The sequence below is a fragment of the Podarcis melisellensis genome (assembly GCF_964234715.1).
Source record: "Podarcis melisellensis genome assembly, chromosome: 15".
Lineage (NCBI taxonomy): Eukaryota > Metazoa > Chordata > Lepidosauria > Squamata > Lacertidae > Podarcis > Podarcis melisellensis.
The window spans coordinates 21,096,635-21,384,992 of NC_138532.1; the positions used below are offsets into that span (position 1 = coordinate 21,096,635).

General features: G+C 46.9%; 1 protein-coding gene across 6 annotated transcripts; it reads right to left on the reverse strand.

Annotated features, from left to right (window-relative positions):
* Nucleotides 1-9,635: 9,635 nt before the first annotated feature.
* On the reverse strand, nucleotides 9,636-205,264 carry NECTIN1 (nectin cell adhesion molecule 1). Of its 6 annotated transcripts, XM_081889898.1 has the most exons (12): nucleotides 204,064-205,260; nucleotides 101,132-101,482; nucleotides 97,136-97,438; nucleotides 96,235-96,352; nucleotides 91,353-91,382; nucleotides 88,643-88,794; nucleotides 36,545-36,692; nucleotides 34,977-35,067; nucleotides 34,468-34,581; nucleotides 26,296-26,408; nucleotides 22,701-22,745; nucleotides 12,027-12,211 (listed from the first exon to the last, which is right to left on the reverse strand). In XM_081889898.1, the coding sequence occupies exons 1-12, from the start codon at nucleotides 204,143-204,145 to the stop codon at nucleotides 12,163-12,165; spliced, it is 1,596 nt and encodes a 531-aa protein (XP_081746024.1). In that variant the 5' UTR covers nucleotides 204,146-205,260; the 3' UTR covers nucleotides 12,027-12,162. The 6 variants fall into 6 exon arrangements, with proteins under 6 accessions (XP_081746023.1, XP_081746026.1, XP_081746024.1 ...); XM_081889901.1 differs by lacking the exon at nucleotides 22,701-22,745 and having other exon boundaries at nucleotides 204,064-205,259; XM_081889902.1 differs by lacking the exon at nucleotides 22,701-22,745 and having other exon boundaries at nucleotides 12,099-12,211; nucleotides 26,220-26,408; nucleotides 204,064-205,259.
* Between the last annotated feature and the right edge of the window lie 83,094 nt (nucleotides 205,265-288,358).

Below are 288,358 nucleotides of genomic sequence, written 5' to 3' on the forward strand. Positions count from 1 at the left end.
CCTTGGCAGATCCGTCATAAAATCTATTGATATCGCTTCCCAAGGCCGTTCTGGTGTGGGTAAAGGTTCTAATAACCCTGCCGGCGCCCTTCTTTCCCCTTTGGCTCGCTGACATTGGTCACACCCTCTTACATACTCCCTTACATCTTCCCTCACCTTAGGCCACCAAAATTCCCTGGTAACCAACCACATGGTCTTGTGTTGCCCAAAATGTCCCGCCGTGGGGCTATCATGCAACTGCTTGAGTACTCTCCCCCTCAATTCACCTTCGGGTATATACAGTGCCCCTTTGTAATACAATGCCCCATTTCTTTCCTCAAAACCTCCGGGGCTCTCGCCCTCCCCCCTGAGACCTCTGAGCTTATCCTGGGCATATTCATCATTTTCCGTTTCCTCCACCAGTTCTCGTTGCCCCACCATCGCCGCCCCACACACCCAGCGGTCCTCCGGGATGACATGTCTCTCTTCGATCACCCCCTCCCCTTCCCAATATTCTGGTTTGCGTGAGAGCGCGTCCGCCCTGACGTTTTCTGGGCCTGGCACATAACAAATCTCAAAGTTAAATTTGGAGAATTCCTGTGCCCATCTCACTTGTCGTTGGTTGAGCACTCGAGCTGTTCTCCAATACTCTAAATTTTTGTGGTCGGTGCACACTTGCACCTTGTGTTGTGCCCCAATTAATAAATGTCTCCACCTCCGGAATGCTTCGTGAATGGCAAGTAGTTCCCTGTCATACACCGTGTAATTCCTCTCGGACTTATTCAGCTTCCGCGAGAAGAAGGCACACGGTCTCCACTCCGACGCACTCCTCCCCGGTTGAAGAAGGACCGCCCCTACCGCCCGGTCGGATGCATCTGTTTCCACTCTCATGGGTTTTCGTAAATCCACATGCAGAAGTTGTTCTTCCGAGGCGAAAGCCCTTTTCAGTTCTTCAAAGGCTCGATCCGCCTCTGCCGTCCAAACAAATTTCTTCTTGCTGCTGAGACAGTCGGTGATGGGCGCCGTCAAGTGGGCAAAGTTCTTGATGAACTTCCGATAAAAGTTCCCAAATCCCAAGAATCTTTGCACGTCCTTCTTGGTCTTCGGTGTCTTCCATTCCAGTACCGCTTGGACCTTGCCTGGATCCATGGCCAATCCCTTGTCTGACAAGCGGTACCCCAGGAATTCCACCTCGGTATGAAACTGGCACTTCTCCAGTTTCACCCACAGCTGGTTGGCTTGCAGCCTGCCCAACACTTCTCGAACGTCCCTCACATGCTGTTCCTCATTTTCCGAATACACCAACACGTCGTCTAAAAAGGCCACACAATTCTTGTAGAGCAAAGGTCCCAGAACGTGGTTTATAAAAGCTTGAAAACACGCGGAGCCCCCTTGTAGACCGAAGGGCATAACGAGGTATTCAAAGGCTCCCAACGGGGTAAACATGGTGGTCTTCCATTCATCTCCCTTCCTTATGCGTATCAGATTGTACGCCCCCCGCAGGTCCAGTTTTGTAAAAATCTTTCCCTTCCTTACTCTGGTCAAAATGTCATCAATTCGGGGCATAGGGAAAGCCAGGGGCTCCGACACTGCATTGAGGGCCCTGAAGTCACACACCAGTCTCGGTTTGTCTGTGTTCTTTTTGTCCACAAAAAACACTGGGCTGCCCCCCACCGCTCGGGACTCTCTGATGAAACCTCGCTTCAAGTTTTTGTCAATGAACTCCCTCAGCTCCTGCATCTCCCTGTCTGACATGGCGTACAGCTTGCCTACTGGGAGTTGGGCCCCTGGGAGTAGGTTGATTTGACAGTCAAAGGGTCTATGCGGTGGCAGTTTGTCTGCTTCCCTTTCGCTGAATACGTTGCTCAGATCTGCGTATTGCGGGGGCACCTTCCCTTTGTCCATCACTTCCATCCCCGCTAGGGTGACTCTGTCTCCTCCCGAAACCTTCCCCTCCTTGCAGTGTTCTAGGCAATGCGCTGACCCAAAGGAGACCACCCTCTGATGCCAGCCCACTAGCGGATCGTGTAGCGCCAGCCAGCTCATCCCCAAAATGATGGGCGCTCCTCCCAGGATGGCCACATTAAACGCTATCTGTTCGGTGTGCCTTGCCACTCTCATTATCATCGGGACAGTCTGTTGGCTAACTTCTCCCCCCAACAGCTCTCTGCCGTCAATCGTAGTCACCTGCAAGGGGTTACTTAAAGGGATAGTCTGTATCTGGTGCTCAGCTGCAAACTCCTTACTCATGAAATTACAGGAGCTGCCTGAATCCAAAAGCGCCTTGACCTTTAGTGGGTGTCCGTTTGGCAGTTCTAGTAACACCTCTATCACTAAAGCGGGTCTGGGGGGTTCTGGCATGGGCACTTTCATTGCTCTTTGGCCTGGCTGCTGTGCCCCAACGGTGGCAGCCAGGCGTTGGCTTTTACTTGCTCCTTGCCTTCCTCTTCCTTTCCCCCAACAGCTCCTGCCATCCCTTGCCATTCCTTTCTTTGTGGGCAAACTCTGGCAAAGTGCCCTGGCTGTTGGCAGAGATAACATCTCTTGGCGCTCTTTCCCTCCTTTTTCCGCCCTTCACTGGGATTTGAAACTGCGCGCGCCCGCGCTGTTCCAACTTCCATCGGCTCTGCCGGCGGGAAAGGTGGCTCTGGAATGTCTGGAATGCGGAACTCCCTCCAACGGTCTCCTTTCCCTTCCCGCTTTTCCATAGCCCTCGCCTCCTGGCGCGCTCCTATGGCCAGCGCAGATTTGGTTAACTGGTCCATAGACTCCGCCCTGGGCCCCCGGGAAAGCTCATCTTTGACGGTTGAAGAAAGCCCCTCTTCGAAAAGCATTTGGATGGGCTCCGCCGATAGGTCCCACCCCAATTTGTGAATCAACATGGTAAATTCAGTCCAGTACTCACGGACAGATCTGCTTCCTTGCTGGCAAGCCATTAACTGCCTTCGCACCACCCCCTGCTCAATATCGCTGGAAAACATCAGGTCCATGGCACGAAAAAACTTCCTCGTGTCCTTTAAGATCTCATTATTCGCTGCCATCAGGGGTCTAACCCAATCTTTCGCCCCGGATTCGAGATGGCCAATCACATACGCCACTCGCGATTCCTCATCGGGGAAGTCATCAAACTGCAAGTTTAGAGCGTATTGCATCTCTGTTCTAAAGGCATGATAGTTCCTGGGATCCCCCCCGAATTTCTGCACCAATCCTGGCACCTTTCTGGCGAGCGGGGTGGTTTTCTCCTTTCCCTTTTCTGCATCCTGAGCCCTCCTCTCCTCAAGCCTCGCCGTTTGCAGCGCCAACTGGATCTCCAACGCCCTGTACCTTTCTTCCAGGCTTGGACCTCCTCCAGCTGCTCCTGCTTCCCCGGTTCCGGCTGGATTGCTCATGATGCTTCTCCCTGCACAAGCTGGCTTTCGGAGACTTTCGGATTGCTGTGATGGGACGATGAGCTGCTTGTGCGTAAAATGCAAGTCCCTCAGAGTTTGATCAGGCTTTCAAACCTCTGCCTGTGACGGAGCCCCTCCAGCATGGCTGCGTCAATCACTAGTAGAATCCGAAAGTGGCTGCTTTCGGAAACGTTTCCAACATAAAAGCTCCTTAACGGAAACACGTCGTCTGGCCTCTCGGCGTGACAGTTTCCGTCGAGGTGTGGGTGTCCCTATAGGAGGTCCTGAGACCTCCCCACTGGTTTCGCTTGAAGCGTCTCTGAGCCATCCCTCCGACTCACTTTCCCTTGGAGTTCTTGCTCGCCCTCTACTGGTTCCCTCTTCCGCTGCTACTGCTCTCTCACCCTCAGTGAGCCTTTGCGCCTCCGGCGCTTTAGATGTCAGTTCCCTGACACGAAGTGATGTAACTTATGCAATCTACTTAATTAATCACATAAATTATATTGTCGTTATGTTATCCCACCAATTCATTTCAATGCAAAGGAAACACAATCAATAACGTATAGTTTGCAGACTGAAAGCAACAACAGCAATGAATATCGATCTTATTCTCTGGATAGATTTTTATTCTGGGCGCGGGGCAAATAAGTGTGCGCTGTCAGTTTCTACTCCTGTTTCCATTTTCACAGGAATTACCTGACATCCCTCCCATTTATGGGTGGGAACCAAGTTGATCATAACACAACCTGGCTGAATAATAATAATAATAATAATAAATTTTATTTATATCCCGCCCTCCCCAGCCGGAGCTGGGCTCAGGGCGGCTAACAATCAAATAATCCGACATTCTAAAAACATTCATTATAAAAATTAAGTAAATCAAATTAAAATCAAATTAATGGCAACCATCAAGCAAATTCTGTGTAGATTGCCGATTGCCAGAGGAGGGGGGGTCAGGCTGCGCCCTGACCGAAGGCCTGGTGGAACAGCTCTGTCTTGCAGGCCCTGCGGAAAGATGTCAGGTCCCGCAGGGCCCTAGCCTCTTGTGACAGAGCGTTCCACCAGATTGGAGCCGCGGCCGAGAAGGCCCTGGCTCTGGTTGAGGCCAGCCTAACCTCTCTGTGGCCTGGGATCTTTAGGATGTTTTTATTTGCAGACCGTAAATTTCTCTGTGGGACATACCAGGAGAGGCGGTCCTGTAGGTACGAGGGTCCTAGGCCGTATAGGGCTTTAAAGGTGAGAACCAGCACCTTAAACCTGATCCTGTACTCCACCGGGAGCCAGTGCAGCTGGTATAATACCGGATGGATATGATCTCGCAGCGAAGACCCCGTAAGGAGTCTCGCCGCGGCATTCTGCACCCTCTGGAGTTTCTGGGTCAGTCTCAAGGGCAGCCCCACGTAGAGCGAGTTACAATAATCCAGTCTGGAGGTGACCGTCGCGTGGATCACAGTGGCTAGGTCAGGGCGAGAGAGATAAGGAGCCAACTGCTTAGCTTAGCGGAGATGGAAAAATGCTGCCTTTGTTATAGCTGTAATCTGCGCCTCCATAGAGAGGGAGTTATCGAAGATTACACCCAAACTCTTAACGGACGATGTTGGCACTAATTGCACCCCCGCAAGAGATGGGAGTTGCCCCCTCAGTCCCATATCGCTCCGTCCCAGCCAGAGGACCTCTGTCTTAGAAGGATTTAACTTCAACCGGCTCCCACGTAACCATCCAGCCACAGCTTCCAGACATCTGGTCAGTGTATCTGGGGCCGAGTCAGGATGGCCGTCCATCAACAGATAGAGTTGGGTGTCATCGGCATACTGATGGCAACCCAGCCCAAAACTCCGGACAAGCTGGGCGAGGGGGCGCATAAAGATGTTAAAAAGCATCGGGGAGAGAATCGCACCCTGAGGCACTCCACACACCAAGGAGTGGCGCGATGACAATTCCCCCACAAGTGCCACCCTCTGTCCCCGACCAGAGAGAAACGAGTGCAGCCATTGAAGGACTGTGCCCTGGATTCCCACGTCGGCAAGGCGGTGGTCCAGGAGTTCATGATCGACCATGTCGAAGGCTGCTGACAGGTCCAGAAGAATCAGCAGCCCCGACCCGCCTCGATCCAGCTGCCTGCGGAGATCGTCTGTTAGGGCGACCAGAGCCGTCTCGGTCCCATGACCAGCACGGAAGCCGGACTGGAATGGATCGAGAGCCGATGTTTCATCCAGAAACCTACCAAGCTGTTCAGCAACCGCTCTCTCAATCACCTTACCCAGGAATGGGAGATTCGAAACCGGGCGGTAATTGGATAGATCTAAAGGGTCTAATGATGTTTTCTTTAAGAGCGGACGCACCACTGCCTCCTTCAGTTCCCCTGGGAATATCCCAGTGCCAAGGGACAAATTGATGATATCCCCCAGGGGGGCCCGCACCTCGTCTGGACACGCTCTAATCAGCCAAGACGGGCACGGGTCAAGGGGACAGGTGGTGGGCTTTCCAGCTTGGAGGAGTCTGTCCACATCGGCTGGGGATATCCGGTCAAAGTGGTCCAATACTGGACCCGAGGACAGTCGAGGGGCCTCCAGTTCCTTTATTGTATCCAAATTGGCAGGGAGGTCATGGCGGAGCAACAGGACCTTCTCCGCAAAGAAGCTCGCAAATGCCTCACAGCTGTGTGCCGAATTGTTATTTAAATTTGGCTGTCCTTCAAGGGACGTTAAAGACCTAATTATACTAAATAATTGCGCCGGGCGAGAGCTAGCGGAGGCAATGGAGGCCGAGAAGTAGGACTTCTTAGCGGCCTTCACTGCCATCTCGTAGGTTTTCATAAAAACCCTATAAGATGTTCTTGAGGCTCCGTCACGGGCACCCCGCCATACTCGCTCCTTGAAGATGTGCAAGGTGATGGTGACTAATAATAATAATAATAATAATAATAATAATAATAATAATAATAAATTTATTATTTCGACCCTACCCATCTGGCTGGGTCTCCCTAGTCACTCTGGGCGGTTTCCAACAAAAGATTAAAAATACATTAAAACGTCAAGTCATTAAAAACTTCCCTAAGCAGGGTTCCTTCAGATGTCTTCTACCTGTAAATGTAATATAGTTCTTTATTTCTTTGACATCAGATGGGAGGGCATTCCATAGGGTGGGTGCCACTACTGAGAAGGCCCTCTGCCTGGCTCCCTGTAGCTTCACTTCTTGCAATGAGGGAACCACCAGAAGGCCCTCGGAGCTGGACCTCAGTGTCCGGGATGAACCATGGGGGTGAAGACACTCCTTCAGGTATACAGGACCAAGGCCGTTTCTCTCCATGGTGCTCAGTCAATGATGGGACAAGGAGGAATTACTGCTTGACAGGGGTGCCAACTTGAATAAAATATTGTGGGGACCCAGGTAAGCCCCTCCCCCACATAATCAATCACATGATGGAGTGCACACACACCATTTGAATGGGAATTCATATCAATTTTGGGGAGGGTCCCCCAGCCCCTTCAAATATATTACAGTGGTACCTCAGGTTACATACGCTTCAGGTTATAGACTCCGCTAACCCAGAAATAGTACCTTGGGTTAAGAACTTTGCTTCAGGATGAGAACAGAAATCGTTCTCTGGCGGTGCGGCGGCAGCAGGAGGCCCCATTAGCTAAAGTGGTGCTTCAAGTTAAGAACAGTTTCAGGTTAAGAACGGACCTCCGGAACGAATTAAGTACTTAACCCGAGGTACCACTGTATTGTGGGGCTGAAGCCCCCTCAGCCCCTGGGATTTGGCTCCGATGGTACTTGATGCTGTGATGCTGTGCCTGCACCTGAACCAGTCCTCTGATTTGTTTTATAGTAAAGAGACCAGTGAAGTACTTGTAGGTCTTACATCACTTTTCATTTCAAGCAGGGTGACTGAAATAACTGCTTTCTTTATAACTGCTCTGTCTTCATGATCGCTGATAACAATGATGGCATTATGTACCTGGCTCGGCAGGGTGTGTGGCTTTGAGTATTGGAGTGGATTCTTCCTCTTTCCTATCACTAGAACTCGTGGGCACCCAGAGAAGCTGAACGCTGGAAGATTCAGGACAGATGAAAGAAAGGACTTCTACACACAGTGCAAACTATGGACCACAAGGGGCAGTAGCTACCACCAACTTAAAAAGGTAAAGGTAAAGGGACCCCTGACCATTAGGTCCAGTCGTGACCAACTCTGGGGTTGTGGCGCTCATCTCACTTTATTGGCCGAGGAAGCCGGCGTACAGCTTCCAGGTCATGTGGCCAGCATGACTAAGCCGCTTCTGGCGAACCAGAGCAGCGCACGGAAATGCCGTTTATCTTCCCGCCAGAGTGGTACCTATTTATCTACTTGCACTTTGACGTGCTTTCGAACTGCTAGGTTGGCAGGAGCAGGGACCGAGCAACGGGAGCTCACCCCATCGCGGGGATTCGAACCTCTGACCTTCTGATCGCAAATTCCTAGGCTCTGTGGTTTAACCCACAGCACCACCCGCATCCCTTTACCAACTTAGGTAACTTCAAAAGAGTATTGGAGAAATAAGACTGCCAATGGTTTCTAGCCATGATGGCTATGTTCTACCTCTGTTGCAGGCAGGAAATGCTTCTGAACAGCAGTTGCTGGAAACCATACAGGGAAGAGTGATCTTGTGCTCAGGTCCTGCTTGCAGATTTCCCACAGGCATTTGCCTGGCCACTGTCAGAACATGATGCTGGACTAAATGGGTCATTGGCCTGATCCAGCAGGCTCTTGTGTAAGAACATAAGAATAAAACAGCAGCTTTATCAACCTGCCTGAGAGTGACTTCAGAACTTTCCCTATCCCCATCCCTCATAGTACAGCAGACATGGGGAAGCCATGGTTCTCCAGATCAAGCCAAGCTACAAGTTCCATTATCCCTTAGCATTAGCCTTGATAACTGGGGCTGATGGGAGCTGGAGTCCAGTAACACCTGGGGGAACATGGGTCTTCCATCTCTGCTCTGAAGGGATCTTGGCCACCATTTTTCTTCTCTCTCACACCTGTGCCTAATCCAGAGGAGGTTGCTTTTCCACCTAAATTTCTCTTCCATGGAATCTGAGTCTGAAACCCAAGTTAGAGAATTACTGCTGTTGTTACTAGAATATCTGAAAGCCCCTGAATAGTTATGTGGTGCTGTGTTGTGGATCAGAGGTCAAGATAGCCAGCAACTGAACACCAAGTGACTGTAGAAAATCAAAAATTTGCACAGGATGGGAGATTTGGTGTTGACCTGGCATTGATCTTTGCAAACTAAATGACTGCAAACAGCCAGTTTTGTAGAGGATCATTCCCTGTGCTTCAGAGCACTTCAGTTGTTAAAGCTTCTTCTGTGCAAGATGACAGTTCACAGATTCTGCCCTGCTGATGAACGTTCTCTGCACAAAGGTCCCCAGGTCTATTCTTCCCGTATTAAAAAAACCCAGAGGCTCTCATGCCATTAGCGAACACACGTGGATTCTCATGGATCAGCCTGAAATGGTGACAGCCCTTCCCATCCTCGTTTCCATGGATCAAGCTCTCAGCCAATCTGCAGCAAAGTGTAGTTTGAAATCTGGTGGAATAAACTCACCTACTATTTCTGCTTCGTTTAACTCAAGAGTTTTCCATTGACAGAATCCAGAGTTATGGGTACCCAGGTGGTTAGCTGTCCAGCATGAGGCTTGCCAGGTTCCCTGTAGTGATATAGCAGCAAAGTCAATGGCAGGCAGAGGAGCCACTGATGTCACAGAGGCTGTGAAAGCCTATTTACCAGCTCTTTTCTCCCTTGCAAGAGTAGCACAGTGTCACTGTGACATCAGAGCAGGCCAGCCAATGGCTCCAAAGGTGCCTCAGGGTTTATTAGGGGGTAGGTTTGGCAACCCATCAGACTGATAAATGAGTCAGGTGGGCAGGGTTTAATTATTATTATTATTATTATTATTATTATTATTATTTCCTTGGAACTGTGGTAATGCCTCTTCCTTTGTCTGGATAGAGAATAAAGAGAGGGGTGTGTGTGTGTGTGTGTGTGTGTGTGTGTGTGTGTGTGTAGAAACTAGCCTGCTGGTACAAAAGTAAGATTTTCATTGGTTGCTCCACCCACTTTTGCCTCTGGCTCCACCCACCACTGGCATGTGGCCCACGGGAGATCGCCCAGATGGGAAAGGGGCCCTTGGGTTGAAAAAGTTCCCCCACTCCTAGTCTATGTCTCAGAGCAAGTAAAGGAATGAAGGCAGACACATACCACCAAACAAAATGCCCAGAACAACTTAATTCAGCTGGGATTTAATTTTGGGCCACATATTTAAAGTGCTAACATATTTTCATTACGCCCCCCCCCCCAAAAAAGGAACATTCCACGCCATGGCCAACATAGGCCTTACTAACAACAATAAATATTACCACCAACTTTGGGTAAGGAAGTGCATCACTCCCTTTTCTTTGCTCTGCAGAGGGTCTTGAGGGGGCAGGAGGAAGCCAACAGCGCCATTTGTCCCGATATTCACATTTCCTCAGATGGCTCACCCGCCTCTTGCCTTAGGCAGGAAATGACATCACAGCTCCAGGCAATGGCTCCGAACTGGAAACAGGTGGTGTCAAGGAGTCAAGAGGAGGTGCCGCCATCTTGCTTTTGGTCTCATCACCATTGGCTTCCCATTTAAGCTTGCAGGAAATGGCTGAGGTAGTGTGAACACAGTTTAGCTTGTGTGTCAAAGGAAGGGGGGTAAAGCTAAACATCAGGATGGGGGAGGGGGCACAGGGGAGAAGTGAAATCCAAAGTGAGGACCTAAAGTGCATGGAAAACAACACGGGGATCCAAAGTGCATCAAGCAATGTTAGCCTTCTTCAACCAAAGGTACAAAAATAAATGTTGACTCAGCTAGGTTGTGACAGCCTCCATTGCACTGTTTCCCCTGGCAGAGCTCCTCTAAGTTGTGAGACCCTTAATACCGTAAGGGCAGAAATATGGCTCATAAGAGCAAATGATCACTTAGGGGTGGGTGTGCCCTTTGCCCTGATGTCCTTGTGGGTCACTGGCAGAAGGGCACACATAGCTCACCCCATAAGTAGGACGAGAAGATAATCCCAACCACTGACACATTTGTTTTCATAAATGCACCAATTTCTATTTTCTTCGGCACTATCCCAGGTGCTTCATGATTTTTCTTCTTCCTTGCGACCTACTCTTCTCCAAGACTTTGTTTCCTCCACCATCCTTTCTTCAGCACCCCCTGTCACAGGACTTCATACCATCCTATTGCATGTGAGCAAAGAGGTGAGGTGGAGATGAATGTCCTTATCTACAACACTTGGAGGATGCAGGAAAATACACATGTGGTTTCACGCCCACCCACACTTTGAATAGAACTATGCATATCTATATATCTGAGAGAGATACAAATGTACAGTCCCAAACTTGGGTTGTTGCTGTGTACAAAACTGAGACAGAGAGGAGAAAAAAAGGGAAAGAAAATGGAAAAAAACGTCAAAGGTCTGATCCTGCATTGGCTTTCATCCTTTGTTAAAAGCAAGGAGGTTACCTGAAATCATTCATCTCCACCTGCCTGAGTTGATTTGAGAGTTCCAATCAAATTTGTGCATAGCAAAACTGGGAGGCTGTTGATTCCTGAACTAAACTTAAAAGTTATAGATGCATCCCCCCCCCCTTCCTAATTCAAGGCTTTTTCCTTTTGGTCTTAGGTTAAAGGAACGTGTTTCTTTAAATCCACTTTGCAAAACCAACCAGCATTTTCCTTCTGAAACCTCTGAATTGACTGCCCCCTGGGTTAAAAGGAAATAAACAGGTTGCAGGAGGGCTAAGGGACAGGGACCATTTCTTTCACATGGCTATTCACTGGAGTTTTCTTTGCAATGACCTTTGCCTCAAGCTTTCATGTCATGCTTTGTTACATTTCTGGAAACAAGACCCATGAATGAATGGGAAGGATGCAGACAGGGCTCTTAAAGTGGGAAGGTTCTTCGAGGAGTGCAACAGATTGCATTTGGAAGGAAGACAAGAGTCCCAACCTTCAGGACAGGTGTTATAGCAAGGGGTTATGTGTAGAGTTAACTTGGAAGTTTAACCATAGTGCAAAATTGTGTAAATGGAAAACAGACGGTGGACATTTGAGCAAGAGGCACATTCCATCCAGCAGAGGGCAGCAGTGCATGGACACACCAAGCCTGCATGGAACGGAAGCCCCAAGGGGTCAAAATTAGATGGGGTTGGGAAAGAGGAAGATGTTCCTTAACAAACAAGGCAGAGGTTACAGCACAATCCAATGCATGTCGATTCAGAAGTACATCCCGCTCTGTTCAGTGAGGTTCACTCCCTTGCAACTGTGTTTAAGACCGCAGCCTTAACCTAACAATGAAAAGTACAAATGCATTGACACTTTTCAACAAAAACAGTTAAAAATAAGAAACGGTGGATAGTAGCGATGGGGAGAAAGCGGCACTCACACACAGACATCACACACACAACCCAGACACAATCCCCAATGGCTGGAGGGGGTGCAAGTGGGTGGGTTCAAAGGCCGTAGTTGATGTGTGATAGCTGGAAACACATGGAGATTATTTCTTTTGCCCCTCCTGTCTTCATTGCTTTTCTGCGGGGTTCTTTTTAAACATACTGTTCTTTGGGACAGATGTACGGAGCCCTGGAACCAGGAGGTGGGCAGCAAAAGGAAGCCTCAGAATGGCGGGATGAGTAGGCGTCTTCTGGGAGATATGACAAGGGACTATAGACATATGGTATTCTTGCCAGGTACTGGTCTTCACGTGAGTAACGGCAGCTTAGGTAATCACCCGCATCCGGTATCTCTGTGTGACGCTTTCCAAAGTTCTGTGGGGAAAGGGTGGGGGGAAGAGCCACAGACCGTAAAATCACAAGTTTAAACAACATTGTAATGTAAACACAAGCCATCGCATTACCAAGGCTTCATTCACAGCATACATTGAAAGTGCCGTGATCCTACTTTAATCAGGCACGGTTTCCCCCAAAGAATTCTGGGAGCTGTAGTTTGTTATGAAGGCTGAGAGCAGTCAGAAGGCCACCCCCCGAGCTGCAAATCACAGAGTGGTTCCTCCTTCACATGGAACTTTGGGAATTGTAGCTCTCTGCAGCGAAACAGGGGCTTCCTAGCAACTCCTCAGCACCCTTAAAATACTACAGTTCCCAGAATTCATTGAGGGAAGCCATGGCTGTTTAAAGTGGCATCATAGCGCTTTAAATGTATGCTGTGAATGTGGCCTTATTCTGCCCAGCATAAGATGAGGATGGTATAAAGCAGCTTTTGCCAACCTGGTGCCTTCCATCTGTTTTGGGGCTATAGTTCCCTGTAGATGGGAGTTGAAGTCTGAAACAGCTGGAGGGTACGAGGTCAGTATAAAGAGCAGCCTTCTCATTGCTTTATATCTCAGGCAGTTATGCCGTGTCAATTTGTTTATTTCATGTTTAAAAGAATGGAGGAACATTTCTATTTTCCACCCTTCCACTGTAGGAAGAACAACCCAAATCAACACTGGGTAGCTCAGAACATGCTAGAAATATCAGAATGGTTCTCTGGGTGTTAGGATGCACATTCAATGTCCTTTGGTTTTGCAGAATGCATTTAGCAGCGGTATCTTAACATCCCGAATTGAGCAGATGGCCATGCGTTGAGGGAATAATAAATACACAGAAAACAAATGAGTTTCAGTCATAAATTCGAGGGGAAAGTAGTAAATCGGTAGATGGCAGAGCAGTTTTTGAGATCATCCTGTGCAGAATCCACTTCCAGATTTCCCACCCCTTCCTTTCTAAACTGCCATGATGGATACGCAAATCTGCCAGTTTTGTGATGGACAGATCTGTCAGTTTCAGTTTCGCTTGGTTCCTTCTTTTACCTATCATAAGCTCAATTTTCTGTAGCACCAGTTTACAAATTTTATTTTTAAGGCCCCCATGAAAATTCATAAGCCCTTTTTGTGCACATTACTCAGGATATATGTGCTTTTGCAAACCATTTCCCCTAATAGGATACATTTTTATATGTTATTTTCACTAATATATACATTTCTATGCACACTTCCCCCAAATCTATGTATGTTTGCACACATCATTTCATTGGAAAACTGCACTGCATAATTTTGGAGAACTGAAAAGTTTGAAGGATGGCTGCATTTTGGTTTGCACACTGTTTCAGTAAGTGAAAATTAAATAAGTTTGCATTTGAACTGTGAGCTGAACTTGGGTTGCCATGTTTCAAACAGTGAAAATCAGGACAGTGCTGCCAACTGCAGTATTCTGGATACGTCTGGACGTACGGCAACCCTAGCTGAACTGAATTTGTTCCTCATCCCATTTTGCATGATAAAGCCTTAGCTTTGCTTTCCAGTGTTTTCAAATCTATCTACCACTTAGGAGTTGCAGGATGGATGGATCCAATGAAAAGAGTCAGTGTGAGACAACCTCACATATAGTCCTTGTGTTAGCTAGTCGCGACCAAAAAAACTGCAATCAAAAGGTCCAGCGCTTGTGTGGTCAAGTTAACCAATCCCAACATCATGTGCAGACACACAACTGAGACCCCATATGCACCCTATATTTGAAGCACTAGGATGCCACTTTAAACAGTCATGGCTTCCTCCTGGGGACTGTAAAGGTGGTGAGAGTTGTTAGGAGACCCCTATTCCCCTCACAGTACTACAGTTTACAGCGTGGTTTAACCACCAGTCCCTCTTTCCAGGGAACTCTGGGAATTGCGGTTCTGCGAGGGAAATAGGGACTCTACAAGTAACTCTCAGCACCCCTAACAAACCACAGCTCCCAGGATTCTTTGAGGGAAGCCATGGTGGTTTAAAGTGCTATGATACTTCTTTAAATGCATAGTGTGGATGGGGCCTGAATGTTTATCACGCTTAAACCATTTCAAAGACTTCTGTTTCCCGATTCAGTCACCGTGATCCAGAGAACAAAAGAAGAAGAAAAAGAGTCCAACTCTGAAAAACAATTCTCAGGGGAAAAAATCAAAGAAAAATCTGCCATGTCAGTTGCTCATCCCATTTTGCTGTCTCTCTATGGCAGGTGAGTGGCACTGAACTCACTCCCTTCCAAATGAGGGCATGCTCCAAATGTAAGCTCAGAAAATGGATAATTTTTATATAGCCTCTCATTTGTATCAACCCTTCTGTTATCCACCTTTGTAAATTGCTCCCCAGACCTATCAAGTGCTTTGGAGACTAGGCTGTGAGAGAAATGTATAATTTAGCAGACAATTCCACCTTTTCTATGTACTAAGCAGAGTTTGGCTACGAAGCTGGAAAACACTTGACGGAATCCATTGAATAGACAGTGCTGCTATCTAGGGCAAGCGGGAGACAATGACAAGGCAAATCTGTATCAGCAGAACATGCTTGTTTGGCACATGCAAATGTCATGCTCGCCCCTCCCCTCGTTGCTATTCCGTTCCCCACAACCGAGGCAAATGAAACCAACACGAATTAGGAGAAAAGAGCAGGAGGCGTAGGAAAGGAGGAGGCAGCAACATTCCTCTAAGTGCTATCAGCAATGGAGGTTTCCACCTTGGCTTTGGGAGCGAAGTTCAGGAGAAGATGCATCACCCCTCGCAAAACAGAAGTAAGAAGCATGCATGCAAAGTCTTACGTTTCCAGGTTCCCGGCCTCCTTCTGCACATGGAGCGTTCATAGGATTCCTAGCCTGTGTAGCTCATGCTATTGTTTCCCCATTCACACCCACCTGTCTCCAGCTAGCAGGGACACTGTGGCAGCTCTGCTTGGAAGGGGTTGCAGGAGAAGGCAAGCCTCACAGAGTTGCCACCAACAGATCCGCAATGGCGGAGAGCCAATGAGGAAGCTGGAGATGGTGTCTCCCACCCTGTTCCTTCCCTCTACTGATCTGGACCAGAGATGGGAAAACAAACACATTGTGATGGTGAAGAGGAACAGCAGGTCCAGGGGGGCTCTTGACAGCAGGCCTGTTTCTGGGATTAGAGCTCTCAACATTTACCTAACTATGCCACGCCTTGATGCTGACCCTGCAAGGTGGGTATATATCTTTTATCAACTTTATAGTTGAAAGAACTGGCAAAATGTCTCAAGAATGCCTGGGACTCACAGGAAGTAGTAAGTAACTTCCTGTTGTCCGGGTGTTGCATATGGCTATGGATGTTGAGGGAGTTGGGTCTGTTTAGCCTGGAGAAGACTGAGAGCTGTGCACAATATTCTTTTTGAATACAGGAGATCTGACCCAACAAAGTGATCTTTGGGGAGAAGAAATAAAAAATTAAAATAGTCCAGTAGCACCTTAGAGACCAACTAAGCTTGTTCTGGGTATAAGCTTTTGTGTGCATGCACACTTCTTCAGGTATCTGCACACAAAAGCTTATACATAGAACAAACTTCTTGTTGTTTAGTCGTTTAGTTGTGTCTGACTCTTCGTGACCCCATGGACCAGAGCACACCAAGCTCCATGGACAAAGACAACAGAACAAATTTAGTTGGTCTCTAATGTGCTACTGGACTATTTTTTAATATTTTATTTCCACTGCGTCAGACCAACATGGCTACCTACCTGAATCTAGAATTTGGGGAGAAGGTTGCCTCTGGGCATGGGTTGATCTTTAACAGGAAATTGTCCTTTACCAAGTTTCTTGGGGCGAATAAGCTCAGTACTGTCTACACTGACTGGCAGTAGCTCTCCAGGATTTTAGGCACGGTTCTCTTCCAGTCCTGCTTAGAGATGCTGTTGCAGATTGAACCTGGAACCTTCTGCATGCAAAGCTTTGAGAGCCTTGTCTTGGCTTCCTATCACCTTTCTAAACACTTTCCCTTTGATCTGCATTCCACTTTCCGACTCCTTTCCTCCCTCCTTCTCTCTGACCTGCTTAGAAACCCTGTCAAGGGCTTTTGTTTGGCATCAAGGTCTTTTTGGATTGTCTTTGCTTGGGAGAAAAAGCCTGAAGGCTCAGGAAGAACACAAAACAACACCTTGCAAGCCCACTTGAGATCTGCCAACCCCACCTGCTGCCAACTTCCATGCTAAATATTTCATAATGATTGGGTTTGGGGTTTTTTTGGGAGGGTGAGAGAGGAAACCACCCTCCACACACATTGAAAACAAAATGTCACTAATGATTTATTGATGGAACTGCAAAGTCAAATGGATTCATGAGGCAGGGAGCGCATACTGGAGAACTTCCTGTTCTTGGCTGGATGTGTGAAGGTAGATGAATGAAGTCTAGACCTTGACTGGAGCAACGGGGGTAAATTAAGCACTGGGGGGGGGGGGAATTGGTGAGTGGAAAGGCAGGGTAGTGGGCGGAGAAGGAATGCCTTGTGCTCCTCTTATGGAGTCATCCCCTCCAGGAAAGCAATATGAAAAGAGTCAGTCTGTGTGCGGTGTTTTTTATTTTATTTTTAATGCAACAAGAAAAGCTGAATGCTGAAAACTGCAATTATGCAAATTGGACAACTTTGCAGAATGTCACCTTATTATCATTTATTCTGCATAATGTATTCCAATTTGATTAATCATGAGGAGGGACTAGGCAGGAGGCTGAAGACCTACCCGCTCCTGAGCACTTGCTACCAGCTTCCAAGATTTTAGCAAACATTTTGCCACCACTACTTTCCCCGGCATTACAATCTATTTGCAGCCAAAAGGCTTTGTTTTATTTTTGTTTTCAGTTTTTCGAGTTAGCAACAATAGTCATCCTTTACATTTATATCCCCCATTTCGACTTCCCTCCTCTCCTTCCCTGGTTGCAAAATAAATTCATTTAATTACACTGCACCTCCCCCTTAGCATCTTTTTTTTTTTAAAAAAAATAAATTCTATCTACTTTCCCCCAAAGATCACCTTTTAACTGCTTTATTTTAAATTAGTCCTGCTAATGTATTTAGTTGTTTACAATGATTCTTCAAATAATCTACACAGCTTCCCCATTCTTTAATAAAGAAAGTATCAAAAAGAGAAGGTTTTGTTTAAAGGAAAGCCTGGATTTCTCAGAAGGCTGATTTCCGCACACAATAGGTTGTAGTCCACTAAGTTCTACTCAAGGTGGACAGACTGGAAATTAATGGCCCTTGGGTAGTAATGAGTAGAAAGTTGACAACAGTGCAATATATAACTCTGTGCCCCCCCAGCTCTTGTGGGATAACTGGCCATAGTCAGTTTATATATGAGACAGCTCTGTTTATGCCATGGTTCTGTTATAATTTCAGATACTGTTCTTCTTAAAAAGATATATTATATTTTGGTAGTTAAAGATACAAATAATTTCCCATTGGCCATGAGGATGGAGTGCTTGGCTAAGCAGAAGTTTGTCAAGTGAATTTGATTCCTTATGATTCCAGAAATCAGGTCCTGGCTGGAAGAAGCCAATTGCCGTTGGAGGCGCTGGGTTGCCCAGGTCACAGGCGAGCCCCTCAATAGCTACAGTGATCATGCCTGTTATGGTGATTACATATTGATATGCAAATGAGCCCTGGGCCCTCTGGCATTTGATGGTGCTTCCAGGGTGGCCTCAGGATTCATGGTGCTGAGCGAGCTGCCTGTCCAGACACAGGATAATTTTTTCATGTCAAGCTCACCATCTGCGGCCTCACACCATGAAGGTTTGTATGCAGTGAAGCCTTCAGGCCCAGATATCACAGAGCTTATGGGTCTGAACGCAGACCAAAGAAAGCATCCTTCACAGAGGCTCAGGTTGATTGAACAAGAGGCTAAAGGACTGGGTGGTGCTGTGGGTTAAACCACAGAGCCTAGGACTTGCTGATCAGAAGGCTGCAACGGGGTGAGCTCTCGTTACTCTGTCCCTGCTCCTGCCAACCTAGAAGTTTGAAAGCACGTCAAAGTGCAAGTAGATAAATACGTATTGCTCTGGCAGGAAGGAAAACGGCATTTCCGTGTGCTGCTCTGGTTGGCCAGAAGCAGCTTAGTCATGCTGGCCACATGACCCAGAAGCTGTACGCTGGCTCCCTCGGCCAATAAAGCGAGATGAGCGCCGCAACCCCAGAGTTGGCCACGACTGGAGCTAATGGTCAGGGGTCCCTTTACCTTTACCTTTAAAGGACCATCTCCTAGTTCCCGCCCTTCAACTTAAAATATTGGAAGATTTGGAGCCTCCAAGGCTTTTACATTTGCCTCCAGAGGTCATGTGTCTCCACGCACAGCCAGACGTAAGAACATATTATTACCATGTCAGACAACTGTCCCACCTAGCTCAATATTGCCCACACGGATTGGCAGCGGCTTTTCAGAGTTCCAGGTAGGGGGCATCTCTAGTGCTACCTGGAAATGCTAGCGATTGTCCTTCTGCATACAAAGCAGATGCTCTGCAGCTGAAGGTAGAGAGGCAAGCAAAGGAGAGTCGGTCTTAGCTCAGGCATCTGCCAGCCAGTGCCCTTTGCCGCTCCTGCCAGTCACTCCCCGAATCTCCCCGAGTCTCATTTACCTTCAGAAAAATTTGATATTAAATTAAGGGTAATGAGCTAATTAAATTTAATGGGCACCAGTGTCTCTTTTCATCCCCGTGTCTTTACCCTCACCCTCCCGCCCTTTATCTCCAAAGCGATTCCTACATAAGGCTAAATTATCTCTTTTCTATTATTATTTTAAATGGAATGTCAAAATCCCAGCATTTTTTTAACAGCCTGGCAGATTCTGGTTTAAAAGGTCTTCATTTGATGGGTTAGGAAATGCTACATGGGAAACTAAGATTCCCTCCCCACATGCTCCTATGCCTCCAAATGTGTAGTAAGCCAAAATTCAACAGGGGAAGTTTTTCCCACTCTGTAGTTCCATTTCCACTATTCATGAAATTATTAAAGGCACAAGAGCCCAGCAGCTCAGGTAGCGGCACAGGATTGGATTGCTAGTGGCCACCTGATTCCCTGACCCACAAGGATTCTGGCTCTGGTTGTTTGCATCTTGGATCAAACTGCCTGCAGTTACCTCCTTTGACCAATAGGGCAAAGAGCAGGGAATTAATACATGCTCTACGGTGCTCTTGGACAGTGGAGAAATAAATACCATTTTCTTCCAATTTCATCTTCCATGAGTCCTCAACAAACTGAGCGTTCACCTTTGGGTGTTTTAGAGTTTCTGTAACCTGTGTGGTTAGAAATGGGAAGTTCAAAGGGAAAAGGAGGCACCAGAAGCCCTCAAAGAAGCCTTGAGAGAATTCCCCCCCTTTCTTTTTTTAATACAAAATGTGTCTCAGCTGGGAAATTTTGCTGCAATGAGATTACATTTTCAAAGTGCCATATGACTGGCTTTAGTTCTTACTTCAGAAGAACTGGGAGGGCTCCCAACTGTGGATTTTGCAGGATTACCATCCTTTCGCTGACAATAAAAATCATCCACCTCTGGAATAAAGAAACAAAAAATATGAGACCTCCCAAGGCGGATTGGGCGGGGGGAGATGGACGCTCATCTCATCTGTTTCACGAGGAACAAATTCCCAGCTCAGAGGGAGAAATGCCAAGAATAGGGGGAGGGTAAGTGATGAGAGGGGAGAGGAGAACCATCTCAAGACTGTTGCTGTAGTTATTGATATGTAATCGGGAGAGGGGTGTCATTTGGGAACAAAAAATAAGAGCTGTTTTTTGGGGGGGGCTGTCTCTCATTAAAGTGTGGCATCATCTAGGGCAGCCTTTCTCAACCTGTGGGTCCCCAGATGTTGTTGAACTACAACTCCCATCACCCCTAGCTAGCAAGGCCAGAGCTCAGGGATGATGTGAGTTGTAGTCTGGGGACCCACAGGTTGAGAACCGCTAATCTAGGGTGAAGATCTGCTGCAAAAATCTCACTGAATCTCCCCACAGAAATGCCCCCATGGGCCAGATCGGTCTATCTTTTCCTCTGCTCACCAGGGCCTGGTGCTAGTAAATGCCACCATGCCAATGCTTCACTTCCCCTCAGCACCCACACATCATGTTGGGTGCAGTGGCACCCTAGAAGTGTAGAGTTGGAAGGGGCCTAAGGCGTCATCAAGTCCAGCCCCCTGCAATGCAGGAATGACAGCTAAATAATCCCTGGCAGACGGCCATCCAACCTGTTTTAAAACTTCCAACAAAGGAGGGTCGACCATCTTTCGAGGTAGTTGTTGAACAGATCTCACCACCAGAAAGTTCTTCCTAATACAGACATACCTCATGTTACGTTTGCTTCAGGTTGCGTGTTTTCAGGTACCGGAAGTACCGGAAGTACCAGGTGTTTCCGGAAGTACCGGAAAGGGTTACTTCCAGCTATCGCCACTCGAAAATTTGCAGATGCGCAAAATGACGTCACACGCAGGCGCAGAAGTCGCGAATCACGACCCGTGCAGACATGCAGACGTGGGTTGTGTTCTGCTCATGTTGCGAACGGGCCTCCGGAACGGATCCCGTTCACAACCAGAGGTACCACTGTATTTAGTCAGAATCTCTTTCTGTATTTTCAATCCCCTGGTTTGTGTCCTACCTTCTGGAGCTGAAGAAAAAACAAGCTTGCTCCATCATCCATGTGACAGCCCTTCAGATATTTGAAGATGATTTTCATATCACCTCTTTTCTCTTCTATTTTCCAGGCTAAACATACTCAACTCCCTCAACCATTCCACATAAGGCTTGGTTTCCAGACTCTTCACCATCTTTATCTCTCTCCTCTGCATACATTCAGCTTGTTAATACCCTTCTTAAGCTGTGGTGCCCATAAATGGATACAGTAAACCAGGTGGGGTCTGACCAAGACAGAATAGAGAGGTACTATTCCTTCCATTGATCTGGGCACTATACCTCGGTTGATACAGTCTATAATTGCATTACTTTTTTCTGCTGCGGCACCACACTGTTGACTCATTGTAGTCTGCTAAGACCCCTATATATTTTTTCACATTACGGAAATAGGCATGAAATCCAGGAGGTGAAACTGTATGTCAGCTTCCTCTTCCTCAGTCTGAGTGTTGCCCTGTATAACTCAGCAGAGAGGAGGAGGATGGGTTAAATCTAGATTTAGTTGGCTCTGCCTGTCACTTCCTCTTTGGGCTCCCCGCCAGTCCCACCAACCACCCTTGGATGGATACCATTTCCTTTCCACCACAGTGTCTCAGGTACTGGGTGAATTCAATGCACTGCAGAGTGGAAATGGCAGCCACCAGCAGAGAATGCCATTGTATTTGGTGACTGCCATTTTATTTTCGCCACAGTGCCTTAGGGCTTATCCACACTTACCAGGCATAGGCCTGCGCTTTAAAGCTTTGTGTCCAAGCACTATTTATATTTTCCACCAGAGCTTTCCCCGTGAAAACCCCCTTTTTAGGGGTCAATCAAAGCACATGGCAATTCAGGTTTTCTGCAGACTGCCATTTGCTCTGATTCAGCTTTAAAGAGCAGGGTTTTGTGTGGAAAGATCTGGAACAGAAAAAAGGGGTGCTCAGACATGGAGCTTTAAAGTGTGAGCCATGCCTGGAAAGAGTGGAGGAAAGTTAAATTTGGATAAGCCATGAGATGGACATAGTCTGGGACATTTCAAAGAGCAGACAATAGGCCATATTCCACTTTGGACTGAGAAAATGTGAGCTTGGTTCAAGCCCTTGGACGGTGGCTTTCATCCAGCACAGGTAACAGGAAAAAGTCTTGAATGCATAATTAGCAGAACTCACTTCCACTAGATGTGGGTTGGCTGCTGGCTTAGATGCTTTAAAATGGGATTGGCCATGTTCATGAGTGATGGATATATCGGCAGCTGTTTGCTTATTTATCACATATATATAGCAGCTACTTCCTGCAAAGGCATCTAAGCTGTTGGCTATGACAACTCAATGGAACCTTCTGATTAAACCCAGGGTTAGTCATATCGAAAGTTAACCCGTTGACATTATTAGACATGGCTAACGTAGGTCCATTCATTGCAACTGATCCACTCTGAAATGAAGACACTAGCTGGAGACAACCCTTCCATCGCTGGAGATAGTTTGCCACTGAACTAAATGCTACTTCCTCAGGCTATTGCCTTCAAGTTCTTGGTGTGAATATCCCAGAAGCATCTGTCAGCCCACTGTTATGAAGCAGGATGCAAAGCCAGATGGGCCTTTGATGGGTCCAGCAAGGCTCTTCTTAGGATATAACTATCTAGGTATTTGCCAACATCAACATTTCCCAATTCAGTGCTCTCCAGAGTTTGTTAGATTACAATTCCAAGTAGCCCATGGCCAATGGTCAGAGAGGACAAGACTTGTAGTCCAACAATATTCAGAGGTGCCATCTTGGGGAAGGCTGTCTTAGGAGCTTCTCCCCCCCCCCCAATTCCCCAAATCCATCAGGAAAGGGCAAAAGAGAAGAAAACTTACTGTCCACTCTCGCTTGTTACATCTACGAAGACCTTGATCCTCATTCTGAACGCAGGACACGAGTGAGACACCGTAAAACAGAGAGGTTACTTTTGCCGCTCTTTGGCTAGGCTAGAACTAGTGCGTTCCTTACCTACTGCTGTTGCTTTCTCTACGGCAATCACAGAAGGCTCTACAGGGCTAGTGGCATGGCAAGGGAGACAAAGGGAGCAGCAAGAACAGAGGGAGGCCCACCCAGCTCTATTGACACCCCACCTCCACTCCTGCCTTTCTGGCCTTGTTCACAGAGGGGTCCTGTAACCCCAAATGCTCCTCTTCCAACCCTTCGAGAAAACACCTGGAAGCAGCCTCCCCAAAGCCTTCATCATAAGTTGCCCGGCACAAACGTTTGCCAGACTTGATGCAGGAAAGAGGTCTTTTGTGCAGTCTCTCCCAGGCTGGTGTGGCCATGGAGCTGGGATAAAAGGCATCTTGGTCAATATCAAAGTCCTGCCACCAGACTGACAGCAGACCTTTATGAACAGCAATGAGCTAAAGAGATTGGCACATGAGGGACTGAGGGACTGGTCAGTTTCAGTCTCTCGTTTCCCCCCAGTCTAAATTCAGTTTGCCACATTTACTAACCATTTTGAGGTTTTCTTTTTCTTTTCTTTTTTAAAGAAACTCACAAAGATTCACCAGCATTTTAGTATACATTTCCACTAATATGCTGCATTTCTGTATGAATGTTTTTTTTGCTAATATATGCACTTTCATGCACACTATTCCCTATTATATGCAGTTTTGTACACATTTGGGGATTGGAGAAGTCCACTGTCAAATTCAAAGTGTGAATTTCAAAACATAGCTGCATTTCCACCTGTGTACTGTTTCGGCAAATAAGGTAAGTTTGCATCTAAATGGGGCGGGGGTTGATCTATCCGGTGGCTCAGATTGTTACCTCCCCTCCCCCAGGTCAAATTTGACAGGTGGGTGGTGCCATGTACCTGTCAATCACCACAAGGCCTGAAAATCCCCCAAGCCCTTGCAATGATTTTTGCAAGATCTGACAGCATTTGTAAGCTAATTCAAAGAAGAATTATTATTTTCTCCTAATCTCTTCCAGGGCAGCAGCTGCACCTGCCTTTAGGGGAATCAATAAGCAGTGTACAAAGAGCTGTACCCTCTGCAACCCCCAGATCATAGAGAAGCTGCTGACCATGTATCACAATGCCCATCATCCAGTGCTTTCAAACCCCATCTCACTTACTTGCCCTCTGCTTCGGTGTCTTTGCTCTCAACCTCACTCAGTATGACTTGCCACTATGCTCTGTTGCAAACTTGTGCCCCCATATATGGCAAATTCTGGGCAATCACAGCATTGATGCAAAGTGCACGGCTGCGGAGAGCCAATGCAAAAATAAATAAATCACAGCCCCCAAAACAAACACTTCCGTGCCTTTTGTTACAGGGGCTGATTTCCTGAGCCTCTGCCTGTCTTGCAGTATTTCATCTCCCTCACTGTTACAATGCAAATCTGAACACCTTTGGGGTAAACTAGAGGTGATGTGTACTGTTTGGTGATTTGCACATCTGTCTAGGTCTGGTTCCAGGTTTTAGGGCGCCTGGTCCAACTGCCCGTTGGTGGGCCATGCTTACTTGGAGGTGAGCAGCAGTGGTCTGAGCTGCACCAGATAGCTATGTCTAGCCACCATTTTGATTCCCCCTATTACCCCCAATGGCCTACTATTCTATGGTGTTCTGAAAAGTTAACATGTCAGCTAGACCCAGCCAAGTGTGCCAGTGCAGAAAAAGAGATATCTTATAGGACATTCACTGCAGACATTGGCAGCAGGCCCTGATGAGTTGCTGGAGCCCTGGCTACTGCTCTAGCATGCCAGGGTCTGACAGCAGCCTTGTGTCTGTCCAATTCAGATATAAGAAGTAGGATACATTTTATATTTCAAGATGGGGTACTTGAGTGAGTGAAGAGATCTGAATCCTCCACACTCCTTTAGTCTTATCTCCCTGCCCTCCATCACCAAATTTCACTAGGTTTTACACATAAGTGGCACCAGGCTTTGCAACTCCCCCCCTCTCTTGACAGGATTCCTGTGTCCTTAACAGGTGCCTGGCTGACAAAAATTCAACAAGGGAAAGATATTCTCTGCCTGGACACCATGTCCATACCCATAGCAGTTTCTTTCACAATGACAAGGCAGTGGTCCAAATGATGGAAGTGGACTCAGTGATGGAGCAGAGCCAGCACCCTGGACAGGACTCAGGGCACTGGCTCAGAGTTAAACCACAACAGTTTCAGGACCATGGACAACAACCCTGCATATGATTGCAGGCTGGAACAAGTTGCCTCAGCACTGGTCTGCTGCAACCACCACAGATTTAGTCAGATTAATGCTCCACCTTTTGTGCCCTTTGGTGGAGTAATTGGCTCTTTCTAGATGGCAAGGCTTTGGGTGGTGGAGACTTGGTCCATGGAGACTCTGCAGGGCTTTCTTGATCCTCTGTTGCCCATTCTTCAAAGTTTCTAAGCCATGGGATGCTAAACTGTGGTCCTTCAGATGCTGTTGGACATCAACTTTCACCATCCCAACCATTGGCCATGGCAGTTGGCACTGAGTTGGCCAGCTAAATCCCACTTCTCAACACTGTGAGCCTCTCCAGAATCTCTTGCTGTGTGCTCTTGGGTTGGCCTATTAGGACAGACCCTGAAGAAGTGGTGGCTTTTATCTGCACAAACCTTTCTTCTTTGAGTTTGGTTTTGCAACTTCTTGACTTTCCAACCACCTTAGATAACTGTACAACCTGGAATCCTGAACTTCAGAAGCCTCTCTAACCTCTCTCAATGCAGCTCTTTGCTGGATTCCTTCTCACCCATCTCCCTTGAGTATCCTCTTGCTCTGCTCAGATCCCAGAGCTTGCAGAACTGGCTGAGGACAGAGGGTGGGTGAATGCTCTTGGCTCTAAACTCTCATGTGACCTCCCCCAACACAAGTACTCCTTTCCTCCCCATCTCACAATCAACCTCACCCTAGGCAATCACCAGACCAATTTCAAGTGGTGAGCCAAGTACTTTCTTCTCTGCCTCACCCATCCACTTAGAAAACTTCAAAACCCTCCTCTCACTCTCCCCCCCCAAAGAATACAGAAGCCCTGTCTCCAGAGCAAAGCTCCTGCCCACCCTCCTGTCCTCTCCTCCCCTCCCCTCTGCTGTACAAAGCAAAAGAGGGAGGCAGGCCATGCCGCCACGAGCTACATGCACAAAGCGCAAGGCAAAAAGCTGGGTTCAGCTCTTGTTCTCTTTGAACAGGCAACACCAAAGGGGGAAACCATCCATTGCAAGGAGAGAGCATGCAGGTCCATGGCAAGGAGAAAGAGGGGAGGGGGAAGATAGGATGTAAAGGGGAGTGGGGAAGCCATTCCACAAAAGGGGGGGGAGGAGGAGGAAAGAGACAGACATGAAGCCAGAAATCAACCGAGAGAGGAAGGACAGGAAAAAAACGGTGCTTTGCTTTTGTGTACCTTGAGGCCAGAATCTGAGGGGGGAAAGGCCTACAGTGTCATGCGCTAGCATAAGTTAGCCTGGATGGTTGCGTACTCGACAAGGTCTCCGCCAGCATGGATCGAAGTCCTGGGGCTGGGTGACGTCGCCAGAGCGGAGGTGTCCAACTCTGCGTATTGGACGTCGGAGTCCTTGCTGTTGCCAGAGTTCTGGAGACGAGAGAGCAGTGAGGCATGGAGACGTGGAAGAGGGTGGTGGCGGCGTTGGAGGACAGGAAGGGAACAAGGTGACGACATCGGAGGAAAGTGTGTTGTGTGAGGAAGAGACACGAAGGCAGAGAGGCGTGGAGGAGAGAGAGAGAAAGATGCACGCACACAAATGCACATGGACGAAAACACACAACCAATGGGATCGTGCCAAGAAAGAAACAGGACGGAAGGAAGAAACAGAGGTATGGGGTGGGTCATGTGTGGGGCAGGAAGACAAAGTGAGGCAGAAAATAAAGAATGACAGTGGGGAAGAGATAAAAAAAGGTTTAAAATGAACAGTAAAAAAACCGGCATCGTACATCGCATTGAGGACCTGAATGCTTGCCTGCTCCACATTAACAATTGTGTAGCATATTTCAATTTGCCATCTTTACTGGTTTCTTCCCTGCAACAACAACCCTTCAGAGTCAGCTGCTATGATTCAAGACCACCATCAGGAGAACTGTATAGTAGCAGGTCCATAGCTAGGGGGTGGCAAAGTGGGTCGCCGCCAGGGGTGCAGGCGAGAGGGGGGCACAAAATCAAAGTCGGTGCTTTTCCTGAAACTGGTGCCCCAGTGCTGCAGGAGGCTCTGGGCTGCTTCCAGCATGGTCCCAGCACTGCTAGGGCACCATTTTCACCCTCAGGGCCTTGGTGGGGGTGGGGGGAGGGGAGGGGAGGCGGAAAGAAGAGTTAATTTGTCTGTTGCTAGGGGGCTCAATCTGGACGGTTCTGCCAGGGGCGCAAGATCACCTAGCTGCAGCTCTGTATAGCAGATGTCCTCTGTCAGATTTCAAGTGGGGAGGGAGATCACCTTTAAATCCCCCACCTTATATCTATACCAATGTGCCCAACAGTATCCTCTAGGGTGCCTGCAAAAGGACCTGTCTCTCATTCTGCTCTTTCAGATGTGGCAGCCATTTTGTGTCAAGCCACACATTCCATCGCAGCAGCCATTTTAGCAGCTGCCACACACAGCACTTTTGAAAACCCCAAAGGCGCTCACTGGCCTTCAAAGGGCGGGTGGACCCCTACAAAGAAGAACTACAGCTCCCAGAATCCCCCTGGAAAGATGGGAGGACTCTTGAACCAGTGTAAACCTGTGGTGTGGAATATACTCAAAGACCTGGGCCCCCAGGACTCCCAAATCCAAGACTAGCCTTCTCTTTGGACACCCGTGACATCAAACACGCCATTCTAAAGCCATGAAAACATGGCAGCATCTTGAATCTGTGCTTGACCAGGTGGGTTTTATTATTATTATTAACATACAAAGGGAGGGACTGTTAGCAGAGGACCCGCTTCCTCTCCAACTTTAAGGACTGGGAAATTAACAGTTGAAGCAGCATTGTTGATACAGCCAAGTCTTCAGATTGGGGTGGGGAGTCTCTTAATGAACCTCCCCATTATTACCCCCCCAAACCCCCAATAATGATCTCTCAGCTTTTTCCCTCCACATGAAGCACTGCCTTGTCACAGATATTATGCAAAAGGTGCTTCATTCCAAGGCACCTCCCACCCCTCCTGAAATGGTTCACAGCCATTTACCAGCTGTGGGGAAGCCACTCAAAGAGGTTTATGGCTCCATAACAAGCACTTTAGAGCCTGTTGTTACAAGGGCTGATTTCCTGAGTAATTGCCTCTGACTGCCTCAGAGTACCATATCCCGGACTTGGCTCTCTGTTAACATGGCAGGCACTCAGATGCCTTTGCTGATGAGAGATTAAATAGCACGCTCCTGTCCATATTCCCATCTTCCCCATCGCCATATATTTCTTAGTCCCCGAGAAGAAGAAATTCAACAGGGGAAGATTTCCCCTGCGTATATGTGCAGCAGTGGTCCAAAACTGTACCTGTTGAGTTTTCCTCACGTCAAGAAGATGTTTTTAAGGCACCACTGTGGTGAATCAGAAGAAAAGCACCAGAGTTTGGAAACCCTGGTTGTGACAGGTAATGTGCACAGCAGCCATTTTCTGCCAGGACGTCTACATAGGGCTGTGGTCAACTCTGAATTTGGCAAGTAAGAGGCTCTCAATGGCTGGATTGTAGGTGTTTCCTGGGTCCACTTTGGATTGTGCTGCTTCTTTTAAATAAAAGGTGGTGGTGGTGGGGGGGGAGAAAGGTCTGTAGCTCCCACCACCTTTACTGTCCTCCACTTGGTAAGGATTCAACAGCAATCCAGCCTGGGCACACAGCTCTTGCCAGGGTTACATTGAGTTTGGCTCTGTGAGATTACAAAACACTCACATCTTCAGCTCCTTTCTCTTCTGGTTACCTGCAGATCTTCAGCATACAAGTAGATAAAAAGACATCACCCATTGACATCAGCACTAGGAGCCTCAAGAGGAGGAAAAAACTGTATGGGAGGGGGCAGCGCTTTTTTTCTAGAAAAATAGGCACTGGTTCTCACCGTGAAGTTGCTACAGTAAGTGCCACACTTTTTAACAACAAAAAGAGTACCCCCTGGAGGAAGAGCATGGGGGAGAAGAGAATAGAGGAGGACAGACCATAATAACCTGCCATCCTGAAGCAGCTCGGAAGGAAAATATATTGCTGAGCATGCCCAGGGTCTGAGGACTGACTTGCAAGGACCTGTCTCTGTAAGAGAACCAGATTCATCATCCATCCTCGTTTTCTAATCAGAATGAGAGAGTTTGGGGGCAGGGTCTAGCTGGGGGGCAGGGTCTGGAATGACAAATTAGATGTAATGGAAATTTGCAACTAGTCCCTGCAACCACCCTGATTCTGGAAGAACATAAAAGTTGGACAAAAATGTCAGTTTCGGTCCCTCCCTGTTTCCTGTTCTCCTAATCTTAAAATTAGTTATAGCCACTTCTGCACAAGTTTGTGATTTATATTTTTTAAGCAGTATTCCTGTGGAAAATCTGTCTCCATTTTTGTGTGCATTTCACTCTAATATACACAGTTCCATACTGGTGTATCATACACATTTTTCTAAAGCAATTTTCTCCAATGTACAGCAATTTCGTACATTCTTTTCCATTACCTACATTCTTTTTCTGTATGCATTTTTAAAAATGGAAAACTATGTCACAATATAGGGAAAAGGACATATGTCAAAGGACACTCTCCGTTCATTATAATTTTCTTCCCCCTGATCAGAATTTTAAGATTAGATCATTGCTCATTTCTACCGTGGAAGCTTCATCTCTTTCTTCCCTCCATCCCACTTATTCTTCTTCCCTGATAGTCCTTCTAGGTTCCCCTCTCTCTACCACTTCCCCTCCCCATTTTGTCACCACCTCCAACCTCCAAACCCAAACAAGTTTCCAGCTCTGCACCACCATCAACCAAAGGGACAGGTGTGCATTCACACATTCTTGGACGAAATCAAATTTAAATGAGGCGGCACTGCAGTATTCGTTTTTGGGAAAGTGAAGGGCGTCCCTTCCTTAGCATTACTTCCACACTGTTTTCAGTCCTCAGGGAACTTCATGTATGATCAGCCATCCCTACAACTCTCTCCCTCTCTCTGGAAGATGTGAAGTAGCACAAAGAGAAAAGCCCACTGATTGCTTCCTCTCATGCTGAGTTCATATATTGCCAAACAAAATGTTGCTGCTCGGCTTCCCTGCCCCTGGGTAGAGAAGTGGAATGGCAATATTTTGCAGAATGCCTGCCCAGTGGTGAAAGCCTTGGTGGGCCATGGGGGTTGGGGGCAGGAGGCAACAATCCCATTTTACTTCAGGTGGCAAAATGGGATGGGCCTTCCCTGAATCAGTTGCAAAGAAGTTTTCAGAATGTTTTAAACTGTTTTTAGAAATTTATTTTGATGTGTTTGCCACTCTGGTCTCCCAAGGAAGGAAAGGTGTGATATAGTTTTAAGAAATAAACTACAGCACCACAAATGGTCCAGTGGCAATCATGTAACAAGCTAGGGCCATGCCGCTAAGTATATGATAAGGCAAGGTGGGCAGGGGGGGGATTATTTAAGAAAACTTGTTTGGGATGGCCTTGTTCAGAATATGATGCCCACAACCCTCCAACTGATTTTACACAGGCCGTACCAAAGACCAGGTGGAAAGGCTGACCCCAATTGCAATGGAACACAATCAGAGAAAACCAATTTACAGTTGACCTCTTTGTGCTGATTGCGGTGATGGGGTTGACCCAGTTCCATTCTGAGGCTTGTTGTACCTCAGTCAGTCAAGGAGTGTAGCCTTTGGGCTTGTTTTCAGTGCTTGGATTTAAACTGATACAACAGGGGCCTGCAACAAAATATTGCAGCATAGTGTGTTCTTGTTTAGTTCCCGCCAGCCAGTCAGCCAGCCATACCCTCTTCCAGGTTACTCCTTTCCCCGCTTCATTGATTTCCAATTCCCTAAGCCCTAGCAATCAGTCGACATTCACCAACTGAGCATGCTCAGTCCTCACTGGACCCTTTGGGGGATTATCCTCCTTTTACGCTTCCCCTCCCCACTTCTACAAAATTTGAGCTTCCCCCCATGTCTGCTGCTCCTCCCTCTTGCAGATGGCATGTTCAATGTGCATTTTGTGCACCCCCCAAAAGAAATGCCTCTTCCTGAGACTTTGGGAGTTATAGTGGACAAAACTGGCTTAAACAGACCAAGGATCTGATCTGTTCAAAGATCAGCATCTTGAGTTGCTAGTGCTGCCATGCACTTTTATTCCATTTGGTGAAATCCATTGTTATGTCCCAGGAGATATGGGGAGGTGGCAGCACTGCCTGCATCACCGCATAATGCGCAGGCACCTGTTGCCTCCATACTAATGCTGCCATTGTGCTTTATCTGCTTTTCTCAGAGTCCCTGGCCTGACTCTAGAACAGCCCTGCCTGGCAGGGACTAGGGAGGCCACATGCCTCTGGGACTGTTCTGCCAACTCAGAGGACCTGCTGATTTAGGAGTCTGCTAGGAAAGGAGCCAGCTGGCAAACTGACCACAACATCAAACAGCAACCGGCATTAATGTCCAGGGTCATCAGCCTGAGCAGGGCAGACACAAGGCACAGAAGTGAGTCCAATTTCAGAATCTGAGGGTGGTGCAGGAATCTCGGGCCATGTTCACACCACACAGTGCCTGTGATATGACTTTAAACAGTTCTGGCTTTCTCCTGGGGAATTCTTGGAACTGTAGTTTTCTAAGGTCGCTGAAAGTTACCAGGTGACCGTCTATTCTCCCCCCAGAGCTAAAATTCTCAGGCTGGTGTAACAATCAATCCCTTTTTCCAGGGAGTTCTGGGAACTGTAGCTCCGTGAGATGAATATGGGGTGTCCTAACAAGCAGGGTGGCGCTGTGGGTTAAAGCCTCAGCGCCTAGGACTTGCCGATCGAAAGGTCGGTGGTTCGAATCCCTGCGGCGGGGTGCGCTCCCGCTGCTCGGTCCCAACGCCTGCCAACCTAGCAGTTCGAAAGCACCTCCGGGTGCAAGTAGATAAATAGGGACCGCTTACCAGCGGGAAAGTAAACGGTGTTTCCGTGTGCGGCTCTGGCTCGCCAGATGCAGCTTTGTCACGCAGGCCACGTGACCCGGAAGTGTCTCCGGACAGCGCTGGCCCCTGGCCTCTTAAGTGAGATGGGCGCACAACCCCAGAGTCTGTCAAGACTGGCCCGTGCGGGCAGGGGTACATTTACCATTTAACAAGCAGGGAGCTGCCACACTAAACGATCGATTTATTACAACTGCGGAACAGATATTATGTGGCACTTGCAACAGTGCCAAATCTGCAGATTGAAGCGGTTGAGTGGGTATCTGTGGGGTAAAGCAATACTGCAAGTAAACTGGTCCCCAGCCAGTTTCCTTATGAAATATCATAAAGGTAGAGAAAGTGCAGTAAAGGACAAGGAAAGTTATTTGAGATTTTTACGTTTAGCCAAAAAAGATGAGGAAGGGAAGACAGGATGGAGGTTTCTAAAATTATCGTCAGTAAGAAAAGAATCAATAGCAATAAAAGAAGACTCACAACACTAGAACTCAGGGTCATCCCATGAATCTGATGGGCAGCAGGTTGGGACTGACAAAACAAAGCGATTCTTCACCAAAGGCGCAGGTAGCTTACAGAACTCACTGCCACATGATGCAGCACTGGCTGTGAGCTGAGATGGCTTTACAGAGGATGACCCAAATGAATACAGGAGGAGTGATTTGCCAGAAGCTGATAGCTGGAATGACGGTACAGAAGCTCCAGGGTCAGAAGCAGCGTACCCACAAATAAGAAACATTAGCATTGAAACAATAGAGAATCATCATCTTGCTCTGCTTCCCAACAGAATCTGGTTGGTGAAGCTAGGAAGCAGGTTGCAAATGGGTCGTTGGTTTGAACCAGCAGGACTCTTTAAAGCCCAGCTCTTTGCTCTCCTCATGTACCAAGTCACACGATGATCTGCATGGTGCACACTGTTGTTTGGGATGTGAATCGGTGCCCTCCCTGCACCATTTGAAGCTTGTTGTCTAGGGCAGGGGTAGTCCATGTGCCACCTTGAAGACTCCAACTCCCATTAGCCCCTGCCACCATGTCCAATGATGGGGGGAGTTGCGTTCTAATAACATCTGGAGGGCACCACATTGGCTACCCTCTGATCTGTGGCTCTGGATCACCTGCAAAGCAGCCAGAATGACACAGTTTGGGGTGAACCGTCACCTCCATCACCTTCCTCAAGGGGCCCACCTGGGCTGGTCTAAGGCTTTGAATGTGCAGCTTTGGGAAGCGCCGAGCGGCTGTCTCCCTTGCATATGGGTGTTGCAAGCCCATCATGGGCTAGGGAGAAAAAGCCACCTTCCCCCTCCTGTTCTGTATTCCTCTCCCTCCTCCGAAGTGGCCTCTCGCCTGCCTCTCCACTCAACTCGCTTCGCCTTCGGTGACCCCCCACTAATCTCCCTGCTGTCGCTCCTGCTTTGCATTTACCGTCTTCCTGCCTGCAGCTGAAACAGATTCATACAATACAAGGGCTTTCAGGAAAAAAAGTGCTGTCCTCATTTAGCAGTCAAGCACCAGCACGCTCCGCTGGCAGATCACCCATCTGCCATGGCATCCGCCTGCCCTCCCGCCCCCTCTCTCCATGCTCTGTGTGGATGTCTTCCCAGTCTCGGGCACGCTGGCTGGTGGGAAGCCCTATGCTTCCCCACAGGCAAAGCTCCCCCTTGGGGACCTGCACACAGGCCCCCTGAATCATTGTTGCTTTCAAGCTGGCCTCCTCAACAGTCTGAATCCTGCAAGAGGGATGCAACCAGAACCAACAGCAAAGAGCAGAAGCCGTTGACTCTGGACCAAGACCTGCCCTCTCCCCCTTTCTCATCTGGTCCCATGGCATAGCCCAGCATCCCAAAGAGGCTACTGTTCTCCTTTCATATTGCACCATCACCATTTTCTCCCAAGCTGATACCCTGGCAATCCACCCAGGCCCTGAAATGGTTCTCAATTCCCATTTCACAGAGTTGGAGAAGTGCTCGCAGGATGTACCACAACAGCCATTGCTTGCTATGAGTGACAGGCTTAAGATCATACAAAGAAACACCTGTGGTTTTTTGCTTCTCGCCCAGAAAAGGAATCATGATGCAACAAGGGGTTCTTGATGGGAAGTTACCTTTTGGGGATGAGTGGGTGGGAGAGACCTAATAGCTGAGGGAGTCAGACTGGACCACCAGCTGACTACCAGGGTGCTTAAGTTGTATGTCAGGAATGGGGCACCAGTTGCCCTCCAATTAATTTTGGACTCCAACTCCCATCAGCCGCAGCCAACATGGTCAATGGTCAGGGACTATGGGAGTTGGGAGTCCAGCATCCTGTTCCCCATCTCTGATATGTTTAGACGAGACATCCCTCCTGTGAGCAAGGAAGGCCTCCTCTTGAATCAGGAACGGAGACACCTGTGGCACACCAGATGTTGTCAGACTCCAACTCCCATTGGCCCCAACCAGTATGACCAATGGTCAAGGAGAATGGGTGTTGTTGTCTAGCTGTTCCTGGAGGAATGCAGGATCCCCATCCCTGATCCATGGAAAGGTCCAGATTATGGGCAGGCAGTGGCCCCCATCCTTACCATCTTGTCAGAGTGAGGGGTTGGCTCGGTGGCTGCCATGTCATAGTAGGGGGGTTGTGGTGGCAACTTCTGGATCTCTTCCTCTGGCTCCTTCATGTTGTCCAAGTGCACTACCTGTGGTTGGTGGAGTGAGTAAAATTCAAGAGAGCAGATTAGCAACTCTTCACAAATATTATCAGTAGACCACCCGTATTATTTGCCTATTAGAATTATCTTCTTTCCCTCTCTCTCCAACTCCCTTTCCTCCTTAATTCTATTTCATTCCACCCCTTTTCTTTTCTTTGCCAAATTTGCAGATTGAATTAGAGTATCCCTTGAAGGAACTATGGAAATGGCTACCTCACCACATCCTACCTCACCATCCTACCTCATCACATCCATCCTATCAAATGGACTCCCCACCAAAAGGCTTCCCCAGATAGGCTGGGCAGAGCAACTCTGACCAGTGGCTGGAGAAACCATGCTTCGTTCTGCTTCAGGTGAGGATGGTCAGCAACGGGGGAAGGTACCTGGATATCCTCTGCTGTTAGGTGGCTTTTCATCTCCTGCTTCCGCTTGGGAGGTGGGGGAGCAGGTTTGTGGGAGGGGGGAAGGTCAATCCTGCAGGAAGAGAAAATGTCAGCCATAGACACAATGCAGGGCACAGGAACATCCCAGAAAGCCTATTTTGTGAGGTTCCAGCCTTCATCTTACGGACGCGGGTGGCACTGTGGGTTAAACCAAAGAGCCTAGGACTTGCCGATCAGGAGGTTGGCGGTTTGAATCCCCACGACGGGGTGAGCTCCTGTTGCTCGGTCCCTGCTCCTGCCAACCTAGCAGTTTGAAAGCATGTCAAAATGCAAGTAGATAAATAGGTACTGCTCCGGCGGAAAGGTAAACGGCATTTCTGTGTGCTGCTCTGGTTCACCAGAAGTGGCTTAGTCATGCTGGCCACATGACCTGGAAGCTGTACGCCGGCTCCCTTGGCCAATAAAGCAAGATGGGTGCCGCAACCCCAGAGTCGGTCATGACTGGACCTAATGGTCAGGGGTCCCTTTACCTTTACCTAGCCTTCATCTTATAGCAGAGTCACTAATGTGGTGCTTTTGGGTGCCAGTGTGCTCACTGATACCTCCTATGATGCTCGTGAAAGGTCTCTGTAAATATCCTTGCAGAAATCTACCATCTTCTCCTCTCCTGCTGAGTTCTTTGTTTGCATTGGATCAGCCTCTCCCAAATTGAATACACACCCTTAGACATGCCCATATTTCACTGGATGCCAGGACTGGATCTCTCCCACTTCAGTTCTCAACAGAGGAGCAAAGAGCTTCTCTCAAGGAGTGAGCACGGTGGTGGCTGATGTAGGTTTCCCCCACTTACAATATTATTAAGCAATCCCAGAGTCTCCACAATGAAACTGGCTCCACGTACAGAGTGAGTCAAGGCTGATGTGCCTTTGGTGCATAACTGGCATACAGGAATGGGCTCAAGTGGGGAGTGAGATGCATTTACAAAAATGGACAGGCCATGCATTGTCCTGGCACAATAACATTTTCCCTAGAAACCCTATTCATCTCCAGGGATGCTTTGAGAAGCTGCAGGCAAGGCAGAGGAGAGAGGGAGGTATGTTCAAATGCCCTCTGAAGAAAGAATATTTTCTTTACCAGTACTAAGAAAATGGTCCCGTTAAAAGGGGAAGCAATGAGATGAAGGCTTGCAAGCCCAGGACAGGGACTTGCTAAAGCTATTTGCCTCTTAGAGTTGAAATTAAATGGGCAGAAAGGGTGGTCCAGAGAGGGCAAAAGTGAACCCTCTACATTAGATTTCCATTGGATGTATCTGATCTCATTGCATCCCATTGATGGGGGCCTCAGATTGCTCTTGAGCTGTGTCATGGAAGATCAGCACCACGGACAGCTCTTTCCTACTATTAGAGGTGCATAACATGGTTCCTCAATCCAGGGAATGCCCATGCAATAGCATCTTCCACAATTGGTGCCCTATCCTTTTATTGGCCCATGCAATCTCAAAGTTGATCCTCCTCCTTCTCCTTCTTGGGAGAACAGCTATGGGGTTGTGGTGGGCGTGTGGTACTCACAGATCATTGTCGGTGTCAGAGCGGCCCTTTTGCTGTCGCCTGTAGACAATGAAGACAGTCACAGCCACGCTGATAATGAGGGCAGCAGCAGCAACGACGCCCAGGATTCCAAAAATGCCTCCTGGTATCCCTCGGGGCAATGGCTTATCTGTAATGAATAGGAAAAAGTAGTCTTAGGCACTAAGATCATATAAGCAGCATTCTATCATTTCTCATTTGCAGAACTGTTCCAAGCCTGCAAAAAAACCAAATGTGGAGTATTACCCTTACATCAGCTCTGCATGGTAGGCCCTTATCACACCATTTACTCCCTTGATGGGCAACAAAGGGAAGGGTTGCAGCTCACTGGCAGAGCATCAGTTCTGCAAGCAGAAGATCCCCCCCATCCAATCCCTGGTATCTCCAGGTAGCTCTGGGAACATCCCCTGCCTGAAACCCTGAAGAGCTGCTGCCGGTCAGTGCAGGTAGTACTAAGCTGGATGGTGTGGCTCGATATAAGGCAGCTTTGTCTGCTCCTATGACTCTTGTCTGATTGAATTTTAATTCTCATAGCAAAGTTGACTTCGATTAAATGGTATATAAATGCTGTGAGACATGTGAACAAATAAATTTTAAAAAGGGGGAGCAATATCTACGGGAGTGTTAATACTCCGAGCCCTTGATTCCTATGCTCAGGTTGTATATATGCATAAATAAAGCCATATATCATAAAGATACCATCTGAGCTTCATTCCAAGGAATTTAAACCTAGGTAAGTGCAGGAACCTCTGGAGGCTCTCCCTGCTTAGAGATTGGCATGGTATGTAACACACACACACACACACACACACACTGAATATTTTTAGGACCCACCTTATTTCTGTGATCGAAAGTTGTTTTGAATTGTTTTAAATATTGTATTTGAATTGTTGTAGCCTGCCCCGGGACCTTAAAGTGGAGGGTGGGTAAACAACAACAACACATGTTCTAAATAAATAAGTGATAAATAAATAAGAGCGCAAAGTGGCTTGGAATGGGTGGAGGCAGAAGTGCCAACCCATTGTTTCACCCTGTGCAAATTGCACCCCTCTCCCTACCTCTTTGCAGCAGAAAATCAGTATTGGCTGTGAGTCTCAGCCCAATACGCAACCTAGAAACTGACCCATATTGAGTCAGTTTATACCTGCTCAGGAAAGGTGCTTCTTTAGCTGGTTCCCCAGCAAGCAGATGTGCACCCCCCCCACACACAAATACCGCCTCTACCTTCCTGTGATCCCACCAGTTGTACATCTTCATCTCGCCAGGCTGTCATCTTTCCCGTGTTTGCTTGTCTTTGTTGAGTTGTTTTATTCTCCTGGCCCTGATATACTCTCACGTCTTTTTTAAAAAATAAAGCTGCCTGCCGGGTGATAAATGGATCCTGCTGGGCCTCCATCATGCAGCGACAGGTTCCTTCTGAGCTGCAGCCGTTGCTGGTCTGTTGGGGAAATGCCTTGATGATGAGGAACAGTGGGCAGTGCCTTCTGTAGAAGGCGATTCGATGGTGTTGGGAGGGACACAGGACCAAAAACCCAGGACCCGCTGGTTCCGGGTTAGACTCCCATTCTTAGGCCAGTTTGCATGTGGATGTTCAGCAGCTGACGATGGCACCCTCAGGTGTAGCCTTTCATGTGTGAATGAGCCAAACGCAGCTAGAACTTTAGTGCCATCTCCCCTCCCCACTTTTATTTCAGCAGATCCTGTTCACCCATTCAGGCCAGCTCCACACAGACAACAGAATGAGGTGGTACATTGGAAATGGCACATTTTCATACTGGAAGTGGAGGTGGGTTATATTTTATGAGGAGGGAAGGAGGGAGGGGGAAAGGATAGGGAGGAAAGAGGAAAGGATAGGGAAAAGAAAAAGAAGAAAGGAAGGGATAGAGAAGGATGGAATTAGAAAACTCTGCCATCTAAGACTTTGGGAGACCAGAGTTCAAGTCCTCAGTTGGCCATGAAACTCATTGGGTAGTCTTGGGTCAGCCACTACCTCTCAGCCTAACCAACCTCAGGTGATTGTGGGGATTAAAGGAGGAAGTAGAGAACCATATAAACCACTTTGAGCTCCTTTCAGAAATAGGTGGATTGGGACATAAACTCAATAAATAAGTGAAATGCATAAATAAATGCAATAAATAGATCTGGCAAGGAAAAATGTTCTAGCCCAACCTTTCCTGTGCTTTCCTACTTTTCTACATTCAGAGAGTCTAAGCTTTACTTGTACAGGGGACATTCCATATTCCCTCTCTCTCCTCTCTCTCTCTCTCTCTCTCTCTCTCTCTCTCTCTCTCTCTCTCTCTCTCTCTCTCTCTCACACACACACACACACACACACACACACGACTGTCTAACATGTTGGACTCAACTTCATTTTGCTTTATGCTTACAGCAGGTGTGAGGAACCTGTGGCCCTCCTGATGTTGCTGAACTACAACTCCCATCAGCCCTAGCAAGCACAGTCAGTAACTAGGGATGATGGGAGTTGTAGTTCAGAAACATTTGGAGGGACAAAGCTTCCCCACACCTGGAACAGAGCAAGCCTTGGCTGTAAATAATCCATGGTGTGTGTTGATAACCACAGAGAGAGAGAGAGATTGCAGTGAGTGACATTCACTGTCCTCAAGCTTATAGTGAAGACATGAAAATGAAAACGACAAAACGAAAAGAGAGGAGGAGGAAGGAGGAAAATGGCAAACTCAATCACTCATCTTAAGTAACAGAGTTCTTGTAACAACCAGCTTAAGATTTCAAGGAGAGGAGCAGAGAAATGTTGTTGGTTTCTCAGCTGAGACCATGGAGAGGCCTTGTTTCCCTTCCCTCCCTCCCTCCCTCCCTCCCTCTCTCTCTCTCTCTCTCTCTCTCTCTCTCTCTCTCTCTCTCTCTCTCTCTCTCTCTCTCTCTCTCTGTTATAGCCAGGTGACAATTGTTGGGTTATTTTCCACTGCCTCTGTCTTCCTTTCATTTTAAAATTTCCATTTCTCATTTCATTTCATTTCATTTCATTGTACTGTATTGTTTATCAGATGGCTTGTTTTAGCCGTTTTATATTCCTGTGTGCATCTTTGATAGTTGCATTGGTTCTAGTCTGGACTGGAAAAGCAGAAAAGAAGCAGTGTGGAAGCAGGTTTCAACTGAGCGTTAGGAAAACCTTCCTAATGGCAAGAGCTGTTTGGAAGTGGGACAGATCTGCCCTGGTGGTAGTTGAGCCGACACCTGTCATAGGTGCCACCACCACATCGTGCATTGCAGAGCCATTTTGCATTCATTGGTGGGTTCGGCCAGATGATTTCTGGCTTACTCCTTCCCACTCTATGATTAAAAAAATCTTATTATAAGGAACTCCATAAATAAATATGAAAACAAAGGTGCAAAATCCAGCACCCTTCAAGTAATTTTTGGGGTGCTGCTGAAATTCTGGAGCAGCCCAAATTCCAGGAGCCTTTCTACCTAAACCGAAGTCACATTTGTATTTCCAATTGTTATTTGCTTATTTTTGGCATTTAAATGCTGCTTAATCATTGTTGTTGTTGTTTAGTCGTTTAGTGGTGTCTGACTCTTCGTGACCCCATGGATCAGAGCATGCCAGGCCCTCCTGTCTTCCACTGCCTCCCACAGTTTGGTCAAACGCATGCTGGTAGCTTCGAGAACACTGTCCAACCATCTTGTCCTCTGTTGTCCCCTTCTCCTTGTGCCCTCCATCTTTCCCAATATCAGGGTCTTTTCCAGGGAGTCTTCTCTTCTCATGAGGTGGCCTCTGTATTGGAGCCTCAGCTTCACAATCTGTCCTTCCAGTGAGCACTCAGGGCTGATTTCCTTCAGATTGGATAGGTTTGATCTTCTTGCAGTCTATGGGACTCTCAGCCTTCTTTGTGGTCCAGCTCTCAGTTCCATACATCACTACTGGGAAAACCATAGCTTTAACTATACAGACCTTTGTTGGCAAAGTGATGTCTCTGCTTTTTAGGATGCTGTCTAGCATCCTAATATGCTAATGTTAATCATTAGCATATATTGAACTGAGTACATAAATAAAAACCACACCAAGTCAAATAAACAAACAAACAACAACAGCCCTCAATTAAACTGAGCCCATGACCTAGGACCCTCGTACCTACGGGACCGCCTCTCCCGGTATGCCCCACAGAGGACCTTAAGGTCCATAAATAGCAACACCCTAGAGGTCCCGGGCCCTAAGGAAGTTAGATTAGCCTCAACCAAAGCCAGGGCTTTTTCAACACTGGCTCCGGCCTGGTGGAATGCTCTGTCTCATGAGACCAGGGCCCTGCAGGATCTGATTTCTTTCTGCAGGGCCTGTAATACAAAGTTGTTCCACCTGGCCTTTGGCTTGGAGTCAATTTGATTCCCTCCCCTTCTTTCTTTTACCTTTCTCCTCCTGTGATGAGGCTGCATTTTAATGTTTTAATGTTGTATTTTAATCCTGTTTTTAAGTTGTATTCATTCAACTTGTTTTTATTATTGCTTGTTAGCCGCCCTGAGCCCGGCCTTGGCTGGGGAGGGCGGGGTATAAATTATTATTATTATTATTATTCTTATTCTTATTCTTATTCTTATTCTTATTCTTATTCTTATTCTTATTCTTATTATCTAAAAATGCCTGGTGGAGCAAGAAAGTCGTTGTTCAGCAAAGAGGATGCCTGTACAATCTTAGCCCGGAGCCTTGGACCCAGAACATGGAATGCACAGCTTCTAGTCGCTAGGAGCTCTGCGTCTGAGCCAAGTAGGGGCACCAGTAGTGACTCCCCCAAAATCTCAGTGGCTGGGCTATGATATAAGGGACTAAGCAGTGCTTCTTTGCAATGTCAGATACAAAGATGACCTCAGCCTTTGCATAGTGGCATTCAGAATCCCTCTTATCCTGTCCTGTCCAAAAAGATTTGACACAGTGCTGAACATCTTTCTTCCTTGCAGATCGTTTGAGAGAGCTCACCCCTGTAAAATCAGCCAGTAAAGACTCAGTGAAAAGGGAACAGACGTCTCAGCCAGCGCCCTCCCCCCCATGGAGCTGGAAGGCCCCAATCCAAGTTAGGTGGGGGGGGGATACAGAGACTGGGGTTGACCTCAGAGTGTGAAAATGACCTTCACATTCAAAGGCAGGGAATTTGTGGGGTGGGGGTGGAACCAGGGTGGGTGGGGAGGCTGCGTTGGGTGGGGGGCAGCTTGATGGGAAAGGGCTTTGAAACATATGATAAAAGGATTTAATTTGCTCTACCTTCCAAGCTAATTAAAGTTGAAAACCAGCTAATTGGTACTTTGTACTTCCAGCTCCAGTGGTGATGAAAGGGAAAGATAATTGCAGGAGAGGAGGGGGAAAATTAAAATGGGGGGGGGGGAGAGGGCAAAATGATCTGATCACCTGCAAATAATGGAAGGGTGAGGGAGGAGAATAGAATATGTAGCTTGTAACAAAGCACATCCAAGCCTGATGTCTTAAGGGGTGTGTGTGTGTGTGTGTGTGTGTGGAGAAACGCTACAGAGATTATCCTCCTCCTAACATCTGCTGACATAAAACAGGCATGTGAGCGTTACATTATGTGAAACAGAATTTTGTGACACGCCAGTGTGAGCAAGCCAAAGAAGCGAGCTGTTTTCATGAGGTCTGACAGCGCGGCCCATCAAACGGGTTCTTTCCTGCCTTCCGTGAAGGAAGCAAACCTTCACAATCAAGTCGAAAGGTCCCCGTGCTAGATTTTGCCGTCGTAAATGCGGCAGCCTTGTTCCCACTTGTGACCGTTGTGTGGATGAAGACATTTTTGGAAGTGCTGCCAAAAATTCTATTCCACTCCTAAAGGTACAGGAGCTGTATTGTCCTAATGGCAGCCGATTGCTGGAATACATCATCCCTGATGGTTGTCTCCACTGGCTGGTCCTGATGAGAGCTGGAGTTCAGCAGCATCACATGTGCCACAGGTTCCCCTTCCCAGTCTCTGGTCCCTGTGCCAACAATATCACTGTAGGTATTATTAGGAGGCAGCATACAAATGAAGGGATACAGTGACAAAATTTCTGTTAAAACAAACCACTTCCACAGCAGTTCGTTGTAAATTATTTGGGGAGAAACTCTTGTTGAGTAAGAACACAAGAGCCTGCTGGAACAGACCAATGGCCCATCCAGTCAAGTATCCTGTTCTCCCAGTGGCTGACCAGATGCCTGTGGGAAGTCCTCAAGCAGGACTTGAGTACAGAAGCCCTTTCCTTTTCTGAGGTTTCCAGTAACTGATATTCAGAAGCATTACTGCCTCCAACTAATTGAGCAATGGACTCCCTTAGTTTATACCCAGAACCAGGTACCAATCTATCAACTTCATTCATACACACACACACACACACACACACACACACACACACACACACATTATTAAATTTTCTGTTTTACAATTTAAAATAATCCTTTTACATCCTTAAGATATCAGTGACTTCCCTTCTTCTCTTTCCATGGTTCATTTTACATATGATAAATCCCTGCATATTTTACAGAAGCTATACCATTCAGTATTCCATTACTGCATCCATCAAAACTTGTTTACGCAGTTGAATTTATCTTAATGCTGCCAGCGTTTTCAGCTGTACACAATTATTTCCCATATATCCAATAAACGTTTTCCAATCTTCTTTAAACATATGTTCTTCTTGTTCTCTTATTCTAGATGTTAGGCCTGCGAGTTGTGCATATTCTGTCAACTCAAGTTGCCATTCTTCTTTAGTTGGGACCTCGCTCGTTTTCAAATTTTTGGGCTAGCGAAACACAGGCTGCAGTAGTGGCATACATAAATAACCTTTCTTTTGACACCTGGGAATTTCAGTCTGAATTATCCACAACAGAAGGGACTCTGGTCTATGGACTTCTTGGTCATGTGGCTCTTAGAAGTGTGGCAAGGGGAGAAAATCTCCTTTCCGCATCTCTTTGCATACCTTTAGGGCACACCTGCCTTCCTCTCCTCTCCCCCTGTGTCCTACACCCAGCCTTCTCTGCCCTCCATTAAACTGCATGAGCCTGGGTGTCACCAAGATGAATTGGAGCTGCTGGCAGTTATCGTAGTGCAAGGCCGATCTTCTCCCTTCTCCTTCCCCCTCCCGTCCCCGTCCTCTACCTCCCCTGGCTGTGTGTCACTCTCTTTCTCTCCTAAACTACATTATCCCGTAAATAATATTTCTGCTTCGAGACAGCTCACTTAACTGCCAGGCCTAAGCAGACAGCCGGAGTGATGCGATATGATCCCTTTGACTACATTAGAGATTGTGGCAGGGAAGGAGATGGCAACAAACTGGGGGAGTGGGTGGGGGAACGATAGCTTTGGCTGGGGGGATTTTTCCCTGTGATGGATCGGCCCCTAATGGCCCTCCTGATAGCAGGTAGCAAGGGGAGGGGGATGCCATCAGCTCCCCTGGAAAGGCTGTAAATCTAATCAGGCACTTTGATTGGAAAGGTCTTGACGGAAGGGGAATGGGATACAGAAATCAATGTGAACTTTTGCTGCAAGCCGGAGTGAGGGATGCGTGTTGGCAAAAGTGGAGAGAGGAACACATGGATGAGAAGGAAGTTGGAGAGGTGAGGAGGAGAAGGAAAGATTAGGGTTGCCATATTTCCAAAAGTGAAAACCCAGGCACAAACGTTGTTGAGCTTTTTTTTTTAGTTTTACCCAAAGTTGTTGGGCTTCCCCCCCAAAAAAAATCTCAAAAAGAAGACGTTTTAAAGCTTTTTAAAAAAGAAATTCACCTAAATCTACACTTTCGATATGAATTGCCATATGTCCAGATTTTCCCAGATATATCAGCGATTTCCGCCCAGACACTGTTTCCAATAGCTGAATCCCGGCTTGTCTGGGAAATTCCAGATGTATGGCAGCCCTGCCTTAGATGGCTGCTTGGACACAAACAGTAAAGCAAGTTCCTGTTTTAATATCTTGAACCTGCCTTTCCAAAATTCTCTACGCACCATACAATACAGCATTAGGGATGGAGAGTTTGTGGTCCACCAACTGCTGTTGAACTTCAGCTCGCATCATGCCTGACCCCGGCTGTGCTGGTTTGGGCCAATGGGAGTTGGAGTCCAGCAACATCTAGGGGAGCACAGATTCCACAACCCTGTTGGAGCAGGTCAGCCTTTTTGTCTCTCTTTCCTAAGGTTGTCTACTCTGACAGGCAGGTCTGTTTCCCAAACCTTTCCTAACTGGAAATGTCAAGGATCTAAATGATCATGCCTCACCACTGGCCATGCTGGTTGGAGCTGATGGGAGTTGGAGTCCAACAATGTCTCGATGGTGGTGGGTTCCCCATCCCATAAACAACAACAACAACAACAACAACAATTTATTATTTATACCCCGCCCATCTGGCTGGGTTTCCCCAGCCACTCTGGGTGGCTTCCAACAAAACACTAAAATACAATAATCTATTAAACCTTAAAAGCTTCCCTAAACAGGGCTGCCTTCAGATGTCTTCTAAAAGTTCGGTAGTTATTTTTCTCTTTGGCATCTGGTGGGAGGGCATTCCACAGGGTGGGTGCCACTACCGAGAAAGCCCTCTGCCTGGTTCCCTGTAACTTGGCTTCTCGAAGTGAGGGAACCACCAGAAGGCCCTCAGCACTGGACCTCAGTGTCCAGGCAGAATGATGGAGGTGGAGACGCTCCTTCAGGTATACTGGACCGAGGCCGTTTAGGGCTTTAAAGGTCAGCACCAACACTTTGAATTGTGCTCGGAAACAGACTGGGAGCCAGTGCAGGTCTTTCGAGACTGGTGTTATATGGTCTCATCGGCAGCTCCCAGTCACCAGTCTAGCTGCCACATTCTGGATTAGTTGTAGTTTCCGGGTCACCTTCAAAGGTAGCCCCACATAGAGCGCATTGCAGTAGTCCAAGCGAGAGATAACTAGAGCATGCACCACTCTGGCGAGACAGTCCGCGGGCAGGTAGGGTCTCAGCCTGCGTACCAGATGGAGCTGATAAACAGCTGCCCTGGACACAGAATTGACCTGTGCCTCCATGGAAAGCTGTGAGTCCAGAATGACTCCCAGGCTGCACACCTGGTCCTTCAGGGGCACAGTTACCCCATTCAGGACCAGGGAGTCCACACCCGCCCATCTCCTGTCCACCCAAAACAGTACTTCTGTCTTGTCAGGATTCAACCTCAATCTGTTAGCCGCCATCCATCCTCCAACCGCCTCCAGACACTCACACAGGACCTTCATCGCCTTCACTGGTTCCGATTTGAAAGAGAGGTAGAGTTGTGCAAATGGCTCTTTTACCTCCCTGGGTTCAATGTTCAAACCAGGGGGTGAGGGGAGATGGGTGGGTGTCACCCTTAGCATGCTTGGGTGTTTTGTTTTTGAAGCACATGCATATTTCCAAATATACAGGTAAAGCAGATGGGAAGCAAGTCAACAGGGACACAGGAAGTCAAAACCATAGCTCAAAAGCAGCAGCAAAAAACAAAACAAAACAAAAACCATCCACATCCTTTCACAGTTCCTGTCACCCCCCCTCCGACTGCTCCTTAACAATCTATTTAGCCAAACTAGAGTCGCTTCAGAGGAGAATAACAGAGATGGCCAAAGGTGTGGTACACAAGTCCTCTGAGTAAAGATAAAGGGGGTAAAGGACTCCTGGATGGTAAAGTCCAGTCAAAGGTGACTATGGGGTTGTGGTGCTCATCTCGCTTTCAGGCCGAGGAAGCCGGCATTTGTCCACAGGCAGCTTTCTGGGTCATGTGGCCATCATGACTAAACTGCTTCTGGCACAACGGGACACTGTGATGCGTGCCAGAGAGCACGGAAATGCCGTTTAAAGTTGAGGGCACAGGGAATATATTTAGCTTGGGGGAAGACTGAGTATGTGATAGGATTCTTTAAATACTGAGATATAAAAGTGGGCATACTGTAGCTCTTGGCTGACCCAGAAGCCTGGAGTATATCTTCAGATACAGGACAGCAGATTTCATGTCAACATTAGGAGACATTTCTTAAGAATAAGAGATCCAGACAGTGGAACCAACTACCTAGAAGGTTGATGGAGCTCTCTCATTGGAGGCTCTGCCAGTCAAGACTTGGCAGCCATTTCTGGAGGATGCTGTAGCTCAGGATTTCATCCATGAAGCAGCAAGTTGGACTAGATGTCATTGATGGTTCCCTCCAGGTCTGTGAATCTAACTCCAAAGTGCCAAACTCTCTCGCATCCTTTGACATCTTATTAAAAATATAGCCTCCTCTCCTTTCAGTTTGAAGTCCAACCCTGTAACACCCCTAATTGTTTCTGAAAGGCAGCAGCCTGATTTCTTCTGGAGGATCATTCCACGGGTTAGGAGCCATTACCAAAAAGACCCTGCTCTGCACCTCCATGGTACAGTCAACAGAGCCTCCCCATCAGATTGCAATAATCTGGGTGATTTGGTATGGGAGATGGTAGTCTCTCAGATGGTGTGCTTCTTAGCTGTTTAGGGCCTTATAAGTCAAGATCAACATAGGGACATTATACGGAGTCAGATCATTGGTCTATCTAGCTCAGTACAGTGGTATCTCGGGTTAAGAACTTAATTGGTTCTGGAGGTCCGTTCTTAACCTGAAACTGTTCTTAACCTGAGGTATCACTTTAACCTGAGGTATCACTTTAGCTAATAGGGCCTCCTGCTGCCGCTTTGCCGCCGGCACATGATTTCTGTTCTCATCCTGAAGCAAAGTTCTTAACCCGAGGTACTACTTCTGGGTTAGCGGAGTCTGTAACCTGAAGCGTCTGTAACCTGAGGTAAAGGTAAAGGGACCCCTGACCATTAGGTCCAGTCATGGCTGACTCTGGGGTTGTGGCGCTCATCTTGCTTTATGGGCCGAGGGAGCCGGCATACAGTTTCCGGGTCATGTGACCAGCATGACTAAGCCGCTTCTGGCGAACCAGAGCAGCGCATGGAAACGCCGTTTACCTTCCTGCCTGAGCGGTACCTATTTATCTACTTGCACTTTGACGTGCTTTCGAACTGCTAGGTTGGCAGGAGCAGGGACCGAGCAACGGGAGCTCACCCCGTCGTGGGGATTCAAACTGCTGACCTTCTGATCGACAAGTCCTAGGCTCTGTGGTTTAACCCACAGCACCACCTGCGTACCACTATATATATATATAAACAAACAAACAAACAAACAAACAAACAACAACAACAACATACTGGCTAACAGCAGCTCTCCAGGGTTTTAGCCAGGTTCTCTCCAATTCCTACCTTGAGATGCTCTGGCACTGAGCCTTGGCCCCATCCCCAGGACCTCCCTGTGGTTCCCTGTCTTCCAACATCTGCCACCCGAGGCAGCTGCCTCACCCAGCCTAACAGTAGCTCTGTTGCTGTCATCAAATGATCCCAAGTTTGGAGTGTTAGAAGAAAGGGAGAGGGTGAAAACAACAGCCTCTCCTCTCTGTCTTCTTTCTCCATGCCACACACTGTTTTATAAACCTCAGTCACATCCCTCTCCACCCCACTTAGTGGATTTGTGTTTTCAAACTTAGAAGCTGCAGATGTGTTAGCCTTTCTCCTTCTTATGTTAGCCTTTCTCCTTCTTATGTGCTGTTTGTGAGTTCCTGGAACATGACACCCCAACCCCCACCTCGCAACACACACACACAGTTCCATGTATCTGTCCTCAGCAATCACCATGGAATATAATCTGTGGCTTATTTAACCCAGTAGCTTGCAGAGACTTTAACAGATCATGCAGTCATTGCACAGAAGCCGTCAGAATGGATGAGTTGTCATGTCAGGGTGGAGCATTCTCTCCCCTTCTCTGTCCCCCCCGCCCCCGCTTCTGCCGTAGCCTGCTAGCTATTAAATTCTCCTGTAGAAAGGCTGCTGCAGGGTTGATGTTTCCATTTGCAGTGACAGAGATCTGGATCAGATTTACTGTCCTGTCCAATAAAACAGCAATGGAAGCATCATTCCTGGTGCGGTAGAAGACAGACAGAGTTATTCAAGTGCCGGGTACCCAGGGGGTGAATGAGAAAGAGTTCTTAACATTGAAGACGAAAGATACGGAGGAATTGAAGGCGGCCAGTTTCAAAGGAAGAAAACAAGCTTTTCTTTAATAAATAAATAAAATAAAATGTTATTATTATTTGCAAAAACACAATTGCGAGAGGGTCAAACAAAAGCAAGATCCTACACATGCTTACTTGGAAATAGTATTGCGTTCCTGTTTGCCTATGCACATTGCACCACTGATTTATATAGAGCCCTGCAGAGTTACACCCAGGTGACATGGATAAGGCTTCGCCACCTCCCTCAGGGTGCTTACAATATAATACAGACGGTGGCGAGACAGAAGGAGAGAGAGAGAGAGAGAGAGAGAAGTTGGGTACATAACCTCACATGTATCTAAATCAAGAGTGGGGAGCAATTTTCAACCCAAGGGCAGTGGCGTAGCGTGGGTTGTCAGCACCCGGGGCAAGGCAAGTAATCTGCGCCCCCTAACCCATGGATTTGCGCCCCCTAACCCTAACCCCCAGATGTTGCACCTGGTGCGGCGGGGCCCCCTGCACCCCCCACGCTACGCCACTGCCCAAGGGCCACATTCTCTCCTGGGCAACCTTCCAGGGGCCACCTGCCCATGGTGGGTGGGACCTGTAGCAAAAGTGGGAAAACAATAGGTGCCATTTCCTCCCCTTTTTACAGGAGGCTACTTTTAAGGTGGGATGTGGGTGGCGCTGTGGGTTAAACCACTGAACCTAGGACTTTCTGATCAGGAGGTCGGCGGTTCGAATCCCCGCAACGGGGTGAGCTCCCCTTGCTCGGTCCCTGCTACTGCCAACCTAGCATTTCAAAAGCACGTCAAGGTACAAGTAGATAAATAGGTACCACTCTGGCGGGAAGGTAAACTGCGTTTCCATGTGCTGCTCTGGTTTGCTAGAAGCAGCTTAGTCATGCTGGCCACATGACCCGGAAGCTGTACACCGGCTCCCTTGGCCAATAAAGCGAGATGAGTGCCGCAAACCCAGAGTCAGCCACGACTAGACCTAATGGTCAGGGGTCCCTTTACCTTTACTTTTAAGGCACACTTTCTCTGTTCTCCATCCAGAAAAGCAAAAGGCATCATCAGTACACAAGTGCACATTCCAGTCCAACCCACCACCTTCTGTTTTATTATTATTATTATTGATTATTGGTTATATTGTAAACTGCCCTGTGATCTTTGGATGAAGGGCAGTGTATAAATCTAACTATTTATTATTAAACAAACAAACAAGTGCAAACTGCCCAGAGGACATGTTCGATTGGTTGGCATTTAAAGGGCCCTAATCAACAATGAAATAAATCCATTCCCCTTAGTAACCGTGGGCAAGTTCTGGGTGCCTGTAACCCAGGGGTAGCCAAATTTCCTCTTGCTGACAGGGATGGGGGGGAAGGGTTCTGGGGTGGCTGAGCTGCTAGGAGAGAGTCCCAGGGGTGTCATGAACACAGGAGGTCATGAAGCAGGGCTAGTCAGGGCTGTGGCCTGGAGAGAGGGAGTGCAGTTGGGAAGAGTCCCAAGGATCAGGGGATGCAACTTGAAGGCCCACCTTTGGCTCCTGACTTCAGGTTCCCACCACTGACTTAAAGCTTGGTTACTGTTGGGACTGATGATTTGGGGAGTAAGCCAAAGAGCATGCAGGAGAGGTGGATTCTGGAGACAAATATGAAGGATGGGAGAGAAATGAGATCAGCGCTGGGTTCACAGATGAAGTCAGCAAATGTAGGTTCCTCCCTGTCCACCCCATAAATAACTGGCAGAATGGCCCAAGGGAGACTCCATAGGAGCCAACTCCTAGGGCAGGCATAGGCAAACTCCGGCCCTCCAGATGGTTGGGACTACAATTCCCATCATCCTTGACACTGGTCCTGTTAGCTAGGGATGATGGGAATTGTAGTCCCAAACATCTGGTGGGCCAGAGTTTGCCTATGCCTGTCCTAGGGGCTGAGGTCCCAATAAAATATTTGAGGGGGCTGCCTCAAATATTGTTGATGAGCATTGTCATTCAAATGGTGTGTGTGTACCATACCATGTGATCTATTATGCCTGCCCCCCCATATTTTAACACCCCTGGGACTCTCTCCTAGCAGCTCAGCCACCCCAGAACCCTTTCCCCCATCCCTGTCAGCAAGAGGAAATTTGACTACCCCTGGGTTACAGGCACCCAGAACTTGCCCACGGTTACTAAGGGGAATGGGTTTATTTCATTGTTGATTAGGGGCATTTATATGCCAACCAATCGAACATGTCCTCTGGGCAGTTTGCAGTTGTTTGTTTGTTTAATAATAAATAGTTAGATTTATATACTGCCCTTCATCCAAAGATCACAGGGCGGTTTACAATATAACCAATAATCAATAATAATAATAAAAACACATGTAACAGCTAATATCTCTATATAAACTGCATCACTACAAAATGAATGTTGAACTGAAACCATGTGCTCCAAGAAAAAAAAAGCACTAAAACTCAAAAGTTTGTTTAAAATGTATGTGTGTGTGAATGTATAGCTGATGTTGTACTGTGCACCTCTGCCCTTCACCACCCTCACGGCAACTAAGCAAGCAGTGTGCATATTATCCCCATTTAATGTATGGGGAATGAAGGCTGAGAGATAGAGACACACATCAATTTCACTTTCAGACACCCCCCCCCTTTTAAAAACACCTCTGCTGGGTTGGTGGTCCATAAAATACGGACTGGAATTCCAGATTGAGATTGTGACCCTGCCGTGCAAATGCCCATCAGTGTGCTAAGGTATCTTTGATCACAGCAGGCTCCCTTTCACCTCCCTTCTCCTGCAGGTGAGGCAGAGGAGCCATCAGCCATTAAACAGTCACTGGATATGGGGGGAAATAATCTCTTGTGGAATGCAGCTTGACCCCCTGCGACCCTTTGCTGCAATTTCTCTTTGAGTGCATTCCAGGTAGCAGGCAGAAGCAGAAGCAGGAAAAATAGAAAGTGGATTTTGGTGCTGAGAAATCACAGCGGGAGTGGAGGATTAACTCAGTCACTCCTGGAAGAAATTTAATCTGGAGTACTAGCGAGGGGGGGGGGAATGAAATCAGGCTTGGTGAAACAGCTCCAATTGCTTCATCCGCTCTTAAATTGGGTGTAAAATGCTTAGTCCAGCTTTCTTTGGCAAAGAGGTAAAAGGAGAGGCTCTTCTTGTCGGCCCATAAGGGCTTCTTTGACATCTGTCTGGCAAGCCATGTGTCCAAGGACATATCATGAATAGCTGGTGCAGTCTACACCTTGTTGCTAAGGTTGCCATTTTTTTCTGGCTCTGCACCTCCATTTTTAACAGCTGCCTGCCATACAGAAATTAACCAAGTGACCTTTTCCTCATGGCCTCATCGCTCTGTCAAGAAAAACCCCAACCCTTTAAATTTCTGACTGTCAGAGGAACAATGGAAAAGGCCTTATATTACCCACACTGACCGATAGTAGCTTTCTGGGGTTTCAGATAGGGGCTTTCCCTACCCTAATCTCATACCCTCCAACACCCTGAAAGCAAAAACCAGGACGCCATCTTCCCAGACATGCTCTTCTCTTTCCTCTTGCAACAGACTGGCAGCCATTTTGGCCACTGTGATCTGATGCAATTTTGTGCTGTGATCTCGCCCTGAAAAAGCACTCCCCCACCCCCAGGGAGAAGTCGTGGTGTGAAATAATGCAAGATCCCAATGCCCAAAATGGCTGCCGTTCTCTAGCGAGGAAAAAATGGGATGTCCTGATTCTTCCAGGACACTTGCAATGTATGCCACCTGGAGAATCTGTGGGTTGAACCTGAGAGCTTCTGTGTGCAAAGCAGATTAATAATAATAATAATAATAATAATAATAATAATAATAATAATTTTATTATTTATACCCCGCCCATACATCTGGCTGGGTTGCCCCAGCCACTGAGCTACAGTCTGGATGCAGTAAACCAGGCCAGTAGAAAGAGGGGGCTCTTCACTCATGGCCAGTTCTCCTTTTCCAGGTTTTTCTCACATGAGTGTTAGTGCTGCTATCCCTACCCATAATTCTCCTTAGAGCAGGGAAATTTGTCTTTCACCATTTTCAATTTCAAGTTGAAAGTCCTCTTAAGATAACTCAAAACTTTGACCTTGCCTGGTCAGCAGGGCAGAAACAGGTCCAGGTTCCAGCAATGGCAGAGTTTAGAGAATTTATGCTCCCTCGTGGTCTAGGTTTTGATCTCCTTGGCTGGCTCTGAGAGCAAAGAGGACTTTTACTCTCCCCCCCACCCCCCGCCTCAGGGAAGGATGCCAAAAAAGCAGTTGGAGAATCCCAAGAGCTGGAGAGGCACCCAGACTCAGTGCTTTTTTCGGGGGGAGGGGACACAGGTGTATGCAAAGCCCTAAACATTTTGTGAATCCAAGTCTGGCCTCAATGAGGGGCAGTATTTCAATATGAGTAGGAAAATGAGAGTACCCCCTAAACATTTTTTTTTTTAGAAAAAAAAGCACTGCCCTAAGAGCAAACAAACATTTCCTCTGCACGAGTGATGCTTCAATGTGGAATGGGGAGAAATGGGGAAGCACTGTCTATTCTGCTGCTGAGGTAACACTTTCAAAGTCATACCCTTGCCAAAAATGTATCGGTCAATGACAATTGGGAACTCCTCATGTGCTATTAAAAAAAATAAAAAGCCACTAATACGCTGGAACTATCCAGTTAAACGCCAATTACGAAACCCTGCAAGCTTCCCGGCTGCAGCATATTAATAACACAATTAAACATGTATCACTTAATGCAAATGGAAAAAAGATAGAACTTAATCGGATGGCAGTGCAACCCCAGGAAGTGACCATTTAACAAACTAATGTCTATTTAATTATAGGCCCCTCCTCTGTAATAAGCTAAAAGACGCCAGTCTTTATCATTTCTTTTCTCAGAACTCAGTTGCAATGCTAGTCTGAGGAATTCCATCTCGGCTTCCCTGCATTGGCAGTGACTCAAGCCCTTGGACAGCTGTGGAGATTAAATTCCCCGAATGGTCCTTGGCATCTTCTCTTTTCTTTGCATTGTCCAGCTGCAAACAGCTGGATGGGACATATATTCCCACCACCAGCTTCTTCTCCGGCTTTTAATGTGGGTCCATCTCAATAGAGAACTTTTGGATCATTGTGTTCTGCTATATCATGGTTAATACAGAATATTCCTGCACTGATATATGATTTTCACCTTCCCACTGGTAGGTTGCTGGTTTTCAAGCGGATTCTGAGCCTAAGCGCTCCTTTGGAAATACAAGGTGAAGCCCCTAAATTTAAAGCTCTGTGACGCCATTTTAAACAGTCCTGGCTTTGAGCACAGAACTCTGGAAGCTGTAGTTTGTTATGGGTGCACAGAGTTGTTAGGAGACTGCCCCCTTCCCTTCGCAGAACTACAATTCCCAGAGTTCCTGGGAAGGGGGGTTGATTGCTAAACCACTCTGAGAATTGTAGCCAGCCTCATCAGAGATCACAAAGAAAGGAATATATGATAACAACAAGAAGATGAGGAAAATAACAAAGAGACTATCTGGACAGAACTGGACAGAACTGTGTAATTAAAGCAGCAACAAGAGTGATGTTTGGATCCCTTTCGGAGCTTGAAGTATGGGTACCCCCAATAAAATTTTAAAAATTTGGCTGTATAATTTGGAACTAATGTGATTTGGAATTAATGTGATTTGACTGGCCTGTTAATAAAAAATATTTTTTTTAAAAAAAGAGAATTGTAGCCAGCCTCACTGCTGCCTTGCCTGTCTCCTTTCTAGTAAGGGTAAAGGTAAAGGACCCCTGGACGGTTAAGTCCAATCAAAGGCGACTATGGGGGTGCAGCGCTCATCTTGCTTTTCAGGCTGAGGGAACCAGTGTTTGTCCACAGGCATCTTTCTGGGTCATGTGGCCAGCATGACTAAACCGTTTCTGGTGCAATGAGACACTGTGACAGAAACCAGAGCGCATGGAAACGCTGTTTACCTTCCCGTCACAGTGGTACCTATTTATCTATTTGCACTGGTGTGCTTTCAAACTGCCAGGTTGGCAGGAGTTGGGACAGAGCAATGGGAGCTCACCCCGTCTTGCGGATTCAAACCACCGACCTTCCGATTGGCAAGCCAAGAGGCTCTGTGGTTTAGACCACAGCGCCACCCGCGTCTTTTCCAGTAAGACACAGCGACATTGATAATGGGATATCAAGTCTCTACATGACTGTATTATCGGGGGGGGGGGGTGGAGGGTTGAATGCATGAAAGCTACTAAGCATGTCCACCCAGGTGTGTGTCAAAGCCCCCATTCAGACCTTCGCATTCAACATGGGAAGATTGGGGGTTGGAGTACACAGAGACATCTGGGGGGTGAGACCAGCATGCAGACCACCTCCTTGGGCCTGAGCAAGGCTAGCAGTGTGAATGGAGCCATTTGTATCATTGTGTATTCGTGTTGCTAGTCAGTGCGCAATGCTAAATAATAAAATAATTTGCAAAAATGGGTCAGCTCATGGTAGGCCAGTTGATGAGTGGAGCATGTGGTGAACCACTGAGACGAATGGTTTTAACATGCAGAAACGCCAGCTTAAGGCTGATTGAAGCCACGTCCTGCCATGTCCAAACGGTCATGCACATCAACCCGCATAAATGGGAAATGGCGCATGTTTCCTGCTCCTCGGGGAGCCGCAGCAATTTCCCTGCAGAAAGCACAAAGCCTGCGAGGTCAGGACCGGCTGGAGTCTCTCTGTGACGGGTGATCAGTTCAGGCTGACAGGTGTGAAGTTGGCAATTTTCTTTCCCAAAACGGCCAGATAAACAGGCTGGCAGCAGTCAGGAGAGATGGAGAGGGACGTGGAGATAAGGGGGGAATGGAAACAGAAAAGATGGGCAGCTGGAGCAGATCACTCAGCCAGCTCTGTCACAGACCAGAAGCAAAGAAAAGGATTAACCCTACACTGACTGGCCCACCCACCACAAGAAACATCTTTGGGGTGAGATGGAAAAGGAATACTGTAGATTTACAGATCCAGGCAAGGGTATCTCTGGGCTCTTAAAGGCATGCACCCATGATGTAAATGTGCATATGCTTAATGATAGATGATAGATAGATAGATGATAGATAGATGATAGATAGATAGATGATAGATAGATGCCTCTGGGAAAATTAAGGCAGACTCTTGCCCCACCTCCTGTTCCGGCTCAGTCACCCTGTGGGCTAAGCTTTGTTTTTGTTTTGTTTTTAAAGGGAGGGGAAGAGGCAGGAGGTGTGAGAGGTCTGGCACATAAGATCAGGGACTGGGGTCCACAGGGCATCCTCTAACTCTACTCCTGCATCCTATCCAAGCAAGGAGAACCCTAATATTTTCATTATACGTAGGAGACCAGTTGGAAATATGGTCCTGTGTTGAGCAGACTTGGGTCCAGTCGAAAATTACACAGCTTTCAGTTCTCATACACACCCTCCAAGTGTCACGATTTTCCAGGGACTGTCCCAGAACTTACAAAAGCCATCCTGGCTTCTGATTTGATCCTGGAAGGTCTCTGTTTCCCCTGCCAGTGCTGAGCTTGGGAAGGAGATTGAGCCAAGTCATGTCCCAAGTGATGGGGGCAGCAATAGCGGTGACTTCCCCAAAAGCCTCAGTAATCAAGAAGGGATACAAGGGATTATGTCCTACATAAAAATGTTAGCCGTGTGTGTGTGTGTGTGTGTGTGTGTTCAAAGTCTGTTGTTGTTGTTTAGTCGTTTAGTCGTGTCCGACTCTTCATGACCCCATGGACCAGAGCACGCCAGGCACTCCTGTCTTCTCGAAGTCTGTACATATGTACTTTTAAAAAATAATTTGTTGTTGTTTGATTCTGCCTTAAGATTTTAAAACTAGTCTGATTTTAAAACTAGTACCTCTCCCTTGAACACTGGGAGCCAATTAAAACTACTTCTTATATGATGAACAAGACTGTGTGTGTATGCTATGACTTAGGGGTTAATGGTATGATCTGCAGTAATTAAAAAGTAGAAAACAAAATCACACACCCCAATTTAATGCAGTGTGTTTCAATTGATTTTAGTTCATGCATATGCTTCATGTGAGCTCTGGCTAATACTAAAAGGTGGCCGTCCCCCAACCTAGTTGCCTCCAGATGTTGTTAGACTACAACTCCGATCATTCCTGATGACTGGCCCTGTTGGCTGTGGATGATGGGACCTGGAGTCCAACTACATCTGGAGCGGGTTGGCTTGGCAAAGGCAGGCTCATTCTATCACTTTAGGCCTCCAGGTCCTCATCTAGTGGCAGTGGTAAACCAGGCCTGATTTAGATTCTGTGTTCGGGGACTCAGCTACATTAGTCAAAAAAGAGTGTCTTAAATGTGTTATAAACATGCAGTACCAGGTGGTGCTATAGGGCCCAAAACATTTCTATGTGATTTTACATAGGGTTGTTGTTTAGTCGTGTCCAGAAGGATCTTTGGTCCCCATTGCTTAAAAAAACAAATAAATAAATGGGTCCAGTAAAACCAATTTGAGTTGCACTACTCAAATTGATTGATTGATTTTATTTTTTTCATATATCTTTCAAAGTTTGAGAGTTAGTAGCACACACGTAATTCTTGTGGTAAACAACCCCACGGAAGAAGATAAGAGTGGTTACCCAGACCTTGTGGCTGGTTGTGAGGAGGCCACCATGACATTTCAAGTTTCAGAGCACCCAAAATGTAGGTCTGCCGCCTTTTCCCAGGTGATTCTGAGGGCCTTTGCTAAAAAAGAAAAGAAAGGCCACAAACAGACACATAGCTCCCAGCTCAGACATCGTCACTCCTTGCCAGTTGCTGTCTGGCTACTGGCCAAGCTGCATGCTTGCCCCTGAGGGCAGTGGCAACTGAAAGAAGAAAGCTTGATGGAAGGAAATAGAACATGAATTCAAGCACAAGGTTCTCAGGTTGGGTACCATATTTTACACAACAGCTATATAGTACAGTGGTACCTCGGGTTAAGAACTTAATTCGTTCTGGAGTTCCATTCTTAACCTGAAACTGTTCTTAACCTGAGGTACCACTTTAGCTAATGGGACCTCCCGCTGCTGCCACCTGATTTGTGTTCTCATCCTGAAGCAAAGTTCTTAACCTGAGGTACTATTTCTGGGTTAGCGGAGTCTGTAGCCTGAAGCATCTGTAACCTGAAATGTCTGTAACCTGAGGTACCAACTGTATTTTAACTTTAGGATAAGAAAAATCTGTGGAGACAGTGATCTGGTCTTTAAAAGGAGTCCTTTCAATATAATGTTGGCTTAAAGACATAGCCCTGAATATCTGCTGGGAAGGAAATGTCCGGATTTTCCAACTGTTTCAATGTATTATTCAGGGGAAGAGAGACGCAGTCGAGAGGCCATGATGAATGCTGAGCAGCCGTTAAAGCAGCCTCTAGCTCAGGGGCCGCCCATTATGTTGGATCACTGGGCCCATCTGGAATTTTGAAAAAGGGTTGCAGGTGCCAGTCACAAAATGGCTGCTCTGTGGGGGATGTGCCATAACATAAAATGGCTGCCATATCTAAAAAACAGCAGAAGAAGGGGTTAAAATATGGGGCAGGCATGGCCCCCATTAGATTCCACACCTCCAGTGGAGGTGAAAAGGCAACTACATCAGGACCACCACTCTCATTCAAAGAGAAGCTTCTTTTTGCTCCTTTCTTTTGTTCAGAAAGGGAAGGAGGGTGGGTGTCCAGTCCTTGCAATGGAATATGGGCATGTTGCAGGGAACATGTACAGTTGAGCTGGTGCAGACAGGAACTAAGCAGGAAGAGCAAAAGGTATCTCATTGTGCTGTGGATTTCTGAGACGGATTTTGCTCAGACCTTTCATGGGTGCCGTAGGAGGTACTGGCAAGCACAGTGGCCCCTTCGGGCACTGCATTGGTGCCCCCTGCACTAGCCTGACTGGGAATGCAGAGCCAGCCCTAACGTTGGATAGAGTGGAGTAGATGCCTCAGACGGCTGATGATGGGGATTGGGCAGAGATGGTGAGGAAATGGAGAACAGAGCTGTGTGTGCCACAAAGTCTGACTTGGATGCCTTAGTCTGCTGCTCTCAAGCTCAGTCAGTCCTGATACCCCTTGCCTGATTGATTGATTGATTGATTGACTGAATAGCATTTGTATACCACCACTTGATTATAAAAATATTGGACAGGCCTCAAATATATGGGAGACTGTCTCCTTTTATTGAGAATCTCCTGGGTGTTGTGATCAGCAGAGGGGTCCCTTTTAGTTGTTCCACCTCCCTCAGAAGTTTGGGGTGGTGGTTACCTGGGAGATGACCTTCTCTAAGGTAGCCCTTAAATCCTGGATTTTCCTACCCACCGGGGTGAGTCTGGCACCTTCATTATACAACTTTTGGTTCTGTTCATTTCAATACACAAATCAATTTCATTGCAATGGGCCTACTCTGAATAGAGTTTAGTTGGCTGCAACCTTATAGGGTTGCATCCAATGAGCAGGCCCATTGAGGTCAATGGGCATGACTAACTTACGATTCATTCACCGCAGTGGGATTACTCAGTGTGAAATGTGGTTGCACACAACCTTGTAGCTATGCCTAAAGCTGAACTGTGCCGCGAGGAGCGCTGGCAATGCTGTTTCTAAGCTGCGAGGACAATTTGAGAAACTCTCCCCCTTCCCCGCACTGCTCTCTCTGTGGGAATTTTGGACTCACACCTGTTCCTCGTTTGTTCCAAGGAAACCCAAACTGGGAGTGCACCCGCTTCAGGCTCCCTGCAGCTCCAACAGAGCAAGAGAGAGCTCTGTGTTATGGTTTTATCCCCTCATTGCTCAGCTGTGAGAGGGACAGGCCTGGGAAAAGAAAGGCAGAAATTCCCTCTGGGTTGTTGCTACAGTGCCATTTGCCACGTTGCAGCCAGGCTCTCCCTCCCTCCCATTTCCAGTTCAGTGCCCAATCTGTGTGCCTTTGTTCTCTTTTCTGCGCTTGGCTAGCTGTGTTGAACCAGCTGTTAGGAATCTAGATTTATACATACTAGGGATTTGTGGGGCCTCTTCCCCCACCCCCCCAAGCCTCGAGATCTTTCATTCGTCTTATCAAGACTCACTTTCCTCTAAATTCTTCAGGTGCTTTTCCAGAGCAAGAACCTCAAAATTCCTTTCGCAAAAAGCCATGAGAAACAGTAGTTCCAGGGAAATGGTGCTGTTGGACTACTGCTTTCCTCAACCCTCACCTTTGGCCATGCTGGTTTGGGCTGAAGACAGCTGGAGTTCGACCACATCTGGAGGGCCACAGCTTCTCCACTCATCTCATACCAACTTTGGCCAATGCAAAGACTGTTTCTTCACCAGCCCTCGACTCCCAACAGGGTCTCCAGGACAGTTGAGGATTGTGATGCCCATAGGACAGCTGGACTAGTAATCCGTGACAGGATTAATCAACATAATGACTACAACTCCCATCATTTGTGACCAATGGCTCTGCTGATTTGGGCTGGTAGTAATTGAAGTCCAATAACATCTGGAAGTCACGATCCCTGGTATGTGGTAATGCTTTCTTTCTGAGGGCATCAAGAGAGGGTGTCTTATCATTCATCCCTTGAGGTGTTCTCTCCTCCTTCCATTTCTGAGCATTGAGAATCCTGGAAACCCTTTCTAGTCTATTTAAAAAGCTGTTTCCCCATATGTGAAGACCACAGCAGGGTTTGAAGTGTAAGAAAACAGGAGACTATATTAAGAAACATGTGAGGATGGAATTAGATAAGACAGAACCTTAAACCTCAATTGTCGGTATTTTGGGTTATAAACATCGATGCTGGGTGAGCGGGAAGTTAAATTGGAATTGTTGAATTGGAATATAACTGTTGAGCAACAAATTATTTCTATATGGAAAAAAGAATAAAATATTGTTATAAAAAAGAAAAGAAAGAGTGTCTTATCAAAACTCTTTGGGTTCCCTACAGATTCCTTTGCTGATCTAACCAAGGAACAGTCTGAATGTTGGCAGCAACTCTTAGGCGATTTGAGCAATGCATTTCACAAGGACATAAAAACAGTCTGCTAGACCAGAAGCATTCTCCCTCAGACAGTGGAGGTAGAACATAACCACCAGTGCTCAGCTCTCAACATGGCCCCCAAGTGTCAAGGAAAGGCAAAAAGGTGATGTCTGCAATGCAGCTCAGCGAAACATACACGTTAATGTTCTCTGTGGGTTCATTCCCATAGACAGCAATGGATGTGCAGTGCCACTGTTAGAATTCCACTCATTTTAGTAACACTTTTCTTTGGCTTCTAGTGAAATTCTGCTTACACGTCTTCAAATTTGTCCTGAAATTTGCTGGGGGGGGGGGGACCAAACAAACCTAAACCCAAGGGCATCTCAAACACATACACAGCACTGATCCGCTAAGCGGCAAGGTAGTCTCCGCTGGAGCTCTGAACCTGACAGATGGTATTGGAAGCCGAAGCTCCTTGGGCTTAGGCCAAATGCTGCTCTGATAAGGAAGGGCAATGGAAGAGCAAGATGGTTGCCAGACCAGACCAAAGGAAGTACCATAACCTTCCCCTTCTAGAGCAGATCCTACAAGGAGCCTTGAGGCCAAATCCATCTATCCAGACAGTCCCCCTCCACCGCTGCCACTGCCTATCTATTTCCCTGAAATGACAGGTCCCCAGCTGGCACTCGGAAGGACACATCATGGATTCTTCCCCTACCTAGTGACACATCCATGTTGTGACAGCCACATCCTGGTTGAAGATCATAGTGGGGGTGATTTCTCATTCTTTGGCCCTTTCCGAGCCAGCTCCAGTGGAAAGGAAAAAGATGCTCCTCCAGATCTCAGCTTTCACTCACAGAACCACATTTCCTAGGGGTTCCTTGGGCAGAGAGCTCAGAAGCCAGACACATGGGAATCTGATGAACACAGAGCAGTTACCACAAGGGGTGATGAGCTAGCAGTTTCCCAGATATTCTTGGACTACAACTCCCATCAGCCCTGACTATTGATTATGGTGGCTAATGGGGGTTGGGAGTCCAACACTAACCAGAGGTCCATAGGTTCTCCACCCCAGGTTACTGAAAATGAAATTTCAAGATGGCAATCAGATTTCCCTGCCTTAAAAGTGAAGTAACTCTGCCATTTCAAATGAAGGTGGGGAATTGTACGACGGATGATATTCCTCGAGTGGCAGAATTTCTGTAAACTCCTAAGATGTCACTGAGCTTTACCTAATCATGAAATCTGGATAGTCCTATTCAGGTAAGGAAAACATCTGATGAACTTCAGTGAAGGCAATCCCATCCCCCTGGCCCCCAACATTAATAAGTTACCAAGAGTTCTAAAGGGCAGTTTGTACATCCCAGACCACGGACAAGCAGAGAGGGGACAGAGACTGTGGTCCGGGAACTGCAAGGGCATGTCAGGTGGCATTTTAAAAAGAAAAGCTTAGCCCCCCAGATGGTTATTCACACAAGCAACTGTGTGGAAAGGGGCCCCCATGGTTAGAGATGAGGCAGGCAGTCACAGGTCAATTAGGAAGCACCCAAATGTGGGCTGCCTATAGCCTCAACAACAGTATGGCTACATCCATGAACGGAAACAGACAACTGGTAGAAACTGTGAAACCAGACCTAGTTCCCCACTTGGGCTTAGACAAATCCAGTAGCATGAACAGCTTCTAGTCATGATAGGTATACTTTGCTTCCACTTTCAGAGACAGCATGACTCTGAATACCAGTTGAATGGAATCACACCTGGTGGAAAGCATTGTTGCATTTAGACTCTACCTGCGAGCTTCTCATAGGCATCTGGTTTGCTACTGTGAGAACAGGATCCCGGATTGGACATCCCTTTGGTCTGATCTAGCAGGGCACTGAAATGCTCTCTCTTTTTGTGTGTATATTTGCGCATAGGAGCAGGCCATGCCCCAGTGGAGAAGGGAGGAAAGGGTCAAGAGGCTCATAGGCAGTCAATGTCTATGCTAGTGCCATGCAGACACAGAAGGGGTTGGTTGGAGGTAGGCTTCTTTCAAGGTGATGGGGATGTCTTGGGAGGGCATGTGGGGAACGGGCTTGGGAACCTAGGAAGCTGCCTTACTCCCGAGTCACACTACTAGTGCTCCTAGCTCAGTATCATTTACACTGATCAGCTCTTCAGAGTTATCTGAAGCGGGACAATTGCAGGCTTTAGTTGGAGACTGAGCCTAGGAGTTTCTGTTTGCAAAGCAGATGCTCTAACCCTGAGCTACAGCCCTTAAGATAAAGGAAGCTCCTTTCTTCCGAATCACACCACTGGTCCATCCAGTTCTATTGTCTATACTGATGGGCAGTGGCTCTCCAGGTTTCAGGCAGGGATCTCTCCCAGACCTACCTGGAGATGCCAGAGACTGGACCAGGGACCCTCTGCAGGGAAAGGTGATGCTCTGCCACTTAGCTATGGAGAAATGCTGTAAGAGGAAGAAGAGGCTTAGGACAGGGGTGAGCAAACTGTTTCAGCAGGGGGCCGGTCCACTGTCCCTCAGACCTTGGGGGGGGGGGCGGACTGTGTTTTGAAAAAATAAATAAATGAACGAATTCCTATGCCCCACAAATAACCCAGAGATGCATTTTAAATAAAAGGACACATTCTACTCATGTAAAAATATGCTGATTCCCGGACTGTCCGTGGGCCGGATTTAGAAGGCGATCGGGCTGGATCCAGCCCCCGGGCCTTAGTTTGCCTACCCATGGCTTAGGAGGAACCCCTTGCACTTCTCCCCTGAAGAAAAGGGAGAATTAGAGGACAAGGAGAAGGGAAGGGAGTGTCTGCCTGCCAAGCAGCTTCCTTCCAAAATGGTTTCTATGCACTATAATCCAGCTATTACAAGCAGACCGACAGCAGGTTAACAGAATCCGCAGGGAGCCTGAGAGTAGCTGATGTTGCTGCCAGTTCCCCCTCCATCCAACATATATTTGCTGGTGGTCCAGAGGAGGCAAAGAACCAGACCAGGTGCAAGCTTCCAAAGAAGAAACAGATCCAGGCGCTCCAGCTTCCTTGTTTTAAAATTCTTTATTTATAAAAAAGTACATTTCTTTCCACAGTTGAACCACTAGTTCTCTCTTTTTTAAAAATTTTATACAAGTAAAAGAGGGCAAAGCCATTATTGCTTCCCCCAAAATGAAAAAAATCCCCCAGTTCAGCCCAAACAAAAAAAGGAACAACGACAAAAGTTATTATTACAAAGAATGGGGAAACAAAATAAAAAGAAATAAAATAAAAGAAACAAAAAATAATAATCATAAAAGCAATTTCAGTCCATTACATTATTCATAATATTCTTCTCTCTCTCTCTCTCTCTCTTTTTACAAAAGCACTTACAACACAGATTACCAAAAAAGTAGATTTTTTTCCCCGAATGCTGTTTTTATTTATTTATCTTATGTCACAATGATCATTACAGCAGCAGGTGGGATGGGAGGAGAGGGGAGGAAAAGGGTGTGGATACAGTCACGAGTGGATGAAAACACTTTGGAGATTTTCTTTTTCTTTTTAATGGAAAATAAAATAATCATCCAAGTTTTCATCTGGTGTGCAATTAATCCCCATGGTTATCTATTTACACCGGTTTGAGTATCTTACCCTAGAGAGCCATTACATATACATTCGCTTTCAAGAGAAGAAGGACCCACGGAATGTTCTAGCAAAACAGAATACCCCCACCCTCCCCATTTAGCACCACGTTAACACAAAAAATTCACACCCTTGTACTTTTGGTTAATCGTTCCAAAGTCAGGAACCCCCTTGGGTTCCGGTAGTGACACGGACGACCAGGGTTTAAACCGGGGCCTGGTTTATGGAACTACATTGGGATCAGGCTGTGCAGCATGGTTCCCTGTGACTGGCAAGTGTTATGAGGCATCAGGATTGGCTAGCCCAAATTTGAATAAATACCAGGATCCTAGCCCTTTGTCTTTGTAAGGTCAACCAGTGATATGTTCGCCTGTTCTCCACTTCAGGTAAAGACACTGATCTCAGGGATCACCTGAGCTGGAAAGGTTTTGTATTTGGATAGAGTGGCTCGCCCCACCACCCAAAAGGCTGGCCACTCTGAGGATGGCCACCATAGGTGTCAACTCTCTGGGACCCTGGGTGCCCAAGCACCCATAAAATTCTCCATGAAGAAACCCAGCACCCACAAATTTTGGTGCCAGGGTCATGCATGCTGCATGGCACCCACGGTCACGGGGCCAAGCTGGCCACTATAGTTGGATTTAGGCCACTGTCAAACCAAAGCTTTAGGATTCCACCTTAAACAGTCATGGCACCTGGAAGCTGTAGTTTATTATGGGCTCTGTGAGTTGTTAGGGGATACCTGCTGCAGTTCCCCGAAATCCCCACAAAGAGGGATTGGTTGTTAAACTGAGACTGTAGCTCTGGAAGGGGAATAGGAGTCTCGCAACAACTTTCTGCACCCTTAACAAGCTACAGCTCCCAGAATTTGGGTGGGGGCAGCCAAGGCTGTTTTGTAGTGCTTCAAATGTATGACATGAATGTGGCTGTAGATTCCCAACTATATCTCTGACAGAATTCTCAGGGAGCCTAAGCATACCTCAACTACCCACTCACATGTTCTGGCATCCAATATTTTGTCTCAATCAATCATTTGCCTTCGTTTTAAGGATTTGAAAAAAAAAAACCCTTTGGCCAAATCTCCTGGTGATTCTACCCAAATAACGAACGGCTTTCCGTCATCACCACCCCCTTAAAAATCTAAATGGCTTCTTCTTCCCCAGTATGCATCTTGCTTTGCAATCAAACCCACCCCAACATTTGTGCCTCCTCCCCTTACAGGAAACCTTCCCTTTCTCTCTCTCTCTCTCTTTTAAATGGGCTGAATAAAAATGATTCAAAGGGAGGCGAGGAAAGAAAATCGGTCCCATAATTAAATAAGGGAAATCAAATCGCTACGGTAAATTGAGATGGGTAATCCCAGACATAAATCCCATCAGAAAAACACCTGTCATGTTCTATTTCAAACAGATTTAATTTGGCCGATAACACAGATTTCTTCCCCCCACCTTTTTCGCTGGGTGTCCAGGAATGGGGGTGACAGAGATAGGTTTGTGCCCAGAAACACTGTTCGCCTGCCACCCCACTGCACATCTTTGGGATCAACCTCACATTAATCAAAATGAGCAAGGGATCGAGAAAATATGGGGAGTGGTTCTAACAATAGACTATTAGCCATAAAAGTTAAATGGAACCTCCAGGTCAGGGGCAGTCTACCCCTGAGAACCAGATGTTGCAGACAACAGGATAGGGGCTGCTGCTTTTGTGCCATGGCTGAGCAATTTCAGACAGCAGGTGGCTGCCTGGTGTTGGGAACAGGATGCTGGGTCTCTAGCAGTCTCCGCCAACTTGGTGCTTTCCAGATGTTGCTGAACCACAACTCCCATCAGCCCCAGCAAGCATGGCCAATGGATAGTCACTGATAGGAGTTGTGGTTCAGCAACATCTGGAGGGCCAAAGGATTCCCCGCAACCGCTTTACTGTGTCATCTCTGGACCAAATAGCAACTAGTGTGTCTTCCTTCTGTAACGTGGCTTGTGCCAAAGGTGCTATGCACCCCAATCGCATACAAAATGGCCACCTCCACACCTACAGTCTGGCTCAGCAGCTAGAGAGCCTGATACAAGATGTAACACTCTTGTAGTACAACAGGAGTGAGGAACTCCCAGTCTGCAGCTTAAGGGGCTTCTCTATTGGGCCTGCGGGACCTCTCCATCACACCAGCAGTTTCAGTACAAGCTGGTCTTCAGTACAAACTGAGAAGAGAGGTGGAGGCAATAAATGGGAAAATTGGGGGGCTCAGAATGTGCTCGGAGATCCTTATTAACAAGGACAGAATGTGGCCCAGATGTTGGGCCATGCACAGCCAATACACTAGGTGTGGGGGTGAATATATGCTGGTACCTAGAAGAAGAAAACTATAGCTGAACATGGTTTGGTTTTTCGTTTTACATTTCCCCAAGTCCTTCTCCTTTCATTGCTGCCACTTATTTTGCAGTGGATGCAACACTGTTTTACTCTCATAAGTTGGTTAAGAGTGAATAGTGAAGACAAGGAAGCATTGTCCTCATTCTGAACTGGCTTCAGAACTATGCTATATCACCATGGGCATCGACCAGAAGTGTGGGCAATCCTTCTTTCCCTCACTATAAAGGGGATTCTGGGAGAAAAAACATGATGGTTGTCATGTTAAAGTTCATTTTCTTTTTATGCTCAAGCCTTAACTCAGCCTTTTCCTTCCTTCCTTCCTTCCTTCCTTCCTTCCTTCCTTCCTTCCTTCCTTCCTTCCTTCCTTCCTTCCTTCCTTCCTTCCTTCCTTCCTCTTTCTGCCTCAAGCGGCTCACCAGAAAAAGCAGTGGAACCCAAAACTGCCTACGGTTCTAATAATAATTTTTTTTTCAACTGGAACTTAGTTCTGGCACCTCTTAGATGGGTGCCATTATAAGAGAACAAGTGAGGCATTCGTGGTGAGTTCTGGCACCTCTTTTTCAAGAAAAATAAATACTGGTTCTAGTCTTGGTGATTCCTGGAAAGGCCGCTATGAGCTGCGCTCTTCAGGACTTGGTGTAATGGAGGTGAATCAAGAGTTAACAGAGCATCCCCTTATGCATTAACCAGGTTAGCTTTCTAACCAACCCATCCTCCCACTTATTTAAATTTTAAAATTTACATTGCCACCAAATTTTGGGGGAAAAGAAAAGAAATTATTGTAGGTTTGCAGTCTGTGTCCTGTTCAAGCAACACATGCTCAGAAATGATAAAAGTAGCCTAAAGCAGTTTCAGAAGATTTCTGAATACTTCTCAGATGGACTTTCCACCTTTCTGAAGTGCTAATAAGCCTTTGCCTAAAACAAAATTCAAGGAAAGCAAGGAAAAAAGAGCCCATGCTCAATAGCTGTTTGCATTTCAAGAGACACAAACTTTCCTAGGATTACTGGTGGTTCCTGGTTCTTGGTGGGGTGCTGGTGGAGAAAAGCAGAAATCCTGTATCTCGACAAAACCACCTGATGCTTCTATCCATCTATGGGTCTATACTGCAGTTGTTCCCAACTATGAGTCCCCAAAGGTCACTGGGTGACCCCCTGTCATCTCCAGATAGCATAGCCACTGGCCAGGGACAATGGCAACATGAATCTCCAGATACCTACAGCTGCAGCAATGGATGCTCCTAGTGTTATCAGAGGCCTGGCACTGACAAAAGCCTTGATCCATAATTTTTTGTTCTGTTTTTTTGCTTTTACAGGCATCTTATTTCACGCTATGGATTAACTGTGAATCATTTAGCCTTGCTAATTAGGGTCCCGCGGGGGTCTTGCATCCAATTCAGGGCCGCTTAATACATGCTGAATTTCCTACACAGATTATCGATGCTGCGCAAACAGCGACGCGGCACCCGCGCATTCTCCTGCATGCCAAATTAACACCTGCCTCTTTTGCCTCGCAAGCGTGGCCTGGAAGCTCCAGTTGGGTGCTGTCATACGTCTATATGGAAGCGGTATCTGCTGCAAACCTGGAGTCCTGCTCGCTTCAGCAGGCACGGTACGAAGGCTGGTGGTTGCTTTGCCTTCCCATTCCATGGCAGATTAAGAAGAACAAGTGCATAGATGTACATACAGGAAATCTGTCCTGGGCGTTGGACTCCAAATTGACTCATTACATGGGCAATTGGAGAGAGCCTTTTAAAATGGTGGATAGGTTTGTCTGTGATATTGGCCATCATATGTCTATAGATCAGATGTGTCCAGGATCAAAACAGCATATATAAAGTCCCATCTGCATTATGCATTTAAAGCATTATCATACCACTACTGTGGCACATAATTTAATGGTGCTGAGCATTGTTAAGAGACCTCTATTCCCTCCACAGAGTTGCACTTCTCAGAGGGGTTTAACAACTGATCCCTCTTCCAGGAGAACTCTGGGAATTGTAGCTCTGCAAGGAGAATAGGGGCCGCCTGACAAGTCCCAGGATTCTTAATGAACTTCACTTCCTAGTATTCTTTGTTCAGGGTTTTAAAGTGGTATGGTGTTGCTTTAAACATATAGCGCAGCTTAGCCAGCATAACCTCCTCCCAAAGAATCCTGGGCACTGTAGTTTTGACTGTGTTGAACATGCTGTACAGTTTCCAGGGCTCTCTGGGGAGAGCGGATGACTGCTGAAGCCTGCAGAGTAGATCCCTCCAAGAGGAATGCAGCAGATGCTGCCTCTGTTTTTGCTACAGCCTTTGACAAACTGCTCTGTGCCCTGTGGCTATTGAAGACACAGATGCAATATTTAGATCAGGACTTGCTTTTTGTTTGTTCGAAACCTTTCTCGTTTTCTCTTACAAGGAGCCAACAGCTTACATACAGATCTCTCTGTGCATTCCACATGGCCATGGTCTTGAAGCCATCTGGAGGGATATTTGGGATCTTGGATGTATCAGATTTCACTACAAGAAAACACTGCGGACACTGAATGTGCACAGGTTGGGGTGCCTAAGCCGAGGATCCACCTCTGATCTATGCATATCCAGTATCCATGGATACGGGACACCTGAGAGGGGCTCAAGTTTCCAGATCTCATTACTGCCTGTAAAAACACCTCTCTGTTTTTCCTCTGTTCCTCACCCCTTTCTAGAAAAAAAGCAAATGATGCCCCCTCCCACCATCCAGATTATTTGAAAACTCAACTCTCAACATAGGAGGAAATGATGCACATCTAGTCATATCAATGCAAACAAATGTGTCGTTTATTCAGGTTGCGGAATTTCGGCCTCCCGGATGCAGAAAATTTTGGAATCCATTTCCCCTGCAGCATACACGTCCTGCTTCTGCCTTCCCCCAAGCATGCAACAGAAGGAGGGGGTCTTTAGTCCTACCCTGAAAGATGTCACATGGCAGAAGTCCCCTGTGCTCAGTCTGAGAGAAGCTTCCAGAGATCAATGAGCCATGGGACTCAAAGCTATGCACACAGTGAGCAGCCGCTGAAAATGTTAACCTCCTCCTCGTGGTAATGGCTGCTACCTGCCAAGTCCCCAATATTTAAAGAAACGCTATCAGCACACCCACTTCCATTCCCTGCAAGCAATGATGGGTGTGAATGCATGGTCAAGCAAAGACTGATCCTGTGGAGGAGGCAACAACTTGCCTGATCCAGCCCTTGGAGATTTTTTCCTCCTTCATAGAGCAACACTTGGGAATGCAGGACGTTGCCCTTTGACGAAGCCAGGCCTCAGGAAGCTGCCTTATATGGAGTCCCTCTAAGGTAAAAAAGGTAAAGGACCCCTGGACGGTTAAGTTCCGTCAAAGGCGACTATGGGGTTGTGGCGCTCATCTCGCTTTCAGGCTGAGGGAGCCGGCGTTTGTCCACAGGCAGCTTTCCGGGTCATGTGGCCAGCATGACTAAGCAGCTTCTGGCGCAACAGGACACCGTGACAAAAGCCAGAGCGTACGGAAACGCCGTTTACCTTCCCGCCGCAGCGGTACCTTCTTATCTACTTGCACTGGTGTGCTTTCAAACTGCTAGGTTGGCAGGAGCTGGGACACAGCAACGGGAGCTCACTCATCACAGGGATTCGAACCGCTGACCTTTTGATTGGCAAGCCCAAGAGGCTCAGTGGTTTAGACCACAGCGCCACCCACATCTCCTGTGGAGTCCATCTTCCTCAGTACTGTCTCCACTGACTGGCAGAGGGTCTCTGGGATTTCAGGCAGGGTCCTCTTCCAGCCCTACCTGGAAATGCCATTTGGGATCAATGCAAGCAAGCCCACCTTTCAGCAAGCAAGCCCACCTTTCAGCACCGAGCTGTGGCCTGTCCCCTGCATCCTTCAAGTAACACTGAGTACGTGGGAAGGGAATCGCTCTGCACAGTTCCTGGAGCAGGAGGTTGGCAGGAGTTAGCAGAGAGAGCCACGAGAGCCGAATGGCTCATTGGCAACCTCTATGTTGGGCCCAATTTGACTCTGTGGTACCCCTTCCTTGTTTATCTATGTGTGGGGGTGGGGTGGGGAAAGCAAATTTTGATCACACACATAGTTTTCTGAACACGTACCAAAAGCCTCACGAGGCATGCCCATCGTGGGAAACTTAGGGAGATAGGAAGCTTGCCTTATACTGAGCCAGACCACTATTTGTCCATCTAGTTCAGTACTGTCCGCACTGACTGGCAGCAGCTCTCCGGGATTTCAGGCTGGGGTCTATTTGGGAGGTGTTATTGGGATCTGAACTCGGGACCTTCTGCATGCAAAGCAGTGCTCTGCCATTGAGCTACGGCCCTCAGACGCTCCACCCCTCCGACTGAAAATAACAATAATTGTTAAAAAGCAAAGCGAGAACACAGGAGGAAAATTGCTACACTTGCCCTCCTGGATATCATGCAGTTTCCTGTTGTACTTTCACGGTTGTTCTTTTGATGATCAAGTCATTCGTTATGTTTCCTAAAAAAACACACACACACAACGCTGGTGGATTTCGCTTCCCCACCACAAGTGCATTGTGGGAAACGGCAACAGGAGCTCAAATGAATATACAGATACAGATATACAAGCCCAGCTGAGGGTGGAGATGCCTTTGCCCCAGACCATCTGAGCTTTTTGTGCTTTCTGTCTTTGTGGCCCGCCTCCCAGTCCAAAAAATTCATTGGTGTGTGATTTAGGCCCCCGTCCCCCGTACAACGTTAAGACAACATACAAGTTCCAGTGTTTTTTTGTGTGTTGGGGGGGAGGGGGGGCATCGGGAGGGGAAACCCAAATATTGACAAAGAGACACCTTTAGACTACAAACAGAAGGGTTTTTTCGGGGGGGGGGAGGTTTCAGTATACTATACAAGGGTGGGCAGTAGTCATTAAAAGGAAAGGAATCTTAACACCAAAGCCACAGAAACAACACTTTAGGGAACAAAGATCTGGTGGAGGACTTAAGGGAGTGGGGGGTAGGCAGGGAAGGAGAAATGTTCCCCCCTCTCCCAAACCTCTCCCTCCCCCCCCAACAGCGAAAGCAAAAATGGATAAAACAAACGACCAGCCCCCTCCTGCCTCGCCTTGTCCTGGTTGCCTCTGAACCAGCAGCAGTTCATTAAAGGAAAAGAAAACAAAAAAACAGAGAGTCTCTGTCACACTACGCACCCTGCCCAGGTCGATGTGTGTTGTGTGTGTGTGTGTGCGCATGGGCTCGTGCGTGAGGAGGGCACGCAGGGGCTGTGCGTGACAGCTGGTGTGGCCCTGGGGCTCGGAGGCAGCGCGTGGCGAGTGTGAGGAGGCAAGAGAAGGGGGGTTGGCCGGAGCGAGCTAAACATACCACTCCTTTTTGGAAATAAAAGACCCGTCGTTCTGAGAGACCATGTTATCGGCTATGTCCAGCTGCTCGGGGTCGTACTGGAAACCGAGTGTCCTCTCGTCGTAGGCCTCCGAGCGGGCCTCGCCCTCGTCCACCGTGAAGTAAGGCCGCTTGGATTCGTCTTCATACTTGCCGGGGGGGCCCCCGCCCAGCTTGCGGTCCCCTCCGGCGCCGTCCTCCTCCTCATCCTCGTAGCTGTGGCCCCCCAGCGGGCCGGCCTTCTTCTCGTCGTCCGAGTCGTCGGGGTACTGGAGGTTCTGCGCCATGGGCGGGTGGTGCTGTGGGATGCCGGCCTTGCTGTAGCCGTTGCCGTAGACGTGCTTCTTGGTGCTGTAGTCGCCCTTGAAGGTGTGGCGCCGGTGGCGGAGCACGACAAAAACCACCACGGCCAGCACCACGACCAGGGAGACTCCGCCCACCACGCCCCCAATCACAGCGGTGGGGATGGTCGACTGCGCCACGGATGTGCCCGGTGGAGACGGGGTGTAGGGGAATTCTGGGTAGGAAAAGACAGATGGAAGGGGGAACAAGCGTCAGTCTGTGAGGAACGGCCACACCATGCTTTAAGAATTTAAAGAAACCAAAGTAAAAAAAAAAAATATATATCGGGGAGGGTGGGGGGTGGGGAGATGAGGAGAAGGGAAAAGGGAGGGAAAAGTCGGGAAGGGGGGGTGGCTACCTACGGAGGCCCTCCGCTCAGCCTCTGTGCGTCGGATTAAGCCTCAAAGTCCGCTTCTGTCAGCGCAAGCAAGTTAGCATCATGCATCAGCCCAGCGCATCGGAACATCCCGATTCCATGTTCCTGTCAGAGTCGGGAGCTCTGAAATGCCAACTGCATGCACCCACCCCAGGGAAATATCTTTAGGTGTTGGGGACCAGAGCTGAAGACACCGTCAAATTTCCCTTCAGAGTTCCACCCCACATTTTTTAGACCCCTATCCTGAGAACTTGAAGCACATCTGCCGAATATTCGCAGAATATTTGACAGTGGGTGATCATCGGGCTTCTGTTGCTGTTTGGTACATGTCTGATAAAGTTTCTCGCTTGGAGATGTTAAGATCCCATGAAAAATCAAAGCAGGTGGATAGAAGCCGCCGAGCCTTAAAAACGCAGCGTCCTATTTGCAATGCAACTTTGAATGATTCTTGCTTCGAGTTTGCAATTTTGCAGGCAGTTTATGTATTTAAAATTTATATAACCGCTGGGTTGAAGAAAACCTCAAAGCAGTTTACAATGAGAATAAAACAGTAAGGTTATTGGTATTATTATTATTATTATTATTTTTTTAAAAAAAATATCTCAAAGAAGAGCAGCTATTTGCAAAACAGCAAATTCTGACATGTTGTCCAGTTTGGTGGGGGGACTCCTATCTGCGACTATTTGCTTCAGCTCAATGGGCACCCCACTTGGGAATCAGCTCTGGTTTCTTGAGCTTGCCTGTGTGAGAGCTTTCCAGGTATAAACAGCAGCTCCACCTGAAAAGAGAGGCACCCTCTCCCACCACTCTTCCCCCCAAAGAGACCCCCATTCTTTCACAGAAAGGTAACATTTCATTAGATGTGGCTTCGCCACACAGATGTCCAAACCATGCCATTATTCCTCTTTGAAAATTGGGGAAGAGAGATTGTGTGAGCCAGACACCCAAGTGGTAGGATGTGGTATTACGTCCTCTCGTAGCTCGCCCTAAAAAAATGCGAGAGGCTTTGGAAAATATTAATGCGATGCAATCCATTAAACCAGCACTCAGTGGCGTAGCGTGGGTTGTCAGCACCCGGGGCAAGGCAAGTCATTTCCGCCCCTTAACCCGTGGATTTGCGCCCCCTAACCCTAACCCCCAGATGTTGCGCCCGGTGCGGCCAGCCCCCCCTGCACCCCCCACACTACACCACTGCCAGCACTGAAAGGAAGTTCCATCAGGGCACCTGCTGTATTCAGTAGGGATGTGTTGCATTTATTTAAATAATGATAATCTGCACCAAGTTAACCCCATATCTGCACACAGAGAGAAAGCCCCTCCCTCAACCTGTTTGAGTTATCGATGTTTTATTTACTGATTTTGTAAAATCCGGCACTCAGGGGTAGACTGCGTGTGTATATGGAGGCTTCATTTTTTTTTTTTTTTGCTGCCGAGTCCTACATCCCTCCATGGAGTTGACTGGCCAAAACCACTGGTGCCAAGACACTGGTCACCTCTGCATCCGGGCTGGGGTGGGGGAGAGCAAACTCCCTAAGTTAATGACACCTCATGAGAAGCAAGGGCTTCTCACAAATTTATGCCCTGCCAGTTTCACTATGTTGACCCTGAGTTCTCCCCGAGGGAAGGGAACGGTTTCCTACCAGCAACCTTCTCCCACTGCTCGGAAACTTACTAACCTCCACGGCACACCCCGTCATCCATTTCACACCGAAGCACCAATTCCCACCCCATCTTCTCTCTCTTCATAATAAAGGAAGTATTTTTTTCCTTCTTCCACGAAATGGAAAAATGAGTGCGAGAAGGTAGACCAGCCAAGGTCATGCAAGAACTCAGAACAGGGCGGGGGTGAGGTTGGGGTTGGACGCCTGGCTTTGAGCCAAAGGCATTATCGTTGCTGCATATTAGCCCAAGCAAATGCTGGATGGAAAGAGAGAGAAAGAAGGAAAGAAAGAACGAAAGAAGGACAGAGAGAGGGGGACCATTGTATCTTGTTTGGTGCATCCAAATTTAAGACGCTTGCCAGAATCCTACAGCTGAAAAGCCCCCTCACCCCCTCACCACAAACCCCAGGCTCACCTGCATCTGTCAACCCCACCAGTATATTTTCTCATCTCCCCCCAAAAAACATCAAGTTGTTTTCACTACATGTTCCAGTCTAGAAACCTTGCCCTCCAGATTCCACCACATGGGGCTGCGATTGCTCGTTGGTGCACTCTGCAATCTGCTCAGAAGTCCTCTCTCCTGCACCATGTGAGTTGGGCGTAGCAAATTCAGTCCTGCACTCCCAAGAGCCCTCGACAGGGAGCATTTGTGGAGAGGGGGTGCATCTCCCCAAACAGAGCACTCCAAAGGACCGAGCAAGCTTTGCATTGCAGTTGTAAGGAGGGTGCTGCCAGGGAGCCCATCTCCCACCAGGGCAGACCTGCACAACGTGAACAAGGGCCATAGCTTAGTGGCACAGCAGTCTGCCTTGCATGCAGGAGGTTCCAGGTTCGATCCCTTGCGTCTCCAGGTAGGGCTGGGGGAAAGATTCAGACCTGAAACCCTGGAGAGCTTCTGCCAGTCAGAGTAGACAGTACTAGATGCACCAATGGCGTGAATGGTATAAGGCAGCTCCCTAGGTTCCTCACTTGCGACCTGTGGGGTGAGCAAAACAGCTGGGAGAGGGGAGATCTTCACCCTCTTTCCCTGCCTGTCTCTCTATTCCAAAGGAGACTGCAAATCTGGGCTCAGACTCCAAGCTCACCCATCACCCCCCGCCGCCATGCCACACTTCCCATTATTAACAATTCAGTAGCAAAATAGCAAGATGCCGTTTGTTTTCACACAATCCCCCGGCACTTGTGTGCCCGCCCCGTGACACCCCGTTGCCATGACACTTCCACAGATCTCTCCTTCCCCAATGCCGCCTGCAAGGTGAATTGTGGTTGGGGGCTGGCTGGGTGGCGGGGGGCAGGGAGAGAGAGATTATAGTTTCCAGCATTTGCATCCAGTCTCTCTGCTTCTCTCAAAGCTTCCCCGCTCCCCACCCCCCAAAATTTATCCTTTGCCCCCATCTTGTCTTTTTCTCTTTTACTGGGCTTAAAACAAAAGGCTTGACACACAGGGATGTTTCCTATTCCTTTCCTATTGCAGAGAAAGCCTTGCCTGCTAAATGGCTGGGTGATGTTGCACTCAAGGTAGGGTTCCGCTTAGGGGCGGAGGAGCAGCGGCTGGTTAGAAATTTGGCAACCTCACACAGCTCACTGTTCAATGACTTTGGGAGACCGTGGGTTCAATCCAGGGCTAGTCCTACTCAGAGTACCTTGACTACCTTAGAGTAGTTCATTTCAATGGGTTTTCTCCAAGCGGAACCGGGTTGGCTACAAGCCCAGGAAACCCAGTTTTGTGGGGGAAATACCAATCAGAGTAGGAGGAAGAGCAAAAGGGGAACCAGAAGTAGAAAAGAAGGGAAGGAAAGGGAAGGGTTGTGTTTTTTTTTTCAGAGAGAGAAAGGGACGACCATCTTATGGAAGGGACAATGAAAAGGAAAGTTCATGACACCGCCACTTGGTGGCGCTAGAGACCAGCTCTGTGCCCCAGATTCTTGGTGGGGAGGCGACTTTCAAGAGCATTTTGAGATTCCTTGCGGCCCCTTTGCCCTCTACAAACATCCTTTGCGGAGAGGCCTGCCTTCCTCCCTTTCTGTCCAAGAACCAAGCTCCCACCCAGGGTTGCTTTTCCTGTGAGATCCCCTAAGGACAGGGAGCTCCTCTACAAACAGCGTCATCCCAAACCGTTGGGATTCCCTTTGAAGCTCAAAAGATCCTCGGCCTGTATCCCAACCTTCCCTCTCCCAAGCCAGTCATACTAGGAACATTTCACATTCTCTGACTGCATGGAGATGTTCAGAAACCTCAGTGAGATGCCAGGTTGTAATAGGGTTGGGAAAACACGTGGAATTGCAATGATATTTCCCCTGCCAAACAGTGATGGAGAGCCTTTTTCTTCTTCCAGTCTGAGGCCTGCATGCCTTCTAGTGGCAAGTGGGGACAGAGGCAACAGCGTGTGGAGGCAACGCCAAAAGTGGGCAGAGTTATGGCTGTGACTCTTAACTTTCTGCAACAGGCTCCATTTCAGCCATATAAAAATCCAGAGGCAAGGAAGGCAGCCTGAGGTTCTCCACTCCTGTCATAGTCCAACACTTTGAATGCTACATTACACAACATTGCCTCTTCTTGAAGGCCAGATTACATCTAACTCTAGAATTAAGAGCATTCTACACCTGCAACCTCATTGGACTGTGACCTCTGTTTGCGTGCTCCAAAATTACCTGGGACCTCAGCTCTTCCTAACTGGCTTTTTCTCAGCCAGGTCCACCAAAAGACAAAAGATTCGGAGTTGCATCCAATGCTGGTTCTACTCAGAAAAGACCCACTGAAGTTGATGGGTGAAGTTGAAGAGCTGCTCACCATGAATGCCTCCACTTCAGAGGTGCCAGAACTGAGCTTTGTCGATTTCTGGCCGAAAGAAAGCCCTGGTTGTATCTAACTAAGGTTCATTAATTTCAATGGGTCAACACAGTGGCATACAAGCTTTTGACTCCCACCCCCACCCCCAATCCCACATCAGTGTCATCTTTCCACCCAGCTCTGCTGGCCCAAAGTTGACCTCTGCTGCTGATGAATAACTTATCCTTTCTGCAGGGATCATTCCAGATTCCCTCACTCAGGCGTCTCGGCTGCACCGTCTGTCCTGTGTGGTTCGTTTCGCACATTGCACAGCGGCAGAAAACACACACCACAGGCCTGCACCACTGCAGAATATACTTGGCCAAAGCCTGACATCCTGGACTAGATGGGCCACTTGCCTGATCCAGCAAGACTCTTCTTATGTTCGAGTCCAGCATCTTGCTCTCCAACCAGATGCCTTTGGGAAGCCTCCATAAAAGACCTGAGCGCTCTCTCCCGCTGGTGATGTCTAAATCTAAGAAGCTACCCAAGACTGTTGTCTGACCATTCAGCCCTTTAGCCCACTCTGCAGGATCATTCGCTTCCTGGTGCATTGGGCCCCCAAGCCAATGAATGGGTGTGCATGTCTGCTGTTGGGGCTCCCATCTCTGGCACCGAAATGGCTCGGACAGGCCCTTGCAAAAGGGTTGTGCCAGTCTCAGAAATCCTGGGGACAACCATTGCCTCCAAGGGGCCCAGTCTTGCTGCACTGGGGGTGGGAGTCTGTTGCTGCATCTGAAAACCCCATTAGGAGGAAAACAATCTGGAGAGGATTAAAGCCCTGCCATGACATAGGAAGCAGGCAGAGGGTGGGGAGCGGTTTAAAGAGAATCCATCACACTTCTCCTCCCCCTTTGGTGGCGTATAAACCTCTTTTGTCCTCCCTCCCATTAAAACAGCAGGCAGGGGCATGAAAAGCGGCTACCTCGGATTCCACCCCCTCCTCGTTTTGCTCTGACAGCTGTTGCATTCAGGCAAGGCTTCCTGTCCTGCTGCCAATGGCTCTATCTCCTGGGGCAGCAGCTGGAAGCAAAGAGAATAGAGGGATCGCTTTGGGTTTCGCTCTGGAACGGGGCCGAGGCTGCTGCATTTCTTTGATCCCGCCAAAGGGAAAGACAATGGGGGACTTATTTAGGAAAGAGCGATGAGTGCGAACAGGGGCCTGCACAGGAGTCGGGGATTCTCCTCTTCTGGGCAAGGAGGTTAGTAGGATCCTTTCCAGGAAAGGCTGGCACTGAGTGGGTCCCACCTGTTGCTGACAGACAGCTGGAGGGGCCATGGCAGCAAAAGATGCCCAGAGAGGCCTCCCCTCTCTTCCCACGAAGATGGAAACACAGCACACCAAATTAATAACTCTCACACTGATTATTCGCGGAGGCACGCCATGCCGTCGTTCTCCAGCACGCAACAGAGGTTGGAGGGAGACCTTCCATTTGTCAAGTTTCTAGATTCCCTTTCTGCCACAGAATCTCAGGGGCTGCTTCTCTCATTAGAACTTCGCAGAGTCATATTTGAAGTCACACGTCCTGAGCATAAGGAGAGAGCTTTTGAATGGTAAAAGCTCCTCATTCTCCCACCCCTCTTTCAACCATATTACATACAAATGCCAGAGTTCCCTTTTGGCTACCAGTACATCCATCTGCGGGACGCGGGTGGTGCTGTGGCTTAAACCACAGAGCCTAGGGCTTGCAGATCAGAAAGCCGGCGGTTCGAATCCCTGCGACGGGGTGAGCTCCCGTTGCTCGGTCCCTGCTCCTGCCAATCTAGCAGTTCGAAAGCACAAAAGTGCAAGTAGATAAATAGGTACCGCTCCGGCAGGAAGGTAAATGGCATTTCCATGAGCTGCTCTGGTTCGCCAGAAGCGGCTTAGTCATGCTGGCCACATGACTCAGAATCTGTACGCCAGCTCCCTCGGGCTATAGAGCGAGATGAGCGCCGCAGCCCCAGAGTCGTCTGCGACTGGACCTAATGGTCAGGAGTCCCTTTACCTTTATCTTTACATCCAGCTGCTATTCTAGCTTTCCCCAATGGCCAGGCATGATGAGAGTTGGGGAAAGCTACCTGACACTACCTTAATTCTACCACCTCTTCCTGCAGCAAGTTGCAAAGCCTGGAGTGGAGTGTTTAGGGAATGGGCTAAGCATGGATCCCTCCTCCACTATGATGCTCATCAGGATATGATTCTAAAAGTGGGTGGAGACAAGCTTTAATGAAACTCTGGACTGGATTTGTGGCTTGTGGCTTGTGGCTACCCAGCCCATAGGGGCATAGTCAGTGGGCTTATGCTGAGTCAAGACCATTGATCTCAGTTTTGTCTACACAGACTGGAAGTGACTCTGCTGAGGTTTCAGACAGGGAATCCTTTTCATCTCCCCTGTGGTGATGCCATTAAGGTTTCAACCTGGGATCTTCTGCAGGCAAGGCAAGGCAAGGCAAGGCAGGTGCTGTATCACTCAGCTATTGCCCCTTCCCAGCCTTCTGGCACACCAAACCACTGGAAGGTTCAGGACAACGAAAGTCCTTCTTTTGCAAGAACAATGGAACTCACTCCCGCAGGAGGCAGGGATTAGACAAATTTATGGAGGAGAGAGCTCTCAATGGCTACTAGCCACAATGGCTCTGGGCTCTGCTTCCATGTTTAGAGGAAATAATGCGGAAGAGTTCTCTACCTGGTTGGCCACTGTGAGAACAAGGATGCTGGCTGGCTGGCCATCAGTCATGGATGCTTTAGTTGAGATTCCTGCATTGCAAGGGGTTGGGGCTTCCTTTCCAACTCTACAATTCAATTGGACTGATCCAGCAGGCTCGTCTGATAATAGAAGGAAACTGCCTTTTCTACCATAGGGCATTGTGCCAAAGAAGAGAGAAAGGGTAGGTTTGTGTGCAATGTCCCTTTCTGAAACCACTGGGGACTCGCCCAGAGGTTCAGCAGCTGCCGTCGGCTTTCCAGGCTCCTGCGATAGGTTTCGGGACAGATGCCAGACGGGTTTTAGAATTTAATCTTTCTGCAGGGTCACCTATTGCTTGTCAATCAAGCACTTCCTGGTGGGGGACTGAGGTGGGGGCTGGCATCCTGCCCCCCCCCCCCCGCCCTGCAGACTAGGAGGCCAGGTTTCAAAGCAGTTGAGTTTCACTCCTGAATGGGGGTGTGTGTGTGTGTGCCTGGGATGAGTTGGTGCTCTGCTACCGTGCAATTTACTTGTCCATTTACCTATATGAAATGTGTTGCTTTCCTTCAAGTTGGGCCCAAAGGGACAGGTAATAAGAGATTTGAAAGTGGCACCTTCTCACAGTTACTCATATCTCCCCTCTCCTCTTCCCATTCCCCCCAGTTGTTGACTTTGGATCCAGAGATGTCTCCATCTATGCCGGAACGCTTTTCATTCTTTATTGCTTGCTTGCTTAATTCATCACCAACAATCATTGTCTCCTACATGTCCTCCTTTAAAGCTGTCATCTGATTAAAGATATGTACATCCCTGTTTGATTTGTGGTTAAAAACCCAAGAATCCATTTTCATTCACTGATCACACTGAAAACAAATACGAGTGTTACTGAAACCTCTAGTCAGGAGGTTGCCAAGGTTCATGCGAGATAACTTTCTGAAGTCTCTCACAACCAGGCACAATGAACTACAACTCTCCAGAGCAGCTGTTGAGGCGTTGTAGTCCAAAATGTCTGGAGGGCACCAGGTTGGGGAAGCCTGCTGTGAGCTTTCAGAAGCAAATCCTCTTGCTTGTCACTGGAGTAAAACTGCACCATCGCTTTCCTGCACTTTCCTTTCCTTTTCCTCCTCACACAATGAACGAGAACCAAAAGTGTCTCGGAGAAAACTCCACGGCCAAATTGTGTGTAAGCATTAAACTGCCAATCAACTAAATGCAATTAAAAGCCACGAGGGAGAGTGCTGTTGCATTCAGGCATGGGCACCAACTTTAATAAAATATTGGGTGTGTGGGTGTCAGATAAGCCCTGTCCCCGATCCTAGCAACGGAGGTACCTAGGGCTGCTAAAAGTTTATTCTCCTCTCACACCAACTTTCCTCCCACAAAACAGCTTTGTGAGGTGGACTGGCCTCAGAAACGAAGACTGGTCCAGGGCTACGCTGAATCCGTAAAGCTAAAAAAGCTAAAATGGGACTTGAACCCAACTCTCCCCAAGCCCAACTTTCTGGACATCTGGTTGCCCCCCTCCAATAAAATAAATCAATGAAGGCTGGCTGCAGAAATATGCTCTGGCCTGCTTGGGCATATTTTTAGGACACATAGTGTTCACAATTGCTCTTAAATATTGCATTTTAACTGTTGTAACCTGCCATGGGACAATGGGTGAAAAGGCAATGCCTATCAACTGGGGGGGGGCGGCCTCCTCAAATATTTTATTGGGGGGGAGGCTGAAGAGAGCTGTTGGAGTTGGTGCCCACACACTCGGGTCCTGTCTATGGGTTTTCCACAAGCATCTGGCTAGCCACAGTGAGACGAGGATCCTGGACTAGTTGGCCTGATCCAACGCGCTCGTTTTTCATTCTTATTACTGCTCAGGACTGTGAGGAAACATAAGTAACTGAATGTCTGGGTGCGCGCGCGACTGCAGCAGAGGAAGATCCTGCCTCGTTTCCAACTGCGTAGCTCTGGCTGATTCTGCATCTGTGCGCCCGTGCGTGAAGCTTCCCTGTGCATGCCTGCGCTTCTGCGCCCGCAGATGCTTGGTGGAGCGTGCTCCCCTGCAGGGGAACATGCAAATCCTTGGGAAGCCCCTCCGAAGACACGTGCGGGTGCCGCTAAGCCTCTCCTCGAGAGCCTCCTCGTTCTGCACCCCCAAACACGCAAGCAAGCAAGCCGGCCGTAATGAAGTTGCACGTCTTGCAGCCTGGATTCACCTCGGCTGACAAATGTCCTGCAACGCCAAGAAAGCTATTACGTGAACAGATTGTGGGAATAAAATATTAAACTTCCACTTATCCATCTTTTTAATGTGCTGTAACTCTTAATGCCAGCTTGCAGCCAGTGCTGGGAGCTCATCATCAGGGGGTTGGCCCAGGCAGGCAGGCAGGCAGGCAGGCAGGCAGGCAAACAGACACACACACTCCTTCCTTCCCAAGGCAGGGTGAGATTCTGCAGGGCGGAAGAGCATTGTGGGAAACTGTGTTTGTTTATGCACAACTGCAAGCACGAAAACTCCCGAGACAGCCTTCTCGGAGGGCTCTCCGATCTGGGATCATCTGTGGTTTTGCCTAGATGACTATTTGCTGGGAATTCCAAGGCAGTGGAATAAATATCATTTTAGTTTGAAACACAGTGAGTTCAAGGTCTTACTATTGGTACAGAAAACCCTTAAGAGCTCGGGCCAAGTTTACTTAAGGGACCCCCTTAATCTGTACCTCAGGTTAAGAGCTTAATTCATTCCTGGGGTCTGTTCTTAACCCGAAACTGTTCTTAACCTGACGTACCACTTTAGCTAATGGGGCCTCCTGCTGATGCCACGCCGCCACACGATTTCTGTTCTCATCCTGAAGCAAGGTTCTTAACCCGAGGTACTCTTACTGGGTTAGCGGATTTTGTAACCTGAAGCATCTGTAACCTGAAGTGTCTGTAACCTGAAGCGTCTGCAACCCAAGGTACCACTGTATATGCCTGTTTGATCAATTCGATCTACAGAATGGGAACTTCTGCAAGGGCCACACAATGCCCATTCTGAGTTTGTAAGGAGGCACACTTTCACCGTGGCAGCACATGTCCTTTGGAACTCATTGCCTTTTGATCTTAGGCAGCCACCATCATTGTAAACTACCCTATGATCATCAGATGAAGGGGCTATAGAAAATTAATAATAATAGTAGTAATGAAATTCTGACACTTACTGAATACTTTTCTGTTTCAGCAGTCCTATCCAGACACATGATTTATTGCATTTTAGCCTTTTTAGATGTTTTAAAATGTCTTAAACATATTTCTTCCTTTTCCCTTTATTTGTGTTTTATTGCAGATACGTTTGCTACCCTGGGCTCCTTTGGAATTCAAGTAATAAATAACATGATGATCCATGTCTTCTAGCTCTTGATTCAAAAAAACACGCATTTGTCGACGCTGCCAAAGAGGCAGCAGGTTTCAGAACATTATGGCCAGATCGGAGTTAATAAAAAGCACGGAGGCTTGATGTGCAAGGCTTTGCAACATTGAGTCAATTGTGCATGCTATGTGCCACCGTGGATCACATCTGCAATAGACAGTTTACAGTAACCTTCACCAGCTATCGGATGTTGGAGGTTATGACTCTCATCAGCCTCTGCCCGGCCCAGATGTATGTGTCTGGGGCTGAGGGGGGCATGGCTGTGTTGGCTGGGGCTGATGGTAGTTCAAAGAGCCTGGGGGAAACTAGGGTGGGCAAGGATTTCTTGAGAACAACCCAGCTAAATCCCCTCCTTGAAACCAATTAGGAATGGTGGTGGGGGGATGAATGAAGCTAGCTCCAGCTTGGCCCAATCTTAGGGCCCCTTAGTGGAACAAGGAGGCTCGGGGTCCCACAGATTCAAATCTACCTCCAAACCACCCCAGGAACATCCTATTTCAGGAGGGCCAGCAGTAAATGGAGACTTGGGGAGCCTTCTACAGGCCTTTGCAGTGGGACTGTCTGCCCCATTCAGAGCAGCACTTGTGCCCCACTCAATTCCCACCTCCAGGTTAAGGGTTGCATGCAGTTCTGCAAAACATGGTTTCAGTTGCTACCTTCCATAGCCAATCCTAAGTGTTTATTCTCTATGAAATTCCTATTTTCCTTTTCTTGTAGAACCCACTCTGGGAACTTTTTGATAGAAAAGCAGAATGTTGATGATGGCGTGTGATACGGGAACAATTCGGATCCCTTGCAAGAAAATAAATAAATCAGTCTGGCAGACAACTGTCCCAAATACTGTATTTTTCGCTCTATAAGACGCACCAGACCACAAGATGCACCTAGTTTTTGGAGGAGGAAAACAAGCATTCGCTCCATAAGATGAACACACATTTCCCCTTACTTTTTAGGAGGGAAAAAGTGAGTCTTATAGAGCAAAAAATACGGTATGTGCATTTGGGAAGGCTGAATATCTGAGGAAGTAAAGGAACAAAATGATAGGCATTGCACTATTCCTTATGCACATTAATTCTACCGCCTGCCTTTTTCATAATTTCTGAGCAGAACAGGTTACGCAGGTTTTGGAGCCCTCCCAAAACCTATGTAACCTCTTTGATCAGAGCAGAACAAAAGCAAATAATGACTGCATGAGCCATGAATGGCCATGGCGATATCAGATCACCCTGTGAGGGTCGCCTCTGCCCCTGGGGACTGTCTGGCTGCTTGGTGGTTCAAGCTGAATGTGCGGCAAGCTGTTCTTGGGGGAGAAAAGAGTTTTCTGCCAATGACGCCTAAATTGCCCGCAAGCCCCAAACAAATCTACCTGTAATAGCCTCAGAGAGGCTGACTGAGTCTGCTCCATCGCTAGCCTAATCGGCCCTTGGGGAGAGCCGGATAAACATATTCCGAGGCCATGAATGATTAACAAGGATTTTGCTTTATGTATCCTGGTCTAATGAGACAGCTGCTAATCCCGGCAAACGTGGTATCTCCTGGCAGAAGCTCCTGACCAGCCGCCTTACATGCCACCTGGGCTCTCCCCGCCCGCCACCTCCCTGTTCAGGGCATCAAAATCCATACTGGGGCGGGGGGGAGCATTTTGCTTATTACTCGTTTTGTTTCATTTCATTTTGCTCAATTCCTTACCGACAATTATTCCGATTAAGACTGTCAACGTGCTTAAGAGAGCCGTTAATTGATTAATCACCCGCCTTTTCAACTGATGCATCCATTAACCAACCGATTAAACCGCGCAGCGGATTTGCATACAGGCGAAAGCCCCGCCGTTGAAAGCAGCGCTTAAAAGGTCTGAAACTGAAGAACAACAAAAACTGTTTCTGCTATTTGTTGCTGTACCCAGTTGCTGCACTTTTGCGCCGTCTGCGCCAGCATCGGAACAAAAACAACCCTTTTTGCGGGGAAAAATAAATAAAAATAAGTAAGGAGGTCTCCTTAACTTCCAACCCGCGGATTAAAAATCCGCTGTCGCCAATTAGTCTGCCAATTAAACCAATTAAGTGTAGGGACATGCTGCTGGAAAAGGCCAAGCAGTCCACCTGGGTAACACTAGATTTCCCCACCGATAGACCAATCCGCCATAACTTTGTCTAATCCTCTTTAGAAACCATCTGTGGCTTGCTCTGAGAGGGGAGACGGATGAGGTGGAAGAGTCCTGAAGGGACTGTGCTCATTCTGACTGCGGTCAGGGGTGGGGAGGGCACATTTATGAGTTCTCCTCAACGTTAAAAAACAAAACAACAAAATTTGCAGCTTGAAAATTAGTACCGCAGGGAGAAGGCTGAGCGAGGAACTGCCACGACTTGTTAGATTTCTTGTTTATTTGCAGGCAACTTTTTTAATGGGAGGGAACATTCAGGAATGGTACCCCTGAAGTCTGAAAAATGGTATAGTCCACCTTACCACTTTGGGATGCTACCCATGAAGTTAACGGCACATCTAGAACATGTAGCTGAAACAGGCATGAAACACTTCATTTGTCCTGTCCTTAGAGATAATTATTACACTAATGTTGCAGATTTCCTCCAAGAGCTCAAGGCAGTGAATATGGTTCTCCCACCCATTCACTTTCATCCTACCAACAGCCCTGTGAGGTAGGTCAGGGTGAGAGCATGGTCACTCAGTGTTCATGGTCATTTGGAGACTTGAACCTGAGGCCCTCGGGTCCGATTGTGGTTGGAGTGTTGAACTGGACCCCAGGAGGTCAGATTTCGTGGCCCTGCTCAGCCACGAAGCTCAAAAGGTGACCCAGTTAACCTACCTCACAGGGTTGTTGTGAGGAGAAAGCTGGGAGGGGAAAGTCACGTATGCCACCTTGAGCTTCATGGAGGAAAAAAAGGGGGGGGTGAATATAAGAAAGCACAGAATAAATATCACACTGGCTCAGTTCTGAACCAGCATTTTGAATTTAGAGTAAAGGCTCCAGTGAGATTCATGGTCGAGTGGGTTTCTGAACTGATGCCTCACAGGGTCTACCGTGGCGCTTTCATTTCCTACGTCACACAGAATGCCCACTGCCCATCTGCTTCCTTGGACGACCTCAATAGCCTAGTGTTATGATAAATGCATAATAATTCTCCCCATCCCCAGCAAATTCATTCAGGGTTTTGCAAACCTGTATCACAGTCTCCCTTGTCTTTGAAAAGCAAAACAAAATGCCCTCCCCCAACCTGAAGCTTTGGACTACAACTCCCATCAGCCTCAACCAGAACGCCCAATTGGCCAGGGATGATGGAAGCTGTAGTCTAAGGACAGGTGGAGGCCACTAGGTTGGCTAAGGCTGGTCTAAACTTTAAAAAAAGCAACAGAGAGAGACTCCAAAACCTGGCTTATGTTACATAGAAGGATTTGTCAGAGCTGACCCCAGATGCCTAGTCCACCTTAAATTTCCCCCTAACCTCAGGAAACATCTTCGTACTGATTTGCTAACAAAAATCTTGGCTACACCCATGCCATCAGCCCCAGAAGTTTTTGGCATGTTGCCAAGCAAGCTCTGTGTCGTTTCTGCTGGGGAAGAAAGCATCCTTCTCTCTCCTCACCCACCACATCCCCCATCTCACAGAAGCCCCATGGGCCCATCAGCAGAGCGTTCCCCTGTGTAGCCTCTGTGAAATGATCATACTTGTCTTGGACGGTTGTCAAATGGGGAGCTTCTTCTTGGAAGAATTTGCATTTGCCCTTATTGCTGAGCACCCTGGCATTGATAAGACTCAAAGACTATTGGAAACCAGAGACTATGGGATGACCAATCTGCTCAGTGACCTGTTGCTGCAAACTGCACATGACTATTTCAAAACAAGAGGTGAAGTCCAGCCTTCCTCATCTCTCAAACACCTGGCTGTGCACTACTTTCTCCTCTCTGTTCCTTGTCCCCTTAGGTTTTCTTTCTACCCCCCTTTCCTTTCTCTTTCACTTCTTTTGGACAACTCCCTCTTGCAACTCTTGGCCGACTTCAACATCTCTGGATGGGCTTCCTTTCCTAAACCTCTAATTCTTCTGTTTGATAGGCAGTGCTATTTTTCTAGAAAAAGAAATGCCGGAGCTCACCATGAATGCCTCCCTTGTTCTCTTATAATAGCAATGGCACCCACCTGAGAGGTGCTGGAAGTGAGTTTCAGCGAATTCCGGCTGAAAAAAGCCCTGTCTATAAGCTTGGCCTGGCCTGCCCATTTCGGAAGCTCAACCAACTACAACCTGGTAGCCTTCTTCCTGCTCTGTGACATCAGGGCAGTTCAGCCAATCAAGGCTAGAGGCTTCAAAACCAACAAAAAATATCTCTATGTGTCTTACAATGTAGTCTTTAATAATAATAATAATAATAATAATAATAATAATAATAATAATAATAATAATAGCTTATCATTATGAGCCAGAGGACAGACTGCCTGGGAAGCAAAAGGAAAGCCTGGAATCTGGATAATCTTTGGGATTTCTTGGAGATGGGAAACCACACTGTTCTGTTCACCCTTTGAAAGCCTGTTCTGCCACCAAACAGAAGGACATTGGAAATGGATGGTGTTTCTTTACTCTCCAATCACCCAGCTATTCCTTTATGGCGCAGATACTGCCATTGGTTGATTATTCCTGTGTGATGTCATTTCCTCTCCTTGAAGTACCAACAAGAACAAATATCATTTCCTCTGGGCCAACCCAACATCTTCCCTTATTCTGCAGCATTCCCCCCTCCCCTCATAACCTCTCACGTTGTCATATGACATCACTTCCTCAATGCCTCGCCTGCCAATCTCACCACTTCCTTCTGAAGCTTAGAGGAGTGGTTCATCTCTATGATTTCTCGTAATGGACCTTGTTTGAGCAATACTCCTTAAAAAAGGTGAAGACAAATCACAAAGTAGAAAATAGGCTGGGTAGGGACATGTACAGACAATTTGCTCAGAACTTAAAAATAAAATGAAAAATCCAAACACACCCCAATAACCCCAAAACAAATCTACCGAGACCAAACAAGAGAATTTCTATAGCGGATGCCCTCTGTTCCTTAGTCCTTTGCAAAAAAGTGCAACCTCAGTGGGATACATTTCTTTTTTTGCCACCCCTTTGTGACATCTCCTTTTGTGCCTATTTCACTTTAGAGCACAGCTATGATGCTCTCGTGCTTTGTTTGAACCAGACGTAGAAAGGAAAACAAGGGGGAACAAAGTACCAGCGAACAAAAGGAGGGGGAAGCGCAAAGAGAGGAGTTGAAACAAGTGATTCCAGCAAGACAGCTTTCCTTTGGGACGCACTTCTTTGAGCATTGCGAAAGAAGCATCGGGGATCCCCCGCCAGCTTGGTTCAGCCCTGAGAGGAAAGGGTGGGAGATCTGTCAAGCGACAGTGAGGCAGGGGGAAAATAACGCTGTGCGACTTGCTTACACTTCCCTCCCACAACGCTGGCGCTTTGAGCAAACGGAGGCTGCCTTTCCGGCAAGGGGTTCCTACCTGTCACGTTAACTTCCACCTGGCCAGACCGTGTCCCGATGGTGTTGGTGGCCTCGCAGACGTACGTCCCTGCCAGGCTGTAGGTGACGGGCCCCTTGAAGAACAACGTGCTGTTCTGAACCTCCACGTTGTCAGGGAGCGATCCGTTCAGTCTGTCGCAAAAGGAAGGCCAAACGGTTAGGGAGAAAGTTCTTTCCTGTAGCCAGTGAATCCTGGAGCTGTTATAGGACTATCCAAGCCCATCTGTTTGAGCCCACCTAGTCGAGGTTCAAGTCCATCTGTTCTACAACCCAATTTTCTTGCCAAAACCTTCATTGCCTACTACCTTCCAAATCCAACATCTTCTCTGCTTTAGGGTATGTAAAACTGCCCTTATACAACAAGGCCCACTACATGGAGTGAGTGGGTTCGTGTTCACTGACTGCCCCTCACATGTGTGTGTGTGGGGGGGGGGATAATACCTGAAAAGGGCTTAGATGTAATGGCAGCAGGTTGTGGTCAGTGCAGTGGAACGACAACCAAGTAGCTGCAAGATTTGAGTCACAAAGCTCAGAGAGTGACCTTGGCCTAGCCATCCTTTCTTGACCTAGCCTACCTACCAGGGTTGTTGAGAGGATAAACTTAGTGAGAGGGAACTATCTACATCACCATGAGTTCCTTGAAGGGTGGGATAAAAATGAAAGATGAATTTACAATTGTACCTGCACCCCTCCCTCTTCATCTTCAAACAGGGTTTTGATTTTGGGAGCAATAGGGGCATGGGGTAAGATCTGCAGAACATGGAACCCTGGAGACAACACTGACTTAGATGGACTAATAATAATAATAATAATAATAATAATAATAATAATAATAATATCCTGCCCATCAGACAATGTTCTGACTCTCAATAAGATTTCCTGTGCTGAAAGAGAGAGAGAGAGAGAGCAAGATAGCCAGAGAGAGAGAGAGTGCGAGAGAGAGGTCTTTCCCAATTTGGCCACCTACAATCCTGTCAACTGAAGCTTTGCATCGGGAGACAATTTATGTCAAGGCACTGTGGATCATTTTATAGGACAGGTTTACCATCTGCCTGTTTTTTTTTCTTCTTTGTACTTTTGCAATGGTTTTAAGAAAATTATTGTGATGATTTATTCGTTTAACTAGAGGTGCAGGGGATCAAATCCAGGACATTCTTTGCGTTAAAAAAAGATGCTGTGTCACTAAATATTCCACCCGACGCCTTTTCCCAAGCCATGGACATCTCAGAAGAGAGCTGGGTGGTGTGTGTGAAGGGGTGGGGGTGGGATCTCAGGGCAATAGCTTGAATCCTGTGAAGTATGCAACATCAATAAATTATGCAGATTATAACTGTGGTCATTGCATAATTTATTCTGCTTTTGCTAGACCGAGCAAAGAGCTAAGTTGGTGCTAAAGCCCCACCAGTTGGAAACTGATGCCTTGTCCCATCAGCTGGAAATGCTGGCTACACTCTTTTAGATCTACCTCCAAAGTTTCCAGGGGCTGGAAACTTGGATTTATTTAAAAAAAAAAAACCACATAAAAACTGAGATGCTGAATTTGGCAACTGGTGGCAATTTCTTAACCCTGTAGCAATATTTTCAATTTGCCTGACTTCCATGCTAGCAAAATCAGTCTTATCTCTACCCTGATAGGTTTCCCCCAATCTATCAAGCAATAAAACATGGCAACTCAGAGCAAGGCTTTTAGTTCCCTTGCCCCTGTTCTGTAGAACAGTATCCCTGTCGACATACGACAGGCGGCCACTCTCTGCATTTTCCAGAAACAACTGAAGGCATTTTTGTTCTGATGGGTTTTCTCAGCTGGGTGAATGGGTCTTTGCCACGGGTGTCCATTTTGTATTGTTTTAAAATTTATTTGCTGTTGCTTTCTACGTCATTTTTAATTGTTTTTATTGCACGTGGTTTGAGAGACGTTTGTGGAAGGTGACTGAAATGTTGTTGTTGTTCTTGTTATCCTGGAATCAAAGGCCAGCAACACATTGATGAATTAATCCCAAACTGTTTTGGAAAGTCATGGAGCAAACAAACATAACCATAACTGCATGTATACATGCAGGGAAAGAATAATGCAGCTTGCTCATTTTTAATTACCGGTACAAGGTAAAGCAATTACTTTAGCTAAAGTAATTGGATCACCCAAAAGCTCAGCGGCAGAGTGCATGTTTTGCGTGTACAAGGACCCAGGTTCAGCCCCAGAAAAATCCCAGGTAGTTGATGGTGGCAAACACCTCTCTCTGCCCAAGACCTGAAAGAACCACTGCCAGTCAGAGTAGGCAGCCTTGGACCAATGGAGCAATTTAGTAGAATGCAAATTCCTATTGACAGTACAGGAAATTCTTCTATCCTCGCCTTCCCCTCTGAAGCACTAACAGCAATCCACAAGTAGTATATAAACAGGAAAGGTTAGAATTTTGTCTATGACTACGTTAGCATGCATAAAAGCAAAGCTCTATATAGTTAAAGACCCAGAGATGACAGAGGCGTTTATAACCCAAGCCAAGCCATGACAGCCTTATCCATCAAGTGTGTTGTGCAACTCTTGAAAGATGAGGGTGCACTTCTGTGCAGAGCGAAAGGGAAGATCAGAGTCAAATTCTGAATGGCTAAAGGGCAGAAGATGCCCAGCATCAGTCGTGCAAAGAAGCCCACAAGTTACTAGTCCATAGGAAATGTGATGGCCTGCTCACCTATTCCTACCTACGTTAGGCAATGGGACCCTGAAAGAAAAAAGGAACACTTTGGTAAAGATTTGATTATTATTACTGTGCACCAGACAAATGAGAAAAGAGGGAGTTAGCCCACCCCACCCCTATTTTGGCCACAAAACCTTTCCCCTACCCCCATGACTTATACTTTCTACCATTTGGCTGCCAGTTTTAACATCTCCATATTGGGATAGTACGCATGCTGGCTTATAAATGAATTTGTAGCCAAGCAATGCACCACCTTCCATGAGCAGAATGTTCTCAGGTTCACCCCTTGAAGATGCCTCACAGCTATTCACACTTGTGGGACATTCAAACCTCCCCATTTCCCATCACACCTATATTTTCCCCGCTTTCTCACAGTCCTTCACCCTCAGCTCTCATACGTTTAATCTCTCTTTCTCTCACTTCTCTTCCTGCACTGCAGCCACCTCTCCTCCATCACTTAACATTCAGAACTATCTTACAATAGTTCGTGCATTGGCTACTTCAAGCTTTGACTACTGCCATGCGCTTTGTTTGGGACTTCCCCTGTGCTTGACTGGGGAATTGCAGTTAGCGCAGAAAGCGAGACCCTATCTGCATTTATAACAGCTTTGCTCAGATTGCCATTTTACTACCGGGCCAAATTTAAGGTGTTACTTATGGTGCATAAAGCCCTTAACATCTTGGGGGGTGGTTTGCTTGTGAGATCGCCTTACCCTCATATAGGCCCACGTGACCATTTCGATCTGCAGAGCTGGCACAGTTAAAGGTACCACATAACTCTCGTTCTACACTTCTAAGAAATAAGCCTCTTGGCAAGGCAGCACCCAACATTGAAAACAAGTTTGCCAGCTGAATGGGAACTCGATCCTTCAAGTGAAATTAACAAGGGACCCAGGAATTGCCCTTCTGCATGTTTAGAACACTTCATTCCACACAGCTTGAGTACTAGGGCTGGAAACTCTGAATGGTGGAGATTCCTGATATCTCCCGACTTACCACCACACACACAAAAATTGGGAGACTCAAAATATTTCCACACTGAGCAGAAAGCTGAGGTTTGATACCATTACACCCAGTTAACTCAAAGGGACATTTATAACAATGGACACATATCTTTCTCAGCAACACCAAACGCCTAGTTCAAAATGAGGAGCTGAGGACAGGGAAACAACTAGAAGATTAAGTGTGGCCTGACTCTGTAGCTCAGTTGGCACCATGGTGCAATTTGGCCTGGAGCCTAAACGGGAACAAATTCTGCTGGCTCTGTAAAATGCACATCTCAAATACCTTCTTCCACTTTCTTCTCTTTCAGCTAAGGTAGAAATGAAGCATTTTGGAAGGATGCTTCTTGCCCAGAGATAGAAAGACGACAAGATACCTACTAGGGCGGACTGGCAGATAAAATTATTGGACCATCCAGAGATGGCAAGTTTAACTGGGAAAATTAGAAATCAGGCGGATCAAAACTTCAACAAAGAATGGGATAAATATATAATGTACTTGAAAGACCACTGTAAACATTTGAACTCTTTGGCAGGCTTTACGTGACTCTTGCAATGATGCATAGATTTTGGATACTATGGAGCAGGCTTCCTCAAACTCGGCCCTCCGGATGTTTTGAGACTACAATTCCCATCATCTCTGACCACTGGTCCTGCTAGCTAGGGATCATGGGAGTTGTAGGCCAAAAACATCTGGAGGGCCATGTTTGAGGAAGGCTGCTATGGAGGATGACAAACTAGATAGACTGACAATATCCAGTTTAAAACGTTAGTTAAAGAACCCACGGAGGGAAGGAGGGAATCTTGAGATACACAAGACTCTTAGGTAAAGTTTAATATTTGTGATAATACTCTTTGTGTGAATGAATTTGTATAAATCAAATAAAAATTATTTCAAAAAAGAAATGAAGCATTTTGATCTGGGGAAGTGGACCTGTCAGTGGCAGAAAACAGTGGTTCAGCTCTGCAGCCTCTTTTAAGAGTTTCTGCCTGGCTGGAATGTGTCCTTGGGGGTGTGTGTCTGAGAATGCCTCTTGTTTTGTCTGGCTGCAAGAGTGAGAGGGGCTTTGGAATGTGTGTAGAAGCCAGTAGGGTGTACAAAGGTAAAATTTACATTCTTTGCCCACCCACTTTTACCTGTTACCCATCACTGGCATATGGCCCTTGGAAGGTTTCCCAGAAAGGACTGTGGCCCTCAGGATGAATAAGGTACCCCCATTCCTGCCAGAGAGATTTGATCAGGGAGATGAAAGTCAAGCTTTTTATTCCAGAAACACCATTGTTAGGCCTATATCCCCACTGGCAAAGCTTGGGTGAATAAAAGCTCATACTATCAGGATTTTCTTTGTCTCATTTTAGCAATTTCTCTCTCTCTCTCTCTCTCTCTATCATTCTATCTGCATTGATCCTTCTCTCTTCCCAGTGGCTTTGGTCCATGCCTTGATCTTTTATTTTATTCAGCAAAAAAACTGGAACTCAGAAAGAGGTTGAATCCATTCCACTGAAACAATGGAACCTGGAAGGGGAAGAACTAGCAGCATTGCTTATTAGTCAAGGCAGTGGTTCCTATAGGCTCTGTCGATCAAAAATGCTTCTTAAGGGAGCCCATAAGACCAGGATGAACACAGGGATAAATGCTGACAAACCCTTTCCTGAGCAAAGAGAAACACATGCCAATTGGGTGGGTGAGTGGAAAGCAGCTTCTTCTGCACTCCAGCACAGCTGTACTTAACACACAGGTGGAAAGTATTTGCAAGTCTGGGCCAAAACTCACCCCTTCAAAACAACAGCAATAACACAGGCTGCAGAGGGCAGTCTAGCTTTTTTTGGGGAGTGGAGGAGTTCTCCTTTGGGGAGGAGAACCCTATTGGTTGGCGGTCACAAATAAATTTGTGGTAGGGGCTAAGAGGGAAATGGCAGCCAAATGTCAATCTGAGCTTTAAGAGAGTTCCTATGCAACAGAAGATGGCTAACCTATGCCTAGGCTAGTAGGGGTGAGCAGGCTCTTTCTTTACTAGAACCCCCAAGGTCCACCAATTGGAGTTAGGTGTAAAACAATGGCTCAAGCAGGTGGACACAGGCTGTGAGTTGTCTCTGGTGCAGATACACAATCCAGAAATGCATGACCAGTACCAGTCCTTCCAGACCAATAATCCACTCCTGGTTTTCCTCTGACTGTTGTTTTCAGCTGCCTCACTGAGGGTGGTGGAAATGGTTTTTAGCCAACTGAAAAACAGTGGGTCAGGAAATCCTTGCCAATCTATTGCAAGTCAGTAGATCTCTACTACCAGTTGATCTTGATCTGCCTTCTGACCCAGCCCTAGACTGTACCCACTTCCGACTGCACGTGGGAGGTCATATGATTGCATTTAAACAAGAAGCAAACAAGCAAAACAACAACCCCTGCACATGGAAATTTGGTATGTCAGGGAGAAGGCTAGGCTGTAGCCCTTCTCCTCTGGCATGCTAGCTTTTTATATATGGTGGATTTTCCCTTTTTTTTTTAATGGAGGAGCCAGAGGAGTCCTGCAAGCTGCAGCTAGAATCTGTACAGTCCAGACACAGGATTACCTCCTCCTCTGCTGTTTGTGAGAACTAGGCCATCTACTCGCCTGCCTAGCTCCATCCGGGTCATCCCAGGTGATCAGGCTTGTGAGTCACCCGGCTGCTGATCAAATCTGCCTTGCCTGTAACACACACACACACAGCAGCCTTTTCCTCTCCACATATGCCCGGTCAGGGATGCTCATCTAGGTGGAAACTGACCTCCTCAGCAGAGCCTTCATTACAGAACAAAGATGAAGGAGCATTATATAAAGAGGAGAGTGCCGGGGGGGGGGGGGAGGAAGGGGCACCTGAGGATGTCACGTGGACAGGCTTGTGGGATGTACCATATTACTAGAACTTTGGGGGACACCAACCAAACCCAGCTGCATAACAGCGTCTGAGAGCAGACACAGTGACTGGGGTGACTTGCTTCTGCAAGCACACATCTGCATCAGAGCTACTGAAACTCAGAGATTCTCACAGTCTTGGGGGGCGGGGGGCTGTTGTCTCTCATTGCTACTATTAAGTGATTTTGAGTCAGAAATGTGTGTCAATCTGCAACAAATCATCCAGTGGTTGAATGGTAGGTCCTGATCTATTTTCTGTCCACTCATATGGTATATATGCAGTTGCTGCTTTGAAATCTGGTGTGTTCAGGTGGGTTTTTCTGTGGCCGCAAGGGTTTAATGTCATTTTTGTTGTTATTTTGGAAGGGGTGACTTAGCACAGGTCAAATCATCACGGCCTGTTACAGCCAGGCCTGGATTTCTCTGAGACGTTTGGGCTGCATTAATTCAGACTGGACATGGGGACTGACATGATGGGATATGAATGAATGAATGAATGAAATGAAATGCTTGCAAGGAGTAAAGCAGCACATCATGGAGAAGGCTAAGCTAGACTGCCACCTCCTTGATATGCTAGCTTTCTATGGGCAAGACACTCATGGGGGTATTGTCAGAATAGGAACTCATATGAAGGAATATAAATGAATGAATACAAAAAAAAACGCTTACACAAAATAAAGCAGCACTTCAGGGAGAAGGCTATGCTAATCTGCTTCTTTCTTGATATGACAGCTTTCTACATGCCAGGCATAGGAGGTAACTCAGTTGCGTCACACACAAAACACATTCTCATAATCTGCAAAACCTGGAGTGGTACTGCCTAGTTCCACATTGACCATCCCACCAGTTCCGTAGGATTTGGGTGCAAAGGTGCGATGCTCTCATCAGAAAGAGGTCTCCCTCCTGCCCAATCGAGGATCGCTCTGCATTTGGAGTTAGAGGGAAGTCAAGTCAAAAGGGACCCTGTAGGTGGCTACTTACAGCTTCCACTGGTATGAGGTGGCAGGAGGGTTGGCATCAGAGATACACGTCAGCTTCACATCTTTCCGGTTGAGGTACCAGTTGCCATCAAAGCCATCGATCCTCACTTCGGGCTCGTCTGCGAGGAGAGGAACAGGAATGACAGCAGAATGGGAGGGAGTTGTGAAGGGCAGGCAGGTGAGAGAGGAGAGGAGAGAGGAAGAGAAGAAAGGAGAGAGGGATGAAAAGAGAGGTACAAAGATGTGGACGAGGGAGGGGAACAAAAGGCCATTAATATTCACTCTGGCTCACCTTTGTCTCATAGCTCAGCTCTGGGGCATGCTGCAGATCTAGTGTGGTGCAGTGGTTAAGGTGTTGGGCTAGGATTTGGGAGAGGAGGGTTCAAATCCCCCCCCCCCTTGGCCCTGACCTAGGGCCAGTCACTGCCTCTCAGCCTAGCCTACCCCACAGGGTTATTGTAGGGATTAAATGAAAGAGGGGGAGAACCATGAACAGTACCGTGAACTCCTTGAGAGAAATGGTTGGTCATGAATACAACAAACAAATAAGATTTGGACTTTTCTTTGCATTATAGATGGTAACCGAGGGTGGGATGGGAGAAAAGCCCTCTCCACATGTTCAGGGGTGCTGTTCACTCATTCATTCTCACAGGGGAACCCTGACTTTTTAAAGGAAAATGCCCTATAGCTGCTCCCCCACACCCAAATCCACCCCTGTTCTGCCCAGGGAAAGAAGTCTCAGGGGCCACAAGCCTCTTCAAGATACCAACTCCGCTGCTGGAGAACGAACAACAGCATCTCAGATTTATAGAGCTGGAAGGGACCACGAGAGTCATCTAGTCCAACCCTTTGCAATGCAGGAACCTCTGGCCCAGGCTGGCCTCCCTGCCTCTCTCACTTACACAGCACGTTGAGGGTCATGCTGTCAGTGAAGCGATCCAGCTGGTAGTTGACCACGCATGTCAGTTGCTGCCGATGGGCCTCCCGGCTGGGCAAGAGGCGGTACTGGCTGACCACGGTGAAGGTGCCATTGGGGTTGCGGATCTCTTGGTATTCCGCCACCCCTTTCAGCTTGGTTTCCCAGGACACGGTGCTGGGGGGCTTCCCGTTGGAGGAGGTGCAGGTGGCGACCACAATCTTCTCCGTCATGCCGGCCTTGGCAATGAGCAGGCTGGTGGTGGCCTGCATCCGGTTTGTCGGTTTGGCTGAGGAGAAGGCAGGAGGGGAGAAGGTTAGATGAGAGGGGAGGGTCTTTGAGGTTACTAGCGTGTGCTGTGAGCTGTTTGGTCAGCCCTTAGGGTTAATCTCCTGCTGAGACATACAAGGGGTTCGAAATCAAAGTGGCTTCGCTGATTCATCAGAATACACTAGCTTCCCTGGCCTTTTGCAAAACACAAACACCATTCTGTGGACACTGAACACAAGCCTTGTGCTCTATTGCAGTGTCAATATTTATCAGAATTCCACCTTTCGTAAGAATGTAAGAAGAGACTGCTGGATCAGGCCAATGGGCCGTCTAGTTTGGCATCCTGCTTTCACAGTGGCCTGCAGGAAACTCTCATGCAGAAACCAAACATAAGAGCCCTCTGACCTCCTGCAGTTTCCGCCAACTGCTATTCAGAAGTCTAACTGCCTTGGACCATGGAGGCGGAGTATAACCATCGTGGCTTGTAGCCAGCTGATGGCCGTCCCTTCCTCCTCCTCACTTGAGTTCCATAGTTTAACCATGTCCTGCAAGAAAATGTTATTTCTTTTATCTGCCCTGAAACTTTCAATGCTCAGTTTCGTGGGATGTACTATGAGTTTCTAGGGTTAAGAGACAGGGAGAAAACTCTTTCTTTGTCCACTTTCCCCATGCCATGCATAATTTTGCCAACTTCGATCATTTCACCTGTTGCTCCACTTAAAAAAAAAAAGCAAGTTTCTAGTCCCTTATAGGTTTGAACACAAATGCAGCAATGTGAAAATATTGTGATGAAAGATCTCCAGTGTGCTGGAAACATTCCAAAATGGAGGCGTTCAGGAGCTGATGTTTGACTGTATACTCCCATACATTATTACATGAAAATTTTTGATGTTATTATCCTAATACATATGTAGATATTAATAGCCTACTACATTTTGTAGAAACTCATCCTAAATGTTATCATATTTAGCCAAACAAAATCTATGCCTTCCTAAGCTTCGTGCTGGACTGTATAAGTATGGCTGTACCAAAAATGCTAAAATTTCAGCGGAGAATATTCTTCTGAACTATATGCCTATTGTATGGAAGTTAACAACAAGATAACAAAAATGGATTCTAATGGTGGCCAAGAGACTGATACGGATGAATGCGAAGAATAAAGATATCTTATCTCCTTTAATCAATAAATTGGTAATATGACAACTACCCATTGCACCTTCAGCCATACATAAGACCAGGCATAGTCAAACTCCAGTCCTCCAGATGTTTGGGACTACAATTCCCATCATCCCTAGCTAACAGGACTAGTGGTCAGGGATGATGGGAATTGTAGTCCCAAACATCTGGAGGGCTGGAGTTTGCCTATGCCTGCATAAGACTTTTGGAGCTTTGATAATGGAATCTTCTGGAATCTTTGGAGCTTTGATAATGGAAATGCACTGAAGCAGGAGGGGAGAGAGAAAGACTCAGTGGCAAGGCTTGAATCCCGAGCCACATCCTCTCCAAAAAAACCTCAGACACAAAGGAAGTCGAAGCCGATGCTTCCCAACTTCCTTCTGAAATCCATTTTGGGACATCAAAGGGAAAGGCTCCCAAAGGAGCATCATTTTCAAAGCTTTGCCACACCCTTGAGAAACAGGTCACTACGACCAATCCTTATCCAAGATAATACAGTGGAATAAGCAAGACAGCAACCTGTCTACGCCAAGGATGCAACTCTAAAATGCATCCTTTGCACACTGATGGCATCGTCATTATCGTCACACAGGCAATCATCACCAGGAAGGAGAACACGGAACAGAATCCCACAGGACCTTTGGTCTCTGGGCACAGAACCACTTCCAACCCCCCCCCCCCATGCCCTGCATCAGTCCAGAATCTAATAGTTAGTTCTCGCTGCTTCAAGCATGCTGTTCCAGTGGAAGGGGACTGAAGGCAGTTTGCAACAGAGGGAGAGAAATGTTTCACTCGCTGCTGTGGGTACTACAAGGTTAGGAGATTTAATTTCAAGCTGACCTGATGCACGGGGCTGTCCCAGTGGAATGTGTCCGAGGGGAAATGCAAGAGGGAGGGCATGCCTTAGCTTCTGAGCATAGGCTTGCTGGTGCGGATGAGGAAAAATTAACTCATCAGCACAGGAATGAGTAACCTGTGCCCCCCCAGGTGATTTTGTACTCCAGCTCCCATCAGCACCAAGCCCACATAGCAATGGTCAGGGATGATGGGAGGTGTAGTCTAACTGGAGGGCCAAAGAGTCTTCACCTTTGCTTTAAACTGAGAACAAAGCAGGACTCTGGGTAAATGCAGAATATGATACAGTACTCAAAATCTTCTATGGTAAAGGCTGAGCCAAAGTTTTGAAGATCAACAGTTTTCATGCAAAATAGCAACATTTTCAAAGGTCCCTAAACTAGGTCCTGCAAAACTAGCCTTTTTCATATAATTTCTCAATTTATTCCCTATATTCTACAGGTGCTGTTTCAGTAGAACTTTTTGTCTATCATCTGTCTATATCTATCTATATCATCTATCTATCATCTATCTATCTATCTATCTATCTATCTATCTATCTATCTATCTATCATCTATCTATCTATCATCTATCTATCTATCTATCTATCTATCTATCTATCTATCATCTATCTATCATCTATCTATATATCATCTATCTATATATCATCTATCTATCTATCTATCTATATCTATCTATCTATCTATCTATCTATCTATCTATCTATCTATCTCTATCTATCTATCTATCTATCTATCTATCTATCATCTATCATCTATCTATCATCTATCATCTATCTATCTATCTATCTATCTATCTATCATCTATCATCTCTATCTATCTATCTATCATCTATCTATCTATCTATCTATCATCTATCTCTATCCAAAAGGAGTTTTCTTCTTGCTAAATACACAATTCAACCAATAAGGGGTGATATAGGCAGTGCGGTGAAATCACGGCACTACCTAACCAATCAGATGTGGCTATGGGATGACAATATGAAGCCACATCAGAGGGAGAGATAAATAGCTCTTGCCCTCACTCCGAATTGGAGAATGGTTCTGCTCCATTTTGCAGGACCTCCAAGTTCTCTCCAAAAATAAGGTGTGGGGTAAGCAACATTGATGGCAAATGTTGTAAAATTTGCCTTCTCATTTTACCTCAGCAGACTAGGGAAGAGAACAAGCATTTCCTAAGGACTTGGGCTGGGATTCTGCAGAGAGTGGGGTATGGAGGTTCTGCACCCTGGCGATCAAGGATAGTCCTTGCCGCTGCTTCCTCTGCTGCCACTCAGCAATGGCGGCTGGATGACGACCGTAACCCCACCACCCCATGAAGGGAAGCAGAGGAGAGGTGGGAGAAATAGACTAGGCTTTCCCTCTCAAGCTCACTAGGGAGCCTGGCTCCCAGTGGCGTAGCGTGGGTTGTCAGCACCCGGGGCAAGGCAAGTAATTTGCACCCCCTAACCCGTGGATTTTAGTAGGGGCAGAGAGCTGCGAGTACGAGCGCAGATGTTGCGCCCGGTGCGGCCGGACCCCCCTGCACCCCCCACGCTACACCACTGCTGGCTCCCAAACCTCTGCTCCTACTCAAGCCATTAGTGTTACGGGACCAGTATGTAAAACCTGAGACGCTGTTTGCTCAGACAGGAGTGCAGAAGGACCACTAGTTTTTTGGAAGGCAGCAAAGCCGACTTACCCAACACAGTGAGGTTGAGCTGATTCTCCCGATTGCCATCGGGGAATGTTGCAAACTCGCAGATGTAAACACCTTCATCCTCCAGCTTGAGGCGTGACAGCTGGATGGTCCCATCCCTGGTGGAGGAGTTTCGAAAGACCATCCGGTCCTTGTACGGGGGCAGGATGGAAATGCCCATGACGGGGTTGGAGATGGCCACGTTCTGCTTGGAGCCATTGGTGGCCTTCTGCCAGGTGACCTGGGTGATCTTCATGCCGAGGCTGGGGTTGGTCAAGGTGCAGTGCAGGTTCACGTCAGTCCCAATGTACCCAGAGACCGTGTCGTTGACAAGCACCATCTGAGCCCAGAGGCCTGCAATGAGAGCAGAAGGGAGGCGGGGGAAGAGGAGTCAGTTGCAGAGTGATAAGAAATGGTCCTTGTTGCTGGGATTCCAGCGCACCGTTTGTCCCAATTAATTCTCTCTGCTTGTAGCTTGGAAGCAGCAGGTTCGCGCAAGCCCAGCTAAATATGGCTCACAGCTCCGCAGATAAATTGGAGAGAGAGAGAGAAATTGACTACGGGACATAATTTCCCCTTCCCAACAGTTAAACAAGTGCATTTGAGTTTCCTGAGCCTGTGACGGAGCTGGCTAGAGGAGAGGAAAGCCACGCAAATAGTCCCACTATGTTCCGCCTTCAGATTTGCCTGCCCGGTGGTACATAAAACTGTGCTGCTCACCTGCGCCCAGAAATGGGAGACAGGAAACGTCTGTCAAATTGCCCTGCTTGCTTGCCTGGAAGAGATGGCTAAGGCCACCGAGTGGCCATACTTCAAGGGGATGGGAAACTGCTTTTGGCTGAAGGGCCATGTTCCGTTCTAGGCAAACTTCAGAGGGCCACATGCCACTGGCGGGTGGGGACAGAGGAAAAGGTGGGCAGTGCCACAAATGCAATTTTCATCTTTATACAGAAGATGACACACACTCCCATATCCTCATCCAGACATGTAAGAGGCATTGGCAGAGTTGAAGCACACATCCCAGCTAAGACCCAAGGGGGTGGGTGGGTGCAAAGCAGGGTGTGTGTGTGAGGGGTGTGGCCTTGGGTTTGTGCTGCAAGGAAAGTCCCAAACACCAGAGACAGAGGCTTGGAGGATAGCACTTGGCTTTAAGGGTTGAGGTTTCCCACCCTTTCTAGACCAGATGGGTGACTCTACCAGCCTAGCATAAACATACAGTGGTACCTCGGGTTACATACGCTTCAGGTTACATACGCTTCAGGTTACAGACTCCGCTAACCCAGAAATAGTACCTCGGGTTAAGAACTTTGCTTCAGGATGAGAACAGAAATTGTGCTCCGGTGGCACGGCAGCAGCAGGAGGCCCCATTAGCTAAAGTGGTGCTTCAGGTTAAGAACAGTTTCAGGTTAATAATGGACCTCCAGAACAAATTAAGTACTTAACCCGAGGAACCACTATATCTATATAAGCTGGTTCACAAATGTATGTTTAGAGCGCATTGACTGCAGTGTTAAGTGGCAGCTGGCATGTGTGACTGAGCCACCCCAGCTCTGATACTGCCGCCAGGACTCCAGTCTCCTCACCTTTCAGCCACATCACTGCACAGCTTCAGGTGTTGGGCTGTGAGAGTTGAAAAATGGTGATGAGAAAGGAAGCGAGGGGGTATGCAGATGTGAATCCACCCCCCCTGCATTGAGTAATGAAGTGGCAAGAGATCGTGCGGAATAAGCACACATGGAATGCCATCTTTACAACAGACCGCTTTAAAATATTGATGGCTTGAAAAGAGGACGAGACAAATTAATGGAGGACAAGGGTATCAATGGCTGCTAATTCTGATGGCTGTGTTCCTACCTTTTCCTGGCTCTTAAGGCTGCAAGGATAAGTGCATGTGTGTGTGTGTACATCTGCAGTGCCTGGCAGATCTTGGAAGATTCCCAGGGTTCAGGGGGTTAGAGATTCAGTGCCCTATGCAGCTCTGTGCCCCTCCCTGCGACTAGCAGGACGGCAGAATGAATGACGCAAGGTAGCAAATATTGCAGAATGAATCATGCAAAATGTGTGTGTGTTTGTGGGGGAAATCATGCAAATGTGTTTGATTTGCATAATTTATACAGCATATAGAATATCTATCTAGGTCTTTGCAGACAGAGATGTAGATATATAGGGAGGCTGTCACCCACTAGTGAAGGGGGGTTGGTGGAGATCATGCTATCCAAAATCTCACTGTGTTTGACAGGCCTTGCTTTCTAGTGTTGATGATTGCAACCGAACTTTGACTAACTGCATGATTTATAGTCAATTAACCAATTAATTTCACATGCACATAGCATTTTGGAAGGGGGTGTGCGTTCCTTATTCATGGACTCCTCTACTGAAAGGGGAGCATCAGGTTTGCATTTTTGAGAGTTACATTCTCTCCAGCCACTAAGGATACAACAGGATTAAACCCTTTCCCCGAATCCAAAATTAACCTCTGTCTTTGCGACTAAAAATAAAGACTGCTGTGTTTCTCGTTGTTTCTTCTTCTCTGCCTGTGTGCTTTGCTTAAGGCATGAAGACAGATCTGGCTAACAGCTGGGATTCATGCTTTCAAAAATGGGGAGCGACTGTGACTTCTTAATCCTTGGGGTGCAAGCGAATGATTGGCAGCCCCCTAGCAAAGATTTACTCTCCAACTTGGAGAGGAGCAAGTCAACAAGCTGGCCTCATGGCTACAAGAGCTGGCTTGCTGCCTTGCACTTTTTTCATTTAGGTTGGCCTTATCTATGTTATGTTCAGAAGAACCTGCTGGATTAGGCCAAGGAGACATCTGGTCCAGCCTCCTGTTCTCACAGTTGTGAACCAGGTGCCTGTGGGAAGCTCGTGTGCAGGATTTGAGCACAAGAGACCTTTCCCCTCCTGTGTTTTCCAGCAACTGGCATTCAGAAGCCCTGCTGCCTCCAACCATGAAGGGAGAGCCGAAGCATCATGGCTAGCAGCCACCAGTGTGGTGTAGAGGTTAAGAGCAGTGGACTCGTAATCTGGTGAACTGGGTTTGATTCCCCGCTCCTCCACGTGCAGCTGCTGGGTGACCTTGGGCTAGTCACACTTCTCTGAAGTCTCTCAGCCTCACTCACCTCACAGAGTGTTTGTTGTAGGGGAGGAAGGGAAAGGAGATTGTTAGCCGCTTTGAGACTCCTTAGGGTAGTGATAAAGTGGGATATCAAATTCAAATAATCTAATCTCTTCTCCTTGCACCACACAGAGGTGTAGAACTTGTGGTCCTTCAGTGTTGCTGGACTACAACCCCCATGACCCGCTAACAATTAGGTTCACTGGGAGTTGGAGTCCAACAACCTCTAGGGAGCATTGGGTTCCCCATCCTAGGGTTAAAGCCCTAAATAGCCTTGGTCCAGTATATCTGAAGGAGCGTCTCCACCCCCATCGTTCTACCCAGACACTGAGGTCCAGTGCTGAGGGCCTTCTGGCGGTTTCCTCACTGGGAGAAGCCAAGTTACAGGGAACTAGGCAGAGGGCCTTCTCGGTAGTGGCACCCGCCCTGTGGAACACCCTCCCACCAGATGTCAGAGAACAACAACTACCAGACTTTTAGAAGACATCTGAAGGCAGCCCTCTTTAGGGAAGCTTTTAACGTTTGATGCATTACTGTACAGTGGTACCTCGGGTTACATACACTTCAGGTTACATACGCTTCAGGTTACAGACTCCGCTAACCCAAAAATAGTGCTTCAGGTTAAGAAATTTGCTTCAGGATGAGAACAGAAATCGTGCTCCGGCGGCGCAGCAGCAGCAGGAGGCCCCATTAGCTAAAGTGGTGCTTCAGGTTAAGAACAGTTTCAGGTTAAGAACGGACCTCCGGAACGAATTAAGTACTTAACCTGAGGTACCACTGTATTTTAATATTTTGTTGGAAGCTGCCCAGAGTGGCTGGGGAAACCCAGCCAGATGGGTGGGGTATAAATAAATAAATTATTATTATTGTTGTTGTTGTTGTTGTTGTTGTTGTTGTTGTATCGTAGAGTTGGAAGGGACCCAGTGGTTCATCTAGTCCAACCCCCTGCAATGCAGGAACATGTAGCTGTTCCATACAAGGATCAAACCTGCAACCTTGGTGTTATCAGCACCACTCTCTAACCAGCTTTCATTTTCTTTTATCACATTTAGATCCACAACCCACCCCTCTTTTCCTCCAAGGAGATCAAGGTGGTACACATGGATCTCCCCTTCCCGCTTTCATCCTCACAACAACCCTGTGAGGTTGGTTAGGCTGAGAGATGGCAACTGGCCTAAGATCGCCTTGTGAGATTATCTGGTGTAATATATTGCCTGGCAAAGACTTCTGCAGAACTCCGAAGCTTGCCACCATTTTGCAACCTTTTCCCTCGGTCATCCTGAATGTTTCATTTCTTCCACTGAAGACCAACAATGGCTGACTTTGCTTTTTAAAACATTGTCTGTACTCCATCTCAGGCAATACCTTTCCCTTCCACCAAGAAAGAGGGAAGTACCGTATCTTACAAGATGAGCAACATTTAAATCCAGCTTCACATACACCCCCCCACACACATGCAAAATTGCTGCTGTGTCTCTCCCTAATCTGTGTCTTTAGAGAGAACACTCCAATAATTATATAGCTGGTATTTATATTCAAAGCAAAAAAGAAAAAAGAAAAAAAGAGAGCAGGGTAGTGGTGCAGAGGACGGGTGGTGAAAGTGTAGCAGAAAACTGGAAAAACGGGTCATTCGAGAAATGGGAAGCCTGGGGAGAGGAGGCCAAAGAACAGTTGTTCATGTAAAGCATGAAAGAGAATGAAGAGTGATTAGAACAGAGGAAAGCCACTTTATATCCTGAGTCAGAGCACTGGTCCGTCTAACTCAGAATTGTCTGGCATGATGGGCAGCTATTTTCCAGGGTTTCAGGCAGGGGGCATTCCCAGCCCCACCTGCAAAATTCAGGGATGGAACCTGGGGCATTTTCCATACAAAGCAGTTCCCTTACCAGTGAGCCATGGCCTACAAATCAAATAAGATTCTAGTCCTCATTGTTTTAAATAAAGGCTTCTTTAAAATAGGAATGTAAGAATCTGCCTTGTTCCGAGTCAGAGCTTCAGCCTCTCCAGCTCAGTAATGTGCACATTGACTGGATGCTGCACTGAGACAGGGGACATTCCCAGCCCTCCGTGGAGATTTTGGGGATTGAACTTGGGACCTTCTGTGAGGGAAGCAGATCATCTATCACTGAGCTATGGTCATTTGCATGAGGGACATGGGAAGGAAGGCGAGAGAGGCTGTCAGAGTGGGAATGCGGCACTGGAAAGGAATGATTGCTCCACACAAGGAGAGGAAGGCAGTAGCTCTTGCTCGCAGGAGCAGGACAGAGCCAATGTCTTTTGCTGCTTGAGACGGAGTAGAAGCTCCTGCCCCAAGTCAAGGTCCTGAACATGTGCAGAACTGATGTTAAAGCAGGAACAGAGAACCTGTTGGATTACCTATAATTTCCACTACAGTCGTACCACATAAGTCAAACGGAATCCATTCCAGAAGTCCATTCGACTTCCAAAATGTTTGGAAACCAAGGTGTGGCTTCCGATTGGCTGCAGGAAGCTCCTGCAGCCAATCAGAAGTTGCACCAGATATTCGGGTTCCAAAAAATGTTCGCAAGCTGGAACACTCACAACCATGGTACGGCACCTGCCACCTGAAGCAGCCACCTCACTTTACCTAACAGTAGGGCTAACCCCGAATGTGGGGCTCAGCAAACACAAAACAAAACCCTTGCCCCCGTCTTTCTTTGCCCTGCCTTCTCAGGTGGTGATTTTTTTACATCTCTTCTGAACACATCAGGATCTTGGCAGAGAGACTGTCACACACCTGCTGCAGAAGCCCCCCCCCCCAAGTTGCAAAGGATTCTGGGGCGTTTGAGCACATGTTGAATCTGTGTGACACACCAGACCGGCCTGTTGGGCTGGATTGCCACCACCCCATGTGAAATGAGATTTCATCTTACAACACGCCCCTGTGACAGAGCGCTGTAGAAGATCTGTAGTGGGTAGCAGGAAATCTTGTGCTCCCTTTCTGATCTTGCTGCAAGGTACCCCTGATAACCTTCTGAGGAACCTTGGCGTTTTCCAGAACATTCTGGGGAAAAGGCTAAGAACAAAACTGGCTGTTTAACTAGCACCCTGGCAAAGGCTTGGAGGAACCTCTTTCTGGTGTGTAATTTCACAAGCCCTCGCCCAGGGGTGCTTGCAAAAGTGAACACTCCTCTTTCAATGCCAAGGGCTGCAACTACTGCCCCAGTCCCCCAAGGGTTTAGTGATTGACCTGGAGCAGAGCAGAGCAAGATGGAGGAATGATGCTCTGTAAGAGCTGGTGGGTGCCCACCTCCTTTCTCTGCTGAGCCCCAAATAAGTCTCAGGTCTTGGGGGGGGGGGTTCTTGATGGTGGTAAGAGCTTTCAGGGCATCCCCCAAACTTTGAATGCAACAAATCCTTTGGCATGACTGCAAAGACTCTGAATACTATTTACTGGAAACTGAAGGGGAGAGTGCTGTTAACGCTTCTGTCCTGCTTGCAGGCTTCGTACAGGTTTCTTGTTGGCCACTGTAAGAACAAGATGCTGGACCCTGGTCTGATTCAGCAGGTGTTTCATAGGTCCCTATGATAGTGCCTTCCTGGGGCACACACCCTGACTTACTGGTACAGGTAACCAACCCACACAACCAATTCACAAATCTCTCGATTCCTCCACATTTGGTGACTGACAGGTACAGATATCACCTTTCACCCACCCAAACACTTTCTGCTTAAAGCAGGAGTGGGCAACCTGCAGCCCAATGGCTGGATGTGGCCCTAGCATGATTTAATGTGGCCCTCAGCCTAATTCCATGTGAGCAGCAAGGAAGTGGGGGGGGGGGAGAAAGGGGCGACAAGAGAGAAAAAGAGTTGGCAGAGGGGAGGAGAAATCAAATTGTGCTCCACCCATTTTTGGTTCTCTATCTACCCACCCACAGTCCAGACAGATCACCTGGGGTGAAGGCAGCTCTCCGAAGAAATACGAAAGTTCCATCTATTAGATCTGGGATGGCTCGTTCATACATGCAAGTTATCACTTGAGGCTTCAGTCACCCAGAGATAATGATACGAAACTGCCTTATGTCGGGAGGCTTCCAACTTGTGTTCTCATTCAAGAGGTGACTCAGAAAGAGTTTACAGTCCCTGGTAGGCCCAAGAAGTTCTGGCTCGTAATTTTGGGATAGGACAGCCTGTCTGCAGGAAAACTGGCCTTCCAGCTCAGGGCAACAGTGGAGAGACATTTATGACCAGGGACTGTGTCCAACTAAATGCTACTTGGCATAGTAGTTTCAGTAATTAATGGGCCTAAGTTCGTCCTGCTGATTAATTTCAATGGGTCTACTCTGCATAGGATTCACACTGGGAACAGCTTAAGGGTTGATCATTTGTATTCTGTTCAAATGGCCACAGGGACACCATGAATTTTTGAATTAAACCAGCACTAAACAAACATTTCTCAAACTTTCTTACCTCCCTTTTTTTGCAGATAATTTAAAATGGCTGGGTGCCTCAGTGGACAACTTAATAAAATTTGTGTGCATATGGGGGGCATTTAGATTACAAATTAAAGTACACAACTCATATTTTAATAACTGTAGTTTGCCTTCATGATGCAATGAATAGGCCCATTTCAGTGAGCAAGGTTGTATGAAACCCGGTGTCATTTTCCCCAGCTTACCACAACCCTGTGAGGCAGGCCAGCACTGATCGCCCCACCCCCTGGCTTGTTCTACAATATCAGAATATATCAAGGCAAACTCTTCTTCTTCCAGATGGTAGCTGGGGTACATTGGAATGGGATATTTTCTATCCCAAGAAATTGCCAGTGGGCTTTGGAGCCTGCCGCGTCAGCCAAGTTGCTAAAAGGTCTGGATCTGGGTATATTCCTGTCTCCAAACCCATACTGGTTGGCATTTAAAACTGTGTTTCTGACAGGACACAGGGTTACATTGCAAAGGGTTGTGACAAAAGCCTTGCCATTCTGAATGGCTGCTGAAATGAAGAGGAGGAGAAAGAAAGAAATTTGGTTAGAGTTTCCCCAACCGATTGCTCCTCCAGATGGCCAAAGAGATGCATTGGAATTGGATGGGCTGCTGGTTAGTGAAGGAAAAATACCGCCCTCTAACACAGATGCACCCTGAATGCCTCCCCAAGACCCTGAGACACTAGCAGACCCCTTTCTCCAACACTCATGTACACCCACACACCCTTGTGGTACCTTCAATCTACACAATTCCATGATCTCCAGCTAACCATGTTTCATGATCCAGCTTTGACAACCCTGTCACTACATTTTCTGAGGTCCCATCTCCTCTGCCGCCCCTCACTTCTGTATGACCGAACCCAGATGCAAGCCCAGACAAAGCTTTGCGACACACAGATGCAATCTGGTGCCTGTGGCACCGCCGCCATTTAGCTGCCACACATGCCCTCTCCGCTGAGCCTGCTGGCAGTCGCTGTTTGGCTCAACACACCGCCTGCAGCTGTACGAGCAAAAACTGGGCTTGGGAATGCGGGTGCGATGGAACTGCTGCCCCATTGTTAAAGATATTGCCAAGGGGTGGGGAAGAGATGCGATGTGCTGATCCTGGCACCAGTTGGACTAAGAATTCCAGAGCTGGGCACAGTGTGAGGATGGAAATGGCAGCTCAAATGCATCATCTCGGGTAAACTAAAATCCACTCCCTCCCAGATTGCTGATTGGTGATTCTTGTTCTCCTCATACCCCCACCTTTGGACAGGGCCAAATATCCAGGGCAAGGTAATAAAAAGGAGGATCAAAGAAACAGCAGAAGCTGTATGATGTTGCGTTAGGAAGCAGCTCTGCTCACCCTCCGAAGCCGTCAGGTGACTTTGCATCCTCCAAACTGAAAAACCATTAAAATTCCACAGTCCAAATTCTGAAGCAAGGGAAAGCTAGATTCTGCTTATGAATCGCTAGCAGCCTCATACCTGGTGTCATTCCTGAATGCTAAGAACTCCAGACCACCCCCCAGCCCCCCCAAAACCACCCTGCTGTTTTGGAATCAAAATCAGCGCAGCTCCATCTTGATTCAAAATTATGTCCAACTGTACAGATGCAAACTTGCTACTTGATCTCAGGAACCACCATGCAAATTTTGGTGGTCATCTCCTAATGGATGTCCAAATGCATAGCAAACAACTTTCCAAAATATAAAATAGATGCAAATCGTGGGGAAAGACACCTTTCTGCTTAGTATGCACCATTTATTCTGCTGCTTTTGCAAGTCATGGGAACAAAAGTATGTAAAGGTGGGAAGAGCTAGGCAGGGCCTCCTCTTCCCAGTGGGAAACCTTCTTTGATCATCCTTTGAAGACTGAAGAAGGTACTGCCTATTCTTTTTCAAGTCCACCTTTGAATACATAAGGACTAGAAACATTGGGGCTAGTAGCCATTGATAGCCTTCTCCTCCATGATTTGGTCCAATCCTCTTTCAAAGCCATTCAAGTTGGTGGCTGTCATTGCCTCCTGTGGGAGCAAGGTCCCATAGGTCAACCACACTGCAGGAAGAAGTATTTTCTTTCCTCTGTCTTGAATATTCCAACATTCAGCTTCACTGAATGCCCACGAGTTCTCATGCTATCTTCCTCTTCAACCTGACATTCCCCCAGAGTGGAATTCTTCACCCAATATTGCTTTCTTCCCCTTCTCAAAGATAATGCTAAAAAAAATGTCTCCGTGGACAACAAGGGCTCTAATCTCAGAAGCAAAAGGGTTTGCTGAGCAAGACTTACAGCAATGGCACTGATAGGAGGGGAGACAGAGAGTCCTTCACTTTGCCACAACCCTCCTATGGCTAGCCAAAGCAGAATAAGCTATGCAAAAAATAAAATAAAATGTATGTGCTCGGGGGATTAGCAAACAAGAGAAATTGGTCTGAATGTGCCCAATTTGCATCATTTACGCAGGATTTCGCTTCCTTGGATGCACTGTTTTGGATTGCCCTGGGATGGGATTTAAATTTTCTTTTTCTTTTTCACTGTGCATAAGCTCTGGAGAGAGAGCGTGGGGCCTCCAGCCAATGCACAGGGCCCACAGAGAGGAGAGCATCACCAAAAGGCAGAAAGAGAGAGAGAGAGAGAGAGAGAGAGAGAGAGAGAGAGAGAGAGAGAGAGAGAGAGAGTCGAGACAGCAAGCGCCTCAAGCCTGCCACTCTCCCACTCCCTCTGCCCTTCCCGGGGAAAGCAAAGCTTTTGACTGTGGAACTGCCCACACCTGTACAAGGTGATTGAGCCGCTGCCAAGCTCCAAAGTGTTTACGGCTCCCCTGAGCGTGTGGGAGCTTGTCGGCTGGCAGAAGCCGTCACGTAACCGAGGTCCTGGGAACAGTCTCCCTGCACTGAGCTGCGCCTCACTCACTCCCAGGCTTTGGGGAGATGGCGCTCCGCTGCGCTGGGTCCCCGCCCCTGTTTCTTGAAGCCCAGCCAGGGAGGCTCATTGTCTCTCCTGCTCATTAAAACAGCATTGCTAAGAAGCTCTCCACTCAACTGGGCAGCGAGCTCAGAGGTTTGGGAACGGGCACTCTGTTTCCACCCAAACCAGCCTTGCAAATGCAGCGAACCAAATTTCCTAGCCCACATTTTAAAAAAGGACCACCTTCCCACATGGGGGCTTTCCAGAAAAGCAAGTGACTCCCCCCCCCCAAAAAAAATAAATAAATCCTGGGAAGTGTAGTTTTGTAAGGGTACTGGGAACTGCAACTCTGTGGGGGTTAAATCACACTTCCCAGCATTTTGGGGGAGAAGCCGGTGTGCTTTAATTGTACGCTAAGTGGTGCAGACACAGTCAAATAAGCACCAGCAAACTGGGCTATGTGAGCCCCCTTGCAGGGCTCTTTGGATACCTTTACAGCTGTGCTAGAACTTCCATGTCCAATGGCAGTCTACCAAGGAATATTAGTTGCTTTGCGGGGGGTGAGGCTCTTGCCCCATGCCTTATTTGTGGGTTTTCCAGTGGACATTTCAGTTAGCCAGCATGGAATCCAAATGCTGGATTAGCTATGAAAGGGGGAAAACAAAATTTTCACTGAAGTTAACTATGCCTTGCCACAGCTTCCGTGTACTGTGGGCTTCAGCTGGAACACTTGCACCCTGCTAGATTAGATTGCTGATTTTGAAAGGGAACTACCACTCATTCTGCCCCAAAGGGTGACACAGTACTTCAAGATCCTCCTGGGCTAGGAAGTCTGGTGACATCAAAGAGGCCGACAGAGAGCAACTGAGGGGTACAAAAAGACTCACACACTTGCTGACTGCTCTCTGTCTCATAGAATTGTAGAGTTGGAAAGGATTGAAAGGGCCATTTAGCCCAAAAGAATCATTTGCCCAACGTGGGGCTCAAACCCACGATCCTGAGATTAAGAGTCTAACACTCTACCAACTAAGCTATCTCAACCATTTAGGGGGCATAGGAAGCTCAATATTTTTGCAGTACAGTGGTACCTCGGGTTACAAACACTTCGGTTACAGACTCCACTAACCCGGAAGTAGTACCTCGGGTTAAGAACTTTACCTCAGGATGAGAACAGAAATCAGACGGTGGTGGCGCGGCAGGCCCCATTAGCTAAAGTGGTACCTCAGGTTAAGAACAGTTTCAGGTTAAGAACAGACCTCCGGAACTAATTAAGTTTGTAACCAGAGGTACCACTGTACCAGCCTCCCCTACAAACCTGATGCCCTCCAGATGTTTTGGATGACAACGCCCATCAGCCTGCAGCTGACATGGTTAGGGAAGGCTGGTCTACACTGATTGGGTCTCTCTAGGGCAGAAGTTCTCAACCTGTGGGTCCCCAGATGTTGTTGGACTACAACTCTCATCATCCCTAGCTAGCAAGGCCAGAGCTCAGGGATGATGGGAGTTGTAGTCCAACAACATCTGGGGACCCACAGGTTGTGAACCACTGCTCTAGGGTTTTAGGAAGGAGTCTTTTCCCAACCCTGCTTGGAGATGCCATTGGGATTGAACCTGGGTCCTTATGCCTGCATGCAGATGTTCTGCCACTGAGCCACAGCACTTGCCCTGGCAAACAGTATATCAATACAAAACAGTAAAAAGCACCCGGAAGCAGCCAAATCCTTTATTAAAGAATTATTAAAGAATTTATTAAATAAAGGACTGGTTTATTTTTTTCCCGGAGTCCTCAAGAGCTTGGCAGTTATCCGAATGCCTTTATACTTACTGGACAGAATGGAACGTGTCAATGTTTTGCTTGGCAACTGGGCAGGTAGCAAACTGTGTTGCACATTCCCTAGGCCCACTTTTGTCTCTGCTTAAATCAAATTTTGCTGGCTTGGTGTCCTCCAGATGTTTTGGACCACAACTCCCAGGAGCCTTTGCCAGCATGGCCGACCAGAGATTATGGGAGCTGTAGTCCGAAAGGTCTGGAGGGAACTAGGTCGGGGAAGCCTGAGTTAAACAATAGGGATAGAGACATGTGTTTAAAAAAAGAAAACAGTTGAAGATTTAAGCAGGGAACTTGAGAGCATTCCTGTGGAAGGGAGGCACACCTACAGCGTTCAGCACCACCCCATGGCGATGGACCTGCATAAGCAGCCAGGCTCTTCGGAGATATACTTTGCTTGCAGCTGGTTTAGGGAAGCCTCACCTCTCTGAGGCTGCCAACACAAACTATGTGCCAGCTGAGGAATGGACCCTGAAAAACAGCTCATCTCTGCCAGGCGGGCTTGCAACAGGCCGCATCAAGCTCTTGCATGCCCCTGCTCTCAAAACAACACATTCCAGAGTTCAAGTCTGCAGGGAAAAGGAAGAAGAATGCAACATCCAGGCCGGAAAACAAACTTCCACCCAAGACACATAGGGATCCAAATGGGAAGAATGGGACAGCCGCTCTCCTGGCCCACAGGAACCGGGGTCCATTGGTGGGTGGGTGCGGGAGAATTGAACCCCAAATAGTTCTGTTAATAACTTTTATAGAGAATGAAAGAAGCAACTGCAAGACGACTGTGACGTCATTCTGATCCCTGCTATAAACTCAAAGCACACTGATTCTACGTGGTTGTAGGGGTTAGAGCAAACATTAGCTGACAGCAACCCCAAAAGTCTTGTAGCACTGTAAAGACAGCATAAGGCTAAGATTTAGTTTAATGAATGAAGTGGGATCCTCAGTTTGCAGGTATGCACAAATACTGCAAACAGTGGCATTGTAAAGCACTGAGGTCAGAAGGAAAATGCAATGCAAGCAGAGATGGTGACAATTCCATTAGGGATGCTATCTATGTAAAATAAGCACAGTGACCCTTTATGACAGCTGCGATACAACAATAAACTTTGTAATGCTGAGTTAATCAAATCAGTGGGATAGGAAACCTTCATCTCCATTCAGACCGAACTGAGAAGATTTGAACTTCATCAAGAATTGTGATTCATTCAGCAGCCTCCCTTTGAAGTTCCTTTATTCAAAGATGGCTATCTTTAAGCTCACTAAAATTGAAATTTCTTCCTACTGGTTTCTGAACCTTGCCAGCTCTGCTGTCAGATTTGTGTCCATTGAGTCTTTTGTTGATCTGAAGGAGGCCATAACTGAACAAAGGAATTTCGAAGGGGGGCTCCCATATGAAAACTATGGATTGCAGTAATTGATTCTCTTCACTGGGGTCTGAATAGAGACAATGGCTTCCTGTGAGATTACAAGCGTTAATTAACTCAGCATTAGAATCAGGTGGTTTATTGTTTTACCGAATAGCACTGATGCATATGCACTTATTCTGCATGTGTTTTAGCTCTAACTAAATTGCCGCTATATGTAAAGGCGACTCTCAACTTAATGCAGGGTTTACGTTCTGGGGATAGCGCATATATCCCATATAACCAAAACACATTGGGTTCAATGATGGGTGGGATTGCCAAAGTCTCTTTTCTTGGGTGTCCACCCCTCTTCCTCCCCCTTTTAAATTTCTAAAAATACAGTATTTTTGTTAAGTGCATAAAGATGAACGTGTGCAAGTGAAACGTGCTTAAGGTGTGAGTCACCTGTATGTAATTTCTGCATTTCATGTCCCTCCAACCTCACTATTAACATCCCCTCCCTGCCATGTATAGGTGGATGCTAGTCCACAAAGGCATGGTAAATTTGTTAGGTACCACAAGACTCTGCAGTTTTTATTGTAACACGGATGAGGAACAGATTTTCCCAGCTGGATAACTGGGTCTTTACCATGAGTGCCCACTTACTAGGATTTCAGTGTTATTGTCAATAGATTTGTTGTTTTTGTACCTTGTTTTTATTTTTATTTTTATCATCATTGTTATTTTAAAAACCACTTATCTCTCATGTGTAAATCTCCTTGAGATGATGAGGATTAAGAAATCAATTGTAACAACACCACCAACCACTTCACAGGAAGCTGCCGTAGGCTGAGGGTAAGTATATTGGTCCACCTAGTCCAGCAGTGTCTAAAACAAAGGTTCCCAAACTCCCCTCCCCCCACCATGGACTATTTGAAAAATTGCAGAGGGTCTTGCAGACCACTTAATGAATTCCCTGTGTGCCATAGCAATTGTAATTCTGAAGAATTCAAATTGCAAAAATACAATATAAGAAATAAAAGAAGCAAGAAAACCCCCAATGAAAAATAAAAATGAATATTCAATGGGATGGATGGGTTGTTCCACATCATCAACCAAATATCCACAGGCATGTCGTGTGGCAAATCTCCTGAATGAAGCTCACAGACCACCAGTGGTCTCCACTGATCATAAGTAGGAAACCTCCGGTCTAAATTTACTAGCAGCAGCTAGTAAATTTCAGATGGGATCTCCCTCAACCCTATCTGGAGCTGCCAGGAATTGAACCTGGGATCATCTGCATGCAAAGCATTCTAACAACATGCCTACTTCTCCAGAAATAGTCAAGAGCATAAGGCCATAAGAAAAGGCTGCTGGATCAGGCTAATTGCAGAGAGAGAGAGAGAGAGAGAGAGAGAGAGAGAGAGAGAGAGAGAGAGAGAGAAAGAGAGCGCATGCTTGGGCCTGCAACCCTACAAGGCACTTACCACCGGGACGTGACCCCCATTGAACACAGTGGGGCTTAACTGATGATTAAGCATACCTGGGCTTGCACTGTGAACGTTTTGAGATGCAAGGTGGACAGTGAAATCCCATGTATGCTTAACTGGAAGCGTGTCCATTGGGGCTTGTACTCAGGTGAAGTGTGCATCTGAGTGCAGCCTATGTGAACCAGGGTACAGGTGCTTCCAAGCTCCATCTTTCCAGCACCACTGGTTTCCTCCTTTCCTCCTGCCTTCAAGTGGGGTCAACCAGCTAGCAGCGTACTCCAGAAAAATTAGCCGTGCACATCCAAGCATGCTGGGTTGAGCGCCTCTCTCTCTCCCTTTCTCTCGCTCTCATGTTCAGGGCCAAAAAGCAGCTGAGTGCTGGAGACACTCTGGTGCCAAGCTTTCATTAGCAGAGACCTTGGCCCTCCTTCCTCTGCTGTTGCATTTGAAGTGGTTTGTGTGGCACGCCTGAGCCGGAGAGACTGGCTGGGTCTTGCAACCATAGCTCCTCCGAGATGCCTTCAGAAGAAGGCAGGCAACTCTCTCTTGCTGTCAATTCTAGGAAGCAGGTGAATGGATTATTTGTAAGACGATGCTTTTGGAACATGAACCAATAACACATGGAGAATAGATCTGCTGGATCAGGCCAACCAAAATGCCCCCATGGGCATTTCACAGCGGCCAACCAAATGCCCCTATGGGATGCCAGGAAGGGGGGCATGAGCACCCCGGGGGGAAATGTTTAAAATAGCCTTTTCTTTAAGAACACAAAAGCAAAAAAAAAAAACCATGGAAGCTTTTCTTCTAGGAATTGTAGGTGCCAAAATTCCAAGTGACCACTGCTGCCCAGACACTATTAGCCCATAGATGGAAAGAAGGCACAGTCCCTACCAGAGAACAATGGCAGATTAAACTGATGAACTATGCCGAGATGGCAAAACTGACCAGAAGAATGAGGAATCAAGAAGACCAAAATGTCAATAAGGAGTGGGGAAAATATATAATTTACCTAAAAATTCATTGCAAACAATTAAAGCTATTAATAAGATTGTAATGACGCTTGCAGTTAAGTTTTGGACTATGGCTTTATTGGAGATTTAATAGAATTGGATTAGCAGGGAAGATGCAGGTGAAAAAAGTTAACATAAGGACCCACAAAGGGGAAGTTGGAAGGGAACTGATGGAAATTATTTTATTTGTTTGCTTGATGACGGTTTGTAAACTTGAAAATGTAATTATTATTTGGGGGGGGGGCATGAGCACAACAGCCCCATTTGTGATGCCCAACAAACAGAAGCTGTGTGCCCCAGCTTGTCAGTTTTTGGTTTTGCCCACAAAAGGAAACTTCTACCGTCATTTAGGAGCAGTGGTGTAGCGTGGGTTGTCAGCACCCGGGGCAAGGCAAGTAATTTGTGCCCCCTAACCCGTGGATTTGTGCCCCCTAACCCATGGATTTGCGCCCCTAGCCCTAACCCCCAGATGTTGCGCCCGGTGCGGCCGGCCCCCCCTGCACCCCCCACGCTACGCCACTGTTTAGGAGAACCCCATGCACCCAACATCACAGGCAAAGTCTGCACAAATTGGGCATACAGGCTTCTTGCTGCTTCAAAGTTTCACCCTGGCATTTGAGCTTTTGCAGGGTTGCTAGAAGCTGCTGGGGAAGGAAGGAAACTGCCCAGGTTGGTAATTTTCTGCTGTCCTCTGCGGTGCATACAAGGACGCTAAGCGAAAGCTTCCCTGGGGCTCTGAGGCCTTCCTAAGCTCAGGGGTGACTCTACCAGGGTGCATTTATTTTCTTTCTTTTTTTCTCCAACTTCTGGAGAGGGTTTTGGCTCAGCCTGAGCCAACGGTCCCCCTTGATCCTGTGCAGAAGGGGGAGCAAGGCCACTGACTTTGTGAGCTGTGATGATAGATAGTGCCAGATTTATGTACAAGCTAAACAAGCTATAGCTTAGGGCCCCTCAAAAAATTGAAGGGGAAAAAAACCTGGATGTACATTTTCAAAATATAAGATAAAAAACTAATAAAATAAAACCTACATACAGCAACAGTTTTTTGTGTTGTATAGGCTCCTATGATGTAAGTAATGGGCCCCACCTGCTAGCCTGCTCCCTAAAATATCAATCGTTTCCTCATTTCTATATATAGGGTGCCTACATTCTGCATGGCAACATGTGCAAATGGCTTTAGATACCTATTAGGTCCATAAATTACCATATAGCATATATTCAACACAAAAAACAGCAACAAATTGTTGTTGACAAAGGACAGCTGGACATATAAAGGACCCCATTACCTTCGAGTAGCTTAGGGCCTCATCAAATGTAAATCCGGCCCTGATGATAGATATAAAATATTCCTATTCTCCCTTCCTACCCCCAAAACTTCCTTATTCTTCCCATATCTGTACCCAACATCCGCACATAAAATTTCCCTTCTAACATCTGCAACGGAAGGGTTAGGGGACTTTTCTTTTGCTCCTGTTGAGGGCTGGATTCCCTCAGGACTTGAAGGGGTGGTGAAGGTTATGCGTCATGGACCAGAATTAGGTGGGGTTGAAGCCAGGGATGGTGCGGGTCAAAACTGGTCAGGGATATTCCCCTTTTTCTCTGTTTTGCCAAAATTTTATTATTTTCAGTTGCAACAATGAACCACGACGACTTTAAGAAACGGTGATGGTCTTGTCATACTAGCATGAGAACATAGGAAGGGCCCTGCAGGATCAGGCCCATAACCCATTTAGTCCAGTATCCTGTTCTCATAGTGGTCAACCGGATGCCTGTGGGAAACCTTGAAAGCAGGAAATGACCACCTCGGGAGACTTTCTCCAGAATCTTGTAATAAGCGGCTTTACTCTCTTTGCAACATTATTACCCGGAGAAACGCATTCAAGCATTCTCTTGGCTCTCTTTCTTCCAAGAGAATTGTTAAATGTCCCTCCACAGCACATCAGTACTCTTGCAGAAAGGTTGAAAACATAAAATGAAATTACCTCTGAAAACCCAAATGTGTTACTAAATTATTGTTAACTAATCCTCTGCTTGCGTATGAACGGATTGCATATAGACGCAGACTTTCTTTGGATAAATATGATGATATTTGGAATGGCTTTGCACAGAATATATTAGGTTATTGATAAAGATATATGCACTAGGATAATAAGAATATACACATCTGTATTTATGGAAATACAACAGAGTATTTTTCCTTTATTTCTATTTTCACACTGTTTTTCTTTTCCCCCTCACTTTTCTTTATAAATGAAATTCTTCTTCTAATAAAAAAACTAACCCTTTCCTTTGTGTGCATGTACATATACATACATATATGCACACATACACCTGTATGTGTATATGATAAAATCTGTCATATTTGCATGTTGCTGTTGCTCTTAGAAGCTCAGAATGCCTTACTTATATATGAGTCCCAAGCTAGTCAGCTATTCATTGAGCGCAGCTTAAGTCCAGGTCTTAGCAACTGAACTGCTCCATGCTCCTTTAACCAAGGCTTTGAGCCCCAGAAATCTCCTGGCTCCAATTTGTAACTGGATTAGCAGAGCTATTTCAGAGTGAAAACAAACAAACAAACAAGCCCACAGGATCAGACTGTGGCTATATCTCATCATTTCTGCACCATCCCAATTCCTGATCTGTGCTTAGCTGTGGGGTGACTGGTAAAATCTGGGCTGAGTTAAGACCAGGGACCATCTGCTCAATGGCAAGTTCTCACTGCTCAGATTAACCATGCTTGTAGTTCCAGTACTGTACAGTGGTACCTCAGTTTAAGAACAGTCCAGTTTAAGAGCGATTTGGTTTACAAACTCCGCAAAACCAGAAATAGTGTCTTGGTTTGAGAACTTTACCTTGGTCTAAGAACGGAATCCGAACAGTGGAAAGGCACTGGCGGTGGGAGGCCTCATTAGGGAAAGCGTGTCTCGGTTTAAGAACGGTTTTGATTTAAGAATGGACTTCTTGAACGGATTCAGTTTGTAAACCGAGGTACCACTGTACATGTCGCTTTAGAAGCTGTACTGCAACCACCCACTGCCCCTCCCATTACAAAACCAAAACCTACTTTTGGCTCTCACTGTCCTATCAGCAGCAGCTGGACTGAGTAAGATATCATAGTGGAAAGTGCTTTACTGTGTTAGGCTGCAAAAGCAGAGGTTCAAGGAGAGGCCGCAAATTTACCACCTAGCCTACTGCCCTGACTAAGCCTCGGAACACAATGACACCCAGTGTTTTACCTAACATCTTGGGGGGGGGTGAGAAATCACTTGGGTACTGAGTGAAGCCCTCTTGACTTCTCCATGCTTTTAACTCTTACTGATGAACTTTAGCACACGGTTTGCCGATTTACTGCCTTTAGTTATTTGCAGCTCCATCTCACCATTGTGCTTGCGTTAATAAATAGATTGAAATGATTGCATTCATTTTATACCAAGCCATCCTGTAAATCTGATGGAATGATGGGGTATAAAATAATCCTGATAACAAACTCAATATTCCACTAAACGGCTGAATTTTCCTGTATCAAGTGTCAATATGGCCATGTAGCCTGTTCCCTTATCTCTTCCCCACCATAGTTATTTATTGCATTTATATCCCACCTTCTTCTCCAAGGAGCTCAAGTTAGAGTGCATGGTTCTCCCCCTGCTCATTTAATCCTCACAATAATCCTGTGAGGTAGGTTAGGCTGAGAGGCAGCAACTGGCCCCAGTTCACCCAGGAAGCTTCATATCTGAAAGGGAATTTGAACCCTGGTCTCCCAGTTCCTAGTCTATTGCTCTACCCACTACACCACACTGGCTCTTGAGTACCACTACAGATTCACGTTCTACCTCTTCAAATGCTTGGATGAAGCCGCTCTGTTTGCTTCATCCAGCGAGCCCAGGAGATGCAAATGGCTCGCTTTAGGTTGAACTTGGAGGCAGTCTCTGCCGTGCTCAAACAGGTGCTCCCATCCACTTGAGCTGAAAAGAGTTGGCCTCTTTTGCACTTCACTATCAGGAACTAAGTGCTCAAGAGTCTCACTTCCTAAGCTGGGGAGATGATCTCCAATCACCGGGAAGGAGAGATTTATGTTCTCGGCTGCCGAGCATCAAATCAATGACTCTTTGTTAAGAAGAACCACGTGGGCTTGAGGCTGCTTTCCACAACTTCCCACAGACTCAGCCTGCTGCTGCTGATCTCTCTCTCTCTCTCTCTCTCTCTCTCTCTCTCTCTCTCTCTCTCTCTCTCTCTCCTTCCCAGATAACTCATCCTGCCTCCCAACCCCCTAAGGCACTGGATAGGCGCTGGAACATTTCCTCGGCATCCACCGCACTGCGAGATGTGGCAAGAGAACATCTTGCTAATGGACGTGTCATGGGGTTTAGAGACACGGAAAGGTGGCAGGGTTTGTGACTCAGCTCTGGGGGGAAAGACTGAAACGAGAAAACTCCAAGCCCCCTTCCTAGCGCTGTAATTTCACAAGAGGATCACGTCGCCAACATCTGCTACCTGGGAGAGAAGGAAGGGAGCCATCTCTCTCCCCCCCCCCCAAAGGACTGAACAGATTCAGAAATGCTGCCTCTGTCCCAAAGGTTGCAGTCTAATGTATTTATTCACAGAGCACGTGTGTGTGTGAGATAGGGAATCCTTAGGCCATTAGCAAAATGTGGCCCTCCAGACCTCTCTTATCTGGCCCTTGGGACTTTGCCCCAGGCCACACCTTCTCACTGCCACTGGTTTTCTCCCACCTTGAGTGTTTTTGTCTGGTTGGAATGTGTCTGAGAGCTCAGAGAGGGGTGTGCGAGTGTGTGTAGAAACCTATCCTTCTGTAGAAAGGTAGAATCCATATTAATCACTCTGCCCACTTTTATTTATTTGTAATTATTTCATATGCCGCTTGATTGTAAAAAACAAAACAAAAAGCTGTCACGGTGGTTTAACAAAAAGAATAAAACAATGAAATTATCAGGTGGTTTGTAAAAAACACACACACACAAACTTAATCATTTAAAAAAATAATAATTCAACAATAACCTAAAAAACCAGATAAAACCACATGTCTATATTCTATGTGCCTGGAAAGGCTGGCCTAAAGAAAATTGTTTTTAGCAGGTGCCAAAAAAAGCACAAGCGCTTGCCTGATGTGACTAGGCAGGGAGTTCCAAAGTTTGGGTGCTGCTGCACTAAAATGATCTATTTCTTAAAAGATGTGAAATGACTATTATGTGGCATTTGCAACAGTGTTAGTTCCACAGATCAAAGCAGTCAAGTGGGCATATATGAGCTAAGGCGATCTCTTTGGCTCCACCTACCCCACAAGGGAATGTGGCCATCAGGCTAAAAAAAAGATTCTCTATCCTGAGCATACTTAAACTATGGAACTCCTTGCCACAAGATGTCACCACCAGCTTGGATGGCTTGAAAAGGAGAACTGGGATTCGTATCAGCCAGTCATGTGATGCAATTGCCTTTTAGGTAGGATGGGCATTTAACATCAGACACAAACACTCCCCACGGAGTGGGCGCGAGACAGAGAAGGAACTTTTGAGTTCAAGCGAAACTGCGAGGGAATTTTTAGAGGAGGGAGACGACTGCCAGAGCTACGGGGTCTGGCCGAGACTCTGAACCAACATCCTTTTTACTGTATATTGGGGAAAGTGCTGGTAGATTTACTGATAATCTCCTGAAAAGCTAGGGTTAAAAAAGGAGGGGGGGAGACCTACAATATTTGCTGAAAGAGGACACCTTTGCCACACCTGCGCTGAGTCAGTGCTTGGATGCCCACCAAAGGAAGTGCAGGTTCTTGAATGAATCAGTGGCATTCATCACGGTTGCCTCATCAGCCAAGTCCCGGTCCTGCTCAAACACTGCTTAGCTAGCAAGCTTCAGGCGCTGAAAGATTATAGACACCGATACTCAATCACAGAGGCAAAGGTTGAATTAGAAACCAGGCAGCGCGAGAGAGAAAGGCCTGGCTTCAAGTTAGGTGTGCAGGCTAGACTACTGCAATGTGCTCTACATGGGACTGCCACTGGAAACTTCAACTGTACGTGCCTTCCTTTTCTTTACATTTCCAACATCTTTGCTAATTTCACTGGTGTCAAATACCATCTCTACATCATTTTCATATAATTTTCTTTCAACAGAGAGCACACTGTAAATTTTAATTTTTACCACATGTGGTGGACATGCAAGGTAACAAAAGCATTCTGGGAAATGATATATAATGAGATGAAAAACAAGTGTTTAAAATAACATTTGTGAAAAAAAGCCAGAGGCATTATAGGTACAGAGATTCCAAAAGAGCAGAAAAGACTATTTATGTACGCGACGACAGCAACAAGAATACTACTGGCCCAGAGATGGAAAGTAGACAAAGTTCCAAACAAAGAAGAATGGCAGGTGGTGATGATGGACTACGCCCAAATGGCAAAATTGATCAGGAGAATCAGAGACCAGAACGAGAAGAAGTTTAGGAAAGAATGGGGAAAATTTATAGTTTATTTAAGAGAACATTGTAAAGAGTTAAAAACTTCGGCAGGATTGGAGTAATACTTGTAAAGGATAAAATATAAAGGAAAAGTTAAATAATAGTTATATCAAATGGGGCGGTGGGAGAGGATAAATTGAATAAAAAGAGATGGGAAATGGAAACCAGAGAAGGAAGTGAAGGGATTCTGAGAATCCTAAATGTAGGTGATCGATAGGTTTTAATGGGAATTTGTTATGTAAAACTTAATAAAAAAATATTTATATATATATAAAAAGGAAACTTCAACTGTACAGAATGCAGCTGATGTGGTGCTCATTGGGACTAGATGGCCAAATCACATTGACCTAATCACTAATACATTGGAACCTTGGGTCACATACGCTTCAGGTTACATACGCTTCAGGTTACAGACTCCGCTAACTCAGAAATAGTACCTCGGGTTAAGAACTTTGCTTCAGGATGAGAACAGAAATTGTGCTGCAGCGGCGTGGCAGCAGCGGGAGGCCCCATTAGCTAAAGTGGTGCTTCAGGTTAAGAACAGTTTCAGGTTAAGTCCGGACCTCTAGAATGAATTAAGTACTTAACCCGAGGTACCACTGTACTCTCTACCAGTTGCACCAGTTTCCAGTGGATTGTGGGGGTTGGGGCAAGACAAAGTGCTTGTTTTGGCTTTAAAAGCCCTACATGGTCTGCAGCTAGTTAGTTGGTTAGATCGTGGCACCAAGGTTGAAGTTTTGATCCCTGTGGGACAGCTGCATATCCCTGCATTGCAGGGGGCTGGTCCCTTCCAACTCTGAAGTTCTACGATAATTTGAAAGACCACGCCATACATTTAAAGCACATGTCTAAGATAGAAGAGGGGAAATATGCATCTGGGTGGAATCTGTGGGACTCTGCGAGAACTTTCATTCTAGAATGTGTTTCAGAAATCCTCCTTGTTAAACCAAAATTCAGGAACAGTGGAACGCAGGCCAGGTTGAACCCCAAGAAGAAGAGAGTTAAGGAGAACAAGGGAAATCTTCTCATCCCTACAATACAGCAGCACAGTTGCACTTGCTCAGGAAACATGTCAAGGTTTTATGGTCTAGTGGCCCTACAATGGTGCCATCTACATTTCCTCTGTAGGGTTCCGAGTTCGAGTTCTACCCAAGGCCATGCTCCGGCCACTGTTTCCAAAAGTGAGAGCTATGAGTGAGGAGAGAGGCCTGAGCATGATACAAGGTGCCTGCTTCTGGTTGAACTGGCTCTTGAGGAAGAGGAAGCTGAGAACTCTCTGCCTGAAGTGCTGACACAGTCCTGGGATTGGCTTCCCTGTTGTAATGCAGGCAAAACCAAAAGCTCAGCACGGCAACAGAGAGGTTCCTCCTGCAGCCGGGTTCCCAGGGCTGGAGCTCCGCCACCCTCTATTGTGAACAAATCTTGCAGCAAGCGCTTTCTCCAGTTACCAAACCTTGGCAGGTGCCAATGCAGGAAGCTGCCTTCGATCGGGTCAGGCTTATTTGCCCATCTAGTTTGCTATCTACTCTGGCTGCCTGTGGCTCCTGGAATCTCAGCCAAAGGTCCTTCCCACCAATTCTTACCCAATTTTTAAAACTGGAGATGCCATTGATTGAACCTACGACCTTCTGTGTGCCAGAGCCATGCCTTGTCTCTTCCTGAACCAGGTTGACTGCCATGATCACTTATTACTATTATTATTATTATTTGTACATGACCCTTCTTCTGTGGATCTCAGGGCTCACACCACTGTTTTCACATCCGCCACACTTCCCCTGCCCAGTGTGTTCATTCTCACCCCCTTTTTTGCCATTCATCCATCTTTTGAACCCACTCCTTCACCTTTTAGCCCAAATGTTTCTGGACTACAATTCCCACTGGTTTCTCCACTGGTTTCTCCACCTGTTTTACCCTCTCCAAGTTTTGCTACTGTACAGGAATGCCAAAAAAACCCTCCGTTTCTCTGCTAACATAGTCTTTACTGTGAAGGATGAAGAGCCTTCTTTAAATGCCTTTGGGCCACTTAATTACGGGTGAAGCCTTCTACAAAGACCTTTTGGGTCAGAGTCCAGAAAGTCAGTGCTGTAGGCAGTATTTTGCTGGCACTGTTATCTTGTCAAGCTCTCTCACATCATCTCTGCGAGTTCATTCCCAATGCTGGTGGAGTTGTAACAAGAGAGGGACCCTCCTACACTTATGGTGGGAGTGCGATAAGCTTACTGGGGTTTTGGCAAAGCACTTTTGATGTTGCTTCTGCAATTATTAGTAAGTCATAGAACCCAAACCCTGCTCTGGCCCTTCTGTCACTAGATGCAGATCTAGACCCTGACAAGATATATAGAGATCTAACTGCCATGCTGTTTAACCACTGCCTGCCTAGAGATAGCCAATTGGAAAGATCAGTAAGGTCCATCTCTGACAAGTGAAAGTTTGGGGCCTGGCTCTTTCTGAGCATCTAATGCAACACAAAAGGGTTGTCAGAGATCAACCTAACAGAATCGTTTTGACAAGGTATGGTCCCCATATATCAGCTATGTAAACAGATGTGATGTTAATATCAGACCTGCAGTCACTTGTGTTTGCTTATGGAGAGGCTATGTCATGGGCAGTTGGAGCCTTGGCAAAGCATTCAACGATTCAGTCATTTGACAGTGCCCCTGCTCAATTCTCTTTCTGATGTACGCATGTAACACTCCACAGGTTTTGTTAAAGCTGAGCAATGCCATTTCATTACAAAACCAATAGTATATAAATTTTTAAAGGCTGCAAAGCTGCCCCCAAGGAAACTGCGTTGCAAAAATAATAATATCAGAGAACTCATCACTAGGGCCAGCTCAGTATTTAAAAGATGATGGCTTCTGTTTCCCTACAGATTGCTTGCTTCTAATTCTCTGGTGCAACCATTCCCATCACCATCCTGTTGCATATGAATGCAAGGGTCTGAGTCCCTCCCCCCCAGTGAGCCACTTCTGCTGGGGCTCAAAATGTTGCTCCCCCCTCTCATCACCCCCATGCCAGCCTTCCAGCTGCTGGGAACAATGAAAGACTGAATACTTCTAAATCCGCTGGACCAATTTGTTTCTGAAACAAAGGAAGGAGAGCCCATACCATTTCAGCGGTGGCGGGGGTGGTGGGTGGAGGAGAAAGGACCCAGTAGGGTAACAAAGCACACACACACCTGAGCTGGCAGATTAGAGAGAGGGAAGCGGAAGCCAGGAGCTTACACCACTTGGCTGGTAGAGATGATGAGTCACCTGGCAGCACAATGGAGTCATGACAAAAGCTGAAACTGTGCTGACTCAACTCTGAAGCTCAGCGTTCATGGGGGCAGGGCACAGCTAGCTGTGTAAGAACATGAGAAGAGCCTGGCTGCTGGATCAGACCCAAAGGTCTAGCATCCTGTTCTCACAGCCGACAAGCAGATGCTCATGGGAAGGCTGCAAGGAAGACCTGAGCCCAACAGCCTCCTTCCCTCTTGTGATTCCCAGACACATCGAGTCATAGAATTGTGGAGTTGGAAGGGACCACAAGGACCAAGTTCATGGGTAGGCAAACTAAGGCCCAGGGGCCGGATCCGGCCCAATCGCCTTCTAAATCCGGCCCGTGGACGGTCCACGAATCAGTGTGTTTTTACATGAGTAGAATGTGTGCTTTTATTTAAAATGCATCTCTGGGTTATTTGTGGGGCATAGGTATTTGTTCATTTCCCCCCAAAAATATAGTCCAGCTACCCACAAGATCCGAGGGACAGTGGACCGGCCCCCTGCTGAAAAAGTTTGCTGACCCCTGATCCATAGCTGTCAACTTTCAGATTTGAAAAGAAGGGATCAGCAGCCTCACCTGTCCCAGGGACAGTCTATGGGATATCTAACAATTTGGGATAGCAGCGGGAAACGGCGCTGGAATAAGGGAATTTCCTGCAAAAAAAAAGAGAAGGTTGACAGCTATGCCCTGATCTAGTGCAACCTCTAGCAATGCAGTAATCTTTGGTCCAACATGGGGCTCCAGTCCACGATCCTGAAAGTCTCCTGTTCTACCGACTAAGACAACTCTTGAGATATACACATATTGCCTCAGAGAGTGGAGGTACGGCATAGCTAGTAGCAACTGGTAGCTTTATTGACACATCTTGTCCCTCCTTACTTTTCCTAACATTTCATGTACCAAAATGTTATGTGCTGCTTGACTGCAACAAAACCTCTAAGCTGTTTACAAGAAAAGCTAAAGTTATCAATACAGCAAAGGAGCCTGCCTGGTGTCACACAAAAAGGACAATTTATTACGAGTGCAGAGCAGGGTATTGTGTGCCACTTCTAACAGGGCCAGTTCTGCAGATTTAAGAGGTCGAGTGGGCATATATGGGGTAAAATGACCCCTCTCACCCTGTCTTGGCTGTGTATCTTCAAACATCATTATTAGTCTTCTTTGAAACGAAAAGGTTGCTAAGGGGGATCAGGACCTCAGACAGACATATATCAGAGTTTCTAACACTGGTGACCACCAATGAGGATTGTGGGAAGTCTCATGGGGCCATATTCAGTCTCCCCCTTTTACTCACTCCTAAGAACAAACCTAGACAGCATCCTAAAAAGCAGAGACATCACCTTGCCAACAAAGGTCCGTATAGTTAAAGCTATGGTTTTCCTAGTAGTGATGTATGGAAGCGAAAGCTAGACCATAAAGTAGGCTGATCGCTGAAGAATTGATGCTTTTGAATTATGGTGCTGGAGGAGACTCTTGAGAGTCCCATGGACTGCAAGAAGAGCAAACCTATCCATTCTGAAGGAAATCAGCCCTGAGTGCTCACTGGAAGGACAGATCCTGAAGCTGAGGCTCCAATACTTGGCCACCTCACGAGAAGAGAAGACTCCCTGGAAAAGACCCTGATGTTGGGAAAGATGGAGGGCACAAGGAGAAGGGGACGACAGAGGATGAGGTGGTTGGACAGTGTTCTCAAAGCTACCAGCATGAGTTTGACTGAACTGCGGGAGGCAGTGGAAGACAGGAGTGCCTGGTGTGCTCTGGTCTGTGGGGTCACAAAGAGTCAGACACGACTAAACAACAACAACAACAATGAATAGCATGGAGAAAGTAGATAAGGAAACAACAACAACAACAAAGAACATAAGAAGAGCCTGCTGGATTAGGCCAATGGCCCATCTAGTCCAGCATCCTGTTCTGACCATAGTGAACCCATAAGCAGGACCCGAGCACAATCTCCCTTCATCATAGTTTCCAGCAACTGGTATTCAGAAGCATGATTGCCTCCAACTATGGAAGCAGAGCAACATGGCTAACATCCACTGAGAACCTTCACCTCCATTAATTTGCCTGTTCTTCTTTCAAAGCTATCTAAGTTGGTGGCCCTCACTGCCTCCCGTGGGATCAAGTTCCATAGTTTGGCGTTGCTCTGTGGGAAGCAGTACTTCCTTTCCTCTGCCCTAAAGCTCCCAACGCTCAGCTTCCTTAGATGCCCACAGGTTCTTGCGCTATGAAAGAGGGAGGAAAGCTTCTCTCCGTCCACTTTCTCCACGTCAGACATAATTCCATATATTCCCATCATTTCCTTTTACTCGCCTTTTCTCTAAACTTTAAAGACCCGAGTGCTGCAACCTTTCATCACAGAAGAGTCACTCCATTCCCTTGATCATCCTGACTTTAAGAAACAGAGATTACGAGGGTGGGTGGGTAACATCACAGCAGCTATCAAATACTCAAAACAGCTGCCATCTGAAAGTGGGTGAGGAACGGGTCTTATCAAGCGACAGAAGGAAGGACAGGGAACAATGCGCACAATTTAGCAAAAATTAAATCCCACGGAAATGGCGTCCACTTGAAATCCAGCTCCGTCCCCTTGAAATCAAAGTGACACAAGTGCGCAGCTCCGGCACGTAATGCACAACTGATTTCGCCGGGGCTTTGGCGCACTTAACAATTCCCTGGACTGCATCCAATGAGTCAAAAAGAGAGAGCGAGAGATTTAGAGGTGATAGGAAGGGAAAATGTCCCTCCTGACTGTATGAACTGTTGCGCAATGGAAAGACACCCTTGGCCAAGTTGGTTGCAGCATCTTCTTCTTCCCTGAACATTAGTTATATTTTTGGTTTCGCAACCAGAATTTATGATGACTGACCCATGGGAACAAGTTTGTTCTCCCTGAAACACACGGAAGGATCAATATTAACCCTAACATATATTTCTTGGATTCAGGTAGGTAGCCGTGTTGGTCTGACACAGTCAAAATAAATTAATGATGATGATGATGATGATGTCCAGTAGCACCTTAGAGAACATCTAAGTTTGTTCTGGGTTTAAGCTTTCATGTGCTTGCACACTTTTTCAGATACGAAGTGTGCATGCACACAAAAGCTTATATATTTTTTTGCTTACCCATCACTAGAGCTGGTGTTTAATCAAATAAGTTGAGGAACTGGGTTCACTATGTTAGGCTGTGTTTGTAGGCTTCTAGGCAACCATCCACATGTGATCTACAGGTGATGCTGGAGGAACCAGCGCGGAGGGTGGGTTAGGCAGCAAGATCCATGACATTATTGCAATCTTACCTTACTCTCCTCTTTCCCTTCCCCCATCCCACTGGACTTGCTGCTCCTACTAGTCTGAATAGACCAGATTTGCTGCCGTTTCAACATCTGCCCCAAGCTGCAAAGTGGGATCTCTGCAGCCAGACTGGTATAAAGTATCAATCTCTACAGATCCAGATGACAAATGGCCAACCATTTCTCCCATCTGGATGGACCTCTCGACTTTCCTACACAGAGAAAGCCTCCTGGCAGAGAGTCCTTGCTTGTCCTCTTTCAGCCCCACCCAGAAGAAAAACATGCAGTATTTACAGAGAGCTTTGAATCTTCAAAAGATCCCCCATCCCAAAACGTGAACCAGTTAATCCGCCCAATACCCCAGAGAGAAGGAGAAATGCTATTATCCCTGTTTAGCAGGCACCGAAACCTAAAACCCAGGGAGATGAGCCATCATTCCCCCAAGGCCACCCAAGGAGTTAGCCAGGATTCAAAGTCCAAAACAACAACCCTGTAGGCTGCTGGAATGCCCCCCCCACCTCCATGAATATTGAGGTCTTGATCCAGGGATCAGGAAGGGCAATAGCTTTCAAGTTATGTTCTTAGCAGTTTTGGAGATCCTTACCAGACGTTCCCCCGTGGTAAAAAACAGGGGTGCAGTCAAGGTTCCTTAAACACTTCAAATCTTACTCTCAGACACCCATCTGTGACTTTCACTGCCTTTCAAACATTTATCCAAAATCATGAGGTCTAGAAACTTTGTTCTTGTTGTGGAAAGCAGAGTTTCTCAGGGAGCTGAATGAATGCTCTATCCAACTTCATTAATTCATTTTGATTTTAATTATCCCTGCATGGCTTTCTCCTTGTCCCCCATATTTCATGCTCACAACAATCCCGCGGGGTAGGTCAGATTGTGACTGGCTCCAGTGATCTTTGTGGCAGAGAAGGGATTTGTAATCCAGTCTGCCCGGTGCCAGACCAACCCTCTTATCACTGCAACAGGGCACAGGAAGAGAAATGACTTGTTAAACAGAACGTGGAAAGCCCAGGGAGGGAACCTTCCTCCTCAGTTCCATGAAAACTGTCTTTTATGCAGGGAATCACACATACCTCCCACCCTCAACAGAGACTGTGGGCCAATGCAGGGGAGAGAACATTCGTGTTGCAGGTATTTACAAACCCGGATCAAAACAGTAATTCAGGGCATATCACAAATTCCTCCACTCACCCAACAAACTTTTTTTTAAAAAAAACACCATATGACTTTAAGGCTGGCTGTGCTGATGCCCAGCCTTGATATATCCTCATCTGGAACAAAGCAAATGAATGGCTCAACATGTCAAGACAAGGCGCCATTTCCTGTTCCAAAACTCTGCATCATAGAGAAGCAGAATAAAATGAAGGGTTTCCCCCCCTACAAGCACCCCCCCCCAAAAAAAAATCTGGATCCAACAGCATTTTTTAGGGATCACTGGGTGATTTGTTTATTTGGCAGGGGTGTATGCTTCAAATAAATAGTTTTCATAGAAAACGAAACAAACAAACAAAAATAATAATCAAGAAAGGATTATGGTACCACTAGGGAGTCCTACCTTATATCAGACCTGTGCCCTTCTAGTTGAAGGTCAATGTACTCTCTAGAGACATCAAGGGAGGCTTTTATTTATTTTTTACAGAAATGGTGGAACCAAAATGGGTTTTGTGCCCAAGCCAAGGCTCAACTTAAGCTCTCCCCTGTGTCTACCTACTGCCCCACACAACATGCTCATCTGAGATGCTGCCTTCTCAAGTTCCCGTCTTCCTGTCCTACCTTCCTACCTAGGGGATAGTTGAAAAATTTGGTCTTGGTTTTAGTACTGGACAGATTATTGGGACATACTCTCAGTTCACCCAGAGGAAGAATGAGGTCTGGCCTGACTCCTGGGTCTAGATCATGTCCCAGAATCCTTTGCACTACGCTGGGGTTGTGAGGCAGACAGATTGATTTGGGAGTCTTTCCCTGCAAGCAGAAAGTTGAAGACCCTCAACCATCCGAGATGCCATGAAAAGTTAAGCTCTTGCTCCAAACTCAGCATCGACCCTGGTGACGTCCACGGAACCCATTCAACCAAACTGCTGCTCAGGAAAAATGCTGTGAAGCTAGTACTCTTCTCCCCCAACTCACAAATGAATTGTGACTTGCCAGACAATCTTCCCAGGCTCCTGGCCCAGTCAGCTAATTGTTCCTGATCCCCTTGTGAGACGCCTGCCGAGGGCGCAATCCCTCGCTTGGAAGAGAGGAAAATTGGTAAATGGTGGTAATTTGGGGTTTGCCTAATGGGATTTTGCATGCCTGGGGTCTGCGCCAGCAGCAGCAAGTAACGGGAAGGCAGCAAAAACATAGAGGACGATGGGCCAAGATCAGAGCCATCCTTCCGGCTTTGTGGTGCCCCATTATCCCCCCAAGAGACAGCTGTCTTTGGTCTCCCAGGCAGTCCGGAGCCCCGGGAGATCAACGGTGAGAAAAACAAGTGGAGGATGGACCAGACGGAGCTGGAATTACAGGTTGCGCAGAGTGACTCAACAAGAACATTACCACCTGGGTAAGGCACCATCGCCAACATATGTGTGTGTGTGTGTGTGTGCGCGCGCACACACACATGGACACGGACACACAACAGAGGATTGTCTGCTAAGCACACTTCGTATAGACAGAGGGTTGATTTGCAGCAGCTGATTGCAGCTAGAGAGTCTCTGGGTTCCTGCTTTGCTGGGGATGTGAGATGGGTGATGGAGCTGCCTCTGTACAGCACCTAGCACAAAGGCTTTGGGGCAACAACGCATGCTGCCTTCCACTTATGCAGGTCATTGATCTATCTAGCTCAATGCTACTGACACTGACTGGCAGCCGCTCTCAAAGATTTCAGGCAAGGGTATCTCCCTGCATTACCTGGAGATGCCAGGAATTGAGACTAGGACTTTATATATATGGAATGCATCCTTAGACTGATTCTTTCAAGCTATACTTCCACCAGCATTCTCGGCCATCGACAGAGCATCAGATTAGCTTTCCTTCAGTACAAGCCTTGGCCAGCTGACAAAGGTCTTTCTCCCACCTGCATGCAAACAGCTTTGCCCAGATCATGCACTACTTCACAGACAGACCTGGGTCAACCAGACTCCCAACTCTTTCTGTGGCCTGCAAGAGACTCGGAAAGCAATAATCAGGTTTGCTGGCTTTTTATATATATATCTACAAAGGGGTGCAATTTTAGGGATCTTCAGCCTCAGGCACCAACATGGGCTGGAGGACTTCATCTCAGCTGTAGGACATCCATTTGCAACTAAAAGATGCAGGTTCAATCCCTGGCATCTCTAGGTAGGGCAGACAGAGACGCCTGCCTACAACTCTTGAGAGCCACTGCCAGTTCATGTAGACAATACTGAACCAGATGGGCCAACGGAGTGGCATAGCTTAAAGCAGCCTCCTAGGTCCCTACATTCCATAAACCAGCCTGCTATCCTCAGGTGCACTGGAGGCTGATATTCTGCTGCCAGCGTTGAAGTAAGATTCAAATGTTGGTCCAATCAGCTTCTGCACAATGAATGGGGGGATTGGAGGAGGGGGGTTTCCTTTTTCTTCAGGAAACAAAATGTCTCGGACTGCTCCTGCCTTCAGCAGACTCTCCTGTTGGACCATACCACTTCAAAATTTGTGATTTTAAGATTTCAAGCTTAAATTCCAACCCACTCCCTTCACTATGAAGAACCCCTGGCACAGAGAAAGCTAGTATATCAAGAAGAAAGTCTGGCCAGACCTGGATCTCCCTGACCTTCCACCTCACCTTGCATGCATGGAACATGTTTCTTATGCATGTATTTAAGCTAAATTCGCTCTCAAGCGCTTTGTTGCTGAAGCAACAGCGGCAAGCACCGGCCTTCCTGACCTGGGGAAATGAGCAGCATCAAGGCAGATGGAAGGAGAGAGGGAAACGAAAGCGGGGGGGGGGGGACGACACAGAAAGGGAGAATCAGCCTCTGTCTCCAAAATATTACTTCGTCCTTTGGCAGGCTTGTCCTCTCCCATCCCAGATACACATGCCTGCTTTCTGCCCCTCCTGTAAATAAGGTTTTGCCTCCGCCCCGCCCCCGCCAGTTTAGTCTTTGCAGTTTGCTCTCTGCTGTTTTCATCATTCTGATGGGTGCACGGGAGACTGCGTTTGGCTTTCTCGGGGGCGGCTGCGTGTTCTTTTGGCTGGTTGATTTTTCTTTTTCAAAATATAAAAAATAAAAAATGTGAAGCAAAGCAAACTGTTTCATTTTTTAGTAGACACGGCAGTTTGGATGCCATCATTCTAGCAAGCGTTGCATTTTTAATTATGAACTTTACCCCTCCCCTCCTTCCCAAATGTCAAGCAGCTCCCCAGGCAGAAGGGAAATGAGTAAGGAGGAAGATTCATTTGTGGGGAGGGAATCTCCCCTGGAGAACTCCCTCTTCTTTTTTAAAAGGATGATTTGGCAGGGTGGGATAAAGAGGGAGAGAGAGAAATTATCTTCTTTGCACTTCAGTCGGCGGGGAAGTTTTTCAAAGGAGCGTTTAATGCTCTAAATTGGAACCCGTTTGGGAATGGTTGTGCATGTTCAAAACAGAGCAATGGTAAAGGTGATGAAGCCCCGCCCTCTTATAAAGCCACACCCACACGAGGCTCTGCTGCTCTTTGGATCTTCCCCTCTGCAACAGCGACCATGTGATAACCAGTTCCTCCCCAGTCTTCTCACACCTGAGAGTCTGCAAAGTAGAAGTAATGTGGGAAGGGAATGCTACTGAGTAATCGGGGGTTAGGAAGGTTAGAACAGGGGAAAGTGGCTTGTCCAAGGAAGACGCCAATTCTTCTCTCTCTTTCTTTTAACAGAAACCATACTTAAACGTCACCTGTCCCTCACAAGCTAGGTGTCCTTCGACTACCCCACGAGGAAGGGACGGAAGGATTTCCCAATCTCAGTTTTTAGCATACTTGAAAGGTCAAGAAGAAAAGAAGTCCTTTCAGTTGAGACTCAAGCCCAGGAAGGCACCTAGTCATCAGGGTCCCACTGAACAAGCCAGCACACGTGTTTGGGCATGCAAGCGTTCAAGAAGGCATGTTGTGCAAGGGCAATTCTTGCAACATTTTATTTTGTTCCATCACAACTCTTCCATGCTACATTGGAAGAGGCCAATGGCTGAATCAGGCCAATGGTTCATCTAATACAGCATCCTCAGATGCCTATGGGAAGCCCTCAAGCAGTGCCCCACCCCAAGAGCACAGTCCCTTCCTGTAGTTTCCAGTAACTGGTATGCAGAGGCATTGCTGCCTCCAACCATGGAGGAAGAGAACAGTCATTGTAACTAACGACCATTGCTAGTCTTATCCCCACTCCCCCAATTTGTCCAGTCATCTATTAAAGCCACCCAAGTTGGTGGCGATCACTGCCTCCTGTGGGAGACAGTTCCATAGTTTAACAATGCGATATGTGAAGAAGTCTTTCCTTTTCTCCGTCCTGAATCTTCCAACATTCAGCTTAACATCCAACTTAACAAGCATTATGAGAAATGGAGAAAAGTTTTTTTATGTATCCCCTTTCTCTGTGCCATGCATAATTATATAAACTTCTATGAGGATCCCACTTACTCCCCTTTTCTTTAAACCAGAAGGTCCCAAATGCTGCAACTTTTACTCGTAGGAGGGTCACCCCACCCCCTTGATCATTTTGGTCGACCCTACAATTTTCTTTTCGTGGTGAGGTACCACCATATGCTTCCCCCCCTCAATTATTCCTTCCCAGGATGCTCCCCCAACTGTAACCTGCCCCATCGGCAAAGGAACAAAAGCGGTTACTCCCCAAAGAGCTCTTCTGGCCAGCCGGATGCAAAGTAGTGGGCCCATCCATCACCCGTCATCTGTTTATGCAGAGTTCTGCCTAATTAGAACGAAAGCATTTTATCAGAGAGAAAATGTTTTCCAAAAAATATTTACAGGCATTGATTTTGGCAGCTGAGCTAATTGGTCCCGAGAGAGATTCTCTGCCAGTATTACTTCCACTGTTTGGGATTCGGAAAAGCACCTGGCAGGGTCCCGAACAGGTGTTTCCAAACTACTCCGAGTAAACCTGCTTACCATTTGTGGTTTGCTTGAAGGAAGCCACATGCCTAGTTTTGAATGATGCAGCAAGCCAGAGTCTGGCTTGTTTCAGCCAAAGCACCCCAGAAACTTTATAGAGCAGCATGCACCAGCACACTCATTCACAGCAAACCATAGTTGGTTTTAAACTATGGTCTGAAGTGAGGTGCGAACCAGGTGACTAAACACCAGTTGCTGGGGAACATAAGGCGAGTTCTGCTGGATGAGGTCAAAGGCTCATTTAGTTCAGCATCCTGTTCTCAAAGAGGCCAACCAGATGCTGTCTGAAATCGCAGCAGTTGAGAAATATTGAATTCCATGTTGGAGATTGTTAAGGAGATAGAGCAACTAACTCCTCTATGAGGAAATGTTACAACATTTGAGGCCTTTTAGTTTAGAGGGAAAGTGAGTTTATAATATTAGGAATGTTTTGGAGAAAGTGGATAGAGAAATGTTTCCCTCCCCGTCATACTCAGGGACATCCCACGAAGCTGAATGTTGGAAGAATCAGAATGCTGAACTAGATGGGCCACTGGCATGATACAATGGTACCTCGGGTTACATACACTTCAGGTTACATACGCTTCAGGTTACAGACTCTGCTAACGCAGAAATAGTACCTCAGGATGAGAACAGAAATCGTGCTCCGGTGGTGCGGCGGCAGCGGAAGGCCCCATTAGCTAAAGTGGTGCTTCAGGTTAAGAACAGTTTCACGTTAAGAACAGACCTCCGTAACGAATTAAGTACTTAACCCGAGGTACAACTGTACAGCAGAACTCTTATGTCCTCCTTCACCTGCACAGGTAAGCTGGGAAGGCCTTCTGGGAAGGGAGAGGTAGCCAAAACTCAAAAGCCTGCAAATGTCCTGTGCCCACTTTGTGCACACACGAAGCACCCATCCTCTGTGCACACTCACTTGCAGGATATGCAAAAGACTGAGTCCTTTCCTCAATCCACAGCAGAGGAGCTTGTGCTACCTGGGCTATTTCTTAATGCAAAACTATGTCATTATTTAGGGATGTGGGTGACGCTGTGGGTTAAACCACAGAGCCTAGGACTCGCCGATCAGAAGGTCGGTGGTTCGAATCCCGGCGACAGGGTGAGCTCCTGTTGCTCGGTCCCTGCTCCTGCCAACCTAGCAGTTCGAAGGCACGTCAAAGTGCAAGCAGATAAATAGGTACCGCTCCGGTGGGAAGGTAAACAGCGTTTCCGTGCGCTGCTCTGGTTTGCCAGAAGCAGCTTAGTCATGCTGGCCACATGATCCGGAAGCTGTATGCCGGCTCCCTTGGCCAATAAAGTGAGATGAGCGCTGCAACCCCAGAGTCGGTCATGACTGGACCTAACGGTCAGGGGTCCCTTTACCTTTACCTATGCCATTATTTAATAAAATTCCCATTATCCCTGAGGGGGTCTAGAGGACTTAAAGGTTCCTGAAAACACTGTGAGTTTCTGTGTGTTTGGACATTCAGACTTTCCGCAGGAAGAGAAGAGAATCTAAGGAGAGGAACTTTGGGAGGAGCTATTCAGTGCTGCAAAACATCACGGGCATCTCTGACATATTGTCCCAGAATATTTTTGCATGGAAATTGGACTCTTTTAATACCGCAGAGGACTGAAATTGGACTCTGCTCCTTGCCCCAGTCCCAAAATGTGCAGGTTTTCTGCTGTCAATTTCTCAGCCTGCAAATGCTGGGAAAGGCACACCCACCCACTGGAAAAGTTTGTTCCTCTGCATTCACCACCAAACTCTCACTCTCTCTCTCTCCCACGGAAACAGCCTCTTGGCGAAGAACAACACCCATCCAGGGAAAGTGTGCACTACCCCTGCAAACCCCCATTCAGACAAAGCCAGCCCCGACGGCAGGGGATCGTCTCCCCAAACCAGTTTGCAGCCTTCTAGCCATGATGCGATCAAGCTGGGCTTGGCTCCGCTGCTTTCCAAAAAAGTCGAAGGAAGTGGATCGAGGGAATCGATAGCAAGTACCAACACCGGCGCTTCCATTTGCCACTGGCATGGCAAATCCTTTGCCTCGCCAGGCCCTTTGATGAGCAGTGCCAGCCAGGCTGCATGCTCAGGATAAAACTGATGCAATTTTATAACCTCCAACATTTTTCTGATGAAAATAGGGATGCCCTGTTCAACAACAACAACAACAACTTTATTATAACAACAACAACAACAGCAACAACTTTATTATTTATGCCCCACCCATCTGACTGGGTTGCCCCAGCCACTCTGGGCGGCTTCCAACATACTGTATTTTTTGCTCTATAAGACTCACTTTTTCCCTCCTAAAAAGTAAGGGGGAATGTGTGTGCGTCTTATGGAGCGAATGCAGGCTGCACAGCTATCCCAGAAGCCAGAACAGCAAGAGGGATTGTTGCTTTCGCTGCAAAGCGATCCCTCTTGTTGTTCTGGCTTCTGAGATTCAGAATTTTTTTTTCTTGTTTTCCTCCTCCAAAAACTAGGTGCGTCTTATGGTCTGGTGCGTCTTATAGAGCAAAAAATACGGCATATAAAATGTTATAAAACTTTAAACATTTTTTTAAAAGAACTTCTCTATAAAGGGCTGCATTGAGATGTCTTCTAAAAGTTGTATAGTTACAGATCTCATTGGCTTGAGGGTCGCATAACTCCATACCATCTGACATTTCTCTGATGAAAATAGGGACGTCCTAAGGAATCTGGGATCAAATCAGAAACTGGGATGGCGTCTGCTAATCCAGGACTCTTCCTGGAAAATAGGGACACTTGGAGGGTCTGCCATTGTACAAAAATGCAGGTTTTCAGTGTGGAATGGAGGGACATGAGAACCGAGTACAGGACAACTGACCACAGGACCACTGTTACTACTACAAATAATAATAATCCCAAAAATGATTCCACTCTTCACTTCCTGGTGTTTTAATCATCTTACATCAGCTGTTGCTATTATAATTCTTGCTGCAGTTTATCGGTTTTGATGTGTTACACATTGCCCTGGAACCGACGGCGAAGGGCACTACAGCAAATTTTAAAATAAATAAAGGAACAGATGTGTGCACAGCATATTTTGCATTTTTCGTGCCCATAAGGAGTTCCAATAACCGTTGCGTGCCCATTCCCATCATTGGCTGGATTATCTAGTCAACAGACTTTACCCTTTTCCTGGAATCCAGCTTCCCCCCTTCTTTCCTTATCTACCCCCCCTCTCCATTTTCCACCCATTCCCCTTTGAAACTGAGGCATTTTAATCTCCCCTCCTCCACCTCCTGCCCCCAAATTCCTCTCCATTTAAGGCAAATCGCTGCTTTGCCCCCGCCAGTACCCTCAGATCTCTCGAATTATGAGGTCTTTCTCTCTCTCTTTCCCTCTCTTTGGTTCTTTTTCATGAACCGAAGGTCTCCTGCGTAGCAGGGCGATTCATCGAGAGACAGCTGTTTGGTTTATAGGGCTGTTAAGCCATTTTAATTACCTAGGATCAGTGGAAAAACAGGCAGTGGATGAGGCAAGCCCAGCGCCCCCAAAGGGGCCGGGATATCTCACTAAGAGCTGCTTGTTGATGTTCTGTTTGATTAAATTCTGACATGAGAGTGAGGGAGGCTCCAGCTTAAGGCAGGGAGAACTAATCTAACAAAGCCTTTGAGAGGCAAACAGGGGGAGAGGGAGGGAGGCCCCTTCGCCCAGCCAAGGGCAAGCAAAAACCTGTTGGAGGGATTGCTGGGGGGAAAGAAGCCTTCACATTCAGGCCAGGACAGAAATCCCCCATTTACAAAACTCCAAATTGCTGGTTGGGCATTGGAATGGAAGAGATTTGGTGAGGTCAGCTAGAGCTTCGGCGACGACGGATACAACTCTGTGCATGGGAAATATTTTATCGCACATACATAGTCACACATAAGAATGCATTTTTTTGCAAAATCCAAGCCTTATGCCACACACAAAGGCTAAATTCTCCGATGTGTTAGAAATTTTTGCAAGCGTTTAGCAGATTTGCATATATTTCTCTGGCATAATTCACCCAGCTAATCAGGGGCGAAGAGAGCTCTGGAGAGGGGGGTGGGAAGAGGGGCTCTGAGCTCTAAGGGGAAGGAAATTATTCCCTCACTGGTTCAGTCCTCAGTGTCTCCAATTGAAGGAACTCTGGGGGCAAGCGATGGAGAAGACCCTTCTCTGCCAGAGGCTGTGGAGAAACACTGCCAGACAGAACGGACAGAATCGGGGGCCTGACTCAGTAGAAGAAGAGTTTATTATGTCCCCATCATGCAATTCCAGCTCTCCGCACTTAAAAGGAACAGTCCCAACTCTTTCTGACGCCTTTCCCTCAGAAAACGTAGCTTATCCTCATTTTGCCCTTTGGGGAAGATTCCCGAGAAACTGCATCCTCGCTCTCATGCCCATGCATGTCAGTGCAAGTTCTTGGGCACAAAACATCAGCCCACAACTCCTTGTCCATTTACCACCTTATGCGGTGAGACAGAATTGCAGCTGAAGGAGCCAGAGCAGTGGAGAATCTTGGCAGCAGGTGAGAAAAGGCTGTTGTAGTGCTGCAATGCATATCTGTGCCCATGTGTGTAAAATCTCAGGTCGTGGTCCTTTGTCTCAAAAGGGAGCATTGCCAGCACACACAAAACTGCCCCTGTTTGCCACTCTGAAATGCTGCAGGGTATTAGCAGTTTTTTTATATGCCTGTTGTCTTTGTCCATGGAGTTCCAGGGAAGAGAAGACTCCCTGGAAAAGACCCTGATGCTGGGAAAGATGGAGGGCACCAGGAGAAGGGGACAACAGAGGACGGGATGGTTGGACAGTGTTCTTGAAGCTACAAACATGAGTCTGACCAAACTGTGGGAGGCAGTGGAAGACAGGAGTGCCTGGCGTGCTCTGGTCCATGGAGTCACGAAGAGTCAGACACGACTAAACGACTAAACAACAACAACATTAGCAGTTCTTACAACAGCCTTGCAAGGCGGGCCAGTCGTATCATCTACATTTTACAGACTGGGGCAGAGAGTTCACAGGTTTCCCCCCAGACCACTGCTGATGTGATATTTGGGTCTCTTGGTTCATAGCACACACTCTTAACTGCTATACCAACTCTCATGTCCTGAACAATTGTCTCCTAACTGTTCCCCTCCCACCTTTTCTTTCTGGACACTGTAAATTGCTGTTTTGCTGCATGGACGATGCCTTTCCAGAATGGTCATCTTACCAAATTAATACAGATGGAGGAAAATCACTGTGAAGCAACATTTCCACAGCACCAGCAGTTGAGTAAATCAGATTTCAACGCTGCCTGAAGAGACGCGTGGAGATTTACAGCAGCACAGTGCAGAAGAAAACTTTTTGGCGGGCGCCAACTATAATTAAAACCTAATTTTTAAAAACCAAAAATTTCAACCAGCAATCGAATGAATTAAGGAGCTGCATCAATCCAATCAATTAAGGCTTTTGGTGCTAATGCAGACCCATTATCTGGGACTTGGTTGCAAGCCATGAGCCAACACATCACAATGGAAATCTCACTCAGGATCAGCCAAACTCCCGATTGCCCCGGCGTTCCCAGAGGCCATTCAGATAAATGAAGTTGTAAAGCCATGTAGGAACAGCTGTCATGCTAAGGAACACGTGATGATCCCAGGGACCGACCGCCAGTACCCCACAGGCTCTTTCCTCTCGAGGTGTTCCAAAGGCGCTAACTCATAATTCTTCGTCAAAACAATATCCACAGCCTTCAATTAAATCTTTCCAAACGTCTCAGGGCATCAAAGGGACTCTATGCTGCCACCTTCTTTCCCAAAGTTCAAAATCCCTGTTTAGTGCCAAGAAGTAAGCCCAAGGATCCAACCAAGTACTTGCCTTGGCAGAGAGGTTAAGCCCCACATAAGTTCCTCTTGGCATGCAACTCCACACATAAAGGCCACATGCACTCACTTGTGCAGCTACCCAAAACCCCAAACGCTTCTAGTCCACACGGTTTCCCACCCTGTTCAGATTCAGATCGGAATTCTTTCGACCCACCAGGACCAATGTGCGTGGCCACGCTCAGTCATTTGGCATGTGCGCAAAACCAATCCGAGCTACCTCCGCCACACTGTCGGAACTGGTTCTGCAAGCGCCATTTTGCACGGCTTTCCATTGTAAACCACCACACTGGCAAGCAGCTTCTATAATGCATTTCAAGCACTTTGTACACATGTGAGTTCAGCACTTTTTTTTTTAATCACATCCCTACAAAGTAAGCCAGAGGCTGAGCAGGACTGGATTGGCTCGTGAGATAAATCTCATGCTCTCCTTGGGAATGTGCTCTGCCTTTGCCCCAAACAAATGATGGGTAAGGGGAGGAATTTAACATGGAGTTAGCAATCAAAAATTTGATCACACTTCTGCATGAAGGCCCATCTTCATGTCTCAATGAGAGCCGGTGTCATAGACAGCTTTCACTACAGTGGTACCTCGGTTTAAGAACTTAATTTGTTCTGGAGGTCCGTTCTTAACCTGAAACTGTTCTTAACCTGAAGCACCACTTTAGCTAATGGGGCCTCCTGCCGCTGCCGCCACATGATTTCTGTTCTCATCCTGAAGCAAAGTTCTTAACCTGAGGTACTATTTTTGGGTTAGTGGAGTCTGTAACCTGAACGTCTGTAACCTGAAGTGTATGTAACCCGAGGTACCACTGTACGAGCCAGGGTCCACGTGATTAATATCTCAGCTTGTTTGGCACAGACTCAGTGGCGCTATTAGTCAAGTCACGGCCTCTCAGCTCTTTTTCCTTTCCTTCTGTAAAATGGGAATAATATTGGCCTACCATGCAGGGTTGTTGTGATTCCTGAGTCAGTGAAGTATTGTGAGCACTTTGGAGGGTGTGTGTTGTGGTGTAAGGAAGTGTAGGTGCTCGCATTCAGGCCATCATTAGGGAAAGGGCTACAGCTCAGTGATACAACACACATTTTAAAATGCCAAAAGTCCCACATCCAATCCCTGACATTTAGTGCAAGATAAGATAACCGATGTTTGCAATGGCTATGTTAAGGTTTCCATATTTCACAGACCAAGATGCATGATGTTGATGTTGATGCAGATCATGATGTTGAGCTTTTGGGGGCCAAGGTTGTTGAGCTTAAATCTTTTTTAAAAAAAAATAATGATTTTTTTCAAGTAGGGAGAGAATAGAGTGTCTGGTTGCCCACTCTGAAAACAGGATACTGGACTAGAGAGGGCCTTTGGCTCTTCCTTTCTTGCCTCTAAGCTGAGCTGGAAAAGACCTGTGCCTGGTACAGTGGTACCTCGGGTTACATACGCTTCAGGTTACATACGCTTCAGGTTACAGACTCCGCTAACACAGAAATAGCACCTCGGGTTAAGAACTTCGCATCAGGATGAGAACAGAAATCATGTTCCAGCAGCGCGGCGGCAGCTGGAGGCCCCCATTAGCTAAAGTGGTGCTTCAGGTTAAGAACAGTTTCAGGTTAAGAACAGACCTCCGGAACGAATTAAGTACTTAACCCGAGGTACCACTGTACAGTGGCCTGTTCTGAAATGAGGCAACCCCTATAAAAAGACAAGGGCCCCCCTCCTGCTTGCCCCGAAACGCTCCCTTGCCCCCCCTCCTCCTTGCCTACGTGATCCCATCTTCCCCTTCCCTCTGCCTCCCCCTTGCTCTGCCTCCCCTCCAGGCATTAGGAGAGGTGCAGTTTCGATCTCACAGGGTCTCTTGCTGTACCTCCTTGCCACCCCCCTTCCCCCAAATCGAGGTGCTCCTGTGGGAAGCCGCGCCCTGCCCAGTTCCAGCTGCAACTTGCAACCTTTCAAGCACTTTGCTGCACATGCTGGGACCTGCTGCAGCTGCCACCTCCTCTTCCCTTTGAACAGGAGCATAAACTGGCGAGGCACATCGAAAGCAGCAGCAGCAGCAACAACTCCCCCCCCCCCACTCCAAGTAAAACACACCCACCTACCTGCCACTGTGGCATCCCACCAGGAGCCTGGGGTGGGGTGGGGGAAAGCATTTCCTCTCCCAGGACACGTACGTCAAATCACGGCAGGCAGAAAATCCATGGGTATTATTCTTCCCCATTGCTCGTCTCCTACTCGGAGGAGACCCACTGAAGCTAATGAGTATGACTCACTTAGGTTCATTCATTTCAAAGAGTCTACTCGGAGTAGGACTTAGCTGGAGACAACCCTATACTTTAAACACTGGGGTGGGCAATGTTTTGCTTGTACATTTCTGTGTGATGTGCAATAGATGGTCAAGGTTTCCAAACAACAACATTATTTTTATTAGGCTCTAGAAAGAAAACTTTGGTCTGAAAGGACGGTGAACTCAGAACAGTTCTGGGACCGAAAACTGATTTCTAAGCTCAGAAGCAGCCTATGCTTCAATTTTAACAATGAGTCTTAAGGTCAAACATGGCATTCTAGTTCAATCCAAGGTAGAGTCAGCAAGCCTGTGGTTTGCACATCCCTGCCTTAATGCACTTCTGTGAACTTTTATTTGTAATTGGAGTGGTGAAGGAATGCAGGAGGGCAGCCAGTTGAATCCACAGCATCTCCACTTTTAAAAAATGGAGGATTTGGAAGGAGAAGGTGATAGGAGCCACAGCCAGTCAGAGTGGCCAGTCTTGGATCAGATGCACCAATTCCAGCTTCCCCTTTCTTTGGAAAACGGTGCCATCACATTTTTTTTATTATTATTTATGAATCAATTTAAAATAATTGAACTTCACATAAATCCTACAAAACATCTATTAAAAGAAGAAAACCTGGATAGATTTGATAAGATTGCATGCAGTAAACAAAAATGTGAAAATGAGCGGCCATTTTTCCAAGATGGCAACCAAACTGATAAGAAGAAGAAAAAAGGTAGTTTGCATTTTGAACTGAGCACACTCTTCCAATTCAGAAACACCCAGTTGCATCCAAGTCCCCATTTGAGGAAGGTAGTGCCAATGAAGGGTGTGGCCTAGGGAAATGGGTGTGGCCTAAGAGGAGGGGCATGGCCTGGGAAAGCCCCAATGGTTGGCTAGAAAGACACTTGGCCCTGAAGCTCCCCATCGCTGACACAGAATAAAACCCCTGCTGGCATTCAATTGTGCTTACTTCCAAGTCTGTTTAAGTCTGCGCCACAGTCTTAAGAGGATTTCCATAAAATTCTCCTGTATATCAGAAGTCCTCTAGATACCTATCTGAAAACAGTGACATCCTCAGTTCCAGGCTGAAGCATATTCTCTTCCTTCCACCAGCTAGTTTTGGACCTGCCTTTGGGTAAGATGTACATACCCAGGTCCTCGTCGCAAGGCAGAAATAAGCCGTTGCCTCCTCCTTTACACGATAGGTCACTCTACCTGCCACACAGGTAAGGTTATTTGTAACTCTGCACCTGTCTGGGTTTCCGAGAGGCCGTAGAAACATTGTGTGCAACTAGGTCAGTAAGCTAAGCCTGGATTCTGATTGGGTTTCCCCAGATTTACATCAAAAGCCATTTAAAGATGCCCATGGATGTACCTTTCTCCTTCATTAGCTACACCTGGCTGGTTGCTGCTGGTCCGAACTGCAATTCCAAATGCATCCACTTTGTGGTTGTTTGGGGAAACCATGCTGAAACTCTATTAATACTAGACCACAACTGATGTGGGCAGAAATTTGCTGGTGTGGATGGGAAACAAATGCATATGCACGTGCGAACATATTCCAGAAAATGTCTCTGTTTGAGTCAAACCACTGGGTCAAAAACAAAACAAACAAACAAACAAACAAACAAAACCACAGAAGATGCCTTCAAAGATATGTCAATTGGGATGCATCTAAAGGAAGATCTACACTACAAACTTAAATCACTTCCCAACTAGTTTAAATGCCATGGGCCTCAACTAAACAAATGAGGGATTGTCGTTTCCCCACCAATATCTGACTGGCCTCTGTGAGAACAGGATGCTGGACTAGATGGGCCACTGGCCTGATGCAGCAAGACCATCTTATGGTCTTACAGTCAACGAAGGGGCCAAAATTCTTGGAGGTTGCTTTGAAGCACATTCAAACCACAGGCACTGTTTAGCCAGGAGGCCCATAAAAACAATAGGACTGCCCTGCTGGATCAGAGGAAAGCAACCACCTAGACCAGCCTGCTGCATCTTGTGGCCACATCCGCACTCTACATTTCAAGCACTTGGCTTCCCCCAAAGAATTCTGGGGAGTGTAGTTTACCCCTCACAGAGCTACAGTCCCCAGCATTCTTAGCAAACTGCAGTGCCCATGATGCTTTGGAGAGGGGTGTGCTTTTCGTGCATTTTAAAGGGACAGCATCTACACAGCCTATTCCAAGAACTTGCCTTCCTGCAAAGCCACAACAGTCAGAATTACTGGAGGGAACCACAGCCATCAAGCCAGTTTCCAAGAGGGTTGAAAGAAGCAGCCTATATGTGCCATAGCATATCAACCTTTTCTGCATTGCAGTCATAGCTGTCGACTTACAGATTTGAAAATAAGGGATCAGCAGCCAAAATAAGGGATCAACAATTACTTTGATAAAATACATACTTTGTTGCGTGCAAATGGCTTTAGATACCCATTAGGTCCATAAATTACCATATAGCATATATTCAACACAAAAAAACAGCAACAATTTGTTGTTGACAAAGGACAGCTGGACATAGAAAGGGCCTCATTACCTTCAGTAGCTTATTTAAGGGACATCATCAATAAGGGACAACAGCGGGACATGGCGCTGGGATAAAGGGACTGTCCCGCCAAATAAGGGACGCTTGACAGCTATGATTGCAGTTTACACCTCCCTAAACCGTGCCAGGCCAGAACCCTCCAGGAGCAGAAAATGTTTGGGGTATCATTTCAAAAACTGCATGGAATTGCCAAAAAGGGATTGAGGAAAGCGGGGTGGGGTGGACCCAGCAGATGTGGCCATTTTTGTGTGTCCCCCTCCCCCCTGCTCCTGCAACTAAAGTAATTGCATTCTGTGGGAGGATGGAGCGGAAATTGATGAGACAGGACAAGAAAAGGAGAAAGGAGAGTAGCTGTAATGGAAACGGCAGCATACTTCCCTGTGTTTGCCCGATAAAAATAGGCCCACTTGCTTTCCATTAAGCAGAGGAGCTGCTCCTTGCGGGCACCAAGTGAGGGACAAGCAAACTGCTTCGCAGGATCTTGAGGTCAGCAAACAAGTCTGTTAGAAACCTTAAATATATTCTGGGGAATCAATACTCTTCCCTATAACCCACAAAACACATCATTTCGCTTGTGTACATCCATTGCCAGCAATTACTCCTGCTAATAGTGAACGCAGGTGGGGAGTGCCAATGGAACAGGCCACTAAGAAACAGGAGAGACGTCAGCAGGTTAGGAGAACAGCAAAGAGCACCAAAATCCGCCTTCCACAAAAGCCAGAAAAGGTAGAATGCCATTCAGTGAGGACTGTACACACTCAGTAGCCACAGAACTGTAAGTGGTAGTTTGAGAAGGAAAATGGCGGAGGGGAATTGGACTAACCTGCAGGAAAAGATGGATGGATGGTTACCTGGCTGGATCCCTAAAGTAGAACCCTCCTGTTAAAAGGTATGATGCACTGCAACACTTTGTTGTAGCTTCCACTGGTTATCCTTTAGATGCAGTCCCATACCCACCAACAGAAAGTACACCCCATTGAACTCAAAAGGACTTAATTCTGAGCAGGCATGTACAGGACTGTATGTTAATTTTCAGTATTTCTCAACTCTATAGACCAGCCCCTCCAGAGGTGGTTAGAGCCCCAGCTCCCACCAGCCTCAGCCTGAGTGGCCAATGGTTAGGGATGGTGGCAACTGGGAGCCCAGCTAATTGGCCCTCAGGCTGCCCACAGCTGTCCTTGCTAAATGGCTGGACTCTGAAAGAAAGGGAGATGGAAGCAGGTATTCAGGCAGCCAAAGAGGATCATTTGCTTTCTTTCCCCTGCATGTCTCTTTTCAGCAGAAAAGCGATTCATACAGCTCATGAATACAATTTCGAAGGTTGCATTCCTAATATTAAAAAAGGCAGCATCCTCCAGTAATTGGAACACACGCAGCGAGGAAGCGGGCGCTGTATTTATTTCAGGGGTGCAGCAGGAAGTTAAAGTTGTTAAGTTTACAGTTTTTGCTTTTGAATGGTGTGTGTGTGAGAGAGAGAGAGAGAGAGAGAAAGAAAGAAAGAAAGAAAGAAAGAAAGAAAGAAAGAAAGAAAGAAAGAAAGAAAGAAAGAAAGAAAGAAAGAAAGATAGGGTGGGGGAAGGAAGACATTCAGGGAAGCAGAATAAGAACTGTAGGAATATGCGGGGGGGGGGGTGTGAACGCGGGGAGTGTGGGAGAAAGAGAATGGGATCTTGAAGCATTTCAGTAGGATAAAAGAGATGTTCCGAGAACAGGAATTGTTCCTTCGCCTGACCGCTTTTCTGTCCCTGCTCTCTGCCTGAGAAAGGGAACAAAGGGGTGGTGTTGACCTCTGCGATACCTACAAGACGGGAGCCCGGCGCAACTTCTCGGAAAAGTGAAGGTGCCTTTTGAGGAAGAGGCAGCAGGATAAAAAGTCAGAGAGAGGGAGAGAAAGAGAGAGGAGAAAAAGAAGGGCCCCGATGCCTAAACTCAGCCTACAAGACTCCCTGCAGCCACCTAGCCTATGCGTGGATGCTCTGGGCAGGGGGTCCAAGTGCATGAGAACCTGGCTGGTAACCTAGCAACCTAAGGAGGCCCATGATTGGGCAAGAGTCTTCATCTCTCACCCTTCCACCCACCTTCTTTAAAAAAAAAAAATCTTCAGCAGACTGGCTGGGATTTCCTATTGATTATCCTTTGCCTCCTGGGGATGCTGTCCAAGAGAAGAGGGGAGTGGGGGAGGGGAGAAGGTGCAGGACCTCAGTTCTCCCCCTCTATGCATATTGTCTGTGGGTGGCCTTGCCAAAGCGGCTTAGCTTGCCACTGAAGAAAGAGCACTGAGCTGAGCCGTCACCTGATAAGGCTGCAAGGACAAAGCTGCCTGGGTGGGGAAGGCGGAGGGAGAAGAGGCCTGAAGTCCTCTTCTACCCTAAGCACCTCCATCTTTGAGCCGAGGAAGGCAAATAGCAGGTACTGCCCTGAGATCACACAATCGCTTGGAGATCCTAAGTCAGGGATAGCCAGTATAGACTCCAATTCCCATCAGCCCCCAGCCAGTGTGGCCAATGGCTAAGAACAGGGTGGATTTGATTCAAATCAAATAGAAATCACGATTTAAATCTCTAGTCAGTAAGACTTGATGTAAATCATAGTCAATAAGACTTGATTTTAATCTCTCTCTCTTTTTTTACAGAAAGACTCATTCTTGCTGGTATAATCTTAATATTTACAACCAGATGAAGGTTTCATTTTTGGAGTAATAATTTTTCAGGGTAGTTTTTACAGTTATATAAAAAAAAACCTACTGATTTGGTTATACTATTAGAAATACATTGAAATTATTGTGGTTTAATAAGTTAACTATTTATATTTGGACAACTTTTCTGCTGTACTTTATTGGAAGGAGAAAAATAACCATTTCCTTAATAACAATTTAAACTAAACAATTTAACTAAAATAATAACATTATGGCATATGTATCCATGTTTGTTAACTGATGTGGTTAAACTTTTTTTTAAAAAAACAAAACAAAACAAAAACCTCAGACTGAGTTTTAGCACACAAGAAGAACTTAAAACAAACCCTTATTTCCTGATGAATAACCTTTGGACTATAATGTAACTTACCATAAATAGAAAACTATCTTTAGAAAGATTTTCCCTCCAAAAGCATTTTATTTTAAAAACCCATTTAATTTTTTTTAAAAACCTGATTTAATTTTTTAAAATCTGATTTTTTATTTTTTATTTTTAAAAAAAATCATTGATTTTTATCCACTCTGGCTAAGGATGATGGGAGTTGTGTTCCAATGCCACCTATAGGGCTGCCTCTTCTCCAAAGCTGCCATATGCACTGAAGCTCCCTTTGTGCCATAGCCACTCCAACCCTACCAGTGTGGTGTAGTGGTTAGAGTGCTGGATCAGGACCTAGGAGACTGGGGTTCAAATCTCCACTCTACCATGAAGCTCACTGAGTGACCTGGGGCCAGTCAACTGACTCTTTCCACCTAATATGTCTCACAAGGTTGTTGTGAGGACTGAATGAGGAGGGAGAGCACCATGTACAGCACATTGAGCTCCTTGGAGAAAAAGGTGCGCTATAAATGCAATAGGCAAATAAAATGCTCCATTCAACTGAAAGCCTGGTTTTGGAAGAGTTTTGCAGCCAAAGAGATGAGATGAGGGCAGCAGAAAGCTTTGATACCATGAAAGGACACCACCACTTCAACAAGTGAGTCCAACATCAGCCCAAGAATTTGGTGTAAAATGGACACAAGGACTTTTTGACCTAGAATTGATCCCAGACTCCCAGAGAGCAGCTGTGTTGTCTTAGTGGCAAGGGAGGGGGCGAACGTCACTCTGCACATGCTCAAAGTGCCCTTCTTTATTTATATTCAGCACTAATGTGGTGATTCCTCGGCTTTTTGTATAGATTCTGGAGCCAAGCCCTGGCTTAAAATTAAGCCCTTGCCTTTTCCCTTTCCATTTTCAAACCAAGGAGGTTTCAAAAAGTTCAAGGCTCTGGGGCGGTTTCTGCAGGTTTCAACGCATCCCTCCGTTCCCAGGCCAGGAGACTCACCTCTCTTCGCCTCCCTCCCCCACCAAGACCTGCACAGCGAAAAAAAGGAAAGAGAAAACACCCTCTCCCTCTCTCTCTTTCCCCAGATCAGGAACAAAGGTTGCCCAACCTGAAAATGAGGCCTCTTGCTCCAACTTGCCCAGCCGAAAAGGGAGCTTTAATCAAAAGTGTCAGTGCGGGGGGAAAAGAGGGAGAGGAATGCAAACCCTTCTCTTGTAGCAGAGGATCGGGGCCTGTCCTGGGTAAACAAGGAAAGGGTTGGGTACAAAAGCGGGGAGGAGGGTCTGTCTTGGCTTGCAAAGGAATGTGCCCATTACTCTCTGCCTTGAAAAATAAGATGGAATTCAGCGATTGCTGCTTGGCTGGAAGACAAGGCACCCTCTGCCCGTATCCTGCTTTATCACTACCCTAAGGAGTCTCAAAGCGGCTAACATTCTCCTTTCCCTTCCTCCCCCACAACAAACACTCTGTGAGGTGAGGGAGGCTGAGAGACTTCAGAGAAGTGTGACTAGCCCAAGGTCACCCAGCAGCTGCATGTGGAGGAGCAGGGAAGCGAACCCGGTTCACCAGATTATGAGTCCACCGCTCTTAACCACTACACCACACTGACTCAAAGATCTAGTGCAGCAGAGATTGAAACTGGCATAAGAGAAGGATGTGGGTCATAGGGAATAAGGTGATCTCTCAGGTATCTTCAGCCCTGAGTTCCACAACAGAAGAGCAGTGGGACAGGAAACGAACCATGGGTTCCCAAATTGTGGTCTGTGGACCAGTAGCTGTTCATGAGCCTCATTCAGGTGGCCTGTGATGTGTCTGTAAAAATGCAATTAAAAATATAGCGTCTAGCATGGTACATTACAAATGCTACAACAGGCAGGAGAACCATTAAGTGGTCTGCTGAAGCCCTCAGCAATTTTCAAGAGGTATTGGGAGTGGGGGCAAAGTCTGCACACACAACGAAAGCGCTGCATTTCCCTTGGAAAGCTTCCTTTTCCTCCCGAGCCATAAAAGATTATCCCACCTCTCTGGTGGACACATAGGATGCGGGTGGCGCTGTGGATTAAACAACAGAGCCTAGGACTTGCGGATCAGAAGGTCGGCGGTTCAAATCTCTGCGACGGGGTGAGCTCCCGTTGCTCATTCCCTGCTCCTGCCAACCTAGCAGTTCGAAAGCACGCCGGTGCAAGTAGATAAATAGGTACTGCTCCGGCGGGAAGGTAAACGGCGTTTCTGTGTGCTGCTCTGGCTTGCCAGAAGCTGCTTAATCAAGCTGGCCACATGACCTGGAAGCTGTACGCCGGCTCCCTTGGCCAATAAAACGAGATGAGCACCACAACCCCAGAGTCAGCCATGACTGGACCTAATGGTCTGGGATCCCTTTACCTTTCCCTGGTGGACACACATTCATGGTCTGAGGCAGTGATGCTTCTGAATACCAGTTGCTGGAGGCCACAGGAAGGGATAGAGGGCTGTTGCACTCAGCTCCTTCCTGCGGATTCCCCAAAAGAGATTGCCAGAGACCTTCTTATGTTCTTAACTGGAGATTTTTAGGTCCAGGATCTACCATGGAACTAACACAAGAAATGAAAAAGGATAATATTTTCCATTGTGTGTCTCTTTCCTCCCTTCTTTCTGGGACCCGTCAAGAACGACAAGACAATGTGTGATGTGACATCACCCCGCCATGCATTTCCCCCCTGCCCCATCTCACATCATCAGCTGTTGGCGGAAGAGAAAATGCCCAGGCTGATGGCATCGCATCACACGCCATGTGTTTTAATAGACACCGGCATTGGGAGAAAAGAAAAGAGATTCAAAATGACAGCCGTTCTATGTGTTGTGTAACATCTAGACCAGCCTTCCTCAAGTTCTGGATGTTGTGGGCTACAACTCTCATCAGCCCCAGCCGGTGTGGCCGCTCGCTCCCAGATTTAAGAAAGGCCCAAGAAAACTGCTTTATCTACAAGATGAGCTACGCAGTGCTGTGGGAAAGTTTGGCCTCAAAGGTTTTCTGTGGTTCAGGCAAGGCCGTAATGACGAACTCGAGACTCAAGACTGATCTCACCCGAGACTTCTCTGAGGTTTGCAAGCAGAGCCCTGAGGCATCTCTAGGCCCACTTTCAAAGAAAATCGAGAATGATTGATGGTGCCCACATCACATCAGGTGATGCATTATTCCAGCAGCATGGTGAAGCCTTGCTGGGGCAGCGGGGGGCAGAGGCACATGCTGAGGGTGGCATGTGGGGCTGGAAGAATCACCCCAAAGCTTGGAAGGCATTCAAATCCTACATTTGTACCTTTCTGCTAAACCGTCAGGCCTCTAATCTGCCTCCTCCTCCTCTTTCTCCTGCCCAAACTCATAAGCCAACCTGTCATATACCAACCAGATCTTATGAGATGACCACACTTTCCCCGAAGATTCTTAGTAATGGCTTTGCTCACAATCTGAAAGACACAACTTTAGGAGGATACTGCTCTGGTCTCGCTTTCTCTTTTACACATACATAAAATATAACATTTATATAAAATCCTTATTTATGTACTGCTGTTTGATATTTGAGACTTCCATGCTTTGTTGTGAATACCTTCAGAGACCCTTAATAAAGAATGTTAAGAACCATACTTTTAAAAATAAAAGTTATATTTTCTTTTGTTTCTTAAACTTGCACATTAAAGGCAAAGGAACCTCTAATGTCACTGGACCTAATTCTCTGTGTGTCTGCCTTTCTGTCTCCACTCCCTGCCCCTAAAACAAGCTTCTAGTCCCTCAGATCTCCTGGAGACTCTCTAAAGAAACCAGACCTGAAAGATAAGGGAGGAAGGGCAAAGCTCCCAAGAGGAAGACAAGGCTTCAGAGGAGATCTGTGCAGTTATCTACAATTGCAATGCGCTGCACCAAGTTAGCAAACCTGTGCACATTATTTAACTTGCAGGATGTGTGCGGATGCATCTGGCTGTTCTTGGCCCAGGATTTGGATGTTTCAAAGAACTGATTAATAATTTTAAGAGCAGAGCAGTAGATCAAATTGCTTCCAATACCTGGGAGCTCAGGACATGTCTCCTTTCCTCAAGAGTGCTGTGAAAAGCCAAAGAAAGATCCCACCTTGCTTCCTCTTTAGGAATAGCAGCTTTAATTGTTGAGTTTTTCATCCCCATTATTTCCCCCCTGCACTCTCTCTCTCTTAGCTGGCTGGCCCAAGGCTACATCTCTCTCTGACTGCACAAGCAAATATTTGCCCTCTTTTCTTCCTGGGAGGATGGCAAGCTTGACTCTCTACAGCCTCTCTCTCTCTCTCTCTCTGAGCAGGCGCTCACCCAATTTCAGCTCATTTGCAGGGCGATAAGTGGGGAATTAAATCATGGCTCTAGCCTGGGGAGAAAGGAATTAAGAGCCCTGAGACACAGGCAGGGAGCAAGAGGGGTTTGAAAGAAGGATGAGGGAAGGGGTTGGAAAGGCTCTCAGCTGGAACAGAAGTGGGCAAGAGAGCTCTCAAGGCAAGGGGTGGGTGGGATTAGGAGGGTGAAGAGGAAAGGAAGAAGAAATGCATCTCCATGGAACAGAGGGGTAGCCAGGCCCCAAACGCAGCTAGCGAAAAAGGTTCTGAAGTAAATAGGGACGACCGCGGTCATATGCTCACTCTCTGGGGAACGTGGCTCTCTGAACCCATTGGGAAGTAGTGTGGGAGGTCAAGAACATGGGGAGGCAAACTGAGGCCCGGGGGCCGAATCCGGCCCAATCACCTTCTAGATCTGGCCCGCGGACGGTCCAGGAATCAGTGTGTTTTTACATGAGTAGAATATGTCCTTTTATTTAAAATGCACCTCTGGGTTATTTGTGGGGCCTGCCTTGCATTTTTACATGAGTAGAATGTGTGCTTTTATTTAAAATGCATCTCTGGGTTATTTGTGGGGCATAGGAATTTGTTCATTATTATTTTTTCAAAATACAGTCCGGCCCCCTACAAGGTCGGAGAGACAGTGGATCGGCCCCCTGCTGAAAAAGGTTGCTGACCCCTCGTCAAGAAGTAATGCTGTGTTTCATGCTGGTTTCAGTTGGGTAGAAGGCACTGGCTGGGCTTATCGTTTCATGATTTATTCTATCCTTGTCCTACATGCTACAAGCATGCATTTTACTGTTTATGTGAACAGATCTGAGAGCTTGACTGGGTGGATGTGCATGCAAACACCAGATATGGTTGTATCTAATCTGTAGCCGGGGAAGGGGGGCAAATTCCCTGTGCATGTGGGATAATGGGTAAGAGCATTGGTGTTGGCCCAGCGAAATCTGGGTCCATATCCCTCCTGCTAGGGCTAAGAATCCACTGGTTGACTTTGGCAAGTTGAGCTTTCTTTCCAGCCTACCTCACAGAGTTGTGTGGGGAACAGGGAAAAGGCCCATTCGTATGCGCCAGCCTGATCTTCCTTGAAAGGAGGAGAATACAAATGTGAGGAATAATGATTAGTATCATACTTTCACCAACATCCTACTTTCCCCCCATGAAACTCAAAGGCATTGTAAAAGTAGGCTCTTATACAGGCACTGGCCAAATGCAGGAATCCTTAGCTTCAGCAAAGTGGTCTACAAAATTCCTATTCCACACCAGTGTTAAGAAGTTTTATACAATTCCCCTGGTAGGGCTCTGAACACTTGCCTGCAGCAGTGTTTCTCCTGCAAGAGAAGGACTGTGTCAGATTTAGGGGAACAGCGCACAGCAGCAATGTGGTCTTTCTGAAAAAGATTGAATTGGAAAATTTTCTGGATGGGGAAAAAAATCCCCTTGCAAAGTAGGATAATTTACAGTGGGAAATGTTCTGTTTGCTTTGGAAATTCTTCCGATCTCCCTCGAGAGTGATCTAACTTACCATTTTCCTTTTACTTGTGTTCAGCAAACAAAAGCTAAAAAAAATTAAAAACTGCCCACCTTGCCAATATTTATTTGCAATGGGCATCCAATCGTTGTTACTAATGGAACTGTGAAATGGAAAAAAATACGCAGAAAAATGTAAGCCTTGGAAAGTTTCCTGCCCAACATCTCTGGTGCACTGCCAGGTAGAGCAGACCTGGGTCTTCTTGCATGTGGAGGTGATGGTTCTCCACTATGTCAACAAAGCTGTTGGGCCAATGTCGTTCATATCCTCAGCGGGAGCATACACTTCTGCTGCCTCAACTGAAATTATTATTTTAATGAATTTTTAAAGCGCCTTTAAGTATTTCTGTTACTGCAAAGCTTGTTTTCAATTAAGTTGTGCATGCATGTTGATGGGGCTTTTGTTTTTTTTCCGGTGCTGGGAATCACTATGGGTATAATGTAGAGAAATGTAGCAACCCCACAAAAAGTGGACTGACTGTGGCTGTAAAACTCATGTATTCGTGGCAGCATCTTGGGGTTATTCCTGCTTTAAAAGCAGGATGGGCAGATCAGATTCTAGTGGTAGCTCCAGACTGCAGCATCTGGGACTCTTGAGTTTAGAGAACAGGGATCAAAAGGCGACATGATAGAAGTTTATAAAACTATGCATTCTCCTCTCATAACACAAGAATTCACGGGCATCCAATGAATGTTGGGAGATTCAGGATAGATAAAAAGTACTTCTTCGTGCACCTTGTTAAACTATGGAACTTGCTCCCACAACTTGGGTGTCTTTAAACGAGGAATAGGCAAATTCATTCCCAGGAGGGGATAGAGTGCTCTTCTTACGTTCTCTCTGGATGATTTTCCTCGACAGTTTAGTCTGGGCTCAGGTGAAGATCTAGTCTTGCTCTAGATCTCATTCATGACACATTGGTTAGTCACTAGGGTTTTGTTTGTTTTTCTCAGGTCATGAGTTGCATTGCCAGAACACACCAGAACTCAGTTCTGGAACTTCTCAGGTGAGTGCCATTGCCATTATAAGAGAACAAAGGAGATGTGGCGCCTCTTTTTCTAGAAAAAATAGCACTGGACATCCCTGTTTTCATCAAAAAAATGTTGGAATGTATGGCAGCTATGTGACCCCTGAGCCAAGGAGATAAGTAACTATACAACCTTTAGAAGACATCTGAAGGCAGCCCTGTATGGATAAGTTTTTTTAAAAAAAATGTTTCATGTTTTATTATGTTTTTATCTATGCTGGAAGCCACAAAAAGTGGTTGCGGCAACCCAGTCAGATGGGTGGGGTATAAATAATAAAATTATTATTAATTATTATTATTATTATGGAACAGGACGTCCCTATTTTCATTGGAGATATGTCAAAGGATATGTGCTATACCAAAAAATGACATTTTATCCTTGTAGGAACCTCTTTCAGCCCAAGAGGAATACCCTCAATGGGTTGGGGAAAGCAAAAGGGGGAAAAAAGGGATTACCATGAAAATTCAGAAACAGCTCTTCTTCCACACATTCTCATTATGCGGCGAGTGAAACCTTCCTGCCATTTCAAACGCAGTCAAAACCCGGAAGCCCTCCTGCCCTGCCTCGTTCATTGCAAACACTTGCCACGCTCCCAAAGGACACAACAACCATCTCGGGTCTAATCCTGCAACTGGCCAAGCTGATCTCAGCAGGAGGGAAGCGGAATCCAACAGAGCACAAAAGTGCCGGACTCTCCTTTCCATGTGCTCATTTCTGGGTTTCTGCCACTCCTGACAGAAGAAACATCCCTATAATGCGTACTGTGGTGCTTTGGGTTAAAAAGACCCACACCTGGAACATGTCTCACTGCTGCATACGCAGCAATTAAGTGGCAAGCACAGAGGTTGTGTTGAGGGATGGGGTAAGCCTGGCTCATTATCGCAATTATGGCTGGAGCTGCTTATCCCTCCGTGGAAGTTGGCATGAGATGCTCCGCAGGTGAAGATGGTGAGTCGTCCCATAAATGACAGCACCAGAGGCGAAGCAGGTGCTGGGAGACTGAGACAAACGCCCACCCTGGCTCAGGCCCCGACGTGCCCCTCCGTAATAATGCCAATTTGTACTTATCGCGGCTCGATGTGGGGGATCCCAAATACCCTGGCGCACCGCAGGGATGACTGAGAGTACCTGGCTGCCAGGTCCAGATGGGGAGACTGATTGCTGCAACTTTTTCGAGGTTGTGCTGGTGGGTTTTGGGGTGGGGAAGCTACCGGGTGATCTACTTTGATACGAAAAGCTGCAGTAGGCAAAATTCTCCCTTCTGTGCAAAACTGCAAGGCAGGGGATGGCAAAAAGCAAGGCAATTCCTGGAGTAATATTTGTGCACAAGGTCTCAGGGGAAGGGAGACTACCCAGGAAGTCAAAAAAAATGCACAGGCCTAGCGAAGAATTGGAAGAAACAAGATTTACCAACTATCAAAGAATGGCAGATGAAGATGATGAACTATATGGAACTTGCCGAACTGACCGGAAGACTCCGAGACCAGAGAAAAGAGACGGTGGAAGAAGATTGGAAAAAGTTTAAAGAATATTTGGAAAAATATGTTAATATTTAAATCTTAGAATAGCTTTGTAAGTGGATATAGGCTGTAGGGTTAGAAGTAGAAGATAGTGTATTTTAAAATAGTATTATTTGTAAGGGATAAATTGTGAAGATTTTTATGGCAAAAGTAAGTGTGATAAAAAAGGTTAAAAATTATGATATATGTAAGCTGCTAAAGATGAGGTAACATGAAAATCAGATAGGGGGGACTTGGGGGAGCTCACCTAACCATGTTTAGAAGAAATAAGGATAAGACAAGAATTTGTTTGTATTGTTTGTTTTTCTGTTAATGTTGTTTATTTGTGTTATAAAATGGATAATTTTTTTTTTGGGGGGGGGGGAATGCACAGGCAGTTCCAGCTCACAACAACCCTGTAGGGTAGGTTATTGATGTTCAATGATGCCTTCTGAATACCAGTTGCTGGAAACTTCAGGAGGGGAGAATGTTCTTGTCTTCCAGTCCTGCTTGTGGGCTTCCAAAAATGGGCATCATCTGGTTAGCCCCTGGGAGAAAAGGATGCTGGACCAGATAGGCCAAAATCCTGATCCAGCAGGCTTTTTTATATATTCTTATGTTAGGTACTGTTGGGCTCCAACTCCCAGCAGCCAGGATGGTCAATGCCCAGAGACGATGGGAGTTGTAGTCCAACAACATGCCACAGTGTATCTGAAGAAGTGTGCATGCACACGAAAGCTCATACCAAGAACTAACTTAGTTGGTCTTTAAGGTGCTACTGGAAGGATTTTTTGTTTTGTTTTGACTATGGCAGACCAACACGGCTACCTATCTGTAACTGGAACATGCCACAGGTTCCTTACCCCTAGTTTAAGTGGAGAGACAGTGACTGGGTTAAGTCTACCCGACGTGCTGTAGGCTGAGTGGGGATTTGAACCCAGGTCTGCTCAGTGCTAATCCAATGCTCTCACCACTACGGCACCCAAGCTCTCAGCAGTGTCACAGGTAGGAGGAGGAGCTGCAGCAAGTGAATTCTATTTGGTGGCTAAGGGAGTGGTGTGTGCAAGCACCCGCACTGTCAGCTCTCTAGCCGGAGGTCCCAGTGAACGTGCAGAATTTAATTCAAGCCAAACTCAATGTTGCAGGATGGAAGTGGCGTGCCTCTAAGCATGTCCAGGGAATTTGCCCCCCTTCCCAGCCAGAGATTAGATACAACCATATCGGGTATTAAAGGAAAGGATTTATGAAGTGGTGCAGGCTGGTGTTTCCGTAGCCCCCTCCATTACTATTTTTGAAAAGCAAGGCAGGATTAAAGAGGATAGTGCCTCTGAGCACACACAGATTTCCACAGCATGGATTGTTTATTACTTTATTAACCACACTCGGTCTTCGTGCCCCTAGGAGAAAGCCATCAGCAGCTCAAGCTGCTTTCCTGCGCACACTTACATGGGAGTAAGCCCCACTGAATGCAGTACGACTTACCCCGGAGCAAGCATGCAAAAGGTTGCACTATAAGGCTTATTTTCAAGCGAAAGCCATGATCCCATCCCACACATCAAAGGCGTCTTGAATAGAGTTCTTTGAGCACCTTGGCATTCTCGTTGCCTGCAATTCTTTTGGAACGGGTGAGATAACCATCTACATGAGTATAAAGGTTGAGGCGATAGATGACATTGCCCTATTAAAGATTGGTATTAATCCCGGTGGGATCATTGGCTGGCGCAAAATCCCACGGCTAGAAGTTCCGCAGGTCGATCACATGTTACGCCAGAGGAGCTAGTTGTTTCTGCTATTCTGGGTCTCCCATTCCTTGTTAAAACCTTTTCAAGTACCAACAGGCTGATGTGGCAACATGACCCTGAGCGGTGAAGAGGTAACACAAGGAAGCAGGGAGGGATGCTAAGTTTCCCCCCAAACAAACAAGCAAACAAATACTGTATGTTTTCCGTCAAGAGTTTTTCCCACACAGACAACATCTCAGCCCAGACTTGCCATTTAAGAAGAAACAGAGGCCCAGTCTAGACATGTAGGAAGGAGGTGGTGGTGGTAGAGTCCTGAAAAAGTAGAGCAGACTATACCACTTCAGGGTGCAGATGGGAAGTGGCATGTAAAAAAACCAAAAAGCCCTGCCGGTAAAAAATAAATCAGAGCCCCAATGCGCAGGGAATGGTGAAGGAGGGAGAGGAGACTCCTAGAAGTGTGCGGTAAGATTGACTGAGACCAGAGAATTTGTTCTTTTTCTTTTTAGAATTGCCACGTTATAAACCTGAACCCATATCTGAGCAGGAAAGTCATCACATGGCTGCTGAGGCAGAACAAGCATTTTGCAGAGCACGGTGCAATGGTGGGTCGTATCTGGTTGCATTGTTTCAATTATTAAATATGGGTGCTGAGGTCAGATTGAGAAGGCAAGATGTTTTTGCTCACCCTCAGCTGCTGAACAGCTCTTAAGGTAAAGGTAAATGTAAAGGTACCCCTGCCCGTACGGGCCAGTCTTGACAGACTCTGGGGTTGTGCGCCCATCTCACTTAAGAGGCCAGGGGCCAGCGCTGTCCGGAGACACTTCCGGGTCACGTGGCCAGCGTGACATCGCTGCTCTGGCGAGCCAGAGCCGCACACGGAAACACCGTTTACCTTCCCGCTGATAAGTGGTCCCTATTTATCTACTTGCACCCGGAGGTGCTTTCGAACTGCTAGGTTGGCAGGCGCTGGGACCGAGCAGCGGGAGCACACCCCGCTGCAGGGATTCGAACCGCCGACCTTTCGATCGGCAAGTCCTAGGCGCTGAGGCTTTAACCCACAGTGCCACCTGCGAACAGCTCTTATCTGCAGGTAAACTCTGGGCCGGGTGAGCAATCCCAGAAGCTCAGGGTTCACAAAGTAACCCAGCTCCTCAGGAAGGGATTTCAGTGGGATTTGCACACCCAAAAATGGATGCATGATTTGGAACCTCACACTGCATTTTTAGTCAAAACTGTGTTCAGCAAGGATTACTCCTTAGGCTATTTCATTGATTTAGGTTTGCAGCCTAAAGCTACAACTCTGTATCCACTTACCTGGGAATTAGCCCCATTGAACACGATAGGACTTACTTGTGAGCAAAAAGTGCACAAGGGAGCATGCTGTGACTAATTTTATTTTCAATTCCCTAAAGGAGTCATTATTGCATAGTTCTTAGCTATGAAGAACTTTTTTTGCGTTTCCCTCCACCCACCTCTCACTAATAAAAAAGTATATTAATTTTATGGATTATTTTAAACCATTGATCCTGCCTTTGGTTTCAGGGATCTGCTCTTTTGGATTCTGAGCTCTTAACCAAAAGCAAGGGGCGGGGTAACCTCAGGCGTGAGGGGCTTATGTGGCCTTCCAGACCTATCCAAGCGGCCCTCAAAACTATCTTCAAGTCACACCCCTTCTCCCCAGGCCACACCCCCTCGCTGGTCTGGCTATGTAACTCAAGTGCTTCTGCTTGGCTGGAATGTGTCCTTGAACTCTGGTAATGATTTTTGTTTGCCTGGATGGAGAATAAAGAGGAGTGTGTGTGTTTAGAAGCAAGCCTACTGTACAAAGTAAAATATTACAGTTGTTGTGCTTCTGCTACTAGCCCCACTTGGTTACTCTGACCAAAGGGAAGCTAAGCCAGAAGGAAATGAGGCCCTCCGGGTAAAAAAAATAAATAACAAAAATAACACTCCCCACCTCTGGGCTAAAGAATGATTGCATACACAACAAGAGGAGAGTGATAAAAATGCAGTAATATCCAGATTTCTTCCAGATCACATGGAACATTGTCAAGAGTTTTAAAATGTTCCAGCTCTGAACTCACTGCCACCCTGCTGAAGGTCACACCCTGCATCTGCTAGTTCTCAGCGTAACAAAAAAAGAAAAAGCTCCAAGCCCTGTCCATCTCCCACCTCTGCTGCATCACGGAGCAACGGGAGCCGTTCTCTATTTGATTCTCATAGATTGCATTGATTCATGGGGGACCTGGCAAAGAGATGAATGTCCAGAAGATGGCAATTAGTTCTGACACATTAATAATAATGATTAAACGTGCCTTCATTTATTCACTGTATCTAATTCCCACTCCTTGTGGCAGGAGAGAGAGGAGGGTTGGCTCACTCCGTGTGCAACGTGGTGTCAGAAGAGAACCAGCTCTCGGGTGGGTCGAGACACACTTCATTGTCTTCTCCACTCAGGTACCCTGGGGCATTTCCCAAAAGCAAATGATAGTGTGAAGAGGATGCCCACACCTGATGCCAGAACCATGGACAAAAAGCCAACATAGGCAATGTGGTGTTGTCCAGGATGTGGTGGGACTACAAGTCCCATCATCGCTGCCCATTGGCCATGCTGGCTGGAGCTGCAGTCCACCTGGAAGGCACAATGTTGGCTACCTCTTGGTTTACTTAGTCCAGCCATTTTGCTTTGAGGGAGCTGAGGATCAGGGTACAGGGAGATGCTTGGGCTGGACCAGAACACCTAGACACCTGTGGGAAGCTGACAAGAACAAGCGTGTTGTGTTCCGTCAGTGACTGGGGCAGAGAGCCCCTAACGCTGGAGGCATTATACAGTCATCATGACTAAAAGCCCTATTCAAAGTCATTGCAGCAACATAGTAATCTTCCCAAGAACTTTGCAAAATAGGTCAGTATCATTATCCCCACGTTGCAAATGGGAAAGCCGAAAGCTAGAGAACATGAGGGGTCTCCTTCCCTCCACCTAGTAAAAGCCAAACTAGAAGTCCAGAGTTTCCCTTTGGCTTTCCGTAGGGAAACAGTAAACGGCATCCAGACCTCAGGAGAGGCGTGTTAACCCTTACTTCTGCGCCATTTTCCTGCTTCAAGCCAACGCACCAAAGCAGTTTGCATTTATGCTAGCCTGTGCTATATTTTTACCCCACTTTTCTACCAAGGAGCTCACAGCAACTTACACAGTACCCCCCCCCTCCTGCTCATTTAACCTGCACAACAAACCTGTGAGGCTGGTTAGGCTGAAAGCCAGCGGCCAACACATCAGGTGGTGCTTTTTGGCTAGCATGGGTTTGAACCCAGGATGACCTAGTGCTGGGTCTTCACACTCCAGCCACTCTGCTACACTGCCTTGTCTCTATTCACAGCTCCATCTCATAGCCGCTGCTGATTGGGATCTTGGAGGCTCCCTCTCTCCCCATCCAGAGTCACTTGTGCTGTGCAGATTTCAGGGTCTGTAGTCTGCCTTTCCTTTCCATTCTTTCCTTCTTTGTGCTGTGAGGTTAAGAAGCCTGCCCCTCACCCCAGTATAAGGCCTCATCCCTCTCCACAAAAAGGATTTAGACAGTCTCAGCCTCGGTCCTCACCCCCCTTTCATCATCTGGACTCCAGAAATGCAAGGCAAACTGTCCTGCACCTCCCCGCCCCTCTTCCCCCATCTCCAGCTGTATTTATATGTGGGAAAGGATTAGGGATGGTCTGAAGCCCAACTGGAGACTCCAAAAATGCTGTGGTTGGTTGCTGGGTTGGCAGAGGGGCTGAGAAGCAGCACTCCTCCAGGGAAATACCCTAGACTTAAGGAGAGTAATTGTGTTGTTGTCGGCAAGGGGGTGGAAGCCTTGTCATTTGGATCCTGCAGGTCTTCCTAGATTTGCTGTGGGGATTAAGGAGACGGAGGGGGGGTGAGCTGGGGAATTTAGAGGAGGGGGCCAGGAAGGGTCCAGAAGCTAGCCACAGGGGATAAGAAGACAAGAGGGAGATTTGCTGTGGATTTCTAAACGCGCTCAGCCTTGTGTAGCTGGCTGTCTGCAAGCGATTGATTGATAGTCGGAATCCATTTATATCTCACCTTTCCCCTAGGAGCTCAAGGGTGACTGGCTCAAGGTCACCCAGTGAACTTCGTGGGATTTGAATTCAGATCTTTCGCCTTTTAGCACCTTAACCACTGTGCCACATCAGCTCTCCCCAGTGGTGCGTACTCCAGAATGTGTGTGTGGGGAAATGTGGCCTCTTCCATCATTGATCTGGCAAAGGATCTCTGAACAGACAAGGGGTGTCAAAGAACAAAGCCAGACCCTTCGTCCCACCCACCCCCACCCCTGTCACTGGTTGTGTCATTGGTGCAGGTGGCCTCTGCTAATGCTTCCTTGCCCCAGCTGGCTGGCCATCAGGAGGATAAAAGGATTCTGTCTCCCCTGCCCCACCCATCTCTCTCCAAAGTCCAGCCCATCACTCAAAGAAGCAGAGTCTATCCTAAGCCTTAGGAGGGAAGATGGATGGCCTCAGAGATTGTGTCCCCAGGAGCCTCTCGCAGCCCAGGCACTGGGATTGCGAAGCACACAAAAGGAAGGGGGTGGGGAAAAGGATCAAAACACACACACACAGCAACTGAGTGAGGTAGATTTCAAGAGATTATGGGTGATTCCTTTGGTGGAGCTGCCAGGGGACAGTGGTCCAGGGTCCTTGTTCTGCAGAAAGAGAAGGAAGTACCCAAAATGTAACAGGGAGAGGATGGCTTGGCCACATTTTGAAGAGAGCAACATGAAAGCATTGCCATCTCAACTGGGCTGAGGTTATGTCCAGAGTCTACGCCAGGCACCAGAAAAGGAAAGAGCTCTCTTTTCCTTCCTCTACTCCCATTGCCACCAGAGCAGTAAGAAAGATAAGTTGATGAGAGGAGGAAAGGACTTGGAAGTGGATAGAGAAGGCACAGAGTGAATCCTTGTTCAGAACTTTGGAGTCTCTAGTATCCACCTCAGATCTGATTCAGTCCCCAAGCCGGAAAGCACAACATTCAGCGACATGGCTACTGCAAAGCAGTGATTCATGCAGAGAAGCAACAGGCATCCTCCTTTGGGTGGGTATGACTCTGCTGTACTTCTGGGTGCCTTGGGATTGACTGAATGATCCCACATGACCTAATGTAGCATTACCCATCCCTGGCAGAGTCTGACTGCAAGGAGGCAAGGCCAGACCAATGAAGCCATGGGGACATAGCAGGCAGCCTCCTGTTGATGGTTGTTGTGAGCGCAGAGGAGTCTTTAATTATTCTGCTAACTTATTTCTCACAGCAGACTATGTTCCCCCCCCCCCCACAGAAGTGTAGTGTGCCTGGGCACACAGCTGGGAAATTATTTCTGTGGCCCTTATGTAGCTTTTCCCATGCCAGCTAGACAAAACCTCTCTTCAAAGGTGGTGTAAGCTACGGCAGAAGTCAAGGGAAAAGCCATTTTTTTTATTGTTGCCAAATGATGATACCCACATTTGCTCATGGGAATGATTATTAATCGGCTTGCCTTTTCTTCACTCTCTCTTTGTAACAGAAATATGTGATTCTTTGGAGAGACAGGGAAAGAGAGAGCAGGAGAACAGAACAGCTGTCGAGATTTGGAAACAGCATAATAAAGTTTGATCGTAATATTTTGCAATGCTAATTCCTTAATGTTGTGTTTTGCAATATCGTCAGGCATCTGAGAACAAAGGCTCTTTTGCTAGAGATACTTGGGAGAAGGAGGACACCAAGGTCAGTCTTTGTACAGCATCCCTGAAGGCTCTGCAAAGTATTTTTTAATCACCCTCCAGTCTTGCTTCCCATCTTTAGCATACTGAATTGGTTTGTACTACGTACAGCATGCCAGACTAAGATCAGGGAGAGCTAGGTTCGAATCCTGACTCAGCTCTCTGGTTGACCCTCAAATGTTATCTCTCAATCAAACCAATCTTGCAAGCTTATTGTGTGTGTGTTGAGAATTGGGGTATTTCTCATTCTGCCATGGGAGCAGTCCAGATTTGCATTTTCGAACACTTGAAGCTATGTGAATCCTTTTATAAAAGAAGCCACTCTAAAGCATGCATACCCTGTTAGCAAGCAAGGAAAAGCTCCTAGAGGGAAGGTTTTGACACTGAGCAGATTAGATAGTGTGTGGGGGGGGGGGGGAGAGAACAGGAGTGAAATCAGGCACAAACATGGGAGCCTCCACCTCCATCATTCTCTGAGTGTCCCCAAAATTCCCATTATCTGTTCTGTGCAACACACATTAAAACATCAGCACACCTCTTTCCCACAGAGCTGCAGTTGCTCTCATGGAATGTTTTGCAAGGCAGGTGCTACACTCGGCTCAGATGCTGGCCAAGATTTTGAACTTCCTTTCTCCAGCTGGGATTGTGGCACCTGGTGATCCCCCAATCTCAAAAATCCAGGAACACCAGGGTGCCTGACACTTGGGAGCTTTCACGATGATTTAGCAAACCACAGCAAAACAAAATCATTGTATTTATTATGTTTGTTAATTGCTTTTGTCACATTCAGCAGTTATTCAGTAACAGAGGCCTCTACCCCACCCTTACAGTCTGACTCTTTATGTTGATTATATCCATGTATCAAATAAGGGCCTGATCCTAGAAGAGAATGGATATGTTTCAAGCAGACCTCATCTCTCATCTCTGAAGCATTGGAGCATGTGCATTGGTTGGTTGTGGGGACCAAGTGGTGATGAAGGGCCATAACTCAGTGGTGAGAGCATGTACTTTGAAGGCAGAAGGTCCCAGGCTCAATATCTAGCAACTTCAGTTAGAAGGATCCCAGGCAGCAGAGGGCAGGAAAGACCTTCTGCCTGAAACAATGGAGAGGAATCTGAAAGACGAAACTATACTGGACCAGGTGGGCAAAGAGTCTCTCCTGGTTTAAGGCAGCATCCGATGTTCTGCCCATCCTAGCGCCCTTCATCCTTGAGTCCCCAGATGTTGCTGGACTAAAACATTCTCAAGCAACTTAGCTGATGATGAGAGGTGATGGGAGTTGTTGCTCTGGAAATCCAAGGATGAAGGATGTCAATAGTGAAATCATGACTACTGACTGATAGGGATTCCACAAGGCTTCATGCAGAGAGGGATTTTTCTTAGCCCTGACATCTCACTCCCATCAACTGCTGGGGATCAGAGCTGAAACCTTCTGCTGGCTCCATCATAAACCTCTGTCTATTTGCTTCTCCTCCGTAGCTGTTTCATCATTAACACAGGACCCGTAAACTTTATCGGCGTCCAGATGGAAATGGAGGCAGGAGACGACTGCCAACAGTTACAGATGGGACTCAAATGTTTCCAGCTCTGACCATGACCGAGGGAAGCCTGAGCAGTGCCCAAAATGATGTGCGTGGGCAGCAGCATGCCAGAGTCATCTAAGAGCAAACAGGGCCATTGCTCCTCCAGGGAATGGGACTGTGGAAGCGGAACAGAAACAGAGCACTCTGTGGAATAACAACCTAGAGATCTGCCTGGGTTGCAGTATTGCTTAATGGGTATTGTGGGGGGGGGGGGAGTTCCTGTTGATGTTATTGCTGCCCTAATGTTTTGGGTTTAAAAAATAAAAAAAACTCCTTTAAACTTGTGTATTTTTAAATTCAGGGTTTTTGGTTTTTTTTTTAAATTAAGGAACATAATATGTGCCTGGGAAGGGATGAGCTGGGGAGAGCTGGGGTGACCCCAATCACAGTGGTTCTGGGCAAAGGGGGGGTACAGTCATACCTCATGTTACGTCCGCTTCATGTTACGTTCTTTCAGGTTATGTCCCGCTGCAACCTGGAATACCAGAAGGTTACTTCCGGGTTTCGCCACTCACGCATGCGCAGAAGCTCAAAATGACATCACACGCATGTGCAGAAGTGATGAATAGCAACCCACGCATGCGCAGATGCGCCGCTGCAGATTGCGCTCTTTTCATGTTGCAAAAGGGCCTCTGGAACGGATCCCGTTCACAACCAGAGGTATCACTGTATGGGGTGGGTCAGGTTGAGTAAGGGGCACATGACACAGGCAGTTAGTGACTGTGCTGTGTGCCAGCCCCTCCTTCAACCTGGGGAAATGTGGTTGTCCCATCAGCCAGCAGTCTGTGAGTGCTGTTGCCGAAGGTCAGGTCGGCTTTGAATAAGACCTTTCTCATCCATGATCTGAAGAGGCCAATCTGGTCTGTATCACTGATACCTGGATGGGTGAGCAAAGTGCGGTTGGTCTCACCCAGCTGTGCCCATCTGGGTACTCAGTGTGGCATCAGGGCAGACTTGAGGATCAAGGAGGGGGAATTGCTGTGGTCAACCTCTGGAACGTCCAAATGGCGGGAGCCACTGACACGAATGCCCTCTCCCACTTCATGCAGCCCATTTGGGTCCCCGGTATACTCCAGAGCTTAGGGTGAGGAAACAAGCTCAAACATGAGTGGAGGAAAACCCTGGTCAAATGCAATCATTCACTGGTGAGGGCTCATCACTTAGCCTACCTAGTGGTGGTGAAGGCAGGCAACAAAGAAGGCATACTTGTGCCATCTGGCTGAGCTTTTCCGGTAGTGTGGGGCTTCTTACTGTCTGGCCCAAAGGAGGTAGAGCCAACAGTAGCTCACTGTGAGTTGTTTGAACAGAATTTCAAGGATAAAATCACTTGCCTCCACCATGAACTTGGCTCCAAATGAATCTCAGCAAATGAATCTCAAAGGGTGTTCAGAGCACTATCAAGTCCTGTTGTGTTGGATGAGTTTTAGTTAGTAAGGCTTAAGGATGTGGAGAAGCTGCTTGGATTGTTCAGGGCCACCACTTGTGCTCTGGACCCTTGACCCTCTTGGCTGATAAAAACTAGTAGGGAGGAAACAGCTGGCTGGCCAGGGAGGTGATTCTTGCCTCCTTTCGAGAGGGGGTGGTCCCTGCCTGCTTAAGGAGGCAGTGGTAAAAACACTCCTCAAGAAACCCTCCCTAGATACAGGAAATTTAAGTAATTACCAGCCAAGGTTCTTGAGTTTGGTGGTTGCAGGCCACATTCAGGCACGCTTAGAGGAAACTGGTTTCCTGGATGATGGGAGTTGTAGTCCAGCAACACTTGGAGGGTCAAAGGTGCCCCTGCACTTGCATTACTGTGGGGGTCAGTCACACACTCTCAGCCTAGCCTACTTTTCAGGGTTGTTGTGAAGATAAAACTGTGAATGCAAGTTGCTGGGAATCACAGGTGACCAGGGTGTTTACACCAACATCCAGCTTGCAGGTTGGATGGCCACTGTGAGAACAGGATGCTGGACTAGATGGGCTTTGTGGGAAGAGCAGAGCTGAAGGTAGTGAAATAGGTATTTAATTAATAGTGTTTTAAAATCATTGACATCAATTCTGAAGTCAACATTACGGTTTTGCAGCAACGACTATCCAATTTAATGTTGCCGCCATCTCACCTGTCGATGCTCATTTTCAGCATTCTCACAATGCTAATGCTTTAAAACTAATTGGCTCTTATCTGACCAGTGAAACAGACAACCTGAAGTCTCTCCTCCAGCTAACCCAATTTTGCTTAATAGACGGCACAATAGGACGAAAAGCGGAATAAGCTGCATCAGCCCAGCGTGGTACAGGATGGTACAGTATGGTGATTAGGCTTTCCGAAACGGACACCGGGGCCCAATTAAAAACACCTAGTAGCACACACACAAAAAACACCACCAGTCCCCACTCCCAACCCCACTGAATTTGCTCTGGATGGAGCCAAGGATTTAACTGAAGGCAATCTCAAAGGATATGAAAACCCAGTCCTGTCTTTAACAGAGGAAAATGAAGAAGTAGATAGGGAGGGGAGGGGAAGGGAGATTCAACCACCCGGCCAAGCCAGTTTCAGGAACCTTATGAAATATTTACAGCTCAGCAGAGACCAGATGAAAATGCCAGTCGCTTCTCATTGATTCAAGCTCGGCTCGCAGTGACCCCTCTCACTTAACAACCTTGGTACCTGTCTCCACAAGAGCAGTCTGGGCTCAAAAGCGGGCAAAGGGTTAATCAGATATGCATTCTCTCTCCCTCCCTCCACCCAAACAGCCTACCTCCCCACACTTTGTGTGACCAGAAAAGTGGGGAAATGACACCACGCCGTTGGAATAAATGATGCAAAGAGAGAACATCTGCCTGAACCAGCTTTACTTTGACTTATTCTATTCTGGTTGTAAAACTGGAGTAGGTAAGCTCTCACGCTCTCTGGATTTGCACACACGGGCACATGTGTGTTTTCCATCATAGCGGAGGAAGGATGGACGGAGAGGCATTGATCCAGGTCCTTTGCAGTGCTGTAGAGGCCACAGGGATGACGCTCTTGAGTTCTGAAACAAGACAGAGCATGTGGTCCAGCAGTGACAAAACAGGTGGGTGTACAGCAGAGCTAAGTTGAAAGGTGTGTGTGCAAAGGTCCTTTCCATCAACATTTTTGGCCATGGCCAAAAGCAGCACTGTTGTATGGGGCAAAGAAGAACAAAAGTCTTAATTCCTGCATTGCAGGAGGTTGGACTAGAAAACCTTTGGGGATCCCTTCCAGATTTACAATTCTTTGATTCTATGATTATAAGTCTGTTCAGTTTGAGGGCAAAAACTGGTTTGAAGTTCATATCATTATATTGGTTTCATAATTTTTGCCCTGGCAATATATCCCAAATCATGATGCACGTGTGTATGTGTAAGAGAGAGAGTGTGCTACGCAAAAAACACGATGCAGGAAAAACTATGAAGCCAGCCAATGCCTCTACATAGCTCCATCCTTATTCCAGACATCGTGATATATCACAATGTTGAAAACCAGATATCGCCCAGCTGTAGTGCGGATGCACCAGAACTGAGGCAGCTCACTGTGGCTGGTTCTGGGACACCACTTGCCCTGGGTCCAAAGTGTCACAACATCCTTCCTGGCTTGATGTTTCCACTGCAATTCCACCTAAATATTAGGAAGAACTTTCTGACAGCAAGAGCTGATCAGCAGTCCAACGGACACCCTCTGAAGGTACTGGACTCTCCTTCATTGGAGGTTTTTAAGGAAAGGTTAGATGCCCATCTGCCATGGATGCTTTAGTTGATATTCCTGCATTGCAGGGGCGTTGGACTAGATGACTCTTGGGGTCCCTTCCAATTCCACAATTTGATGTTTCTATTATTCTAAGCCACACCCACAGCTTCTCCTTGCATCTTTCAATGCACCAGACAAAGAGACAAAACCTGATTCTTCCTGGCCTTGGTTCTAATTATTATTGGTAGGAATCGGGTTGGGACAGGGGGAGGGAGAAAGGGAGAAGGCAGCTGTTTCTCCATCCAGGCTCTGAGCCAATGCCCAGCCCTCCCCACCTGAATTTGAACACAGATGGGCAAGTTTCCTGCCGCATGGAGATCAAATAACACATCACTCAAAGGAAAGATATTATCCTCTATTACTATTCAATACAGACTCCAAACAAGCGCTCAGCTTCTCAGATTAAAAGCCAATTAACGAACTTTGCTTTTCAAGGGGATAAGGAGCCCAAGTCCCCCTTCTTCTGCTGCTGCTGTTGCTTTTTTGCTGTTGTTTCAGCCACGGAGGGAATTGATTCATTTAAGTGCCTATTGACAAGCTACTTAAAAATAAAAATCAATTCCATTATTAATAATAATAATAACAACAACAATCAAGAAGCCTTGCATTTTAAGGCCTCCTGTTTGCTTTGCTCACAAAGACCAGGAGTGGGTAAAAGCAGAAGTTATTGTGGATTCGCAGTGACATATTGAACCAGCTTTGCGAAGGACACTCTGGTTTACTTTATCATTTTCACTCAACAAGGAGAAAACACACAGTAGCAGGTGAAAAACTATGGCGCACTGTTGGATTAAGTCCAGTTGAGACACTTTTTTGGGTCTTCTTGGTTGATTATATTTATACCCCAGCTTTTCTTCAAGGAGAAACATGGTTCTCCCCTTCTTCCTTTAATTATCACAACAACCCTATGAGGTAGGTCAGACTTACCCAAGGTCACCCCGTGAGCTTCATTTCTGAGTGGGATTTGCACCCTGGTCTCCCAGGTCTTAGTCCAATTCTCTAACCACTATACCACACTGACTCTCTCTCTTCTTGCATTATCAGAAGCTGCCTGACTCCAAGTCATATCGTTGGATGGTCTAGCCCAGGTGTGAGGAAACTTCAACCCTCCAGATGTTGCTGAACCACAGCTCCCATCAGCCCCAGCAAGCATGGCCAATGGCAAGGGGTGATGGGAGTTGCAGTTCAGCAACTAGTGGAGCTGGATTGCAGCGGATAGGAAGGTGCTGCTCTGAGGACCATGCAGGGGCAGGAAGCCATGATCCAATGCTAACCTGGCCTGGCTGCTCCAGGATCTTCAGTTCTGCCTGGCAGGTTGGGGAAAGCTGCATTACATCATCTGCATAGAGGAGGAGGAGGAGGAGGAGGAGGGGTAGCCACTGTGAAGTACCAGGCTAACCTATGAACTACGGGAGAGACTCAGTGCAAAATCAGGGAATTGTAAAGGAACCAGCCTGTGGTCCTTCTGGTCTAACCTGTCTTTGCAAGGAAGGCTCCATCTGTCCATCCTAGACAAGTTAGGCAAGTGCAGGGTACAGTACGAGGGAAAGTGTGTTGCGCAACTGCACCCGCAGCGCCAAGCACTCCGTGTGACTCAAGCGAGCGAGTCAAGTCACACCCTAAGGGGTGAAGCATCACAACAGGATAAAAGATTTCAAGGTCAGCAAAGACAAGAGGCTTATAAAATGATGCAAAGTGGATAGGAAGAGAGGGACAATGGATCCCTGACCTGGGTGCTGTCAAGCACTGACTAGCAGCAGCTGTCTGGGTTTTCTGGCAAGGGGGAACACCCAATCCTACCTGTAGATGCGGTGGGTTGAACTCCAGGGCTGAACTGATCAGCAGTCACCGCACCTATCCCCAGCTACCCCTCATACCTATCTGCATGCCTAGCAACCAACATGCTTCACACAAGGGACAAACAGTATGCTTAACTAGCCTGGAAGCAAAGTGTCATAAATGAACACGGGCTGGCAACTAGCTGCCTTTGAAGATTCCCAGCACCTGGCAGGCATTCCAGCTTTCATGGTAAAAGCTAACAAGGCTTCTAGACCTCATGGTTGAAGAGGAAGGAGGTTATTCCGGTAGCAGCAACGGAGAATTGCAATCTGCTGAACTGGACCAGAGAGAAAGACCACATGGTATCTTTAATTGAGTCAATTTCTTACGGTGATGGAGTCTACAAGCTCCCGAGTTGAACAGAGCTCATCGGCTAGATGAGAAAGCAGCTAATTCTCATCTGTGTAGCAGGCAAGGTAACTGATCGATGCAAATCTGGAGCTGCCATTGGAGATTGCTCTGCTCTGCTTATTTTCATTTTCACCTTCTCCGGAGCTTGCATAAATCCACCACATCTAAGCCTAGAAGGCTCTAGGCAAACATACATTTTCTTTTTGTTCCTCTCGCTGGGTTGTTTTCCCCAACAACGTTTCACTAAGGGGAGGGAAGGGGAAATCTTTCCTCCCCCCACTGCTTCCCTGTTTTGCTGGTCTCTTCTCTGGCAGACTTCGTGACAAGCTCCTTTTGAAGAGAAACTAAATTTGCAGCCTAATCTGGCCTGACAAATGACTCTTTCAATGAAAACAAACAGAGGAGCGAGAATAACAAAACTGGACGAATTCTGATTTGGAACATACAGCAAGGGAATGGCTCCACGTCTTAATACGGAACGATTTAATGGACTTCCAGCAAGGCAGAGTGTTGGAGCACATTGGTGGTGGTAAATGGCGTAAATTGTAGGCCAGTTCTGGTATTTAGGGGTGCCTAGCACAAAGCAGCTTGGGTGATCCCCTCTTAAACAGGACATGATGAAGGGTGCAAGCTCAACCTCATCTCAGGTGCTCCACGCAAACGGCAGTGCTGTGCAGTCCAGGGACCTTTTAATAGTTTGCCAGGCCCAGCTGTCATGAAGGCAATTAAAAGGAACAACTAGACTTTAGATACAATTCCAAGTATCTAAAGAGCTGTTTTACAGGTGCTGGAGCAGATCTGTTTCCCATTGCAGCCTTCCCAAGGTGGTGCCTCCAGATATGACTGGACTCCAGTTCCCATCAGCCTTAGCCAGCATGGCCAAAGGTCAGGGATGATGGGAGCTGGAGTCCAGGTTGAGGAAGGCTGCTCCAAAGAGCAGGACTTGAACTCTTAGCATTAAATTAAAAGTGGGAGATTCTGAGTCAATGTTAGGAAGGAATTCCTAAGGATAAAAGCTGCTTATAAGAGTAGCAGGTGTGGGTCTCTTCCTTGAGAGTTTGATGGCCACTAAAAAAGTGGTTTTCATGCATCAGCATCGGGGTTGGACTGGATGACCTCAGGGTGAATAAAACCCTAAACAGGGGCAAGGATTAATGAGGTGGCAGGAAAAAGGGTTTGTCCCTGGCAAACACAGGGCACTGGAGCCTGCAGGAGATTCACCCAGTCCAACCCCCACTAAAGAGGGTGTTATTTACATATGCCTCACTCAAAGGATTCACAACTGAACTTACAAACTGTCTCTACTGGGAGGAAAAGGAACTTGATTTTCACCAGACACCAAGAGACATGAAAGCTTGCCCTGCGACGTTTGATCTGCAAAGATCAAACTTGCAGTACTAAAGTACACATTCAAAAAGATGGATGATGTGTGAGAAGTGAAGGAAAGCAAAGTGACAGCCGGAAGTCCAGGTGTGCACATCGAGAGCAAAACCCTGCAGTTCCAGCAGAAACCCACGTCTTTATCCCCCCGCCTCCCGCAATCTGGTTTGCAAACCGAAAACTGAAAAAAGAAGAAGCAATCTTTGGGAGTTTGATTTCCCACATACATTTGCTCACTAGACATTTCCTCTCTCTCCAGCCACTCTCTCTCACCAACTGATGACTCCCTGAGCCGAAGTCTAAGCAAAAGGAGGTGAGATTCATCCCTCATCTTGTGGGCCCAGCCAGTGGTGCTGCTGACCCAGGTTCACTCTAGGACTATGACATCATGGAATCTTGTTTCCTGAAGCAAACGCTGAGGACAGGGATACAGAACTCATGGTCCTCCAGGTGTGGCTGCACTACAATTCCCATCATCCCTGACCATCCTGGCCAGAACTGAGAGTTGTGAGTCCATAATCTTCCGGGAGGCCAAATGTTTGCAACCCACTAGCCTAAAGAGCTAGAAGGCATTTCCAGGGGGTGTGAAATGGCTCTTCCAGAATATCACTGCCATCACTGCTATCCCACCACCCTGCCCTGAGTAGGGCAGTTGTTTTAACAACTGCCGCACAGGCTGAATTTTAAGATAAATGAAGCTCTCCCTAGTGCAGAGATGAAGCAGTGGAGGGGAAAAAAGCTTCTACCTGTTTAATCTCCTTCTGTTGCACACAGCACCCTGCCAGGGAACAAAAGACAAAATCCTTATCCTAGGTTACCCGCATTCTAGAATGAGGAAATACATGCTGTTGAATTTGTTTAATCAATAGCTGTCTGCGATGATAGTTAAATGGAACTGCCAAGTTCAGGGGTAGTATACCTTGGATTGCCAGGTAATTACTAGGGCTAAATAAGAAAGAAAGGTCATTCATAATTTTGTGAGAATCCAGAAGTGTCCAGTGGGGGGAAATGATACTCAATTGACTCACTTTTGATCCAGCAAGGGAGCTACTATCCAGCTTCGATCCAACAAGTTCAACTTTTCCCAACCTGACGCCCTCCAGAGGTTTCTGAGGGCAACTCCTATCAGCCCCACAGTCATCAAGGGCACTATACTAGGAATGGCTGCATTAGGGAGAAGCAGTGTGGTATAATGGTTAGAGTGTTGGACTAGGTCCTGGGAGACGAGGGTTTGAATCCCCATTCAGCCACTAAGCTTACTGGGTGCCTTGGGGCCAGTCACCATCTCTTAACCTAACCTACCTTAGCCTAACCTACCTCGATGCAATAAATAAATAAAAATACAGTAAATACGTCCACATGCAAAAAGCCTCACTCAGAACTGTGGGTGGTGGAATGCAATGGAACGCGATGCAAATGTATAACATGATTAGACCTACAATCCTACCCACTGATACCTGCCCCATGTGTGCGTTGTGGTCAATTTACTAACAGAAAGCAGGCGGTTTCAGGGTAAATCAATACAGCAAACAGCCTTTAGCAATGTATATTGAGCAGGAGGAGGTGGGAGCAAAAGCATCAGTCCCTGGAGCCAGGCAGCTCCTATGTATTATTTTCTGAGACGTCTTACAGGACAGCAACAGCCTTCCTATCTACCATATTTTTCGCCCTATAAGACACACTTTTCCCCCTCCAAAAATGAAGGGGAAATCTGGTTGCATCCTACGGGGCGAATGCAGGCTTTCGCTGAAGCGTGGAGAGCGAGAGGGGTCGGTGCACACTGACCCCTCTCGCTCTCCAGGCTTCACGAAGACATCCGCAGCCTAGGCAGCCCTGTGAGAGTTCCCCACAGGGCTCCCCACGCTGCGGATAGCAGCCTGCTGCCCGGCGCGCGGGGCACCCTGAAGCAGAGTGCCCCTCACGCCGGGCAGACATCGGCCAGCCCCACAAGCTCGGGGGACAGCAGGGAGGCGCAGTGCCGCCATCCCGCTGTTCCTCGGCCTGGTTCGGTTTCCCCGACCTGCTTTCCTTGATTTCCCCCCAAAAAAACTAGGTGCGTCCTATGGGACGAAAAATACGGTAAGTGTGCATAAGGTAGCAGCCTTGGTGGAAGAATCAGGCCTGCTTGTCATGTATGCTGGAGTGCTTCTGTTTTCCTCTGTGAAGCTTTGAAGGCTACAGATGAGCATTTGTCTCTTTCCCCACAAATGGCTTTATCTCAGCTTGGTGTTGTAAAACAATAAGCTGTTTCCCAGTCTTCCAAGGCTGCTGCAGGAAGCACGTGAAACAAGCCAGTCAAAAAGCAGAGGCGAGGAGAAGCTCGCAAGCTCAGAGGGGCACAGTCCCGGCTTCCTGCTTTGGGGACTGCTCACCACAAAGCCAGCACACATAGTGGCTGGAAGGCCAAGCTATGGTGGAGAAGTTGCGGGTGCGAATCTCGCCTCTGCCATGAACTCAGTCGCTGGCCTCGAGCAAGCTGCGCCCCGCTCTCAGGCTCAACTTGCCCGTCTGCATTATGGAGCTAATAAGACTGACCTACTTTGCAGCGTTGCTGCAAGGATGACAAGATAATGGGCACAAAATGCTTTCAACACTCTAAAGACAGACAGAAAAGACAAGTATGGTACCACTTCTTCTTGTTGTTGCTACTGCTGTTCTTAATTACTAGCACGTCACCCTAAGGTCCCAGGGTGGGTTATAACATTGAAACTTAAAGTAAAATAAATGGCACTACCTAACACCCACCAGATGTTTGGGACTCTTTGTTTGAGAGTGGTAAGTGCAATACTAGGACCTGGGTTCAAATCCCCACTCAGCCATGGAGCTGACTGGGTGTGGCCTTGGGCCAGTGGCTGCCTCTCAACCTAGCCTACCTCACAGGATTGTTGTGGGGGTTAAACGAGGTTGGGGAGGGATATAAATGCAATAGACAATTAAAATAAAAATAAGCTCGAATCACCTTTGACCACTGGTCATGCTGGCTGGGGCTGATAGCAGAAGCCTTGTCGCAAACCATTGTTCTGTGCACAGAGAACCTGTATCATGTGGTGGCTAACATGCTGGTACAGAACCAGGGAGAGCTGAGTTCAAATCACTGCTCAGATACCCCAAAGGATCTGGTGGAGCGCTCTGTCACAAGAGACTAGGGCCCTGTGGGACTTAACATCTTTCCGCAGGGCCTGCAAGACAGAGCTGTTCCACCAGGCCTTTGGCCAAGGCACAGTCTGGCCCCCTCCTTCGGTAATCCTCACAGAATTCTAGCCAAATGGTTGCCATTAATTTGATTTTGAATTGATTTTAGAATGAATTGATTTTAGAATGCTGTGTTACTTTTATTGTTGTTAGCAGCTCTGAGCCCGGTTTCGGCTGTGGAGGGCGGGATATAAATAAATTATTATTATTATTATTATTATTATTATTATTATTATTATTATTATTATTATTATTATTATTATTATTAACAACGCCATTCACACTGCCATCTAAAGAAAGCCCACCCACCTATGTGAGCACACAAATACACACAACCATCAAATCCTGAGTCTAAAATGACCTAACTAAAGTGCACCCTTGCTTGATGGGGTTACATTGGGGTGTGGTGGGGTCGGGGGGGGGGGAGTTCACCTCCCCCTTTCTGAAGGATGCAAAGCACCCAGCTCTAGCAAAAAAAGGCAGCCCAAGGTGTGCACTACTTGGTCTTTCCACCCTACACAAAGCCCAGGGCTAACATCCTCCATGCCTCCCTCCCTCTCATCTCCCAGGGCTGAACAATGCCCCACAGTTGGTGCATCTGCAGGGAAACAGACGCCTATCACTCCAGCAGCTTCTTGGGAAGAGACATGGGGGAGGGGGGATACACGTAAGATAAAAACCAGGTCACCAATCTCCAGTTAGATTAGCTGATCGCTCTGTCCACTCTGTGTGCTAGAGCTAGCGTGACATGCTAGCATCACAAAGGAATTCTCCCCCCGCAAAATCCCAAGAGTGCTGCCGGGGAGATGCATGTAGGTCCAACATTAATGATGCTGTCCCACTCAGGACATACCCTCCAACATTTTCCCGCTGAAAATAGAGACATCCCATTTTATAATGATCATTTTACTATTTATACCCCACACATCTTACTGGGTTGCCTCAGCCACTCTGGGCAGCTTCCAGCATATATAAAAACATAATAAAACATTAGAAAGGCTTTCCCAATACAGAATTGCTTTCAGAAGGCTTGGGGGGTCGGAAAACTCCATATCCTCCAACATTTCTCCAGTGAAAATAGGGACATTCTAAGGAAAAGCGGGACATTCCGGGGTCAAATCAGAAACTGGGACGGTTTTTCTAAATCAGGAGCATCCCTAGAAACTAGGGACACCTGGCGGGGGGTGGGTCTGACAGGATAGTGTTGTTGGGTTTTTTTTTTGGGGGGGGGGTGAAGGATCTCCAGTGTGCTGCTCCCTTAACATGGAAGAGGTTGTGTGCTTCTGTGAGACGTCTTTTCTGACACACAGCAGAGGGCTGAACAACAAAGCCATACAGTTCAGTTCTTGTGTCTTTCAATTCTTCATCATGCAAATATTAACGAAGTTCTCCTTTCACAGCATAGGAAACCCTCAAAGCAAGCAGTTCTGCAACAGCTGCACAGCAGATACACCAGAACATCTTATCAAGCTGCACAGATAATGCCAGGGTCACTTATTTTTCTAATTATTTCTGGCTATCACTGCTGAGAGAACTCTGAATCTTTGGCTTACATTAGATAAGTTCATCCAGAGTCCTGGTAGATTTTAGCATATGACAGTTTTTTCTGTGCATGTGTGAGTTGCCATATTCTAAACAGCAAAAACCCAGACCCTCACCACATCTCCATGGGTCGCTCCCTCCCTGTGGCTGACCCCTTCCTCACGCAACTGCTCGCCCCCTCCTCTCCTCCGCTCTCTTACCTTTGCTGTCTTCAGTCTCCTGCTCAGGAGAAGATGACCAGCCCTAGGTGACTGTGGACAATGCTCAGAGGTGATGGGATTTGTCACCTTGTCAACAAAGGTCCATATAGTAAAAGCTATGGTTTTCCCAGTAGTGATGTCCGTATAGTAAAAGCGATGTTTTTCCCAGTAGTGATGTATGGAAGTGAGAGCTGGACCATAAAGAAGGCTGATCACCGAAGAATTGATGCTTTTGAATTATGGTGCTGGAGGAGACTCTTGAGAGTCCCATGGACTGCAAGAAGATCAAACCTATCCATTCTTACGGAAATCAGCCCTGACTGCTCACTGGAAGGACAGATCGTGAAGCTGAAGCTGCAATACTTTGGCCACCTCATGAGAAGAGAAGACTCCCTGGAAAAGACCCTGATGTTGGGAAAGATGGAGGGCACAAGGAGAAGGAGACAACAGAGGACGAGATGGTTGGATAGTGTTCTCAAAGCTACCAGCATGAGTTTGACCAAACTGCAGGAGGCAGTGGAAGACAGAAGTGCCTGGCGTGCTCTGGTCCATGGGGTCACGAAGAGTCGGACATGACTAAATGACTAAACAACAACAACATCCAGAAGGCGACAGCAGCATATGAAGCTAGCTAATACTAAGCCACACCATTGGCCCACCTGACTCAGTATTATTTGCTCTGACTGGCTGGGCCTCTCCAGGCTTTCAAAGCAGACACCCTGCCAATGAGCTACGGTCTAGGGCTGGGTGTTCAAGTCCATATCGGTTTCATAGTTTTTGACCCGGCAACATATCGTGAATCATGATTTGTGTGTGTGTGCTATGCAAAAAAAATTGCAATGTGGGAAAAAGCATGAAGGCAGCCAAAACCTCTCCTTGGTCCATCCTTATTTCATTGTGACATTTCAGTATATCACGAGGTTTAGCTGGTGATATACGATGAAGTTGAAAATCAGATATCGCCCAGCCCTACTGTTCGCCTTTGCGTAGTTCCACCCTTATTTCAGACATCATGCTTTATTGGTGTATTACGATATTTACCTGGTGATATATCATCATGTTGAAAACCATATTATTACCCAGTCCTACTAGGGTCCTTCCCATGCTCACCATCCCTGTTGCAGTGAAAGAACTATGAAACTCTCTCCCACAGGAGGCAGAGATTCAGACACCAACTTGGATGGCTTTAAAAGAGGATTCACGGAGGATATGGCTATCAGTGGCTCCTGAATACCAGTTGCTGGAAAACGCAGGAGAGGAGGCAGCTCTTGTGCTTGGGGGTCCTGTTTGCAGGCTTCCCATAACCAGCTGGTTGGCCACTGTGAAAAAAGGATGCTGGAATAGGTGGGCCACTGGCCGGATCCAGCAGGGCTTTCCCAATGTTCTCGGGAGCTGTAGCAAAAGACACACCCACAATCTGCACAACCTTAGCAATTCTTGGCCGGCCCCTGCCTCCTTCCTTGGCCTCCATTCTGCTTTTGATGGATTGTGCTCCTACTAACCACGCCAGCCCCTCCTCTCTGTTTGTCCTTCCAAGGAGGAAGAAGCAGCCATCCCACATACCCCCTGCCTGCGTTTCAGGCTACCAAGGTCAGCTGACTCCTACGGGGTTCTTATCAAGAGCGGAGCATGCAGAGGTGGGAGGCACACACACAGATGGCCCTGGAGAGAGCTAATGGGAGCGGGCAACCTTGCCAACTCTAGCCAAGGATCAATCCATCATGGCCCAGCGTCCGCCCCCCGCCGCCGTCTCCCTGACCCACTGATAAGACGGATCCTCCTCTGCCCTTTTCCCTCCACCTCTGCCCTGAGCTGTTGCTGAAAGATCCGGCTGCCTCGCTCACAGCTCCCCATGAGACACTCTGATCAGGAGAAGCAGTGAACCCAAGCTGCAGGAGCTAATAGGTTTGGCCTCCTCGCCATCTCAATGATCAGGAAGCAAGAAAGCAAGAGGAACAGCCATAAAAACTGGCTTGTTTCCCCACCCAAATGTTGGTGTTTCTTCTGCCCTTGTATAAAGTAGTATTCCCTACCTACCTTCTACCCCAAATCCCTGCTCAAGCATTAAATAAATAGTTATCAATATCAGTTTTCCTACAGAGCACATTGCAGAGAGAATCTACTGCAGGGAACCTCAGGTTTGGCAGGGGTGGATGTGGCCCTCCATGGCTTTCCATCTGGCCCCTGGAACCTTTCCAACACATCTTGCCTTGCTTTGCACCTCTAGTGTTTTTGCCTGGCTGGAATTTGTTCACAAGGGTCATCTAGTCTGATCCCCACCCCTGCAATGCAGAAATCTTTTGCAGGGGTGGAGGTCATTCTACTGACTGAGCTATCGCAGAGGCATGGAATAATTATTTTCCTGAGATATTCTGACAGTGAATTCCGTACACATCCCTGCCCTTACAACCACCCTGCTGTGGCGAATCAGCAATAACCCCATGTTATAGGTGCAGGACACTGCAAAGTTGTGATGCAGCCAACATGGTTTCACAGGTGAGTAAAGAGTGGAACGCAGACCTGCCAGGACCAGATCTAAAACAAATGTGCCCCAAGATCAGTTCAAGCACTTGTTGTGCTAAGGAGCTGGGAACAAAAGTGGGGGGGGGATGGAGGGGAGGGCTCTGCCCCAAAGAATATACAAATAAAACAGGTAAGAAACACAAAGAAGGGAAAGGGAAGTAGCTCAGTGGCAGAGCACCTATTCCACATGTAGGTCTTGTGGGTTCAATGCCTGACATCTCCAGGTGTAGCTAGAAGAGACTCCTGTCCCCAATCCTGGACAGCTTCTGCCAGTCAGGGTAGATAATATGGAACTGGATGGACCAAAGGTCTCACTCAGTATAAGACAGCTTTCCTAAGTTCAAAGTAGTCAGGGAAGGAATTTTTCAATTGTTTTAGGAGTGGGGCAAGGATACTAGCCCAGCCACAACAGGCAATGTTTACGTCAGAAAGTAATCCGGTGGAGAAAGGCTGTAGCTCAAGTGGTAGAGCCCATACTGTGCATGCAAAAGGTTCCATACTCAATCCCTGGTGCCTCTAGATAGGGCTTGCAAAGTCTCCTGCCTGAATCTCTGGAGAGCCAACAGCAGATAATGTCAACAATGGTCTGATCTGATAAAAGACAAGTTCGTATGTAATGCAATGGAGCTCATAAAAACCTAAGAGACAATGAACTGTGATGGATAGAGTGCTGAATTTAGACCAGCGGGAGGCCTGAATTCATACCTTGCACAAATGATGCTCACTGGGAGTCCTTCTCTATCTATCTATCTATCTATCTATCTATCTATCTATCTATCTCTATCTCTCTATCTATCTATCTCCCTCCCCTCCTTCCCTGTAAACTCTTACATCATAGGAGTGTTGAGAGGATAAACTGGGAAAGGCCTTTTGCATTGCTCTGATCTCCCAGGAAGGAGTGTGGCATTTAACAACAGCCAAGTGAATATGGAACTTTATACAGAGAGGTAGGAAAACCTTGTGGTCCTCCAGAACCCCAGGGACTCCAACTCCCATCATCCCTGCTCAATGGGGCATTGATGATGGGAGTTGTACAATAATCCAGCAAAGCCTCAAAGCTACAGATTCCCTCCCCTCCCTGCTATAAAACACAATGTTCTGTCTAGGACTTACAGACTTTGACCTAATCACAGGCCTGCCTTTGATAGTATTCAAACCCAGCACTGTTATCATTCACTTCAGGGTATAAAACAAGCCCTCTATGTACACAGCTGCGTATTGTCGGCGCCCCAGGGGCCTGGGAGCCTCGTGCAGGAGGCTCTCCCCATATAAAGTGGGATCGATTGACCTGTCAGGCTGCAGCCGCGCAACCTCCACTAATTGGAATCGCAAGAGGCATGCTGTGGTGCCTCTGAAGTGGCATCAACACAGAAAATCTCAGCCGATGTCTCCTTGCTCTGGAGAACAAGAGGACACCGTTACACAGAGAGCAGGGGTTCTGGAAGTCAGCAGAGTTCTCAAAACGGGAGGCAGGCCCAAGGAACTTTTTTCCAGCTTGAGAGCCACATTCCCTACAGGACCACCTTCCAGAAGTCACTTCATGCCAGCAGAACCAGAGGCACAAGTGGCCAGGGCAACAAAAGCAAGCTTCTCACTTTGTAAAAACACACACACCACTTTCTACACATTCCTCCATCCAGACAAGCAAGCAGCATTGTCAGAGGTCAGGGATGCCGTCCAAGCAAACCAACCCTGTTTTCACAAGTTCCAGAGTTGCAGAATATATATACTGTATTTTTCGCTCTATAAGACGCACTTTTCCCCTCCTAAAAAGTAAGGGGAAATGTGTGTGCGTCTTATGGAGTGAATGCAGGCGGGAGGCTCTGCTCAGTGCTCCCTTTAAAGAGCCCCGTGAAGCATGTGTGTGGCTCTTGGGGGCTTTTCCCTGAGGAGGGAGAAGGGCTGCGCAGAGATCCCTCCTGCTGTCCTGGCTTCTGGCTTAGCCGCACGCAGCCCCTTCTGGGCAGGGAGAGCCTTCATCCCGCTACCCGGGAGACGCTTCGCGCGGCTATCTCAAAAGCTAGAACAACAAGAGGCTATCCAAGAAGCCAGATCCCTCTTGCTGTTCTGGCTTCTGGGATTCCGAATATTTTTTTTCTTGTTTTCCTCCTCCAAAAACTAGGTGTGTCTTATGGTCTGGTGCATCTTATAGAGCGAAAAATATGGTACTCTTAAGTTCAGGTTTGAGTACGCCTTGAGGGGCATTACAACATCCAACCACACCAACCCACACACCCCTGGGCAGCATTCATCCATCCATCCCTATAGATGGCACACCCAGCCTTAGGCAGCCCAATACAGTGGAGCAGGGATGTGGTACTCTAGAAGTTCACAGGCACCCATCGGCAGACATAGTCAATGGTCGGGGTGATGGGACAATCCAGTGACACTGGATCCAGTGATACTGGGTTCTCCAACACTGCATTAGAGAAGGGGCAAATGTCTGGCCCCTAGTATTCTTCCCAAGCCAAACAACCTCCTCAGCCACACACCCTTTTCTCAGGCTACTTCCCTCACTGACCTTGCATCACATTCCCCTCCAGTGTTTTGGCTTGCCTGGAATGTGTCCTTGAACACTGATAATGACTGTCATGCTCCTGCTGGGGAAGGAGGCTGAGGGGCATCCAGAAACAAGCCTAGTGTACTGAGATAATGTTAATGTCCGTGGCTCCTCCCACTTTGCCCTCTAGCCCCGCCCTCCCCTCCCATGCAGTTTGCAGAAGGGAATGCAACCTTCAAACTGATAAAGGTCCCCCGCCACTGTATTAGAGGAAATAAGCAATGAGTGTTGGCCAATCTTGATTCAAGGAGCTGCCAAGAGCCTAAATCTCTGTCCTGCTCACCACAGCAGCTGCCTGCGTTTATTTGCATGATTCATGATGAGCAAGAGATGCCAAGACTTGCCTGTGATTTGTTGGTCATGGTCAACCAGAGGCAGGAAGAGCTGGGCTGAGTAACTGAGCAGGGCAAGAGAGCAGCATCCTGGGACCACTTGCATCCCTGGAAACTACATATATATTATACCTTTAAAGAATTAGAATGCCTAGAATGAGATGCTGCTTTTAATTATTAGTAGACCCCTGCAAATAAAAAGGAATTAATTTTTGAGAAGTGCCAGGCTGGCTATGGGGAGAGGAAGGTTCATTTTCCACATCACTTGAAAGCAGCAATTATAAATCTCTCTGAAAGATGCATCTCCCCAGGCTAGCAACATTTTCCAAACTCCAGGAAAGTAGGCTGAATGGCAGAGAGGGCGACCATAACCCCCCCTTTTTGGTATTTATACTGCAGGCTCATTTTTTTATTTAAAACACAAATAAAACCTGCCCCCTGCTGTGTTTAACATCAGAGAAGAGAAGAAACAGAAGAGCAGGAAGAACCTTGTGGGTCATGCATCCCAGTTTCACAGAACAGCAGGAACTGGAGCTCCCTTGGGTAGCATGGGAAGAAACAAGCATCCCATGGCTCCCTTCCTAGAGCATGTTTTGACTGTACCTGTTGGGATGGACCAGGACTACAGCTCAATGGAAGAGCACACACAGAACATCTCAGATTCAGTCTTTGCCATTGCTGGTTTAATAGGGGATGGGAAAAAACTTCCATCTGAGGCTCCCAAAGCAGTGTTTCCCAACCTTGAGTCCCCAGAAGTTCTTGGAACTACAATTTCATCATCCTCATCAAGGATGCTGAGAGATATAGTCCAATGACATCAGGGGATCCAAGCTTGAAAAGGCTGCTTCAGAGAGACCTCCTGTCAGGCAGGAGACATGTATTGGGCTAGATCAGTAGCCAGTGGAGTGCTCTCTGGATGTTGACTCCCAACTCTCATCAACCCACGGCCAGACAATGGTCAAGGATGATGTGCTTCCAAGAACATCTTGAGGGCATCATGTTGACTACCTCTGAGCTAAAAGGAGAAATATTCCAACTTGGTGTAAGGCATCTTCCTATATTGAGATACTGTACACAGTGGTACCTCGGGTTAAGAACTTAATTCATTCTGGAGGTCTATTCTTAACCTGAAACTGTTCTTAACCTGAGATACCACTTTAGCTAATGGGGCCTCCTGATGCTGCCACGCTGCCAGAACACGGTTTCTGTTCTCATCCTGAAGCAAAGTTCTTAACCCGAGGTACAAAACTAGGTGCGTCTTATGGTCTGGTGCGTCTTATAGAGTGAAAAATATGGTGCAGTGGTACCTCGGGTTAAGTACTTAATTTGTTCCGGAGGTCCGCACTTAACCTGAAACTGTTCTTAACCTGAGGTACCACTTTAGCTAATGGGGCCTCCCACTGCTGCCGCGCCGCCGGAGCACGCTTTCTGTTTTCATCCTGAAGCAAATTTCTTAACCCGAGGTACTATTTCTGGGTTAGCAGAGTCTGTAACCTGAAGCGTCTGTAACCTGAGGTACCGATGTACTAGAAGGCAAAGTCTGCCACTGGTCAGAAAACAGGTGACCAAGTTGGTTCACCAGAACGAAAAACCATGGATTCAGTAAAATACGAACATAAGAAGCAACTGCTGGACCAAGACAATGGTCCATCTGTTCCAGCATCTTGTTTTCATAGTTGTCAACCTAATGCTTGTGGGAGGCCTGCAAGCAGGACCTGAGCACAAGAACCCTCTCCCCTCCTGCAGTTTCAAGCAACTGGTTATCCTCCATTAATCTGTTTAATCTTCTTTTAAAGCCATCCAATTTGGTGCCTACTGTGGGAGGGAGTTCCATAGCTGAACTATGAGCTGTGTGCAGAAGTCCTTCCTTTCATCTGTCCTGAATCTTCCAATGTTCAGTTTTGTTAGATGTCCATGAAAGAAACAACACGTTTCCCTGCCCACGTTCCCCATGCCGTGAATAATTTTATAAACTTCTATCACGTTATCTCTTACTCGTTTTTTTCTCTCAGCTAAAAAAGTCTGAGATAACAGTGCAGCTGGGCTCAGTCGAAGGCTAAACAAAGCCAAATGGAAGGTTTCCAGTTGCTTATAGCTCTTCCTTTTGAGGAGAAGCTCTGAGCAGCTTAAAAGCTGGCATCCTGTGCTTGGATAGCTCAGTTGGAGGCATCATGGTGCTGATAATGCCAAGGTTGAAGGTTCGATTCCTGTATGGGACAGGCGCATATTCCTGTGTTGCAGGGGGATGGACTACACTGTGATTCTATGATATCTGATATCCTGCTTTGCAAGCTCTGCTTAGTCCCACAATTATTTATTGAACCCACAAACACTGGTGTCAATTGGATACAAGGGGGGCTGCCTGGGTTTTCTGCCCCCAAAGCTTATGCTCTGGGACCTGAAAGCAGCTATTTTCACACTGTGTCTCAGTTTGCCCACTCTCAACTATCTCCCCCACCCCCAACACTTTAAGCCACAGGAAAATTTTGGGTACACTCCCCTGTGACTTGGGAGGCCTCGTGTGTGAAACAAATCTGCACTCTGGAAGAAGCTTGCAAATGAGCCACGGAATTAGCTAACGTGAGAACGTTGTAAATTCTAGATGTTGTAACACTGTAAATTCATGACTGTGCAAATTCGCCACAACCTCGCCGTCAGAGCTGCTATGATTCCCTCCTTCCCATAATTAAGTAACAATTGCACCAGGCATATAATGTATAGGTTACCAGGCACTGGGATAATCAATTCCACGATGTGTGCAGCACCAGATTAACAAGCAGGGAATTCTAAGGGACAGATTGAGCAACAAGTCTGAAATCAGTCCAGGTTTAACAGACTTCTCCACAACTGAACCAAACTGTGTTGGTTAAAGGAAATGCAAAACACAGAAAATACATCTATATTGGGTATAGAATTCAGCAAGCTGAGAATCTCTGCTTTGAATTTTAAAAAAGGAAGTTTGTAAATTCTTATGTTTTGCTTTGCAGATTGGAGAAGACTCATCAGCCCTCCTACAATCTTCTGTTTGGGAGAACCAAAGACAGAAAAAAACCTCTTGTTGATACAGGAGATTGTATTTCAGTGTTGTGGGCTCTTGAGGGTGTGTGATCAACTGCAAAGTGCGCAGTTAAAATAAACTTTAGTTTTTAAAAAATCACTCTAAGATAAGATTTGAACTGACGGCCCGCAACCTGACAGTTGGCCTCCCTCTGTCTTCTGAGGTTTTACAGGGCATTTGTCCATACTTTTTCAAGCCAATCTTCCCTCATAACCTTAAGGACTAGAAAGTTGGCAGCAGTGTGCTGCTGTTCTTTTTTCCTTTAGGAAAAAAAAAGGCACATTTTAGGATGTTAGGATGATGAAATCTCTGCCTAGCAGAAATTTATCTGCTTGGCAGAGGAGTGACAAACATGTGCAGATTGTCTTTTTAGGAAAAATAACCCCCAACATTTCTAGGCAGCATATTTCATTAGTGGGCTTGGATATGGACGTTTCCCTATCCTCAGCCAGCCTTCCTGTCATTTAAGACCACATTTTCCCTGTGCTATTCCACAATGGATGCAGCCACTGGTCATCTTCCTTCTTCCCTATCCATTTTTTAAAATATCTGGATGCTTATGGCAAGGCAATGAAGCATGGGGGTTAGGAGAGCAAGAAGCAAGCTGGGAAAGTCCCTAATTTCACCCTGAATATGACCTCACACAACATCCCTACCCCTCCTTTGGTAAAATGAAGATAATCCCATAGGACTACCTCACAGGGTTACTTTGAGGATTGCTCAGAAAATGCGGATGAAGCAATCTGAACATTCAAGAAATGTGTCAAATAAATAGCAAGATTCTTGTCATTCCATTTACATCCCGCTTTTCTTTCAAGGACCTCAAGGCAGTGTACATGTTTCTCTCCCGCTCCACTTTTGCAGCAGCATTATTATTATTATTATTATTATTATTATTATTATTATTATTTGAAACAACAAGCCTGCAAGGTAGGTTAGGCAAAGAGAATGTGATGAGCCCAAGGTCACTCAATGAGCTTTTGGTTTGAACCCTGGTTTCCTAGGTTCTTGTCAGAAACTGGAAGGACTGTACTACATTGCCCTATAAATGACAGCTACAAATCTAGTTGAAAACGTAAGATCTACCAATGAAGCTCCATTTCAAATTCTGTCTCCTGGGGACAGTTCTCTACCAAAAAAAAGCAGGGCCTTTTCAGTGGCTGCCCTGGAACTTTGGAACTCTATGTTGCAAGTTGTCCATTTGGCTCCCCTCCCTTGTCGATTCATATTTCTAGGAGGGCACTAGAAGACTTAGAAGACTCTAAGCACTCTTAACAAACTACAGTTCCCAGCATTCTTGGGGGGGGGAGGGGGAGCCATGGCTGTTCTAAGTGGTATCATAGCGGTTTAAATGTATGATGCGATTGTAGCCTTGGTCTCACACTTGAGAGTGACAGGGTGCTGGAAGCATGCCACCGGATCTCAAGAACTGGCTTCTGCAGAGATATGGACTAAAGTTCCCTCTCAGCTCTCGATTCGTGCCATTCACGTCTCCCTCCATCCAGCACCTCCACCGTGCACGGCATAAAAAATGACAGACTCCCAGCATCCCAGGGAGACTTTGGCTCTCGAGCAACACTAACAGCGACCCAAATGCCAGGAAAATCAATCCCTCAAGATCCCTCTGTGCTGCGATCATCCCCTCTGGAAAGAGACCAAGATAAAGCCTGCCCTGTGACTCAGATCGTCATCTTTGGAGCTGAACTGAAGCCACACGGTCTTGCCAGCCGCAGATGCACAGCTAGCGGGCAACAATTGCTTTGTCGTGGTGTTCCGAAGCTCCTCTCTCCCACTTCCCACTTCTCCAGCCTGGGCTCCGCTAGCAGGGTACTAGTCCATGCCGCACGTGCCGTGGAGCCGGCGCTGTGCCCTCGTCCGCAGTCCTGTCACATCCCCGCCTGAAGCTTGATGGGCCGCACCTGGCATGGCAGAGGAAGGCGACGTACAGATGTCCCAAAAATGACCGCATTTGCAGCTTCAGCTATAAATAACACCCAGCAGGACAGCTGTGCGTCCAGCACATACCGAACAAGACACAGCCGGCTTTGAGAGGGCAAAGCCAACATCTGTGCGATGCAATGAAGACTGAAGCCACCAGAGGGGGAAAATAAAAAAGAGGCAGGAAAGAGATGGGTTGTTGTTGTTTTTTAGAGAGAAGCAAAGCTCCAGCCACAAGAAAAGAGAGAGATTAGGAAGCCTGAGGCCTGTGGACTCAGAAACAAGCACAGCAAGAAGTGGCACAACCGCACCGGCATGAAAACACGTCAGAGTTCCCAGAATGCATCTGGCCCCACGCTAAGTCCAGAAGCTAGCAGTAGGTGACTGGCAAGTTTTCATCTAGCGTCACGGCAGATATTTATGGAGGGATTAGCAAGGATTCGATTCCCCTCCCCCTGCAATCATATTTCTTCGTGGAAGCCTTAGAAATAGCCACACCCAAAATCAAGGTTGGCTCAAAACATTTTGCTGCCTGAGGCAAGTGAAAGGATGGTAGTTCCCCTCCATCTACACCAAAGCTGACTGGACTGACAGCTGAATTTATTGCAACACTGGTAAGAGGGCACTGGTCTCTTCTGCATCTGAGGACAGCAGGATAGCTTAAGGGAGCAGAGGTCAAGAGCTGTGTCTCACTGCCGCCCCATAGGACCTGCCGCCTGACTCTGCCTAATGTTCGGGCCAGCCCTGCCTGCGATGCAGCATCAACAGAAGAAAAAACCCAAGGGTTAATCCTATATACGAATAGCAGTCGAGGTCCATCACTTGACCTGTATTGGTCAGAGGACACTGAGCCCAGACAAACCCCACACCTGTCAGAATGAGAGCTTTACAGGGAAAAGGCTGTACCTTATTGGTGGAGTATATTCAGAAGGCCTTGGGGGCAATCTCCAGCCTCTGGGGGAAAGACCCTTGCCACTCTGCATGTAAACTTGGGATTCAGAAGCAGGATTTTAAAAAGGAGATGGGCCTACGGAGGCCACAAGTGGAGAGCCAATCAAAACTTGTCCATCCCCACATCTGGTGATGTAATATGCATTAAAGCCTTGGGAAGGGAAGCTATTTGTGACTGTGTGGCCATTAATAACTTTTCTCCAGCCCCTCAATTTCACACCCAAACAGACTTCCTATTGTATTCAGAGACACTTGCTGGCTGTTTTGGAGGAGTGGTGCTTGGGGAATCTAGGGCTTGCCTTTCAAACACTTGACATCCTACCACAAGACAAGCTGCTGGCATCAGAAGCTACAGAAGAGCGAGCGACAGGAGATACCTGAGCTGTCAGCTCCTGCATAAAGTATAGAAGTAGTGCTTCACACAATACATGAAGCCCTGAGGTGAGGCTGGTGGGCGGGTCTCAAATGGGGACCCCCAGCTTACGAGGCCCAATGCCTTACATCCTACACTGGTGTGTTGTTTCCTTTGCAAAACCCAGCAGACCAGAGTTCTTCCACCTTGGGTCCCTAAATATCACAACTCCCACTATCCCTGACCACTGGCTGAGCTGGCTGAAGCAGATGGGAGTCCAACAACATCTCAGGAGACAAAGTTGAAGAACTCGGCAGCAAGCTGGGTTGTTTGCTTTGAGGGTACCACCAAGGCTGCAGGACCAGCCTGCTGGAGAACCTGGTCAGCTGACCACCCCCTGTTCCCAGCCAGCTAGGTCCTATAAACCCCCAGTCTCAGCCCTTCCTCCTCAGACTGTGTGGTTTGTCTCATGTGTGAAGACTCAGCCAAAGTTTGTGTTTCCTCGGACCATCTCTGGTTTTGAATATCCATCTGCCCTTGGTCACCCTGATCCTCCACTGTAGCTTTTCCTGCATTTGATCTCATCTATTCCGGACCATGTAGTGTTGTGGCTGGTTCAACTGGACTGACAACCAACCCAGCCCAGTTCTACAGACTGGCTGCCTATTGGCCTATCCCTTGTCAATGCTGATGCACGACATGATGAATTGCTCTGGATTTGTCGTCACCAGTCCTGTATTGCGTTTGATGTGTATGTTGTAATCACCCATATTTTCTCCAGCTCCTTCCTCTCCTATTTACAGTTCTGCTTTTAACACTGGGGGGGCGGGCGGGATGTAACGTACGATGAGCGAATCTGTCAGTTTCCATTTCTCTCAGTTCCTTGGTTTTCTAAAGTTTCGCTTCCCCCTTCTCGACCTCTGTTTGCCAACTTCATTGAAAAGCCTGCATGGAAAATCCTAATTGTGGGTACATTTCACATATGATGTGCATTTTGGCAAACATGTTTCTCCAGTGTAATGCGTTTCTGCCATGATTTTCCCTAACTGGGGGCACACTTTCCCCTTCATATAAAAAATTCATTACTACTACTAGAGAACTGCATCACAAAATTCATAGAAGGGCGAATCTTGAAGAGCAGCCACATTTGGGTTGGCATGTTGGTTTGAAAAAATGCTAATTAGGGAGCTTTGCATGAAAATGTGATCCAAACTAATCCCACCCACCCCCACATCTATACTACGAGGAGACACTTCGCCAACTGGACATACACTGAATTCTACCTAAAGAATCTAATAGAGACACTTGGCCCCATTCCCACAAAATGCAAATCCCATGGCAAAGCTGCTGCCTGGGTGGCACCACAACCAATTGCAAGAGATTCCCGAGCTCGGCAAATTTCAGATGCCGTTGAGTAAGTGAGCTGTTTTCCCCTCCTCTATTATTTAATTAGAAAGTAGCACGTCTCTCGCTGTGTTTCCTCCATTCCCCTCTGCTCTAATGGATCTTGTTTTGCCTCATGCAGAATGGCAAACAGATGTAAGAGTATACACACACGCAGACACACACACACACACATGCACGCACACACAACCCCATAAACAAACATTGCTAAGGGAGGGGGCTGCAAGCCATAACACCAGGTGCTAAGCACCTGCAGAACAGGAAACAGGATCCGCTGGATTCGGGTGGAGGGGCTGTAAATCCGCAAATGCATCCCATCTGCTGATGCACATCCCAAGCAAAAAATAAGCCCTGCGAATGTGCAACTGCACCAAAGCACATTCATCCCTCTCCCCCCTTCTCTCTCTCTCCTCTTCGGCTGCTTCCCACGCTTGAAATTGAGATTGCAAAGTCCTAGGGGCAGGGTGCTGTCTTTTTGTGCTCTGTAAAATGAGACTCACACCAATGGTGCAGTATAAAACAAAGAAAGTAATGAGTTATTACTACTACTAATAATAATAATAATATCATAATTATTATTATTATTAACCAGCCCTTTACCCTAAAGTCCCAGAGATGGTTACAATAATTTAAAATAGGGTTTAGAACAGTTCAAAAACTTACAATTAAGAGTGCTGTTAGGAGACCCCTGTTCCCATGACAGAGCCACAACTCCTAGAAAGGCTTAATAATCCATCCCTCTTCCCAGGGAACTCTGGGAATTGTAGTTGTAGGAGGGGAACAGGCATCCCCTAACAATGCTCAGCATCTGTAACAAACCACAGTTCCCAGGATTCTTTGGGGCAAACCATGACTGTTTACCGTGGCACCATGCTGCTTGAAATATACAGCAAGAGGGGGCTTTTCTCTGCCCCACCCCTTCATCTTGGGCCTAACCCACCCACGGGGGCGCACCCATGCGGGCCAGAATATCTTGATGACACAGCACGGTTGTGCCGAACCTCTTTTCGCCTGGGGCTACAGCTGTTTCACTGAAGCGCAGCCAATGTCTGTTCCCTCCTGGCCTCCTCTGCAACCTCTCCCTGCTTATCTCCTCTCGCTATCTAGGTTTGTATGCCGCACCCCATGGGGCGCTATCTGGCTTATTACACAGCCCCTGTTTCCCTGCAAGAGAGCGGGAAAGCAGCAGACAGAAGGAGGCGAGGTGCCACTGGCTAGATCAGGCCTGGGAAAGCAGGTCACTCGGGAGCTAGATCTTCCGGTTCCTCCTCTGACTCAGCTCGGGTGCAAGACGATGCCCGCGGGAGCCTTCAGCGCTGATTAATGGCAGTGCCAAAATAAAATAATAACCATGTAGCAAGCTCCTGGGTGAGGAAGGCAGAATGAAGACTGGGACACAGCTTCCAGACTTCGCCAAGGTCACTGGCGGTCCTGAGCCAAGGAACGACGTTCCAAGAAAGGCTGCTTCTTCATGCCCACTAAAAAAAACATTTCCCCCATATCTCCTATCCATGCTCCAAGCACCAGCCAAGCCATGTCTCCTTGCACATGGGATCTCAGACGAAGAAAAGCAAAAATGCAATGGGATGGTGCATGTTTCCAATGAGATTTGGTGGGTTTCGCTCAGGATATGACAGATGCGGCTGGGTCAAATTCTGCTTCTCCCTCTCTCTCCCCATATGGCAAAGTACCAAAGCAGGCTTTGCCACAGTCTAGGTTTAGCAGAGAGCTGAGGCCAACCCTGGCTCTCCAAAGGGAATACCTTTATCATGCACAAGTTTCCAAACGCTTGCTGGGTTCATTCATACACTACTCATTTAGGCAAACACTTAAAAATGTTGCCCACTTTTGAAAATGAATGATTCAATGCTTGTCCAGTTCTCAAGCTCATTTCTCCATCAGCTACAGCAGAGAACCAACTATAGAAGATGAGACAAGACCACACTGGTTTGTTCTGGTTCCAACCAGTACTTGCTCCCCTCCAAGTCTAGACATTTGCCTCTGGCTGCACCAGGGCTGGTGGGTTCTAGCAAATCCCATGAGAAGCAAAACGCACACATGTTCAATGCCATCCCATAAACAATGGCATCTAGTTGTATTTTTGGAGTGTGCAAGGGAAAAAACACACAGTTGTCATATCAACAGAGTTTTTTCTATATTTAAGGTAGTATTTCCACATCTACTGATCTACCAAAGGAGTACTGCACTCCAAAGGAATCTGCTGTAGATTTCTAGCTCACTACAGAGGATTCTGGGGGATTGTTCAAAGGGCCTACAATCTACCCCAGTCTAAGTTAGTAGCTGCCACCATAAGAACTTAAGATGAGCTCTGCTGGATCAGACCAATGGCCCATCTAGTCCAGCATTGTGTTCTCACAGTGGCCAACCAGGTACCACAATGAGAAGTCCACAAGCAGGATATGAGTGAAGCAGCGTCACTCTCTGTCTCTGATAATTGAGGTGACAGGAAGCCATGATGGGGAGTAGCCCAAGGATACCCTTTATGCTCCATGGATCTCCTTTTACACTTGAGCTCTTCCTATTTAAACCAAGAGCAAGACCTAGGCGTTCTACATCTGCAAGGATAACAGTGAAAAAGCTGTATTTTGGACAGATAGGTCCCTATTACTGATCTTTACATAGGCAAACCTCTGGCGAACTTCCAAAGAACCTCAAGGCTCAGCAGAATACAGTTTGGAATCCATTGGCCAACTAGGAGGCTGACCAACTGACCAGACACATCTTAACAATGAACACACAGAAACACATGAAAGCATTTTATGTGGACTGGCCCGTCCAACTCAGCATGGGCTGCCCCAACCTTCCTCTACCTGCTATTTGTCAAATGTTGGACTCAAGGATGATGACATTGTAGTCTAAGAACATCTAAGGGGCAACAGGTTGCGAAAGGCTGGCCTACTCTGATGTAGAGGTTCCTAGGGTTTCAGCAGTCAACAAACTTCCCAGGTCTGTTACCTAAGAACAGGGCTCCCCAAACTCGGCCCTCCAGCTGTTTTGGGACTACAACTCCCATCATCCCTAGCTAACAGAACCAGTGGTCAGGGATGATGGGAATTGTAGTCTCAAAACAGCTGGAGGGCTGAGTTTGGGGATGCCTGCCTAAGAACATAGGAAGCTACTCTATACTACAGTCAGAGCACTGAGTGCATCTCACTCGACATGGGTGGCAATGACTTGTGGCAATTCTCTGGGGCTTCTGGTGCAGGGGTCTCTCCTAGTCTTACCAGGAGATGCCTGTGATTGAATCTGGGACTATCTGGACGCAACACAGAAGCTCTATCGCTGAGCTGCAGCCCTTCTGGCAAAGACACAAATTGAACCAGAGAATTTCTATGTGCAAATCCCAGGGATACCTAATTTGGGCTGGCTGGAGGCAACCTTCTGTTGGCTCCTTTTGCCATCCCTTCCCGCTCTCACCATGCATTAGTTTTTGCCAATTCCGTTCCTCAACCCGAATCCTAGTCATCCTCCAAAATTGTCCTCCCAACCCTCTGCTCTAGACTGTAACAACCCCCACCAATTCCACATACTGCATTAGTGGCTCATCCTCCCTAGCTGGCCTGGCCTGGGCTTGCTGCTCCTTGTCCCACCTCCCTTCACCTCTGCCCTGGCCATCTTGCTTAACCTTTAAGTCCTCAGGGCAGGACTAGCATCATGTCTGCATCATACTTAGAGAACCTCATGAAATTCAAATGGAGCGCAGGAGATCATTACCTTTGGGCTTTGCCCAGAGGCTCCAGCTCCTGCAAACATGCTGAGACAAGACGATTGAAGGGGACAGACTATCACCAGCACCTAACACTGCTTCTCAAAAGCTTGCCCTGGCTGCCATTATACTATCAGGCTGGGTTCAAGGTTCTTCTATTAATTTAAAAAGGTAAAGGACCCCGACACTTAAGTCCAGTCGCGAACGACTCTGGGGTTGTAGTGCTCATCTCGCTCTATAGGCCGAGGGAACTGGCGTTTGTCCACAGACAGCTTCCGGGTCATGTGACCAGCATGACTAAGCCACTTCTGGTGAAACCAGAGCAGCGCACAGAAACACCGTTTACCTTCCCGCTGGAGTGGTACCTATTTATCTACTTGCACTTTGGCGTGCTTTCGAACGTCTAGGTTGGCAAGAGCTGGAACCGAGCAACGGGAGCTCACCCCGTCGCAGAGATTCGAACCACCGACCTTCTAATCAGCAAGCCCTAGGCTCAGTGGTTTAGACCACAGCGCCACCCGCATCCTTGATTCTATTAATTTACACGGCCCTTAGTAACTATTCCAGATCTCTTACATCCCCATTGAATCACTGAGGCCTTTGGGGGAGTCACTGTATGTGGTCCCCCATTGCTCAGATGCATGGCTCCTAACCAGTGTTAGAAACTCAAGATAAAAGCTAGACTCCTTAAACTAAGGCTGCAGTCAACAAAACAGAATGCCTAGTTGCCATTCAGAGGCAAAACAGCTCTAAAGCCTTATTTTTCAAATGATGGGCTGACTGTGATTGATTATCAGTTAAACATCTGGCTAGTTCAGATGACAACCTTGAGCAGGCTTAAGAACTTTTAATACTTAAAGAAGAAGAGTTACTTTATCCAGGGACAGTCCACATATATATTGACCTATCCCAACCTCTTTTTTCTTAATGGTGACTGCTCCGCCTCAGGTTGCACAGAAAAAGCAATGTGGTTCCAGAAATTCCTTCTGACTGTGCAGACAAGTTATAAGTGATAGAATTCTACATTAGTGTGTGAAACAGTGTGCATTAGTGGCGCTTAGGATGCGGGTGGCGCTGTGGGTTGAACCACAGAGCCTAGGACTTGCCGATCAGAAGGTTGGTGGTTCGAATCCCCGTGATGGGGTGAGCTCCCGTTGCTCAGTTCCTGCTCCTGCCAACCTAGCAGTTCGAAAGCATGTCCAAGTGCAAGTAGATAAATAGGTACCACTCCAGCGGGAAGGTAAATGGCATTTCTGTGCCCTGCTCTGGTTCGCCAGAAGCGGCTTAGTCATGCTGGCCACATGACCCGGAAGCTGTACGCCGGCTCCCTTGGCCAATAAAGAAAGATGAGTGCCGCAACCCCAGAGTCGGCCACGACTGGACCTAATGGTCAAGGGTCCCTTTACCTTTTACCTAGTGTGTGAAATCAATCCAGGTCCAAGGATCCCCAGATGGTGGAGATGTCAGGTGCCATCTTGGTGCCCATACATCTTCACTTGGTCTCAAAATGGTCAAAAGGCTGGTGCAAAATGCACCTGGCGCCTGGCTAATTTCAAACACTGCTCGTGTCTAGCAGCAGGGTGGGCCCAGTTCTCAGGAATGGTTGAGGTCAGGCGGGCCCTTCCCTGTTGAACTTCCAGTGCTTACTGAATAATTTGTTTAAGAATAACCAGTTGGATCAGGCCAATTGCTCATCCAGTCCAGCTGTGTTCTCACGGTGGCCACCCAGACGTCTGTGGGAATCCCTCAAGCAGCACCTTCCTCCAACAGGCTTTTAAAATGTCACCTCCTCTGTCAACATCCAGACTGTAAACTCGTTGGGGCAGGGACCTGCCTTCTGCTTATGCCACGCTGTAAAAGCCACAGCACCAAGATGACATAAATAACCATCATCTTCTAACTGAGCTCAGTGCTGAAAGTTCCCAGTGACTACCTGACAGGAACACACCCCACCGCTGTCACTGACAAGGCCTGGTGTTATTTTGACCTCTGCATATTAATCAGGGATTAACATGAGGTGGGGATCAGCCCTCAAACCTGTTTTACTTTCCTCAGCACTGCCCTGGAACATGGGAAGTAATGATGATAATACAGGATGGACCCTGAGCATGTGCAAAGTGCCTTTCCGCATACCAATCAGTAAGCAAAGCTGGTTCTTTTGCTGAAAATTAAGGGCACTTGCTTCCAGGCAGGGCTGCGTTCCAGCATCTCTCTGAATTAACTACTGATGATAATCACTTATGGTTTGTTCAGCAACTTGAAAGAGTGTGTTTATTTAGTGTTGGAGCCCAGCGTTTTCCCAAAGGCTCCAAGGAGGTGACAATTTCCCTTGTGCTACTTATAACAACTGCAGCAACAGCAAACAACTGCCACCTTTCCTTGCAAGGCCCTCAAAATGATGGCCAGGGAAACTGGGGTGAAGAATTCCACTCTCCCCTGCAAGATTGCAAGTTCTTGTAGGAGCTGGATCTGAGCTCTGAAGCTCCAAGGGTTAAGGCTAACTGTTTTGCTGGGTCAGTGGGACCCATCGGACCCCCAACTGTGCACACACAATGCAGAGACAGCCTGTTTCCCTTACTCAGCAGCACATCTCATGCCCAGGCCTCGCCACAAGCCTCTACTTGTGTTGGAAGGGATGTGTAAACCCAACTTCAAAGGAGGGAGGAGGGGAGAGAGGAAATAAATGCAGCTGTCAATTGAGTCTTACAGTCCAGGGGAGATCCTAGCTAGAAGGTCCTTTTGGCTCAAAGTGGAACACCTATGCAGGAACTCCAATCCCATCTTTTTTAAAATATCTGGAATCTGCTTTTTGCCTCCATTCTACCATTTTACTGCTGTTGATGATCAAGTTTTCTGCTGTGCATGATACTGGCTTTTTTAAATCTCTGCAAACACAGGGACCTTTTTGGTTTTTGCAGGCTTGTTCCTAAATTCCTAGTGCATCACCTATACCAGGATATTCACTGATATTATTATTATATTGTATGGTTTTCACAGAGTGGCCCAAAGCAACTTCCATTAAAACCAATTGTAATGTAGGATGGAGAGGTGCAGACACACAGTAGAAAGTAACAGTGTAAGTCACTTGGAGATCTTTTAGGTAACGAGTGATTGGTAAGTTTAATTAATTGCAAGAACTTTGCTGTGATTTCTGCATGGCAGGGGGTTGCAGTGATGAAACTTTGCCCGCCCCCAGTCTTGCAAGTCTATGAACAGTCCACTGTCCCTCGAGACAGACAGAGAAGTCATCTTCAAAACCATCACACATTCTTAGACAGACTGTTGGTCTGCTCCGAGTGCCATGAACAGTGCTTTCCTCCACTGTACCCATTTCCATGACAGGCAAGTAACAAAACAGTTCCTCTTTTTTAAAAGCTTCTTTTTAAGAGCATCGCGCCCAGCAGCCCTGAGCGGTTTGTCATCTTGCACCCCCACCCCACTCCCGGATGTTTCAGAGTATTAAATAGTCAGACCTGCGTCTCGAGTCATCCAAACGTGCCACAGCCTGCTATAAACTCTGCAAGGGAAGGGAAAGTACGCGGGTTGCATCATAGATTGCAGAAGACAGATCCGCAATGGGTACTTGAGCCGACCATACTAAAGGCACATTTACGGAACAGGATACAGTACTGCTTTTTTTTTTTCTTAAGGGGATCTTCCATCACTTTTATGGCATATATATATATATAGATCCCCTTTATTAGCACAAGAGAAAAAAGCAAATATTGCAATAAGGAGCGGCAGGCAAAACCGAGAAGTAGTGAGAGTAATATATCTATATCCCCATATTAAAGGGATGCATATGAACAACATGAATGATACTGCGGAGAAAACACTTAAAGACAGCCTGATGATTCCATTGCAGCCCGTCTGGTAAGAGAAGGCAGATTCACTCTGTCCAGGGCATCAGGCCAGGAAATAAGGGGGGTGGGGAGCAAGGTGAATTAAAAGCGTGTGCTTTTGACCTGGGAGAGAACTGAAAACAATAATCATGCACTCTTAAATCTCTTCTCCCTTTCCCCCCACTCCCTAATGTGCAAGATTTCCACAGCACAAGTTTCATCATATGCATATAAGCATCACCTCCCTGCTACTGTTAACTGCTGGACACCCCAGCTGCAGGAAGTTTCCAAAGCAAAGGTCTCTTTCTCCTCAGCTGCTAGCACTGGCTTTTCTTGAAATGCAAGTGGGGTTCCTCCCACCGCACCCCAGAATCAAGGAAGGGAGCTAATAGATGAGCCTGCTATATCATAACCAGGAAATGCCATAGAAATATATCATTCTGCTCCTGAGACCAGATGTGGTCTTAACTGCCCTTGTGAGCTAAACTGCCACAGACATCAGTATCTACGGTGCTCTGAGACACATGCCAGAATGAATGAATGCTCAAAGTGGCACAATGTGGACTAGCATGATGCTGCAGCACAGCCAGATGAGGCCTCTGGAGTAAACCTTCTGTCCTCATCCACAACTGAAACAAAAGCCTAAGGAAATGGGATTTATTTTACTATCAGAATACAAACTACACCTTTCTAATACATAGGTATAAACAATTGCTCACCTAAGTAACTACACTTGCTCACAGTCACTCTGTTAGCTTTGCTTCTCCCCACTTCTCTCTTCTTTCTCCCCCACCCTCGCCTATCAACATTTAGACTGTAGGCTCCTTGGGGCAAGGACCATTTTCCTCATATAAAACTTACAGCACCATGTATGTGGATGGTGTTGTCCAAATGCAAAAAAAAAGAAAGAAGAAGCAGGAGATTTGGGTGCTGGGAAGAGAATTTAAGAGTGACATCCATGACTAAATATGGGATAGATGCATTGTAATACTTTGCTCCCATCAAACTCTCGGAATGCATATCTGCAAGCAGAAACCTCTTCACTTCAAGATTCTGCAAATAGCTGTGTGAAAACCCCTGAGAACTTTATTCAAATTTAACATATGCAGTTCAATTCCAAGTGGCGTTCTGGTCCCAGATATCCCATTCAGCTACTGTATAGATAAACCAATGTGTGTGTGTTTGAGTAGGCAGATTTCAGTGAATTTCTTGAGCCTAGGAAGCAACAGTTAAAAGCTTTTGGAACACAAACATCACACACTCCCCACACCACACCCCCGCTCTTAAACACACAATATTCCCGGAAAGCATGCTTGCATAATATTGATTCTTTTTCCTTGGCAAGGAAGTTGGGGGGGGGGGAGAGAGAGACAGAAAGAGGGAGAGAGATTTCAAAACCGTGGGTGCATGTGTTAAGTATTTTATTAAGCTACCAAGACATAAAGATATATATATTTGGAAAGTAAGAGCCCACTCAAGATTACTTCATGGATTTGATTCCATTCACTGAAGTTTACAGAAGAAATGTGCTGAAGTTTTGGGGAGCATGGAGTTAGAAGGGGCGCGCTAAACGCAAATTCTGACAACACCAGTCTCACCTGCTGGCCTCCAGTCCTGAGGTTCAAAATACTTTTTTAAAAAGTAACCCTACCTAAATCATCCACCTGCCTCTGGAAAACTAACATCCACTTTAGAGGTCCATCACATTCCCAGTGCCCCTCTCTTCAGATTTTAAATTTATAATCCAAATCCTCTTCTCCCGCCACAACTCTGGGATTGGGACAAGAAAACCAGCTTTCAGAGCAGCCTCTCTTTCAATGCAAGGAACACTAGGGACTAGCAGCTTAAAATCCTCTATGGAAGGAGTTTTAAGGCAAAGACTCCCTTTCCATCATGAACACAGCTCGTTCCTGGGGATCGCCTCCTATGAGATACTGTTATGCCACCTTGCTGGCCCTAGGTGAGAAAAGATGGGGTCACTACCAACTGCTGTGTGCTTTGAAGACTCTGGATCCCACTTTCTACCCTCCCACTTCCTACCCTCCCCGTAGCTTCCGCCCATCCTCAGGCCTCAGTTCAGCCTGCCCCCTGCTGTACCAGCAGCAGCAACACCGCTACAGAGAGCCAAGCCAATAGACCTCTTTGCCAACTGCCACTCCGGCGGGCACCAAAAAGCCAGCAGTGAACATGGACTCGGAACAGGCTCCCACCACAGCTTTCCTCCAGCGACCCAGCTGCTTGCAGAAGGAAAACCCCTCTGGGTTCTCCGGCCCCTTGCAAACTGTGGGCACTCACTTCCCTGCACATTTCTGGAACTGAACACTCAGTGGTAGCAGCAGCAGCAGCTGTATCCTCCCAGAGCATCTTTCCCCTTTTATTGCCCGCTGCAGTGCTCCCTCTCCAAAAGGCAACCCCTCCCACTGCAGCACACACACACACACACACACACAGCCCCTTCCTACCCCTGCAAGACAAGCTGGGCACGGCAGATCTGGGGGCAGTGATACACACACTTGCACATCTTCCTTGCAGGGCAGCCAGTTGCCTCCACAGCCCAAAGAGTTAAACCTCCCAACAAGACCTCCCCCAAAAACCACACTTGGATTTCCTCCTGGAAGACGGTTTTCCATTAAGGGCGCTGACACACAATCGGCTTGGACTTCCCGTTTTTTCTCCAAGCCTCTGTTTCCAGCCTCCCCAGGAATCATCCTGCACAGCCACCTTGTGTCTTCTTGGGATGTGTGTCCCCCCAATCCACAACTGGATTAACCCACTGTGTGCAAAGCAAACAAAAGCACAAAGAGGAGGGTTTTTTTTCTCTTTTCAGTTGGGGAAGAGTGGGCAAGGTGGGTCAGCTGCCCAGCTGGGCGCAGGAAATTAAAAAGAAAAAAAAAGACAAGATCGTACCAAGAGACAGAGCCTTCCCCTTTTCTGCTTCCTACCAAGAGTCAGGCATAAAGGAGAGAGTTGCGGGAAAAGGGTGCATATTAGGGCATCTGTACCCTGCTGGCTGGGCATCTATCAGAACCAAGACGTATTCTGTCAAGGGTGGGCGATGGAAGAAGAGCGGTGTTCTCTACCTGACGCTTTGGACCCGGAGGAGAACACACCTAGGGTGTTGGAGGGCACAATGCTGGAGAAAGCTAGCCTTCCCAACTGCTGCGCTCTGGCAAAACCAGGGTAGCACTCGTGCCCTGTAAACCCAGCAGGTGAAGGGAGCTGACAGTACCTCAGGTGGCCAAGACTGGGTTTTTATTTAAAAAATAAACAGGCACTGGCTGGCAGGAGCCAGCCTAGCACCTGCTGGCATAACGAGCCTATCCAATGCCCAGCGTCTTTAATACCCCTTTCTTTTACCATGCCACCAGGACAGCTGCCCACCCTCTCGCCATACTCGTGCCACCACCATCACCTGCTCCAGACCGAGGCAAACCTTTCCTCCAGTTGCCCAGCTCAACTTTCTCGGTCTCCTATACAGACATCCCGAGATACACAGAGACCCAAACGCTCCAAGGTAGCTCCACCGGAGAACCATCGTTCTTATGAGAGACACGAAAAAGAAGAGAGCGTCTTGTTCAGACGATCGCTCACCTGGGACGTAGGAAAGCGCCGTTAAGCAAACTCCGGTAGTCCACCAGCCCCCAAACCAGCCCTTCTGCAGTTTCCCGGCCATCGGGGAGAGAGTTCCTTAGGTTGCCTGGTTGGCGATTCAAACAAAGACGAAGCGACGCCGAAGGTGCGGATCGATAAGCGAAGAACCCCCCACGCTAGTAGCATCAATCGGATCCGCTGCCAAAAAAAGGGCGGCCCTTTAAAAAATAAAATTACGGGTCCCGGAAAGGGCTAAAGGGGGAGTACAATATCCACCAGAGGAAATCAAGCCACACACGCCCCCCAAGTTGCTTGCGGAGATCGCGCCCTCAAAGCTCTCCTTTCCTGGGGCGGTCCTTGGCGACCCAGCCGCTTGCCAATCGCCCCCTGCGCTCTCCAAGGCCAGCCCAGTCCGGTCGTCTCCTCTGGGATCGGGGGCCAAAGCTGGCACAGAAACGAGGAGGCAAGCACGGAGGGCGAGAAAGGAGAAGACCGCCTCCTCCTGGGCTGCTTAGACCGGATCCTGGCGACAAGTCATCTCCCGATGCTCCGGACACCCCTCGTGCGGCGAGGCGGCACAGCCTCCGACCAGGGATCGGCTTTGCCCCGCTTTCTCTCCCTCCTTTCTCTCGCTTCCTTCCTTCCCTCCCCCCTCCTCTCTCGCCAGCCACCGAGCCGGATCCCCCGTGGCTTTGGGGCTTTTCTGGGACTGAAAAAGAGAGCGAGCGCGGTCGGATCCCGCGAGCACGTTGCTGTTGCTCCTATTGCTGCTGTTGCCGCCGCCCGGCGATCAGAGGGCCCCGGCGCGGAGCAAAGTGCTCCAAACAAGCTCCATGTCTCGCAGATCCCAGCTTTCGGCGAACCCCACGGCAGGCGGGAAGGAGGAGGAGAGGCGGCGGCAGCAACGGCGGCGTCGGATCTCCGCGATTGGGACTGGCGAGAGCACTCCGAGGAGGCTGGAGCGGCGAAGAGGGCGGAGAAGGACGACGACGAGGAGGAGGAGAGCAGCGGCTCCTCGCTGCAACATCAGCACCGGCGAGAGGCGCCTCCCTTTCTCTGGGCAGCCTCGGCTTGCTCTGAGCTGGAGCAGGGTGGCCAGCCGGAGAGCCGCGGCGGGGGCGCGCCTGCGCGTGCACCCTCACCCGCAAGCGCGCGAGAGAGAGCGAGCGCGAGGAGAAAGGGGGAGAGGAACGGAGCGCGCGCTCTCTTTCACATACACACACAACTCCCACCCGAGCCCCGCCGCCGGATCCCCGGGCCCGCCCCCCGCGGCTGTGATGTCACAGCATGCAAAACAGCAGGCGGGGCGCCGGCGTTAAGTCTCCGCGAAAGGGGCGCGTGCGCAGTACCGCGCGTTCCTCCGGCGTCCGTCTGGTGCGGTCGGAGAGGCTTGGCGGGGCGGCTGCACGCTTCCCGCCACTCCCCCTCCTGCCCCCCACGCGGTTCGTCTTTTCCTCCTTGCCCCTGCGGTCCTCCCCTCCGTCTTTTCCCACTTGCAGCACAGGAGCTGCTGCTGCATGGTCCATGGGTACTAGCCCAGTGTTGTCGACACGGGCTGGCAGCGAGCGGCGGTCCCGGGTTTCAGATCAGTCTTCGGCATTTCCCACCAGGAGACAGGGTAGTAGGGGAAGCTGCGGCGCTCCAAGACTACAACTCCCATCACTCCTGAGACTCGGCAGTGCTAGCTGGGGCTGATGGGATTTGGAGTCCAGCAACAGCTCAAGGCTCATCACGCGTGTCTGTCTGGAGAGGCCAGGGATTGAACCTGGGACCTTTTGCATGCGGACCGCGTGCTGTACCACGGAGCTACGGCCATTCTTATTTATTCCTTTATCAATTTATTCCTTTGCTTTCATTCCCCACTCCCCGCTATATTTCTTGACCTTTTCCTCTCTTTCCCTGCCCTTCTGGGTCTGATCCAGCCATAGTGAAACGCTATGGAACTCTTTCATTGGAGTGGGGACAGCGGTGGCTCAAAATGGAAGGAATGGATCCAAATGGGTGTGTTTAAAGGAGGAAGAGAACTGTGTGTGATCCTTGCAGGATAACCCCTTTCTTAGTTCTACTGCTAAGCTCTCCCTATGGTCCTCTGCTGTGATTGTGAGCTTCCCAGGGGCTGCTGTTAGAGATGGGATGTGTGAATGGATATTTCCTGAAGAGGGGGCTCAGTGGTGGTGATAGGGTGGAAGGCAAGGAGCCTAATCATAGGCTGAGACAGAGCCAATCGCAAGCAGAGCCAACTAATTCTAGTTTAATCCCATCTTCTTCCTCCCTGCTGAGTTCCACAGGACAGTAATGGGACTTAAGGAAGATGAAGCTGGGAGGCAGCCCTAACCCAGGGGCTGTCTGGATAAAAGAAGGCAGGCAGGTAGAGGCTGGGGCAGAGCCGTAACTGAACAGCTTCCGCTAGTGGACACAGAGTTAAACCACAGCATCATTTGGTCAGTGGAATGGAAAATAAAACTGCCAACATGATAATGCCATTATACAAATTTGTGGTGCTGCCTTATTTGTGTACAGTGGTACCTCTGGTTAAGAACTTAATTCGTTCCGGAGATCCGTTCTTAACCTGAAACTGCTCTTAACCTGAAGCACCACTTTAGCTAATGGGGCCTCCTGCTGCTGCCACACTGCCGGAGCACGATTTCTGTTCTCATCCTGAAGCAAAGTTCTTAACCCGAGGTACTATTTCTGGATTAGCGGAGTCTGTAACCTGGAGTGTCTGTAACCCGAGGTACCACTGTACAGTTCTGGTCTCCTCCCCTCAAAAACGGCACCGTTGCAAAAGGTTCAGAAAAGGGCAGCCAAAACGATCAAGGGGATATAGATAGAGCATAGAGCAGGAGCTTGCCTATGAAGAAAGACATTGGGGGCTTTCTAGTTTAGAGAAAAGGTGAGTAAGAGTTGTGTGATGTTGAGAGTCCCATGGACTGCAAGAAGATCAAACCTCTCCATTCTGAAGGAAATCAGCCCTGAGTGCTCACTGGAAGGACAGATCCTGAAGCTGAGACTCCAATACTTTGGCCACCTCACGAGAAGAGAAGACTCCCTGGAAGAGACCCTGATGCTGGGAAAGATGGAGGGCACAAGGAGAAGGGGACGACAGAGGATGAGATGGTTGGAAAGTGTTCTCGAAGCTACCAGCATGAGTTTGACTGAACTGCGGGAGGCAGTGGAAGACAGGAGTGCCTGGCTTGCTCTGGTCTGTGGGGTCACAAAGAGTCAGACACGACTAAACAACAACAACAACAATGAATAGCGTGGAGAAAGTAGATAAGGAAAAATTTTGCCTCATCTCTTGTAACACCAAAATTCAGGAACATCCAATGAAGCCGAATATTGGAAGTTTCAGGACAGATTTCAGGAAGAAAGCGCGTCCTATAGACCAGGGTTTTCCAAACTTGGATCTCCAGCAGTAGCAGAACCAGCGGTCAGGGATGGTGGGTATTGTTGGAGACTCAAGTTCCGAAACTCTGCTATAGAGCATAGTTAAACTAGGGAACTCACTCCCACTGGTGGTGGTAGGGGCCACCAACTTGGATGGCTTTAAAAGAGGACTGGGCAAATTCATGGAGGAGAAGGCTATGGATGGCTACTAACCACAATGGCTATGCTCTGCAGTCAGAGGCAGTGGTGCTTCTGAATAACAGTTGCAGGAAGCTTCAGGAGGGGAGAGCTCTTGCACTCAGGTCCTGTTTGCCGCTTTTCCACAGACATTTGGTTGGCCACTGCAAGAACAGTATGCTCCAACAGAAGCCCTGTTCTCTAAGCTGAAACAAACATGTCAGGACCAAGCAGGGCTGCTGGAACCAAGCGTTTGTGTGCAGCTGCCCCATGGAACTCCAGTTTGGAGCATCTTACTGGGCAGTGGAGTTTTCTCAGGTTCTGGACTGTCCACACCCAGGCTATCCATTGATTGTCTTGGATCTGAGGATGTATTTTGGAGCGTGGCTCAACTCTCGACTCCCCTCTGATCATAGCTGTCAACCTTCCCTTTTTTTTGGGGGGGGGGAATTCCCTTATTCCAGCGCTGTTTCCTGCTGCTATCCCGGATTGTTAGATATCCCATAGACTGTCCCTGGAACAGGGGAGGCTGCTGATCCCTTATTTTTGAGGCAGCTGATCCCTTATTTTCAAATCTGAAAGTTGACAACTATGCCTCTGGTAGCTGTTAATGGCTATCAGTCTCCCAATATTAGGGGAAGACAACTGACCAAGGATTTTGGCACTGCATTGGCTGTCTTGTGTCACCTGCCTTCACAGCTCAGGAAGTGTTCAGTGGAACTGCATCTCCCCTCATTGGTTCCCATCATATACCGAGGAAGCCTTTTTTGCACCTCCAATACCTGAGAGCCCCTTTTCCCTATCCCCGCATTGTATCACCTTACAATACAGGAATAGGGAAAGTGTGGCTCTCCAGGTGTTAATGGACTCTAAACCTATTTGTATGTATTTAACAAAGTGTATATAACATTTGATTGTAGTAAAAACTGCCAAGCGGTTTGCAAGAAATAATTGAGGTTATCAAACAAAACACTTAAGAACAATTAAAACATTCACATTTAATTAAAATCTGCAGTGAAAGATTAAAACACGTTGACACCTACGTGGCTGGATAGGCTTGCACAAACAGAAATGTGTTAAGTGCAGCAAAGGAGATTGCCTGGTGACAATAGGCAGGGAGTTCCAAAGGCTGGGGGTCCATTACATTAAAAGACCAATTTCTTACAAGTGTAGAATGAGTATTATGCGGCACCTGTAACCGTGGCTATTGTGCTGACTGAAGTAGTGGGGTGGGCACATATAGGGTAAGAGGGTACTGCAGGCAGACTGGTCCCAAGCCACTAAGAACTTTGTATACCAATAGTAACAACTGGTAACAAATTAGCAAGCTGTGCAATTTTCCAAGCAGATATACCATATACTTACAGGCTCTCACTCCTTTCAGTAACCAAGCTGCATCATTCTGCAGTAACTGCAGTTTGTGGGTCAAGTGCAAGGAAAGCCCCACACTGAATGCATTGCAGACTACAACTCCCATCATCCATTGTGTCATGCTGGCTGGGGCTGATGGGAGCTGGAATCTGAAAATATCTGATTCCCCTTTTGTGAAAAGTTTCCCAGTTAGGAGAAGTAGAGCACCCACATTCGTTCTTGAGTTGTTAGTGGGCTTTTATTTTTTGCGAATGCAAAAAAAAGAGAGGTGTGTGTTATTTATTCTTGCCCAACAAAGCCTCAATCTCCGATCTGTAGCAACTTGGGCAATGACAGTGAGGCACAAAGACGTAAAGAACAGCCGCCGTCACCACGCCAGCTAGAAAGTCATGTTGATTTCAAGCACCATTAGAAGCAGCCCAGAAAGAAATCAATGGCTGGCAAACAAGAAAAGAGACAATCAGATGGGGAGGGTGTCACACACAATGGAAAATGGAGAAGGTGGAAGAGGGGGAAAGGCTATAAAAAGATGCCTTCCTGTGTCCTTGCAAGCCTTTGCTTCGTTTATCTTGCCAGTGGTTCATCTCCGCAGACATAAAGGAAGTTTGCGGCTGAAATGACAGAAGATTGTGCTGGGGCTATCTGCTCACGTAGCGAAATGGATGCAGTAGACTCCTGAGGTAGGAGGGTTCACTGCACCACTTCGGGGAGCAGGAAGGACCTGCCATGACTGAATGTTCCTTTGAAAATAAGTTGTCCCCCTTCCCAACACATGCTACATAAGTAGAAAGCTAGCTCATCAGGAATTGAAGTCCACAACTTCCCTCCTTGCTGAGCTAATTCTCTTCTTGCAGAAAGGGACCGTTTTTGAATGCTGACTCGCCTGCCATTTGCAGTGGTTCTTCCCCGTTCTACCACCTGATCCCGCTGCATGTAACCATAGTCCCACCCAGGGGCTGATCAAGACAGGAGGGAGACCACAGCAAAGTAGTGGGACCACCAAGGCTAATTAGTGCTTTATTAGAATTTCCTCTTACTACACTAAAAAAAACATCACCTTGCCAACAAAGGTCCGTATAGTAAAAGCGATGGTTTTCCCAGTAGTGATGTATGGAAGGAAGAGCTGGACCATAAAGAAGGCTGATCGCTGAAGAATTGATGCTTTTGAATTATGGTGTTGGAGGAGTCCCATGGACTGCAAGAAGATCAAACGTATCCATTCTTAAGGAAATCCGCCCTGATTGCTCACTAGAAGGACAGATCGTGAAGCTGAGGCTCCAATACTTTGGCCACCTCATGAGAAGAGAAGACTCCCTGGAAAAGACCCTGATGTTGGGAAAGGTGGAGGGCACAAGGAGAAGGGGACAACAGACGACGAGATGGTTGGCCAGTGTTCTCGATGCTACAAACATGAGTCTGATCAAACTGCGGGAGACAGTGGAAGACAGGAGTGCCTGGCGTGCTCTGGTCCATGGGGTCACGAATAGTCGGACACGACTAAATGACTAAACAACAACAACAACACTAAAAAAATAATGTGTGTGTGTATGTATAATCTTCCTATATACATAGAAATGTAAGGGTGCCATCTCACTGCAGTTCATGTGGCTACCAACAGGTGGCCATACCAACTCTAGCAAGACAATGGCAGGCAGCAGGTGAGCAAGCAAGCAAGCAAGTAGAATGGCGGTCAGTTGGCCTGGGCAAGCTGTTAAATGGGTTTTGTGTTTGTGTGCTTCAAACAGTGATTTAGCAAGTTGTTATGTGAAGTCCCTCCATCTTTCCTTAAAAAAGGGTTGGGGGCTGGCGTGAGGTATGGGGGAGGGGCTTGAGGTGAGCTGTGAGGGGAGGAGGGTTTGGTCAGGTGTAGGGGAAGGGTGGTTGGCAAAGGGATGGGTGGAATTGGCAAGCTGGGACATTACCCTCTAAATAAATCACTCCAACGGGTTGCACTTCCTATCAATTTTCTCTCCTCCTTTTTCTCAGCATTGCCCCTTATAAAACTCAGCATGAAGGAAGAGGATGGGGGAAAAACTATACAGTGGTAGCTCAGGTTAAGAACTTAATTCGTTCTGGAGGTCCGTTCTTAACTTGAAACTGTTCTTAACCTGAAGCACCACTTTAGCTAATGGGGCCTCCCGCTGCTGCCGCGCCACCGGAGCATGATTTCTGTTCTCATCCTGAAGCAAAGTTCTTAACCCAACGTACTATTTCTGGGTTAGCGGAGTCTGTAACCTGAAGCATATGTAACCTGAAGCATATGTAACCCGAGGTACCACTGTAATTTATTGGCTCTGCCTCTTACTGGCTCTCTAGCGCCACCTACTGCTCGACTCCCTGCCTTCCACCCTACCGGTTCCGGTGGGCACCAGCCGCCACTGCTATAACCAAACAGTGAGGCATGCATCTACCACTTTTGACTCTTCCTTCTGTCAGCTTGTCCTGTTAATTAGTTGCATGTGGGAGTTCAGAATTGTGTAGGAAGGACATTGTTTTTGTGAGTGGTTTGTTTGGTTTTTTTACTACCTGCGACTGCGTGTATTTAAACTGATATGAGTAATGATATAATATTTATGGTTCTGACACTGCTCCTAGTGGTGGTTTATTTTAGGGTATTTTGGAGGAGGGTGTTTGCGTGTAAATCAAGAACCTTTTATGCCATTTGGAATAGAAACAGCTGCCTATCGGATCATACCTCTATTTTTTATTTTATTGACTCTCTGAAAACTATCATTTGCAACTGTGAGTCTAATTAATTGTCAGGGCGCCTGGAGCTGGGTTATGGGTGTTCCCCCCTTTTTTTGCTCTTCTCTTTCCCTCCCTCCCCCATCGCTTGAAAGGGCATCTCTTATCGTTCATCAAAATAAATAAATAATGAGCCTTGTTCCTACAGAACACACAATGGCGGCCTGATTGTCAAGCTGCACTGCTTAGCGCCTACGGCTGCAGCCCCAATCAGCAGCAGCAGCAGCTCCAGATTTGTAGGAGTTGGGGGATGGTAAGGGGGGGTGAGGTGGGGGTGGGCGGCAGCTCGAGCCCCTACCCCCTCTGCCTTTTTTGAAGCCATCTCTGCAAATGTCAGGCTGAGTAAGGCATATGGGGGAGAGGGGAGGGAAAGAGGATATTGGGATAGCTGTTCCCCCAAAGGCACACATTGCCACACTCGCTGGCAGGCTGCAACTCGGGAACCAGCATGAGGAAGAAAGGAATCGGAACGAGGAAGGCCTCTGATAAGCCTGAGGAGGCCGTTTGTAGGGGAGACTCCAGGTCACGTCTCTGGATGAGATTCCGTCTGATCCAAGGGCCTCTGCATTCAAGCCAGGTGCTCCAGCACTGAGCTATGGTCCTTCCAGACTCCTCCTCGTGGCCTCCACAGCTGATGGTGGGGAGTGAATTCTCTGTCAGTGTGGTGTAGTGGTTAAGAGCGGTAGTCACATAATCTGGGGAATCGGGCTCGTGTCTCCGTTCCTCCACATGCAGCTGCTGGGTGACCTTGGGCTAGTCACACTTCTCTGAAGTCTCTCAGCCCCACTCACCTCACAGAGTGTTTGTTGTGGGGGAGGAAGGGAAAAGAGAATGTTAGCCGCTTTGAGACTCCTGAAGGGGAGTGAAAGGCGGGATATCAAATCCAAACTACTACTACTCCTCCTCCTCCTCCTCCTCCTCCTCCTCCTCCTCCTCCTCCTCCTCCTCCTCCTCCTCCTCCTCCTCTTCTTCTTCTTCTTCTTCTTCTTCTTCTTCTTCTTCTTCTTCTTCTTCTTCTTCTTCTGTCTCTGCGTCATGTGCGATTGGATTATTCCTTCACTTCCCAAACAGAGATGCAGCAGCATCCTCAGAGGAGGCTCCCCATTATGTATAATCAAGTCTCTGGGCTTTCCTCCTTCCACTTAGATAACCTCATTTATGTGTCAAGTGCAAATGCATCATTTGCCGACTCCCAGTTCAGGTGCAACAGACTTATCAACCCTTGGAGAAGGTTTCTGCATGAGTCTCTGTTCCAATCTACAGTTATCACTTGGGTTACAGATGCTTCTGGTTGCGTCTTTTCGGGTTGCGCACTGCCCCAAACCCGAAAGTACCAGAACAGGTTATTTCTGGGTTTCAGCACTCGCGCATGTGCAGAAGCGCTAAATCATGCTTTGTGCATGCGCAGAAGCACCGAATCGCAACCCGCGCGCGCGCAGATGCGGAACTGCGGGTTGCAAATGCTGCAGGTTGCGAACGTGCCTCCTGCACGGATCATGTTCGCAACACAAGCATCCACTGCATTACTATTCATAATGTGTTGTGTTGTTGTTTTTTATCCTATTCTTCAGCTAGAGATCTCAGGGTGGTTTACATGCTTCTCCCATCTCCACATCCTCATGACCCGGGCTTTTCCCCCCCAACTGGAACTCAGTTCCAGCACCACTCAGGTGGATGCCATTTCCATTATAAGAGAACTAGGAAGGTGTTCATGGTGAGTTCCGGCACCTCTTTTTCTAAAAAAAACAGCACTGCTCCCAACAACCCTTTGAGGTGGGTGAGGCCAAGAGAGTCTAAGATCACCCAGAGCTGAATAGGGGACTGGAACCAGGGTCACTCCAGTCCTTGTCCAACGCTAACCACTACACCACATTGTTTGAACATGTATGTTTTTAAGCAGTCTTTGCTTATGTGTTATCATTTCATTTTAGATTTGATATTATCAGTCCTTCCCCCCCCAAAAAAAGAAAAATGTTTAGGGGTACTCTCATTTTGACTAAAAAAAAATCACCATTTTATAGTTCAAATTACAGAAAATAAATACAGTAAATGCACAAAAGTACAAAGATTCACAAAATGTTTAGGGGTATGCGGACCCCTGCGGACCCACAGAAAAAAGCACTGGATATTATTAGTTTTACTATTTTATTATTTATTTAGGTTTGATACCCAAAGGTCTCCAAGTGACCTGCAACATATTTAAAACATACATATAAATACATTGTATACCATAAAGACAGAGCAAAACAATTGCCATCACAGGAAAGTTTGGCAGAGTGCTGGTAAGGAAGGATCATCATGGTCTATTAAACAGTCTAGGAAAGAAGGTAAGTCTTTATCTGTTGCCTAATAGTTGTCAATGAAGGTGCTTGGCAGACAACACTGGGGAGAGCATTCCATAGAGAGCCACAACAGAGAAGGCCCTCTCCCTTGTCACCACCCTCTCGTCATCCCTCAGACGAAGAACCTTAGACAAAGATCTAAGGGTTGAGGTAGTCTCATACCAGGAGAGTTGTCTCAGAAATTATTTGGGTCATGAGCTTTTTTAGAGAGCTTCATGGGTTAAAACCAGCAGCACTTTGGTTTCAGACTCAGAAGCATATTGGCAGTCAGCGTCGTTGGAACAGAACTGGTGTTATACGATCTATTTGTCACAAACCTGTCAACATTTGGGATGTTGCATTCTGCACTAATTGAAGGTTCTGAGCTGTTTTGAAAGGCAGCCCTGTGTAAATGCATTGCAGAAGTCCATCCTTGATGTTATAGAGCATGGATTACTGTAGCCAGTAAACAGTAATTAACTGGCGTAAAATCAATTAAGTTTCAGCGTAACAACATAAGAAGAGCCTGCTGGATTAGGCCAATGGCCCATCTAGTCCAGCATCCTGTTCTCACAGTAGCCAATCAGATATTTATGGGAAACCAGCAAGCAGGATTGGAGCACAGGAATACCCTCCCCTCTTGCGGCTTCTGGCAATTGGTAGTCAGAAGCGTTACTGTGGAGTGTAGCCGTCCTATCTAGTAGCCATCAATAGCCCTCTCACCATTGCAATGTCAATACTCCATCACCATATAAAAGCCATCTCCTTTTAATCTGGGGGTGTATTGGCCAATCCTCACTGAGCAAGACTTTAAGTGGAGGGCATTGAGTGCCTCATGTTACATGGCAACGAGTTAAACTCTCTATGAGATGGAAAACCATAACCGCGCTGTAAAATTTGCCCGAGCCTCGGAGACTAGCTGTATTGTAGTAAGTAAATTGGCCATCTCTTATCGGCCCTGTCATGCTCATGAAGTTCTTGAAATTGCAATTAAAGCATGTAACAAGACTTGGTCTGGGGAAAGATAAAGAACATGTCAGCACGTAGAAACTGGTGTGTCTCATCTCACATGAGCAATGTGATGGTCTGACAATTCAGCTAGGGGTGGGCAAATCTGTTGCTTTCTGCTTCCCTGTTTCACATTATTGAGTCCATTTCTCCACATTTCCACATCAGTTGGTGATTATTTTTTTTAAAGCCCTCATGAAAATTCACCAAACACTTTAGTGCAAATTTATACTAATATAAACGTTTTTGCAAATCACCTTCCCCTATTATAATGCCTTTTCGTACGCTATTTTTCACAAATATGTGCAGGAACTTGGAGAGGTTTAGGAAGTGTCTGTTGGAGTTTTGAGCTGCGAGCTTCCACCAATGATCAACCTGCAAATTTGTAAATAAATGCAAATGTTACAAAACACTAATAAGCCTCATGTGATGGCTGCCTTCCAAAGGAAATCGAACCCAGATATGTGCTTAAATCTCTGAGGTACGTGGAACAATTGAATCTGCCTCCTACCTCCTCTCACCTTCTGAGGTTCAAAATCTCTGCATTGTTTATTCCGCATCCGTCCAACAGAGAAGTCATTCATGTGCGTTTGGTGAGATTTCTGCAGACATTGCATTAGCAGAGCACTCCATAGGGGTGAAAAAGCACTGTGGAAATGGATGACATTATTATTATTATTACTAATATTAGCATGGAAGCTGAAAGGGGAAGAAATTGCTCTCTGGAACACTCCTCCTCCCTGGGGCTTGGCCGATGCTTTTGTTCTGAGGGCAGCCCCACTGCTCTACGCAGGAGAAAATATTTGACACTCTTGTCACCGCTGAGTACCTGCCGTGCTTATTTCCAGCTGTACTTGATTACATTACCTTTTGGTGTTTATAAACATTCCAAATCAGTGCAGAGCGCCGTGTCAAACAGAATCTGAATGCCAGTGCCAGCTTTATTTTCGCTCTGTCGTCTGTAAACACATTAATGCATCCACAGATGGAGGAACGGTGAACAAGGTGAAACAAGGGTGTCAGCCAAGGGCTAGTTTCTTCACTTGGGAGGTAATCCTAATTATCTCCTGGCAAAATCTGCTTCCAGAGATTTCCACACAGGCTAGACTACCCTGCAGGGTCGTTGCAAGATGAAAGCATTTGACTACAAACTGTTTCTGTTGTGCTTTGTGGCATCACGCACATTGACTCAGTAATATTCAGGTTATGTGGCATTTTGATGCCTGCATCTCTCCGCTCTCCTGAATTCAGATCCTCCAAGTGTCCCTATTTTCCAGGGACAACCCCAGATTTATATAAGCCATCGCAGTTTCTGATTTGATCCTGGAATGTCCTGCTTTACCTTAGGATGCTGCTATTTTCATTGGAGAAATGTTGGAGGGTATGGAGTTAACTGACCCCTGAGCCATAACAGGAAAGTTATTTTGTTTTTTGTTTAAAGGTTAATGCTTTATTATTATTATTTTTATCTGCTGGAAACTGTCCAGAGTGGCTGTGGCAACCCAGACAGACGGGCAAGGTATAAATAGTAAAATTATTGTTATTAAATAGGACTTCCCTATTTTCAACAGAGAAATGTTGGAGGGTCTGAGAATTTGCTGGCATGTGACTGAATCCCGCATCAGTCTGGGAGCTCCTTCTGTTCATCTTTCTCCCCAGGGCTGGTCTTGTAGCACCTCTGCTTGTGGTTAACGCTTAGCTGGAATGAAATATTCAACGCAGCAATAGAGAAATTAAAATATTAATTTATTTGTCAGACAAATAAATGAGAGGCACAGTGGTATATGGTTACCAAGCTCTGGCCTGGCCTCCTGCCATTCTGGCCAGCACTTATATTCCCTTAATCCAGCCCCCTTTGCTCCTCCTGTGGCTGCCTCTGTCCAATCAGCCTGGTTGGAATTCCTATTGGCTGTTTGGTAGAACCAATCACAAAAGATACACCCACAAAAGATACACCCATTTCCTTGCCCTTATAAGGGAGACAAAGAGCTATATATATGACATATAAGTAATAATATATCTTACATGGAATCTTAATTACCAGCTCACCTCTTGCCCTATTGCCTTCTAAAACAAATGTTTAATCTTACATTTTTATGTTCAACAGATGTCAAGGATCTTGAGTTCACATCAACATTGAAAGATTTCCTTCATTTAAGGTTTCTAAACAAATGCCTGACAACTATATATCAAGAGTGCTTGGATGGCGTCTTCTGTCTGGCAGGGGGGCTAGGCTGGTGGCTGACTTAATTTCAGGATAAATACAACTCTTACAACCATATCAAATAAGAATCTAGCATTCCTTAAATCCTTTGCATAATTACATTTAAGCCAATATATTTAAGCTAATATATTTCATACATTATCATAGGTAGCCTCTTAAAAGAATAAAGCTTCTCAAAGTAAAAAGGAAGGAACTCAGTAAAAAACAGCTTTTAAAAGAAGCCTCTTTAGTTTACACCCCTCCTTTCACCCCCCTTTCCAGCCTAAAAATAAAGTAGAAAGAAGCTTCTTCTCCAGCCAAGCCAGTTGCCTTTCCCCAACATTTTATTGCCCTTTTTAACTCTCTCAGTTTAAGAAAGAAACAGCTTTAGAAGATTTCCTAAAAATGTTCTCCTTTTTCTGTCAGCTAAATGTTTTTTTTTTCATTTGCTCCTGGCCTTAGAGAATTCAGCTCAAGGTTTAACGTGAGGCCCATTGGTATCATTTTACTTATTTACCCATTCTTAATAGTGTTTTTTCAGCCTTGGGGCAGCATATGTAATTCTCCCTTTTTATGACTTTGAGAATTGTTTTTCTTCTATAAATCAATGGGGCCCTCTTGTCTTAGGAGAAAACCTCTTGCCAAGGTTTTTTCTGCCTGGCATGAAACATTTTGAAAATCTAAGCCCATTTAATTTAGGAACCTGATCAAGATATAAGCCAATATAAGTCTTGATTAAAAATGCAGTCTATATTCAGATGCCACATTCCCCCCTTTCAAGCTCAAGGACCTTCATCCCAAGTGTCCTTGATAGCTTGACCTTCATCATATTCCTGAGGTAAAGCTCTGTATAGGGCCATGATATGAGGTAGAGTTTCATTTGAAACCATCTTGCTAATTGTACTTCTAAAACATGAAATGATACATGGCATCATACATAAAACCATTACCACTACTGTCAAGAAAAACAAGCAAGACAATAGTATCCCTTTGAGTCCTGTGACATTAGGTAACCAATTGGTGAGCCATCCCATATCCCATCCTTCCCATGTTTGTACTGGGACATGTGCTATATTCTCCATCTTTGTAGCCAACACACGGATTGCCTCACCATTATCTGAAATGTTAAAGCAACAGGCATTCCCTGTCAAGTTCAAGACTCCACATAAGCCTCCCTGCCTGGCAAGTACATAATCCATTCCCATTTTCAGCTGCAAAATGGCGGCTCTACTTTCATCCAACTGTTGTGCAATAAGTCTCAAACTCTGGGCCGTTGCATTGGTTACAAGTTCCACTACTGCTTGCAATCGAATTATTCTATTTAGATTATAAATAGGATCCCGTGCCCCTTGTATGAGCTCACCAGGATTCCAGGAGGCAGGATCATAATAGGCTATAATGCGCTCTGGCGGCCAATCATCAGTACCGCTCCAACTTTGGGTACTTCCTCCTGCTATATGAGAAATATCAGCGTTTCTTCGTGTACGCTTGGCCGAACTAGTGGGCATAATCCACATTGGTGGTAATACCCAACCCAAGAAACAAGTCCCACTCCATTTGGAAGGGAGTTTCTTGTATGCCCATTCTCCACATATCCACCACAACCATCGGGTCTGAGGTTTTTGGTACGTGGAGTGCATAAGGCGAAATATCAAAAGGGGTAGAGAGTTCACAGTGCAGTATGTTAGATTGCCTTTTTCTGTCACAGTTATGTTCCACACCACTTTCCATGCATGAATAAAAGGAGGTGCACAGGGCAAGGTATTCCGAGTTCGATACGTAGTACCGTTTGCCCAGGTTTGACTATTCTTAATATAATCCCAAGTATAGTGACAATGAGAAGAGCCTATCATGGTAGGATCAGCTGCATCTGATGATTTATGCACACAGATTTCCCCTTGCACAGGTATAACTCGTATTGGTTTAGTTGAGTTCCATCCGGGGAAATTCTGTACTTCTGTTTGGTGTGGCATTTCGCTTACCATACCAATGGCACTTAATGGTATTGGTAATAAGGGCATACCTCCCTCTGAATCATCTGGCCCAAGAGAGCAAACAAGGCAATTAGTCCTATTTGCAACATTGGCTACCATCTCAGCTAAGCCTACCCACATATTGTGGTCATGGCGGAATCCATATTTAGCAAATTTGGTCAGATTCATGGACCCTTCCCCTTCCCAAGGGATCAGGATTAATAATGAAATCATGTTGATGTCTAGCATATGCATTCCTTCCACAAAAGATTACCTTATTGTGATAGCAAATAATTATTAGCCCCAATATAATTCCCCCAATGACAGAAATGGGGAACCACCAAGACCAAAACATATATCCCGAGGATCCCCAATGAGTAATATCACTTATAATTGTTCCACAAGGGGGCAGTCAATCGATTGTATAAGAGAATCTTCCCGTTCACAATCGCTGGTTTAGACGCTCCTCAAGCTTCAGGCGTGCGCAGGTCAGCCAGCTTCCAGGTTGTGGCTGCAGCAGGCCGGTCGTCAAATGTTGCCCGTGACCTAGCCCGTTTCCGGTAGGGCTAGATACAGGGGTTTTTGGAGAGAGTTAGTTTTAAAGGATTAGAGGGGTCACCTTTGCATGTCCAACTGCCTTCGGACTTCTTCAAACGAGAGTGATGAATCCAGGGGGTCACCTCAGCTACCTTCACCGCTGTTGGAGTAGAGAGCAAGACGGTGTAAGGTCCACGCCATTTAGGTGCAAGTGGATCGCGTTTCCACTCTTTCACCCATACGCTATCGCCAGCCTGGAACTGATGAATCGGCTCAGCAATGCTGCACGGCGTGCGTTCGAGGGCCCACCTGTTAAGAGAAACAAAAACACGGGAGAGAGATTGCACTTGTCCCTGTGTCACATGGTCTCCTATTTGTTTAAGGTCAGCTGGAATATCCTGAACAAAGGAGGGCGGTCTCCCATACAGGAGCTCAAAAGGTGACAACTTAAGTCTTTTTGTGGGTGCACACCGAACACGAAACAGTGTTATGGGTAACACATCTACCCATCCCAATCCCGTTTCCTGGGTTAATTTTGCCAATTGGGTTTTCAGAGTCCGATTCATTCTTTCAGTTTTCCCTGAACTCTGAGGCCTATATGCTGCATGCAGTCTCCATTTTACTTGTAGGACTCGACATACTTCTTGTACTACTTGATCAATGAACGCTGGCCCATTATCACTTCCAATGCATCTAGGTAATCCAAACCTCGGGATCAATTCAGTGAGGAGTCTCTTAGTTACCTCTCGTGCCTTTTCAGTTCGGGTGGGAAAAGCTTCAACCCATCCGGTAAGAGTATCTACAAACACAAGGAGATACTTGAATCCCTTAGAAGGGACCAGCTCTGTGAAGTCCACAATTAGGCTTTCCATGGGGACGTATCCCACATGCTGAATTCCAGGAGGTTGTACCGGTCCCTGCCTGGGATTGTTTTTAGCACAAAGAACACATTTCTGTGAAATGCAAGTTGCTAATTGTGATAGGTTAATAATATACAACTTCCGACTGAGACTCTCTCTGGTTGCAGTACCGCCAAGGTGAGTAGATTCATGATAATTTCTTACAATTGTGCCTGCTAGATGATGAGGTACATAAATCCTATTGTCCGGCAGGATCATCCAACCGTCCTTCACAACCGCTCCTTCCTGTTCAGCCCACTTCCTCTCTTCTGGGGTATAGTGAGGTTTAACTTCTTCTGGAACTACCTCTGGTATGAGGGCTGCTATAAATCCTCCCACAGGCTTTTGGGCTGCCTCTCGGGCTGCTTTGTCAGCAGCATGATTTCCTCTGGTTATTGGATCCCTTCCTCGTCCATGACCTTTGCAGTGCATTACAGCAATCTGTTCTGGAGCCCATACTGCTTCTAACAGGATTTCTACTTCAGGTCCATATTTCAAGGCCTTCCCGTGGGCTCCGATTAGACCTCTTTCTTTCCATAGAGCTCCATGTGCATGCAGGGTTAAGAAGGCATATTTAGAATCAGTATAGATGTTTGCCTTACATCCAGCTGCCAACTGCAGAGCTCTAGTTAAGCCTATAAGTTCAGCTTTTTGTGCTGAGGTGCCAGCAGGCAAAGCTTCAGCTTCCACAACTTCCTCATTGGTGACCACAGCATATCCTGCTCGTCTGGCACCTTCATGCAGGTAACTGCTACCATCCGTATAATATACAACATCTGGATTTTTCAATGGCTCATCTTTCAGATCAGGTCTACTGGAATAAACTTCATCCATTATTTGGAGACAATCATGTGATTCTTCATCATCTACCTCTGGTAGGGGCAGCAGAGTCGCTGGATTGAGCATATTCACTACTCGTAGATGAATCCTGGGATTTTCACACAATAGGCCTTGGTATCTAGCCATCCTTGGGTTTGTTAGCCAATAACTACCCTTATATTCCATGAGTGTCAGAACAGCATGAGGTACATTCACATACATCGTCTGGCCAAAGGTAAATTTATCAGCTTCTTTGACAAGGCTTGCAGTGGCCGCTACTGCCCTTAGGCATGGAGGCCATCCTTTTGCTACTGAGTCCAATTGTTTAGACAAATAAGCTACTGGACGGTTCCAACTTCCTAGTCTCTGGGTCAGGACTGCCGCTGCAATCCCATTCTGTTCATGTACATACAGCTGAAAGGGTTTTTCCGAATTAGGCAATCCAAGGGCTGGTGCCTCCATAAGTCGTTGTTTGATAACTAAAAAGGCTTGTTTCTGCTCAGGTCCCCATACGAATGGGTCCTTTTCTGCACCTCGAGTGCTTTCATGTAAGGGCTTGGCCAGACTGCTGAAATCAGGTATCCATAGTCTACAAAACCCTGCTGTTCCCAGGAATCCTCTAAGTTGTTTTCTTGTGGTAGGTTCCTTGATAAGGCAAATAGCTTCTTTCCTCTCTGGTCTCAATGCTCGTTGTTGGTGTGAGATGTCAAAGCCCAAATATTTGACCTTTTCTAAACATAACTGTGCCTTTTTCTGGGAAACTCGGTAGCCAGCTTCCCAGAGCAAGTGGAGCAGTTCCTCTGTCCCTTCTTTACAGGTATCAAAATCCTTTGCCGCTAATATAAGGTCATCTACATATTGCAGAACTACCTTTTCTCCCGGTATTGAGGGGTAACTTGTTAGATCCCTCGCCAAGGCAGTGCCAAATAAAGTTGGGGAATTTTTGAATCCTTGGGGCAATCTTGTCCAGGTTAGCTGGCCTTTTGTTCCTGTTAAAGGGTCTTCCCACTGGAAGGCAAATATAGGTTGGCTCTGTGGTGCCAGCCGGCAACAGAAGAATGCATCTTTCAAGTCCAATACAGTAAAAAATGTTGCTTCTGGTGGGATCAAACTCAGCAAGGTATATGGGTTTGGTACATTTGGGTGCAAGGTCTCGATAGCCTGGTTTACGAGCCTCAAGTCCTGCACTGGCCTGTATTCATCTGTCCCAGGTTTTCGAACAGGCAAAAGGGGTGTGTTCCATTCTGATTGGCAAGGCTTAAGCAGACCATATTTTAATAGGCGGTCCAAATGTTTCTGGATGCCCTCTGCTGCTCGCCGGGGTAAGGGATATTGCTTTACAGATACAGGGGTAGCCATAGGTTTTAGGGTTACTACAATTGGAGCTATATTCTTAGCCATTCCTGGTGGGCTATTTTCGGCCCATACTCCTGGTGGCACCTGTAGAGTTCGGAGGAGCTTGTTTAATTCTGTATCCAATGTGGGTTGGACTTGCAAGGCTGACATTAGGCGCCATGATTGTTCCTTAGGTACTGAGAGGGTAATTATTCCTGCTGCTTTTGATGGCAGTTTCATTTCTGGACCTCGAGGAGTGAAGGTGATTTGGGCCTGCAATTTGGACAGCATATCTCTGCCTAAGAGAGGTATTGGACACTCAGGTATATACAAAAACTGATGGGTTAAACGATGTCCCGCAATCTGGCATTCCAAAGGTTGGAGGAAAGACCTCTTAGCTGACTGTCCAGTGGCACTTTTAATGATTACACTTTTGGATGCCTTTTTCTGCAATAGTTCTGGGAGTACTGAGTATTCAGCCCCAGTATCAATCATAAAGTCTATTAAATGGCTCCCTAATTGAATCGTGACCGTGGGCTCCTGGAAGCCTAACTTTATGGAGTCCGGTCGTTCCTAGTCTTGGGTAAAATCCTCTTCTGCCAGTCCAATGAAATTGTCTCTACTCCGTCCCTGTCCTGGTCTCTGATATCTTCCATCTCGGATCATTCCCCGTCCCCGTCCCTGGTTTCTTGGGCCGGAGCCTGGGCCTGGGCCTGGGCCTGGGCGTACTTCTTCCAACCTCAAGGGTTCAGGACACTCCCGCTTCCAGTGACCCTCCTTCTTGCAATTTGCACATTGATTCCTTCCCAATGGTGGATTCCTTCCTCGCCCTCTCCCTCCATTTAAGGGGCGGTGGTCTTGCTTCACTGCTGTGGCTAGCATCACCATCTTTTCCTTCTGCCACTTCTTCTTCTCTTGTTTCTCAGCCTCATCCCTATTCCGATAAACTCGGCGTGCAATGGCCATAATTTGGCTCATCAGCATCCCTTCCCATCCTTCTGATTTCTGAATTTTCTTACGAATATCAGAAGCGCACTGGGCCACAAATGTAGCAGTAATCATTCTACTGTTTTCAGGGGCTTCAGGGTCAAAAGGTGTCCATATACGATAGGCTTCCTGCAGCCTCTCTAAAAAGTCTCCCGGACTCTCATTTGGTTTCTGTTCTACTTCTGAAACTTTAGACATATTAGTGGGCTTCTGACATGCCCTGCGGATACCTTGCACAAGCGTCTGGCGGTAGGTGGTAAGTCTGGTCAGGTGAATTGCATTGTTTGGATCCCAATTAGGATCTTCCAAGGGAAAGTTGTCTTGGAGATGACGGTCAATATTAAAAATATTTCCCACTCTGGCCTGCTCACGCAAATATATCTGTGCCTTTTCAATTATGTCTCTCCTTTCCTCAGTGGTGAAAAGAGTATTTAGGAGCTGGCGACAATCTGTCCAAGTAGGGCTATGAGTATTTACTATTGAAGTCACCAAGTCCATCATAGCCTGAGGTTTTTCTGCAAAAGATGGGGTGTGTGTTTTCCAATTCATCAGATCTGTAGTTGTGAATGGAATGTACTGCAGGGTCGAAGTTCGAGGTGGCCGTGGTCCGGGTTGCCCGTTAACCAGCGCAGGCTCCTCAAGTGCATCAAATACTCTTCTAAGAGGGGCTACTACGTGACCTTTCTCTTCACTTTGCTCTAGGGGCCTCAAATCATAAGGGATGGTATCTGTTCCAAGGCGTTCTTTTAGCAGCTTTATACGCCTGGCTGTATTGCTTGCTGACCGATTAAGGTCTCCCTGTAACTTCTGTAATATTTCTCTGGGACTTGGATGTACAGGGGTTTGGGGTGGGCAATCAGTTGTTCCACTAAAGGAGACTTTAGATGCAGGTCTATTAGGAGTCACAGGTGGAATAACCACTTCTGCTTGGGCTTTATTATAGGACTCCAATGCCTCCTGAAGATATTTATCATAATCTATCAAGGAATCAAGCTCTGTGACTCCACCCCCATTATTCATTCCACTTTCTTGCCTCGGGGTTACAACTGGTGGAGTGTTTGGATTAGGCTCCCTTCGATGTGGAGCATAGGGGGGAGGTGGAAGCACCTCTTCCTCTGGTCCCTCAAAAATGGGTTTAAGTTTATTTGGCAAGATTCCTTTCCTAGCTTCAGCTTTTACAGCCAATAATTTGCATCGTTGGACTTTGCATTCCCTTATCCATGGAGGATTTTTATTTAATGTGCTCAGCCAGGAATCTATATATGGAAATTGTTCTGGGCACCCTCCAGTTTCTTTGGCGATATCAGTCCAAAGTTTGCTTACTAAATTTATATCAAAGGTTCCCTGGGATGGCCATCCAGTACTTTGTTTTGGCCATTCTAGTTCACATAACGTTCTCAAGCGCTCTGGCGTCATTTTGACTCCATATGCCCCTGAGAAGGCTTTCTTAAAATTATTTAACATACACTCAAGAGGTGTATTTTCCCCCTTTGAACCCCCAACTCCCATTGTATGGCCCTGTGAAGTATCCACTCAGTCACTCACAGACACGCTTTGTGGGTTTCCTTGCCTAGTGAAGTCGCCTTACTAGGAACCGAAGTACTGCCCACTCCACACTCAGGTCAGCTACAGATTGCTCTGTACTTTCTCACACATACAATGCGCTGGATACTTCACCACACTCTACCTCCCAATTTTCCCTTTTCCTCCACCAGACCACCATCTGATGTACCCAACCACCTAGCGTACTCAGTTTCCCCTTACTGAGACGCAGAAGTTTGATCAAGACTTCTCTTCCTCCTAATTAATTGGAGGGCCAAAAATCCCTTTGTGCACTTACCCTTGGTTGGTTCCCTGTTTCCCCCGGTCCGTCGCCGCCAGTGAGCAGGGTATCAGACAGACGAGTCTTCTGCGTTCCCCCTGGAAAAATTTACCAGTGCGCGCTTTGGGTAAGCAGTTGTCCTCTCTCTTGTACCCTGCCCAGTAGGGCGAAGGGGCTGCGTTCCAGCAGACCACTTATCCGAGTCACGGCACCATAAAATGTAGCACCTCTGCTTGTGGTTAACGCTTAGCTGGAATGAAATATTCAACGCAGCAATAGAGAAATTAAAATATTAATTTATTTGTCAGACAAATAAATGAGAGGCACAGTGGTATATGGTTACCAAGCTCTGGCCTGGCCTCCTGCCATTCTGGCCAGCACTTATATTCCCTTAATCCAGCCCCCTTTGCTCCTCCTGTGGCTGCCTCTGTCCAATCAGCCTGGTTGGAATTCCTATTGGCTGTTTGGTAGAACCAATCACAAAAGATACACCCACAAAAGATACACCCATTTCCTTGCCCTTATAAGGGAGACAAAGAGCTATATATATGACATATAAGTAATAATATATCTTACATGGAATCTTAATTACCAGCTCACCTCTTGCCCTATTGCCTTCTAAAACAAATGTTTAATCTTACATTTTTATGTTCAACAGATGTCAAGGATCTTGAGTTCACATCAACATTGAAAGATTTCCTTCATTTAAGGTTTCTAAACAAATGCCTGACAACTATATATCAAGAGTGCTTGGATGGCGTCTTCTGTCTGGCAGGGGGGCTAGGCTGGTGGCTGACTTAATTTCAGGATAAATACAACTCTTACAACCATATCAAATAAGAATCTAGCATTCCTTAAATCCTTTGCATAATTACATTTAAGCCAATATATTTAAGCTAATATATTTCATACATTATCATAGGTAGCCTCTTAAAAGAATAAAGCTTCTCAAAGTAAAAAGGAAGGAACTCAGTAAAAAACAGCTTTTAAAAGAAGCCTCTTTAGTTTACACCCCTCCTTTCACCCCCCTTTCCAGCCTAAAAATAAAGTAGAAAGAAGCTTCTTCTCCAGCCAAGCCAGTTGCCTTTCCCCAACATTTTATTGCCCTTTTTAACTCTCTCAGTTTAAGAAAGAAACAGCTTTAGAAGATTTCCTAAAAATGTTCTCCTTTTTCTGTCAGCTAAATGTTTTTTTTTTTCATTTGCTCCTGGCCTTAGAGAATTCAGCTCAAGGTTTAACGTGAGGCCCATTGGTATCATTTTACTTATTTACCCATTCTTAATAGTGTTTTTTCAGCCTTGGGGCAGCATATGTAATTCTCCCTTTTTATGACTTTGAGAATTGTTTTTCTTCTATAAATCAATGGGGCCCTCTTGTCTTAGGAGAAAACCTCTTGCCAAGGTTTTTTCTGCCTGGCATGAAACATTTTGAAAATCTAAGCCCATTTAATTTAGGAACCTGATCAAGATATAAGCCAATATAAGTCTTGATTAAAAATGCAGTCTATATTCAGATGCCACAGTCTGGAGTCTCTTGTTGCCTGAAGCAATGAGCAAGTAGCAACAACAACAACAACAACAACAACAACAACAACATTAATAATTACTATTATTTATACCCCGCCCTCCCCGGCCAGAGCCAGGCTCAGTGTGGCTAACACCAGTAAAATTACAATAAAAACATAATAGGGGAGGGGGAGGAACCAATTTAAAATACAGGTTAAAAATTCAAATTAAAATGCAACCTCATTTTAATAATAGCTCATAGATCAAAACCATAAGGGGAGGGAAACATAAGGGTCAGACTGAGTCCAAACCAAAGGCCAGGTGGAGCAGCTCTGTCTTGCAGGCCCTGTGGAAAGATGTCAAGTCCCGCAGGGCCCTAGTCTCTTGTGACAGAGCATTCCACCAAGTCGGGGCCAGTACTGAAAAGGCCCTGGCCCTAGTTATAATGGTTATGCTGTACTTTCACTGTATTCAGTATGCCTCTGAATACCTGTTTCTGGTAGAAGAAGAGAGCACTCTTGTATTCAGGTCCCGCTTGAGGGTTTGCAGCAGGCATCTGGTTGGCCACTATGAGTACAGTATGCTGGACAAGATGGGTCATCGGCTTGATCCAGCAGGACTCTTCTCACAATATTAGGTGAAGATGACTCGCCCTGCTACTCCAGGTCCAGAAGGTGGCCAGGGGACAGTTGAATTGTATTTTAGGACGGCAATGGAATTGCAACTTCCACTGTAGGCCAAGCTTCATGGCAGCACTCAGCTCTGTAATTTAATACCTCTCCACCACTGCCTACCCCTCAGCATTTGCCACCCGAGGAAGCTGCTGCACCACGCCCAATGCTAGGGCCGGCTCTGTTTCTGCATCCAAGGCTCTGAAGATGCTTTGGGAAGTTAAGAACATCTCTATGCCACTCCCCCCACCCCTTCCTTTGTGAGATCAGCAGAAGGAGACCCCCCGGGAAGACTCTGCCAGCTGCATGGATGCTTATAATATCTTTCGAGCACTACTCTCAATCAATTAGCTCCATTCTTCTCTCTGTGCGGTCTGTGTGCGATTTTAATAAGGTACTCTGCAATTGTGAGCACACTTCTGATGGAGCAAGCCCCACTGAGCTTATGGGGACTTGAATGCCACGGAGTCAGAAACTGCAGCCTCTCCAGATGCCACAGCCCGTGCATCAGGCATGCTCACACTGCAAAGGAAAACAATAACAAGGCAAACTCTTTGCACAGGGAAATCTGTTCTCAATCCTCCCAGGCAGGGTTCTGAGTCTGCAAAGACTTTGCATTCCTCCTCTCTTTTGCCTTTATAAGGGAAGATGAGAAGAGTAGAAGCGCAACTTTCTAGCACCATCTAGTGTCTGAACAGCAGTGTCTTAAGCTGCTGGCTTCATCTCTTGTCCAGCAGAGGCTTGGACAGTATGGATGCAGCTGCTTTGTCCAATAGGGATGAGTTCCATCCTGGATACAGGATGCCCAATATAGATAGATATAGATATATAGATATATTGGGATGGGAATGAATTTTTAATTCCCTTGATGGTCTCCCTGACCTTGATTTCCCCCCACATAGTCTTTGTAACTTGACCCATGATGAAAATGAAAACTGAGAAAAGCAGAGCAAATCCTTTTAACGTTTATTGTTACGTTCAAGTGGATAATATTCTAAAAGTGTGTTAACCAAATGCTGCAATGCATAAATTGAAGCATAGATCTCAGCTTCCAGAAGTTACAAAAGAGTAGATTAAAGTCTGTTCTATTAGTTAGTAAATTTTAACACATGCTTTTCTTGCTGGTAAAGGATCTGAGTTCTCCAAAGGACATTTGCTTGGCAGGTTTAGTAAATGGTGTTTTACTTTTCATGTGAACTGAGGTCTTGCAAGGAGTTCTTGTTTTAAGATCTAGATCCATGAAATCAAAGGACAGAATGCTCCATCAGAGAAGTTCAAAGCAGTTCAAAGCAGAAGATCCCAATTTCAATCTCTGGCATCTTCACACAGGGCTGGGACAGATTCTTGCCTGAAACCCTGGAGAGCTGCTGCCAGTCAGTGTAGACAACACTGAACTAGATGGTCTAATGGTCTAACTCAGAATAAGGCAGCTTCCTGCGTTCCTAAGGACATGGTAGGTATGTCTACTTCTTCGAAGTCCTTTGGAGAGGAGAAGTGCAAATGTGGTGCTCAAACAATCTAATATAAAATTAGAATGTAATTAGAGGCAGTGTTGGTTCAGTGGTTAGAGCATCAGACTGGGACCTGGGAGACCAGGGTTCAAATCCTTGCTTGGTCATGAAACTCACTGGGTATCCTTGGGCTACTCCCTGCCTCTCAGCCTAACCCACCCCACAGGGTTGTTGTGGAGGATTAAATGAGAAGGGGGAGAACCATGCAGGCCACCTTGAAATTTTTGGAGAAAAAAAAGTGTGATCTAAATGCAAAAAAATGCAGGCTGAAGGGGGAGGACTCCTTTGAAACATTACTTACAGGCTCTGCAGGTGTTTGCCTGTCTAACTACTCAAAATGGCTTGATCTGCCAGGGAATGCCATCGCTCAGTGACAAGGCATCTTGCTTTGAATGCAGAAGGCCTCAGGCTCAGTCCCTAGCCTCTCTGGGTATGGTTGGGAATGTTCCCTGCTTGAAAGAGAGCTTCTGGAGAGCTTCTGCCAGTCAGTGTAGCCAAAACTGAGCAAGAAAGACCAGCGGTCTGGCCTGGCACAAGAGAGCTTGTTATGTTCCTATGTGATGTGTTTTTGCTGTCACCTATATCACCTATATGATGTGGGTGGCTCTGTGGTTTATACTAGGGCTTGCCGATCAGAAGGTCGGCACTTCAAATCCCCGCAACGGGGTGAGCTCCCGTTGCTCGGTCCCTGCTCCTGCCAACCTAGCAGTTTGAAAGCATGTCAAAGTGCAAGTAGATAAATAGGTACCACTCCGGCAGGAAGGTAAACGGCATTTCCGTGCGCTGCTCTGGTTCGCCAGAAGCAGCCTAGTCATGCTGGCCACATGACCCAGAAGCTGTATACTGGCTCCCTTGGCCAATAAAGTGAGATGAGCACCGCAACCCCAGAGTCGTCCGTGACTGGACCTAACAGTCAGGAGTCCCAATTCCTTTATATTAAAAGCTGCTCAACAATCTTTGTTGATCACTGGGTTGATTTTTGGTGTAACCCACCTTGCATTCCTCCCATCAGTAGAGGGCAGTGTTTGAGATTAACAGAGAGTCAGGGGAAATATACTCTGTGGTCTAACCATCCAAGCTCCGTCTCTTCTTCACTGTCTTTCTTCTCTCTCCTTCTTGCACAAGGATGCAAGGAAAGCAGTTCCAGTCATGTAGTTTAGAATCCAAAGCCACTCTTGCCGATATGAAATACCGGTAACTGTCAGTAAGGAACAGTACTCTTTTCTTTAGCAATGGGACTCCAGTGTCTTCTGTTTTGCATTTTTAAGCAATGCTAGTTATGTGTGAAAATGATACAGAATGGATGAATAGGGTAGCTCCAGCTTCCAAGCCTTTCTGATATACATACGTACACAGAGATCCAGCACAGAGGACCTTCTGGCAGTTCCCTCACTGCAAGAAGTGAAGTTACAGGGAACCAGGCAGAGGGCCTTCTCGGTAGTGGCACCCACCCTGTGGAACTCCCTCCCATCAGATATCAATGAAATAAGCAACTATCCTACTTTTAAAAGACATCTGAAGGCAGCCCTGTTTAGGGAAGTTTTGAATGTTTAATGCTGTATTGTGTTTTTAGTATTCGATTGGGAGCTGCCCAGAGTGGCTGGGGAAATCCAGCCAGATGGGCGGGGTATACATAATAAATTATTATTATTATTATTATTATTATTATTATTATTATTAGTAGTAGTAGTAGTAGTAGATATAGCTATAGCTATCAATTGGCAGACTGTCTGCAAGGTCTATATGAAAGCTGTTGGAGTCCCCAAAACCAAGACAGAACTTGGGCAAGAATGGTTGGGGTTGTTAATGGCAATCTTGTATGCCATCTGTTAAAAACAACAACAAGAAGAGGAATGTGGAAAGCCAGACTCTGGTTTGCAAAGGGGGGGGGTGTGCACCAGAAAAAGAAAAAAAACCAGACACAAACGCCCAGGTACAACGAGTACTTAACAATGTCTAGGAACACAAAGGGAAGGGAAAACACAGAAGCTGCTTCAGGCAGAGAGCTCTCCAACCCACCTCTGTGCAGGCTCAGGGGACAGCGGGGGGGGGGGGGGACCACACAAAGAATATGATGGATACAAGGTTTCTCTCTTTGCATTTCAAAATACATCAGAACCTGATGCAGCTAACAAGTTGCTGGAAACGTGATGCAGCTAACAAGTCACCTCCCATATCCCTTCCAGCTACAGCAGATTTCCCCAACCTGGTGCTCTCCAGATGTTTTAGATTGAAACTCTCACTGATCCTGGTCATGCAGGCTGGGGCTGATGAGAGTTGGAAAGCATAGCGTCCGGAAGGCACTAGGTTGGGTAAGGCTGAGGCAGGCCAGGAATCAGTCTCATCCACCAAATATCTCCTCTGCAAATTTTGTTGTGGAATACTCTGCAAATAACCCTCGGTTTTTGCATATTTGATATTCCCGTTTGATGCTTGCTTAAATTTTATTTCATGCTATGTCCTTGGATATAGATTTTGATATTTGATTGCTGGCACATTATTGCATCTGGCAATTGATGGCATTTGATTGCTTGGCATGCAGCAATGTTTCATACTTGACAGCAGCCGAGGGATGGGATTTAGTAATTTTCTTGACTGCCGACGTGCAGTGGTCTATAGCATTTTATCATATGAGATGGTTAGCGCTCAGTGGTGTTTAGTGTTTGCCAGTTAGAAGGTTTCATATTTGATGCCTGACAAAATGAAAACTCACCAAGTACTGTCAGCCAATCTTAATCAACCCAATATTTGGAGCAAAATTCCATATCCAGAATGAAATTTCAAAATCTGAATAGTGAAATTTGAAATGTTTGCACAATTATTTGTTTTTGCAATTAGTCTTTGCAATTATTTGTTTTTGCAATTAGTCTTTGCAATTATTTGTTTAATCTCTTCGTCCAAGATATATATTTTAGACACACTGCCAAATACCACAGTTTTCACAGGGAAAAGCTGAAGTTGTACTGTTGGGACCTGTGTTTGTAATACTGTTTAGAGCCTATGATACTGTAATGAGATTGGGGCTGGACCAAATGGGTTTTGTGGGGTCCAACCCTGTGATTCTGGCTTTGAAAGAAGACCACTAAAAAGTCAAACTGGGTGTGATGCTTCTGACTATCAGTTGCAGAGGGGGGAGTGCTGTTATGCTTGGGTCCCACGTGAGAATTTTCCACAGACATGTTCCAAATTGCACAGGAGCTCTTCCGCTTGTCATGACAGACTTGGAGACTGTCTCTGTGATGGAGAGGTGCTGCCATAGCCGCAGAAAGAAACTGGAAGCCAAAGTACACCTGTTTTAAGAGAATGGTGTGCAAGTTCTGTTATCCACAATGGAAGTTCATTGAAAACTCGACTTCATTTGCATGCACCAGAGCCATAGCTACCAGGGTGGAGTGATAGTCAGGCTTTTTGCCCCAGGTGAAGCCTCCAGAGGGGTGTCATTGAGGCGCCAAGCCTCTCTCTGTGTATGCAAATGTATATGGGTGCAAACTGGGTCTTTGCCCTGGGTGAAATAAAGTCTAGTTTTGACCCTGCATGCCGAGAAAATAGATCTAGGCAACACATGGAGATCTGCCTTGATCCTTGCAATGAATCCCTCATTAAGATTATTGTACAATTATAAGGTTATTGTATAATCACAGAAGGCTGTATAATCTTCGATGGAACATGGCTGTGAGGAGGTGTGGCTCTGACCCTGCACTTCTGAATTTGACACTACACTGCTGGATGAGGCCTAAGGCAGCGGCGGAGCAAGCCAATTAGGCGCCTGGGGCAGCATGCATGCCCTGTGCCCAGGGGCGGGGCCAGCCACACTCTGTGGAGCCTCTGAGGAGTCTGCCTGCCTCCTCCTACTCAGCTGCCCTACTGAGCCTGCGCGTGCTCAAGCCAGTGTAAGAGCCAGTGTGGTTTAGTGGTTAAGAGCAGTAGACTCGTAATCTGGTGAACCAGGTGTGCGTCTCAGCTCCTCCACATGCAGCTGCTGGGTGACCTTGGGCCAGTCACACTTCTTTGAAGTCTCTCAGCCCCACTCACCTCACAGAGTGTTTGTTGTAGGGGAGGAAGGGAAATGAGAATATGTTAGCTGCTTTGAGACTCCTTCGGGTAGTGATAAAGCGGGATATCAAATCCAAACTCCTCCTCCTCCTCCTCCTCCTCCTCCTCTTCTTCAAGCCACTGCATCTCTCCCAGGAGACATGCGTGACTCAGTCATGCTGCAGGCCCCGTGGTGGGTGCCACCCGGCATTTTGTCACCCCCCTCAGTGGTGCCACCCGGGGCAACCCGCCCCTACTGCACTCCCTTCTTCCACTCCTGGGCTAAGGAAGATATCCTTGGTAGAGGTGTTCCAGTGCTAAGCCTCTGAGTACTAAGGAATAAAGAATGGTGCATTTGTGTGTGTGTGTGTTTAATCACTACCAGGCCTTCTGTGTGTACTTCATCTCAGGCATTGTTGTTTTCTGCAGGGGGTGGGCCCTGGTTGTGCTCTGTCCCTTTATTTTATTTCACAGTGAAGTTTAAAACACACACTCGCTTTCTCCTCCTTCCTGCTAAATGGTTTTCCATTATCTCATAACAGCTCTGCCCTTTTGGCGAGTAGTGTGCTCTCTCTCTCACTGCCTCTCACTGCCTCTCCCTCCCGCATACCCTCTACTCCAGTGACCATACAATATGGATTGATGATGCGAAAAATGGAATGCCTCAAAAATCCCCAACCTTTCAGCCATAAAACTTGCTTTCTCCGGCTCGAAGCAAAATGTACCAGGTGAGCTGGTCACAAACAAAGGCATTACCAAGGAGATGTAGGCTTGTTCAGGGAAAGGGTCTCATAGAATCATAGAGGAGCCACAGGGGTCATCTAGTTCAACCTCCTGCAATGCCTGAGTCTCTACCGACGGAGCTGTCCAGACTGGTCAATCCTCGGCATCTCCAAGCAGGGCTGTATATTCCCTCTGCCTGAAACCCTGGAGAGCTGCTGCCAGTCAGTGTAGACAATACTGAGCTAGATGGACCACTGGTCTGACTCAGTATAAGGCAGCTTCCTTGGTTCCTGTTTAATTCAGCTTTTTATCCAGAGGCATGAGGACTAGAATCTTACTTTATTTTTAAGTGAATTGCTCAGAAGGAGAGCAACCTGCTTCACAGGCAGAAGGTCTCAGGTTCAATCCCTGGAATCTCCAGGTAGGGCTGGGAGTTCTCCATGTCTGAAACCCTGGAGAGCTGCTACCCGTCGGGGTAGACAATACTAATGGTCTAATTCAGAATAAGGCAGTTTTCAGTGGAAATAATGCTGACAAAGATGCCCCTTGCACCTTTAAACTTCTGGCTGAAGCACAGAAAGTAGCAATGAAGTCCTGATCAGAGGCAATTTTACCCTGCTGGGTCAGAGGGGGCAGGGAACAGGGTGTGGAGAAGGACATTTTCCCAAGATGGAGGCCTCTCCGGTGAAAAGGTCAGGCCAAGGTGCCTGATTTAGTGCCTCTGAAGTCAGAGGGGAAATCTGAGTTCAGTTCATGAAAGCAGAGAGATGAACATAGGAAGCTGCCTCAGATTGAGTTAGATCCTTGGTCCATCTAGCTCAGGGTTGTTAGCACTTCTTGGAAGCTTCTCTCCAGGGTTTCAGCCAGGGGACATCCCTAGCCCTACCTGGAGATGCTGGAGATTGAACCCAGGGCCTTCTGCATGCAAGGCAGATGCTCTGCTGCTGAGTTCATGGCCTTTCCTTGGATAAAGAAGAATTAGTAGCTCCCAGAATTCAGAGAAGGGCCTCCCAGGTCAGTGAATGAAGCTGGAGCAGGCAGGGGGAGAGTGAAGATGAGCAGTGTCTGTGTTGACTGCAGGGATGAATTTTAGGCCTCAGACTGAACCAAGCCAGGAACCAGACACCAAGCTTTCTGCCAGGGGAGAGACGTCTGCCTGAGACCCAGGAGAACCTCTGTCAGTCTGCGTATCTGTTATGTAATAAGCTTGGATCCTAGAACAATAGGCAAGTAGGATGGTAGAATGCAACAACTGATTGACTTGCAGGAGAAGACCAATCAGGCTCCAGGAATAAATTAATCAGCCTCTTAGGCTGGTAGGAACGTAGAATGCAATAACTGATTGGCCTGCAGGAAAAGACCAATCAGGCTCCAGGAGGGAAGCAGAATCAGCCAATCAGACAGGACTCATTGTGTAAATAATGTATATAAAAGCCTGAGGTTTGGGGGGCAATTGAATCACTGTTTTACAAGCTGCAATAAAGAGCATGAAATGGCTACAGGACTCAGAGTATATTTCAGTGTCCTGGTCTTCCTCTAGCTGGTGATCTCCACTTGTCATTGGACTACAACTCCCATCATTCTTGGTCATAGGTCATGCTGGAGGGGGCTGATGGGAATGTAGTCCAATCCTCTGTGGGAGGCAACATGTTGAGGAAGGCTGGCATGTAGATTGGATGCAGTGATCATCTGAGCTGGAATGAGGCAAGCCCTTTGGTTCCAGTATAGGGATAAAGGCAAACATCAAGTCTAGAGAGCAAACCAGGGATCGGGACTGAAGGAAACATGTGCAGAGGAGGGTGACCAAGATGATCAAGCTTTATGAGGAAGAGTTAAGGGAGTTGGGTATGTTTAGCCTGGATAGGAGGAGACTGAGAGGAGATACGACCGCTATCTTTAAATATCTCAAGGGCTGTCACATGGAGGATGGAGCAAGCTTGTTCTCTCCTGCTCCGGAGGGTAGGACCTGAAGCAATGGCTTCAAGTTACAAGAAAGGAGATTCCTAATGAACATCAATAAGAAGTTTCTGATGGTAAGAGGTGTTTGGCAGTGGAATGGTCTCCCTCAGGATGTGGTGGACTCTCCTCCCTCGGAGGTTTTTAAGCAGAGGTCAGATGGAAGCATGGATGCTTTAGTTGACATTCCTGCACTGCAGCAGGGCAGTGACCCTTGGGTTCTACAATTCTATGAAACAAGAATACACAAAAGCTCAGAAAGACTGTGGGCCTTTCGCTCTGCTCTGTCCAGGCACAGGTTCTCACTTAAAAGCTCCGTGTTTGAGTGTTTCTTTCTCTTTTTTTACCCCTGGAACTTTCCCCATGAAAACCCACTCTTTAGCACTCCATTGGAGCAAATATCAATTCGGGTTTCGCCATGGATTACAGTATGCTCCAAATGAGCTTTAAAGAGCGAGGTTTTGTGGGGAAAGCTCTGGAGGGGAAAAAAGGGTGCTCAGACATGGAGCTTTAAAGCATGGGCTGTGCTTGGAAAGAGTGGAGGAAAGGTAAATATAGATAAGCCCTGTGTTACTTGGGTAAAGCTTGACTGCAAAACAAAGCCCTTTAGCACTCAGTTCAAATCCTGGCAGTTCTCTCCCTTCCAAAATGTCCTTTGCTCCTTCTGTGTACGTCCCTCATCCATTTCGACCCCCTCCCTCCATCACAGCCTCTGATGCATATTAGCCTTTGCAGCACCGCTTCTGAAGATAAGCGGGTTGGCAAACGGACTCTTAAGAGTTTCCGCTTTAATGTAGAATTAATGTGCTGAATGTTTAATAGAATGTTTAATTTCACTACTGATCTCGTTCTATTTAGAGAAGAGCTGCAGTTCAAATGCACCAGCGACGGCGATTATCTGGATGGACAGTGGTAGAGGGGATGGCAGAGAAGCGACCGTACTATTCAATGCGTGCACCTGCACTAGAAAAAAATATATATTTCAGAAAGGCGACTCCAAATCTCTTTCTCCCTCACCCCAGAATTGTCAAAATTGGGAGGAAGGTTTACAAAGAGCCAAAACACAGAGCTGGAGCACATGCTTGTTAGAGCTTCTGTTCCTGGGAATTGTGCTGGATCTGTGCATGCTTATACAAGGTAAACATCGCTTTGGGAAAGTCCCCTGGGGGAAAGTAGCAGCAGCTGTGGATTTAGGAATATAGGATACGCTTTATACCACATCATACACTTTGTCTATCCCATAGTGTAGTAGCAAATTCAGAAGTGCAGGGTCGCTTCATGATTGTCACAGCGCATTCCATCTAAGATGATGCAACTGTCTACAATTATAAAATCATCTTATAATTATGTAGTTAGGGATGCATTGCAACAATCAATGCAGGTCTCCATATACAGGGACAATGTTTTTGGAATGCAGATGGCCACGCAACCCTTGTTTAAAAACCACCACAGAAGGAGAGTCCGCTACCTTCCAAGGCAGTCAATTCTACTGCCAAACAGCTCTTACCACCAACACGTTCTTTCTAATGTTTAGTCACAATCTCCTTTCTTGTAATTTCAATCCATTGGTTCAGGTCTTATCCTCAGGAGCAACAGAAAACAAGCTTGCTCCATCTTCCATGTGACAGTCCCTGAAAATGGCTATCATATCATCTCCCATTTTTCTTTTCTGCAGGCTAAATAGTTCCAACTCCCTCAACTGCTCCTCATAAGGCTTGGTTTCCAGAACTTTGATCATCATGGTTGCCCTCCTTCGCAAACATTCCAGCTTGTCTATATATTTCTTAAACTGTGGTGCCCAGAACTGGACAGAGTATTCCACCTGTGGTGTGACCAAGGCAGAATAGATCGGGGCTATTACTTCCCTTGATTGGACATGATGCTTCTTTTGATGCAGCCTAGAAATGTTCACATGTTCAGATCCGCTCTTTTCCCTAGTCCAGTTGGAGTGAAAACAGGACAAACAACCTGCATGCATGCATCTGTGTGCAGAGAAGTGGCTGGATCCCTCTGCCTTTATCACCGGTAAGGCAAATAGAAACCTAGCATACTAGCAACTTGGGTTGCCATCTTGATTTGCTGGCTCTGCTTCTGCACCTATAACACCATCCCAACAGATGGAAATTTTGCAGGGGAGACTTCTGCTGGTACAGAGATGAACCATGGAGATAAGAGCCTCTGAGTTATGCTGCTAATAAAAGCGCAGAGGAGCAGGATCCCTATATAGCAGAGGTTTTCAACCTTTTTGAGTCCCCGGCTCCCTTGACCAATTGCATTCTGTGGGTCTCCAGAGCCCAGTTGTGTTACCCTTTGCTTGCAGAGCTGGTAGCCTCTCACACTTTTTCAAACAGCCTCCCTTGTGGAGTATTCCCTCAGCTTCCTCCCCTTTCCTTGGGGCTCCTCTGGGCAGTCACTGCTGCCACCCCTGGTCTCTGAGTCCTCACCCCCCACCCCAAAGAGAGGTGTCTCCCCACACTGCTCCACGGGGGCCTGGGAAGCACCTCCTGGCCAGTCCCAGAGGCACCATTCGCCTGGGGAGCTTGTATCCAGGGTTGCTGCAACAAACAGCTGTGCAAGTCTTTGGGAGACAGAGAGGGCATCAGAGGAGGGACAGAAAGAAAGAGGGACAGAGGCCAGTGTTGCCCATGGCACTCCTGACCATCATTCAAGGCACCCCAGGGTGCCACGGCACACTGGTTGGAAACCACTGCTATATAGCAAGCAAGCAAGCAAGCAAACAAACAAACACCTGCGTGTAATCCCTAATGAGAGGGAGAGAGGGAGCAAAAAGAACAACACACCAATTGCTGGGAGGGAGTGCAAATCAAACTCAAAAGACCCCAAGCTGCAGGCAAAATGGAGCCATAGTGGCCCATATGCTGCACCCCCCCATGCTCTATGGGGAGTGTGAGATAAAATTCATTGCTGCACTTAACGGTGGCATAAAACACGTAATGGGAAGCAAACAGAGTCATTGACAGGCATAAACAGAGGGCGAGTCAAAGGTACCGTTAACCGGAGGGGCTGCGGCATGCTATGACCTTCGCGGAAGGACATTCCACTGGTGTAGAGGAGGGGAATGCAGAAGAACATGAAAGGAGGGGGTTGAGCTGAGATAAAAAAAAGAGGATGATGTTGGGGGATGAGGGATGGGAGCCCCACAGGCTGAAAAGGATTTATCTCTGCCAGAATTTGCTCCCTTGCTTCTTGTGGAGCATATCTGAGCCTCTCTGTATGTGGTTCATGCAGGAGCTAAATGAAATGTACCAGTGCTGTGCCAGAACATGCCCTTCAATTCATAGAAAAGTTTTCTCCTGCAAAAGAGGGCTTCTATTTTTCTGCCTCTTTTGCAGGGAACTCTTATCTATCTATCTATCTATCATCTATCTATCTATCTATCTATCTATCTATCTATCTATCTATCTATCATCTATCTATCATCTATATCTATCTATATCTATCTATCTATATCTATCTATCTATCTCTATCTATCTATCTATCTATCTATCTATCTATCTATCTATCTTCTATCTATCTATCTATCTATCTATCTATCTATCATCTATCTATCTATCTATCTATCTATCTATCTATCTATATCTATATCTATCATCTATCTATCTATCTATCATCTATCTATCTATCTATCTATCTATCTATCTATCTATCTATCATCTATCTATCTATATCTATCTATCTATATCTATCTATCATCTATCTATCTATCATCTATCTATCTATCTATCTATCTATCTATCATCATCTAGTGGGCAGTGGTGGAGGAAGGGGAGTGCGGTGGATGCGGTCAACCCCAGGTGTAATCACTGAGGGTGTGTGTGTGACAAAATGTCAAAAATATGAGTTAAAAATAATAATAAAATAAAATAAATTGGGCTCACAAAACTTTTTAGTTCAGTCAACAAACGCAACGAAACACAGCGGGCACTGGGCACCACACCGTGGGGGCTGGCACTTAATGCGAGGCCTGCAGCGTGCCTAAGCCATGTGTCTCTCCTGGAAGTGATGTGGTGGCTTATGAGCCTGCAGGCTCAGTGCTGCCTGAAACGGCAACATGGATCTTGCGTCTGCCCACTGCCTCTTCCTCAGCCACCCTACAGCTGAGGGGAGGCTGCGGAGAGGCTCCACGCAGCACCCCCCACCCCCAGGGGTGGCTCGCCCTGCCCCTGGCTGCAGGACATGTGCGCTGCACCGGGCACCCGAGTGGCTAGCTATGCTGCTGTTTGTGGGCAAGGAGGGATCATGCTTACATTATTGCTACAAAGTGGCCCAGAGTTGTTGCACTGCTTCCTGATCTGGAAAAACAACAACCCATGGAAGGATCTATCTTACAATGTGGTCCCATGTAGTGGTGCAGTGGTCCAGGGTCACGAATGTGTATGTGTGTCAAAGACCTGTTAAAATTTCTGCAGCAGGGTTCCTGCCTCTAGTGTTCTAGAGTCATCCAACCAGCACGAAAGAGAGCCACAGAGAAGTCGTCTTCTCACCCTTTGTGCTGAGTGGAGCCAATCAGAGTGAAATGCGGTGAGTCAGCCACTGAGGACTGGCTCCTAGGATCACTCCAGAGAAGGCACTCAGGAAGAATAGTGAGGAGTTGCTGTTCTGTGTGCCTCAAAGCTAAGCATTTAGGAACACTGAAAACACAGCAGTTTCATGAGATGGCATGCAATGGAACTTCAGGGAAAGCAATTATGTTCTGGAAGAAGATATTGGAGCACTCCAAACCATTTCCCAAGTACGTGCACAGGAAATGGTAGGTCCAGTTGAAGGTTACACATAGAGAGTTGCGTTGATCGTTGCAATGCATCCCTAATTATTATTATTGCAATTGTAAGATTATTGTAAGGAAATCAGCCCTGGAAGGATAGATCCTGAAGCTGAGGCTCCAATACTTTGGCCACTTCATGAGAAGAGAAGACTCCCTGATGTTGGGAAAGACTGAGGGTACAAGGAGAAGGCGATGACAGAGGATGAGATGCTTCGACTGTGTTCTCGAAGCTACCAACATGAGTTTGACCGAACTGCAGGAGGCAGTGGAAGACAGGAGTGCCTGGCGTGCTCTGGTCCATGGGGTCACAAAGAGTCAGACATGACTAAACGACTAAACAACAACAAAAGATTATTGTATAATCTTAGAAAAGAGCATAACTCTGTGGGGCCATGGTTGTGACAATTGTGAAGGCGCCATGCATTTCTGAACTACACTACAACTACACTATCCCGTGGACTTTAGCTGAAGTGTGGGAAGATGACTGGACTGGCTACCCAGTACCTAAAATCTGTGCACCCACTGATGTTGGTTTTAAGGGTCAGTCCTTACCAGAGGTCCATCAGCCGCTTATGTCAAGAGTCCACTGATGTTCGAATGTGTGATGGCCTGGGAATCCGATTCAGAGGCTGAACTGGAGGAATCCCAGCCTGCACAGGAGTCCCCGCCTCCAGGGCCGGCTGAACTGGGGCAGGGCCTTGATTCTGAAGCACCTGCACCTGTGCCGGATCCTCAGGAGCAGACACCAGGTGAATCCACTCTGGCTCCAGAGGTGGTTGAGGATTCAGTGCCTACAGGTGAGTCTCCCCCTGGGCCCAGTAACCCTTCAGCCTCTCCTGAACTGCAGAGGCTCAGGGCAGAGAGGCGAAGGGAACTGGTTTCTCCCAGGAGGAGTGCTCGCCTTAAGGCCAGGAGAGGCAGGTCTCCTGGGGGCCGGGACCACCCCTGGCCTCAGAGAAGATAAAGGTCAGTCAGCCCGGTCCCAGGTTGTGGGAGCAACGTCGTCGTTCCTGCCCGGACCCAGACCTGACCCTCCAGTGTTCCTGTCCCCGCCCAGCTTCCTGCTTCGGACCTCGCCCTGCTCCTTGTGAACTGTTTCCAGGCTAGTGACCCAGGACCGGACTTTGACTACGCCAATGGTAACCTTCCCCCCGGGACCAGCACAGAATGTTTAACTCAGAGATGGGGAACATCTGCACCCCTCCAGATGTTGTTGGACTACAAGTCTTACCATCCCATGAGCTAGCTGCTGGGAGTTGTAGTCCAACAATGTATGGATGGCCACAGCATTCCCATCCCTGGTTTAACTCAAAGAAGTACCACCACCAACCCGTCCAATTTGGTTCAAATTTTGCTTTTAGCAAAACCTTTGGACAAATTCATGGAGCGTAAGGCTGTCAGCGTCTACTGGCATGATGTCTATGCTCTGCCTCCATGGCCATAGGCCATATCCTGAGTACCAGTTGTGGGGAATCACAGGCTAGGAGAAACGCTGGTGTGGGAGAACAGGATGCTGGACTAGATGGGACGTTGGCCTGAGACGTTGACTCTTCTTATATTTTTGGTAGCACACTGGTGCAAAACTTGTATGTTAAAGTGCCAAGGAAAGATAGCAACAAGGGAGCAAGCCAAAGGAATGAAGGAAGTTGAAGGCTTGTTCTTTTTCTGGGAACAGGATGGGGGATGCTGGGGGGGGGGTGTTTCTTGGTTATCATTTGAATGGCAGAACCGACTCTTTGGCATCTGACAGCTGCCATCAGACGGAGTAACATTTATTCAAATGAGCATTATTGTGCTCGTTAATAATGTTCCCCATGGCTCCTTTGGTCCTTACATGAATCCATCTGTAGCTAAGCGATGGAAAATGAACCCATAAATGGTCAAGGCCTTTTCAGTCAATATAGGGAATCAATTCTGATTGATGAAGAGGGGAAGGACTCAAATGTGAAAGTAAGTGCGGGGAGCATTGGGTGGGTGGGAATTAAGAATGCAATAGCCTTCCAAAGCCATTGAGGAATGCTAAGATGCTTATCACTTGATATTTATCACTGCTAGCTATGATGCCTATGCTCTGTCCCAGCGACTGGAAGCAGGAACGCTTTTGAATGACAGCTGCTGGAAACTGCAGGTGGGGAGGGTCTGGCTTGCAGACTTCTCACAGGCATCTGGTTGGCCACTGTGAGAAGAGGATGCTGAGCCAGGTGGGCCACTGGTCTGACCCAGCAAGCTCTTCTAATGTTCTCATTCAGGGGAGCTGAAAGGGTGTTCCCTTCCTGTGCAACATATCAAGATGGGGCAAGTAGGAAGATAAAAAGCTAAAGGTCCAGTCGTGGACGACTCTGGGGTTGCACGCTCATCTCGCTCTATAGGCCAAGGGATCTGGCATTGTCCGCAGACAGCTTCCGGGTCATGTGGCCAGCATGACTAAGCTGCTTCTGGCAAACCAGAGCAGCGCATGGAAAAACCATTTACCTTCTCACTGGAGTGGTACCTATTTATCTACTTGCAGTTTGGTGTGCTTTCGAACTGCTAGGTGGGCAGGAGCAGGGACTGAACAACTGGAGCTCACCCCATTGCGGGGATTCAATCCACCGACCTTCTGATTGGCAAGTCCTAGGCTCTGCGGTTCAGACCACAGCGCCACCTGCGTCCCTGCAGTAGGAAGATACCCCACTGTTTATTTGAAAGAATTACATGCAGGTCATGCAGTGGCTGGGCTGGGGTGCAGAAATGGCACAGGAGAAGCAACAGCTAAGGAAATGGTGGCCCAATGGAAAAAGAATGAGAACAGCCTCATTGTGTGTGTGTGTGTTTCCCAAGGAAAAATTTGCAGAACAATGGAAAGCCCACCGTTGAGCTCCAAATTCAAACAGATATTCAACATAACTTCCTGCATTTTCCCTTTCAGACTCTGGCCACATTCATACAATACTTTTACAATGTGGCTCTTTTTTGGGTGTGTGTGTGTGTGTGTTATTGAGTTGTTGTTTTTATTTTGATTATATATATTGTGGTGTTTTATGTCGATCTTTGTTCTGTGAACCGGCCTGAGACCTCCAGGTATAGGGTGGTCTAGAAATTAAATGAATGAATGAATGAATGAATAGCACTTTAAATAGTTGTGGCTCTCCCCACAGAATCCTGGGAGCTGTAGTTTGTTGAGGGTGCTGAGAATTGTTAGGAAAGCCCTATTCCCTTCTGGAGCTCCCATTTCCAGAGTTCTGTGTGTTGATCATTGAACCACTCTGGGAACTGTAGTTCTGAGAGGCCTCCTAACAACTCCCAGCACCCGTTGCAAGCTACAGCTCCCAGAATTCTTTGCTAGAAGTGGTATCCTAGTGCTTTAAATGCATGGTGCATTCATGTATACAAATGATGCCTGCCTACCCATGGATGTGGTGCATCCCTTACCTGAAAATAAACACAATCCAATACAGATCTTATTTCTTAGTAGGCATGCACAGGATGGTGTTGCAGGTGGCATTTGTAATGGTGCTTGTGGTGTCCCTCTGCTTGCTCAGATCTAGCTCTGCAGTTTTATAAATGTTTGGGGCATTCTCCCCCCCTTCCCCTCATCGCTGGAGAAATCTGCTTCATTAACACAACACTTTCCAAATTGCTTTCTTGTAAGCCATGCTGTGACTTCCCCCCTAAGGTACCAGGCTACAGCTTACTCCAGTATGTGTATAGATATTTGCTAAGGAAGTTAACAAGCTTTTTAGTATTGGTTTATTGAGTCCGTGACTCTAACAAGTTCATCAGTACTGTTGGAAGGGGACAGGAGCAGTGTGTGTGTGTGTCATCCTATTGTTCTCTGAGGTCAGCAATTTGAAGCTGAGATCACCTGGGAGTGAACCTTTCTCATGAACAGCAGGTATGGTAATTAAAAGGCAAAATCCAGGCATATGCTTAAGAGAAGGAACAGATAACTCCCCTACTCCTCCTGCAACTGACCAATCACTTGGCGGTGTCCACTTAGCATTTAGTTTTGTTCAAAAATGTCTCAGACTATTACACTGAGAAATCTTGTAACAGAGCAAGGCACGGATACAGCTGCTGGTGGAGGATTTCTTTGTTAGGCAGATTTCTGGCTGACATCTCAGGATGGACAGTTCATTGATGAGTTTGAAAATGGTCTCCATGCAGCTGGAGAGCTCTCTAAAGCGTTTAGCATTGGGGTGGAGAACGGTGATCTGGGGAACATATATAGCCCTTGGACTAATTTTATGTGTTCCTCACGGTCATCCTGCTCTTCTCACACTGGAGAGCCACTCCTGCTTTCCACAGCCTCCCCTTGGGAATTGTTTCAGATCATTCAGATCCCAGACTTGCAGAGTGGCACAGGGTTGGCAGGGCGGCGTGAGAAGGATGCAACAGCCATATGCCCTTCAAGCCCAGCCCAGACCATGGGCCTCGGGGGATTTGCCCACCAAGGGCTGTGCCAGCCAGCTGGGCTGCCCCCCATGTGGGCAGGCAGATGGCGCAGTGTGGCCCCAACTGGCTCTGGTGGGGGATTGCTCAAGCAGTGTCTGTGGCAGTGGCTGGGCTGGCACGGTGGGCTCTATTCACCCTCTACTCCCTACTCCCTAATGTGTGTCTGTCTGCCCTGGGCACTGGCAAACAACGCTACACCACTGGACTAACAGATAGACTGGGAGAAACACTTTGTGGTTTGCTGCTAACTACCAACCTCTTCCTCTTCTTGTCTCTTGCATGAAGATGCCATGAAAGTTAGCTCCAGTGTACATGAATCTGAAACCATCCTTGTAAATATGAAGTTACTTGAAAGTATCTTTTTTTCTTTACCAATGGGACTCCTGTGTTCCTTGTTTTTCCCTTTTAAGAAATGCTAGCGATGTGTGAATAAGACAGAATGGGTGGGGTGACGTTGTAGCTCCAGGTAGCTCCAGCTTCTATGCCTTTTAACTCTGATATATATTTATATACTATAAGCCAACCAATTTTAATTTTTAAAACCGACCAGTTACTTTGTGTCTTCTCCCACATACACATATTCCTTATACGTAGATGCGCATTGATAAAAATACTGCAAAAAGGAAAAAGAAATAAGCAACCTTGGGGCAACATTTCACCGATGTGCACATGTCTGCCTGCATGGGTTCTGCCAGATGTCTTGTTTATTAAGCATTCATCCAGATCTGCTTGCACAAAGCTTACATGGAATATGTCATCGGCTCTCTATTGAGCCTTTATTCTGATTGCGTTGCAGAGAGGTTATAGATGAATCCTGCATTCAGCTTGATTTGCTTGAAGAGTGTTTATACATCTTCCCATTAATCATTTCTTTATTCCACGCTTTCTATAAATTTCCCTGTCACTTTCCTAACTGCAAAAAGTATTTTTAAAAAGTGGACTTTTTGCATTAGGATGACAGAGCTCTTTAATTGGCTAAAATTGCACAAGCAAAAAAAAGAGAGAGAGGGAAAATCCCCCTTTATGCAAAGTTTAACAATTTTGAATACAGTGGTACCTTGGGTTACATACGCTTCAGGTTACATACGCTTCTGGTTACAGACTCCGCTAACCCAGAAATAGTACATCCTGAAGAACCTTGCTTCAGGATGAGAACAGAAATCGTGCTCCAGCGGCACGGCAGCAGCAGGAGGCCCCATTAGCTAAAGTGGTGCTTCAGGTTAAGAACAGTTTCAGGTTAAGAACGGACCTCCGGAACAAATTAAGTACTTAACCCGAGGTACCACTGTATGTAATATTATTCTAGTGCACCAAGAAAGCTCTCTGTTTCTCCCAAACATGCAAAACATTTCTTTGACCATAAGATTTTATTGCTGGCATTATTATTTTTTACCATTACCTAAGTTCTCCAGGCATTCTGCAACCAAACATCTACAGCAGACAGATTGCATTTCTTCCAAAAATAAAAAAAATAAAATAAAATGCCTCAAATATGTGTTGCGATGAGAAAATTATTTGCTAAACATTGGTGTTCTGTTTTAACATATTGTCTAGACAGTCATAATAGGAACATTGCTAGCTTCAAAAACAACATTTCTCTAGTTATTTCCCTGATCGCTGTAACTATCAACCATAACTACCTGCAACACTTTGGGAATTTTGATGTAGTCTGTCTATGGAAGGGGCAATAGATTGACAATTGTCAGTTTTCCAATGTGGTATCATCCAGATGTAATGGGCCACAGCTATCATCTGTTACCATTGCCCATGCTGACTTGAGCTGATGGCAGTTCTTGTCCAGAACATCTGCAGGGCACCAGGTTCAGGAAGGCAAGTGTTTTGGAATATTTCCTAGACAGTATGTCAGATTGCTGGTATTTAGAGCACACATAATGCCTAGGAATAAAGTTATGGTATGCTACCACCAATGCCCAGAAGGTGTATAGAGCAACCTTGTCATGTCTTGTTTATTGTCTATGGCCATGTCTCTCCTTGACCCATCACCAATGACCCATCAAATGGGTTAGAATGTATCTACCTCATCCTTTAGGGTGAGCAGTATTGGTTGCTGAAACAGCTAAACACATCCAAGAGGAGAGTGCAGTGGATTCTAAGATCACAAAAGCACTCATTTCCAAACAGAAAAACAGGAGAAAGTTGTATTTGAAAGATTGCCTCACCCCTTATGTATTGAACTGAACACTGTGCTAAGCAAGTGAGGACCTCTTGCAGTTGCCATCTTATCAGGAGGTCCACTATGTACAAAGTAGAAAATGGGCCTCGAATGTGGTGTCACCTGCTCTTCAGAAATAGACAGGTACTGTCTCCTTCATCATTTTGGTGCCTACTGAAGATCTTCCTTTTCAACAAACCTTCTAAGTCAAAAACTTAATATGTTTTAAAGATGTTTTATCACTTGTTATTCGATGTCATGGGTTCCTTTGGGAGGAAGGGTGGGATATACTTCTAATAAATAAATATTTCTTAGTATTTTAGAAGAAGAAGAAGAGTTTGGATTTGATATCCTGCTTTATCACTACCCGAAGGAGTCTCAAAGTGGCTAACATTCTCCTTTCCCTTCCTCCCCCACAACAAACACTCTGTGAGGTGAGTGGGGCTGAGAGACTTCAAAGAAGTGTGACTGGCCCAAGGTCACCCAGCAGCTGCATGTGGAGGAGCGGAGACGCGAACCCAGTTCCCCAGATTATGAGACTACCACTCTTAACCACTACACCACACTGGCTCTCTTCTTTATTCACTTCTCAGCTCTCCTCATGTGCGGAGTCTCTTCCTTTCCCTGTAGATACTAGATTGTCTCCAAAGTAACTCAACCTAACTCATTCCACCAGGACTAGGATTTCTGTTTGTGCAATGGAACCCCACCCCTGACCCTCACCACTAAATCTGTTATTGGATTCCCCCCCACCCCAACCCTCCAGATTAGATCTGTGTATCTGTTGATGGTGAGGGGTGAATATATGAACATCAGAGGAGCCTGCTGGATTGGGACATCTGTTCCAGCATCTGTTCCAGCATCCTCTTCTCACAGTGGCCAAGCAGATAACTTGTAGGAAACTTGAAAGCAGGACCTAAGCAGAAGAGCACTCGCCCTTCCTGTGGCTCCCAGAAGCTGGCATTCAAAAGCATCACTGCCTCTGACTATGGAGGCAGAGGAAAGCCATTGTGACTTGTAGTCATTGTTAGCCATACCCTCCATGTGTTCAAGAAGAGGGTGGGGGGAGTTCCACTGCTCCAGCACAAAACCTTCTGCTGATGGGACGTGTTAGCTGGATACCTCCCTGCCTATTTATCTGTCACTCTCTCTCAGCTTCCCAACAGCCAGAAAAGCCATTCATGATGTGTGTAACCCACCCATACCAAGATAGATATGTTGGGGCATTTCAGAAGATAAACCATAGCCAATGGGTTCGTTCAGCCTCGCATCTCTGGTCAAATGTCAACGAGAGAAGCAGGGTGAAGAGGCCATCCTCTGGCCCTGACCCATTTCCCTTCTGGCCTCTTCTTCCCCGCTCTGTGACCCACAGGTCCAACCTTGCTCCTTTTTCTCCTGAGATCTGAATCTGCTCCACTGACATCAGTGCCAGCCCCTCGCTGGGACTCTTGAGCCCCATCAAGAAAGAGCCAGTTGAAAGCTGAACAGATGAAGGATTTACTGCCTGTGAACAAGTGTTCCAATTGAATTAGGCAGCATTAAACATTTTCAGATAATTAGGAACAGACGCCCATTACAAAAGCGAAACAGGGGAAGAGGGTGCTTTTGAAAAGCGATCCAAGCTCCTTGGCATGCCAGCCAGGGGGACGGATTTCAAAGATGACTTCTGAGGGTTTTCAGATGCTTTGAGTGCAATACATCCTGGGCTCTCCACCTCACCAAAGATTCCTGTCCGCATCCGTCCCCTTCTCCTCTCCTCTTCTCTGCTCTTATTCTGTTTCATTGTTATAAGATGTGTGTGTGTGTGTCTGTGTGCGCGTGTGCACGTGAATGCATGTGCGCTTTAAAAGTCTTCCTCACAAAAGGATCATACCACAAAGTCTCCCATGGAGAGAGTCACCTCCTTGAAGGCAACTCCTTTCTTCTCCAGCCAAATGGCACCTCCACAGCGCTAGAACGGAAAGGAATGACTGATCTCCCCTCTAATCCAGCCAGGGTGTTTGTCTCTTGTGAAGCCTGGAGCCACTTGTGAAGAGGCTTGCTTGTCTGTGACACCCACACACCCACACCACTCAATTCTCAAGCTATTTGAAGCCTATTGGGTCATTGGTTGGCAAGACAATATCTTCAGAGCTTCTTGGCATTTCAGAAATTTCTTCCTGTGCACACAGAGCTTACCATGCCTCCTGGAAATGATGGATCAGGCATGCTGATTTTATTCGTGCCCAGATGCTTCTCCAGAGAACATGAGAATTAGGAAGCCTGGAAGAGACAATGATTCATTTTAGGTTGACTTCTGCTTACAGGGTAGACCACAGTCAAGTGGTGGTTAATTATTCAAAAGTGGGTGAGAAAGCCCCTGTCTATTTTCAGATTTTGCCTTACTATGCAGAAATCATCCATTTGCCAAATGAAACATGCTTCTGCAAGGAGGGCCGCTTATGCAACCTTAAAACTACATGATCCATATTGCAGTGTGAGGAGGAGTGAATGACACACAAGCATAAATGTTGATGACTAGGAGTACAGGGCAAGGCACTTGGGCTGCAGTTGTGAGTTGCCATTCCTTTAATTTTGTCAACTGCTTGCTTCAGTTAAAGTTACGAATGTTTTGTGCATAAATTCTCTGGGAAACCTGTCTTTGAGCAACAATGCATGTGGCAGAAAAAACTGCAATCAGTTCCAGTGAACTGCTTAAAACCAGAGCCCATTTATTGTATCCATTGCTAATAATAACATCAATAAAAAAATAATGTGTCTACTGGGGAAGAAAGCGTCAACTTTCATGGGTGTGTTCATGACCTTTGAGGTCATCTAATCCAAAACCCTGTTCTGTGAAAGATGGAACGATGACATCCTTGACCAGTAGATACCCAGCCTGTGATGGAATACCTCCAGAAAAGGACAGCCAACTTGGCATAATCTTCAGTCTCTCACTTCTGTAAGGCACCATCAGTTTCTTGAAACCCGACACATTGCAGCTCACCTGGCACCTGTTTGGGGTGCAGAAGGCCAAAAAGCTGGCAGGCTGCAAATGGCTGATCTTCCATGCATCTCTCACCAGCTTGCCACGAAAATCCGCTTGGATCAAATTGAACTGCCATTGAGAAGGGGAGCCCCGCTGTGGGCTGCTCAGCTTTAATTACAAGCTTTTTTTGATGGCACTGAGGAATAATCCGAACACTTGTGAGTCAGGTTTTTTTTTTTAATGGAGAAAGGAAGATCCAGAAAAAAACATAAAAGGGGATGGAGAGCACAGGGGAAGTAGGGAGGTGTGCAGTACCATAATCTCTCCCCCAAACCACATGGAGTGGAGGAAGAACTGTGGTCACACACTTAAATCTAAACTAAGCTAAATTAAAGCTTGATATATACAGTGGTACCTCGGGTTACATACGCTTCAGGTTACATGCGCTTCAGGTTACAGACTCCGCTAACTCAGAAATATTACCTTGGGTTAAGAACTTTGCTTCAGGATGAGAACAGAAATTGTACTCTGGCAGCGTGGCAGCAGCAGCAGCAGGAGGCCCCATTAGCTAAAGTGGTGCTTCAGGTTAAGAACAGATTCAGGTTAAGAACAGACCTCCAGAACGAATTAAGTTATTAACCCGAGGTACCACTGTATCTCATTTTAAGGGGAGTCCCCATAACAGTTAGGGTGCCTCCAGGCTGTCACTATGGCCCCTATGCATTTAAAACACTATGATACCACTTTAAACAGTCATGGTTTCCCTGAAAGAATCCCAGGAAGTGTAGTTTGTTAAGGGTGCTGTGAGTTGTTAGGAAATACCTAGTTCCCTCACAGAGCTACAATTCCCAGAGTAGCTTAACAATCCATTCCTCTTCCCAGGAAACTCTGGGAATGGTAGCCCTGAGAAGGAAATAGCTCTCCCCAAGCAACTGTCAGCAGCCTTAACAAACTACAGTTCCCAGGATTCTCTGGGGGAAACCATGACTACTTAAAGTGACAGATTACTTTAAAATGTATAGCACAGATGGGGTATATTTCGGGAGGGGCAGAGGATCCAAGCGCATGCTGAAACTTTAGGTCAGTGCAATTAAAGTGGGTTAAAAAGGCATGATCAGAGTTCAAGGACATATTCCATTCAGGGATGATATGAAGCAGAGCCAACTTGAGCAGAGAGGGAGTGGCCATGGCTGGAGAGAGGCCAAAATGAGAAGCTAGCATTTTTATTTTATTTTACTGAGAAACAACCTAACTTGCATTTTCCAAGCCAAATGTGACTCAAAACAAGAATATCTTTAGAAACGGATGCTTCTCCAAATTTTACGATGCAATCTTCAAGGCAGAAAATGTGTAAAAGATTGCATATGTTATGGGGAAAACAGCATAGAAAAGTGTGCATTTTGAGAAATCTGCACATAGATGCTGATGAGTTTTCATGGGGATTAAACCTCCCCCCCAAAAAACCCCCCAAACAAACCCCCTGGAAGTTCCTGAAGAAATGTGAAGTGGGCAACTTAACAAGAAAGTAAGAGAACCAAGCATAGACAGATTCATCCATTCCTACTTAGGAACATCCATTGTGAGTCTCTCTCTCTCTCCCCCCCCCCCAAATTACCTGTAATAACTCCCAACAATGTTATCCACACAAGTCAACCGCCGCCCTGCCATGCACCTTATGTGCAGAAAAAGATTCCCCCCTCCTTTACCAGGCAGATCCATTGTGTAGCAGATAAACCCATTTAATTGTTTGTAATAACAGTCATTCGACAGTGTACAGAAACGGTGAGTTAGGCAGAAGTATAGGTGTTCTTGAGTAAATAATTACATGAGACCGAAATGGGCTGGAGGTGGAGTGGGTGGGGCAGAAGGAAGAGAAGCGGTTGCTCTTCTCCCTCCCTAAAGGGTGCCTGGCCTTTATACATGGCATTGATAAACCACAGGGATTCCCACCCCTTCTTTTAAACTCCCCCCCCCCCACAAAAAAATGGGATGGTGAGGAAGAGAGGGTGATGCTTACTAAGGCCACATTCACACCCTACATTTAAAGCACTATGATACCACTTTAAACAGCCATGGCTCCCCTGCAAAGAATCCTGTCGTCCATTAAGGGTGCTGAGAGTTTGTGAGGAGGCCTCTGTTCCCCTCCCAGAGCTGCAATTCTAGGACCCTCATACCTACGGGACCGCCTCTCCTGGTATGCCCCACAGAGGACCTTAGGATCTGCTAACAACAACACCTTGAAGATCATGGGTCCCAGGGAAATTAGACTGGCCTCGACTAGAGCCAGGGCCTTTACGGTCATGGCCCCGGCCTGGTGGAATGCTTTCCCACAAGAGACCAGGGTTGTGAACGTGATCTATGCGGGAGGCATGTTTGCAAACCGCAGTGTTCGCAACCAGCAGCGCCGCATCTGTGCATGCGTGGGTCGCAATTCGGTGTTTATGCGCTTGCGCAAAGCGCGATTTAGTGCTTCTGTGCATGCGTGAGCGCCAAAACCCGGAAGTAATCCATTCCGATACCTCTGGGTTCGGTGCGGTGCACAGCCCGAAAACACATAACCTGAAGCATTTGTAACCCGAGGAACCACTGTATTTTATTGCATATGTCACCGAAGAGACACATTTTTGCAAGCAGTTTCCCGTGATATAATGCATTTTACCCAATAATATATGAATTTCAGGTCACCCCGATGTACACAAAAACTGGAAGAACTGTGGGCCCTCTGAAGGGTAGCTGTGTTTCCGTCTGCACATTTCAGAAAGTGCCAGTTAGCTAGGTTTGCACCGATACGCACACAGAACAAATTCCTCATCCATTCCTGCCCACCATCTCTTTCTTTTTCATACACTCACATGCACACTGAGACACACGAGCTAGCCTGCAGAGCCAGAACTAATTTGAATTCAGTGCTAGTCCCAGGGATTTTATTTGCGGGGGTGGGGGTGGAGCTGGGAAAGAGATGCCCTCAATGCCCCCTTCGCTGCCATCATTCCCTTCTGCTGCTTCACCTCTGCTGCCAGGGAGAGCCAATGGACAAGCGGGGGGTGCAGTTATCCCTCCTCCTTCCTCCCACTGGTGCTCTTTGCTCACTCATCCCAGGACTGATAGCTGGGTGAACAAACAGGTGGCCATGGTGGAGAGAAGGAGCAGGCCCAGGGGTATATTGTCAGCATTGCCCGTGCCTGCAGGGGTGCAGACTGTTGACGGGTGCCCAATCATACTGACCCTGTACAGTGGTAAAGGTAAAGGGACCCCTGATCATTAGGACCAGTCGTGACCGACTCTGGGGTTGCAACACTCATCTTGCTTTATTGGCCGAGGGTGCCGGAGTACAGCTTCCGGGTCATGTGGCCAGCATGACTAAGACGCTTCTGGCGAACCAGAGCAGCGCATGGAAACGCTGTTTACCTTTCTGCCGGAGCGGTACCTATTAATCTACTTGCACTTTGATGTGCTTTCGAACTGCTAGAGTTGGGAGGAGCAGGGACTGAGCAATGGGAGCTCACCCCGTCACGGGGATTCGAACTGCCGACCTTCTGATTGGCAAGTCCTAGGCTCTGTGGTTTAACCCACAGCGCCACCCGCGTCCCTCTGTACAGTGGTATCTCAGGTTAAGAACTTAATTCCTTCTGGAGGTCTGTCTTAACCTGAAACTGTTCTTAACTTGAAGCACGACTTTAGCTAATGGGGCATCTTGCTGCCGCTGCACTGCCACTGCACGATTTCTGTTCTCATCCTGAAGCAAAGTACTTAACCCGAGGTAATATTTCTGAGTTAGTGGAGTCTGTAACCTGAAGCGTATGTAACCCGAGGTATCACTGTATTCCTTTATGACAGGCCATTCTTTTATTCCCTGGAGATGCCTCTTGAGTTGAATTGAATCAAAGGATGCAGGCAAGCTCGTTTCTCTCCGCAGATCCAGCTTCTGGAAATTGCTACTTATGTGGATTGCTGTATGTGCGTGCATGCACATACATGCTTGTTAATGGTGAATGTGTTAACGTTTGGGCATAAGACACACTCACACAGCCCTCCCTCCTCCCAGGCCCTGGTGGCTGGTGGTCTAGAGAGCCTTTGCAGCACCCTCCTGCCGGCTGCGACACAACAGGGGTTGGGCTTGTGATAAATGGCAAAGGACCCACGGAGGGCTCTTGTCACAGTGATTTATGTCACGGGGAATCATTAGCCAAGTGAGGCCAGATGCCTCTCCCCGGATGAGACAAGAAGATGCAAGCTCTTAGCGAGAGAGCCGAGTGGCACCAAAAGGGGGTCAAGGGGAAGGGGAGCCCGGCAGAGGCGAGCGAAAACGTTGCTGTCAACTTGAAGAACGGCACAGGGAGGACGAGTTGAGAGGAGGCCACAGGCAGGGGAGGGGGAGGAGGAGAGGGAGGCGGCACTGGCGGAGCTGAGTCACACGTCGGCCCAAGCGCCAGAAGCCCAGCTCAAGCAGCGGAGCATGAGCTCTGCAGAAGATGGCTGGCGGGGCTGAGTCAGTGGGAGGTGAGCTTCGCTCAGCATCGAAGGCTCGGCTCTCAGAGCTGCAGGAAGAAGCTCCTCCAGAACAGATGGTGGGGGTTTGCCCATCATTCATTGTGGGTGGAGCAAAAGCTGGGTTGGGGGTGGCATGTATGAGGGGTGAGAGGAGGAAGCTAACCCTATATCAAGACTGACCATTGGCCCACTGAAATATACTCTGAGTTGAGAGTGGATTTCATGCTCTTTATTCAGCTCATAGTGGTGAGGAGGAATGAATGTCCCCTCAAAGTATCTGCTTTATATACATTATTTACACAATGGGCTGCACGTGATTGGCTAATTCCGGAATTCTCCTGTAGGCCAATCAGGTTGTGGATTCACTTCCATCTGGAGCTGGATTGGGTGGCTCCTGCAGACCAATCATACTGCTGCATTGTTCTAGGACCAATCAGACTGCTGTGTTTTGGATCCTATTGTTCTAGGACCAATCAGACCGCTGCATTTTGGATCCTATTCACTCAGTACATAACACCCACCTAGATCAGGGGTGTGGTGGGGGACCTTTCCCAGGCAGAGGACCCCATGGTCTTCTAGGCAACCTTCTTTGGGCAAGGGAAGCACATGTCAGTGGTGGGTGGAGCCAGGGGAAAAGCAATGCCTGCAAATTTAACCACTGAATGGCAGGCTGGTTTCTCCATGCTCCTCCCGGTCCTCCATCCAGACCACTTGCTATCAAAGTTTGGGTATAGATTCCAGCTAGCCAGGCAAAAACACTCATGGAGGGCTGCTGAGGGGTGTGGCTTAGGTGAGAGTCTTAAGGGCCAAACAGAGAAGCCTGGAGGGCCACAGGAGGTTCTCCACTTCAGTCTAACTCAGTATTATTTACACTGACCAGCAAGGTTTCAGACAGGGAATCTTCCCCAGCCCTAAGCTGGAGATATTGGGCATTGAATTTAGGGGGATTGATCAGAATAGTCTTCTGAATTTAGGGGGGTTGTTGTCCACACTGACTGGCAGCGGCTGTCCAGGATTTCAGGCTGGTGGTCTTTTCCCAGCACCCCATGAAGATTGAACCTTGGACTTTCTGCATGCAAAACAGTTGCTCTGCCACTGAACCTTGGCTCTCACCCAGCCCCTAACTCTAGGGAAATTCTATTTTTTAGTTTGGAGATCTCAGAACCCCATACTTGCTAAAGAGTACTGGCTAGTTTTTGTCGTTTTACAACTGTGATGCTTTTATTCTGTGGTTTTGTGTTTTCATGAACTTTGTAAGCTGCTTTTGGGCATCAGCTGTGATGCCTGAACTGCAGTGGGTTGGATTCCCAAACCTGGGTCTCCAGCTGATTTTGGATTACAATTCCCATCATTCCTGACGATGGGTCCTGATGGCTAGGGATAATGGGAGTTGTAGTCCAAAAACAGGTGGAGACACAAGTTTGGGAAACCCTGGTTTAGTTTACCCTTTCCAGCTCTAGAATTCTGTTTTTTTCTTGGATTAAGTGGGAATGTGAAGCAGAATATATTTTAAAATAAATTAATTAGTCACAAACAACTGTGCATGTGGGAAAGCAGGGTCAGTAAGGGGTGTGGCCTGAGGAAAGGGGCGTGGCCTGGAGAAAGTCCCAAGGACCAGACTGGGCTTGGAGAGCTGCATTTGTGTCCCAGATTTGAGGTTCCCTGACCCTGTGGCTAGATCAAATGAAAGAGCACCTCCCCTATTCCAAACAGCCTGGCTGGTTTGCAAACTGAGCAGGCCTTTCTCCCTGGGCTTTGCAAGATTGCTCGTGCCCAGACCTGCCCCATTCCCACTGTCTTTTCTTCCCTTCGCTTCTCCCACCTTTCCATGCTGAGCAACTCTGAGGAGAGACTGGTGCCGGCAAGAGCCGCTCGTGCTCGGATCTTGTCAGGAAGCATGAGTAGATGCCTCCGAGGGGGTGTCAGAGGCAGTTACGGTGACACACGATATTTATAACAAAAGTGTGGGGGAAGGCGTCACATCACATTAGGCTGATCGCCTGGGCGCTGGAGATTCAGGGATGCACACGGCAGGGACGTGATGGGGGGCAGGGAAGGAAAGCCAACTCAGGAAAATAAAAGGGAAATGAAATAAAAAATAATGGCTTTTCACCAGAGCAACGTGCAAGAAGCTTGACTGTTGGTAACAGGACATCCTCCCCTCCCCTTCCACCACACTTCTATAGACCACAAATGTCTCACTCAGCATAGTGACTAACAACAACAACAACAATTTATTTCTACCCTGCCCATCTGGATGGGTTTCCCCAGCCACTCTGGGCAGCTTCAGCAAAACATTAAAAACAGAATGAAACTTCAATCATTAAAAACCTCCCTAAACAGGGCTGCCTTCAGATGTCTTCTAAAAGCCAGATAGTTGTTTATTTCCTTGATATCTGATGAGAGGGTGTTTCACAGGGCAGGCGCCACTACCAAGAAGGCCCTCTGTCTGGTTCCTGGGGAATGCACCTGTGTCCTTGAGGCAGGACAGTGTAGATGACTGTTTTTAAAAAGGAAAGAAGGAAGGAAGGAATTCACAAGCATGAGCTGAAACAGAATTTTACAGCCTGCCAGGAACCCTGCCCTCTTATAGGAAGCACTATTCCCAGTCACATGCAGTTTTCGAACAGCGAGTCATGGTGAACACTCAGTCCTCAGTGGTTTCCCCTCCCCATTTATTTATGTTTTACTTTTGCAGGCTGAAAACATTTTGCCAGCCTCATGTGTGTGGCTGGTGCTGGTCTGGCCACACAAACAGAGGCTGAGCTTCAGAAGCAGGGGGATCAAGTAGGCCTCTGATGGAACTTTGCAGTGTGGACTGTTCCTGTTCAGGGTTCAAGACACAGGTGGTTGGTGCCCATTTGGGACTGATAGGGAAGAAGGCAGGGAGACCAACACTAGGTGGCGCCAGAGGTGGTGATAGGTTGAACCAAACCTTGATCAGTTGTAAGTAAGATGGCAGACAAGGGAGGGCTGACTGAGGCTGGTGGGGTAGCAGCTCATTTTAGCTGCCACTGGTTCAAGAGAGTTAGTTATAGTCTTTTGCAGAATACCCCATTCAATTTCCTCTTCCTCTCTGCTTCCACTACCTCCCTGGTATTCTCATTTTATCTCTGACAACCAGCATTTTCTGCCAAATGAACATGTTCGGTCTTCACAGGGTTGTTCCCTCCCCCTCCACACTTTTAGGGGTTCCTCCCACAAAGACGCTTTGTATTTCTTCAACTCTCTAGGATTCCCCCAAGCCCTTCTTATACCTCTGTCTCCTGTGTGCTGGATAATGATCTACACTCACAGAATGCATTTGCTGCTCATATGGAGGATGCATCATTCTTGGGACTCTCTGTGGAGATCACGCTTCACAGTGTGGTGAACAGTATGGTGTTCAGCTGGAGAAGCCAGGAATCCTTTTCATCATTTTTTCATCTGCCTGCCTGCCTGCTGTCTTTAACCACTCAGCTGCGCCACCTCTGTGAAGTTGATTAAGGAGGAGAGAGGAGGGCCCTGATTCCATTATGCTCCTCTTCTGTGAGTGTGTAGAGGCTGGGAATTAGCATGACTCTGTGAAAATGTCCCTTCCTGTTTAGGAAATAAAGACTCCAGTCCTCATGACTGGAGATGAAACAGAAAATCGCCAATAACAGCATCTTCTGGAGGCTTTGTTGTTTCAGTGATGGTGTTTCTTTGCACCATCTGGTGGTCCTTCTCCTCTTAGGCTCCAGCCTGAACTTTGATCCTACGGCGGCCAACACATACCTTGGCAACACATTGACAGAATTCTGCCAAGAGCTTCCTCTGTTACAACATGCAGATTGCCTCCTCTGCCATTCAGCTGCTCAAATGGGTGGACCTTTTTTCTTCTGGTTTTTACACAGAAGAGCATAGAGCTCTACTGATATCCCACTTTATCACTACCCTAAGGAGTCTCAAAGCGGCTAACATTCTCCTTTCCCTTCCTCCCCCACAACAAACACTCTGTGAGGTGAGTGGGGCTGAGAGACTTCAGAGAAGTCTGACTAGCCCAAGGTCACCCAGCAGCTGCATGAGGAGTGGAGACGCGAACCCAGTTCACCAGATTATGAGTCCACTGCTCTTAACCACTACACCACACTGGCTCTGTCGTTTAGGGTGTAACTGTGCCTTGCCCTCCTTCAGAGATACACACTGCCTCTAGACAGCACTCTGTCACTGCTAGATGACAACGACAGACCTAAATTCCACCTTTTCATCGCCTCTATTTTTCGTATTCACGCTTTGAGTGCTGAGACTTCTGCAGTCAAAACATCCATCCATGCACAAGAAGGAAGAATCCACAGCTTGTGGGGTGGGGAACTCCAAGATTCTTTAGAAGTGTGGAAAATTCTTTGGCGAGGGGAAAAAACCTCAAGGAAAGTAAGGATTGAGCATATTGGCTGGCTGTTTGCAAGAGTGTTGGTAGAATCCCGAGCATACAGGCAAAAAAAGGCAAAATAAGTGATCCTGTTTTTACTGTGTGCTCATTGCAAGCATATTCCAAGGCCCATTCCCTCACCTTTGTCCCATTTTCCATCTCCTTCTATGACACCACAGCTTTCGCAAGGGGAAAGTTCTTGACGCAACCAAGCAATGAGATCAGCACCCTGTCAGGGAAGATGAAGTGCTCACCTGGATAAAGGCAGCAGCGAAGGGAATGGTCTGGAGCAGACATCTCCAGCTTGATCATAGGGGGACAGGGACAACTGGCTGAGCAATATTCAAATGCAGGAAGAATTCTCGAGAATGAATAATCAGTGGGCGTCAATGAAGGGCGATGAGGCTAGAGAGGCATCTCTCCTCCAGTGCACTCCGAATGGGCTGGTTTTCAGCATCAGCTCATGATGACACGTGCAAGCTTCCCAAACTATTGCACATGGGTTGGGCTCTCTGGGGGGTCTCACAGCTTGAGCAGCAGCTGGAAACACTTCAACTTTTAGCCGTCCCTAGGAATCTGTCAATTTTGGTTTCTCTCGGTTTCTCACTTTTGCAATCCTCAGTTCAGTTCTTCACATTTCCACATCAATTTGTGGTTTTGTTTTTTTAAGTTCTCATGAAAATTAATTAGAATTCAATGTGAATTTATCCTAATATACGTGTGTATGCAATATAGCCCAATATACACATTTTTGCATGTCCATTTTCCTTAATACTGTATAATGCATTTTTGTATATTATTTTCACAAATATATGCATTTTTTGCACACTTTACCCAAGTATATACATTTGTCTGCACATTACATGGCTAGAGAATTGCACTGTGAAATTTGGAGAATTTCATTTAGTTAAGTGTGAATTTTGAAAGACGGGTGTGCTTCAGTTTGCTTGTCATTTCAGAAAGTGTGAATTAAGTGGGTTTGGCTTTAAATGGAAATTGCATTGAATTTTCCCCTCATCCCTACTCATTCCTTAGCCCAGCTGGTCCAAAATTCCCGAGAGCCTAGGCTCGCTTTCCCAATTCTTCAACCTTACCCCTGGAAAAGGTGGACTTTTTGAATGTGCCACCATAAGAAATGTCCACTTTGAGAGAAGCAAACACCTCAACTCCTTCCCATGTGTTTCTCAACAAGTCACTGTTTTTAAGTGTTTCTTGTAACTGGAAGAAGGCATGCCAAGGGCCAGCTATTCATATGGATCCCTAATTTGTATCCTAAAAAGGGTGTTTAGCAATGTGGCCTTTGAACTCCACCTTCAGTTTCATTGCAGCACAGACCTTAGAACAGAGTTCTATCTCTCTGTACCTGATCCACTTCTGACTTCTGCCCTGTATCAGAGAGCAAGTGACAGCAACCCTGTATGGGTACCAAATGGTTGCTCCATACACAGATGCATATTGTTTGCATCTTTTCCTCCAGTTTTAACCCTGTTACTCTCCAGCCCCCATCTACAATCCAGTTGCTCTATCAATTTCCTCTGTTCTTGCAATTCGTCCCCCAACCTCCCCTGCCAACCCCCACCCCAACCAGGAACTTGTAAATAAAATTTTTGCAGAATTCATATATGTGTGCGTGCACACAAAATGTTTTGACCATGGGACTGGAGTGTCCTGATTTAGAATTATATCGAGTCAGACCACTGGTCCTTCTAGCTCACCCTGATGGACAGAGGCTCTCTACGGCTTTAGACAAGAGTATTTCCCAGCTCTACCTGGAGATGCCTCAGGATGAACCTGGGACCTTTTGACATGCCAAGCAGATGCCCTACCACTGAGCTTTGGTCCTTTCCCCTATATATGCAGAACGCCAGACATGAAAATAGCACCTGAGCATGCTCTTCCAATGGAGGTGGCATGAAAACAGACACATATAATAAATGCTGGCTCTTTCAATTGCCAGTACACATCTGTATGCACTGCTAGGTGCGCTTCTGCAGACTAAGCAGCCTGCTCTCTGCCCCTGCTTCCCCCCCTCCCCGCAATGCACAGCCCCTGCATATAATTTTGAATCTCAGAACAAACCTGCCAGAACACTTGTCAAGATCCTGTGCTTAATTGCTCAGGACTTAACATTTGACAGGAGACATTTATACATTATTGAGGATGTACAGTCATCCACCAAGGAGAGCTTGTGACACCTGGTATGACACTGTGGGTTACAGATGCTGGGGCTGAAATTTCTCTTGCAGAAGGGAGCAGGGAGGAGGAGGAGGACATGGTGAGAGATGCAAGACTGGGGGGCCCTGGACATGGATGAAACACACTAAGAAGACTCCAGCAGAAGAGTTCTTCGCTCTCCAGGTTTCTACAACTAATTGGAATGCTCTTTTTATGTTTGACTGATCTTAAGAACATAAGACCAGCCTGCTGGATCAGGTCATTCACCCATCTAGTCTGGCATCCTGTTCTCACAGTGGCCAACCAGATGTCTCTGGGAAGTCTTCAAGCAGGACTTGAGCACCAGGGCACTCTCCCTTCATGTGGTCCTTCACAAGTAGTCTTTAGAAGCATTAGTGTCTCTGACCATGGAGCAGAGCATAGTTATCATGGCTAGTAGCCATTGGGAGGCTGGTCCTCCATGAGTTTGTCCTAATCAATTCAGCTTCATTGAATGTCCACCAGTTCTAATTTTGTGAGAGAGGGAGAAAAAGGTTTTTCATCCCACATTCTCCATGCTAAGCAAAATTTCATAAACGTCTACTGTTGTCACCTCACTTTTTCTCTAAACTATAAAGTCCCAAATGCTGCAACCTTTCCACATATGGGAATCGTTCCACCTCCTTCATCATCTTGGTTATCCTTTTTCTGAAATACTCCTGTTTTCAATCTTTGTTTTTGATACATTATTCTGTGGGATGTAACAGAAGCAGTCAAGTACAACACTTCCTGTTTGACCAGAGTGGATACGTAGGGGGGTGTTACTCCAGTTCCAAGAGGACTTCCTGTCACACCTGGTCTGGAGCGTCCTTCCCCCACATGTGACCAGGTAGATGGGCGTGACACTATGAGACCCTGTAAAAGGGCCAGTCACGCAGCCACCCTTCTCTTTTGAATATTCTTCCTCTTGAGGCCATGCTGTCTTGATACTGATGTATTTTGCTGCCTGCTGGCTCTCAGCCACCAGGACATGGGCTCATTCCCATATGGGATGAACATTAACCCTCTTCCGTAACTCTGAGCTAAAGCCTGCCTTCAGGGATCCAACTGTGAACTGCGTAAGTAAACTTCTTATTACTGAATGAGTGAAATGAATGAGTAAACCTATTACTTTTGGAAGAAGACAGTTGTGTCTTTATTCTTTTTAGGAGGTATAAAGGGGGTCTTACCAGTAATATACTCCAATCTGAACAAAGCCAGATTGGATTGCTCTCTCCTGCCTCATGCAGGGGGCAGAGAATCACAAGAACAGGCACTGGGGAAAATCACAATGCAGGAAAAACTGTGAAGCCAGACAATGCCTCTACATAGCTCAGTATATTGTGATGTTTAGCTGACGAAATATCATGTGGTTGAAAACCAGATTTAACCCAGCCCTACTCGATACATATGGCTCTGAACAGTGCAAGAACAACGACAACAAGAAGAGTTTGGATTTGATATCCCGCTTTATCACTACCCTAAGAAGTCTCAAAGCGGCTAACATTCTCCTTTCCCTTCCTCCCCCACAACAAACACTCTGTGAGGTGAGTGGGGCTGAGAGACTTCAAAGAAGTGTGACTGGCCCAAGGTCACCCAGCAGCTGCAGGTGGAGGAGCCGAGACACGAACCCAGTTCCCCAGATTATGAGTCTACCGCTCTTAACCACTACACCACACCGGCTCTCAGTGTGAACAAGCCATCTTAAAGCTGGATTTTGTAACTTTCAAAATTATGGCCACTAGAATGGAGACAGGACCACTCAACGTGCATGTTCCAGGTGTTATTTTTTCCTGCTGTGAATTCATTTGTAAATATCCTTCACTGGGTATTAATTCAGCGGCAGCATGGCAGCAACTGGGTACTTCCCAGATGAGAATGGAGAGGCTTCCCACTTGTTCTATATTAAATACAAGCAAAGCCCAATATCCCTGAGAACAGAAGATCCAGCCAGCATATTTCCTATTGCTCTGGCTTGTTTCTCTTCAAGTGCTTTTCCCTCTGGGGCTGCAGCAGCTTAACATACACAACAGCAGCAAGGCAGGAGCAGAACAGATTAAGAGTTCATCTTCCATTGCTGATTAGCTTTATTTGCTGTGCTCTTGTTGACCTACACACAGGAAAGAAACTAGGTCAAGTTGTGCCTTTCTGGCATGGTAACAATGAATTGGGCAGTGCATGGGGGTTTGTTCGTTGAGACCACATGGCCATGCTCCCGGGCAATCTGCTGTTAAAGGGAGTGAGGACCATAATTAGTCAGGACCTTCCCTCCAACCTGTCAATCACAGCATGGGAGAAGGGGCTAGGGGGAGGAATGCAAGTTATGGTCACCATGGGAAGAGACAGATAGAACTTGGCATCTGGGAGGGGGGGGCAGTCTCATCACCACTGCCTGGTTTTGGGAAAGCAGATGGGTGATTAAACCTGAGACAATGAACTCATCAGATCAAGTTGCACTGGAACAGGCTGTCTCTGAAACTGTCTCCTGTGCCATTTGCTTCAAAAATACCAATGGGGAGATTCAGAGGTTGATGCCAATACGCTGTTCACTAGGGAAAGTTCTGGGCTGGTTGACATTAATCAGCCAATATCTTTTCCCTGCCACATTAGCATGTGCCTGCTCAGCAGTTTGTTCACCCCCTTTTTGCAATCATCTGATTTTTAAAAAAATAAAAATATCTGCATGAAAATTCACATACAAATGCGAATTTATCAACATTCACATTTAAATACGTATTTTCCCACCAACTGAAAATGACAACTACTTTGGAAGCATGCAAGCTCGTGGATTGTTACATTTTGAGGTTCACATCAGTCCAGGAGCTGTTAATCTGCCGCGATCAAATTTCTGCAGCATCCCTCACTCCACTATGTGTGTTTGTCACTGAGTTCCATAAGACCAGTAAAGGACTCAGTGCTGAAGCAGCACCTCTTTGCCATCAGGAGCTTCTGGGACTTCAAGTGAGAGCCCTGGGATTGGCATGCAGCTATGCTGTGAGCCACCCAACTGCAGGCTGCAGAATCTATCCAGGCAGTGAAGTTATGCTCAGATACTCCACTCACCCAAGTTGGCCAGTGGACACTCCTGATCAGGAAGGATGGCAAGAAGGCTTCCTGTTCCAGCTAAGCTCCTCCTGAGCATCAATATGTCTTGGCATTGTTTGTGGTCCTGACTTCAGGCATCCTCCTCAATCAGTTGGAGTGTGGCTCCCATCTCCTGATTCCATGTTCATTGGGACTGGTAGAGCGGAAGGCAGGGAGTCCAGCCAGTGACAGAGACAGAGTCCATGACAGGCAGAGCCAAATAATTCTTGTTTTGACCCCATTCTCCTCTGCCATGCAACACTAAGACTAAAGAGGAGGAGGAATCTGGCAGGTGTTGCCACACCTTGGACCGACTGTGAGTCAGGAGGCAGGCAGGCAGGGGGTGGCTGTTTGGGGACAGACTGAGGTGGGTGGGATGCTGCTCCATTCGCCCCAATGGACCAGCCTCCACCATGCTCAGCCCTGGTGGTTTCCTGATTTCCGTGGAGGATCCGTGGGAATCAGAGAGTGCATGAGAACAATGTATTTATTGAAATCTCATTGTTCGGTTCCACAACAGAACCCTCCAGAGCAATTTAACCAACGCTCGAAAAAGCGAAGTGGTAAAAAGCAAAATGTGAAATCCCAAAACAGTCAGCTGTAAAAAAAAATAATAATAAAAAAGAAGAGAGGGAGAAAGGAATCCAGCATAAACAAAAAGAGCAGCATGCAGCCAGAATAATAAGTTGTATAACTGAAGGAGAATGCTAGATCAGAGAAGAATTTAATTGGCACCTAAGAGAAGATGCCAATCAGATGCCCTGTGGTGGGGCAATCCATGGCCTGGCCAACCCTACAGAGCTCCCTCTCTTCATGCCCATCAAGAAATTTGAGCTTGGAGTGGCCCAAGCAATGAGGGAAATTCTTCCCCCTTATGGGCTACACAGGCATATCCTGAGGGCATGACCCAAAGCTACATTATGGGATGGGGGATTCTCAACACAGTCCAAGGGCAAATGCAATGCAGAAGATTCCACACACTACTTATTAGCTATGATCAAGCCAGGTCCACATTCTTCCCCCCTCCACTGCATTTAGCCCAAATATTCCCCCCTATGAAAATGGGGACCTGATATTTTCCACTATATTTCCCCCCCTAGTGTGCATGTGTACATTGCTCCAAAATTTTCAGGAGGTGTTTGCTGCTTACCTTACTCGGCCTTGCCCAGAAGTGGGAAATTGTAGAGATCCTTTGTCAGGGACAGGCAGGAGACTGATGAGTGTTTACCGGGGGAGAGGAGATAGAGTGAGGAGAATACAGGTCTGTGGGGACGTGTACCAGCCAAGAGGCAAGACTCAGAGGCAGGGGAAGCTTCAAAGCTGGAAGGAATGGAGGAAGAGGCAGGCTAGGCATGTGAAGGGCCAGGTACTTCTCCACCCTCTCCCCCTCCACCTGAACCAGTGCATATAGCCCATCAGGGGAAAGTACATAAACTCATATAGGAAGAATGATGCCCAGTTGTTGCAGCTGCTCCATAGAGCATGGACCTTGGAATAGCTGCCTAGATGGTAGTTTGGTGTGTGCAGGTCTCCAGAGCTGTAGAAACAACTGTGTTATCTGTGGCAATAAAGAGTTAACTCTCTGCCATGTGCATTCCTTGGTTGGGAAGCACCCTTGACATCCTTGCACAGCTTCTAGAATGCCTTGGGAATGTGACATCACTCCTTTCCAAGAGGTTCCAAAAAGCCTAACTGATGGGAAGTTGTGGAGAGAGAGAGAGTCTTGAGCAAATGTGATTTGTATGGAAGTTATATATTTTTAAAGATAAACAAGCAGTAACCCCCCCACCCCACTCCAAAAACTCTTTGTGACTTTATAAGGTTAAAGTAAGATAAACTGCAATCCCCTCTTGAAAATTTCAGAGATTTTTATTTCCTTGACCATAATCTTTTTGGAGGGGTTGTTTCTCTCCCACTCATAAAATAAAATAAAATAGTTGGGAAAGAAATTACTAATCTTTTTGACACAGCTTCATCCATCCATCACAAATTGATCATGCCTGTTAGCTACAATGGCCTCCACGTGCAGTGATTTATTGATTGATTGAATTTATTGATGTATATTTTTATTGAATTTATTGCTCTTGCACCTGGAGCTGTGCTCAAAGTGGCTTACAAGAAACTCTCACTTACCAAAATCCAAAGCATTGGGGGTGGCAGGGAGGGGGGCAGTTGAGAAGAAAAGTCCATTTAGAAAGCATATCAGTAAATTCAAATGGGACAAAAAACCAACTATCTAGCTAACACAGAAGAAATTCAATCTTACAAAAGAAATAACCTAGATCACTGGTTCCCAAGCTCTCTCTCTTTCTCCCCCACCCCAATAGACCACTTGAAAATTGCTGAGGGTCTTAGCGGACCACTTAATGAATTTTCTGCCTGCTGTAGCAAATGCAGTTCCACAGAACTCAAATTGTAACACAACAAAATGCAATAAAAGAAGCAGTGAAAAAACAATTAAAAATCAAAATTACCATTCGCTGCAATGGATCTGCTCTCCTTCAGCCACAAATCCACACATGTGCCTCAGACCACCTGAACCAAGCTGGCAGACTGATGGTGCTTCCCAAATCCTTTTAGGTTGAGATTTCTTGCCCCAGTCTGTACCTGTATTGCAATGCAATGGTTGGTGTTTTTATTGCTAAATTGCCTTGAGATGTTTTATAGGGAGAGATTGACAAATGCAATAAAATAAAACCATGGAAAATGTACACACAGGCGTGCACACACATTTGCAACCCTTTGCTAGATTGGCATCTAACCAGGACAGGTCAAATAAATGATTTCTCATCACAGAATCTGAATTTTTGTGTGTGTGTGTGTGTGTGTGTATACGTGTGCAAAGGGTCAATTTTGTGTATTTCAATTGTAGCCTTCAATGGGATGAGGGTGGAGTGGAGACCCATACCTGCCACCCTAATCACCTCATATGAGGAAGGGCTCTAACTGTGGTGAAATTAATCATTCCCCACCCCAAATGAAATTTGTACACACTGTGCACCCATATGCAGAGGAGCATCCTCTCCAACCCCCATGAGATTAGCATCTAAGCAGAAGAAGCAAAATCAGAAATTTGAATTGCTCTTGGGGGCATGCGGGGGCGGGGAAGGGTCAACCTTGTGTGTTGCGATCTCATGCTGGAGACATGCACTTCTTTGTTTGGCCTTAAGTGCCTGGTGCTAAATGTTCCCAGGACAAAGACGACGCACACCACACAGAGGCCTCAGCTGGTCTTGTCCGTGCTGTGTCACGTGCTCGGAGAGAGATGTCACATCAGATTAGCTTCCTTCTCCAGCAGCGTGTACATCGCTGGAGCTCTTAGCTTGGCAGCTAAAGAAGAGGAGGGGGGGTTGGTTCTCAAGCTACCCTGTGAGGGGAACCCCCCCCCATGGTAATGTGGGGCAGGGCAGGGCGACACAGGTGGGGTAGGGCAGGCCGAGTCCTGTGACACTGGATTAGAACCCTCAACCCGCAGAACATTCTGGTGCCTCCAGGGCTGGCTGGGCTGTACGAACCAATCAAGGTTTCAGCCCCATGCTCATTTACATGCTGCTGTCAGATTGGTCTCCGTGATGGACTGAACCATGGGAGGGTGGTAGAGGGGGAGCCAGTGTATAGGGCATCTGGGGGCAGCATCACTTTGGGCTTCCTGTCTTCAATTAGAACCGTTTTAGACAGGAAAGTGAAAACATTCATGGAAGAGGAGGAGGAGGAGCAGTGAAAGTATAGCTGTGTTCGGTTGCATAACCATTTGGTTTTTTGCTTGTGGTTGTTTTTTTTGGCTGGCCTCCCATATTCACCGAGGTGCTCAGAAATTCTTTCCAGCTTCTGCTTAGAAAGGCAGCCTTTCTCGGGGTGAATCAGGCTTTCAATGGTTAGTTTTCTGCGATTTCTGAGCAAAATCCTTATTCCTGAGACTCTCAAGAAGAAGCAACATTCTAGCTCTCAAGCTGGCCAAGGTATTTCTGAAAGCATTTAGGTAATCTGTCAAAACCTCCAGGAAAGTGTCATAGGCCCAGAGGAAAGTGTTCAGGCCCAGAGCTGTCTGCATGCTGTGCTATAAATAAAACACAATTCTGTGCCGTGGAAAATCTGAATTCTGCAACCACCACAAATTTGCATCATTTCTCCAGCCTCTGCTAGCCATTGTGAGAGGTAAGGAGGTGTCCAGGGTCCTGAACCTCTTGCCTTACACTCTGGGCTTTTTTATAAGCATCTCCTCCAGCGTTCACTGGGCATTGCCTACTAGTATCTGAGTTTGCATTCAGAACCATGAGAACTAGCGGCATGTGCTGCTTCTGAATTTGTAGGAACACTTATTTTCTGGAGGGCACAGACCTCTGCGTAAGTCCACTTTTGGGCTGGGGGAAGGTTAAGGCAGAGGACACGAGCTTTTTGCGCTGTGGAATTCAGAAAAGGAATCTAAAGGAAGCCACGGAAAAGTTATTCCTGAGTACAATTACAACTGTGTTTGCGGAGAATTCTGAGAGAAGTTCCAAGAATTTAAATCAGATTAGAATAATTCCCCAAGGGAGGAGTTTCACATCTCTAGTTGGCATCAGATTTCACTTAAAGCTAAGTGCATTTAAAGATTTCTGGTAAGGCACGACAGCAGTATTAAATTCAAATAAAGTAAAAGGAATTGCTCTGAGAGTAATTGTGGTTCTCAGGGTGGCACAGAGGGATCTGCAAAGCTTGATACGCAAGTCATACAAATTTCTTTGTTTTGTTTTTACCTTTTGGCCACCACCTTGCGAAAGTGAAGCAGATCTAGATCTTTTCTGGATTGGAGATCTCCTGGGAACCACATGGACTCAATTTTGGATTCCATGACAGGTGGGATATAAGTGTACAACCAGAAAGAAAATAAACTCCCAGGCCTATAATTCACTCTGCCAAGAATTTCCCAAAGCATGCCTTGGCTGCACAAGCAACTGTGGAATCTGCACATTAGTTGGGCAGTCAAGCCTGTCATGTCTATGGAAGCATGAAGGAAAGGAGGAAGGCCAGATATTAGAACTCTCTCTCACACGTACACCCACAGGTCTTTGCAGCCCGGCTTTTCAGAGACCGCAGCTCTGCTTTCAGGCTGACATCTCATTAGGCACCAGATTCTGTGACTGACTCATATTTTGCATTCAACTTGCATATTGCCAGCCACACTGCAAAACACACACCATTTATGGCTATGATTTACTGACATCACAGGCACCACACTGAGCAACTGCCTCTATAGAATCTCATGCTTATTCTTAGCCGAATGAACGAAACCCTCCTGCCTCCTCTTTGTGCGCTGCCTGATGGCATTGCATCACAATACTAGCCTCCCATCCAGGATATCGCAGAGATTTGCACACTCTCTGACAGAGCTAACTGCGTTGCCTGTCCTATCCGAAAGGAGAATTCTGTAATGGGTGCCAAAGAGGAGAAAGGCCAGTCAAAATTTGCCACAAGCAGCTACTCTTCCATGCTAAACAACGGGAGTTAAACTTGTTGTGCCTTATATTGACCCAACAGTTTTCATGTAACTCATGCCCCTGGGTGCACCACTTTAAACAGTCATGGTTTACCTCTGGGAACTGTAGTTTGTTAAGGGTGCTGATGGTTGTTAGAAGAACCTATCCCCCTCGCAGAGCTCTGATTCCCAAAGCTCCCAGTGAAGACAGATTGTCTGTTAAACCACTCTGGGAATTATAGCTGTCTGATGAGAATATTAGAACCCTTAAAAACTACATTTCCCAGGATTCTTGGGCTGGGTGTGGGCATGGCTGTTTAAAGTGGCATACTACTGTTTTAATGTATAGTGCAGATGAGGACTTAGTAACAATCCACATTAGATAGATTGGGGCAAAGAATATAATACAGTGGTACCTCGGGTTACAGACACTTCAGGTTACAGACGCTTCAGGTTACAGACTCAGCTAACCCAGAAATATTACCTCGGGTTAAGAACTTTGCTTCAGGATGAGAACAGAAATCTCAAACCGGCGGCGCGGCGGCAGCAGGAGGTGCTTCAGGTGCTTCAGGTTAAGAACGGACCTCCAGAATGAATTAAGTTCTTAACCCAAGGTACCACTGTACTTTAACACTATTCCCTAGTGAGTCCAGAGATCTATATTTACACACTCCTCATCTCATTTATCCCTCCCCCAAATTCTTCCATGGAAATTGCAGCAAACATTGAAAGAGAAGGTAGTAGCAATCTGGAGAGACCCCCTCCCCAAAAGCACCACTGAATTTACTTACATTTTATTATGCTGTTTAGCAGAACCCCAGAGCTTGTAATAAATTCTTAAGGAAGTGGAGGCCACATGGCTTTTATTGATCTCCACGCCTCCCCCCCCCCCCCACCGTGGGCTGCTATATTAGTGGAAGCACCTATAAACAATGAGAAGAGAATTAGTTCCCTCTCCCTTCTCCTCTGCCATCTTCTGTGAGCAGAATTATTGAGTGATTGTTTCCTGAGCTACAATGATCACAAGAAGAGGAGGAAGAAGAAGAGTTTGGATTTGATATCCCGCCTTTCACTCCCTTTAAGGAGTCTCCAAGCGGCTAACGTTCTCCTTTCCCTTCCTCCCCCATAACAAACATTCTGTGAGGTGAGTGGGGCTGAGAGACTTCAAAGAAGTGTGACTGGCCCAAGGTCACCCAGCAGCTGTATGTGGAGGAGCGGACGCAAACCCGGTTCCCCAGATTATGAGACTACCGCTCTTAACCACTACACCACACTGGCTCTCCCAGTGATATCCCCACAAGGCGATATGAGGGCATCAGGAGCTAAGACCATGTGAGAGAAAGATGCAATCTGTCCCTAGTGCCATCCTGAAACCCAATGGCCAATGGCCCGGTGGTTGGGTAGGCTCTCAGCTCAAGTTGAAATCTCAGATAAGCTATTTGGCTAACTATATTTCAAGCATCTGTGGCTTGCTCTTCAGTGAAAGAAAGGCCCAAGATTGGCTTACATGCAATCAGTTAAAACGTGACAGTCCCTGCCCACAGGCTTACAATTTAAAAGACATGACAAACAAGGGAAATGTGTCAGAGACAGAACAGAAGGTGGGAAATGCAAACCCAGGAATCAATTCTTAAATAGTAGTTCTTACAATGAGAGTCAATGTAGACCTGGACCTGGGAAACCAAAATTTAAATCCCCACTGAGCCATGAAGTTCCCTGGGTTCCTTTGGACAAGTCACTGCCTCTTAGCCTAGCCTACCTCAAAGGGCTGTTGTGAAGATTGAATGTGGAGGGGAAGAATAATGTACCTTGAACATCTGGAAAGAAAAAGGGGGATATAAATGCAACAAATAAATAATGATCAACTGGCATGGAAACAGTTCAGGGGTACAAAGTACCCGATGGAGCTGGTATTTCAGCAAAACCGATGGAACGAGGTATGAGTCGGCATCACAACTGGTGGAGCATTGGCTAATTGGTCTAAAACCAGTTAGTATAAAGAGGTATGGTTGACTATCCACCCTGGCTTCCCCCTTGTATGTGATCCCTCCTGTGTAAGCTGATTCCTCAATGGAAGAAGAAGAAGAAGAAGAAGAAGAAGAAGAAGAAGAAGAAGAAGAAGAAGAAGAAGAAGAAGAGTAGTAGTTTGGATTTGATACCCCGCCTTTCACTCCCTTTAAGGAGTCTCAAAGCGGCTCACATTCTCCTTTCCCTTCCTCCCCCACAACAAACACTCTGTGAGGTGAGTGGGGCTGAGAGACTTCAGAGAAGTGTGACTAGCCCAAGGTCACCCAGCAGCTGCATGTGGAGGAGCGGAGACTCGAACCTGGTTCCCCAGATTACGAGACTACTACTCTTAACCACTACACCACACTGGCAGCTTTAGAAGACAGCTTTATAATGATGCAAGACTGCAACTGGAATAAAGCCCTACTTGAAACACAGCTTGACTCCTGAGTACTTTGTGGGGTACTTTCCATCAGTCCGAATATCTCGACACACTGCAGTTTGTTTTTGCATTGTCCTGTGTGGTATGGCTACTTGTCACCTGGAGCCATTCCTTCCAGGGTCACCTGCTGATAGTGCCTCTGCCCCATGGTGGTATTATACTGCCATCTGTATTGTTTAAGGTAGTTCTCAGCAGGCAGGCAGGCAGGTTCATGGTTCTGGCATAAGTTGCATTTGATACCTGCTGCATCAGACAACTAGCACATCTTCAGAGACTCCATGAACAATTCATAGAGGATTGTAATATAATATAGCCCAGCAAGTGACCTCTGTTGTCTAGATAGGAAGGAAGAGGTTGGCATAAACGGAGCCTTGTTTTACAACTAGCATGGGGTTTGCTTTCTGATTCAGCACCATGGTCAGCTCCATTCTGTTCACCCCTGTGTGCTGTTACAATTTCCTATGCAGTTTTTTGCCCCACTAGCATTTTGTGCAGAGGGACTGCTGAAAAAAATCTAAAAGTTGGAAGCCATTAGATTAACTATTATATTTGTGTTTTGTGCTGAGCTATCACTATCTGCCATTTTTTGGGGGCTCCATGCTATCTTCTGCAGAATTTTATGGCTTAAAGAAAACAGTACCAGAGTATATGTGTGTGTGTCTGTGTGTGTGTGCGCACACACATTTTTATCGCTGAAATACTCAGAGTAGGGTGAACTGCCATGTTCCAGTTTTCCTCTTCCCTGCTGCTGTCCTGGATCCTCAAAGGAGATATTCTACCTCATAAGTATATGGGATCCCCAGCAGGCAACCATCTCATTAGACAAACAGCTCCGCTAAGAGAGGGAGATGTGGATGTTTCAAGTAGAGAAAACTTTGCCTGGCAGAAGTAAAGCTATGTAATATTCATGCAAATTTAGAGGAAGAAGAGTTTTCTGATGGATCTGCTTGAAGCTCATTTAGCCTAGCCTCCAGTTTCCCACCAGTGGCCAAGAAATGTCTGTGGTCAGCCCCCAAACAGAACCTGAAGGCAACAGCCCTCTTCCAGCAACTTGTATTCAGTGACGTGCTGTCAGATAGATAATTTAATTTCTATACCACTTAATCTATTAAAAATATATCCAAGCGGTGTGCAAAAAAGTGAAGCAACAACAGACAACTTAATCAAAATATTACAAAAATACACCGTTACATAGAAAAATGTTACATGAATACAAAGTTGCTAATCAATGCCAATTCATTTTATTTCTGACATGCCCTCTCTTCTCAGTCTCTGGTTCTCACCCAGGGCCCAAGCACACTCTCAGTTCACCCAGAAAAGTCTCACAATGAGAAGAGTTCTTGGAAACAGCAGACAACACCCTGATCTCTTTTTGTGGGCAGGCTCAAGGTGGATGGTACTTCCTTGAGCTGTCCTATTCAGCTTCACTCTCCACATCTAGTTCTGGGTGCAGCAGGTTTGCTTAGTTTCCTAGAGTGGCCAGAAGATGGAAAAAAGGCCCCCCTCCACTCACAGCTCTTTCTTCACCCTCTCCTCTTCCTTCAGCTGCTTCCTTCACTCTTCTTCCTCCTACAGCAATAGACACTAAAAACAAAGTCATCTCACAGGACTGGACTCTTATGTAGTCAAAACATAAGAATCCACATACATGCAAGACAGAGAGAGGGCAGACTTGGAGATGCTGCAAGCTTTGCAGAAGTACTGCAAGATAGGTTTTAAAGGGAGGGGACATCTCAAAGCTTCCAAATGAGGACTGATCATACTCAACAGGCAGGGAATGTTGACTGACTGTTGGAAGGGGGAGTGGAAAACTGGTGGGAGAGATGGAATGTAATATACTGATGAGGTGGATTTGTTGCAGGTGTTGCAGGGCTGTAGCTTAGTGGTTAATGCATCTATTTTGCATGCAGAAGGTCCCAGGATCAATCCCTAGCATGCCCAGGTAGGGATAGAAATGCCCCCTCTCTGAAACCCTGGAAAACCACTGCCACTCAGTGCAGATAATAAGGTGCTAGATGGACTAATGGTCTAACTTGCTATCAAGGCACTTCCTATGTTATGGATAATAGCCATTGATAGACCTCCCTTCCAAGACGGTGGCTATCATGTTTAGGCTGAGGTAGCCCTGGAGGCTTGACATATGTTCAGCTCCAGTCTATGGGGTGGTGTCTACCAGGACAAATCTAATGCAAGGTTGCAGTTCTAGTGGGCAACAACATATATGGAACAGTTCACACATCACACTGCAGCAAACCCAGGTTTGAGCAGATGAATTTACAGTGGATGGTTCATTATGTGACACCAAATTTGCTCTGTATAAAAAAGGAATTAGAAAACAGGCTTCCAAAAATAGCAACACTATGCACAATAGGACCATAAAAATTACATAGAAGAAGAGACGTGCAGAATGTTCACTCGGTAGAACAAAGCAAGCATTCATCACTACGGTAGATCGATCACAAACCCTAGTCACGGCACAGCAAATAAAATACATGAGCCTCATTCCATAGTAAATGTGCTCCAATCAAAAGAAATATAATTTAAAGTTGGATAAAATTCTAAATTAAGGCTTGACTTACGTTCTCAAATCAGGAAGATGAAGAGCCTTGGGTTTCCCGCATCGTTAATCTCTCCAGCTGTTGTGTGTGCCTCGTTTAAAGTTCGAGGCAGAAGCTTTCAGGGGAAGAAAGAAAAAGATTCAGAGTTTCAAAAGTAAGGGGTGCTTTGGGAAGCTGTGAAAATTGACGAAAAGCACTTGGAACCATCTCTTTATTCACAAATGCAAGTAGGACTGGGAGGAAAGGGTTGAGGTGGCATTTTGATGCAAACCTCCTTAATTCAGCCATTGAAAGCCTGAACCAGGCCCAGATATCTGGTCTGCCTTCTATGTGTTAGTCTGGGGATCACAATTTTCCCCAGCCCAAGAGCTGCATTGTCTTCTGGGAAACTTCCTCTCAGTCACATGCTAGTGGTGGGCCTAGAAGCAAAAGCGGTAGGAACAACCAATGTCAATTTTACCTTTGTACAGAAGGCTAGTTTCTATACACACTCACAAAACCCCTCTCTATCCACCATGTAGACCAGTAAGAGGCATTCTCAGAATTCAAGGAGGCGTCTCAGCCAGGCAAAAACACCCTGAGGGCAGTGGCATGTAGTCAGTGGATTGTGGGGAATAGGCTAGACACCTAAATTATCCTGGTGGAGTATTAAAGTATTAAAGCCTGGCGCCTCCTTCCCTAAGCCCAGGAAGCTTTTGCCCAGCTTAGCGAGGGAGGTGTGATACTCACGCACAACATCCCAAGTGCAAGCTGGCACCTCTGGCCCTAACTGTTCCCCTACAAAAAAATTCCACCACAGACCACTGCCTGAGGTTCTCTGAGGGGGTGCATTTCAAGGGCTATATAGAGGCCCAGAGGGCCACATTTGGCCCCTGAGTCTGAGGTTTCCCACCCCTGTGTTAGCCTCCTAAAATATTTTCTCATGGCATGGGAAGCAGATGACCTTTGCAGGCAAATAAGGGAGTTAACTGCGATATGTAGTGATGTGCCTTCATTGACTCAGTCTAATAAAAATTTAAAGAACATACAGTTTCTTTGTGGGCACAGAACAAAGGCCCATCAAATTCAGCATTCAGTTGCCAGGAATAGCTGGCAGCCACAGTACATTATGCTATTCCTGGGAATTTAAGGGAGGCAGCGTTCATGCCTCTTTCCTGCAGAAAACCCTGGACTGGTTCACACATGTGGCAGATTTCCCTCTACACTTGCTAGCTGGCAGATGAATGTGTGAAGTGACTTGACTATGGGAGAGAAAGGCATGTTGCATAAGCGGCAATATGAGAGTTCCATCTGTGCTGCTAGATCTGTGGCTTTATTTATTCATTTATTTATTTGTATTTCCATCCTGCCAACATGGCGCCGCTTCTCCTTCCACCACCCCTTTAGGGCATTTCTCAGCGAGACAAACAACAGCCATGCAAAACAATACAAATAAACTTAAAGCGCGATATTAAAAAAAAAAATCCAATTAAAATCAGCATCATTATCCTTTAAAATGAAAACCCAAATTATATAAAAACGGAATCTGTTTTCAAACATCAAACTGCTTTAAAGTGGCAACTCACAAGCAGCAGATGAAATATGCTCCATTTAATTCAGGGATGGGCCCCTACAGGCGTTGATGGAATCCATCAGCATGGCCAATGGTCAGGGATGGTGGGAGCCAGAAAACAGTCCAACAACATCTAGAGGGCCACAGGTACCCCATCCTTGGCTTAGATTAAAATAAAAATCCAAACCAAATCACCATCCAAATGCTTGCTGAAATGAAAAAAATAAAATAAATTCCTTACTAATTTCTGAAAGGTGAAACAGCCTGACAAGCTTCTCTGGGGTGAGAATTTCAAAGAACAGTTACCGTAAGTAAGGTGCTCCCATCAGTTGCTATCAATCAGGCTCCCATTTTTCTAACTGAAGGCTCTAAGCAGTCTTTAAGAGTAGCCCCACATATAGCATATTGCAATACTCCAGCCTTCAAGTTTCCAAGCGTGTGTTACTGCGGTGAGGTCAGCATTCTCCAGTATAGGTGTGGGAACCATGGGAGTTGCAGTTCAGCAACATTGAGAGGCAGTGAGGGCCACCTACTGCCTGGCGTCAGGGAATCCAATCCTCCCATGGTAGGCTGCCAGGAATAGATAGACAAGGAGAGTTCTTACCAAAGCATTTTATTCAATATTCACAGAGAGAGGCTTAGAAATGTAGCCTCTTGGAGTAATGGCATTGCTCTGAGTAATCTCCATCCTCTTCTCTCCTCAATCGTCAACAGCACCACCCACCACCCACCTTGCTATTTGCCTCCGAGCCCTTTGCTCTCCTACTTTCAATGCTTGCCAGGTTCTGGGAGAAGGGGGGTCTGGAATGCTTTCTAGTGATAACGTGACAGCCAGCTGCTCTGGCTCTGCTTCCCCCCTCCTCTTCCATTATTTCCCAACTTTGCCCCTCACCTACCTCTGAGCCGTGACCTTCCTTAAACCACTGTTGTAAATCTGTACTGTCTTCCTCTTCTCTGGAAGGTTCAGGAGGGGGAGGCGGTCCCCAGCATTCCTCCTCTGTCCAGTCCCTGATGCCTACTTGGATGACTTTATAAGAGGACTGGACAAATTCATGGAAGTTAAGCCAAAGGCTATGCTCTCCCCTCATGGTTGGAGGCTGGGTATCACAAGTGGGGAGAGTGCTCTTGTGCTCATGTCATAGTTGTGGGCTTCCCACATACATCTGGTTGTCCATCGTGAGAACAGGATGCTGGACAAGATGGGCTGCCCTGGTGCAGCAGGCTCTCCTTTCGTACTTACATTGATTGCACATGTTCAGTTTCTGCAAAGCTGAACCTCTGCTGCTTCATTTCATTTCTGCATAAGTATCGCAATGCAGGGATGCCTTATACTTGAATGACTCTGATGAAATCTTTTTTTCTGTAGAGCTATCCAAATTCCATTCAACTTGATCTTGATTCTTAATTATATCATTTGAACTCCTTCCAAGCTAATCTACTGAAACTTCGAACTCCCGAATCATCTAAGGAGACGTCTTTGCCAACCTTTTGATCCCTTTTGCTGATACAACTCTGTTTGAAGTATTTAATAGCATCATACTTCTCGTCAGAAGATAAAGATGCTAGATTTCAGTATAAGCTATAAGTACATGAGATGGGGGCCTGAGGACTATCTATTTCTCCTCTAGGAAGAACCATTATTCCAGAGTGATAGAGCCAGGATACTACCTTTCACTGCACCAAATGTCAATACACCTATATAAGACTTACATTTAGAATGCACCTAATAATACTGGGTGTTGTGGGAGGAGTTATTGTTTATTTGTTATTTGTTAGGTATATAGTTCTGTATTTTTATATTGTAAACCACCCCGTCATCTTTAGAAGAAGGGCGGTATAGAAATTTAAATAACAACACAGTAGCAGATGCAGCAATAATAATGGTTTTAGAAAGCAGTGGTAGGGAAACTTTGGTCTTAGAAGTGAGTCCAGCATCCTGTTTGCCCAGTGGCCAAAAAGATGCTCATGTGAAGCTTACAAGAAGGACAACAGTGTTCTCCTCACTTGTGTTTCCTAGCAACTGGCATTCAGAGGCTGGATCAGGTCCATCTAGTCTGATCCAGCACAGCTTTTCTTATGTTCTTATATTTGGCCTGCAGGCCTGAGCTTTCCCATCCTACCATTCCTTGTAGGACACACACTTTATAAAATTCACACTGCCTCAAACTCCTGTCCATGCCTTCATCTGTCCCCACTCGTTGCTTCAATCTGGAGCATGGAATGGCCTGATTGTTGATGTATGTGAGATTCTTCTAGTGCTCTACATAAGGATACAAGAATCCTGGGTCAGAACACAAGCCCATCTAATCTAACACTGGCCAATCCTGCACTGGTCAATCATATGCCAGCCACCAGAGGTCCACAAACAGGACAGCAACCTTCCTCTGCTGTTGCTCCCTAGTAAATGCTATTCACAGGTAGACTGTCTCTGTACAGGGAAGTTCCACCTGGCCATGGTGGTTAATAGCCACAGCCACTAGACCTCTCTTAAACCATGAATTTGGCTAACCCCCTTTGAAATCCATCCAAAGGAGTGGAGATCATCACACTATCCTTTGGCAGCAGATTAGTTAAATTAACAATGTGTTGTTTGAAGAAATGATTTATTTTTGTCTGCATGGACTGTCCTGCCAATCTATTAATGTCCAATGACCCAGACTTCTCTTATCACAAGGCTTGAAAACTCACTTTTTTTAAAAAAAACAAAAACTGCTTTATGCATGCTAGCTATTCTTTCTCCTTGGGAGAAATAATCACAGCCCAGCGGACTGGATGTACCTTCCTCAGCAACAGGGTGGGGGGCAGGAAGAGTCTGCTCTCATCTCCACACTTGCAATCACGGCTCTGTACCCTTTTAATCATCCCATTCTTTGTACTACAAGCAGGGCCCGCCTGATCAATCGGAACTTTGAGGTTTTGTTATAAAAATGTAAATGGATGTGCTAGCTAAATAAACCTTTTCTTCCGCGGCTAAATGCCGACTCTCCCTCGCCCGTTCTCTCGCTCGCTCGCAGATGCAGACAAAAGCACGGGAGGCGCCTGATAACACTTGGCAAGATCCAGACTCCGCATCACCGTTTTGGCGGGCAAGCCCCACACTCGCCAAGCCTGCCCCCCATGCTCTGATTGCTGTTTTCGTGTGCCCACATCCTCCTTCCCAAAGCGCCCCATTCTTCCTAGACGCAGAGTTCTGATTCAGTAAGGGACGGGAGGGAAAAGGAGATGGAAGTCTCCCTTGATTATGCTTCTAAAAATAAGAGATGAGGCTTGTGGCACAAATGTTGTTTTCAAGGAAACATCTTCCTTTCCTTCCCCTCCAGCCCCCTCGTTTGCTAACGACGTCTTAATTGCATCAGATGTGAACGCTGAAAGAAGAAAAAAGGGGGAAAAGTTATTTTAAAAAAAGAACTGAGATGGTGCAGAGCAGAATATTTACTAGTGGCAAGTAAATTCTCTTAAACTCCCTGTCTTGTTACCAATAAATCAGGAACAAAGAGGAAGGGATGGGTGTGGCTTCACCAATCTTGAACCTTGGTATGTCCTTTTGTCTTGGGTCTTGATCCAACTAAAGGGACCATCCTGTGTCTAGATAACCACATATCAGGCTGCTGTTGTGTGTGTGTTTGTGTGTGTGTGAGAGAGAGAAGATAGAATCCTCCTCCACACCAAAAGAAAAATCCCTTTGCATAAAGAACTGTCATGTCTTTGGGAAGGCTGGAAGCCTTCTCCTTGATATGCTATTTCCCTGTGTGCAGAGATTATATGATCTGCCCGTACACATAAAAATGTAAGGTGGTCATCACACAGTTTCCAGTGGAGGATTTGCATGAAGTCAGAGAGGGAAAGGGGAGCAAAAGAGAATGAGGTTGTAAAATTGTGGTTTTAAACAACAGCAGAGGTTTGAATAAAGCAGGGGTGGAAGGACACAGAGGGACTGGAAAGCAACGTAATGAGGGGTGACCATCCTGTGTGTGTGTGTGTGTGTGTATGTATACACATCCTGACATGTGAGACCTTACCAGCATTCCAAGATGGTCCTTTCAAGAAAACCCCTACCTAGAGTTACAAGAAAATGGGCTCTTGACATTTTCCACTCTATATGCGTGCAGAAAAAGTTGTTGTTGTTGTTGTTTAGTCATTTAGTCGTGTCCGACTCTTCATGACCCAAACTAGGTAAAGGTAAAGGGTCCAGTCGTGACCAACTGTGGGGTTGCGGCGCTCATCTCGCTTTATTGGCCAAGGGAGCTGGTGTACAGCTTCCGGGTCATGTGGCCAGCATGACTTAGCCGCTTCTGGCGAACCAGAGCAGCACATGGAAACGCCGTTTACTGCTGGAGTGGTACCTATTTCTCTACTTGCACTTTGATGTGCTTTCGAACTGCTAGGTTGGCAGGAGCAGAGACCAAGCAACGGGAGCTTGCTACGTCACAGGGATTCGAACCGCCAATCTTCTGATCGGCAAGTCCTAGGCTCTGTGGTTTAAGCCACAGTGCCACAGGCGTCCCTTGTGACCCAAGCAGGGGTCTAATTCACTGAATTTCACCAAGGGATGGAGAAATTCTGCTACAGTTTCACACAGGTGGGCTCAACTGTAGCAGTGACTGTAGCACAACTCCCTTCTCCCTCCTACCCCTTATAAAAATTCGCATTGCTAGTTGGGCAGGGGCAGCAATACTGTTGGCAGCTTGCCCATCATTTTGCACCAGCTACAGTGCCCTGGACCTATAATTATTTTAGGGCACAGGTGGGGTTGCAGAGAAGGAGGGAAGAATTCTGGCTGCCACTTAAAATGGTGGAAGATATTTGAGGGAAATTATGTAAATTGTCCTTTTTTCTTCCGGCGGGGTTGGGTGGGGAAGAAATCTCAGAAATGTTCCATGAAAAATATATCCTGATGAATTTCATCTCAGCCCTTGTTTTACCATCCCATCTGCAGTTTATAAATAATTGGAATTGGTCTATTGCAAGTATCAAAAGAGAAAAAAGGAGAGGGTAACATGAGCTGCAGAGAGTAATATGAGCAATGCAGACAGTTCTGTGCCCCAAGGAACTTGCAATATAAAGTTCCAGGGCAGAAAGGGAATGGAAAGTTTGGAGCATGGGATGAACATCAGCCAATAGCTGAGCCTGGAATTTTCAGATTTTTTTTTGTCACTAATATGATTGCTGAAGCAGCAAGGGAGCTTGTCTGCATTCCGAGCAAGGAACGGAGTGGAACAGGTGCTTGTTATTTATTTCCATTTGTTTTTTTAAAATGCATACCCTGCTTTTCACCACCTGGGTCTCAAAGCAGCTGACAACGATAGAAATATGCAATATACACAACTCACGCCCAAACTGAATCTCAGAAAATTTGAAACCCCAGAAAATTAAGAACTCAGAAATTTAAACAAAGGCTATCAAGAACATTTGTAAAGCATCATGAGCCAAAGACCTCTCGAAATAAGATGGAGTTAACCAGGTGCCTGAAATTCAGCAAGGATGGTGCATGCCTGACTTGAAGTGTGAGTAGCTCCACAGCCTTGGGTCTGCAACGCTGAAGGCATGATGTCTCACTGATGCAAAATTATGCTTCTGTTCCATGGGGGACCACTAATAGTGGTTTGCATTGTAAACCGCCCCATGATCCTTGGACGAAGGGCGGTATAGAAATTTAATTACAGTGGTACCTCTGGTTACAAACTTAATTAATTCCAGAGGTCTGTTCTTAAGCTGAAACCGTTCTGATCCTGAGGTGTGCTTTCACTAATGGGGCCTCCCGCTGCACGCGCACCAGAGGCCCCCAACTTCCATTCACATCCTGGGGCAAAGTTCACAACCAGAAGCAGCTACTTCCGGGTTAGCGGAGCTCATAACCTGAAGCATTCGTAACCAGAAGCGTTTGTAACCAGAGGTACCAATGTAATAATAATAGTGCTCCCCTGGATGATCTCAGTAGGATGTACAGTGGTACCTTGGGTAACATATGCTTCAGGTTACAGAGGCTTCAGGTTACAGACTCCACTAACCCAGAAATAGCACCTCAGGTTAAGAACTTTGCTTCAGGATGAGAATAGAAATCACATGGCAGTGGCACGGTGGCAGTGGGAGGCCCCATTAGCTAAAGTGGTACCTCAGGTTAAGAACAGTTTCAGTTTAAGAACGGACCTCCAGAACAAATTAAGTTATTAACCCGAGGTACCACTGTACAGGGTAAATCAAACCTTAAGGTATCCTGGGCCTTAAGGGATTCAGGGATTAAAACAAGAACCTTGAATGTGGCCCAGCAGCAGATGGGAAATCACAGCTGTAACTTCAACCCTACTGTCATGTGTGGGTGGTAGTGTGTTCCCATCATTAGTCTAACTGTAGCTGAAGCTTCCAGACCAGTAACAGAAGGGCAGAAACTGGGAGTTGTCACACCCACCCTACAGCCCCTTACAAGTAGTGGAGAGGTCAGCAGGGAAGACAATGTGCCTCTTAAGAACCAGGAGTACTTCTGGGTGGTTGGGCTAATTTCTCTTTTTGGAAACTTGTCTCTTGAAATGTGCTGTTAAGATTCCCAAGTGACCAGGAGTCAGGAAAGACCTAGCTCACTCTTGTGGCTTTGAAAGTAGCTTGAGATGCAGAAATTTCTTGCAGAAAGGAGAGGAACAGAATAGCTGGCTCTTGCGCCTGTACATCAAGGTGCTGTTTAATGGCACAGCTGCAGCGGTTGGGTGGGAAGTTGGCACTGTACCCCCTTGCAGAGCTGGTACTGTTACAGGTGCTCATAATATCCCAGCAGCTACACTTTGGAACTCCCTGCCTATTGACATCAGGCATGTGCCTTCACTGTACTCTTTTTAGCACCTGCTTAAAAACATTTTTGTTTATATAAAGGTAAAGGGACCCCTGACCATTAGGTCCAGTCGTGGCCGACTCTGGGGTTGCGACGCTCATCTCGCTTTATTGGCCAAGGGAGCCGGCGTACAGCTTCCAGGTCATGTGGCCAGAGCAGCGCATGGAAACGCTGTTTGCCTTCCCGCCGGAGCAGTACCTATTTATCTACTTGAACTTTGACGTGCTTTTGAACTGCTAGATTGGCAGGAGCAGGGGCCGAGCAATGGGAGCTCACCTCATCGCGGGGATTCGAACTGCCAACCTTCCGATCAGCAAGTCCTAGGCTCTGTGGTTTAACCCACAGCGCCACCCGCATCCCTATGTGCAGCACCCAAATGTGTAGAATGTTTTAATCAGTTTTTAGTCATTTTAAATTGTTTTCATTGATAATTTTATTGTTTCATTCTCGTTGTAAACCACTTTGAGGGATTATTATTATTATTACAATCAAGTAGTGCAAAAAATAAAATAAAATGATAAAGCTTATGTTTTGTTACATTTTTCAATCGCAGCAGCAGCAGTAGCTAAGCGGCAGCCTATTTTTGTTGCTCTATAATATCCTTTTATTGAAATCATTGATTATATACACTAATTATATGGTGGGGAGGGGAGGGGGAGAAAGAAGAGGAACAACAACAGTTGTATCAATTAGCCCTGACAAGCCAATGGCTGCAGACTTCTGTACTGAATATTCTGTTAGCACAGTGTAGGATTTCTACTGGGAGAATTCGGCTTCCTTATTGTAATGCTGGCCAAGGTTTTTCTGGCTACACAATTCATGCGCGCATGAAACGTTTGGTTTTGATTCAGTTCCTCTAAGTTGCTGCAGAGAGGTCGGGGACGATCCCTGTTGGGGGTGAGAAGAAAGGGTTTCTCGCTTATTAAATTTTCCATCTGCTTGGACCATCTCTGCCTTTTCCAGCTTCCTGGGAATCTGACTCAAATGAGGCCAAGAGGCATCTTGGGGGAAGTTGACAGCTTTACTGGCTCCCTCCCTCCCCCAAAAACACTTGCTGTGTTTTGCTGATGAGTCACTCAAATCCTCCCATCCACCGATCAGGAGGCTGCTGAGCTGCACATCCCTGCCGCCTTGCCAAGGGCACCAAGTGTGCGGGAATCTGCCAATGTAGCACAACCACATGCACAGGGAGACTCCTCTGGCATCGTGGAAGTCAAATGCAGAGAGAACGTCAGAAGGAGAGCCCGGCTGGATCATCCCAGAGGCCCATCTCATCCAGAGTCCTGCTTCCTCTGCTCTAAAAAGGGGAAAGGGATGGTTGATAGCTTAGATTTGGGAAAGCCACTTCCGGGCCTGCCCCAGGAGGTGGGGTTGCGGGCTTCACGCCCACCCACGCGAGCGGGGGCTGGCTCCAGCCCCCGCGAGAGCAGGGGAATCCCCGTCTGGCCCGCCCCCCGCAGCCGGCCAATCAGCTGGCCGGTGGGGGGGCGTGGCTTGCCCTATGTATAGCCGGCGCGGAGGGGGCTTGCCCTCTTTTCGCCGGCTCGCCCCCACGCTTTTTGGTTTGTATTTGGAGCTTCGCGCTTGTGCTTGGTTGCTGCCCCTTCGGATTTCGCCTTGCAGGATCGTTATCCCAGGAGCGGGGTTTCTGCCGCATCGGAGCGCACCTTTACAGCTTGCGCGCTACTGCCATCAGCTGACTGGCGGGTTTGCAGCTCACCCAGCCGGTTTCCCGCTTTGCCTGCGCTTCGTCCTCCTTCCACCCTCCTCCTGCAGGTCAGCGCTTTTGCGCTCAGCTGTCTGGCGGGCTTCCTGCCTCGCCTGCGCTTCGCCAACCCTATCGTTCACCCAACAGCACGCTCGCGCCCTCCGTCTTGCCCAGATCGCGCAGCCTATTTCCCTCAGTGTGCTCCGCTAGCCGCCAGCCAGCTGTTCACTTTCCGTGGCTCTGCTTGACTCCTGGAAGAGGGCTTCGCCATCAGGTTGTATCTCCTTAATTTGTTTTGATTCTGAAGGGAGTTTAGTTATTTATTTATTTATTTAGCCGCGGTTAGCAGAGCACTGAGTCCCTTGCCCAGGGGGTTAGGGTGACCACGTGCTTCTAATTCTTTTATTCTTTTAGGGTGAGGGCAGTTCCTTTCAGCTAGCTGCCGCTCGGAGATCGTGTGGCGTCGCTAGGCGACGAGATAGCTTTTGGCAGCCATTTGTGATGAACACGTGGGGCTTGCGGCGGCAGCCATTTTAGGTGAAGCAAGCCACGTGGAAGCTAAGTCTTTATTGTGTCTTCATAGTTGCTTTGGCTAATTCGGGAGCGTACTAGGAAAGTGGGGTTTAACTTCTAACTTTGTGCAACGCTCATTCGTTTTGTCGGGATCTGATTACAACGATTGTGGCTTAGGGACTGATTGAACTTTGCAACAGCGGTCGCCACCATTGCCTAGCGGACAGCTGGTCCTCCCACCATTTTGCTGGAACACGCGGCTTCCGTAGCGGCCGCCATTTTAGGATAGGCAGTCACCCGTGGGAGTGTGTGTTTGGCAATTGCCTCACAAGTGTTCTTATCATTAAAGAAAAAATAAAAATAAAAAATAAATAAATAAATAAATAAAAATAAAAATAAAATAATAATAATAATAATAATAATAATAATAATAATAATAATAAAATAAATAAATAAATAAATAAATCCTAACTTAGTTCTTCAGTACATTTGAAGGGTATTTTAGGGAGCAATTTATTTCTGGCAGAGCAGCAACTAGCATTCAATCCTTTGCAGTAAAGTGCTGCATAGGCGACTCAGCGTCACTCCTTTGCTGCCTTATTAGTTGATTTATTTTGCTGGTACTACCGGGACTTTCTGCCTGATTACCTTAATTTACTTCGTGGGTATTACTGTGATTGGCCCTAATTTTACCGAGATTGGCCTTACTGTGCTTCGATTTAAATTACTTTACTTTAATCTTAATTTGATCCATCTTTAATCTTAATTTGATCCAATTTCCTTGTTATTATAGCTAATTTTAATTTAGCTTGGTAGTAATTGATTGTTGATTACAAGAGTTTGCCAGTTTTCCGAGTGATAGGAATCGCATTTAATCACAGAGGGGTTAAAGGTGAATTTATTGCGCAAGTGATTTATTTTGCGGGGAGGGTACAAGGGCATTAAGGTTTCTGCATATGGTAGAGACAATTCATCAGTGACTAGTGACTTTGATAATCTTAATTACATACCTGGTCAGGGGAGTTATTTGAGCAGGTGTTTATTGCCAGAGATTATATTGCATAGGTTCTGCATAAGGCAGTCCAGCCGTCTCTGCTTGGGATAGCTCTCGCGCTACAGGTTCTATTCTCCCCCGGTTATTGCAATTCAAGTTTCGGTTAACGTGCTATCAGATTATAGCTGAGGATACGTTTCAAATCGGGCTTCATTAATTAGTGTGTCTTGTACTTACCATTTAAATCCTACTGATTTTAACTTATCTGGAGTCCGTCCAGCGCAGTCAATACTGAACTAAATCCAGTACCAGTAGCTAGCCTCTTGACCAGACCAGTAATCCAGACCAGTGTGCAGCTATGTCGGCTCAAGATAACCAGGTGAATCCCACTGTAGCTGGGGGGACCCAAGAAATTCAGGGGGAGTCACAATCTTTTATTATTCCTAGTAACCCTCAGGCTTTGGCCCAGTTTTTCTCTGCCTTTCAGGAGTTTTATAAACAAAGGTCTGCAGGCCAAGCGGCACCCGCGCCAGGGGCGGCAGCTCCGGCGGCAATCGCGGCACTGACAGCAGCGCCAACAGCAGTTGCACCGGGAATCGTGGCGCCTACGACATCGGCTGCGGGGCCATCCACGCCAATGGCGTTCTCCCAGGATTACATTGAAGACTCTCAGCTTAGTGAGGTGGTACTTCCTGGCACTTCTGCATCCACGGTGTCAGTGCTGTCTGCGGCAAAAAAGGCTGCAGGACGGCCTAAGAAAAGCACCGTCTCTCAGTCGGCTTCCTCAGCCAAGCCAAGGGGAGGCCAGAGGGGGGCTGGGAAGGGCAAGGCCAGCGCCCAGAGCTCTAAGGCTTCTAACCCTAAAAAGGTCCCAGGTGTACCTAGTCTCTTGCAGGTCCCGCCCCCGCAGTTGGCGCCAGCCGGGGCCGCGTCGGAATCATCCTCGGATGAGGAGGTGCACGATCAACAGGCGGTACTGGCAAGTAGCATGCCGGAGCAGGCCCCCCTTGAGGTCCCTTCAGGGAAGAGGAAGGAGAAAAGGAAACACACGTCCAAGAAGAGCAAGAGGAGCAGGCGGTCCGAATCCGAGGAGGACTCAGGTACTTCTTCCTCATCCGATACTGATACTGATAGCATTGTTCCTAGTGAGGAGTATTGGGGACACGGGGAGGATTGCGTGGGTCTTCCTGCATGGGCACATGAAAGGAGGGCTAACTCCTACCGTAAGGCCTTCAATGGGACCCTCGAGTGGAAAGACGGTGCTCTAGTGCCTGATGTCAAAACCTCCACTCACTTGTCTACGGATGTCATTATAGGTAATCATTTATCACAAAGGAAGAGGGATAAAATCCTCAACGGGGAATATATTGACGTATTCAGGTTGCTGCCCCCGGCCAAGGTGTTGGGTAAGGGAGAAAGGAGGCGTAGTCATGGGAAACGTAGGTACAGAGGGCCAAGGGTCGAGCGTACCTTTGAGAATTGGCTCAATGGGTTCCAGGTCTTCATGGGCGTCGTCAGCGCTGCTTATCCTAAACGGGCGATGCACTTAATTGCGTACCTATCTCATGTTAGGAGGGCACGGGAGTTAGCCGGTGATATTGCTGCTTTTAATTATGATGAAGATTTTCGTAGAAATGCCTCATTGTTACCCTCCACACGCTGGGACCAGAGGGACCAAAACATTTGGTCCGACCATGTGGGCCCCTTCGTCGAAAAGAAGCACCAGGACTCATCTAGATCCTGG

Excerpts from the sequence above, each read along its gene's own strand:
- NECTIN1 (XM_081889897.1), bottom strand. The coding sequence starts at position 204,145 with ATGGCCGGGAAACTGCAGAAGGGCTGGTTTGGGGGCTGGTGGACTACC. Across the intron at positions 35,068-36,544 it reads TCTGACACCGACAATGATCT|GATTGACCTTCCCCCCTCCC; the intron begins GTGAGTACCACA and ends CTCTTCCTGCAG. Across the intron at positions 34,582-34,976 it reads TAACAGCAGAGGATATCCAG|GTAGTGCACTTGGACAACAT; the intron begins GTACCTTCCCCC and ends CACCAACCACAG.